The sequence below is a fragment of the Ascaphus truei genome, chromosome 19 (genome assembly GCF_040206685.1).
Source record: "Ascaphus truei isolate aAscTru1 chromosome 19, aAscTru1.hap1, whole genome shotgun sequence".
NCBI lineage: Eukaryota > Metazoa > Chordata > Amphibia > Anura > Ascaphidae > Ascaphus > Ascaphus truei.
The window spans coordinates 12943381-13215978 of NC_134501.1; the positions used below are offsets into that span (position 1 = coordinate 12943381).

Below are 272598 nucleotides of genomic sequence, written 5' to 3' on the forward strand. Positions count from 1 at the left end.
GATTTTAATCACTTTTAAAAAAAATATATATTTTTTTTTATTTGACCTAGTACCACTTCTGTAGGTCACTTTGACCACTGGCGATGTTGGCACTTTATGGTAACCAAACTCCTGCAGTGCAAAGCAATGCCGTACATGGCACTGGATGCATGGTAGGTAGTACTCAGATGAGGAGGTGAGAGAAGGACTCAGGCAGAGGAGGGGAGGCACAGGCTGAGTATGACACAATATGATCCCTGTGAGCGTTAAGTTGATTCCCCCTGAAGTTTCCTCTCTGCAGTGACACGCTCAGTGCTGGGCTGTGTGCTGTGCTGTACTGTTCTACGCTCAGTGCTGTGTTGTGCTGTGTGCAGTGACACGCTCAGTGCTGGGCTGTCTGCAGTGACACGCTCAGTGCTGGGCTGTGCGGGAGGCAGGGAGGATCGCTGGACGTGGCTCTGCCCTGTGTGCTTTGAACAGAGGAATTGGTTCATTTTTTTTTTGCTGAAATCAACAAGTTAAAAGCCTTCCAGGCGGGAGCATCGTTAGGTGAGTGCTGTGCCGGTCTGTGCTGTGTGAGTGCTGTGCCGGTCTGTGCTGTGTGAGTGCTGTGCCGGTCTGTGCTGTGTGAGTGCTGTGTGAGTGCTGTGCCGGTCTGTGCTGTGTGAGTGCTGTGCCGGTCTGTGCTGTGTGAGTGCTGTGCCGGTCTGTGCTGTGTGAGTGCTGTGTGAGTGCTGTGCCGGTCTGTGCTGTGTGAGTGCTGTGCCGGTCTGTGCTGTGTGAGTGCTGTGCCGGTCTGTGCTGTGTGAGTGCTGTGCCGGTCTGTGCTGTGTGAGTGCTGTGCTGTGTGAGTGCTGTGCCGGTCTGTGCTGTGTGAGTGCTGTGTAAGTGCTGTGTGAGTGCTGTGCCGGTCTGTGCTGTGTGGTGCTTTCTGGCTGAGTCATTATTGGATTTTGAAATCTAACAGCTCTGTAGTGTGTGTGTGTGTGTGTGTGTGTGTGTGTGTGTGTGTGTGTGTGTGTGTGTGTGTGTGTGTGTGTGTGTGTGTGTGTGTGTGTGTGTGTGTGTGTGTGTGTGTATATACAATGTTTACATGCATCATTATGCACAGTACGTATACAGTATATGCATAATATATATATCCATATCTGTGCATACAGATATTCGTGTGTGTGTATATACAACGTTTACATGCATCATGATGCACAGTACGTATATTTGCATAATATATATATCAATATCTGTGCATACAGATGTGTGTGTGTGTGTGTGTGTGTGTCACAGTGGATCGATAGGGGATGAAGTGGATGATTATTTATACATTTATTCATAAAAATACACAACATATATTACCAGGAAAATGCATTTACATCAAATATATAGTGCAAAAGCATGTAATATACAATATAATATACATGTTACAAAGCGGTGTAAATGTGCATGTGTTGTCGCTCAGACTTCGAGACTGAACTTGTCGCTTGGGACAGGAATGCGTAGTGGCTGAAGGTTTTATGGTACAATAACAGCACGAAATATTCTGCGTGTATTATTCCAACATGATGTCAGTATTGTGGTGACGCCAAATGTCAGGACCTCATGCGAGCGCAGAAAGCGGAGCTGTGACCGAGGTGATACTCACAAAGCAAGCAGTCATACTTCCACCATAGGCGTGTACACGTGGGAATACACTTTGCTAACTAGTAATGGCTCGTTTGATGGTTTGAGCAGCTGTTTCAGAGGCAGTGGGAGGGGGACCCGGTCCTATACATGTTGTCATTGTAAATACCTCTCTGGGAAGAAAGCGCAGACATTGTTACACACCTGTTAACACTGTTACTGCTGGAGCAGCTGAGACTACCCTCAAACTAAAGAGTTAATATCCCACCTTCTGCAATGTGCCTGCAATGTGCATGTTTCATGCTGAAGCAGAAATTCATAGACGGACTTGCTACCCATTCTGAAAATGAACGTGCAGCAGTATAGTGATGCTGCGTAGGACTCCCAACATTGTTGGCGCATGCGTGTTTAAAAATAAATAACGTTTTTGTACACTAGTGAAGCTAAAAAGTCAATGTTCCCGGCAAGAAGCCGTCAGATATGTGTTATTTTGATTCAGGGAATACATTTAGATCCGTTGCAAATGCCTCTGGCTTCTGCGTCTCCCAGAACGGCACAAACCGGTCTTTAGGAGTTTTGCCCCCGTCTCTTCTCCACCCGGTGTTTCTAAAGGGCAGCGGCGAGCAAAGTGGCGGGTTTGTGCTTTTCCCGATGGCGCAGGAGCGAGAGGAATTAGGAATGAATCTCCGTGTGCTGCAGCCTTTCTCGCGATTTTTAATTTCGCATTTCTTCACATTTACGAAATAAAAATGATAGACTGGCGCAGCATAGTCAATCTAATGACAACACAGTTGGTCACCGTTAACTGGAACAATATGTAACTCATACTATAATTTTAGATTTTCTCTGTACTAGAGGAGTTGGGTTATCAACTGCACTTCAGGAGTTAGGTCATCAACTTAATTTTCCCAATCCTCCCTGGAAGCCAAGCACAAGTAGGGGTGAGATGATATTAATACAGCTCACACAGAGCTTTGTTGCTTCCCCAAGTGAGACCTTGAGAAAGTGTTTTTGCAAAGTTGCAATAACTGATGGTAATATTAACTGTTTCCCCTGTCTTGTTCCCTTACTGATTAGCCTTTTAATAAACATGTAAGGGATTAAATCAGCGGTTCCCAAACCTATTACACAGAGCCATTGTTTTGCCTTTGCCCTGAATCGGTCTCTTTGTCACCATCGTGGTAATTCCATATTGCCGGAAGCAGACTTCAATGGGATTTTCGGCAGAAAATTACCTGAACTCTGCTTATATAACATTGAATAAGGCCCTATATCAGTGGTGATAAAACTCCAGTCCTCATGGGCCACCAATAGGTCAGGTTTTCAGGATATCCCTGCTTCAGCACAGGTGGCACGATCAGTAGCTTGGTCACTGACTGCGCCACCTATGCCGAAGCAGGGGATATCCTGAAAACCTGACCTGTTGGTGGCCCTTGTGGAGTGGAGTTCGCCAGCCCTGACATACAGTATACTTGAAGAAAAGTGCCACCCAGGGGCCCATATGACATCCACTGTACGTACAGTATGTCATTGGCTATTTTTTTGGCGGCTGTACGCGATCGGCACGCCATCACACCTACCACTATGAAGGGTGGGGGTTCCTGCCCCCACTCCGTCACACCCGGCCGGAACAGAGAAATTATCATGTGATCGCTCCGAAGAGCGGTCACGTGACCCGGAAGTGTCGGAGGGTCAGTGGCACGACCCTCCAGCACTAAGAGGGTTAAGGGGTCTCACTCTCATCTGGGTAATTGATTACTTTTTTTTTTTACCCAAATCTGACTCCTCTTAGTATTTTGACTGTATTTATTAAAGTTATTGTTGAAGTGGGACGTGTTTGATTTCCTCTGTGTGATGTCACTGTGTGATGTCACTGTGTGATGTCACTGTGTGTTCAGCAAGTGCTTGTACTTGCAGAGTCCCCACCTCCCCGTATCTTTATTGGTTCTCTGATAAGGGGAAAGGAAACACTTGATTGACAAAAAACTTCCCCATTCAGAGGCCCTAAGAATTGCAGCTGGCTTAATACTGCGTGTTACCCGGCCTCACACCATGTGGAAAAGGGCTTAAAGAAGTACTAGATATGTGGTTATGTCATGTCAGGCATTAATTAACTCTCCATTAACCATTATAAACAGGACTGTATAGTCTCACTCATTTGAAGACCTAATTCATTTTGAGCAGGACTGGCCTCTCTGGTTTCCTTGGCGTCTCTGACTTTTCAATGTCCCTTTTCAATCCCAATGTATTTTTGGTCACGAATCCCCAAATCTCCTTTATTCGAGTCCTTTATCAATGACTTCTATGCAACAAATCGCTGCATTTCAGTGGAAACAGAAGTGTTTCTAAGCTGGGAGAAACCCGGACAAGAGATTTCCAATGATTTGTTTTTAGGAGTCAAGGTAAAGTTTAACAAGGCTTGAAAAACATCTTTTTTATTTTCAGTTTTGGGAAAAAAAAGGGATTTCAAGATTTCTAACCGGCTTCTCCGTTTTGTCGGTGTCTCTCGCACAAAGTAGTTCTAACTGTCTTTGTGATGTCTTCAGACTGATGTTTTTTATGGAGTGGGTTTTAAAATGGCTCGATACACGGTAAATGAACCACAAATTGAAGCTAGAAGGATGGAAAACCTACTTAAGGAAAAGCCGTTGAATCACTGAAACCATAATTACCCGTTCCTTCCAACTATAATTAAGGCCTGTAACTTTACGTCTGGGTTTCTCATTACGTTATATATCACAAATCCCATCCTATAATTAGGACTGAGGTCATGGGAATGTGATGTAATGAGCGAGCAGAAGGGGGTATTTAATGTACGATTATTATTTTGTAGTATTACAGAGATACCTTGTCTCAGACTGTGTATAGATACATTGTATCCGTGAAAGTTAACAACAGATCTAGAAGTTTTTGATTGGTGGGAATTTGCATTCACTAATGGGAATAGGGTGCATTTAATAGTACTCTGTATATAAGATCCCACTCTGACATCATTTCAATTGATTTATTTTATGTTAGTAATTGTTAACTAAGTTCTTAAAATTGTGTTCATTTTCAAAATGTATGTTAATATTCATAAGTTTCCCCTGGTATCATTTTTAATTAGAGGGATTTCGTATTGTTCATTTCCTTAATCAATTTTCATGTAAATTTTCCTTTTTTTGGTCTTTCAGTAAGGGTGGCCATCTTTGTCCCGGCAAAAAAAAAACGACCAAAAGGTCCACAAAAACGTAACTGTCGCAGCTATACCGGGATGTCTGGTCACCGTAGCCACCCGCGTACCAAGCAGTGCTGTGCCATACGGTACTGGAAGACTCCTTACACCCATTCAAGTTGATGGGCTGTAAGGTGTCCAGGCGCCAGAAGCAATAAGTGATGGACTGTGGGTGTTCCATTGCATGTTCATTACCCAGAATCCCTGGCTGGGAAAAGGCAGGTTTAGGGACCTGCCTGAGACATGCGACTGTGCTCAGAATTTTTCTTTACATTGTGTGTACCTAGGAGTTTTGCCACTGTGAGGGACATTTTGCTGCCATCTGGTAACATCACCTTGCTGGTCGTGAGATTCGAGTCCAGTGTGGGTTCTCCAAGGGCTAGATCTACAAAACTCGGTTAAATCAGGGCTCATAACGTGACCTGCCCTAAAACAGGCGCCGAACTCATGTTCCAGGAACACTTATCCTCAAAGCCAATAACGTGACGGTAACTATTGTATTGCATTGTATGTCTTTATTTATATAGCGCCATTAATGTACATAGCGCTTCACAGCAGTAATACATGTGGTAATCCAATAAATAACAGATAATATAAATAACAGATCATGGGAATAAGTGCTTTAGACATTAAGGAAGAGGAGTCCCTGCTCCGAGGAGCTTACAGTCTAATTGGTAGGTAGGGAGAACATACAGAGACAGTAGGAGGGAGTTCTGGTAAGTGCATCTGCAGGGGGCCAAGCTTTATGTATCATGTGTTCAGAATAGCCACAGTGCTATTCATATGCTTCTTTAAGCAAGTGTGTCTTAAGGTGGGTCTTAAAGGTGGATAGAGAGGGTGCTAGTCGGGTACTGAGGGGAAGGGCATTCCAGAGGTGAGGGGCAGTCAATGAAAAAGGTTTAAGGCGGGAGAGGGCGTTAGATACAAAGGGTGTAGAAAGAAGACATCCTTGAGAAGAACGCAAGAGTCTGGATGGTGCATAACGAGAAATTAGGGCTGAGATGTAAGGAGGGGCAGAAGAGTGTAAAGCTTTAAAAGTGAGGAGAAGAATGGAGTGTGAGATGCGGGATTTGATCGGAAGCCAGGAGAGGGATTTCATGAGGGGAGATGCTGAGACAGATCTAGGAGAGAGAAGAGTGATTCTGGCAGCAGCGTTAAGGATAGATTGTAGGGGAGACAGGTGAGAGGCAGGGAGGCCGGACAACAGGAGGTTACAGTAATCAAGACAGAAGAGAATGAGGGCCTGAGTCAGAGTTTTAGCAGTCGAGCAAGAGGAAAGGGCGTATCTTTGTTATATTGCGGAGGAAACTATGCCTGTGCGCTACTTGCAACCGGACCCTGAAATACGTTTTTAACTGAAGTTAAGAGGAACATAACCCCGGAAATAATGCTAAATTTGTTTTTTTTTTTAATATTTCAGGGTCCAGATGTAAGTAGAGCCAAGTTTAGCTATGACCTAAGTAGCATTAAGTCCATGCGTTAACCTTCACAAACGTCAGTGGATATTAAGTGTTATGATAACACCTACTTTGCACATCATGTGCGTTCAATGCGCTATGCGTAGGGTGACCAGATGTCCCGATTTATCCGGGACAGTCCAGTTTTTTTGTTGTTTGTCCCGGTGTCCTGACATTTTAGCAAACGTCCCGTTTTTTTTGTTGCGTCAGCACTCGCGCATGCACGGACGGCAACCGCCGGACATTTGTCCCGGGAAAATTATGCTCACCCTAGCGATGCATCTTTATGGGAGAAAACATGGCTAAATGTTACATTATTGTCCATTGAAGATACACGGTTAGATCTAACGTGACGTTAAGTGACTTAACAGAGGCTCTGTGGATCTGGGCCCAAGTCTCCACTTCCAATAGTAATGCTGGACGTTGCAGGACCAGAATGCACTGGAATCTAGAGTTAAAGAAAACAAGGACTGGACAATCGCAGGATGATATTGAGCGCTGTTAGCAGCACTGGCTGGACCAGCGAGGCGCTCCTTTTCAATGACACTCCTTGCCCCATGCACGCATCACTGGCAGGGTTATGAACCGTGACGGTTTCTCCAAACCTGTTCTCTCCATGTAATGTTCTTCATGTCGGCGAGGCCTTCAGTCTCCCGATCCAGCAACCCTTGTTGCACCTTGAGAACCAGCCTTCCAGAACGCCCCGGCTGTTCCATAACCTTTTATCTGCAAATAATTGAAGGTGGGAGCCCTGCCAGTTATTAGTGCACTCGCTTGCTGATTTGTAATCCTACTTCTGCATCAGCGAGGTCCCACGTCAGTTCAATCAGTTCACTCGCGTTTTGCGCACTTGTTGTTCTAGGCTCAGTGGTGAATATTTAACCCCGTCTCTGGAAGCGATAGGGTTTAACCCTCGCAGTGATTGCAGCTGCCCTGGACACCATTACAGATTAATTTTTTTGGGTGCTAGATTACAAACGCTCTCCTGAAAGCATGTTCTAAAAATCTTCATTTTCTTTTAGGTTTTTATTTTGTTGTTGCATATATTTTTGCTGCAGTTCTGGCTGTGATTAAATGATTTCTTACGTTGTGTGTAGAACAAACTTAGTCGCCATTATTATTTAGTACAATAACTTTATTTCATATATCGCTTTTCTCCCAATGGGACTCAAAGTGCGTCACAATGACAGCATAGCGCGCGGAACGCAGGACATAGCATTGTTACAGACACAGTCCCTGCCCCGTGGAGCTTACAATCTATGTTTTTGGTGCCTAAGACACAGGGAGATAAAGTGACTTGCCCAAGGTCACACGGTGCGGACACCGCGAATTGAACCTGATTCACGCTCAGTCAGTGTCTTTACTCACTGAGCCGCTCCTTCACCTTAGTAGCAAAAATAAATATTAGGTTTATTGTTAATAATAATACAGCTAAACCCCGTTATAACGCGGGTCTCGGGGTTTTTAAAAACGGGAGCCACGGGAAAACCGCGTTATAACCGAATCGCGGTATAACGAGGCGCGTTATAACGGGGTTTAGCTGTACTTATAATTGCTTGTATGTTCCTATTTTATTATTCTGAGCGCAATTTGAGATAATACACTTTGTGAGACCCTCCAGGACTACTAAACGAGCAGTTCCCACTACTCAATATATATTTTTCCCTCTCATTTTTTATATGGATGGGAGGCAGGGGGCCTCCGGAGCTAAACCCGTTATTTTCAGTTCTAGCAACCCCCTGGTTCCACAGATACTAACCGCTGAAGGTAGTGTCGGAAACAAAATAGGCCAAAGATGCAAAGTTCTGCGGGGAAGATCATGTGACCAGGCAGTCACTAGATACAATTGGTGCACTGCTAGAAAGGGGGCGGGGATCAAAAAGGGGTGTGTCAGGGCCTGTTTCAGAAGAGGAGGACTATTTAATCTGGTAAGGCCTCAGATCAATAGGTAACTCACTGGTCATTAAAGGACGCAGTGAGAAAAAAATACCAGACTAACAAAAATATAACATAAACCGGTATCAAGTGCAGCAGTAAATTAAAATAATGGGCACTAAAATATGGGAGTTAATGTTAAAAAATCCAAATGGGGGAATACTGAGCAGAGCACCCTGCCTGACGCCCACTGAGTGGCAAACTCTGAAAGGAGGAGGATGTAACTTTGTAAATGGTTGCTATAGAAACAAAATGCTTGTTACATTATAATACATTCAAAATGTCATTCAGAATTGTTTTTAAAAATAATTCTACATATATTTTCTCATAGTCCAGAACTGATTTATTTAAAAAAAACAAAAAAAACATGTGGGATATTGCTTGGTCTGCAGCTTTAAATGGAGCTGAGTGATAAACAACATAGATATTTTTAAAATATATTATAATCCTTTAACAGTTCAGTAGTAAACAAAGGCTTTTTATATTGAATTTTAAATTTTTTACGGTCTTTATTTAATGCATGTTTTTGGTTAGACTCTTTACCAGTGTAATCAAAGCTGCAGGTAAATTGTTCTTTTCGTATTGTTTGTTTGCAAGGATGTCATCATTAGTCGAACATTAAAATAAGTAGCTTGAAGGACTTGGATTCGGTGTTCCCGGTGAAATGCAGAACTTGTACAATTTTCTCAAGAAACGGCCTCATTAATCCCCACCTAGTTTGTTTTTTTAACTTTTTGTGATCGCGTCTTTCCGTAAATTAAACAAATCGAATGCTCCGTTCAGGAGATGTTTTTAAATATTTCGTGTCCGGGAGGATAAAATGAAGCTCTCCCCAAAGCACAGGATAACCTTAGACGCTGGCAGAAAAGAGCAGGCCATGCAAGATACTAACATTTCTATGAGTTAAACTCACGGGGCTCTATGTATCACAGGGAAATGTTGGCACAAAGTGGTCATTTTGTGTTGCAACTGGCGCTGCAATATACCACTGCGTCTATGCATGATTTTAGTTGCGCCATTTCCGGGCTCGTCTGTAAGTGGGAGGAGTTAGGGCGGAGCTACATTAACATATTGGCGTCGTCTGTATTAAGGCAGGGGTCCTCAAGACTCCCCCCAACAGGTCAGGTTTTCCGGATATCCTTGCTTCAGCACAGGTGGATTAACACACATTCCCAGCTAGCTCAAACTTCAACACCCACCACATCATGAATATATATTTATGTCAAAAAAGAGTGCTACAGCACAGGTGGATCAATCAGTTGCTCAGTCGAAGACTGTGCTGAAGCAGGGATATCCTGAAATCCTGAACTGTTGGGGGGGGTCTGGAGGACTGGAGTTGAGCCCCCCCCCCCTCATATTAAGGAATGTGCAGCTTGCATTACTTTTCTCGACCGTTTCCTGCGTTGGTTTCCCCGTCACCTTAAGGATGGCGCAAGTCATTTACAATTTTTTTTTTTAAATGAGCGCAGAATATTATATTCTAAAACCGTAGAAATACACATCAGAAATATGTCCCATTTCAGGCAGAAAAACTGGGGCTGCGTCGGCGCAAACAGATGGCGACCCGTGGGCCGCTGCGGGAGGATTGCTGCTGTAAGAGAAGGGGCTTAGCAGGGCTCCTGTGTACGGGCAGTTAGGGGTCAGTTAGTGACAGTTGGTGCACACACGTTATTCTGGAACCTTGTGTACCAAGTTTTTCCAGCTTCAAACTGGTCCCTGCACCCAGCCACGTGTGTCCAAAACCGCTGCACCGGTAAGCCAACTTCTCAGCCCTACAGCTGTCGGTGTTTTGTCGTTAGGTTGCCCATATCACATTTTCGGCAGGGTGGCAACCTTTTTTTCAGGCGGGCCACTGTCCTACTGTCTCACTCAATTCCCCCCTCCTCTCTCACTCAATCCCCCCCCCCTTCCTCTCACTCAATTCCCCCCTCCTCTCTCACTCAATTCCCCCCTCCTCTCTCACTCAATCCCCCCCCTCCTCTCTCACTCAATCCCTCCCCCTCTCACTCAATTCCCCCCTCCTCTCTCACTCAATTCCCCCCTCCTCTCACTCAATTCCCCCCTCCTCTCTCACTCAATTCCCCCCTCCTCTCTCACTCAATCCCCCCCTCCTCTCACTCAATTCCCCCCTTTCTCTCTCACTCAATTCCCCCCTCCTCTCTCACTCAATCCCCCCCTCCTCTCACTCAATTCATCCCTCCTCTCTCACTCAATTCCCCCCTCCTCTCTCACTCAATCCCCCCCTCCTCTCTAGACCAACCCCCCCCCTAACACAAGGCATAGGGAGACCCTCCCCTGAAGAGCTTACACTCTTAAGTGCTATACTAGAAGACTTGCCGATGCAGCGTGCTTTGTGTTATAAGATAACCTGTTTCAACTTTAAATATTTCCACGGTAAACAAATGCTTTGGAGACCTTTTTTTTCCTACAGTCTTTAACTAATGTCTTTTGGTGATAAGACTGTTTGTCAGGCATCAAAGTTGTTAGCGGAGGTCTGTCCCTGTGTGTGCAAAGCCCTCATCAGACCGATAAACATTAGTCGCGGATATGATTCATTCCAGTTTTCCCGACAAGTGAAACATTTCTTTTTCATAGGTAGAAAAGACAGTTTGTTTTTTGAGGGTAAAACCAATTACACTGACAGGGTTAAATTGACACAGAGCAGAATAAACATGAATTGTTGTCTTTCTTCCTGTGTCTTCCTCACTTTGGGAGACCGGGCCTGGCTGGTGGCCCTTTTTATATTTTTGGCCGTGTATCTTGGAAAAATAACTCTTGTTTTTAGCATTTTCTTCCACAAGTTCAATGTTTCATATGATTAATTTGTGATTTTTGGGAGCACTGTATGTGTGGCGAGTTTTAATATGGCCATTTAACCTCTTCAGTGTTAGGGACTATCTTTTTACGTCTACACATTGTCTCTGGCTTCCTTGGGGATATTGTACCCATTACACACCTTTTGCTGCTAGCGAGTGCATGCTATTTGGGGCCTGTTCTAAATCCGTGCGTTTTTCAGCCCGAGTCTTGGGAGGGGGGTGATTTCCTCTGCCTGCTACTTTTGTCTGATGTCACTGTGTGATCAGCAAGCGTTTGCCCAGGCAAAGCCCTCTCGTCCTCTTTGTATGTATATCTTTATTTATATAGCACCATCCATATACACAGCGCGTCACAGCAGTAATACACGTGACACGATAATATAACACACAATGGGAATAAGAGCTTGAGACATAAAAGTAACATTAGGAAAAGGGAGTCCCTGCCCCGAAGAGCTTACAATCTAAGATCGTTGTCCAAGTTAGGCCTCGTCCAGGGTGAGAGCTTGCTCGCGCAATCAAAACAATGAAAGTGCATTGTAGGGAACATGCTGCGCGGGCACGTGAGCGTGGGGAGGCGCGACGCGTGCAAACGTTTTTGTATTTGTCGCGCTTGCCCTGATCACGTGCGCGGTTCAGCCAATGAGGGGAAACCGCTCACTTGACATCATGGGCACGCCCCCCCCACCACGCACGCAGCTAGCTGGCCAGGAATCGCCCGGGCAACATGAGCGCCTGACGGCACGGCGTTTGAGCGCTAGCGAGCGTGCTCTCACTCTGGACGAGGCCTTACAAGGACAGAGTGGGATAAGGGGAGAGGAAACGCTTGACAAACGGAACACAAGTGATGCAGAGGGGACTGAACCCAACGCCTTGTGTATTTAAAACCAGAATCCCGCGCGGCGCGAACAACAGGCCGCACCTCTACGTGGCAGGCCGTAGAGCGCGCGGTAGCGTTTTCAGGAGACGAGAGAATTTAGTTTTTGTTGCGCGACGGCCGTGTCACGTGAACGGTTCAGCCAATTAGGGCGGACCAGCCTCGTGATGTCACGACCACGCCTCTGTCACTCCTCCCCGTCGCTCTGGATCTCGTGTCCACAGATCACTCGGCCAACAGGCGCGCTTGACGCCATGCGCTCCGTCGTGCGTGCCCGCTATATCCGCGGCCTTACTCACTGCGCCACACTTCGGCAATCTCCCCTGCTCTGCAGAAGCCTATGTGAGTTTCATTCATATAATGGAAGTATCTTGCCGCCTGAGCACATCCGGCACTTGAAACAATCGATCATTTTTTTTTTGGTGGGGTTAAAAATCTAACGTCTGCGGTTCCCCACACTGGGCTCTGAGGAGAGCTCCATATTAACCTCCCGGACACTTATATCTTTTTTAACTGAGGAAAGGCAACGTCAGACATGGCAAATATTTTGAAAGCCCATAATTTAACCTCTACACTGCAGTCTCATGCTCACTGTTTATTGGCTCTTTCAAGTCTGTGACATCATCAGAGTGGAAATAAAGTTGCACCTGCTTTGTTATCCGCCATGTTGTTTTATCCCGGGCAGCATGGATGATTTGCTACTTTGTAAATATGGTGAGCTTGGTCTTGGGAGGGGTTTGATTTCCTCTGGCAGCTCCCTTTTGTCTCAAGTCACTATGTGTCCCAACAAGAGTTTGCAGGGGTAAATCTAAAGAAAACACTTCACTGACAAACACACCATCCGACATTCAAAGGCCCCTCCACAAATTATGGCGACCAAATATTTGCAGTTAACAAGGTTATATTTGTTTAAGGAAGCCGATTAGATTGTTAAATCCTTTACAACAGTTATTTTGTTTGGCCGGCTACATGGGTTGGGGCTCATTAATCAAAAGCTCGACGCTGTAATAACATTTAATAACAGTATGCATTGTTTTAGCACATCTCGCTCCAGCATGCACCGAAGCCGCCTCTGGCAGCGCTACAATCCGTCGTATCCGTAAAAAGTGCTTGTGGAACCCAGGACGAAAAAAACGAGGAAAGTTGTTATTAATTAACCAGCCCGGGGAAGCGGGGGAAAAAAGACCAGACTAGAAAGGCTTTAGAGATGAGATAAAGGTGTGTGTTGTGGGGGGGGGGGGGGTTGGTTTAATTAACCCAAGGAGGAAAATCCAATGCAAGTGACCTTGAATTCAAGGGCAAACATCATGTCCTGCCATGCTATCAGTGTTAGCAGACGCAGGACTGTCCCTATCGTGCCCCTCTGCAAATAATCTTTTCAATTAGTGACAGACAAAAGGGACCGGGACACACAAGGTCACCCTCTGTCCTCAGAACCTTGTGTCTTTTTTTCTTTTCCTTATATACTTAATTTTTATTAAACATTTTCATTGGGAGGGGGGACAGAAAGGGAAGGGAGGGGGGGTGCATTCATGTACACAGCTGTCATTACAATATCTTGTACAGTACATGTGGCAAGTGTTTATTTTTATTTTATTTCCCTCGTATCGATGTTCACTGATCACGGCGTATCATCCCCACCTTGAAAACAATGACATTATCGTAATTTAATGCCATGTTTAACAGTGCTGTGTAAAATCATCTTGTGGATGATACATATTTACGTTATTTATACAATTTTAGTGCGTCTTAAAAAAAAAATTAAAAGAAGTATTGATTAATACATAGTCAATTTTTTTAACGTTTTATCTATTTGTTTTCAAGTAACATTGGACTCCCAGTAGTTCGAAATCACATCTCAAGATGACTTCAGATGTCCAAGATTAGATAAGGTGCATTGAGGGAAGTTTATGAGGTTTGGCAAAATCCTTTCTGCTCCCACCCTCCCAGGCCCGGTTCTGGTAGATAGCCAAGTGGAGTATCTAACTCATCGGATTCTGGATTCCTGTAGATCTCGAGGCAGTCTCCAGTACCTTCTATCTTGGAGGGGATACGGTCCAGAGGAGAATTCTTGGGTGAAGGCTAGTGATGTCCACTCTTCCTCCTTGATCCGTGGTTTCCACCGGAAGTTCCCCAACAAGTCCAGGTTAAATCGTCCGGAGATCGATTTTGGAGAGGGGGCACTTTGAGGTTTTGCAAAATCCATCCTGTGTTTTGTCTTTAGTCTGGACCAGGATTTTGCTCTTGCTCAACCTCTGTGGCAGGATCGTCCATTTTTGCTCCTGGCAACTTCCTTTAAAAGGACAGCCCTGTTAGCAGGAAGTTGCCGAGCAAAGTTCTAGTTTCCTGCTGTGTTCATGCATTTTGTCTCTCACGTTACCAGACACAGCTCCCGTACCTCGACTACCCTTGTCTTCAGCCCGCCCCGACCATTGCAAGTACCTCGACTAACCTTTGATTTCCGCCTGTCTCGACCTCTGCATCCACACAGACTACGCAACTCTGCTGCCAGCCCTGACCTTCGGCTTACGACTCGCTTCTCTATCAGGACTCTGACCCTAGCTTAGATCGGTTCTTTCATCTTCCTACCTCAGCCCTGCGGGTCCGTTTCCTGCTTGAGATGAGCATCGTTACAAAGTTATTTGAGTGCTGATTCCCTGACTATGCCCGGTACACTCATGTAGTAGATCCATGGTTCTTATGTGTTTAGGAATTTTATGCACGAGTCATTTAAGTAACTCGTATTTTCCATGGAAAATGAATGCCATATTCTTCCCTCAATTCGTGTAATTGTGGGGAGGTCTTGTTTAAACCATAGGCATGCCAAAAAGTATTTTGTTGCTGTTGTTGTGTGAGAGTAATCGTTGGTTACTTGTATTTGTGTCTATTAGAGGGTTGTTTAGTAAGAATAACCATGGATCCATGGGAATTGAGATGTCTAAAATTCTTTGGATTAGTTTGTGTATTCTTTTCCAAAGTGGCTCCATGTATGGGCACGTCCACCACATGTGAAGGTATGACACCCTTAATCCGCATCCCTTTGGGCAAATGGGTGTCGTGCCTGGGAATATATGAGCCAGTTTCTAAGGGGTTAGCTACCATCTGATAATCGCCATGAAGGTGTTTTTTCGTATAGAGATGCAAATTGAGCTTTTGTTTACCGCTTCAAAACTTTCTGTCCAGTCCTCTGGTTGTAGAGATGTGTTTAAGTCTGTTTCCCACTGTTTTGTATATTTTGGGAGTGCTTGTGTAAAGCCTTTAAGCTGCAGGTATCTGAAGATCTCTCAACCCGGCAATCCGGCCTCATTTCTGAGGGTTTCAAAATACTTTATTAACCGATCTTCTACCATGTCCCTGATTCTGGTTATATTTTTAGTTTGCCATATTGTGAAGGTTTTTCTTCATTGTCCCGGGAGAAAGTCTGGGTTCTCAAATAGTGGTGTCATTTGGGAGTTTTCATTTGTTAGATTACATTTCTGTTTGGAATGTCTCCATATCTTTAGAGAATTTTGTGTCATGGAGAAGAATGTATTATGTGGTAACGTTTTGGACTTTGAAAATCCAAATTAGCATGTCTATGGGTGTATAGGAGCTGTTGCGGTCCATTCAATTTCAACCCATCTTTTCATCTTCAAGGTGGGGTGCCAGGAGATGAATTGACCGATCTGTGCTGAGCTGTAGTATTTGAAGAGACAGGGTAGAGCCAGTCCTCCCTTATTTATTGGTAGGCACCATTTATTTTTACTAATCCTTGTTTTTTTATCTGCCCAAATACATTTTGATATGTGTCTCTGGAGCTCCTTTGGGTCCTCAGCAGACACCGGGATATTGGAGTCTGGGTAATAGGTTCATTTTAATTGAGTGGAACCTACCTATCCAAGATAAGTCATGATTTTTCCAATTTTAAATGTAATTTTTTAGCGTTTTTTAGTAAGGTGGTGAAGTTATATTTGTATAAAGATTCATAAATCCTAGTCAAACATATACCTAAATATTTTATTTGGTAGGGTTGCCATCTAAAGTCAAAAATATAAATTAATCAGGGATGTTTATGTTTAGTGCTTCTGATTTCTTCTTCTTAACTTTGAAGTCTGATATTTTATTGAACGTATCTAAGTCATTATATAGATTAGGGAAAGAAGGCAGTGGTCTGGAGAGAGAAGGATGACGTCCTCAAACAACGATATTTTATATTTTTGATTTGTAGTGCGAATACCGGTTCCAGGGACAGGGCGAAGAGCAGGGGTGACAGTGGGCATCCCTGACTTGTTCCTCCCTTTATTTAGATGGGTTGGGAAGGGAACCCCATACACGAGATACTAGCTGTGAGATTAGAATAGAGAGCTTCGATAGCTCTGAGGAACTCTCCATGGAACCCAAACTCCCAAAGGCTTGACACCATCTAATTCCAATCTAGGCGATCAAAGGCCTTCTCTGCCTCTAGCGCTAGGAACATGGCTGGGTGTTGGGATTTTTTTTGTTGCTATTTCTATGAGGTTGATCGCCCCATGACAACACAGGGTGGGGCACGGTACACGCTAACCATACTAGTAACACTTTAGAGGGGGATTGCATAGTTACCAGTTTTATGATCACTTTAGAGCAGTGTAATGCGGTAGGCATCAGATTATAGTGTCCCATGTTTACATTTATAAGAAGTAAAAAGTAACACGCTGTGCTCATTCGCATGTCATTACCCAGAATCCCTGGCCGCAGTGGAAGCACTGTATGCTAAGCGGTAATAGGGAAAGTCAGAGTCGCAGACCTGTGTGAGACGTGAATGTGCTCACAAGTGATATTTTTATTGACTGATAACTTTACAAACACAAATCCTGGCTCCTCCAGCACACCTACAGGATGTGTTATATCGCAGTTAAGGAGGCGACCATCTTTGTCCTGTCCAGTTCTCTTCCATATACTGCATTCCAAATACCTCGTTTGGGGAAGTGGCGCTTCCATATACTGCATTCCAAATACATCGTTTGGGGAGCGGCCCCAACAGGAAACTCACGCCACGCTAGAAGTATTAATTCCTTTTAATGTTACCTTTACCAAAGGAGCCAGAAACATAAAAAAAAAAAAAAACAACAACGTTTTGGGCGGCCATGCCTCCCTTCGGCATGTGTATGAGCCCCCCAAACTGTTGTTTTTGTGTGATAACTTTAGCCATTGGTAGTAGGATGAGAGGCCTACGCGTTAAGGACATATACTGTGAATAGGAGCTCCCTGAGAAAAGCAAGGTTTAGAAACCTTGTATATCTGATTTATATTCCCTCCATAACTGCAAATATAGGCCTGTATGCCCATAAAATACACACAGACACGTTTCTATGCAATCTTAAAAAAATGTTCTAGCAGGTATTCTACTTCAATAAACCATGTTTTTTTGCTACAATCTTTATATTTAATATGTTTACGTTTTATTCATTTCGTACATTGATAATTTAGAGACATGTCAGTTTATTCGAATTACAAAGCGGCAGTATTTGTAGGCACATGGTTATATAGCTGTGCCACCGTTATTTGGGCTGGTAATGTCACGGCCTTTGGACTGGGTGAATCCGTTTTGAATCCCAGTATCCGCTCCCTGTGACCTTGGGCAAGCCGCTTTACCTCCCTGTGCCTCAGGCACCAAAATTAGATTGTAAGCTCTCCGGGGCAGGGGCTCACTGAGCCTGCAAATCAGCCAAGGTGTTTTTTTTTTGTTTTTTTTAAACTCTTTTTTTTTTTTTTTTTTATTGAAAAAATATAAGCGAGAATACAGACTTGTCATGTGCACATGACTGAAATTAGGACAGTTTCCAATAAACATTTTAACATTTAAAGAAAAAAAAAGGGAGGGGGGAGGGGGACTGTCAGAGGTGGATGGAGAAGCGGAGGAGGGGGAGGGCCCTTACGGCTTGGGCCTAGGCCAGCCCAGGGGGGGTCGGGAAGTTTTTTGGAACTGTGGCATTTTTTTATGGAGCATCGCTGTGAGTCTCTCCATAGTCATGACTGTGTTGATCCTTTTAACAACCGTGCCTCCAGTTGGGGCTTTTATTTGCTTCCAGGCCGCTGCGGCCGAGCATCTGGCGGCTGTGAGGAGATCAGTCTGCCTATTAACGTGGGGATGTTTTCAATAGATTTACCGAGCACGAAGGTCAGAGGGTCTAAGGGGATCTGTAGTCCCGTGCTCTCATGTATTAATTTTTGAATCATGGACCGATATCTCTGAATCTCTGGCATGACCACCAAATGTGGGCCATGTCCCCCTTTTGACCACATCCCGTCCAGCACAGGTCTGGAGTGCCTGGGAAGATCTGGCTCTACCTAGTCGGGGTCAGGTACCACTGGAATAGGATTTTGTATATATTTTCTTTGGTGTTTTTTTTTTATCTGCGTCAAATCCTATGTTTCTGTATCAGCCCTATAAACAAATATTCACATTCTTTACATTTTAAAATGGATTCCACATGTAATGTGACTGTGCTGTTGGTAGGGGGCAGTATTGAGCTGGGCAGGGATTTCTCTTATTTCTGCGTTTTATTCAGCATGCTGTTTTTGGACAATCTGATTATAGCGTTTTTATCACAGAACAGAATCGTAAAGTTCTATGAAGAGAATAACGGCAGCCATTTTTAACACCCCAACAAAAATATATATATAAATCAGCCAAAAAAAGTGAAGATTTTTTTGCCTTGTTAAAGTCAGAATCTCCGATGATCAACGAATTATATTCAGGGTTGCCACGGGTTTCAGCCACGTATCTCCGGGCTACAGGGTTTACCTTGTAAACCTCCGGGTGGCGTTCAATAGATTTGGCTGGGCGGGTTTATTTCGTTGCTCATTCATTGACGCTGCTTGGTGGGACTGCACCTCCGCGCTTTCAGACCTGTTCTAATAAGTCATTCTGTTAAAGATATGTAAAACCGAGCTGCTGGGCAATAATGACTTTGTCTTTGTTTAGTTTGCGGCCCGAGCGCCTTTGCCTGTTTCCCAGCCCCACCTGTATAAATACGGTGACTCGAATCAATGTTTGCAGACGTGAGAATCGGGATATAGCCGGGTATTAGGGAACACAATAAGACAAACTAGTTTTAGGCTTACCTGCCACTTACTCGGCAGCTTTGGGATGCAGCTCAATGTGAATGGATACAGCTCTGAGGATTGGAGCAATCGGTCACTAGGCTAGACTAGTAAAATGGCAATAAAAAGTAAATTTATTCAATAATAAACAGGATTAAGAACGGCAACAACAAAAAAGTTCCTGTCTTGTCGTCGGAGGGTGATATTGGACTCCTGCTCACAAAAGGTTTCTTGGAAAACCAGTGCGTGCGTCTCAAGCGGGTTCCGGATCTCGGCCGGTCTGCATGTTATGCCGCAACAGCGCTGCTGGGCATCTTCCTTGTCCTCGCCAGCGGTAGCATTTGCTGGCGGTTTCACGAGCGGTCACGGTTCTGCGTCTCGATGAGTCCACGTGGTTACGTCTGGCGCCGCTGCGTAGCGGTGGACTGTGGGATACAGAACTCCCAGTTGAGTCTCTGCTGATAGTTTACCCGACGCGTTTTGTGCCGGGGTGTCGCTTCCTCAGGGGATTCTGTGGACTGTACCTGGCTGCTACATTTTTGATTATTGTATTCACCAGGTACATTTCCAACATTTGTTGGCACACTACGGTCACTTTTTGTATCTATTGTTTTTATATATTGATGTACATGACTGTGTCACTTCACACATCTTATATTGCACTGTAGTAGAGAGTTCAGTAACGCTTACTACCATTTGGAATTGTATTAAAATGTGTGCTTACAAAATATTTGGTACCCCAATGTTAAAAACCAAGGGGTGATGCCGAATCCCCTTCAAAGTGACTTTCAGCGATACATGTGGATGGAGATCAAAAGGCCAATGGGGTGCTGTATTAATGTAAAGAAAACCTAATGTTAACTATTGTACCAAGTCCTACCTTTGTCTGCATTGGACACGGACTGTATATATTCTGAATGCTACGAAGATGTCTTCTTTGTGCTGGAGAAGAAATGAGCTCCAGTCAAATAAACGGGACTAAAATTATCCAGCACCAGGAAGATGACTTCACGGCACAGTGAATAAAGAGCTTTTATCGCACATCCCAATCATGATGGTACATGGGACTGCAAGAGTACTGTACATGCCCTTGAAGACAACATGCTGCTCATCTCTGAGAGCACAGTTGTAAATTGGCTGTTTCAATTGGTGTAAATTGGCTGGGGGCACAGGAAATGTCTGAACACTTTGCATGTTTCACACCCAAAGGGGGGAGCTGAGGTCTATCTGACATATAACACGGGTCTGAGTCTTACAAGGGAATAAATCACATACACAGCATAGTTTAGTAAGAATAAGATACAGAGTAAAGCTAGTAGTATTTAGCCCACTCATGGCAATAAAAGGGGATCAAATCTTCTCAGTTTAAATATTTCAAGTGTAATTTCGTTTAAAGTATGTCTTGTAGACCCACCCATGTCTCCCTCTATCCCTCCCTCCTTGAAGGGGTTAAGAAGATATATATGGGCAGATCCCATCATTTCTCATCCGTTATAGATCCCATTTCTCTTACCATCTGGGGGTTTCCAAATCTCCCTCTATAATAATTGTTCTTGTATAGGACTGACAGTTTACGCAGTGCTGCACAGTACATATGATTTTTCCATTCTATTTCTATCTCGTCCATTATAATAGCCCTCTTGCAGACCTGTAGCTCATGTCCCTGTTTCTTTCTTGGATAACTCTAGAATGAGAGTGGGCTCCAGACAGATTTGCAGATTTGTTGCAGCTTGTTGGCGAACGTAAGTTTTTCATGGATGAAATTATTTTCCAAACATCACACGTGTCTTCTTCTGGTTGACCTCTGAGGTTCTGAAAGCTCTGTAAACTGTAATTTAATCTCTGAGGAATTGTAATGTTGACCCATTCAAAGGCACCACAGCATGCTACAAATCTGCACTTCTCCAGGACCTATAGAACTTTGACCTACTTTAGAATGAGATGGGAGGGTGGACGGGACAAGAAGAGTATCAGGTCCTCACACTAGGGTTAAATCAATAGAATGAGTAGACTATAGCCTGTGTTGGTCCATAATTATATATTAATGTACCTAGATGAGTTTAAGCACACTGCAGTGGCCCATAGAATAGAAGGGGTTAAGAGGATATACACTTGGCCAAGACATCTATTCTTCAGTGGGTATGGCAGTCCTGCCTTTGTGATACACCATGGAAACACGCCTTGTAATCCACCTTACTGCATCTAAAAGGTCAATAGTTCTTTAAGCTGTTGTGATATGAATAACTTATTGTTTCTTGCATAAATGTGTTGATAGGAGGTGACCATTAAGGTTGTTTGCCTGCCCAGGTTAGTCCAGGTAAACTCTGTTGGCCGTTATATCGTTCAGAGCTAGAGAAAATATTAAAGCAACAACTCTTTTGCTGTTGGATGAATAAACAACACATTGCAAAGCGGTGAATAAGGTGAGCACGACAATGCCTGTGACATGGCAATTCAACGACTTTTCCAAAGGGGTCGGATCAGAAAAGGTTCAGGAGCAGAAGGGCCACAAGCTTATTGTGATGTCATTTGGTCATGAGCAATGACTATTGTAACCCTCCCTGTCGGCCCCTGGGGAGTTTATATTGAGGTCTCTATAGTAGCAAAGATAGAAATGATGGGCGCCAGGAACGTTTGTAGTACAAACTACACTCTTTATTTATGTCCCTGTTTACTAGGGCACCTTTCATCCATTCACAGTACACATAAGTATAGGTGTCATCAGTTTCATGTGGCTTGTCTGCACTCTTGATGGTCGCATCCGCAGACACCCTCACTTAACACTTTGGGGAGGTGTGGACACTTGACGGGATTCCACTTAATTGACCTGTTCCCGTTCTGAATAACATTCATTACGCCCTGTCAATATGGACCCCTTCTCGGGCCTTGGCCGACTCAATATTGCTAGGCGATCTACACCCCACTTCCGTCTCTGAACTGCCACTACTAGGCAGACAGTAACTGAGGCGTATGTGGATCTGCCTGTAGAGCTGATCCTGTGGCACCCCGGGATGCCCCTCATGGGGACCTCTGTAGTGTGCATGCCTCCTTTTCTGTGACCTGCTGGGTCCAGCTTGACCATCTCTCTGGACCCTATTTGAAGGGGCACTGCCCCTAACTAGAACATAATAAACGGGACTGGTTTGTTCTATATGCGCAGGAACATACTTCTTAACTATATACACTGAGGCTCCTCCACTCTCACCCCTCCAAGAACCTACTCTCTTGAAGCTTCTTCCTATATATATCCCCTCTGATATCCTTGTCTCCAGGCAACACAGGGCGTGGCTTAGCATCGGCTAACTCACCCCCAATCCTGTTTAATCGGAAAAGTATCACTACCTATGTGGGTCCGCACCATTAACCCCTAAAAGGCCATGGTAAGCCCACAGGTGGGTTACACTATATTTAAACATGTTACACGGCTTTATAACATCTGTATCATATGCATTTACAGTAACTTAAATTATAAATGAGGTTTAGTGTGAAAAACTGCACTTGGATGCTTAAGCAACTGGTATAAAATGACCAGGGACAGAGAGTCCAAGGGCTCAGTTGAAGAGCCCTGGCCTATGTGGTCATGCTTAGGAGCGCAGGGGGTTATGGGTTCCATTGGCACTGTGGTTTGAAGGGTAATCCCTGCTAGGACCCAAGAATACTAATGCCAATTACATGTACCAGGTCCGTTATGGGCCCTTGCTCGTTTTTTAGGGGCTGGTCGGGCTGACCACTCCTTTGAAATGTAAATAAAGCCTCCTCCACATCCGCCATCCAGCCACGCCATGTGTTTGCTCCACGATGTGGAAGTGCCGGCTCTCTGGTGGACCCCCAGCACTGTAAAGGTTAAGGGGCTACATGTGGGTGATTGTTGCCTTTTTTAACCCAAATCTTACATCTATAAGTATTTGTAAATAAATAAATCACTTGTCTGATGATACTCTACGTTCAGCAACTGCCCATCCAGAACCCCTCCCCTCATATGTATTGGCTCTCTGATAAGGACTGGGTGGGGTAAAGTTAAAGCAAACACTTGATTGGCAAAATATCTCTCCAATAAGAAACCCCTAAGAAATATAATTTGTAATTAAAAAAATATATACAGCTCAGCCCCCTTATAACGCTATGCTTGGGGTCCAAAGAATCACATCGCGTTATAAGCGGATCGCGCTAGAAATAATGTACAATTGTATGCATTGTACAATAAAGTATTTAAGATCCCAATAATTGTGTTGTAAAGTATTCATAAGTACAAAAATTGGGAGCCACGCTTACATTGCGCTATAAGCAGATTTGCGTTGTAACGGATCGCGTTATAAAGGGGTTGAGCTGTATATATTTATTTTTTAATGAAAACAGACAAATCATTGCTATAACCAGAGATATATTTGTTTAGGAAAAGCAATTAGTTCATTTTCTTTTTGGAAAAGGTATTTTCTGTCTGTCTACACAGGATTGCATCTTTAACTAGCCCTAGTTAGCAATAGAAGGGATTAAAGTTGCGAAACAGTCCTAAAACGTAACTTACCTTAGCTTTCTAAGATAACTAAATGAGACTTGAGGTGTTGTAGCTTTACTACCATTTACCTGATTTTATTTCACAGGGCACAAATAGATAAAGGGGCAGATGCATCAATGTAAAGAAAGTGAAAGTAGAAGTTTGCTTTGACGCGTTGCTTCATTTTCTGCTCGCATTTGCGTCAAATTTAAGGAAGTGTTTCATACATTAGCACAAATTATTGGGCAGAAAAGTTTACGCCGTCTCAGACCCGGCGGATTTGTTTGACGCAAATACAAGATACAAAAGTGACGTGCGCAGACGCAGAGTTTCCTACATCTCATTATAATGTGTGCGTCCTGTTACTCCTCCCTAACTTCTCCGATTGTTACTCCCCTAATCACAGGGTGACGCCAAACTTGGAGCAAAGACCTTGATACATTGACACAAAGAGACACAAGGAAAATTATGCAATTAGCATCAATTGTGCCCACAATTTGCTATGATCTCCCCCAAAGATCTTAGTTTACCTGGGACTGTCTCGGTTTGTATAGGTCTGAAGAAAAGTACAAATGGATCAAGAATACCTGTGGAGAGCATAAAACCATTGTTATAATCACCCAAACTATGGTTTCTTTCAAATAAGAGGTCTCCTTTCACTTTCTCCAGTATGTTACTGGGTCCCATGACCCTGTCCCAGTTGTGGCTTCCAGTAATCTGGTATGTTATCGAGGAGTTTGGGGGTGATTCTTGACTTCAATGTGGATTTTTGTGTGAAAACATCCCAAACTACGGCTCTGGTGTATGTATAATTAACTCCTTTAAGTGTTTAACCTTTCTCCACTCTGGGTATTTCCACCAGGAGATCTTCTCACCAGAACTAGACACTATACTCTAGATAAGGTCTTACCGTTGATCTTCATTTTTCATCCTTGGGTTATTTGTTTGGACCTCAACATCCCACTGACCCTGCTCATGGCCTTGTCATATTGAATGGCCAACATGACATCACCCCATACAATCTCCACATCTCTTTCCTTTTGGGAGGTTATGATTAAAACATTTTTGTGTTTGTGCCAAGTCGCACATTTTGCATCTCCCTCCCATCCTGTTGTACAAGAACGAAACTTGCTTTCAGTGACCGAGACCAGTGAACTCTGTGGGACTCCAAATTAGAGAGACCTGAGGATCAGGTCTATGCTGGTGGATACTCCTAGCTACCTCGATACATTCATTTTGGCAGATAAAGACCTTTGAGCCCTACTATTTTCCCATACATATGTAGAGCAAATAAAAATACCACTTGTGAGCACATTCACACCTTTCCCCATTATCTCTTCGCATACGTGGCTTCCAATGCAGCCAGGGATACTGGGAAATGACATGCAAATGAGCACACGTTCTACATATGTAGAATTTGTTACTTCTTATGCTCGTGCTGACAAGTCAACTCTCGCGGATTTTGTAGCATCAGCGTCTCATCCCCTTTAATGAAATCATACTAAATAAAAATCAGTACTTTTCTGATAAAAGGCCACATTATGGTCCAAACCCCCCCAATCTCATTGATTTGGGTACTTGGATGTTGACATCTCTGCTTGTGTCGTTGTTTCCTGGTGGTTGTCCCATCATGCTTTGAATGAAGTTAGATCATGTTTTGTTTCCACCACGTGCTGTTCCATGCTTCCGTTCTCAGCATCGGTGAGCACATCAGCATCCCTGGAGTCTCATTGTCTCAAATCATAGTTGTTCCATTTGAAATGTCATTTTTTTCCATGCAGAAACTCCAAATCTCACTAATTTGTACCCTTAGACACTTAGGCTATAAGGCTTTGTTAAGTCACTTCATGTGGCCGTTCAACTAGCATGAAGTCATGTAAAGACGAACTGTGTATCTTCAAAAGACAATCCTTAGAGATAAGCCGTGTCTTCTCCCGTAAAGAGCATAGCGTTAATTATAACGGACATTCGGGATAATGACATAAAATGGCATATTCACTAAAGTCCGTTAAGGTTAACCCAGGGACTCAATGTTATATTAGGTCATATTTCAACTTGCCGTTACTCCCATCCAGACACTGAAATAGGCCTTTTACAGGGTCTATATGGGTGTAACTCCATAGTTGAGTATGAGTTAATCAGCATTGTTTTATTTCCTGATGTTATTTCCCTCTCCTCGCCTTTTTTTTTTTTTTAACCCAAAGTTATAAAGCTGTTTCAGGGCCCGGGATCGGAGTAATGGTAAGACATGCTTGACGTCACGTTATTGGAAGCGGGCGGATTGCAGGTACATACCAGCCCGGGCAATTCCTTCAACAGCGGCCCTCCTCTTTCGGTGTCGTGATGTCACGGCGGCACGTGACATCATATTGTCATGGCAGCGCGTCACCATGTAACGTCATTTGATGATGTGTTCCCATGCCAACCTGACGCTGAAGGAGGAGATGCCGCGCTGAAGAAGGTAAGAGACAACCTCCTCTCTCTCTCTCTTCCTCCGTCTCACTCACTTCACCACCCCTGCTACCGGTGAAAAAAATGGTGGCACCATATGAAATATAAGTAGAACCAAACAATGTAATTTGATGTCCATTGACACATCCTGAGGTTGGTTTTACAGGTTAGGACGGGTGACCAATGCCAGTCCTCAGGGGCCATGTTTTAAGTCTTCGACTAAGCCACTGATTGAACCACCTGTGCTGAAGCAGGGATATCCTTGAAACCTGACCGGTTTGTGGCCCTTGAGGACTGGAGTAGGCTAATCCTGGGCTAGGATATCTTGCCTAAATTAAGCCCAACAGCCGTAGGGTCTGATTCTATATGAGCCGAAGCAGCTGTTTTTGGCCACAATTCCCCATTGGTTCAGTGTTTGCAGTGCACACTGGGTAGTGGTGGATTTCCAATTAGGCCCGGGTGTAGGGCGGCAAAAATGTACGCCCCCTACACATTTGCCGCGCCCTCGGACCTGATGGGAAAGCACTTACATGTGGCAGCCGCCTCCTTGCTGTCGCCCTCCTCGTCCTGAACCTCGACGGCAAATGCCGTTGCGTTACCATGGCAACTCGATGCTGTGCGACGTCGACGTCACATCGGCGATGTCCGTGGTGTCATTTGATGCTGTGGTTCAGGAGGAGGAGGAGGGCAGCAGCAAGGAGGCGGCCACCAGCTGCTTGTGCCTAGGGGCGGAAGATTTTCAAATCTGCCACTGACGCTGGGGATAAAAGCACTGCACAGGTACGAATCTTATACTATATTAGTGAAAGCACTGTATGTTTGCCTGCCTGGATGTCCGGTGTCCCTAGCGGCAATCTCATTGGTCCCTTGGGCCGCCCGCCCCCGCACACCTCTCATTGGCCTCACACACTCACACCACCCCCTTGGGCCGCCCCCCACACCTCGCATTGGCCTGAGGCGGAGTGACGGGCCAAAGGTCCACAAAAAAAAAAAAAAAACACACACTGACACACACACACACTGACACACACACACACTGACACACACACACTGACACACACACACACACACACACACACACACACACACACACACACACACACACACACACACACACACACACACAGTCACACACAGTCACACACAGTCACACACACACACACACACACACACACACACACACACACTGTCACACACACACACACACACACACACACACACACACACACACACTGTCACACACACACACACACACACACACACACACACACACACACACACACACGCGCGGGGGGGGGGGTGTTACATACATTAGCGGGTTAGCAGCACATCTCCCGCTATCTTCCCCACCGGTCCCGGAGGCTCCGCCTCTCCCTGTTTCCCGCGCTTTCACCCCCCCCCCCTCCACGTGGGAGCTGCCGGACGGGTGAGTGAGCGGTCTTCACGTCCCCTCACCCCCCTTCACCTCCCCTCACTCACTTCCCCTCCACCCCCCCCCCCCGGCGCCGCTACAGTCAGCGGGGGAGCGGAGTGATCACCTCCCCTCACTCACTTCCCCTCCACCCCCCCCGGCGCCGCTACACTCAGCGGGGGAGCGGAGTGATCACCTCCCCTCACTTCCCCTCCACCCCCCCCCCCCCCCCGGCGCCGCTACAGTCAGCGGGGGAGCGGAGTGATCACCTCCCCTCACTCACTTCCCCTCCACCCCCCCCGGCGCCGCTACACTCAGCGGGGGAGCGGAGTGATCACCTCCCCTCACTTCCCCTCCACCCCCCCCGCCCGGCGCCGCTACAGTCAGCGGGGGAGCGGAGTGATCACCTCCCCTCACTCACTTCCCCTCCACCCCCCCCGGCGCCGCTACACTCAGCGGGGGAGCGGAGTGATCACCTCCCCTCACTTCCCCTCCACCCCCCCCGCCCGGCGCCGCTACAGTAAGCGGGGGAGCGGAGTGATCACCTCCCCTCACTCACTTCCCCTCCACCCCCCCCGGCGCCGCTACACTCAGCGGGGGAGCGGAGTGATCACCTCACTCACTTCCCCTCATTCACTTCCAATCCACCCCCCCGGCGCCGCTACACTCAGCGGGGGAGCGGAGTGATCACCTCCCCTCACTCACTTCCCCTCCACCCCCCCCCCCGGCGCTGCTACAGTCAGCGGGGGAGCGGAGTGATCACCTCCCCTCACTCACTTCCCCTCCACCCCCCCCCCCCCCCCGGCGCCGCTACAGTCAGCGGGGGAGCGGCCACAACACGCTGCCTCCCGCCTCAGATCCACGTGGGAGCTGCCGGACGGGTGAGTGAGCGGCCGGACGGGTGAGTGAGCGGCCTTCACCTCCCCTCACCCACCCCTCACTACACGTCCCCTCCCTTCCACCTCCCCTCCACCTCCCCACCCCTCACTACACGTCCCCTCCCTTCCACCTCCCCTCCACCTCCCCACCCCTCACTACACTTCCCCTCCCTTCCACATCCACTTCACCTCACCTCCACCCCCCCTTCGCCTCCCCTCCACCCCCCCCTTAACCTCCCCTCCACCCCCCCCCTTAACCTCCCCTCCACCCCCCCCCTTAACCTCCCCTCCACCCCCCCCCTTAACCTCCCCTCCACCCCACCTTCACCCCCCTTCACCCCCACCCCCACCTTCAACCCCCTTCACTCCCCCTTACAACCTCCCCCCCTTCCCACCACCTCCCCCCTCTTCCCACCACCTCCCCCCCCTTTCAACCCCCCCCTTCCCACCTTCCCACCACCTCCCCCCCCTTCCCACCTCCCCCCCCTTCCCACCACCTCCCCCCCCTTCCCCCCACCTCCCCCCTCCTCCCCCCTTCCCACCACCTCCCCCCTCCTCCCCCCTTCCCACCACCTCCCCCCTTCCCACCACCTCCCCCCTCCTCCCCGCTTCCCACCACCTCCCCCCTTCCCACCACCTCCCCCATCTTCCCCCCTTCCCACCACCTCCCCCCTCTTCCCACCACCTCCCCCCTTCCCCTCCTCCATCTCCCCCCTTCCCCTCCTCCATCTCCCCCTTCCCCTCCTCCACCTCCCCCCTCCTCCACCTCCCCCCTTCCCCTCCTCCACCTCCCCCCTTCCGTTCCTCCACCTCCCCCCTTCCCTTCCTCCACCTCCCCCCTTCCCCTCCTCCACCTCCCCCCTTCCCCTCCTCACCTCCCCCCTTACCCTCCTCACCTCCCCACTTCCCTTCCTCCACCTCCCCCCTTCCCTTCCTCCACCTCCCCCCTTTCCCCATCCCCCCCTCTCCCCTCTTCCCCCCCTCCACCCCTCTTTCCCCCCTTCCCCCCTCTTTCCCCCTTTCCCCCCTCTTTCCCCCTTTCCCTCCTCCCCCACCTTTCCCCCCTTTTCCCCTCCCCCACCTTTACCCCCTTTCCCCCTTCACCCCTCCCCCCTTCACCCTTACCTCCCCCCCTTCACCCTTTCCCCCACCTCCCCCCTTCACCCTTTCCCCCACCTCCCCCCCTTCCCCCTTCTCCTCCCCCCTTCCCCTCCACCCCCCTCTTCCCCCTTCCTCTCCTCCACCTCCCCCTTCCCTTCCTCCCTTCACCCCCCCTTCACCTCCTGTCACCACCCCCCCCTTCGCCTCCTGTCACCCCCCTCCTGTCACCCCCCCCTCCCTTCACCTCCTGTCACCCCCCCTCCCTTCACCTCCCGGCAACCCCCTCCACCTCCCGTCACCCCCCCTTCACCTCTCCCCCTTCACCTCCCCTCACCCCTCCTTCACCTCCCCTCACCCCCCCTTCACCTCCCCTCCGCCCCCCCTTCACCTCCCCTCCACCCCCCTTCACCTCCCCTCACCACCCCCCCCTCAGCACCCATCCTCACCTCCCCTCCGCCCCCCTTCACCTCCCCTCACCACCCCCCACCACCCCTCCGACCTCACCTCCCCTCCTTCAACGCCTTTCGTCCGCCCTCCCGCCTCTGCCTTTCGCCCACCCGCACTTCTGCCTTTCACCCGCCCACCGCTCACATCCCCGCGCCACACAGCCGCCGCACGCACTAAACAGACCTGCCACACTCGACACACACCCGCCGCCTCTCACCCACCCCACACACTCGACACACACCTCAGCCCCTACGCAACAATATCACTGACCAGCTGTCACCTGCACTCGCCACACACCCGCCGCCTCACACCCTAGCAGGACCCCGACCCACAGCCAGCACTCACTACCCACGCGCCACCCGTACTGAACACCCACCCACCGCCTCACACACGCTCACACCCTAGCAGGACACACGCCTCACATTTTCACATCACTTATGTCACCAAAATATTCATTGTACTGTGGTGTGTTTACAATAAACCATTTTTATACAACATCGTATTACATTTTCTTCCATCTTTCTTTTCAACATTATTATCCAACCTTTACAACAAATAGTCATCTATTGTTCAACGATTTATAAATAATACGACCTATTACGCATTTACATCCCGGGCAACGCCGGGTCTCTCAGCTAGTAAAGTTATAAAGCAACTTAGAAAGAAGTTGGAACCCCTTCAGCTGTACCTTTTATCGCCCCCCAGAGGCACCTGGGACATATTACCAGAGATGTCCGCTTTCAAGGACCTAAATAGGTTCCTCACAATAGGTTTACACCAAAACCAGTCAGTCCTCTTCAAAGCAGCTGTCCACACTGATTAAAAAAAATAAAAGGTTTTAATCTGATGCTCCGTTCATTAGATAGGCGCGTTTGAAATATTGGGTGTCCGGGAGGTTAAAATGGAGCTTTCCCCCACAGCCCAGGGCAGTCTAAAGATTACCATGGTAACCTTCGATGCTAGAAATGAAGAAAATCGTAATTTGTAACTGTAAAAACAAAATTGCTCAGTAGCAATATACTAACATTATAGGAGTTACACTCCTAATGGCTTCTGGGAGGGGGAATTGCTGTCTTAAGGGAGAAGGAGCGGCTTAGTGAGTAAGGCCTCGGCCAAGCTTCCCGCTGGCGTGCTGAGGCTCAGGGAAAGCGGGTGCTTTCCCTGGCCTTGCGGGTGCTTTCCCTGCGCGCCGTCAGGGGGCGGGCCAGTGACGTCACGGAGCTGGTTCGCCCTCATTGGGCGAACCGCTCACGTGACCGGCCCTGCGCTCCGGCAAGCGGGGAAATTTTAAATTTCCCTAAGACCTACGCTTCCGCTTGTTTGCGGAAGCGCAGGTGAGCCCCTACTAAAGCCGCTCTAATTGCGGCTGTAGGGGCTCAGTGCTGAGCGGAAGCGCGCCTTAGCGCGCCTCCGCCAGCAAGCAACAACCATGGACGAGGCCTAAGGCTGCGGTCCCAGTGACTGCCACAGCGCATGCCTCGGCGTGCACTGTGCAAACAAGCACCGGCCCCCCAGTCACTCAGGGCCGAGTACATGCGTCGGCGCACATTCAGCAGCCGCGCTGTACTGCAAGATTCCACACACTCAAAAAAAATTGTGCGTGGAACTTGCGACGGAGCGTGGCCACGCCCCCGCCAGCGGTTCAGCCAATGAGGGCAAACCAGCTGCGTGACGTCATGGCCACGCCCCCGCAAATCCCCAACCACGCTCCCTCCCGTCGCAAGCTCCGCCTCTCCCTTTCAGATCGCGGTTAGCGCTGTGCACGCACCGCCCCCCCCACCCCCCCGCCGGGCGCGCGTGTCACAGTGATAACTGGGATTGCAGGCTAAGGTTGCGCTTATAGTGCCGGCGATAAGGTTGCGCTTATAGTGCCGACGCAAATTCTTGAAGCCGGTCAAATTTGATTTTTTAGAGGCGTGTGTGAGCACATTCACGTCTCAGCCAGGTCTGCAGCCCTGCTCTTCCCCATTATCTCTTAACATCCAATGCTCCCACTGCAGCCAGGGATTCTGGGTAATGACATGCAAATGAGAACACCGTGTCACCTTTTTCTCCCTATGCATTTTAACATGAACCCCTCTATATTAGGGTGACCAGACATCCTTTTTTTTGGGGTTGCGTCCCGCCGACTTTTTCAAAAGTCCCAAACCGTTCCCGGCGCATGCGCGAGTGGCTCTAGCCACGCATGCGTGATTTTGTGTGGGTTGTGCACGCACGAGCAGTCGGTGCGAATTTTTTTTTTTTTTTTTTAACTGTAGAAAAATGGTCACCCAGCCATATAAACGTACGCCTGCCGCATTCTACAGCTTTTCAGCACAGCCTGGGTTAGAGACTAGCCAGTAACCCAGCTCACAGATTAAGGAACAGCACTGTAATGCAAACTGCTTTTTTTTTTCTACCACTTTATTTATTTGAGGCCAAATGATTTATCGCAATTTAAATAAAAATGACTTTTCCTTTGCTAAAAAAAAAATATTCCCCGATACAAAAACACCCAATTGTTTGATTTCCTTGAGTTTAAAAAGGTCAGCACAATTTGCTAGTATGAGTCCTGTCAGTTAATAGTAATGTTGGTTGTCACAGCATCCCTGCGTCCCCCCCTCCTTTAGCCCAATGTGTCTGAGTCATGTGCCAGATTAATTCAACAGTGCCGAAGGGGCGGGGCCAAGGTTTGAGTTACGTACGGCTCCATGCTCCCTGTGATCCTGTAATATACCTACTCACTTATTAAGGGGCACAGCGGAGCATTAATAACATGGGGCAGAGAAGTAAGCGCCCAGGCAGCAGCGCGAGCTCAGTACAATGTATCATGTGGAAATAAGGAGGCACGGATAACATACAAGAGCCAGACATGGTAAGTTGCCCTTCTCCTTGCAAATTTCCCATACAAGCTGTGGCATTAATGGGGACGTGTGTGTGTATATGGCATGGCGGTGGTGGGGTTACCTATAGGGAAAATACGTATCCTATTGATGTGATTTAAACCCATTTGAAATTCTGCCTTCTCTATATGATCCCATAAAAAGCAGTTGTATCCACCCCCTGTTTGGAAATGAGTTGCCTGCATGCTGACATGTCTATGGGGTTTTACTGTCTTCTGGACTTTTTATGGGATTCCATCGTCTGGAGAAGAAAAAAAAACCCAGTTTTACCTGGTTTATAGTTATATGGGATTTCCCTGGTTTGGAAATGATAGGACTGTGCAGGGGTTTTTATGGGATGCATTTTACTAGGAATTATTTAGGTCTGTTGATTATCACTCCTTTTTTATAGGACGTGGTTTAACCCTATGTAGGTTGTTTTGTGAAATCTGCCTCAACAGCTACTTGTGTCTCATGTGATGAAACCCTAAATATTTATATGTCCACAAAGGAGTATGACATGGTTTTTGTTTATGTGAAATCTTTCCATGCCAGGGGACCTACTCTTTGGCACGGAAGGGGTTAAAGGAGCAGATCATTCCCCCTGGTAAATAACATGTTACCCCAGCATGCCATACTACTTTATATAAGGTGGGGATACTCTCGGACCCACAAAATTACTTTTCCACATGGGACATTTAAAACATTTTTTAACTCTTTTATCTGCCCGAGTTTCCAGGAGCACAGAGAAACATAGATCCATACATAGATCGTAGAAGGGAGAGCTCAGTGGTAATGTCACTTGCCTTTGTATTGGGTGAACCTGATAGGGATACCAGTGTCCATGGGCAAGTCACTGTATCTCCCTGTACATTAGGAACCAACATTAGCTTGTAAACTCAACGAGGCAGGGTTAGATTGTGCCTGAAAGATTCTGTGCGCAGCACAGCGCACACTGTCAACGCTATATAAAGAAAAATGTTATTGTTGTATATTTTATATTATTATTATTATTATATAGGCTGTCACGTAATCCGCCATGTTGATCGTGCTTTGGTTAATGCTGCCCTGTGCTGACATGTCATTCCCCCCACGGTTGGTATACGGCTTCTTGTAAATGCGATTTTCATTAAATCTCTAATCCCAGGGCTTTCCATCTAGTTTACCAAAGGGCCAGATCAGAACAAATAATTAGGCGTAGAAAGCACCACACGCTCATTGTCATTTAATGTTTGAGGCATTTCAAAATGATTCTACGTCAACATTTTGCAGACATTTGTCCTATCTGGATTTTCATGCCATTAAATTGCAGGTGTGTTTCGGTTTATAAAGTTGCACTTCGCCACTGAAGCAGCTAGTATGAAATTAACAGGATATAAAGTCCGAGGGACGCAGTAGGGGACTACGCCAGTTGGAGAGCTCTGGTCTCATCTATTAAGAGTCAGCAGTCTCAAACTTTTTAAACAACAGTGCGTGAGCCAGTACGTCCCAGTAAATCCAGTCCAAGTCTATTAAAATGTCATTTTCTTTCGGACTGAAAAATTCCCCAAATCTGACTTGTTTTTGTGTCCTCCCAGGTTGGCATTATTAACAGTTAGAAATGTAGCTTATATTTTTTATTATCATCTCTTGAGCGTTTCCAGCCTTGTATCGCTGCGGGAGTTTGGTTACCACTTGGAAATATTAACTGAAAAAGGACCAACAGTAAATCAAATGGGAATCTCTGCTGCTGTGCTAAAAGAAGCAGGTTTTCGTTTTTTATTTCAAGTGGGCGAACTCTACGTGTTCATACTGTTTTCCATTCCAGAGATATCAAGCCCTGAAAAGATGATACAGGGTAGAGGTTGCTGCTTTTAAGGTGGACAGCTAATAAATATATATATATGTGTGTGATTAAGGTCTGTAATGCAATTAGTTGCAAGACTTCATGTCTGTAAAATGGTTTTTAGTACAACTTCCTGTGTATTTCTATAGAAGCCTTTAGGATTAAATACTTTGCTTAAATGTTGTTGTACTAATTACCTTTTTTATTGCCCTAATGTCTTTTCTTAACACCTCAATGCCGGAGGGCTCCGCATAGTTACAAGGGATTAAAACGGATTTGTAATTGCTGTATATATACGGTAATACATTTAATTTCTATTGTTTTTTACTCACAGATCAACGTAGTTAAAGGGGATTTTTATATGTAGGTAGGTATGTATGTAGGTATCAGGGGTCCCCAGAGCTGGAATGCGCTATTTTGAGCTCTGTAGTCCAGAGATACTTACCACTGAAGGTAGCGCGTTTTCGGTTACCTCCAGAGGAAAGAAAATGGCAGTTTCAGTCTCCCACGTCACACGGGCCAATAGGAAACCGCAATGTCAGCCACTGTGGCTTCCTATTGGTCCTCGTCACGTGGACGATTTAAATACCAGGAAGTACCAGTGCTACATTCACCTGAAGGTAGCTCGGTTCAACTTGGGGGACCCCTGCTTCTCATCCTTGTAATTAAAAAAAAAAAGGGTGGGGGGGGGGGCGTCTGCTGCTTTAATAACAAGTCTTAGGCCGAGGCCATGCTAGGCACGCGACGAAGCGCGTGGCGCACGCCTGCAGCAGAGGCGATTGGTGGCCTAGGGGGGAGATGCGATATGGAGGAGTGGCCGTGACATCACGGAGCTGGTTCACCCCCATTGGCAGATTCGTTCACATGACCCCGGCCGTCGGGAGACAAAGTAAAAACAAAAATGTCATCTCGCGAAAATCCAGCTGCGCCGTCGCTCACGCGTGCGCGCTATATGTGCGTCCACATTGACTGCCTGTGTTTTCTTTGCGGCGCGCGCCGTCGCACTTGACATGAACGCAGCCTTACACAGCCCCTATTCAAAATGCTGTGAAACCGGCTTCCCAGTGCCTCAGCGTTCAGCTGCACCCAGATGAGGATGGGTTTCAAGTCTGCTCAGCAAAGCGTTCTGCAGCGTATGAAATAGCGTGAATATTGTGTGGGTGTGCGGACTGTAACAGGTCGGCCTGCGTCACGGTGTTCTGCATTATATAAAGACTCGTGGGAAGGACTTGTTTGGGTAGACTAGCTCTGGCGAGATTCTGTTTGGGAAGCAAAGAAACCCATTTATTTTGGGAAAAAGCCAGTAAGAAATGAGAGAATTGGCAAACTGCAGTAGATCTGTGTCCAGGCTTCCTGTAGCTGCATCGCTGAGCTCCCACCGTGGGACTAGCTTTCTTTAATGTGGCAGCTATTTTTTTTGTACCGTGCAGTGAGATGTGTTGCAAGCATCGGGTGGATCTTTGCTTTTAGAGCAGGGAGATCGTACAAGAAGGATGTCCAAGCTATTAGCATCGACTCCATGTGACTGAGCTACATGGCCGCAGATGCCAAACAACCACCCACCTGCCCACGAAAACGTTAAATGAATACACCACACATAACAGTTTATGAATTGGTGGGGTGTGGCCTTGTCTTTATTTTAATAGCATAATAATTTAATAACAAACCAGTATGCTAGACTATCAGTGTCCACAAACCATGCCCCCCTCGTCCTCCTGGCAATTATGTGGGGCCCATGGCTATTTGAACCCCCTTCCTTAATAAACTCGAGGTAGACAAGAGTTAAAAGCCCAGGGGAGGATCCTGCTCCACAGCCATACAAGCTGGCTTTACAAATCCAGGCCAGGTTTTGCACTGAACAGTGGAGGCGCTGCAGGTGAAGCCATTTGCAGATCACCTGGGCCTAATCAGCAGTGTTTAAAAAAAGGCCAGCCTGGGCCAGTTCTCCACCTCTCCCCTATTCCAGCCAAGAGAGCTGGACTGCTGCAAACAGACACTTTTCTGCAGCAATTAAAGCAGAGCTGGTTTACCCTAGAAGACAAGTGTTTTTTTTTTTGTTTTTTTTAAGGATCCCAGACACAAAAACTTTTAGCTAAAAGGGCACTTTTGTCACAAAAATAAATAAAATCACACACACACCCCCCCACACACACACCCCCACACACACACCCCCACACACACACCCCCTACTCCCCCCCCATTATTATAATCCCCATTATCGTACCCTTGTCGATCCACTGCTGGATAAAGGCCTCCCCAATGATCTTCCAGATGCGATTACAAAACCCTCTTTTCTCCACGTTGCTCCCCCAAATTTCCTAATTTCATCCTCCCGACTTGCTTTTGGTCGTCATCTTGGATTTTTGATACTATCTGGGATCCAGTCGAGTACCATCCCTGTGCAACAATGGTCATTTCTTCTTGCAATATGTCCGGCCCACCGCCATTTTAATTTCTCCACCTTTGGGGTGATGACTTTTGTGTGGGTTCGACCCAATTCATTCTTTATATATTATATTTTCTGTATATATGTGTATACACAGGGCTCGACAAATTATAAAAAGAGCCACTCGCCATAAAAAGAAAGCCACTCGCCAACCCCCCTCTCTAATCCCCCTAATTTTACTCACTGACGAGACTTAGCTGTGGCGTGACGCAGCGTCTCCCGGCATTCTCCTGCGTCTCCCCCTTCGTCTCCCGGCATTCTCCTGCGTCTCCCCCTTCGTCTCCCGGCATTCTCCTGCAACACCATTGAAAATGGCCGCCTATAGATACACAATAAATAAGACATTTCTATCTGTGTACCATCTCTTCTAAAATATATTTTCACTGAAATACACATACTGTATGAGAATTGCATATTCTGTTTCTCTGATCACCAACAAATATGGTCTCTAAGAACAGCCATTTTTTGGGGTTCTCTTGTAACCATTATAACATTTACCCAGAACCGCTTCGTACGGTCACTGCAACTGTGTGATTGCCGCAGCAGTTTTTTCTAACTATAGCACGTTCCTCTGGTCAGACAGCACTGTGCGTGGTATATTTTGGGGTATTTGTTGCGGCCGCCGTTTATGGCTAGTGTTTCATTTCTAAATTTAAAATGCTATTTCAGATACAATTTGAGTTATGTTAAAGCAGCAAAACATGTAAGCGCGGCACGATTTGTTTTGTACTTTGTTTTTAAATTACATGTTTGAAACGGGGTCTCCCGGGGTTTAACTGTGTTAATTTAAACTCCATGGACCCCCTGCTTCCAGAGATACTTACCACAGTAAGGCTGCGTCCATAGGATTGCAGCCGTGCTGAGGCGCGCTGAGGGAAAGCGGGTGCTTTGCCTGGCCTTGGTCCGCGTGCAGTCCGGGGGCGTGTCGGGGGCGGGCCAGTGACTTGTTGGAGCTGGTTCGCCCTCATTGGGCGAACCGCACACGTTACCGGCCCTGCGCTCCCGTGAGCGCTTGAATTTAAAATTTTGGTAAGACTAACGCTTCCGCACGCTTGCGGGAGTGTAAGCGAGCTCCTGCTAAAGCCGCTCTCATTGCGGCTGCAGGGGCTCAGTGCCGAGCGTGAGCGCGCCTCAGCACGGGTCAGCGCATAAGCACTGACCCTGGACGTAGCCTAACCCTGTGGAGTTTGAATGTCCCGGTCATGCGGCTCAATAGGAAGCCGGAAGGGATGACGTCACGGCTTTCTATTGGCCTCGCGTCACGAGGAACATTTCCGGCAGCGATAACACGACAGCCCTCTTCCACCCTCCCTGCCCCCGCAACTCCCCCGCATGAGAAAAAGGCTGCAGGCTCCACCGGTTTCCATCGTTCGATCGGACCGAACCGCTCTGCCCATTCCGCCCTTAGAAAACCAGCGTTTGTGCCATGCAGTACCTGGTGTATGATAATGACACTGTCAAAGTTATAATAGCCGTCCTTCAGATTTATTATACCGAGCTGAACTTTCGAAAAATACAAATCGGACCGGTCTACAAGCCCTTTTTTTAACTTATTTTTAAACTTTTAACATTTTCTTTATAAACAAATGCTTTGGAGGAATTTCTTTTGTTGATAAGACTGTTTGCCATGTCTGAAAAGCACAGGTAAATTGTTCTTTGTTTGCAAAGTGATTATGAAGCCATCATTAGCCAAAGATAAACTCAACGAGCTGATAAGCTCAAGTTCAGGGAACCCGGAAAAGCAAAATCCTATTCATTTTTCACAGGATGCAATGAGGAAAACCATTGGCTGAATATTTCTAATGAAGCCGATTACACCAGAAAGTTGTATTCAGATTATTTTATTATGGCCGATTGGGACTCCATCTTTACTGCAGAGATCTCAAGGTTAGGTTACGTCATGATTTCTAGGCCACTTGTGTTCTCTGTCCCATTGGGGAAAGTGGATGTATTATTTGCTACGGATTTTACTTTTCCTGCTGGCGGCTTTTCTGATATTTCATGATTTATTTCCCTTTATGCCACTTTTTTACAGAAATATATTTATATGTGTGTATGTATATATATATATATATATGTGTGTGTATAGATTCAGTGTATCTAAACCTATATATGTGTAATGAGACAACATGTAATATAATAATTAATAATAATAATAATAAAGATGTAATTATGCAAAAATGCAAAAAATTACTTGCAATAATATAACCACAATGTGATATGATTAAATAAGAGTCCAAATCAGTGCTAGTGGTAGTGATAATTGTAAATGAATAATGGTGATGGATTGAATAAATCCACAGTCCGCAAGCTGGAGATAATGCAGTCCTGTTGCAGCTTCAGATGGTGGGGGTGCCACATCACAAAGGGAAAAAACAAGAAGCGCAGGCTCCATAGCGTAACTTAATATAAGCCATTTAATAAAAAATGTAACAAGCCTAGGACTTTAGGACTTGCACTCACAATGGTAGAGTTTAAAATCGCATTTGAGAGAATAATCTCTACAGGAACAGACGCGGGACGAGTATCAGCTGGAGGGTGTCGGCAGCAGGGACTCGACCAGGGTGGAAACCCACAGAGGACCTCCAGGAGATGTAATAACCCGTGGGGAAATCACTGGTGGATTCCACCGGTAGCCGCCGTCAAACGGACTAGGGAGAGGTCCGGCCATTCCCAGTGTAGCCGCTCCGAGAGGTTCCTTCCGTATCAGCTGGTATCCCGGTGCGAATTGGGGTCTCCGGAACCGCGTTCATTTCAGTTTTGCGGACCTCTGCTTCCCGTGGGCCAATAGGAAGCCGTAAGGGATGATGTCACTGCTTCCCGTTAACCAATGTGACCTTTTAAACGGCCACGATGTGTGCGTACCTGGATGCCCCTTCCGGGGTAAATATCTCGGGGAGCAGGGGATCCCCCAGAGCTAAAATCAACACGGTTGAACTCCGGAGACCCCCTTCTTCAAACCTAGAGAGAAAAAAAATCATTAACCAAGAGGCAATGGCATGTTAAGCTTTTTAACCTCTTTCTGGAGTGACATTGCAGAGCATTGCGTCCCAGGCCAGCTCTGGCACTGCAGGGGTTAGTGCATCTTCCTGACCGAGGAACCCCCTGTAAAATCAAGGTGTCCGGCAGTTTGTGCTGCTCTGTGAGGATATTTGCATTTGGGAAAGTTCTGTATGGCAGAGACTCTACCTCTTCCCTCATGAGATATTTAGTGCAGATACGCAGCAGGAGTTGGGCTACCATCTGCTCAACCTTCGAGTGGCAGTGTAACCCCTTTAGTGTCAGAGAAAACCAAGGTTAACCATTTCACAGCCACAGACAGCACAGCACATTTAAAAAAAAAATTTGCAATATGTTTTAGGCCTTTTTGGCAGCACAAAGGGTTAAAGGTAGAATCCCACCCAAAAGGTATTTATCTGAGGCCCAGATGCACTAAGGGGTGCTAAACTTAACACGCCTTAAAGACTATTGAAATGAATGGAAGTTAAGGCGTCCTAAAGCTAAGCACCATTTAGGTAATCTGGGCCTTACTGTGTTATGTAATAAACAGATTGTTCACCCTGCGCAAGAAAAAGTATTTCTCAAAGTAGAGCCTTACAATAAAGAGTCTTATTGCCCCTTTGCGACATGTTTTAACTCTTTCGTTGCCAGACAGGGCAGCAGTACATTTATGGAGAATTCTAGAAAAGAAATCCTAAAGAATAAAGTGAAAAATAAATCTGAAAAAAATAATAATAATACAGGAAATATATACTTCCCAAGCTTATGGTGACTGTTCTTACACTACCAATTTTGTTTTTGGCGTCCTTTTGAATTTATCCCACTACATAAAAAAAGATGATATAGTCCAGTGGTTCCCGACCATTGCGACACGGCGCCCCCCACTATAAAATATTTGTTCTGCGAGCCCCTAATTAATAAGTCTTATTGTCTCATCATCAGACTATTACTAACAAGCCTGTGTGACGATCCCAGGCACATGGTGCCCTGAGCTCGTGGGAGGAACACGCTGACGTAGGGTGACCATATATCCGTATTTTCCTGGACAGGTCTGGCTTTTTGATTTTAGGTCGCCGCCCAAGAGGAATTTTTTAAAGTAACTAAAAATGTCTGTGAGTGCAGACCGCCCATGTGCGAGCGATGAGCACCGACTGTGCGCTCCTCGCTCGTGTATGCGCGGTCGGCTTTTGGCGTCCTCCTTTTGGAATGCGGACATATGGTAGCACTACGCTTACTAAGGCCCCAAACTGCCCCTCAGTGTGTGCTGGCCGCATGGGGGGTGTGCAGCTGTCAATCACTGCAGGAACTTCCAACGTCCTGCCCCACAATGCCTTACTGCTGTGGAAGCAAAGCATTGTGGGGAGCGACTTTGGAAGTAATCGACAGCTGTTTGGGGCCTTGCTAAGTGCACCGTGCCCACACAGGCTCAGGGACCCGGGATACCTGGAATTCGCCATTACTGTACATATTTTCTTTTGACGAACCCATTGTCGGGAATCACTGACCTAGTCAGTAGCAAGGGACGTGTGACATGTATATTGTTTGGAGGTATGCGGACCCGCCTCGGCTGGCATTCACTCATCCCACCCCTAATTAATCAGCACGACCAAGCACGCACGTTATTAAGAGATGTATTCCTCCAGGAAAAAGGTGGGAAATATTCTTTGCAGCAGCCAAACGCCGATATTCTTTTCTTACACTATTTTCACTGTTCCTTGCTACTGATTAATATCATTGTTTAAGGCTGAGTCCCCAGTCTTCACTGTGGCACGCGCGCCCGGCAGGGGGCGGCGCGTGCACAGCGCTACACCGCGATCTGAGGTCTGGGGGGAGAGGGAAGGTTTGTGACAGGAGGGGGCGTGGCTGTGGGTTTGCAGGGGCGTGGCCATGACGTCCCGCGGCTGGTTCGCCCTTATTGGCTGAACCGTCACGCCCCCGTCGCAGATGTCGAGGTCAAATTCCCCTGTCTCCCTGAAAACCTGTCGCGCACCGCTGGGGAAAGGTGCGCGACAAGGTAGGGACTGGGACCGGCTGGACTGGGGGGGCGGGGCTTGATAGCACAGCGCACGCCGAGCCGTGCGCTGTGGCGGTGACTGGGACCGCAGCCTAAGTCAGGAATGGCGAACTCCTGTCCTCAAGGGCCACCAACAGGTCAGGTTTTAATGATATCCCTGTTTCAGCACAGGTGGCTCAATCGGTTCCTGCTTCAGCACTGATTGAGCCACCTGTGCTGAAGCAGGGATATCCTTGGAACCTGACCTCTGTGTGACCCTTGAGGACTGGAGTTTGCCACCCCTGATTTAGATGAATGTTTTCTCTATGTAGTGCAGGAAATGTTAGGACACAGTATAAACCGGGGTAACCTTGGCATGGGGTAACCTTGACAACCTTCATATGTTTTGGCCAAAATAGTCAACTCGATGAGTCCTTATTAATTAGAAGAAAATGTATACATGAATTAAATAATTTCTTAACCTATCATATTTGATTGCGCTTCTTTTTTTTGATATATAGATGTACGCCTAAAATGTAACCCCTGGCGCCTGTACTGGCTGCAGCGCTAATTGACCTGTCGGTCACCACTGCGACCATTAACAGCGCTACCCAGCAAGCGCAAAGCAGGATCGGGCGTGCTGTGACCAGCCACAGCGGTGACTGACAGGCCGAACGTGGGGTGTAAGACGGAAGGCCCCCCCATCCCCTGCTTAAAGCACTGGCTCCTAAGTATTTTATATTTGTGTGTGCGTGGACATGTGTAGCATTGCGTCCGCCTCTCTTGCTCCGTGAGGATATACCAACCCGGACAGAGGACGGCCTACAAGCCGGCGTTATATACCCCGGGTCCATCGCCGGCCTACAAGCCGGCGTTATATACCCCGGGTCCATCGCTGGCCTACAAGCCGGCGTTATATACCCCGGGTCCATCGCTGGCCTACAAGCCGGCGTTATATACCCCGGGTCCATCGCTGGCCTACAAGCCGGCGTTATATACCCCGGGTCCATCGCTGGCCTACAAGCCGGCGTTATATACCCCGGGTCCATCGCCAGCCTACAAGCTGGCGTTATATACCCCGGGTCCATCCGGCGTTATATACCCCGGGTCCATCGCCGGCAATCTGTTGCGTGCCTGCTACAGAGCACCGGCTCAGCATGAACCGACATTATCACATCGAGTCTTCCAATTCTTTAACATCTTCAGATTTTCCGTCCCACAGAAGAGGGGGGGTCCCGGCCAGCGAATGTGGGGTGCGGCCAGCGTGGGCGAAACATTTATTCTCCGGAACGCTGACTCTGCAGTTTAGCGTGCGCCTCTGTGCTCGGTTAAACCCACCCTCCAGTCACAGGCGATTGTCTGCGAACGTGGAATTCTGACAGCGCTGCATATATTGCTGGCCTGTGTAAGTGGACCCCAGATTAACCCCTTCACTCCCGCCCTCTTCAGCAGAAGAAATGTAAAAATGGGCATAAACTATCTGGGGTATGTTGTAGGATTGGGGTTTGTTACACTTTAACCCCCGAGTTGCCAGAAGGGACTGCATACTCGTGTGTTGCTGGGCTGTCTGGCTTTAAATAAGGGAAGTCAAGGGTTCTGAACGCCAGTCCTGGATACCCCCCCTCCCTCTGCCCCCCAGCAGGTTGTTGCATGTCTGAGTGCTATCACTCTTAATTCCTTGAAACCTTTGTACCTGACACTGTTTGCATTAGGGGAGCCCGGTTGAAATGCTGGTGTTGGCTCCGTGTGACTTTGGGCTTGTCACTTTATCTCTCTGTGCCTCAGCCCAACGATGCAGGGACTCGTGCCTGCAAACAAATAATAATTCTATGTACAGCGCCGCGTACACTCTCAGGCTTGATGTACACATAAGACACAAAGCCCTATTTCAGTTTTACCCCTATGGGCAAGGTGCGCAATTAGGCATTTCGTTGAAACTGCCCCCTAGCTCCTCCCTAGACACCCCTGTCATATGTTTTGTTTTTATTATAAATCAGGGGAAATGTAAAACCGCAGAAGGATTTGAAACAGGACATTTGTACTGTCTAGGTGCGGCTGAGCCTCGAGGGGCTGAGCTCTCTGCACTGCAGCAGTTACAGAACCGCACACAACCCAAGAGATGGCTCCATGCGGCCGCAGGGAATGACTGGCATTTAGTATATTTTTGGCTGATGCCGGCTAGTTGAAGTATTTTTAAGGGGGGGGAGCGGCACAGTCGGGGGAACATTCATTTTTTTTTTTTTCCCTCTGACCCACAATCAAAGCTTTGTGAGTCCCCGGGCCACCTGCCAAAACGTGGGTGACTTGGAATTGGGTTTACACCGGAAAAGAGACGCGCAGCGTACAATGAGCGGCTGCTTCCCATAATGCCTCAGGAAGCGGGGTTTTAATATCATATCCAAACAGGACAGGGTGAGTTGCGGGAGGCGCTGACCCGCGGCTGGACGTCGGCAACCTTTTCGCTTGGCGAATATATAACCCATTTCCTGACGTGGTTCGGGCTCAGTGGGGAGGCGGCTGGTGGTCGTGCTAATGTCATGTTTAATCTGGTTTCATTTGGAATCGCTGACCCATAACTTATTTGGTGACTTCTACATTGTATAGACTCCCCGCTCACATTATTTCCAGATAGCCTTATATAGCGGCATATACACTTATATACAGCGTGGGTGTTGCATACCACTATTTAACTCCTTTGCTGCCAGCGGGGGTGGGGCTTTGGCAGCGAACGGGTTAACTGATGTCCTCATATCGTTTTATAATGAGCTTTATAAAATAAGGATTGTAATATATTGAAGTTTATTTTGTAACGGATAAAGAGCTGTAAATTGCTCTGCCTGCAGTATATCTATACACTGGCCTGCATATAACAGACACATGTGTAAGGGCGGCGGACCTGGTTATTAAGCACACACTGTCCCTGTATAAAATACGCTAATGAAAGTGTTATTTCATTACGCAGCCACACGTGTCTCTGTATCTCCACGGCTCTCTACGTGCAAAAAAATACGCAATGCTCTGTGTATGGTTCAGAATGGAATAATTAAGGGAAAGATGTGTGGAATATATTCTAGGGTATATATATATCTATATATATATATATATATATAGATATAGATATAGACAGGATAGAAAGAACAGCATGGGTATGCAAATTGTTCGAATGGCACCAAATGAGTGATAATATACAAGGGTGCAGATAAAGCCAGTGTGATAGGGAAATAACCAAGATAATGCTACTGTAACGGCCATTGTTGAGCATAAATGCCCAAAAGGGTATCTGTGGTGGTGTCTCTCCCTTCCCTGGATCCACCACTTGAATCCCCAGGATCTGGTAGATGTATGTTCTCCCGATTTAGAGAGGGCACCCCAATGTTCAACAATGTGCACAAAAACGGGTGCTGTTAAAAGTAAATAAATACATTTATTAGCATAGTATAACAGGGCACTCGCATAAAGCGCTTGCTCCGCCGGCGACAGTGCGGTCCCGGGCTGCTGGGGTGCAGACGAATCTCCAACTCTGCGTCCGGTGTATAGAGCTGTGACGCATCTGTTCTAAGAAACTACGGTGGCCGTCGGATGACAAAAGTCCTCGCCAACAATAGGACGACGCGTTTCGCAGATATCTTTGCTTCCTCAGGTCCAAAGATCCTTTACTGGGTCGAGCAGCACACACTGGAACATATGGAACTTCGTGTGCTCGTGAGGGTCAATTTTGACGGTAATATACTCCCCCCTCCTTCCCCCCCGATGAAGAGAGAGCGCTCCGTGTATACCTCAGACACACGATGCTCTGCGTGTAATACATAGAAACATTGCTACGTGTATACCGCAGACACACGATGCTCTGCGTGTAATACATAGAAACATTGCTACGTGTATACCTCAGACACACGATGCTCTGCGTGTAATACATAGAAACATTGCTACGTGTATACCGCAGACACACGATGCTCTGCGTGTAATACATAGAAACATTGCTACGTGTATACCTCAGGCACACGATGCTCTGCGTGTAATACATAGAAACATTGCTACGTGTATACCGCAGACACACGATGCTCTGCGTGTAATACATAGAAACATTGCTACGTGTATACCGCAGACACACGATGCTCTGCGTGTAATACATAGAAACATTGCTACGTGTATACCTCAGACACACAATGCTCTGCGTGTAATACATAGAAACATTGCTACGTGTATACCTCAGACACACGATGCTCTGCGTGTAATACATAGAAACATTGCTACGTGTATACCGCAGACACACGATGCTCTGCGTGTAATACATAGAAACATTGCTACGTGTATACATCAGACACACGATGCTCTGCGTGTAATACATAGAAACATTGCTACGTGTATACCTCAGACACACGATGCTCTGCGTGTAATACATAGAAACATTGCTACGTGTATACCTCAGACACACGATGCTCTGCGTGTAATACATAGAAACATTGCTACGTGTATACCTCAGGCACACGATGCTCTGCGTGTAATACATAGAAACATTGCTACGTGTATACCTCAGACACACGATGCTCTGCGTGTAATACATAGAAACATTGCTACGTGTATACCTCAGGCACACGATGCTCTGCGTGTAATACATTAGAAACATTGCTACGTGTATACCTCAGGCACACGATGCTCTGCGTGTAATACATAGAAACATTGCTACGTGTATACCTCAGGCACACGATGCTCTGCGTGTAATACATAGAAACATTGCTACGTGTATACCTCAGGCACACGATGCTCTGCGTGTAATACATAGAAACATTGCTACGTGTATACCTCAGGCACACGATGCTCTGCGTGTAATACATAGAAACATTGCTACGTGTATACCGCAGACACACGATGCTCTGCGTGTAATACATAGAAACATTGCTACGTGTATACCGCAGACACACGATGCTCTGCGTGTAATACATAGAAACATTGCTACGTGTATACCTCAGACACACGATGCTCTGCGTGTAATACATAGAAACATTGCTACGTGTATACCGCAGACACACGATGCTCTGCGTGTAATACATAGAAACATTGCTACGTGTATACCGCAGACACACGATGCTCTGCGTGTAATACATAGAAACATTGCTACGTGTATACCTCAGACACACGATGCTCTGCGTGTAATACATAGAAACATTGCTACGTGTATACCTCAGACACACGATGCTCTGCGTGTAATACATAGAAACATTGCTACGTGTATACCGCAGACACACGATGCTCTGCGTGTAATACATAGAAACATTGCTACGTGTATACATCAGACACACGATGCTCTGCGTGTAATACATAGAAACATTGCTACGTGTATACCTCAGACACACGATGCTCTGCGTGTAATACATAGAAACATTGCTACGTGTATACCTCAGACACACGATGCTCTGCGTGTAATACATAGAAACATTGCTACGTGTATACCTCAGGCACACGATGCTCTGCGTGTAATACATAGAAACATTGCTACGTGTATACCTCAGACACACGATGCTCTGCGTGTAATACATAGAAACATTGCTACGTGTATACCTCAGGCACACGATGCTCTGCGTGTAATACATAGAAACATTGCTACGTGTATACCTCAGGCACACGATGCTCTGCGTGTAATACATAGAAACATTGCTACGTGTATACCTCAGGCACACGATGCTCTGCGTGTAATACATAGAAACATTGCTACGTGTATACCTCAGGCACACGATGCTCTGCGTGTAATACATAGAAACATTGCTACGTGTATACCTCAGGCACACGATGCTCTGCGTGTAATACATAGAAACATTGCTACGTGTATACCGCAGACACACAATGCTCTGCGTGTAATACATAGAAACATTGCTACGTGTATACCTCAGACACACGATGCTCTGCGTGTAATACATAGAAACATTGCTACGTGTATACCTCAGGCACACGATGCTCTGCGTGTAATACATAGAAACATTGCTACGTGTATACCTCAGACACACGATGCTCTGCGTGTAATACATAGAAACATTGCTACGTGTATACCTCAGGCACACGATGCTCTGCGTGTAATACATAGAAACATTGCTACGTGTATACCTCAGACACACGATGCTCTGCGTGTAATACATAGAAACATTGCTACGTGTATACCTCAGGCACACGATGCTCTGCGTGTAATACATAGAAACATTGCTACGTGTATACCTCAGGCACACGATGCTCTGCGTGTAATACATAGAAACATTGCTACGTGTATACCTCAGGCACACGATGCGCTGCGTGTAATACACAGAAACATTGCTACGTGTATACCTCAGGCACACAATGCTCTGCGTGTAATACATAGAAACATTGCTACGTGTATACCTCAGACACACAATGCTCTGCGTGTAATACATAGAAACATTGCTACGTGTATACCGCAGACACACAATGCTCTGCGTGTAATACATAGAAACATTGCTATGTGTATACCGCAGACACACAATGCTCTGCGTGTAATACATAGAAACATTGCTACGTGTATACCTCAGACACAATGCTCTGCGTGTAATACATAGAAACATTGCTACGTGTATACCTCAGACACACAATGCTCTGCGTGTAATACATAGAAACATTGCTACGTGTATACCGCAGACACACAATGCTCTGCGTGTAATACATAGAAACATTGCTACGTGTATACCGCAGACACACGATGCTCTGCGTGTAATACATAGAAACATTGCTACGTGTATACCTCAGACACACGATGCTCTGCGTGTAATACATAGAAACATTGCTACGTGTATACCGCAGACACACGATGCTCTGCGTGTAATACATAGAAACATTGCTACGTGTATACCGCAGACACACGATGCTCTGCGTGTAATACATAGAAACATTGCTACGTGTATACCTCAGACACACAATGCTCTGCGTGTAATACATAGAAACATTGCTACGTGTATACCTCAGACACACGATGCTCTGCGTGTAATACATAGAAACATTGCTACGTGTATACCGCAGACACACGATGCTCTGCGTGTAATACATAGAAACATTGCTACGTGTATACATCAGACACACGATGCTCTGCGTGTAATACATAGAAACATTGCTACGTGTATACCTCAGACACACGATGCTCTGCGTGTAATACATAGAAACATTGCTACGTGTATACCTCAGACACACGATGCTCTGCGTGTAATACATAGAAACATTGCTACGTGTATACCTCAGGCACACGATGCTCTGCGTGTAATACATAGAAACATTGCTACGTGTATACCTCAGACACACGATGCTCTGCGTGTAATACATAGAAACATTGCTACGTGTATACCTCAGGCACACGATGCTCTGCGTGTAATACATAGAAACATTGCTACGTGTATACCTCAGGCACACGATGCTCTGCGTGTAATACATAGAAACATTGCTACGTGTATACCTCAGGCACACGATGCTCTGCGTGAAATACATAGAAACATTGCTACGTGTATACCTCAGGCACACGATGCTCTGCGTGTAATACATAGAAACATTGCTACGTGTATACCTCAGGCACACGATGCTCTGCGTGTAATACATAGAAACATTGCTACGTGTATACCGCAGACACACAATGCTCTGCGTGTAATACATAGAAACATTGCTACGTGTATACCTCAGACACACGATGCTCTGCGTGTAATACATAGAAACATTGCTACGTGTATACCTCAGGCACACGATGCTCTGCGTGTAATACATAGAAACATTGCTACGTGTATACCTCAGACACACAATGCTCTGCGTGTAATACATAGAAACATTGCTACGTGTATACCTCAGGCACACGATGCTCTGCGTGTAATACATAGAAACATTGCTACGTGTATACCTCAGACACACGATGCTCTGCGTGTAATACATAGAAACATTGCTACGTGTATACCTCAGGCACACGATGCTCTGCGTGTAATACATAGAAACATTGCTACGTGTATACCTCAGGCACACGATGCTCTGCGTGTAATACATAGAAACATTGCTACGTGTATACCTCAGGCACACGATGCTCTGCGTGTAATACACAGAAACATTGCTACGTGTATACCTCAGGCACACAATGCTCTGCGTGTAATACATAGAAACATTGCTACGTGTATACCTCAGACACACAATGCTCTGCGTGTAATACATAGAAACATTGCTACGTGTATACCGCAGACACACAATGCTCTGCGTGTAATACATAGAAACATTGCTATGTGTATACCGCAGACACACAATGCTCTGCGTGTAATACATAGAAACATTGCTACGTGTATACCTCAGACACAATGCTCTGCGTGTAATACATAGAAACATTGCTACGTGTATACCTCAGACACACAATGCTCTGCGTGTAATACATAGAAACATTGCTACGTGTATACCGCAGACACACAATGCTCTGCGTGTAATACATAGAAACATTGCTACGTGTATACCTCAGACACACAATGCTCTGCGTGTAATACATAGAAACATTGCTACGTGTATACCTCAGACACACAATGCTCTGCGTGTAATACATAGAAACATTGCTACATGATTACCTCAAGCACACGATGCTCTGCGTGTATACCGAGAATCCCTATTGACTTCCATAAGTATTTTCGGGTTGATAACGGCCCGATCGGCCACTTTGGACAATATAGAGTTACACACTAAAATTTCATATTTCTAATCTTGTGGACTGGACCTCTTCGACATTGCGCTACGTACAATACAGATGCACGCTGCTCTGCGTACAATACAGATGCACGCTGCTCTGCGTACAATACAGATGCACGTGGCTCTGCGTACAATACAGATGCACGTGGCTCTGCGTACAATACAGATGCACGTGGCTCTGCGTACAATACAGATGCACGTGGCTCTGCGTACAATACAGATGCACGCTGCTCTGCGTACAATACAGATGCACGTGGCTCTGCGTACAATACAGATGCACGTGGCTCTGCGTACAATACAGATGCACGCTGCTCTGCGTACAATACAGATGCACGTGGCTCTGCGTACAATACAGATGCACGCTGCTCTGCGTACAATACAGATGCACGTGGCTCTGCGTACAATACAGATGCACGTGGCTCTGCGTACAATACAGATGCACGTGGCTCTGCGTACAATACAGATGCACGTGGCTCTGCGTACAATACAGATGCACGCTGCTCTGCGTACAATACAGATGCACGCTGCTCTGCGTACAATACAGATGCACGTGGCTCTGCGTACAATACAGATGCACGCTGCTCTGCGTACAATACAGATGCACGTGGCTCTGCGTACAATACAGATGCACGTGGCTCTGCGTACAATACAGATGCACGCTGCTCTGCGTACAATACAGATGCACGCTGCTCTGCGTACAATACAGATGCACGTGGCTCTGCGTACAATACAGATGCACGCTGCTCTGCGTACAATACAGATGCACGCTGCTCTGCGTACAATACAGATGCACGCTGCTCTGCGTACAATACAGATGCACGTGGCTCTGCGTGCAACTAACATGGAGCGACCTTCATACAAAGTAGACATTTGTTTGGCATACTTTCTTATAATAATACATATATATATATATATATATATATATATATATATATATATATATATATATATATATACTCATTATAAGCATACTTTGCATAGCATACACACAGAGCCAGTGTACAAAGTGTTGCCCTGTGTACAATACATATATACGGTACATTGCATAACACAGCAGAATAGTCCGAAATAACATTTGCCGTTCTTGATTTAATTCACAAACGTTTCAAGGCCAAATATCTGTGGCTACAAAAATAAGTCTGATATGAACTGTTGGGAAAGTGCAAAATTGCTTTGGAAGACCCTGATAAAAGAATATTTTGTAACAAAAGGAAAATAAACGTTAAGAGCACGTGGGAAGCCATTGAAAATATTCCTGTTTGGCTCGTCTGGTGACTGATAATCCAAGAGGAATTTGCCGTCTGTTAACCTGGGGTGCACTCCAGCGCTCAAGAAGCCCCAACAGGTCAGGTTTTGAGGATATCCCAGCTTCAGCACAGGTGGCTCAATCAGTGGCTCAGTCAAAGACTGAGCCACCTGTGCTGAAGCAGAGATAGCCCTGATGGCACAATAAGTATCTCCCCATGTGCACTTTACCTCTTCGGGGGTTGTGTATGATCCAATAAAGCCTTTTATATTTTTCTATATCTGCGCCCCCCCTGGATCCTTATTTTTGCCATAGGGTAGTGCTCTGCTGAAGCAGGGATATCCTGAAAACCTGACCTGTTGGTGGGGGGTCTTGAGGACTGAAGTTGAGCGCCCCTGGGATACCCTGCCTCCTGCTCTGGGAGACTCGGGAGTGCTCCTAGCTTTGGGCTGAAGATGTACAGATTATTGGTCATTATTATTACATGTGCTTGTTCCTGTATGGTGCCAGCATATTCCGCAGGGAGGAACATGGGGTGACAAAAGAGTACATGCATGTTAAAACAAACTAAGGTGATCAGAAGGTAGTCATGAATCCGGTTTTGATTCTTGTCGTCTCCTTGTGACCTTGGGCAACTCGCCTTATCACCTTGTGCCTCGGCTACCAAATAGAGTGTAAGCTCTTCGGGGCAGACCTGTTGTATGTACAGTACATTGTCAGCGCTATATAAAATAATATTATCCACCGCTCTGAGATTGGCGGAGGTAAACAGCACGGCGGTAATTGTGCTGTCTTTGAAGTGGGAGAACCAGACTGGGTGACCGAATGACACATAGATGTACAATCTATTTCTTGTGTGTCCCATTGCAGGTGTTACAATGTAACCGGACCGTTGGGGTTTAACACACAGGCGTTCAGGAGACGCCAGCACGGAAAGGCGACGAGGTGACACTGCCTGGGAATGAACGTTTCCGGTACAATAAATAAACGGTTTTATTCCCAGAGCAGGACACGTCTCCGGAGGGGTTTCCCCCCCCCCCCCACAGGCTGGTTAGAGGGTTTGTTTGGCCTGGCGACAGCACAGATAAAGGATCACGGTAGTGGGTAGTGGATATTGGATATTGCAATGGGGCACAAACCCCCTTCCCTCTCCGGGACTTGTTCTTTGTGTCCCAGACATGGAATTGTTTCCCCAGCTTGTCCATGCAGCACAGGGCCTGGTTTTAACCTCTTGGGTGCCAGAATGGGCAGCCATTGGGGTTAATAGTGAAGCCACTTGGCGATCACTCCTGTAGGCCCATGTTCAACATGCCGTCTTCTCCTGGTCAAGGAAGCTTTTAGCTCCATTCCGGTGAGTAGGGATACAATGTTCCCAGATACAGACAAGATTTTACTGCATATTGAAGAAGGGGATTTATAGCCGGAGTGTCACTCTGGTCCTCAAAGTGTCATAATCGTTTGTATCTATATACAGTGCGTGTATGCGTGTGTGTATATATTTATAGATATATATATATATATATATATATACACACACACACAATCGTATGTGTAACTCAGTGGTAATTGCACTACCTTTGAAGTGGGTGAACCCTATTTTAATCCCTGTGTCGGCTCCTTGTGACCTTGAACAAGTCACTTTGTCTCCCTGTGCCACAGACACAGGCAGTGTCTGCTAAATTCTATGTATAGCACTGCGTACACTGTCAGCATTATAGAAGCAACAAATAATATTACTATTAATCTAAGTTGTCCAAATGCACCCTAAACCCCATATTGTATAAGGCGAATGCAGAGCTCTCCGGTCTCAATGGCCCCTCTAACAGCTAATGGGAGGGATTTCCTTTTCCTGTCGCTAATCTGTCCCACTTCACTGGTCAGCACCTGTATTAGGTATTGCTCCTCACCCTGTCTTTAATTTGCCTATCCCCCTGCATCTGCTTTGCATCTCCTTTTCATAGCTCAGACTTTTCTCGCTCTGAACATCTGCTCTGTGCTGGTTACCTGGTTACTGCTGGGAAATGCAGACCTGGTTGTGTGCTGGTTACTGCTGGAAAAGGCAGACTGGTTACCTGGTTACTGCTGGGAAATGCAGACCTGGTTGTGTGCTGGTTACTGCTGGAAAAGGCAGACTGGTTACCTGGTTATTGCTGGGAAATGCAGACCTGGTTGTGTGGTGGTTACTGCTGGGAAAGGCAGACTGGTTTCTGTGCTGGTTACCTGGTTATTGCTGGGAAATGCAGACCTGGTTGTGTGGTGGTTACCTGGTTACTGCTGGGAAATGCAGACCTGGTTGTGTGGTGGTTACCTGGTTATTGCTGGGAAATGCAGACCTGGTTGTGTGGTGGTTACTGCTGGGAAAGGCAGACTGGTTTCTGTGCTGGTTACCTGGTTATTGCTGGGAAATGCAGACCTGGTTGTGTGGTGGTTACCTGGTTATTGCTAGGAAATGCAGACCTGGTTGTGTGGTGGTTACTGCTGGGAAAGGCAGACTTGTTACCTGGTTATTGCTGGGAAATGCAGACCTGGTTGTGTGGTGGTTACTGCTGGGAAAGACAGACTGGTTTCTGTGCTTGTTACCTGGTTACTGCTGGGAAAGGCAGACTGGTTTCTGTGCTGGTTACCCGGTTACTGCTGGGAAAGGCAGACTGGTTACTGCATGGAAAGGCAGACTGGTTCCTGTACTGGTTACTGCTGGAAAAGGCAGACTGGTTACCTGGTTACTGCTGGGAAAGGCAGACTGGTTTGTGTGCTGGTTACCTGGTTACCGCTGGGAAAGGCAGACTGGGTTGTGTGCTGGTTACCTGGTTACCGCTGGGAAAGGCAGACTGGTTTGTGTGCTGGTTACCTGGTTACTGCTGGGAAAGGCTGGTTTCTGTTCTGCCTTATCGCATAACGCTGTTTCAGTGGAACAAATGTTTGTGGGACCTGTGTAGATGGATTTGCTTCTAAAGGCTCATGTGTCAATAATGTGATTAAGTGCATTAATCCTGGAGACTAGATTTTAACACCTTCTGCGGATGTGTGCTATGTATTGTGTACGTGTGTACGTGTGTACGTGTGTACGTGTGTATACAGCTCACGATTAGCGATCACAGTCGGGAATTTGTGAGTGATTCCATCCGTCTGCTGTTTTATACGTTTGAATATTACATTTTTACTGTATTACACTATATACACGTTATCATTCTCGCCTATATGGGCAGCACTTTAGGAGGCCAACTGCAGTCCTCAAGGGCCACCAACATGTTAGGTTTTCATGATATCCCTGCTTCAGCGCAGTCATAGATACTACTTCAAAGTTACCACGAGACCACTAACTGAGCAGAAGCGCTTTGTGGTCACTATAGCGGCTTCCAATCCACTAATCTTTAACATTGGACTTGTAAATACTGTACAGTTGAATGACTATATTGTCTTTTTTTCCCCTGGTTACCTGTGTGTATTGAGCACTAAACTACAGGCATACGCCGGTTTAATGACACTCACTTTAAGAACACTCGCGAGTAAGTACATATCGCCCAATAGGCAAACAGCAGCTCACGCATGCGCCTGTCAGCATGTCCTGAACAGCAATACCGGCTCCCTACCTGTACCGAAGCTGTGCGCAAGCGGGGAGACTATAGAGCCTGTTACACATGCGTTATTTATATCAGTAATCAGTATATGACGAATGCAGTACAGTACATGCATCGATAAGTGGGAAAAAGTAGCGCTGCACTTTAAGTACATTTTCGCTTTACATACATGCTCCGGTCGCATTGCGTACGTTAATGCGGGGTATGCCTGTACTTTTTGTCATTTTGTCATTTTGGTTTTTATAACATTTTCTTTTACTTGTTTTCGCTTTGTTCTGGTAATGCGGCTTTTTCCGCATGCGTTCGTGCGTGGATAAAAAGTATTTTTACTAATTTTTTTCTCCCCCCAAAAATCTTTTATTTCCAAGGTTTTTCTTTTTACAGAGCAATTCGGCAGAAGCGGAAACGTAAAATATAAAAAGTCACATGATTATATAATAATCATAAAGCCAGACAGATTACGTAAAGGATGTAAAATCGCATTAAATTAAGTAATTTTGCTTAAATAAGAGTAAAGTTACAAACAAAATGTTAAATACAAAATATAAAACAAAGCGAAATCTCACACATCTCGAATTACTCTAATATACCCGAGGCGTACTGTGTATATTTATATATGTATACATATATTTATTTATGTTGCCTCATTTTTACAAACCGTTGGCTGTTATCCACAGTCAGTATTTTGCTTTCGTTTTTTGATCTTGGAATTATCTGCCATTTCCCTTCAGGAAAAAATGACTTCTCTGTAACAATTTCTAACATTATTATCAAGAAAAATAACATTACAATGAAAAATAAAACTGAAAATAGAGTGCTGGATATTTGCTTTTGTAATGTTAATATTGACATCCTATTCCCCCGAAGAGGCAGTTCCTCCCAATGTGACCTATTTTGAAAGTCACTGTGAGTGTAACACCCTGTAAAGCCGGTTTCAGTCCTATTTTTGTTTCCTAGCTGTTTTTTGGTTTTATTTTTATTTAAAAAGGCGCAGTAAAGTGTTCACAAGGCAGCTCCTCCTGTTTTGCTCTCACTTTCTCCTTTCAACCTGGCAGCACAGAGCTGTTTACAGTGCAGACCACAAAGGATCTTATCCGGAAATATAAATGTCCTAATCTTCTCAGACAAGGTTCTTCCAGGTATATTAATCTCAATAAGTGAGAGAGGATTAACAGCCATATTAAATTAGGTTTTAGGCTCTTTTTTTTTTTTTAAAGGAATAAAAGACAGCCCAAAAAAATCAGTGTGCAGAGAAAAAACTAGAGAAGTGATAAGAGGAATCTCATCATACACTATGGGGAAGAAATGTTACAAATGAAAACAAAAATGGGGGGCTGTCCCTTTTAATCATGCTGCTAGCGAACGAGAGGGGTTTCAGGGCTCATGGGAAATAGATCCCCCCCAAAGGCCAAGAACATATGAGAAGAAAGATAAATGTCACCATGAATGCCGGACAATGGAGCATTTCATGAGAAATCCGCTTATTACTGAACAAGTATAAAGTGACCCAAGAACATAACATTTGCAGACTGCCCCCCCTCCTCTGCTCTATTGCAAAATAGCTGCGTCATGTTAAAATGACCGTTTGTAAAAGTTTCGTTCCACTGGCGGCATCCGATCCCTTTCATACATATGACCTTCTCCTTCCCTTTTCCAGTCAGATCACATACTTGGTGGTCAAATTATCGAGCGGGTTTTTGGGAGAATTATTATTATTATTACACTATAAAATGAAAATAAATAACCTGGCAGTTCATGTGCTGCTGATTTTATTTCTAGCATGTTTTTTTATTTTATATTTAATTCAAAAGGCCTTCTTTTTTTAGCGGAGTTTTCAGCTGTTTTATTATTTAACTGGTATCGGCTGTAACCGTGGCAACCTGTCGTCTTAATAAGTGTGAATGGTGGCGGCCATTTTAATCTCCCGGGGAGGCAAATCCTCAGCGACATCATTTAAAAAAAGGTTGGGATTGTTAAAATGAAAAAATAAATAAATAAAAAAAAGATGTATAGCTCATAAAAAAGTCATCAAGCTCTACTCCATTCTGGCAGCGTGACGTCTGTTTGTGAAACTGCCGCATACACCATGTTTCCGGTCCGAAATGGGCCTTTCATCAGGCGATAATTTATATATGAAAACGCAGAATATATAGGCTGTGCAACTGAAGCAAAACACCGAATTTGGGCGCCAAACCCCGACTGCAACGTCATCTCGCGAGTGGCGATGTTTTGTGCGCCCGAGGCACCTGGAAGATACCAGGCCTTGCCCCAGGGGTCATGAGGCGTGGCTACTGGGATTGCAACCAAGTTCACCCACTACAAAGACTGGGGCATCACCAGTGAGCAGCATACTTCTTCTCCAAGATCTTTCCTTCGCACCCAAAATCTCCGCAGGTGCAGTGTCGGCGTCAACCTCCGTGGATAAAGATCTGCACGAAATGTCGCCGTCTTCGATTTTGTGTCACCCACGGGCGGCAATGCGCACAGATATCGCAGCGCGTTGGTACGTCGACCGAAATTAGGAAGCGGCTTAAGCAGCTGGAGATGGAGTCGCGCCGGCGTTGTCCCAGCGCGCAGGGAAAATGCGCAAACTTTTCTTATTTCCCTTCAAGTTTTATGTTTCCGGCTGTCCACGGCACGTGACCTTCGCAGGACTTGTGTGACCTGGTGTGTGTGCAGAAAGTGACGATTATTTAGGCGCTCCGAGGCGTCTTAGGTAAACAAATGTAGACCTGTCTTGATTTGGCCGCGTTTTAATTTCACGCTCATTACAGTGTGAAGGCCGGCCCGTCTGCCCAACAGGCCGGAGGACAGATGGTGGGGGAGAGAGGTGTTGACGATGATGGAAATCTCGTTGATTGTGGCGTGATGTGTGCGGTGAGACGGGGTGTGAAACTCAAATACTTATCGTTTTGTTTATTTTTTTTAAGGCCCTTTGTGTGTGTGTGTTTGTGTGTCACAGGTTGGTGCTTTGCCATTAATATGGTATAGGTTATATACATAGAGATATAGAGTGGTTGTTGTGTAATGGTCCATGCTGGTATGTTGCTGTTATATGAAAGAGGACTGTTAACCCTATAAGTCCCAAAAAAAAGAGTAAGTCACTTCGTAGGTTGTTTTCACCATTATTTTTTTTTTAATTCAGTTTTTTCCCCAAAGTTTTGGGTACACGGTACTTTGTATTGTCACGTTGCGCGGCATACACGTTTGGCGCTATATAAATAAAATGGTGCATCCACAACTAACTTGCACTTCAAAGAAATGGCACTCTTAAGTCCGCGCTTATAGTGCCCGCGACGTTGCGGCGAAACAATTGTATTGCCGCCATTGCGTGCGCTTATAGCAGAAGCGACAGCGCGACGGCTTGGTCGCGATCGCTGGAAGTCGTCATTTTTTATTTTTCCAGCGACCGCCGTGTGCCATCACGTCGGCGCTATAAGCGCGGCCTTGCATGGGTTCCAGTAACAGGAAGTTGATATTAGATCTTGTGCTTTGGGAAACAGATAGTTGATGTTAGAGTCGATGTGACCTCCTTGTGTTGGTAAGGTGTGTGTAGAAATGGATCGGGAAGTGTTTAAAGATTTTCTGCGAGACCAGGGTTCCCAGTTATATTAAATGTAGTTGACGTGTGTGTGACAGGTAGGCCGAAAGTTCTTCCATGGATGCCGTTGTGATACCTTTTTAATAAAGCAACATATCAATCATACGAGGTTGTTCTTGTGTATAAGCTCTCGAGACTGCATCAGATCTGAAGGACAATCCTGTATGCTTGATTTCTTGGTCCATTAGAAAGGTATCGCAACCAGCAAAGTGTCTTATTCTTATTCCTTTTTATGGAAAGTAAGATATATTTTTTTTGTCGGCGTCATCCTTTTCTGTACTCATAACGTGAATATAGTGTAGCCAGGTTCCCCGGTCCTCCGGTGCTTTCTCCTTACCTCCGATGTCACGGGGAGGTGCGGTGGGGGGGGGGGGGGGGAGCGTCGCGTGCCAAATGACGTTGCGGGTCACATGACCCCCGCAGCGTCATTTGACGCGGCTCCAAGGTAGGGGGTGGGGCGCGAGCACTGGGGCAGGCAAAACAGGGGGTCGAAGCAGCAAACTTTTGCGCCCCCTGCTCTATAGCAGTTGACATTAGAGTGCCATTAATCCTGTATTCTGCCTTCTGGATTTTTGTGACCCAAACGTTTTAAAAAAAAGACTCGTATTTCTAAAAAGGTGTAATTTCTCCAGATTTCAACACGTAACTGCCATTTCTTCATTTAATGGTTCATTTGCGTCTGCACTTTTCATCTGCTTGGCAAGGTGGAGTTGATAGAATAATTTTGCTTATGCGCCGCACTCTTAATTACGTCTGCTTTTTTTTTTATGGGGGAAGTGCTGCAGCCCATACGTGAACAAAGCCCATTTTCAGCCCGCACTTGTTAAATGAGGAGAGTGAATTGTAAGACACCCTTATCTTTATCTTCGGGAAGCCTTCCCATGTAAGACTGGCCGTTTTACTGTTCATGAACAAGGCTCACAATTAAATGGCTCTTTGTTCCCATTGACGCAGGAAGTGTGGGTTTCTCTGCATCACAAACATCGTCTCGTTAACCCGTTTTTGCTGCTTTGCAAACGCGCGTCGGTCGCCCATTTCATAGCCGGGGATGTCGTCTTCCTCTCGCTTGGAAGATTTCTGCTCCGCTCCAACGAATGGAGCTAAAGTCTTCTCGCGCAGCATTTTTATAACGGCCAATGTGTCCTGAACACTTCTACATATAGCCCATAGACCAGGCTACTTTAACACCTTGAGTAATGTGTCAGCGCACTGTTAATCGTGTTCGATACAGTTAAATAGTGTATGCGTTGTTAGCTGTACTTGTCACTGTATTGGACAGAGGCGAAAGTCCTGAGGTTCAGATCAGACCCCTCATTGTCCAGTCCCAAGGTTACTTAGGGTGACTCCGGTGGACTCTGCCCACTGCCCCTGAGCCTTCCCCACCCATGAGTGAAGAATCCTGGAATGTGTTTGGCTGTGAGTGTCCTTCTCAAAATCTCTTCCTCTCCCACTTGTATCTTGTGGTTCTGGCTGGGCTTGTACCTAAAAATAACCCCATGCTCAAATTAACAAGCTTCCCATCAGTCAGATCAGTCTGCGACTATATCAATTGTGAGCACATTCACACGTCTCAGACAGGTCTGCAGCCCCGCTTTTCACAGTTATCTCCTAGCATACAGTGCTTCCACTGCAGCAAGGGATTCTGGGAAATTACATGCAAAAGAGCACTCGCAGTGTCACCTTTTTGCTTCAGATCCATTTTGACATGGGCCCCTATAAGCTTATGCCTGCCGCATTACACTGCTTTTCAGCACAGCCTGGGTTAAAATGCATAGCCAGTAACCCTGCTCACAGACAGCGGTTTCTCACAGATCAGTCTGCCAAACCTGTGCCATTTATTTTGGCAATTTAATCCTGTGCGGCTGGCTCGCCCAGTGTTGAAGGCGACATTAGCAGTCAATTAGTTCAGGCTCTTTCAGTCACCCATCTTTTCTTTTTTTTAACTTTTTAATTTTAAACGTAAAGTTTTATTGGTTTTCAATGAGTGGTTAATAGGGAACACAGAAAAGAGAAGGGGATTAAAGGGTGTAATGCTAATATTTACAGTGCCCTATTGATGCACATGGTAGGTCCTGGTCAAAGACTGACCACCCGGTTGTAAAAATGTAGCACAGTTCAGCTCTGGAGACCCCCTGATTCAATCCTATAACTGTAATAAAACAGGAGAGCACGATTGCTGCATTAATAAGGGTATTGGTGCGTGAAAACTCCCGTTCTTCCTATCTGTCACTAAGGCCTCGGTCCCAGTGTCTGCTGCTGTACTCGCTACGGCGTGCGCTGCAGGAACAAGCTCCGCCCCTCAGAGGGGCCGGTCCCAGTAGCTGCCTGCGCACGCGCGTGTAGCAATCGCGATGCGCAACCAGATTTTTCTGCCGACAAGAATTTTTGAGTTTTCTTGTGGCGACGGAGCGCTGGCCACGTCACGGCGGCGGTTCAGCCAATGCGGGCGAACCAGCCACGTGACATCATGTACGCTCCACCCCCCCCCCCCCGCCCCCCGTCGGATCTCCTCCTCCCCTGCAGCTGACCCACAGACCGCAGATGGCGGCTCTCACACGTGCCGCCAGGCGCACGTGCAGCAGTGAGGACTGGGGCCGTAAGGCTGACCCCTGTTTGGGTATATTGTATATGTGTCACTCTGTGTCTTATCTGTGTGGCTCCGTGTGGCTCCGTGTGTACACCCCTGCTGTCACATGGAGCCCTCATGGGCCCAGATTCACTAAATGGTGCTAAGCTTGAGCACGACTTCACTCCCATTTACTTGAATTCACTGGACTTGTTAAGCCAGGGGTGCGCAAACTGGGGGGCGGAGGGTGCAAGATTTTTTGGGGGGGACGCGTCGGTTACAGAGGTCCCGCACGATCCCCCAAGGCATGTAAATTAAATGCTGGGGATCGCGCGAGGGCTTTGTAACTTTTCCAGCGACAAGTCGCCATGGCAACCCGCCATCAAATGACGCCGCGGGGTTACGTGTCATTTGACGTCGTAGCCGAGCAGGCAGGGGGCCGTAGGGAGAAGAGTTGGCACACCCCTGGGTTACGCCATGCTAAAGCTTCGCACCATGTGAGTGCATATGGGCCAGGGCTGGGAAATTCTGGCTTAGGGCTTCTAAATCACATATTTGGTGAATGTGTGCGCGCCACTGTTTCTAAACCTAATCTGCTGGAAATGTATATTTCTGAGAGATCTACACTGGCAGTAATGTATACAGGCGCCATAGCATTTAATATTTAATAGCCTCTGGGTTTTGCACTTTGCAATACGTTGCAGTCCCCTCTGGCAGTGAAGCTGTTAAAGCCGTTTTTAGACTGGTTTTTACTCTTTGAACTAACGACGGCTTTATATTGCATGTGTTCTGCGCCGGTGACTGAGCTTCCCTCCCCACCATTTATTTATTTATTTTAAATGGGACTTGCATCGGAAGTTTTAACCCTTTGAGCGCTGGAGGGGTGGCACAGCCCCTCCGGCGTGTTGCGTTCGCGTCGCCGCGTACAACGGAAGAAAAAAAAAAGGAATGACTCCTCTCTCTCAGCCGTAGCACAAAGCGCGGTCTTCCCCCGGGAAAACGAGCGTTCGGGATCCAAGGGGCGAAATATTTTCTTTGCGACTTGTAATGTTTCTGTAGCAGCGCAATGCTTTGTAGGGTTTGTACGATCTTTACCCAATCTCTTTGGTGATAAAACTGTTATATACAGGATAATTAACTTTTTTTTTTTCCCCCTTCATCTTCTACTTTTGTCTGAACTAATTATGCTGCCATCGTTGGCTAACGAGATAAAGGCATGAAGAGTAATTACCATATAAGATCAGAATTACATGCAGAGTAGAAATGGAGTTAGCTTTGCAAAGAAGCTAATTACATTGATAAATGGTTCAAAAACGTATATTTGTTGATAAAAATCTGTAAGCGCACACGTGGTTGTTACACAGTTTATAATATATGCGTTACAATGAATCGCTGGTCCCTTAGCGCCAAAGGGGTTAAACCCATTTTCCTCCTGGCAGCAACTTCAAGAAACGCGTGCCCTATAATTTGGATTTTACATGGCACCCATGTCCTATTCCCGTCTGCGCTCGCTCACCATTATCTTTCCCAGCGAAATCTGTGTGACTTTGAATGCGGGCAATTAAAATGGATTTAATTCCCCGGCGTGTCTCCCCACTCCTCCCCCCCAATTCCAGAATTGTTTAAGTGAACGAGACTAAGTGTAATGTGATTTGAGTGCTGGCTTTTGTCTGAAGATGTCACATCGGGGACGGGGGACGTTTGCTGGAGCAGCGGATGGGGACTCGTGGGGTTTAATTTAACCCCTGCACTACCAGCGTTATGCATTCTTCCACTCCAAATGCTGGGATCTCGCTGTCTTTGGAGATTTTCCTTTAAACCAAGAGGGTCTTTTTTCAGTGCTACAAGTGCATTTTGGCAGCCAAGGGGTTAAGGAGTAGGGTGTTCACATGACAACCTGTAGTCTCTTAGGATAAAAGTGGCAGTAGCATTATAATAGGTTCGATGTAATGCGATTGCACACTTTTAATGCAGTACATTCCTAATCAAATTGTATTTACTATGCAGCTGCTTTGTTTTTTGTTTTTTAACCTGTTCTTGGCCGTTGGATTTTACATTTGTAGATTTTAGGCCACTTTTGAAATGGCAGGTAGACGGTTAAGCAATGAATCCCAATAGTAGGTAATCGCTTCTAGCAAGAATTGTCAGTTAAAATAACAATGTTGCACAGCTTGAGTGAGGCTCGATTTTTCTGTGTTTCCTGATCATGTATATGTATGTATATATATGTATATGAGTGTGTGTGTGTGTGTGTGTGTGTGTGTGTGTGTGTGTGTGTGTGTGTGTGTGTGTGTGTGTGTGTGTGTATATATATATATATATATATATATATATATATACAGTGTTCGACAAACCTATACATTTGCTCGCCCCGGGCGAGTGGATTTAACCCCCGGGCGAGTAAATATTGGCCCAAGCAGCACACGTTTGGTACTAGGTGGCGAGTAGATTTTTTTGTGTGGCGAGTAGATTTTTTGGTGATTTGTCAACCACTGTATATATATATGTGTGTATATGTGTGTATATGTATATACAGTGTTCGACAAACCTATATATTTGCACACCCCGGACGAGTGGATTTAACATCGTGGCGAGCTCCTATTGGCCCAAGCAGCACACGTGTGGTACTAGGTGGCGAGCAGATTTTTTTGTTCGGCGAGTAGATTTTTTGGTGATTAGTCGACCACTGTGTGTGTGTGTGTGTGTGTGTGTGTATATATATATTTATATATATATATATGTATATATATATATATATATATATATATATATATATATATATATATATATATATATATAAATGTGTGGAACTGTGACCCATATTTACTAAGCTGTCTTTTGCCGTAAGACACCTAACAGCCCACTCACTGACTTGCATATCTGTACGGTGCCATCCAGCGGCGGGTGGCGGCTAATGGTAGAAGACCGCCTGGTAAATATGGACCTGCGTCTTTAACTACAGCTACCAAACATCTGGAATACTCAACCAGGGCAGATTTACGGCAGCCGGCAATATACCGGAAATAGTGATTTCAATCTGTGTTGTTTTCTGCAGGCCTCTTCATAATCGGATAATGTTTCACTGGTTTTTTTTTTTTGTTTTTTTTTTTTTGCCTTTTTCTGGATCGTTATAAATACAAATATAGGAGGAGTATTTCGGTCAACATAGGTTGAACTTCATGTTTTTCCCCCACCCCCAACCTCCCCTCCTACTGTATGTAACTATGTAACCGGGGCGGTATCGGATAAGACAGGATATTTGGAAGCTCCTTGCTCTTTATAATATCTGCAGCGCTCGTGCGCCAGCATCGTGACCATGTGTTTGCCAGTGTAGCGATCGCCAGATTCCCACCCACTCGTTGATTTCCATTCCCATTGGGTCGTCCCTCTTCATTTTTCCCGATTGGCGTCCACGGCGCCCTCGGTCCCGAGGACGTGACCTCCCCCAGATCCGAGCGCAGTGTGGTTGCAGGGATGGTACGAGGTTCTCTGTTCGTAGTGAGTAAAGATGGGGCGAAACGCTTTGGCGGTTCTGGATCCGCCTCGGATCGGGAGTTTCCTTTGGGCCGGAGATTTCCACGGATCAGTCCGAAAAAGAACAATCTGTAACGGCGGCTTAAAATGTCCCTGTTTAAATTTTTAAAAAAAAAATAGGTTTGAAGCCGGGGGTCCCTGGAGCTGAACCCCATTAATTTCAGTTCCGGGGACCCCCTGCTTCCAGAGATACTTACCCCTTTGTAGGGGTGCTGGTATCTCTCTCCAGTTTAAATGTCCCTGCCGCGGCTTCCTGTTGGCACACGTGACCGGGACATTTCAATTTAAGAGAGATACCGGCGCCCCCTACGGAGGTAAGTATCTCGGGAAGCAGGGGGTCCCCAGAGCTGAAATTATCCAGGTTCAGCTCCAGAGACCCCCTGCTTCAAACCTATTTTTTTTTTTTTTTTAAAGGATTTTGGAATCGGTTCGGATTATTAACAATCCGGTTGGATTTTTTTAATGCCAAATCTGTTGGCGGTTTCTGGTGCGGGGGACGGATTTGGCCTAATATATCCGGGGAATGGATTTGGACTGTTCTGGCCATCCTTAGTAGGGAAGGTTAGCTGGTGGACTTTTGGTGTGAGAGGGAATGTAGCCACTAGGGGTAAAGGTGGGCTTTAAACGGAAATCCTATAAGCAGCTGTCACCCCCTTGTTGTTCCTCCCCGCAGGACTCCCAGTCCCTGGACAGCTGCATACAGAAGACTCTGTCCTCCCTTTACCCTCCCTTCGAGGTCACCGCTGCCACGGTGCTGTGCCAAGTCCTGGATGTGGTGGAGAAGACGTACCGCGGAGACGGGCTTAGTTATCTCATTGACTTCCTGATCCCAGCCAAGCGCGTGCTGCAGGGTCTACAGCAGGAGACCTGCGTAAGTAAAGCCACACATTGCATAGGCTTTCATTTCTTCAAGACACCTTGAATTAAGGAGTAAGCTTTTTGGGCGAGATCTCAATGTGTCTAGAAATACTTTGCTGCTGCATTACGATGGTACATTTCAGTACTATACAACACAACCGGTGGTCCAAGCTCAGTCTTCAAGGATGAATGCCAGGATATATTTGCAGGCAGTCTTTATATTAGTTGCAGGTTGTGATACCTTTCAGGGGACCAGCACAAGAGTTCTTCATGCATTAAATACTCGTGTACAGAGCTGTGCAAAGCTCATAGATTTATTCTTCAAACGTACAGGTATGAGGTTTTGAAAGCTCTATACACTATCATTTAATCTATGAAGAACTGTAATGATGGACCCTAAAAGGTATCACAAGCTACAACAAACCTACATTTCTACAGGACCAGTATATCTGCTACAACTTTGAACCACAGGATGTCTTGATTAGCACATAATTAACTAATTAATAACGTAGCTTTCATTATCACTAAATCTTTGGTTTGTCTTGCATTAAGATCCTGATCTGTAGATGGCCTTTGAGAGCTGAGCTTGTTCCACCATGGAATAATAAATATACTATTATTATTGTTGGAACATCATGTTTTTATTCCTCTATGTAGTAACAAAGCAACAATTTAGTATTTTGATTGTAAGCCTTGTAGGCCATGTGGCATGTCCTTATTTGCACATCAAACCTCACTGTTGCCCTCTCTCTAACAGTTGCAGTACTGCGGGCAGCTGTTCCGACATGCAGGCTGGCCTCTGTGCATTCATGAGAAGATTGTCCTGCAACTGGCTTCCATAGACTGGAGACTCCTCCGGCCGGGAGACTTTTACCTTCAGGTGGTGCCTTATCTGAGGAAGACTCCAAGGATAGTGCTAAAATGTCTGGCCCAAGACCAGCATAACGTGGAGGAGCTGGTGGTCCCCGAAGTGTCCTACACCTCTATCTTTACCCGGGAATGGTTGGAATTCATCAACTCGGAGCGCATGGGGACCTCTCTGGAGAACTGCCTGCTGACATCTGATGACCAGATCTACAGGGTGACTTGGGAACGAGTGGTGAATCCAGAATTTGTTGGGAAGCCAAGGACGCTCGAGCAGACAACAGCCACTGATAAGACATCCGAAGTATCATCTCTGGGAGGCAGCGAGGGGCTGACTCAGCTCCACATGGGGGATTTGATGGTTGAAGATAAGCGGGTTGATGGGGACATAGCCCCAACGGGCAGTGATGCCCATGTCACATTGGACACCATTTTAAACGTGACAACAGAGGACTCTTACAGTGAGATTGAAGGCGAATATGTGGAATTGGCAGATATCTCAGTGCCACGATTTGGACCACAGATGGGGTCCTTGACTCAGTCTATAGCCTTAAACTACAAAAGCCACAAAAAAACTATAGCCCAGCGGACACAAATTAAGCAGAGTTTTGTTATGGTTCGAGACAGCAGAATCTGCACAGAGAGTTTGGTTTGCTCAGCTCGAATTCCCACACACTGTCCCCTGCAGCCTTCTAAAAGGGTTACCTTTATGGGAACAAGCATGATGCAGAGTAATGCCGATTTCCCAACAAGGACGATGGAATCTAACTTGCCGTTTTGCCTGGGAAGTTGCGTGAAGGTTGAATCAGGGAGTGTAGAGTCTACATCAGCTGAGTGCACCGAGCAAAGATCTTTGTTCTGTTCCAGTTGTGCAATGGACAGTTACAACCAAACCCATAATCTGGAAAACAAACGTTGGAGGGATGAGGACACGTCTGAGATATCTGTGCAAATAAAGCAGGACAGTGATATTGGAGAAGCTGATAACGGCACACAAAGCTGTGAACAGACAAGTTCAGAGGGAGATAATTTTAGCACATCATTATCGTTCCAACAGCAAAGCAGCAGCCACTTTAGAGAGTACACGGAGGATGCCAGGGGGTTGACGGATGGTTCGCAGTCACCTGTCAGAGAGCATTCCAGGACACAAGGGAGTCCGCTAGCTGAGGCCTTGGAAACATCCCACCAAGCGCTTTCTGAAAGTTTGGCCCATCAGGCTAAAAATGAGGAAGGCGACCATATTGTGCATTCGTTAAGAGCAGGGAATGAGAATTGCGAGCCGGAAAACTCGGAGGTAAAGGAATCGGAAAGTACATGCGGTTCAGAAGAAGCCAAAGCAGGGGGAGGGGAGCTCGAAGATCCAGGAGATAGTAAACCAGGCAATAATTCCTCGCCGGTTGCAGGCGAGCCTCTGGTTGTGGATATTGGTGACCAAAGTGCGTCTGCTGTTACACAGGCGGAACGAGAACCCCATGACACAGCTAGAAGTGTTTGTAGGGAGCAGGTGGAAGGAGGTAACGTGGAAATGGTTAATGGAGACTCAGAGGAGATGGAGGTTTTGAGTGATCAATATGCAGGGATTGAGGCACAGAACGAGAGGGACCAAAGCAGGTCCTTGGACGTAGAGACTTCTTATAGTAAAGATGGCAGCAGACCGGAGTTCTTAGATCAGCCCAGCTGTGGAGTTTCTGGGTCAGACATAGTTCTGCTGCCTTTAGAGACTGTTCACGAGGAAACAGAAGAAGACAAGGACCTTTATGATACTAGCAATGAACCAAACACTGAAGGACAACCTGCTCAGGATGTCCCTCCAACAGGTAACTCCATAACAAATAGTGCAGCAGATCACTTCTTAGGAGTAAACAAACCCGTTTATTTTTATTTATTTTTTCAAAGAATATAAATCGTTCTAGTTGAGCGAATTGTCAAGATGATACATTATCAATGTGTTCATTATTAGCATTAATATTATATATATATTTCATTGATCCTAGTGGCACTCCACTATCAAAACGTTTTTCTGCCGGGGTGCGTTAGCTGCTGGGGCATTAGGCATAAAAGAAAGTAATATCAGGCACTCCAGATCTTGTGGAAACATTGAATACGTTTATTACACAAGGTCAATGTTTCGGCTTATATCAAACTGATATAAGATAGATATATAGATAGAACCGAAATGTTGAGCTATTAAAATTCACCTTTTTGAGCTTGTAGTGGCTGTCCTTTTTTTGTATTATCGCTCGGGAAGGCAAGCACCCAGATAAGACTACAGTATTGATTATTCTATGTTGTGAGTGATTATATATATATATATATATATATATATATATATTCACAACCGTTAAGTACTAGCGAGGTCTGGCATACATTGTAGACTATTATTCCCTGTCCACCTACAATACACTGTTGACTGTTATGCCGTACCTTGTTTTTATTGTCTCCCACACATGCTGTGGACTTTCACGAGCCCCCTTCGCTAATCATTGGGGCGTAGCAAACATAGACAATTCCCTTCTCCTGTGTTCAGATTCTTTGCTTTACCGTATTACCCACCATGATCAGTTCACGTGTACGGAAAAGGACCTGACCCTTATATGGACCAGGAGAGGTCTTCATGGATGTAATGATGTTTACAAAGCAACCTCACAGGCCTCTTCTTACAGAAGACAGATGAGATTTGAGAGCTCCGTATGCATTATTACGGCTTATTAAACGTTATCGTAGGCTGCACCAAAGCAGTATGCTGGTGAATACATTTTCTTGCTTTCCAAATGACTACAATACCTAAAAGGCACAAGGAAGGGGGACTCCTTGGTATTGTCTGCTTTTCCTATTTGGTTCTAAGAATTAAACAGTGTACAGTCAATACAAATACCACTTGTGGTGCATTTGCATGTCTCAGACAGGTCTGCAACCTGGTCTGTCCCCATTGTCGCCTAGCAAAGTGTGCTTCCACTGCAGTGAGGGATTCTGGGTAATGACTTGCAAATGAGCACACTGTCACACTTTACTTGTATGTATGTATATCTTTATATGGCGCTTCAGAGCAGTAATACACGTGACAATAATATACCACATAATGGGAATAAGCACTTCAGACATAAAAGTAACATTAGGATAAGGTGTCCCTGTCCAGAAGAGCTTACAATCTATCCATTTTAACATGGAACCCTATAAGCTTTTGCCTGCCGTATTAAACAGCTTTATCACACAGCCCGGGTTAAAGATGAGTTAAACGAAAAACACAGCATTGTGCATTTTACACAACAGCTGCTGCATTTGTCTGTTTTGTAAAAATGGGCAGTGAAGCTGCATTGTGTGTGTGTACAGAACAGAAAAGGCTGGGACCGCTCACAGGAGATCCAGCGACAGCTGCCGATGCGGGAGACTTGTAGGAGTGTGTGCATTATCTCCCGAGATCCATACACTGGTTCTATATAAATACATAAAGTTACACTATTCTATTTATTATTATTATTGAGACACATGGGAACCGTTTCAGAACAAACAGAGATTAAATTTAAAAAAAAAAATTTTGTTGGGATTTTTTTGAGATCTTGATGAAAATTCCACATTAACAGATTTGCTTTCAGCCCTGAGACTTGTATGTGTATTTATGATTTTTGGATTGGCGCTGACCATAATGTTAAATAAATGGAATGGAAAATTCATTGAGATTACTTTGCAGCCCTGGGAGGAAAAGAGAGCACATTTTTATTGTTTGTTAAATGTACATCCAGCTGTGTGTGATGCTGCCCTGCCCCAGATCAATGGGGAAAAGTCATTTGGTGCTAAACAGCGTGGAAATGTAAAAACAGATGGGCTTAACCCTCGTGTGTGTGTGTGTGTGTGTGTGTGTGTGTGTGTGTGTGTGTGTGTGTGTGTGTGTGTGTGTGTGTGTGTGTGTGTGTGTGTGTGTGTGTGTGTGTGTGTGTTATGTATGTACAGTATATATTAACCAGTGCATTATTATCTATCTCTATGCATGATGGATTACACTGTGTTAGAGGTAAATTACCGCTCCCCACTGTAAATTCATTTCTTGTAACATGAACGAAAACAAATCCCACTTGTGATGCATTTGCACGTCTCAGACATGTCTGCAACCCTGTCTTTTCCCATCATCGCTTAGCAAACTAAGGCTGCGCTTATAGCGCCGCATCAAAACGAATGCATTGTTGCCGTCGTCGGCACTTATAGTGCACGTGACGGCGTGACCAAAAATCTGGTAGTCACTGTTCTTTGATTTTTTCCGGCGACGGTCTCTCCTTGTGGCCAATCAGAGAGCTTCTCCGTCCCTCTGCCTTCCCCCTTTATGACGTCACTGGCCTTGTAGCAATGGCGACGGGTGACATCATCGGTCGCCGGCACTATAAGCGCAGCCTAAGGCTACGATTATAGTGCCGGCGACGTCAGGCTACGGTCGCTGGAAAAATCAAATTGAGATGGCTTCCGGCGATCGCGACCAAGCCGTCCGTCGTGCAACGCTTAATATAAGCGCGCGCGACGTAGGCAATGCATTTGTTTTGACGCAACGTTGCGTTGCCGGCACTATAAGCGCAGCCTAACTCTCCTCCTGCCTTCCTCAACTTCTTTTCCTCTGTAACAGAGGAGGATGTATCGTTGCTGATCTCTTCTTCTCCTTCTACCACATGCCCTCTTGACCCCATTCCCTCCCCATCTCCTCAAACCTCTGGCTCCTACACTCACACATATCTACAACTCCGCCCTCTACTGTGGTACCTTTCCTTCTTCCTTCAAATATGCAACAGTTACACCCTTACTCAAAAACGGCAAGCTTGATCAACCCTCCCTGTCTCTAATTATCGCGCTGTCTCCCACATGCCTTGTGCCTCTAAACTCCTTGAACGCATTGTATTTTCTCGCTCCATTATCTCACCTCTTATTCTCTCCTAGATCCTCTTCAATCTGCTGCTGTGCTGCTCACTCAACTGAAACAGCCCTCACTAAAATAACAAATGACCTCCATGATGTTAAAGACAACGGTCATTACACTTTGGTCATATTGCTTGACCTCTCTGCAGCCTTTGATACTGTGGACAACCCTCTACTCTTTCATACTCTCCATACTTTTGGTATGCGTAACAGAGCTCTATCCTGGATCTCCTCTTACCTCTCCCATCGTACGCTGTGTCTCGTTTGCTAACACCTCCTCCACCTCTGTCAATCTCTCTGTGGACATACCCCAGGGGGCTGTCCTGGGACCTTTTCTCTGTACTCACTCTCTCAAGGTGACCTTATCACATCTCCTGGGTTCAAATATCACCTCTATGCTGATGACACACATTTGCTTTTCAACCTCTGACCTTAGACCTGCTATACAGACCACAGTCACTGAATGTCTCTGCTACATTACCCTGAATGGCATGCGCCAACTCAAACTTAAAATGTCAAAGCGGAGCTCCCCAAACTTCGTCCCAAGTCTGGCCCTACCACACCCTTCCACATTACTGTTGGCAGTACTATCCTGTCACAAGCACGCTGCCTAGGGGTCACGTTTGGCTCCTTCCTCACAATGTAGCTAAAACCTGTCTTTTTCTCCCCGTAACATTGCAAAGATACGCCCTTCCCTCTGTCGCTCTACTGCTAAACCTCTAACGTAGGCCCTCATTCTCTCCCGTCTCAACTACTGTAACCTTCTACTGTCCGGCCTTCCTGTCTCCCCTACAATCTATCCTAAACACTGCTGCTAGAATCACTTTACTCTCTCCTAAATTTGTCTCTGCGTCTCTCGTGCTGAAATCCCTCTCCTGGTTTCCTATTAAATCCCGTATTACTTACAAAATTCTCCTCTCTTTAAGGCTATAGACTCTTGTGCCCCTCCTCATAGCTCAGCCCTAATTTCTTGCTGTACACAGTTGCGACTATTGCGTTCTTCTCAAGGATATCTTCTGTCTACCCCCTTTTTGTATCTAAAGCCCTCTCCCGCCTAAAACCTTTCTTACTCACTCCCCATGCCTCTGGAATGCCCTTAACACCCTCTCGCCCTCCACCTTTTAAGGCTGCGGGCAGGCAGGGAGCGAGCTCGCTGACGCTCATGTGCGTTGACGTAACGCTCCTTGCTCGGCCGGGAGATTTGTGGCCGTGTTGGGGGGGCGCGCGGCCATGACGTCATGGAGCTGGTTTGCCCTCATTGGGCGAACCGCGCACGTGACGCGCCAGCGAGCGGCACATGTGCGCAGGTGCAAGCTCATGCTGGCCACACAAATTGCTGCAATGTGTTACATCACGGTCAGCGTGAGCGCCCACTCAGCGCCACCCTGGCCGCAGCCTAAGACACATCTCCGTGGCTGATACTATACATCTCATACTTTCACCGTGACCTCTTGTAGACGCACTTCCCCAGAACACTCTCCTAGTGTTTCTGTACGTTCCTCCTACTTTCCACTTAGATTGTAAGCTCTTCGGGGCAGGGACTCCCTTTTCCTAATGTTATTTTTATGTCTGAAGCTCTTATTCCCATGATGTGTTTTATTATTATGTCGTGTATTGCTGCTGTGATGCGCTGTGGAAGGCGCTATATAAATAAAGATATGCATACAAACGGTGCTTCCACCGCAGCCAGGGAGTCTGGGTAATGACATGCAAATGAGCACAGCGTGCCACTCTTTACTTCTTCATCCATTGTAACACTGTGGCGGCACTCCTCTAATCCGTCTATCCCTCTGCACCATGTTTACTCTCCATGCCTCAAGGGGTGTGAAAATGTTATCACCCCAATAATCCTTTGCCCCGTTAGTCACTGCCAGTGGAACATGGCTCTGTACATGAAGAGGTGTGTGTGTATGTGTATGTGTCTGGCCGGCCAGAATGCTGTTGGAGGGGCAAACTGGACTACAGAATATGTGTATTAATGTGTCACACATTCTTGGGAGGGGCAGGCTAGATGAGCAATATGTCGGTTGATGGGAAGAGCTATATGCCACACATGCGTTCTGTTCTTCCTGCCTGCTTGTAACGAGTCACCCTGCGGTGAACAGGATAGGCGACTGTTACATTTAGTGGAGCATGGATTCTTTGGGTCTGTGTCACCATGCCATCCTGTGATTGCAAGGGCAGATTTGGTAGGCCTTAGTATTGAGTCGGAGAGGCTCGTTAAAACAAAGCCTTTATTTCATGAGTTCATTTTGGTGATATGATACAACAGTGATGAATGTTTTATTTAGATTACAATGGGAAGAGATTACCCTGTGCATTGAACCCCTTGAAATCCTTTTTTCTGTAATAATAGTTGACGAAGAGGGCGTGGACCCTAGAAACAGTGGTTGTTTTTATACATTCTTGAGCCATGTTTTAATAAAAGATCTTTTAATCAAACCACCAAAATAATATGTGCAAGTTACGATTCAATTGTGCTTATTAAAAGTAAGACCAGACACTCATTGATGTTCATTCTCTACAAATACACCCATAGTTACCCAGTACATTCATCATACTTCTCACCACCACCACCTCCAGAACGAAGGATGTTAAACATGGCTGTAGTTACTACGAGTATCTATTCGTGTCTAATGTCCCCTTCACGTTGTTCATTTCGCAGGAAACGTTACAGAGACCGAAAGGGCCGCAGAAGAAAGGATAAACCGAGATCCGTGGCTATTATGGCAGCAGGGTCTGAGTTCCCCACCGGTGGCCTCCAGGAGAAATCACATCCAGACCCCACTGACTCTCGCAAAGGAGGTGAACTTGGAAATCCTGATGAGCGGAGTCGCGTGTTTACCTGGTGAGTTCCAGCCGCCGCTGGCTGGAGAGATGGGCCCTGCAGCTCGGCCGCCTGGCTAAGGCCACGCTTATACTTGCGACTACGATACACATACCATGCCGTGCATCGTGCTGCGCATAGTGCCCGCGACCAGGCGGAGGCACGACTGAGCGGCAGGACCCAGGAGGGACAAATTGATTATGTTTCTCTACGCGGCCGCTGCGTGACGTCAGCGGCACGTGACGTTGTTCAGCCAATAATGGCAAACCGCTCGCATGATGTCACGGGCCACGCCTCCACCACGCCCCTGTTGCATCCCGCCGGTCGCCTGCATAGAGTGCAGGTTTTCGCACGCGAATGACGTCCCGCGATCGTGCACGGAAGTGCACACTATAAGCGCAGCCTAACCACACAACCATATCTGTGACTTGCATGTGACATGTTCTAATCCCAGCTGCGAAAGATAATATGAGGGTCACTTATATATTTGTATTTGATATCATTTGTTAATTGCTCTTGTAATAATAAGCCTGGTCACATGACGTGCGCCTCGTTCAACTTCTTAAAGCAACAGTCGCACGTAAAGTTTATTTTTATTAAAACATCGTGATTAAAATGAGACTTCAATGGGACCGTCCCTCCTGGGACAAAACAGGACAGGGCCGTGCTTAACAGGTTACATTGAGCTGAATGTTTTACAAATATCAGACAAGTATGTGTATTTTAAAATAATGTTTATTAACATTTCCATGGTTCATGCTTTGGAGCAGGGATCATTACTGAGCCACTGATTGAGCCACCTGTGCTGAAGCAGGGATATCCTGAAAACCTGACCTGTTGGTGGCCCTTGAGGACTGGAGCTGGCCACTGCTGGTTTGGAGGGCTTGCGCTAAGCCGGCAAAGACAGAGCTTATACTACTTCCGCGGCCGCACGCGACCGAGCGCACTCCTGCAGCCCCGCCGATCCGTGAACGCGGCTGCGGGCGTTTGGGGCTGAACCAGCTCACGTGGCGCTGACGTCATGCGACAGCCGCCCGAGAAGACAAAATGTCTTCAAAACGCTGCCGCGTCAGCTCGCCTCTGCGTGCGCAGGCGCTTGGCTGACTGCTATAGCCAATTACTGAAGTGTGCTTGACGTGCGCGCGCAGCAACTCCGACACTATAAGCTCGGCCTAAAGCAGGACATTGAAGGCGCTGATATTCTTCCGGCTGCCCTCCATATATATATATATATATAACTCTTGCTCATCCTTCTTCCCATCTAGGAACACGAGACAGAAACGGACGCGCGGTGCTGATAATAAACACTAGGAACACGGCCTGGCTAAACCCGCAATGTAACGCCGCGGAGCTGGGGCGTCTGTTCCTGTACTATTACAGCATCCCAAGGTGTGCACGGGAAGCCCATCAACAGATTGGACATTTTAAACATGGCTGCTCCCCCAGCCGAGATCCGGCATTTACCCCTCTGCGGCCACTGGCTGGCAATTTATATTGGTTCATGCGTTCGCTGTAACCCGCTCAGTGGCAGGAGGGCGTGCGTGGCGTGGGACATCCCTCTCTTACTGGTTTCTGGGACTGGTTTATGTGTTATCGTAACGACCTCGTCATATCTTCCTGTCCCCGTAGGCGAGAATGCCGAGCTCTGGGGCTGACGCTGCTGGTGGACGCCCGGCGCTGTTCTCCCGTTCCTGCTCTGTTTAAAGCCTTTCATATAATGCAGGTACAGTGTGTGTGTGTGTGTGTGTGTGTGTGTGTGTGTGTGTGTGTCTATATATCAGGGGTAGCCAACTCCAGTCCACAAAGGCCACCAACAGGTCAGGTTTTCAGGATATCCCTGCTTCAGCACACGTGGCTGAATCAGACTGAGCCACCTGTGCTGACGCAGGGATATCCTGAAAACCTGACCTGTTGGAGGGCCTTGAGGACTGGAGTTGGCCATCCTTGCTCTCCCCAGGTCTCAGTGCAGTTACCATGATAAGTGTTTAGGACTACGTACCCTTTTAATGCTGTGAGAGAACGGCCTGTCTCTACTTGACATATATGTATGTGTGTATTTAAACCAAAGAGCTTACACTCTTATTACTTATCCTACTGCATAACTACAAGCCCAGATCTCCCTCGGGATCACACAGATGATAACAGAGGGCTGTGTGGGACATGGGTGAGTGACAGCTCTCCTGCTACCTGTCACTCATCACTTAGCATGTTCCATCTGCTGTCATTGCAAATCAGGGTCAGATATAAGGCGGCTGCTTGTCGCTGAGCGGGGTCTTGCTGATAACTGTCTGTTTTCACATCTGTTTCGCCTGTCCCCACTGTCACCTTCTGGTATAACAGACATTCCTAAATCCCTGAGTGATATTCATTCTCAAAAGGGTCTACTTTTTAACCCCTTTGCCACCAAAGGGACCTGTTATTGACCACTGTAAGCTTGGGATAGAAAAAAATGGCTGCTGAGGGTTATTACCAGATGTTCCCCATGTGTTAGCGTGTTGCTAACTCTGCTGGGACGATATTATTCATACTTGTACATACTTGTAAAATGGCGATTTTTTTTCTAGATTTGTTTGCTGACATTCAAAGCCCGACATGCTCGGGGTCCCACCTATCTGAGAGAGCTTCTAGTTCCCTACACTCCCTCGCTCACTCCGATCTGCAGATGTAGGACTCCTAACAGTTCCCAGAATCCGCTTTTCTTCCTTTGGAGCCCGATCTTTTAGCCACACTGCTCCCACTCTCTGGAACAGTCTGCTTCGTACAGTCCGAGAGGCCCCTCTCTGGGAATCTATAATAACAGGCTCCAGACCTACCTGCTTACCCAGGCATTTAATTAATGACCCTCAACCTGTGCACCATGTAATAGCTCCAGCACCGTCCCATCCTGTATTGTATCTTTCCTTGTGTTTGGTCTCATACCCGTAAATGGTTTTTTTTCTTCCTCTTTGTAACTGAAGCGCTTTGAGTCCCATTGGGAGAAAAATACTATATAACTAAATGTATAATTATTATTACACTAAGTAAAATAGTTGCTTTCGGTTGATTTACATTTTTCTAAGGAAGCCCAATCACATCTGCTAAGTTATTTCAAACTTTTAGTTTTGACCTGCTGCTTGGGACCTGCTCTTCCCGTGCATTACGTGGTCCCCGGGGCCTGCTCTTCCCGTGCATTACGTGGTCCCCGGGACCTGCTCTTCCCTTGCATTACGTGGTCCCCGGGACCTGCTCTTCCCGTGCATTACGTGGTCCCCGGGACCTGCTCTTCCCGTGCATTACGTGGGCCCCGGGACCTGCTCTTCCCTTGCATTACGTGGTCCCCGGGACCTGCTCTTCCCGTACATTACGTGGTCCCCGGGACCTGCTCTTCCCATGCATTACGTGGTCCCCGGGACCTGCTCTTCCCGTGCATTACGTGGTCCCCGGGACCTGCTCTTCCCGTGCATTACGTGGTCCCCGGGACCTGCTCTTCCCGTGCATTACGTGGTCCCCGGGACCTGCTCTTCCCGTGCATTACGCGGTCCCCGGGACCTGCTCTTCCCGTGCATTACGTGGTCCCCGGGACCTGCTCTTCCCGTGCATTACATGGTCCCAGGGACCTGCTCTTCCCATGCATTACGTGGTCCCCGGGACCTGCTCTTCCCGTGCATTACGTGGTCCCCGGGACCTGCTCTTCCCGTGCATTACGTGGTCCCCGGGACCTGCTCTTCCCGTGCATTACGTGGTCCCCGGGACCTGCTCTTCCCGTGCATTACATGGTCCCCGGGACCTGCTCTTCCCATGCATTACGTGGTCCCCGGGACCTGCTCTTCCCGTGCATTACGTGGTCCCCGGGACCTGCTCTTCCCATGCATTACGTGGTCCCCGGGACCTGCTCTTCCCGTGCATTACGTGGTCCCCGGGACCTGCTCTTCCCCTGCATTACATGGTCCCCGGGACCTGCTCTTCCCGTGCATTACGTGGTCCCCGGGACCTGCTCTTCCCGTGCATTACGTGGTCCCCGGGACCTGCTCTTCCCGTGCATTACGTGGTCCCCGGGACCTGCTCTTCCCGTGCATTACGTGGTCCCCGGGACCTGCTCTTCCCGTGCATTACGTGGTCCCCGGGACCTGCTCTTCCCGTGCATTACGTGGTCCCCGGGACCTGCTCTTCCCGTGCATTACGTGGTCCCCGGGACCTGCTCTTCCCGTGCATTACATGGTCCCGGGACCTGCTCTTCCCATGCATTACGTGGTCCCCGGGACCTGCTCTTCCCTTGCATTACGTGGTCCCCGGGACCTGCTCTTCCCGTGCATTACGTGGTCCCCGGGACCTGCTCTTCCCGTGCATTACGTGGTCCCCGGGACCTGCTCTTCCCATGCATTACGTGGTCCCCGGGACCTGCTCTTCCCGTGCATTACGTGGTCCCCGGGACCTGCTCTTCCCGTGCATTACGTGGTCCCCGGGACCTGCTCTTCCCGTGCATTACGTGGTCCCCGGGACCTGCTCTTCCCGTGCATTACGTGGTCCCCGGGACCTGCTCTTCCCGTGCATTACGTGGTCCCCGGGATCTGCTCTTCCCGTGCATTACGTGGTCCCCGGGACCTGCTCTTCCCGTGCATTACGTGGTCCCCGGGACCTGCTCTTCCCGTGCATTACGTGGTCCCCGGGACCTGTTCTTCCCGTGCATTACGTGGTCCCCGGGACCTGCTCTTCCCGTGCATTACGTGGTCCCCGGGACCTGCTCTTCCCGTGCATTACGTGGTCCCCGGGACCTGCTCTTCCCGTGCATTACGTGGTCCCCGGGACCTGCTCTTCCCGTGCATTACATGGTCCCCGGGACCTGCTCTTCCCATGCATTACGTGGTCCCCGGGACCTGCTCTTCCCGTGCATTACGTGGTCCCCGGGGCCTGCTCTTCCCGTGCATTACGTGGTCCCCCATTGCATCGGGACCCTAGTAATGTGCTAGTTTCCTTTCCGTAGATTCTGTCTGCTCAGCCGTTCACTGTGGTTTGTGCAGAAGAGAACACGGCAGTCCCAGTTGCCACTAGCGGAGCCAATTTTAAGTGAAAGCTAAAGATAATTAAACACAGCCACTTTCATGGGAGGGGGGTCATCTGTCTATTCGATTTGCACGAGACAAAGAATTAGGAATATAAGGCTTTCTCCCTTGGGAGTCGCGTTCCTGGCAAGACCTTCAGTGTCACAATAATATCCATTGATTGTGTTATACACAGAGTGAGAGACAGGGTATTGTGTACTACAATACAGCGCAGAGGATCCGGGGAAAGATGTTGCTACACATTATAGCCAAGAAATGCACAATCTCTTTATTCCATTTAGGATTCCAGACTTTATTTCAGGGGACTGTTTGCATTTTAGGTTTGGACGGTCTGGGGTTCAGAAAAGGCTTATCTGCAGTATTATTATCCCATAACACTAGTATCTGATCATGTGTTTTGGTATGAAAAGTTGAATTTGATGGAATTAAAATAAATATGATATTACAGCCCTAAATCCCTAGTATTGCAAATTATAATTCGTAGTTTTACATCTTCAAATTAATTGGAATATAGGTCTTTAAAAAAAAAATTGTTTAGCACTTTTGATGATGTATTGCTAATATTTTATTACATGATCTACTACACTATTTTATGTAATAGCTGACGTTTGGCAATAATATGTGATACTTAAGAGGCCTTGACAATCGCAAGCAAAATTAAAAAAAAAAAAAAACAGGCTACCATGCTGCAGAATTAAATGTTAAACTTCGAATGTCCCGGATTAACTGTCAGTACGATCCGTGTCTTGTTTTTATCAGTGGAAGTGTCAAAATAACTCACAACTGCACTGAAACTGTCCGGTGTAAATACAATTGCAGACTTTCACGTGATTAAGAATCCTGCTTAATTAATGTCCTATACATTTAACTCGAAACTTTAGTGGTTTTAAGTAGATTAACTGGTTAATTATCTCCAGATTGTAAATAATCTCTAAACTCTTTTTAATTTACATTGCAAGGGTCCTGTTTGGCTGTGTGGCTGGCTGTGTGGCTGTGTGGCTGTGTGGCTGGCTGTGTGGTTGTGTGGCTTTGTGGCACAAGTTGTAAGGAAACTCTATGTGTTGTGTTTCAGACGGCTGTTTCTGATTGCATCCATGGAGTTCTGCTGCTCGTTGAGAAAGACCTTGGCCTGTCGCTGGAGAAACCGCACGGCGTGCAGGTACTGAAGACCCACAGGTGGCCTTAAAGTGCGGCCCTTCTCACCAGCGTATATAAGAGTAACAATTGAAGAGAAAAAGCTCTCATCCATATGACATCTCTTCCACTTACCATGCTTAAGTGATTCTAAAGATGCAGTTATCAGGGCGTAGCATTTCTCAGAGAAGTCACCATGTCGCCCATTATTTAAATGGTCCATAAAGAAAATAATATATACAGTGTATATGTATACTGTATATATATATATATCTCCAATAAAGAATATCACTTGTGAGCACATTCACATATGACTTAGACAGGTCTGCAACCCTGCCTTTCACCATTATCACCTTGCATACAGTGCTTCCACTGCAGCAAGGGATTCTGGGAAATGACATGCAAATGTGCACATCTTTTTCCTGAAATTCGTTTTTACATCGAACTCTTATAAGCAAATGCTCTGCTGTTCACACAGCTTTAAAGCACAGCACCTGTCTAAGACATGTGAATGTGATCACAAGTAATATTCTTTATTGGCTATACCCTAACGGGGGAGGTTTTTTGTCGCCTTTTTCACACACCATTACTTAAAAATAAGGTGTATTTATGTATGTATATATGCAGTGGTTGACAAATCACCAAAAAATCTACTCGCCACACAAAAAAATCTACTTGCCACCTAGTACCAAACGTGTGCTGCTTGGGCCAATATTTACTCGCCCGGGGGTTAAATCCACTCGCCCGGGGCGAGCAAATGTATAGGTTTGTCGAACACTGTATATATGTATGTATATATATATATGTATATGTGTATATATATATATATATATATACACACACACACCTATCTATAATTGTGTGTGTATGTATACCTATATATATGTGTGATAGGTACATACTTTATGTATAAACACACTCACATACACAAATATATATGTGTATGTATATACAATATATATATATATACACACACACACACACACACACACACACACCTGTGTGTGTGTAATATATATACATACACATATGTATTTGTGTATGTGAGTGTGTTTATATATAAAGTATGTACATACATGTTCTTAGTCTTGGGACTCCTTAAACCCCGTGGCTGCTTTAGAGGGGGAATTGTGTTGCTTTGACTTTCCGACTGTCAGACACACACTTTAAGCGAGTCAGCGCAGGCCGCGGTACGCTGGCTGCATTGTAACTGCGAGGCGTCCGGGTTGAAGTCTCACAGTTTTGTATTGAGCCGCAGTCAGGGCGAGAGTTACTAGAGAGGAGACCTGCCGGGAATCCCTGCCCGGTTAGTAAGCATGTAACCAGGTAACACCCGAGGGTCGGCTCCTTCAGAGGGTGTCAGAGACTGAATATTTCCCCGTAGTGGCGGTGAAAAGTAACCCGATGCAGACAAGGCATATAAATAATGTAAGATATGGGAACGTGATATTAATAATGTTTTCCGGAGGGACACGTTATGGTTTTTTTTAACAGCGTTGAAGCAGGGGGTCTCCAGAGCTGAACCGCGTTGATTTGAGCTCTAGTGAGCCCCTGCTTCCCGACTCACTTACCTCCCGTAGAGGGTGTGGGTATCTCCACGCAGTTTAAATGTCCCGCGTCAAGTGGGCCAATAGGAAGGCGAAAGGGATGATGTCACGGCTTCCTATTGGCCCGGGGGACATTTAAAGCCGCTGTTTCGATAGCCCTGGTTGTGCTGCTACCGGCACCCTCTTCCGAGGTAAGTATCTCTGAAAGCAGGGGGTCCCGGAGAGGAAATGAATGCAGTTCAGCTCTGGAGACCCCCTGCTTCAAACTTGTTTTTATTTTAAATTACAGAAATGTTAAAAACAACGAGTCCCCAGGAAGTGCCTCTGTATAAAGGATCGGGAAACAGGCAGGAAAGTAATGTTAGGACAGACAAAATCCATGCACTAAAAATATATATATATATATATATATACTCATACATACACGTGTGCACTTTAAAATAAGTTTACTTAAGCTGCAGGGAGTTATAAGAAGCTCAGAGTATTAAAAGAAAGTGTTTGCAAAACGCTTTCAAAATTGTTTTGCAATTCAATCTCTCCGTCCTTAGGGGCCTATGCAGAGAGCAGCGAATTTTCGAAATTCGCCATTTTTTGGAGATAATCGCGCAGAAAACAGCAGAAAATGGAGATTTCCGAAAATCGCGCCAATTTTTCATTTCTATTTGTAAAACTCGCCTCGCGGCTGGCGAGAACCGCAATCTCGCCAGTTTAAAATATATCCGTATGCAGAGAGGCGCGAACGGCATCTAGCGGCTGTTCGCGCCAATAAAATGGCGCGATTGTCTCCGTTTTGCCTCGCCAAAAAAAACTGGCGCTCGCGGCCATTGCAAAGGGAAAAAAAAAGGCGCGAATTTGTTTTTACATGTTTCCGAAGCGCGCATCTCGCCAATTTAAACTCGCCAGACGCATCCATGTTAAACATAGCAGAATTCGCACTTTTCTGCATATGGAGATTAAAACTCTCCAAAAAAGCTCCTTTTTATGAAATTCGCCATTTTTAAAATTCGCTGCTCTCTGCATGAGGCCCGTAATGTCTATTTTTTGTTTTGTGAGTTAATTATGACAAAGCATATGGAAACCCAGACAATGATAGATAGATATAACACACACACACACACACACCAGACCGATCCCCGGAGAATGTAAAACCAACATGGGCAGAAGCCGGGGTCAGAATTAGCATTTCCTTTAAGATGACCTCCCCATATTTAACAAAAGTATTGTGACAGGCCCGAGACAGCTTGTAACTGTGACAGGGGCTAATGTGGAAGCTTTGATAAAAAGATCCCACTCTTGGATCATCAGGGCAAAATTACAGAGAACAATGATTGGTTGTAATCTCTGACCTCTTCGCTAACGACGGCCCCGTCAGTTGAGGATTAACATTTTGGGGTGTTTCTTGCACATGATCTAGTCTAGAACCAACCGCTTCAGCACCAGTGTGTTGCAAAGTCTAGAACAGGGTTTCTCAACCAGGGTTCCCCATGCATCCCTAAAGGGTTCCCTTCAATTTTCTGGTCATTTGAAAATTGTATCAAATACAGAAGAATTTACAATGCACCTGATCACAGAGTTGTTATAAGAGAGGGTTGGGGGTTTCCTCAGAATTTCACTTCGGGTTCCTTAACCAAAAAAGGTTGGAAACCACTGTTCCAGAAGTATTTATATATGTGTGTGTATATATAAAAATATATATATATTTTTTTAATTATTATTTGTATAGCACCATCCACGTACAGTACATAGTTCTTTACAGCAGTAATACATGTAACATAATAGGAATAAGCTCTTCCACATGACAATAGATATTAGGAAAAGGAGTCCCTGCCCCAAAGAGCTTACAATCTAAGTGGTAAGCAGGAGAACTTACAGAGACTGTAGAAGTACTTGAACTTTTTCAAAGTGTCCCATCTGCAGAACTGAAAACTAGCCCCGCATTTAGCCAAGAAGAAAAATCCTGTTGGTAGCAATTCAGTTTTGACACTGGGAGATGTTGACACAGAGCATCCCTATTATCGGAAATAAAACACAGATTTAGCCAATATTGATATAATTTCTGCCTAACACAAACCTACAGGAGCTTTCTCTCCTGTAGTTGTGTTTCTGAACATCATTGTCCGTTGGTTCACATCTTTTTCTGACCTAGGGAAGTTAGAACGTATTAAAGTGCAGTCCCACTGATTTTAACACTATTTTTTATTTATTTATCGTTACCTTTTCTTGTGTTATTTTGATTGCACTAGTAAAATTCAGCATTTTGGGGGGGGGGTTGTATGTTGAAGAAATATTGATGTGAAATACTTTTTGGGACCTCTTTCAAATAACCACGATTTCTTAAATAAGCACAAAATATGATGCATTCAATTGTAATAATCAAATAAAAGGTATGTGTATGATAGAAATATAAATCTGAACACTCTTGTAAAAGTCTGCGTACATTGTTGGTGCTGTATAACTACAAACACACGTACACACTGACACACCTGTAGGATGATCGTGTTACATGGAACTCTGCCATTTAGTTACGGTTATAGAAATCTAATGAATGTTGGTAATCACTGGTATTGTATTATATTTGCAGCACTGTGTGTCTAAACCAGGGATGGGCAACGCCAGTACTCAAGGGCCACCACCAGCTCAGGTTTTCAGGATATCCCTGTCTACGATTGAGCCACCTGTGCTGAAGCAGGGACATTCCTCATACCTGGCCTGTTGGGGACCCTTGAGGGCTGGAGTTGGCCACTCCTTGGCTAAACCAACTAAGAATTAAGATAATGCATTGCTTCATAATCTTCACTTTAGTGCAACTCCTCTACATTCAGCTTGAAAGGCAACATTAGCTGTATCCAGTGTTCTGTATGTGTGTCTTGTAATGTTGTAGTGTTTTTTATCCATCAGTTTGATCTTCTTACGTCAACCAAGTCCTTACACAAGCACATAGAGGCCTCCAACCTCCCGCCGGAGTTTGATGGGTCATTTCCATACTGCCACCGGGACTGGTTGACATTTCGCTTGGTGAGTTACCATCGTGGTGAGCAAAGCTTGAGCAAATACCTGCGGTGCTGTCCGTGTCTCATGCTCCTCTGTGTAATGAGCTCCACTTATGAGGTCTCCATACATTGTCAGATTGTTGGGATATAAAGGGAAAGGCTGATTCACCATCCGAGCCTTTGGACTGACCACCATGATAGACGCCCAACTGTTTAACAGTTTAGGAAGAGACCCAAAACAAGATATTAAGTGATGCACACACACTCACCTTACAGTACAAGTGGTGGCGGTGATGATGATGATGATGAAGGCAGAGCCATTGGTGAAAACAAGGGGGAGAGGGATATAATTGGCATTTTGAAATGAATAAAGGAGTTCCCACAAGGTGTAGGAGAGAAGTGCTAGTGTGGTCCCCTATAGGCTTAATACCCCAGAACATATTCAGCAGGTATACTAAAAGTTTAGTATAGTAAAATTTATAGTATATTTTAGTATAGTTAATTTAGTTAAAAAAAGACCTCCTTGTTTTCTTATATATTCATTGTAGATTGGGATACCTTTTTAAAAGACCAACATAAGAGTTCTTCATAGATTAAATAATAGTGTTCAAAACTTTTAAAACGACACCGGTCTCTTCTTTGAGTGACTGTATGTTACATAGTTACATAGTAGATGAGGTTGTAAAATTACATACGTCCATCAAGTTCAACCTATGCTAATTTTAGATGACAGATACTTTATCCTATATCTATACTTACAGTATATTGATCCAGAGGAAGGCAAACAAAAACCCCAGTGACATATCATCCAATGATATCTTATAAGGGGAAAAATAAATCCCTTCCCGACTCCAAATATTTGCAATCAGATTACTCCCTGGATGAACATCCTTCCCATGTTTACTTATTTGGTATATCCCTCTATACCGTCCCTTTCTAAAAAGATATCCAACCTTGTTTTGAACATATCTATTGTATCTGCCATCCCAGTTTCCATGGGTAATGAATCCCACATTGTAACTGCCCTTACTGTAAAGAACCCTTTCCTTTGTTGCTGGTGAAATCTCCTTTCCTCCAACCTTAAGGGATGGCCCCGAGTCCTCTGTGAGGATTCGAAAAGCTCTGAACATCTATAATTTATTTATATTCATAATTATAATCTAAGAAGAGCTCTCTCGTTGGGCCCTTAATCCCAGAATACCAAAAATGTACAACTCTCCAGGATCAACAGCGCTCTGAGAACTTCTCTTTGTGGCATAACACTTTAGTAAATGTTTAAGGGTGTAAAAAAAATTCAAACTACTGGTCATTTCAATGCTGTGTTGTATTGCAGATTGTGTTCTCTGCCGTTAAACGTAAAGGTGTTTATTTAAAGTAGTGGCATTGAGGGTGTGTACTGTATGTATACAAACTATATGATTTATGAAGCTTCTCAGCAATGTTTCTGGTGCCCCGCTGCCGCAGAGGGGTTAAGCTTGCGATACATATATACATTTTGATCCCCCCAGGGGGATGTTCATCCGGACAGTGGCACTGCAGCGTCCTGAGCACTTTACTTTGCTTCCGTTGCAGAAGTGGGAGTACCTACAGCAGAGTTGCCGCGATGGCTGCACGTTCCTGCAGAACGCCATCAGGAACCTGCACGTCAACTTATTGCCGGAAAAGGCAGAGGTCAGACACCTGGCGGGAGTGTTCAACCCCATTCACCGTCTGCTTGAACTGTAGGGTCTCCCAGGGGAGGACCACACCTGTGTTACTGCTGCGAGCCCCCTCCTCGCATGTCCAGGAGATAGTTACCTGGGATATCTGCATTGACCTGAAACTAAGGAGCGTGGTGGTGGTACTGTCACTGCCTTTGTGACCACAGTTGGACTCCCGGAGTCCGCTCCTTGTGTCCTTGGGCAAGTCACTTTATCTCCCTGTGTCTCAGGCACCAACATTAGATTGTAAGCTCTTTAAGACATGAAGTTTCTGCGCCTGCTCAATTCTATATACTGCTCTGCATACTCTGTTCACAGAAGCTACGCTACCATTTAACACCGTTTAGTACATCTGGGCTTAGGTGTTTTTTCTCCGTACCTCGCTGATTTTGGAGTCCGTGTCGCTGATTGTTTGCATCGGCTGCCTGATAGACTTCAGTGACGTCTCACAGACAAAGACCAGCACTTTTCCATTAAAACATAACGTCCTAAAATCCAGACCCCCCAAAGCCTCTCTGATGTTGACCATCGCAGGTTGACATTTCTGTCGCTGTTGCCTTTCCCCGCTCCCCAGGAAGCCAATGTGCTCTTAAAGAAGTTTGGGAAGCTGATGAGGTCTGTGCTGGAAGACGCCCGACTGGTGAAGCTGCAGACGGAAGGAGGAGCGATCCTGGCCAGACTGAGGAAGGAGGAGTCGTGCGTCACGGTCACAGAGGATTACAGGTGCGGCCTCCTGGTGGGGACAGCGGCTCCTGACCGTGTGTGTGTGTGAGTGCACGTGTGTGTGTGTGTGTGTGTGTGTGTGTGTGCGCGTATGCATATATATGTGTATATACACTGCCCTGATGAAGGTTCTGTAAGAGGACCGAAACGTTGGATTATGTAAGGGGTGGCCAACTCCAGTCATTCTGACTGAGCCACAGATTGAGCCACATTTGCTGAAGCAGTGATACCCTGAAAACCTAACCTGTTCGTGACCCTTGAGGACTAGAATTGGCCACCCCTGGATTATGTGGACTCTAATGCAATCATTTTGATACGTGTGTGTGTGTGTGTGTGTGTGTGTGTGTGTGTGTGTGTGTGTATATATATATATATATATATATATATATATATTAAAGCAAAAAATAAATGTGTGTATATATATATATATATATATATATATATATATATATATATATATATGTATATAATGTGTGTATGTATGTATGTTTGAATAATTATTGAAAAAGTGTAGTTGGAAATCTAAGATAATGCTATAACCTTCCTCCCTCCCCCTGGAATTAACCCCTTCGCTGTGCAAGGTGTTGCAGGTCCCTCTGTTAACGAGAAGGGGTAGATATGGGAGTGGTAGCCGCGGCGCTATGAGATGAGTTATTAACTGATAATGACTGTCTGACAGAGTCACGGTGTATCTGCCAGTACAGCCGTGGCCGGGTCTGCGTATTTCCAGCCAAACTCTTCCAATTCTCCCAGGATCCCCACGTGTCTGGAATTCCTTTGAAGCCGTTGGAACGCTGATATATTTTTTCCATTCATCAGTCTGTCACCTGGCACCGTTTCCTCTCCTGTAATGATTCACAAAGTCAAGCTACTCTATTATGGTCCTATGCTATAGGGTCATGTTGAGTGGAGTTTTATAGCCAGCTCCTATTTCATTAAGTTTTCTGTATCTGGAGCTCACTGGAAGGGTTATCATCACAGTGATTCATACCTTCCTCTTAGAAGCTTTGTGATTGGTTGTTTAAAGTGCCAATCCCATTCTGCTGTGCTGTTCTATAGGGCACCTTCCTGTCAGTATACAAACAGCCTTACAGCTAAAGTATTCATTCATTCTTTTATTTTTTTCAATAGGGTCACTGTACTTTCTCTCGCACACATATGTAGATAACATGATATATACTATTGTAGCCAATGTAATTATTGCCGCATATAATAAACATATCCCATTATTATTCAGAATGTCATAGTATAGCCTACCATACCGATAATAAATGATGCTACATAAATATATATAGAGAGATTTACATATGAGGATGTGTTGTTGCTGATCTACTCTTCTCCCTCTACCACCTGCCCTCTTGACCCCATTCCCTTCCATCTCCTAAAACCTCTTGCTCCTACTATGCTCCCTACCTGTCTTTCTAACTATTGGCCTGTCTCCGTCCTTCCTTTTGCCTCTAAACCCCTTGAACGTCTTGTATTCTCTCGCTTGCTCAATTTTCTCAACACCTATTCTCTGTTAGACCCTCTAAAATCTGGCTTCCGCACTGCTCACTCCACTGAAACAGCCCTCACTGAAATAACTAATGACTTCCATGCTGCCACAGACAGAGGTCATTACACTCTGCTCATATTACGTGACCTCTCTGCAGCATTTGATACTGTGGACCACCCTCTTCTCCTTCACATTCTCCGTACTCTTGGTATTCGTAACAAAGCTCTATCCTGGATCTCCTCTTACCTCTACCATCGTACTTTCAGTGTCTCCTTTGCTAACACCTCCTCTATCGATTTCTCTGTGGGGGTACCCCAGGGCTCTGTCCTGGGACCTCTTGTCTCTTTACACGCTCTCTGTAGGGGACCTAATCACATCTCTTGGATTCAAATATCACCTCTATGCTGATGACACACCAATTTACTTTTCAACCCCTGACCTTACACCTGCTGTACAGACCAAAGTTTCTGAATGTCTCTCTGCTACATTACCCTGAATGGGCCTCCACCGACTCATACTTAACATGTCAAAAACATAGAGCCGAAATTGTGTGAATGTGATTGTGTTGAAGGGCATCTTAACCTGGCACCCACATACACTGGGTGTCCTTGTGTGATGGAGCGCTTCCTATCAAGGTCACACCTGGTAGAACTTTATGGAACTGAGGCTCCTCTATTATAAACCTATGGCAGCTGCAGCAGGGTAAGAAATTGCCCCTGATATCAGCATCTCACTTTGTGTGAGCTCGGCTTACTGCAGGGGACGTGTTACATCTTGGCTGGGTGTCTGTGGATGAAAGCCGTTCTTTGTACCATTTCTCCTGTGTGAGAGAACATCACATCAGTGGCACTTTTTCTTATCATCCAGATGAGGACAAAAAACAAAACAATATTATCCTTGTACCTCCTCCCGTTTCTTACACTCATTCTCCTCTCCTGCTGTTCTCTCTCCCTCTCTCCTGCTGTTCTCTCTCCCTCTCTCTTGCTGTTCTCTCCCCCTCTTCCCCCTCACCGCTCCCCCTCTCCCCCTCTTTTCTCTCCCCCTCTTTTCTCTCCCCCTCTTTTCTCTCCCCCTCTTCTCTCTCCAACTCTTCTCTCTCCAACTCTTCTCTCTCCAACTCTTCTCTCTCCCCCTCTTCTCTCTCCAGCTCTTCTCTCTCCAGCTCTTCTCTCTCCAACTCTTCTCTCTCCCCCTCTTCTCGCTCCCCCTCTCCTCTCACCCCCTCTTCTCTCTCCAACACCTCTCTCCCACTCTTCTCGCTCCCCCTCTTCTCGCTCCCCCTCTTCTCTCTCCCCCTCTTCTCTCACCCCCTCTTTTTCTTCTCTCCTATGTTATCCTTTGCGATTTTCCTTTTAAAGCAACAATCCTGCTTTCATTTTATAGGGTTGGAGCAGGGGGTCTCCGGCGCTTAACTGCGTTAATTTCAACTCCGGGCCCACTTTCTTTCCCGAGAAACTTACCTTCGTAGTGGGTGCCTGTAGAAGCTATGTGGGGCTATCAAATTGGCGGCTTAAATGCCCTGCATCACGTGGGCCAATAGGAAGCCGTGATGTCATCCCTTGCGGCTTCCTATTGGCCTGCTTTACCATGACTTTTAATTCTCCGGAGCTGCTCCGGTGCCCCCTACGGAGGTAAGTATTTCGAGGGAGCAGGGTGTCCCCAGAGCTGAAATTAACTAACTACGGAGACCCCCTGCTTCTCAACTTCTTTAGCCTCTATTATTTTGTCTCTCTCCCCACCCGTCCTCCCTTTCTCTCCCCACCCGTCCTCCCTTTCTCTCCCCACCTGTCCTCCCTTTCTCTCCTCACATGTCCTCTCTCTCCCCACCTGTCCTCTCTTTCTCTCCCCACCCTTCCTCTCTTCCCACCTGTCCTATCTCCCTCCCCTCCTCTCTCCCCACCCCATCTCTCTCTTCCCACCCCTCCTCTCTCCCCACCCGTCCTCTCTCTCTCCCCACCGTCCTCTCTCTCTCCCCACCCGTCCTCTCTCTCTCCCCACCCGTCCTCTCTCTCTCCCCACCCGGCCTCTCGCTCTCTCCCCACCCGGCCTCTCGCTCTCTCCCCACCCGGCCTCTCGCTCTCTCCCCACCCGGCCTCTCGCTCTCTCCCCACCCGGCCTCTCGCTTTCTCCCCACCCAGCCTCTCGCTCTCTCCCCACCCGACCTCTCGCTCTCTCCCCACCCGGCCTCTCGCTCTCTCCCCACCCGGCCTCTCGCTCTCTCCCCACCCGGCCTCTCGCTCTCTCCCCACCCGGCCTCTCGCTCTCTCCCCACCCGGCCTCTCGCTGTCTCCCCACCCGGCCTCTCGCTCTCTCCCCACCCGTCCTCTATCTCTCCCCACCCGGCCTCTCGCTCTCTCCCCACCCGTCCTCTATCTCTCCCCACCCGGCCTCTCTCTCCCCACCCGGCCTCTCTCTCTATCCCCTCTCCCCACCCCATCTCTCTTCCCTCCTCTCTCTCTCCCCATCCTCTCTCCCCACCCGTCCTCTCGCTCTCCCCACCCGTCCTCTCGCTCTCCCCACCCGTCCTCTCGCTCTCCCCACCCGTCCTCTCGCTCTCCCCACCCGTCCTCTCTCGCTCTCCCCACCCGTCCTCTCGCTCTCCCCACCCGTCCTCTCGCTCTCCCCACCCGTCCTCTCTCTCTCTCCCCACCCGTCCTCTCTCTCTCCCCACCCGTCCTCTCGCTCTCCCCACCCGGCCTCTCTCTCCCCACCCGGCCTCTCTCTCTCCCCACCCCTCCTCTCCCCACCCCTCCTCTCCCTACCCCTCCTCTCCCTACCCCTCCTCTCCCTACCCCTCCCCTCTCTCTCCCCACCCCTCCTCTCTGTCTTTCCCCACCCCTCCTCTCTGTCTCTCCCCACCCCTCCTCTCTGTCTCTCCGCACCCCTCCTCTCTTTAGGCAAACATGCCATTCCCATGTTGTCACTGCCTGCAAAGCTGTAAGTGTATTTAAACTTCCCAGACCCTTTCTATCTGATTGAATGTAAATCTCGGCTGGAACCAGAATGTGACATTTGACCATTTGTTGTTGTGAACTTTCTTGGCAATATCGTTCCTGGAGAAGCCATGTTCACACCTGCACCGCATGGAGGACTTACATATTTACCTGTGATCGTGCTGATCTGGGCACGGAAACTCCTGTTAACTTCAGTGTGTGCCCCGGTCGGCACTATTGCAATTCAATTAATTACCCCTTGTGTATGAAAATGAAAACGTCCCATAAAAAGCAATCGGATCTTTTCTTTGGAGCCTCAGAATTGCATCACTTTGATATCTAGATCCCTATATGATATTTTTTAGCTGGGATTCATTGTGATCGACCAGTGCTGCATAGTATCAGGCGGAACTTTAGTACTGCATAGTAGGAGGTAGAACTTTAGTGCTACATAGTAGGAGGTGGAACTTTAGTGCTACATAGTATCAGGCGGAACTTTAGTACTCCATAGTAGGAGGTAGAACTTTAGTGCTACATAGTAGGAGGTGGAACTTTAGTACTGCATAGTATCAGGCGGAACTTTAGTACTGCATAGTATCAGGCGGAACTTTAGTACTGCATAGTAGCAGGTGGAACTTTAGTGCTGCATAGTAGCAGGTGGAACTTTAGTACTGCATAGTAGCAGGTGGAACTTTAGTGCTGCATAGTAGCAGGTGGAACTTTAGTACTGCATAGTAGCAAGCGGAACTTTAGTACTGCATAGTAGGAGGTGGGACTTTAGTGCTGCATAGTAGGAGGTGGAACTTTAGTACTGCATAGTAGCAGGCGGAATTTTAGTACTGCATAGTAGCAGGTGGAACTTTAGTACTGCAAAGTAGGAGGTGGAACTTTAGTGCTGCATAGTAGGAGGTGGAACTTTAGTACTGCATAGTAGCAGGCGGAACTTTAGTGCTGCATAGTAGCAGGTGGAACTTTAGTACTGCATAGTAGCAGGTGAAACTTTAGTACTGCATAGTATCAGGCGGAACTTTAGTACTGCATAGTAGCAGGTGGAACTTTAGTGCTGCCTAGTATCAGGCGGAACTTTAGAACTGCATAGTAGCAGGTGGAACTTTAGTGCTGCGTAGTATCAGGCGGAACTTTAGTACTGCATAGTAGCAGGCGGAACTTTAGTACTGCATAGTAGCAGGTGGAACTTTAGTACTGCATAGTAGCAGGCGGAACTTTAGTACTGCATAGTAGCAGGCGGAACTTTAGTGCTGCATAGTATCAGGCGGAACTTTAGTACTGCATAGTAGCAGGCGGAACTTTAGTACTGCATAGTAGCAGGCGGAACTTTAGTGCTGCATAGTAGCAGGCGGAACTTTAGTACTGCATAGTAGCAGGCGGAACTTTAGTGCTGCATAGTATCAGGCGGAACTTTAGTACTGCATAGTAGCAGGTGGAACTTTAGTGCTGCATAGTATCAGGCGGAACTTTAGTACTGCATAGTAGCAGGCGGAACTTTAGTACTGCATAGTAGCAGGTGGAACTTTAGTGCTGCATAGTATCAGGCGGAACTTTAGTACTGCATAGTAGCAGGCGGAACTTTAGTACTGCATAGTAGCAGGCGGAACTTTAGTACTGCATAGTAGCAGGTGGAACTTTAGTGCTGCATAGTAGCAGGTGGAACTTTAGTGCTGCATAGTAGCAGGTGGAACTTTAGTACTGCATAGTAGCAGGTGGAACTTTAGTGCTGCATAGTATCAGGCGGAACTTTAGTGCTGCATAGTAGCAGGTGGAACTTTAGTGCTGCATAGTATCAGGCGGAACTTTAGTGCTGCATAGTAGCAGGTGGAACTTTAGTGCTGCATAGTAGCAGGTGGAACTTTAGTACTGCATAGTAGCAGGCGGAACTTTAGTTATGCCTACTAATATGCAGTATACCATAGCAATTTTGCATAATTACTTGTGTGCCTCCATCTTTTTAGCATATTATTGTACTATAGGCTTCTATTTGGAACATAGGAGCAGTGAGGAGCTGTCAGCACCAGGATTTATTCTCCTTTTTTCCTGACCTCCGTTTGGCATAGAGTGCTCCTGTATACCTTTTGTACTATTTTTGGATCTTTGTGCACAAATAACATTGCATTATTAAACAGTTGCCCTAATCTCCGCCCCGCGGTCATTTCCCCCTGCTATTTATTGACATTTCCAACCTTTAGAAAGTTATTTAAAATATTTATAATTGTCTGATTTTGTTTTTAAGCATCAATCACCAGGGTTTTACTCCATAAACCTGGGGCTGCCCTGAGCACACGTCTCCATGCTGTAAAAATGATGCAAAGTGTAACAAAGGCTCATCAGTGACCAAGGGACTGACCCGAGGTGACCGTGGGACTGATCCGAGGTGACCGTGGGACTGCCCGGAGGTGACCGTGGGACTGGCCCGAGGTGACCGTGGGACTGCCCGGAGGTGACCGTGGGACTGACCCGAGGTGACCGTGGGACTGACCCGAGGTGACCGTGGGACTGGCCTGAGGTGACCGTGGGATTGACCCGAGGTGACCGTGGGACTGGCCTGAGGTGACCGTGAGACTGGCCCAAGGTGACCGTGGGTCTGGCCCGAGGTGACCGTGGGACTGACCCGAGGTGACCGTGGGACTGACCCGAGGTGACCGTGGGACTGACTCGAGGTGACCGTGGGACTGGCCCGAGGTGACCATGGGACTGACTCGAGGTGACCGTGGGACTGGCCCGAGGTGACCGTGGGACTGACTCGAGGTGACCGTGGGACTGACTCGAGGTGACCGTGGGACTGACCCGAGGTGACCGTGAGACTGACCCGAGGTGACCGTGGGACTGACCCGAGGTGACTGTGGGACTGGCCCGAGGTGACCGTGGGACTGACCCCGAGGTGACCGTGGGACTGGCCCCGAAGTGACCGTGGGACTGGCCCCAAGGTGACCGTGGGACTGGCCCCGAGGTGACCGTGGGACTGACCCGAGATGACCGTGGGACTGGCCTGAGGTGACCGTGGGACTGACCTGAGGTGACCGTGGGACTGACCCGAGGTGACCGTGGGACTGGCCTGAGGTGACCGTGGGACTGACCCGAGGTGACCGTGGGACTGGCCCCGAGGTGACCGTGGGACTAGCCCCGAGGTGACCGTGGGACTGGCCCGAGGTGACCGTGGGACTGACCCGAGGTGACCGTGGGACTGGCCTGAGGTGACCATGGGACTGACCCGAGGTGACCGTGGGACTGACCCGAGGTGACCGTGGGACTGACCCGAGGTGACCGTGGGACTGACCCGAGGTGACCGTGGGACTGGCCCGAGGTGACCGTGGGACTGGCCCGAGGTGACCGTGGGACTGACCCGAGGTGACCGTGGGACTGGCCCCGAGGTGACCGTGGGACGGGCCCGAGGTGACCGTGGGACTGACCCGAGGTGACCGTGGGACTGGCCCGAGGTGACCGTGGGACTGACCCGAGGTGACCGTGGGACTGACCCGAGGTGACCGTGGGACTGGCCCCGAGGTGACCGTGGGACGGGCCCGAGGTGACCGTGGGACGGGCCCAAGGTGACCGTGGGACTGGCCTGAGGTGACCGTGGGACTGGCCTGAGGTGACCGTGGGACTGACCCGAGGTGACCGTGGGTCGGGCAGTCCTAGTGGTTTTGATAGAGAATTAATGGCATGTTGCCTGCTGAAGGAATAGCTCAGTGGTAATGTGACAGTCTTTGAAGTGAGTGTTCGGATCCCAGTGCCCGCTCCATGTCACCTAGGGAAAGTCCCTGAATCTCCCTGAACCCCAGGCAACACCATTAGATTGTAAGCTCTCTTGGTCAGGGACTCGTTGTGCAAGCAAAATTCTACATACAGCGCTGTATACACTGTCCACGCGGATAAATCTGGTGGCGTTTTTTGGGGGGGCGGGGAAGACATTGAAAATATACCCCTGTATGCAACAATGATTTGCTTATTCTTTCGTGTGTCTACGTGCATGTGTGCCTGTCTGCACGTGTGTGTGCGCGCGTGTGTCTACGTGCGTGTGTGCCTGTCTGCGCGTGTGTGCACACGCGTGTGCGTGTGGTGAGCCGTATATTTATATATAATATATTTCACACACATACACACACACGTGTGTATATCCCAGAAGTACTTGTCACTTGCAGGGGTTAGATTGCAGAGTGGTCCATATGATATAATTGACCCTGTGCCTGTGTTGTGTCTCAGGGATGCGGTAGACACAGCGGCAGAGCTGTATAACCGGGTGGATGAGGGGGTGCACAGCCTTGTGATGTTATCCAACCAACGCATACAGGAGATGGAGCTGGTCATTGAATTTGAGGCTTTTGAGGAAAGATTTGAGGAGGTAAGGGCACCAAGACACCATATGTTATCAGGACCTGCAAAACCTAGCAGAAGGAACATACTTTTCTCGCCGCCCGCCTGTTCCTAAAACATTAATATAAACTTGTATTCTATAACATCAGCCGGACCTGCCAAGCTTTTTATATCTGGAGTTTGTGTCACGGGATTGATATCATCCCTAATAAATATCCAGGCCGCTCTGAACGTTGTCCTGCGCCTTTTTCCGGCAGGTTAGCCGTTGGATAGAGAAGGTCGGGGAGAGGTTGCTGAGAGAGTGCAGTGTCCTGGACGACTCGTTGGAGATACTGATCCAAACACAGAGACGCTTCAAGGAATTTGACCGAGTTGCATGTGTAAGTCGCAGGCGTTGTGAGCGGTACGACCACGCTCTGCAAGGGGTTTCTGGGCTAACACAGGTCAGGGATACTTCATATTTATATAGGAGGAAAGGAATCCGGCGCTACAGCATGTAACAAACTCCAGGGCACTTCCGGGTTAGAACAAAAACTTTATTGGACCTCACGAACACAGCTACACCACAGTCTCCCCCTCAATGCGTTTCACGCTAGAATCAGCGCTTCGTCTTGGAGTACTTCATATTTATGATAGGAGATCCAAACATGGAGGGGGGAAAAAGCGGAGCACAGCGTTCCCAGAAACTGGGGCTAAGCAGATCAAATGTTAAAAAGTGACTTTATTAATAGGGTGACAACATGGAGGAAGGCAGGTAAGTACTCTGACGCTTTGTCAAGGTGATATAGCAGCGCAAAACGCACCAGAGTACTTACCTGCCTACCTCCATCTTGTCACCCTATTAATAGATCTGAGGACAGATTTCACCAAATTGTGAGTACTACAACTGCACTTCACTTATTATATGGATGAAGATATAACTCTAATATATGCTCTAGGGTGGTTTGCCTGTAGAATTAGGAGTCATAGAGCCATGGCTGTCCTCACGGATAGTTTTTGGTTCTCAAATCTCCAGGTCCAGGCATTATCTATATCCCATTAATGAGCCTGTTCCTGCAAGTCACTTTCTCTACTCACAGGTGAATTAATACTCTGTCCTCCAACTTATTAACATTAAGAAAATATGTTATAATATATTTCCATAATACAAATCCGTAACTGATGCACGGATTTCAGGGACTCCCGCCTCTATTTTTTTTTTGTAATTACATTTTTTTATCCTTCATATTTATACTGCTCCAAGTTATTCCAATATGAACCCTGGACGGGGAATAATATGTATGTATATATTTATATAGCGCATCACAGCAGTAATACACGTGCCATAATAATATAACACATAATGGGAATATTTATTTACAAAATGTTTTACCAGGAAGTACAGTAATACATTGAGAGTTACCTCTCGTTTTCAGGTATGTCCTGGGCACAGAGTTAAGATGACAAATTCATGGTTACAAATACGGTTACATAGATGAACAGGGTTATACATTATATACAAGACACTGCACGCACAGTTAGAGATGATATATACTATAGGCGTATAATAAGCGCTTCAGGCATAAAAGTAACATTAGGAAAAGTAGTCCCTGCCCCGAAGAGCTTACACTCTATGGGTAAGTATCTGCAATCTTACACGCTAACACCTGTAACTGGGAGTGTAACGCATCCTTTTGCTTCGCGGGTAGGAATACTGCAGGCGGGGCCAGGAGATGCTGCAGAAGACGGAAAGTTGGCCGGACCTGGCGTCCCCGGAAGTTGAGAAATACAGAGTGAAGTTGCAGAGTTGTAAGGAGAGGGTGGGAGAATTCTCCAAGCGGCTGGACGAATCCCGCAGCAGGCTGGAGAAGACGGTGACGCTGTATCAGTTCTTCGACAAGGTCAGTGTGTAAAATAACACGCCCTGCCGAGGTGTGAACAAATCCAGAATCCAGAATGTTCTCGTTTTGATGAGATGGGATCGGGGCTGTCTGGATGGGGAATTCCTTTTACTCTCCCTCGGCTACTCTGTGAACAGAGACTAACCTCCCATGTACTACGCAACACAACCACCAGGGGGGGGGGTAATGCTCCCAAACAGGGGGGCCCGACACCGCACTACTCAAGGTTACACTAACACAGCGCTGCGCAATCTTTCAAGCGTGCGCCCCCTTTCCTGCTACCCTCCCTGCTCGCACCCCCCTCCCTTACCTGCTCTCCGGTGTCAAATGACGCCGCGGGTGGTCACGTGACTTCTCATTGCCATGCCAGCGTGGTCACATGACCCCACGGCGTAGAGAAGGTAAGTGAAGTTGCAGAGGCCTCACGCGATCCCCCGGCATTAATTTAAATGCCTTGCGGGAAGAGCGCGGGACCCCTGCAAACGCCCTCGCCCCCCTGAATAATCTTGCGCCCCCCCCCAGTTTGCGCACCGCTGCACTTACACACGGGGTTAGAAAAAAATCCAGGAATGCTACATCCCAAAGCTACAGCAAAGAAGAAATACGTTGGGGCTACTTAGTATCCGGTCCACGGGTTGCCAGTCATGCAGCCAGTTATCAGCCCGCAAGGCAGGAGTGCAGTACAGATAAAGCACGCACGGAGTGCAGGTTCTCATGGGGAGTGACGTTGGGCTTTGTGGAGTCTTGTAGAAGCCACAAACCTACGATTAACCCAACCAGTCTCGTGAGAGTAGTCTGTCCAAAGTCCCGGTCTAGGAGAGGTCGCTGGGTGTGACTACATTGTCCCCTTCTGTTGCACCCAATTTCCAAAGGATATCCCTGCTTCAGCACAGGTGGCTCAGGCGGGGACTGAGCCACCTGTGCTGAAGCAGGGATAGCCTGAAAACCTGATTAGGGCAATCTGTTGGAGACTTACAAGGCAATGGCTACATTGTACCAGGGGGAAAGGATTGCGATGACGCCTGACATGAGTGGTCAGGTCTTATGCGCAGTGAGGAGTTGGATTTTGAGGTCACTCGCTTGTTTCAATGACCCCAAAATGCATATGTTGGTTATCCCGTGGATGAGGTCCATACCCTGAAAGTTAAAATGTCCAGCGTACCTATTACCCACTCACAATAGCTGAAAGCTCCACAATATATCTCGCCCCCAGTGAGGGTATTTTATACTCTTTGTTTACCAAGACTTCAGCTTTTTATGTGGCAAAAATCAGGGGAAAAGTGGCTTGCAACCTTTAATTCTCAGCTATGTCTTACCCTCCAGCAGTACCTGTGTATGCAGCAGGTACCGCACATATTTCTTATGTCCTGTGCCTGATTGAAGTGGCACTTCTGTGCTCTTTCACAATCCATGACATTTATTGGCAGTGATCTCATTGATTTCATTTATTGTGAAAGAGCACTGGAGTACCACTTTATTCTATTTTGCACCTTGTATTGTTTGTGACTTCTGCTGTTGCACTGGGTCGCTGTTGCACTGGATCGCTGTTGCACTGGGTCGCTGTTGCACTGGATCGCTGTTGCACTGGGTCGCTGTTGCACTGGATCGCTGTTGCACTGGATCGCTGTTGCACTGGATCGCTGTTGCACTTGGTCGCTGTTGCACTGGATCGCTGTTGCTAAGCACCCGTGCCAGTTACTTTTAGTAATGTGCGTGCACCACCCTCTGGACTAAGCCTGGTTAAACCACGTGGTTAAACCTCTGCCCGAGTGTGAGACTGACCAGCGTTACACTGCCGCTCTCCCATTGGTTGAGGCTCGGTATTGCAGTTTGATGATCTGAGACTGACCTGATAAATGCTCAGCGGTTTATAGGGAATGCGTCCCGACTTCTCTCTTATGTATATGTTCGTATGTCCAAATAAATCCAGAAATACTCTTACCCAGAATCCCTTGGATCAGTCGCATACTGCATCACTTTACAACACTTTGCAGTTCCCTCAGCAGCTGTTTTACCTATTGGTCCTTTAACACTTTAAAGAGTCCTGCAACACGGTGCTTTCCCAGGCCCCTCTAACTCTGAAGGGGTTGAAAGGGGCATTGGTTGCTGGTCTCCTATACCCTGAAGTGTATGTAGTATCCGTGCAGGGCAGGGTTACAGCCAAGCATTGCTGGGGAGAAGCTTTGCAGTTATTGAATAAAGTGCAGAGTTATTATTCAGAAGAATAAGTCACACCAGATGTTGTGGTGGGGAAACCAGTGTTGTGACTCATTGCACGGGCTTCAATTTCTCCCTCCCCTTTTAAAAGCCCCGATTTTAAAGGGCAACCCCAGAATAACACAATGTGGGGCCTCGGTCTTCCATCCCTATTCTTTTATACACTGCTTTCTTGAGATAGAGATATTTACAACACTAAAGGGTTAGAAAGAAAACCGTTGTACATGATGAAATCTCAGCCTCCTCAAAACCCCCTAAGAGGTTTCAGGATATCCCTGCTTCAGCACAGGTGGCTCAGACTGAACCACTGATTGAGCCACCTGTCCTGCAGCAGAGAGATCCTGTAAACCGGACCTGTTGAGGGGCCTTGAGTACTGGAGTTGAACACCCCCCGGTCTAGCGTACAATTTCCAGATCACCGCATTACATTTGAGAAGGGAGATCTAGTGTCTCGGGATCCCCCTGCTGGATCTAACTGTGGCTGCAATCATTCCACAAGTACACAGCAGATCCCGTTACCCTGCTACGCATTCAGCTCTGTTGCTAATTTGTTCCACGTTATCATTTAAATCTCCTAAATGTGTGCACCCAATTCCCCAATGGGAGAAACGCGCTTATAAAGGGAAGTGTGACGTTGTATAGAGTTACAGAATTTCACAAACCTCCATGCATTTAACCCTGCTCTTTAGTATGTATGTATGTATGTATGTATGTATGTATGTATGTATGTATGTATGTATGTAATCAAATAGAGATGACATCCAGCAATCGCGACCGCTCCATCGCGCTTCGCTTACTATAAGCGCACACGACGGCGGCAATGCATTTGTTTTGCTGTCGCCGGTACTATAAGCGCAGCCTAAGGATGCTGCCAAACAGCTAAAAGTATTTATTTATTTATAAAATATTTTACCAGGAAGTAATACAGTGAGAGTTACCTCTCGTTTTCAAGTATGTCCTGGGCACAGAGTAAAACAAATAATATATGGTTACAAGTACAGTTACATAAATGAAGGGTATACATTATATACAAGACATTGCGTGCACAGTTAAAGAAAATATATATTATGAGCGTATGAAACAGTTACAGACCAGGTTAAAATGTGAGACCGCCTTAGATTTGAAAGAACTTAAAGTAGAGGGCAGTTATTAAATAAATAAAAATTTTGCTATAAAAGGTGACTGAATCTTGCTTAGGCTGAGTCCCCGCTGGCGCTGAGCTTGGTGCGGTTACATGCATATATATATATATATATATATATATATATATATATATATATATATGCATGTTCTCGCTCACGTGCAAATGCGCGGGCACACACACTCAGCGCTTTAGTAAATACATTTTTTAAACTTTCCCGCTCGCTCGATAGCCCGCAATGCACCCCCCCTCTCCCCGCGCGCGCCCGTCCGCAAGTTGCAGGACACCCCCGGCGCTCATGCTCTAAGCATGAGCGCGCTCAGCGCCAGTGGTGACAAAGCCTAAGGAAGCCTATCACATTACAAGTGACTTAAAGGGCCAGAGCTTCCTAGGACAAAGGGGAACTAATGACAGTGGCTTGTTTATTAGATTAAATGTAACCCGTATACTCCTTACAGACAACTACAAGTATTTTTAAATATATATTTTTTCACTTTTCCATTTCCTCGCTAAACACAAATGCCCTGTATTGCTTTTTTTTACGATCTGTGTATAAATGTCTGTTGCTGATAAGACCGCTTGTCAGTCCTCAAAGCGGAATGGTCCCTCGCTCTGTTCTTTGTTTGCAAAGTAATTCTGTTTCCATCATTGGCCAAACAGATAAACATAAGTAGCCGATACGCTTGATTCAAGTGTTCCCAGAGTAATGCAAAACATTCATTTGTCATAGATAGAAATAACTAAGACAGTTTAAGGGCAATTTAGTTTTTCTAAAGCTGATTACATACACTAAGTTGTTTAACCCCACCCCCCACCCCCCACCCCCCACATCTTTGTCTGCTACGCGGGGCTACAACTGACGTTTCATTGATTTTTACCCTCATTTAATATATATTTCTGCTGTCAGGAGCATACTGCGATCCCCTGTTGTGCTTCTGTGACACTGTTTGCACGCCTGTGCTTGGACGTGTGCAGCAGATGTGCTGGGAGGTCAGCGGTCTGAGACACTGCAGAAAGGTGCCGGGTTATTAAGCCGTTTGTTACACCATGGCCCAAAATTAACGGCGCAATCAATAGGCTTGTGTCGGCCAGGAGCTGTAAGCCAAGATAAACGAATCTTGATGTTGGATCAGATGAGGCACTTTCCCTCTCGGGGAGAGAGAGACCTATTGATCGGCCAGTCCTGCTAGTAATTCTCTCTTTATAAGATAACGGGGTCAGTGTTACCTTCTATCTGGTAAGAGAGATTGATCTCCCCATGCAGATCTTTATTCCTGATTATTTATTATAAGGTAGCTACATTCCTTCTTTTACTCATTTTTATAACGTGTTTCATTTTATAATATAATAAGCAGTAGAACATATCGGCGATGTACAGGTAACACGTACTATGTGCATTTCTGGTAAAAACGCCATAAACTTACTTCCTGACTTGGAATTTCTTGATATTTCTATTGGAAAAACTCATTAAAGACGCTTAATCTTCAGAACTTGTCATATCAAAATACCTTCCTTTTTAAATACAGATATATATATATTTTTCCCTGTCAAAAAGAACATTTGAAGGCGTTTTCCTCAGTACTGAAGGAATGTAGATATTGACTTTTACCTATACGGCAATGATATTTTCTCGTGTCCTAGACAGGCGATATATACACGTTAACCTTTGCGGGTGCGCGCATGGGCGGGCGCGCGCTCGCTTACTGGGAGGGGGTTGGGATGACCGTCAGAGGAACGAGCCTGATCGAAACGGACGGGGGGAGCCCCATTCACTTTCGTTTCCGGCATCCGGGGCCCAGATTGTGTCATGTGATCGTGCCAGGAGCGATCACATGACCCGGGGCTGGATCCCCGGCACTCTAAATACTGGTCACAGCTTTTACTAACATTTTTAAATAAAAAAATATATATATAACGGAAATAGCTGTGTTAGTTTAGTTGTAATAGTGCAGAATAAATGAGTTCTTCAGTATTAGGTGATACCTTTTTTATTAGGACTAACTTTTGATATCATAGGACAAGATATATATATATAGACACACACACACTCACACTCACACTCACACACACACACACACACACACGTGTTTTCTTCTTCCAAATCTGTCTGCCGATGCCTCGGGATTGTCCGCTCTGGCTATTTTAATTGCAGTTGCTCAGGCAGTTAAGGGTAATTTTTCATATTTAAATTCACTTTAAAGCTAGGGTCATACAATGATATATTACAGATAATATAAGCCAGGGCCGGCCATCTCCAGTCCTCCAGGGCCACCAACAGGGCAGGGTTTCAGGATATCCCTGCTTCAGCACAGGTGGCTGAGTCGAAGACTGAGGTACTGATTGAGCCACCGGTGCTGAAGCTGGGACTCATTGAGCCACCGGTGCTGAAGCAGGGACTGATTGAGCCACCTGTGCTGAAGCAGGGATATCCTGAAAACCTGAGCTGTTGGTGGCCCTTGAGGACTGGAGTTGGCCACCAATGATATAAGTGCTCCTGAACGTATGGACATTTTGAATTCTTTTTATATATGTATAACAATGCATTACGGCCCATTTTGGGCCCTTAAGGAAAATGTTATTTGAACAGCCCCGAAATACACCTTCATCACCACTTCACCACATGCTGACTCCTTCCTGCTATGTGATCAGGAAGGGTCTCCCAATGATTATACAGTATAGGGTAATGGGGCACGTCTTTTTTATGTGACGCGAGAGAGTGTTCCCCGAGCTTTCCTTCCTGTGGGATTATACTTGACAAGGTACTGGAGTTCTTAGCAAATAGCCCGTAGCAGTGATCTTTGTGACTCTGTACTGCAAAGTAATGGGGTCACTGCCACCTTATGTGATTAGGGGAGTGCTCCATGCACCAGTTTCCTGGGCATGAGACAGATAAAGCATAAGGAGGTACGAGTTGTTCTGACTTTTAGGAATTCTATATGGTGGCTTTCTTGTATTCTGGCACCCAAAATGTTTAAAGGAGCAGTCCATGCTAATCGCTGTTTTTTTTTTTTAATTCTGATGCTCCATTCAGAAGATCTTAGTGTTTGAAATATTCATCGTCCGGGAGCATAAAATGGAGCTCTCCCCCAGAGCCCAGTGCAGTCGAATTGTTACCATGGTAACCTCAGAAGCCGGAGATTAAGAAAATATTTTTTTAACACTGGAACCAATACAAGCAGGACATGCTCAGGGGGGGCAAGATACTATGAAGGTCTACATTTGGCTACCTGTGACCTTGGCCTTTGTGTGACGTCCTTGTGCATTCATGTTATTGTCCGGGCTTGTGCAGAGCTGTGTAAGCAGCGCAGAAGAGAAGCACTGCTGTTTCCTTGCATCTGCACTGCGTACGTGAAACGGGCCGGGCTCGTTCCACCGAAGGGCCCGTTATAGATCTCCCCGTACAGGAACACAAGGCACAGCTGGGCCTCGGTAAATCCATTCTTCTAGGACCTGCCACTTTTTGCCAAACCGCAGCAGGTCAGAGACAGAGACTTCCATCAGTGGCCAGGTGTCCGCACGACAATGAGGCGCTCCGGAGGGGTTACCAGCGCCCGCGTCCACCTCTCTTTGTGAACGCCAATGTACTTGGTTACGATTTAACTGTGTAGGCGCATGTGAGCTCGTCTCTACATAATGTGCTTTAACGTTTAACTCCTCGTATAACTTGTACAGAAAGTCGAGCTGAACACCGTCCATCTACCATCACTATCCCTCTGGCAGCAGGCATGTTCTCCTCCCGTTAATAAGAGAATTTGGCACATTTCCCTTCAGATACAGAATGACCAGTAATGCATGAATTGCGTAGCAGATCTCTGGCACAGAAAAGGTTAACTGCAGCTATATTTTAGGGTTTGTGCTACTTCATGACACGTTCCAGCACAGCGCAGTCACTAGACCTGTCCCAGCACAGAAGGTGTCTTACGCAGGAGTATTTCTTAGCGGTTCTTGTCCCCTATGTTGGATTCTCTCCGTAGTGTATTTGAGCTCAGCACAAACCAGCTCCTTTTTTTGTGGGGACACCCAGCAGTCTCCTGTGCCATGTCCATTGTACGTTATTGTCCCGCTGTCTCTTATAGTAGGGGGGCGAGCCCAACACAACACACTGCACCCAGCAAACATGTCCGCTGTCTCCTAGCTTTGCAAAGCATTGCGGACCCCTGTAGGGTAATAAGAATGGGTATAGGGGATCTCCCCTATACCGCCCACTTTTGTTGCTTTCTTTTGTGTCTTTTTATATGAGGGGGTGGGGGGGTTCTGCATCTATTTTTCAATATGTTTTTCAATATATTTTGACATTCATTGTTTCATCTGAGTGCTGCTGAGTGCATTGTATGATTGGTAGAGGGCTGACAGTTTATGGATGCTTTAAAGACAACTTAATGTGCAATCCCAGATACATTTAGCATATTAAGGAGAACAGAAGAGAAGGTTGGGGTCCTGGGAAGTAGTAGTTACCCGTCTTATCACTCAGTGTAGATGCCCAAGATACACATCACTGCTTTGACCAAAGTGTTTGTTTCTTTTAATTAAAACCCTTTTGAGCTTTGGGGCAGAGAGATCTGTTAGCGTTGGGGCAGAGAAATCTGTTAGCGTTGGGGCAGAGAAATCTCTTGGCGTTGGGGCAGAGAAATCTGTTAGCGTTGGGGCAGAGAAATCTCTTGGCGTTGGGGCAGAGAAATCTGTTAGCGTTGGGGCAGAGAAATCTCTTGGCGTTGGGGCAGAGAAATCTGTTAGCGTTGGGGCAGAGAAATCTGTTAGAGTTGGGGCAGAGAGATCTCTTAGCGTTGGGGCAGAGAGATCTGTTAGCGTTGGGGCAGAGAGATCTGTTGGCGTTGGGGCAGAGAAATCTGTTGGCGTTGGGGCAGAGAAATCTATTAGCGTTGGGGCAGAGAAATCTGTTAGCGTTGGGGCGGAGAGATCTGTTAGCGTTGGGGCGGAGAGATCTGTTAGCGTTGGGGCGGAGAGATCTCTTAGCGTTGGGGCGGAGAAATCTCTTAGCGTTGGGGCGGAGAGATCTCTTAGCGTTGGGGCGGAGAGATCTCTTAGCGTTGGGGCGGAGAGATCTGTTAGCGTTGGGGCGGAGAGATCTGTTAGCGTTGGGGCGGAGAGATCTGTTAGCGTTGGGGCGGAGAGATCTGTTAGCGTTGGGGCGGAGAGATCTGTTAGCGTTGGGGCGGAGAGATCTGTTAGCGTTGGGGCGGAGAGATCTGTTAGCGTTGGGGCGGAGAGATCTGTTAGCGTTGGGGCGGAGAGATCTGTTAGCGTTGGGGCGGAGAGATCTGTTAGCGTTGGGGCGGAGAGATCTGTTAGCGTTGGGGCGGAGAGATCTGTTAGCGTTGGGGCGGAGAGATCTGTTAGCGTTGGGGCGGAGAGATCTGTTAGCGTTGGGGCGGAGAGATCTGTTAGCGTTGGGGCGGAGAGATCTGTTAGCGTTGGGGCGGAGAGATCTGTTAGCGTTGGGGCGGAGAGATCTGTTAGCGTTGGGGCGGAGAGATCTGTTAGCGTGCCACAATGTCTTTATGATGTTCGTGTGAAAGATTCAGCATGTTTGTAACTTTCTTTGAACCTCATAGGGGTTTCTGACAGGGTGCAGTGCAAGCCCCTCTAGCAGGTAAGGGGTTAAAAGCCACTGCCACCCACTATTACTATTTGTTTTTAGTGGATGCCACCATCATTGTATGTAGCGCTTCCTCTTATTCAGGAAGCATAGAATACATGGGGGCGCTGATACAATATATCAGGCGTGGCCAACTGCAGTCCTCAAGGGCCACCAACAGGTCAGGTTTTCAGGATATCCCTGCTTCAGCACAGGTGGCTCAGTCGTTAATTGAGCCACCTATGCTGAAGCAGGGATATCCTTTTAAACCTGACCTGTTGGTGGCCCTTGAGGACTGGAGTAGGCCACCCCTGCAATACATGGATTACAGCAGCAGGCATAACAGTAGAACATTAGGAGGAGCGAATCTCTGGGCCAAAGAACTTACAATCTTAGGAGGCACGTGAAGCACATTAGTGATGTCTGTGCACAGCAGACAGGGGAAGTGTATTAACCCCTTGAGAGCCTGAGGGGACAGCAACTCCCCCCCCCCCCCCAGTATCAGACAAGCACAGATTCAGCCATGTGTTGTTCCAGTGCCAGATTTTGTGTTTCCCGTACACACTTCACTGAGCCTGGTGTGAAGTTAAGGATTCCCCCCCAAGCCCCCACCCCCCTTCAGTCTGGCCCATCCCCCACACCCCTTTCTATAGAGACCAGGAGATGCCCATCTGCTCTGTAGCAGAACATTTGCCTGTGAATAGCAGGGCTTGGGAGGGTGCCGGCGTTGGGCGCCAGTGCCTTCGTGCCTTCGTGCCCCTGCTGACCACGATGAGGCCGCACAAGGATTAACGCAGATTCAACGTGGGGGCGTGGAAATGGTGCCTAAAAATCTCAAGGTATGAAAACCTATTTTTAATCTATTCTTTCAGATGAGCCGTAGAAGTTTCCAAGGTTCCTCACACTCCTGTCTGCGAAGGGACAGAGGGTCACAAACAGTGGCAGAGAAAGTGGACAGCCAGGGGAAGTGCAGGGAATAGAGTCTGGACAATGACTTGGACGATACTCTGTTAGCTGTACCCCCCTTAAGGTTGGAGGAAAGAGATTTCACCAGCAACAAAGGAAAGGGTACTTTACAGTAAGGGCAGTTACAGTGTGGAACTCATTACCCATGGAGACTGTGATGGCAGATACAATAGATCTCTTCAAAAAAAGGTTGGACATCTTTTTAGAAAGGAAAGGTATACAGGGATACACCAAATAAGTAAACATGGGAAGGATGCTGATCCAGGGAGAGGAAGGAATGTATTTTTCTCCTTATGAGATATCATTAGATGATGTGTCACTGGGGTTTTTGTTTGCCTTCCTCGATCTGTACTCGTACTGTAAGTACGGATATAGGATAAAGTATCTGTCGTGTAAATGTAACATATGTCTTTTTTCAACCTCATCTACTATGTAACTATGTAACTATGTGATGTGGGGAATTTAGTTCTTCTCTTTGAGGTAAAACGTTTCATTGCTTCTATGCAAAAATGACCTCGGAGATTGCTCTCTGCACTGAAATGAGTTCCCATATTTTAGGTTGAGACGCCTATGATATATAAACAGCTGTTTTTAAATGTATGCATCACCTCTCACACTTCATCCACACTGCATCACCTCTCACACTTCATCCACACTGCATCACCTCTCACACTACATCACCTCTCACACTACATTCACACTGCATCACCTCTCACACTGCATCACCTCTCACACTGCATCACCTCTCACACTGCATCACTTCTCACACTGCATTCACACTGCATCACCTCTCACACTGCATCCACACTGCATCACCTCTCACACTGCATCCACACTGCATCACCTCTCACACTGCATCACCTTTCATACTGCATTCACACTGCATCAACTCTCATACTAAACTCACACTGCATCACCTCTCACACTGCATTCACACTGCATCACCTCACACTACATTCACACTGCATCACCTCTCACACTGCATCACCTCTCACACTGCATCACCATTCACACTGCATCACTTCTCACACTGCATTCACACTGCATCACCTCTCACATTGCATCCACACTGCATCACCTCTCACACTGCATCCACACTGCATCACCTCTCACACTGCATTCACACTGCATCACCTCTCACACTGCATCCACACTGCATCACCTCTCACACTGCATTCACACTGCATCACCTCTCACACTGCATCCACACTGCATCACCTCTCACACTGCATCACCTTTCATACTGCATTCACACTGCATCAACTCTCATACTAAACTCACACTGCATCACTTCTTACACTGCATTCACACTGCATCACCTCTCACACTGCATTCACACTGCATCACCTCTCACACTGCATTTACACTGCATCACCTCTCACACTGCATCACCTCTCACACTGCATTCACACTGCATTCACACTGCATCACCTCTCACACTGCATTCACACTGCATCACCTCTCACACTGCATCACCTCTCACACTGCATCCACACTGCATCCACACTGGATCACCTCTCAAACTGCACTCACACTACTTCCCCGCTCTCACACTGCATCGCCGTGCTCACACTACATCACTTCTCACACTGCATTGCCACACTCACACTACATCACCTCTCACACTCAACACTTCTTGCACAGTAGCTGGATGTCTTAAATTAGGAGTTCATCTACGGGAGTTTTGTTGCATCAAGCAGTCTGTATTAACGCTATGCAGCTTATCATTATTGGAGATATATATATTTATATATATATATATATATATATATATAGATACACACACACACACACAACCTTTTAGCTGTAATTTTTGACCTCGGTGGCTAACCATTGCTTTAAATGGGATTCCTCTTCTTTAATGTATATGGGGCTGTGCCCCAGTTTTTGCAGCCAGGAGATTTTAGTAAATTGACCCCCAAATTTCAAGTGTCAATTATTTGTCAAGATTTTAAATCAGCCGGCCTCACAGGGAGTAGTTATGGAGCCATAGTGACAGGGAAGGTTCCTTTGAAGTTAATGGCTAAATTGGCTGTATGGCTGCAGTATGTCACCGTGTCCTGTAACATTACCGAGCATTGTGTCCCCGGCCCCCTCTGACAGGGCGTTAATCCCGCAGGAGAACTCACTTGTCACTAAGGAGGTGGATGAAACGGTGTTAGCAGGTGGTCATTATGCACTGTAATGCTTAAGGCCACATCCCTAAGCGGTGCTAATCCGTCAGACCCCTGACGGCCCACTGAAGTGGACTAGCGCTCCTTAGGTAACATGGCCCTCCGCCTTTGTGGCGTTATAATGTATGTATCCGTAAACACAGACTTGATTGCGTTCCAGATTCTTTTATGAGAACGTTCTGTGAGTACTGGGGGTTTCTGTGTATTTGCTAGAGGAAATCTTGTCCCACATCAAGAACACCTGAAGCCCGATGACACGCAGAATGATGACAATATAAATGTCCCATTCTAGAGAGTTTTAAGACCGCAAACGGAGTGACACTTATAAAAAAGAACCCATTAAAAAAACACTTGCATAATTTTCGTATCAGTGGTTAGGCTCTTCAGTTATACTCTGGATATCTCATATAATGCATGTTTTTATTAATGGTTCACATTGATGTAAATGTATGTAAGACCCCTCATTTAAGAATGGGATGATTCTCCGAACTTTTTGTGCCACTGAGCGGAGAATTTCAGTTACCCGCAGCTGACGGGAGCCTGCTGCCTTAAATAAGCTCGTGTGTTCTCTGTCATAAAGCATATTCAATATGCTGCGGAGTCGTCATCTTCATCCTCAAGACTATCTCAGTCCCATTCACACAGCCTTTGTACCAAACAGATTGTATTAACATCACGCAACTTGTCAGCATGTTACCATGTGCCTGTATGTGGCAGACATATCCCTTCACATCAGCTTTGACTGCATTGGCAATACTAGGAATATTTATATAGGGCTTTTATACATACATGGGGCAGTAGGAAGAGTTAGCAGGGGGCAGGAGGAGATACTTGATCTACATGATATATTAAAGCAGCAAAATATGTGACATCGTATAAATCAGTGCTGTGGTGTTAGATAATAGCGCTCATTTATTTTATTTTTAATGCCATTTTTAATGAGTTTTGAAGCATCCTTTGATTTCTATAGCAGGCTTTAGCCCAGCTCACCAGCAGTGCAAGATATTTGCAACACTTTCCTTTTTGTGATAATTTGTTGCAAATGTTCCCAGCAGTTTGAGCTGCAAACTGTAACAATAGATAATGTTACCTGAGTAATATCAGGATACATTGTAGCTGCTGTGTTACACTGACTGAAGGATTGGTTGAAACTGAAAGGCAGCCATTTCGTTAGGCACACAATCGGGATTACAGATGTATAACAGGAGCGCCAAACGATTGCTAGTTTAGGTAAGAATGTAGAATGATACATTGCCACAGGCTTTGCATAGTAACGGGGGTGTGGAGATGTTGCTGCTTTAATGGTATGTGCAGTATGAGGTCCCCTTTGCTTTTACTATTTATTTCATTGGACCAAACTGTACTATTGGCAGTGATATTTTTTATAGGTTACAACTGGGCGACTGATGCGTTTTAAGAAAGAAACAAAGGTGCAGTATTCTCATGTTTGTAAAACGTTGGCATTTTTTGTTTTCCTGCCTTATCTCTGCCTCATCCTTTTCCCTTTTCTATGTCACATACATTGAGGCGGCATCTACAAATTAATTGGGGCGGACCAAGCAAGGTTGACAATCCGCTCTCTCCCTTTCCAGACTTTAAAGAAGTGTTGCATCTTGGGATTTCGGTGTACTAGTTATGAAGCAGGGGTCTCCGGTGTTGAATTCAGCTCCGGGAGCCCTGTGCTTCCCAAGCTTTACCTGCCAAAGGTGCTGCTGGGTTGCAGTTCCGGCTGGTCAACCAATATGGAGGTTTAAAGGTCCCACGTCTTGTGGTCCAATAGGAAGCCACGATGTCATCCTTTGTAGCACCTTTGGGGGTATAGCTTGCGGAGCAGGGGGTCCCCAGGGTTGAAATTAACATGGAGACCCCCTGCTTCCCGCCCGGGGGGGGGGAACTTTTTCTTTCTCAAAGATACAGATGCTTGAAGAGATGATTTAGAAATACTGATGTTAGATCTATCTTTAAACATATCAAAAACCTAGTTCTACCCCATTAAACCTATCGTTGCCATTAATTTGCATGTTCAAACAAGTGTATTGGACATTATGAACTCCAGTGCACTTGTTTGAACACTATATATCTGCGTGGTGGTGTTATTCATCATTGTGGTATATGTCTCAGACATAAATCCCTATTGTAGAGGTGCCATTTGGACTGAAACCTCCAGCACTGTGGGATGCAATGTTTGAAGTTGTTGCATTTACCGGGGATTCTCAGACAGCGTGGCTGTCTCCCTTTGGACCTCTGTGTTGGCTAATTCCTTTGAGCTGAATTAAAATTCCAGCCACGCTGCGCCTGATTTGGCCTCAATCGCAGATCATTGGTCACTGAACTGGAACATAGAAAGTGACATCAAAAAAATGGCAAGATGCGATGGCAGATGTTAACGCCTTCACTTCTGGGTGGGATCTGCCATGCATGGCAGAGCCAGAGCCAGGCCTGTGTTCGGAGCACTCAGGTTGTGAAGAGGCGGCTGTATTATGCCATGCATGTGTTTTTTACTTTAAAAGTCACTGCACCATACAGTCGAACATATTTAGTTGTTTATTAACCTTTTTGCAGCTTGCAGTTTGTGTAGGGACAATGTAACCTCTTATTACCGTTAAAGCAAAGAAAGGCATAAAACGACTCTTATATCGGCATTTTATACCCTCGTATACGAGTTATCACATCGCAGTCCTGTGTTACTGACATGAATTGCAATGAGTTGTTGGTACCACTGATGCCCAATGCGTTACCTGTATACCCGGTATGCCAATTGCCATATTTACCTCTATGTACCCTTATTATTCAATGATAGTTTGCACACTTTACACAAATATTATACAGTGCTATGCCTTTATGTCACGTGTTGGGAAGATAGTAGGGAAGCGGGCAAACCCTACAAGATAAAAATGAAAATAGAAAATGGGGAAACTTGAAATCCTACAGTTGTATGAGATACAGCACAGGGAGGTACACAAACGTACAACGCAGTGATTGAGACCGCGTATGTACAATGTGTTCAATGCAATTGGGGCAAAATGGCTGGAGGGTGAATGATACTGATGATAATAATAATAGTCACAACTTACACGGCCATGTGTGTAGTTATTAAAACCGATTTGACGTGTAACATGTTTGTTTCAACAAAGCATTGTGTGAGTTCTGTATTGATGGATGAGGATGAGGTCACTTTTTCAAGCAGCTGTTGCATGTGAGTTCCATTCTTCTGCCTGGTTCATGCATTGCATGCAGCATGTAAGAGGGGCTTGCTCTGTGCCCTCCGCCTACAACACAGCTGAAACTAGCTGAAAAGGAACCAAAGGAGCTGTCCTGCAGGAAGCAGCAGAAGTGATTTACATACAGCAGAAGTGATTTAACTGTTAAAATCAACCCCACACTGATGAGACCCATCAAGGTCGAAACAGCTGTCTGTGGGTGGTTTTCTGGGTATGCACCTTAGCCCTGGCTGTGCTCAAAGCTGTGACCATGCAGCAAGCTTAAGCCTATAGGGAACCATGTTAAAAATGGTTTTTGAGGCAAAAAGTGACACTGTGTGCTCATTTGCATGTCATTTCCCAGAATCCCTTGCTGCAGTGGAAGTGCTGTATGCTGCGTGATAATGGGGAAAGGCGGGGTTGCAGACCTGCCTAAGACATGCAGATGAGCATACAGTTGTATTTGCATATTTGCTTTCCTGTGGAGGGTTTTTGTCACTTTTTTTACTCACCATAACTTAACTCAGTATTATGATATATATATATATATATTTCCAGGGGAAAGAGAAGTCCCGCTGTATAATGTACTGAAGAAGAGCCTGTGTCTCAAGTGCACAAACAAGTGTCAGCTCTTTGAGTGATAAACCACGATGCTTTTACTGTGCAGAACGGTCAGAACAATGATCGCTGTATGCAGCCGTTGAAGTGATTTAAACAAAAAAAACTCAGTAACAATGCATCTCTGCAGTACAATACAACCCGGAGGTTTATGGTATTCCTTCTGTCATAGGAGCACAAAGTGAGGGAAGTTCAAAAAGATCCCGATTTGGTGAAGGTTTAGGCTTCAGATTAAACACTCAAAAAACAATGGTACAGAATGACTGACCAAGAGTAACATTTTTCCATTTTTAAAGCAGCGGGGCACTGGGTCTGGAATTTCGTAGATCCATAGGCCACTGGTTAAAAAAAGCAGTCGTTATTAATATTATTCGCTAACCGCGCCCCCCCCCCCCCCCTTTGCTTTTCTTTCCCTTTTCCGAGGCTCCTGTTAGTTAACTGCTCTGTATTTCAGACAACTATGTTTTATTTCCATTTCATGCTGACATTGTACTTGTCAGGTGGAAATAATTCCTTGAATGTATTCTCCTTTGCCTGGCACAGTTGGTTAGAATGGAACTGAGCAGAGATAACAGAGTGCTTTAATCCCAGATAACAGAGTGCTTTAATCCCAGGTAACAGAGTGCTTTAATCCCAGATAACAGAGTGCTTTAATCCCAGGTAACAGAGTGCTTTAAACCCAGATAACAGAGTGCTTTAATCCCAGATAACAGAGTGCTTTAATCCCAGATAACAGAGTGCTTTAATCCCAGGTAACAGAGTGCTTTAAACCCAGGTAACAGAGTGCTTTAATCCCAGATAACAGAGTGCTTTAATCCCAGATAACAGAGTGCTTTAAACCCAGGTAACAGAGTGCTTTAATCCCAGATAACAGAGTGCTTTAATCCCAGATAACAGAGTGCTTTAATCCCAGATAACAGAGTGCTTTAATCCCAGATAACAGAGTGCTTTAATCCCAGATAACAGAGTGCTTTAATCCCAGATAACAGAGTGCTTTAATCCCAGATAACAGAGTGCTTTAATCCCAGATAACAGAGTGCTTTAATCCCAGATAACAGAGTGCTTTAATCCCAGATAACAGAGTGCTTTAAACCAGTATTCTGATTGCTGTGAGCAGCCCCCCAGATGCATTGATTTCTGACCCTGCATTTTCCTGATCATGAACCTGCCATTTTCCTATAATAAACCTGTCTGGTGGCGGAGTGGTCTCCATTCTGCAGTATTTTGACCCGGGTACATTTTATCCTGCATGTAGCAGATGCTCAGACTGCTTATCCTTATTCGGGAAGATTTAAGCACCATTCAAATCTTCCTGAGCAAGAGGAAAGGGCTTTTAAAGCAGGAGTGTCCAACTCCAGTGCTCCAGGGCCACAAACAGGTCAGGTATTAGGGATATCCCTGCTTCAGCACAAGTGCCTCAATCCGTGGCTCAGCCGTTGACCGAGCCACTGATTGAGCCACCTGTGCTGAAGCAGAGTAACCATTAGCCTGACCTGGTGGTGGCCCTTGAGGACTGGAGTGGCCACTCCTGATTTAAGAGTCTGATGTGTAGAATTTAAGAGTAATATTTGGGGATTGAGCCACCTGTGCTGAAGCAGGGATATCCTTAAAACCTGACCTGTTGGTGGCCCTTCAGGCCCAGCATTGGCCACGCCCTGCTTTACAACATATTAAATAAAGGTCCGACCACATGAAGCTACTACAGCCATAATAAAAAGTTTAGGGGGCTGGGACCCCTTATTACGCCTCTGAGCGCTGGAGGGCACATGCAGTCCCGTGATGGCTCTGTCACCGGTGATGGAGGAGTTCCAGCTTTTATATAGATGTGGAGCACAGACCACGATATACCCTGGAAAAGCCGATCAGGAAGATAATGACACAACTACTAAGTCAGAGGTTCCCAAATCCAGTCCCTACGGACCATAAATATTCCAGGTTTTACATATACCCCCCGCCCCCCCACCCCGCCCCCTGCTTGCGCACAGGGGGTTCAGTGACAATGATTGGTCCACCTGTCCTTGAGCACTGGACTTGGGTGCCTCTGTACAAGTCATAGGGTCCCTGGAGTGCCAGACCCCATGACACAGTGGCTATGTCTAAAGGGCACCCAAGGGGTTAAACATATGTATAATTGTATTTATATAGCGCCCGCAGTGTACTCGGCACGTCACAAAGCTACAATACAAGCTAAATAAAATACACAGTGGGGATGAGCGCAATAAGTAAGCGAGAACACAAGGCAAGTGGAGACCCTGCCCCGAAGAGCTTACAATCTAAGTATCTAAATATGATTGGAAGCAGATTTTCAGAGCTGGGGAAGATTGATGCAATATTGTAACAGATGGGACTCCAGTCTTCCCCAGCACAGAGCAGCCGCTTCCTTGCATATTCAATGAGTGTTCCAGACAGAACGAGTAGGGAAGGCTGGTGGAGAGGATTTGCAGTGTTGTAACGTGGGAGATTTTTAATCCCCTTCAATTTGGCACAACATCATATAGATTTCACATCAACGTCCATTAACCCCATCCGTGCCAGCGTAAGTGGGGTTAATAGGCTTTAGGGTAACGTGTATTTGGGTTGTCTGTGTACTGTACCCAGTCCAGTATCCCAATATTCCTGTGCTCCAGTAACACCTGGAAATGTCACAGGATCTCCCTAACGTGGCTGTTTGAAGTTAGCAGCTCCGATTGACACAGACAAATGTTTACATTTCCGAAGGAAACCCCATTAATAATAATATTAATATTAATAATAGCATTATTTCTGCATCTCGCTAGAATCGCGGCTCTGATTTCCCACTTGGAAGAGTGCCCTCTTTGTTTCATAACGAGCGGCACCACGGGTACTTAACAGGCGCCCGGGCTCAGATTGCGCTCACCGACTTTTCTCTGGGGCGCTCAAAGGTATTGAGTTTATGTTACATGGGGCTGAACGAGACCCCCGCAGTGCATCGGTGTGACTAATAGCCTATATATACCTGCGATACTCTGTTATATTTCAGACAAGTCCTTATTATATCAATGTTACCCTTTTATTGTTAGTTAACTGCAAAGCATTATAAAGAAAGACTTTCGTTCAGGGGCGGCCAACTCCAGTCCTCAAGGGCCACCAACAGGTCAGGTTTTCGGGATATCCCTGCTTCAGCACGGGCGGCTCAATCATAAGCTCGGTCACTATGACTGAGCCACCTGTGCTGAAGCAGGGATATCCTGAAAACCTGACCTGTTGGTGGCCATTGAGGGATGAAATTGGCCACCCCTGCTTTAGTTTATATAAGATATTTAGCCTCATACTTTCTGATGAGTTTTGACTTGTGAAGGTGAAGCTGCTGCTAGAAACACCTTTGGGGGTCCACATAGGGTCTGCTGGATCTGTGACATATACACACAAAATCCTACACCTATGCATATACACCTTGATCCACATATATATTTGGGAGAGGAGGTGCTCATGGCAGATAAACGGGCAATGCACTTGACCTAAATATACATATTTGTTCCGCTATTGTTTGATATAACCCAGTCTATCTGTCCTGTACGGATATGTGCGATATGTCGTGGCATTGCACACATGACCTCTCTCGGTGTCGGGGAATCCTGCTGTCAGCACCGATGCCCCCTCACCTACTACATTTGCTGTGAAGCAGTCCCCTCGCCCCTCTTCCCTTACTCCCCCCTCCTTTGCTTGGCAAGATTTGAGCTCCATTCATTAAGGTTAAGATATAAAAGGTTAATATAAATGGCTCTCTACTGACAAACAGTCAGCTGTTAAAATATAGCACCTGTGAACGGTCTAAACCAGGGGGCTCAATTCCACTCCTCAAGCCCCCCCCCCCCAACAGGTCAGTTTTAGGATATCCCTGCTAGAGCACAGGTGGCTCAGACTGAGCCTCTGATTGAAGCACCTGTGCTGAGGCTTGGACTAATTGAGCCACTTGTGCTGAAGCAGGGATATAGAGAAGCAAGGAGCACAGCTGGGTTGAAAATCTGCAGGAAGGTTCCTGTAGAAAAAATGAATGAAGGGCACAACTCCGTTCTAAAACTGAGGGTGGTTTATTTAATAAGTGCACAGGGACAGAAACACAGCCCACACACCGACATGTTTCGTCCCACGGGACTTTATCAAGGTGTATCACATAACACAACCTCCTTACCTTTAATAGCCCCAGTTCGCGCCAAAATCGCCCGATTGGGTACACTGCGCATGCGCGCCAGTGACGCGTCGCATCTCCGTGACACCGCCCCCCCTCTGGCACAAGTCCTGGAGAGTAGAGACCACGTCACTGAGATGCGTCCGTTTCCACCGTGGAACGCATGCCAGCTGGGCTCCCATCGGATAGAGGCGGAAGGGGGTTAACAAATACATTTTTTTACATTTTTTTACACAACAACTTTATTAGTTAAAAAAAGAAGACAAACACATTTAGCCCAGAGCTGAACATTGCAAAACCCGCAATGATAGTTCAGCATAGGGGTACAATAAAAAAGAGAGAAGTGCTCACATTTGATAACCTATGATAAATAAAGAAAAAAAGAAGAGGATGTTTTAGCAATCCAAGAACTATAATTGGACTTTAATCATGTTGAATGGGACTATATTATAATCTTAGTATATAAGTAGTATAAGTATACCTACAAAGAGTACCATAATATGATAACTATAATACTATCAAGCCATATCTAATCAATAAACTTGAATTGTACTTTTGAAGTCCAAATATAGACTGATTTTATGTGATTGACTGTGTAAGGTAATTTTATATGGAAGAAAAAACTTTTTTATTTTATTATCAATTAAAAGAATATATTTTTTATGCATATTTATTTTCTCTTATTCATAACCCATATAAAGATGGTACAGAAGGACATGGAACATGGATTCCCCCATCAAGACATATGCTAATATTTAAACAAATGATCGATGTATATTAGCATCATAAAGAACCCTCCTCCACTATAAAAAGTGGGAGAGGTCCCAATCAATATTCATGCCGTGAGGCATCCTGGTTCTTAATGTGAAGATCCAGAATGCCTCACGTTGGTCAAGCTTCTTGACTCTGTCACCCCCTCTGGGTGACAGCTGAATGGACTCAATACCTTGAAATTTAAAGTTTTTTAATCCACCTTTGCTGCAGTTGGTGAAATGTTTGGGGACAGGGTGGTCCAGGTTCCCTTTAGAGATCAATCGGATATGCTCCATAATTCGCACTTTGAGGTTCCTAATGGTTCTTCCAACATATTGGCCACCGCACCCGCAAGTGATGAGGTAGACAATATATGTGGAGTTGCAGTTGATAAATGATCTAGTGGCATGAGATTTTCCAGTTTGACTGGATACACATTTGTTTGATTTATTAATGTATCCACAAATTTTGCATTTCCCACAGGGGAAAGAACCATTAGGAACTGTATTGCAATGTACCTTTTTAGAGGAAAAGAGACTTGGGGTAAGAGAATTCGCAACCGTCTTGGCCTTCCTATAAACAACATTTGGACCTGCAGTAATATATTGTTTTAATATGGGGTCCAAGGAGAGTACCGACCAATGTTTTTTAAGAATAAATCTGACTTGTTCAGCTTGGGAGCTAAATGAGGTAATAAACAGGGGTGTGTCATTAAATCTTAAGCCTCTTTTAGAGCGGTGGAATAGTTCTGATCTATTGGTGGACGTGAAATTGAGATTATAAACATTAGTATTTAAAGTGTTTTTTTTGTTTGATGGGGTTCACTATCTCCAAACACGTGGTACAGCCATGGGAACAAGCTTCGCTCCCAGTTACGCCAACCTCTTTATGGGGTGGTGGGAGTCTGTCCACGTGTTTGGAGATGGGAACAAATTCAGGGAGCACATTTTCTTTTACAAACGTTTCATCGATGATCTTATTTTCATTTGGGAGGGTGATGTCACTTCACTTTTATCTTTTATTAACACTTTAAATACTAATGTTTATAATCTCAATTTCACGTACACATATAATCACCATCACATTCACTACTTAGATTTATACCTATACATTGACATGAATTTATCTATCCAATCCGACATTTATCGCAAACCTAACTCACGTAATACCTTTTTACGTGCCAACAGCTGTCACCCAGGGCCCCTCCTTAAAGGTATCCCAAAGGGCCAATTCATTCGCTTACGACGTAATTGTTCCAATGAGGAAGATTATAATGAACGTGTAAAAGAACTGTTTGATCGTTTTGTACAACGGGGCTACAAACCAGATGATTTAAAAAGGGCCATTCAGGAGGTCTCGTCCACCAATAGATCAGAACTATTCCACCGCTCTAAAAGAGGCTTAAGATTTAATGACACACCCCTGTTTATTACCTCATTTAGCTCCCAAGCTGAACAAGTCAGATTTATTCTTAAAAAACATTGGTCGGTACTCTCCTTGGACCCCATATTAAAACAATATATTACTGCAGGTCCAAATGTTGTTTATAGGAAGGCCAAGACGGTTGCGAATTCTCTTACCCCAAGTCTCTTTTCCTCTAAAAAGGTACATTGCAATACAGTTCCTAATGGTTCTTTCCCCTGTGGGAAATGCAAAATTTGTGGATACATTAATAAATCAAACAAATGTGTATCCAGTCAAACTGGAAAATCTCATGCCACTAGATCATTTATCAACTGCAACTCCACATATATTGTCTACCTCATCACTTGCGGGTGCGGTGGCCAATATGTTGGAAGAACCATTAGGAACCTCAAAGTGCGAATTATGGAGCATATCCGATTGATCTCTAAAGGGAACCTGGACCACCCTGTCCCCAAACATTTCACCAACTGCAGCAAAGGTGGATTAAAAAACTTTAAATTTCAAGGTATTGAGTCCATTCAGCTGTCACCCAGAGGGGGTGACAGAGTCAAGAAGCTTGACCAACGTGAGGCATTCTGGATCTTCACATTAAGAACCAGGATGCCTCACGGCATGAATATTGATTGGGACCTCTCCCACTTTTTATAGTGGAGGAGGGTTCTTTATGATGCTAATATACATCGATCATTTGTTTAAATATTAGCATATGTCTTGATGGGGGAATCCATGTTCCATGTCCTTCTGTACCATCTTTATATGGGTTATGAATAAGAGAAAATAAATATGCATAAAAAATATATTCTTTTAATTGATAATAAAATAAAAAAGTTTTTTCTTCCATATAAAATTACCTTACACAGTCAATCACATAAAATCAGTCTATATTTGGACTTCAAAAGTACAATTCAAGTTTATTGATTAGATATGGCTTGATAGTATTATAGTTATCATATTATGGTACTCTTTGTAGGTATACTTATACTACTTATATACTAAGATTATAATATAGTCCCATTCAACATGATTAAAGTCCAATTATAGTTCTTGGATTGCTAAAACATCCTCTTCTTTTTTTCTTTATTTATCATAGGTTATCAAATGTGAGCACTTCTCTCTTTTTTATTGTACCCCTATGCTGAACTATCATTGCGGGTTTTGCAATGTTCAGCTCTGGGCTAAATGTGTTTGTCTTCTTTTTTTAACTAATAAAGTTGTTGTGTAAAAAAATGTAAAAAAATGTATTTGTTAACCCCCTTCCGCCTCTATCCGATGGGAGCCCAGCTGGCATGCGTTCCACGGTGGAAACGGACGCATCTCAGTGACGTGGTCTCTACTCTCCAGGACTTGTGCCAGAGGGGGGGCGGTGTCACGGAGATGCGACGCGTCACTGGCGCGCATGCGCAGTGTACCCAATCGGGCGATTTTGGCGCGAACTGGGGCTATTAAAGGTAAGGAGGTTGTGTTATGTGATACACCTTGATAAAGTCCCGTGGGACGAAACATGTCGGTGTGTGGGCTGTGTTTCTGTCCCTGTGCACTTATTAAATAAACCACCCTCAGTTTTAGAACGGAGTTGTGCCCTTCATTCATTTTTTCTACAGGAACCTTCCTGCAGATTTTCAACCCAGCTGTGCTCCTTGCTTCTCTACATTCTGGTTCCTTCTATCAGGACTGCACGCAGTGGAACTTCACCTGGATGGATGACGTATTCCTATACACTTAATGGAAAGGTAATGGGCATTAGCCCTCATTTATTGTTACCTTGGTCCCTATTTAGGGAAGTGTATATATTAAGGGGGGTAAGCAGGGTAAACCATATCTGCGGTAGTCGTGCTGACTGACCGCTAGGTCCCATGTATATGTCCCCCCTTAACTCTGCATTATACAATGATGGAATGATTTATTGAAGTTCCCATCTATCTATATGTTGATATACAGCTTGTGAGTCCATACACGTGTATGAGCGTCAATCTTCACGTATATACATGCTGAAGCAGGGATAACCTGAAAACATGGGGGGCTTGAGGACTGGCGTTGAGCACCCCTGGTCTAAACAGATCACGTCATGCAGAGCACTAACCAGCAATGTGTAATACAACATATCAGCACATATATATATATATATCTGTAGTTCGGTTGTTAACCCTTTCACTGTTGAAAGGGCCACCAAATGATTGCTCGGCATCCCACTACAGCCCCGGCAGTACAGTGCGCAGCCGCCACGGCGCGGGCCCCCTGTCATTAAGGATCAAAGCCCAGCAGCTGCTCTCCTGTATTCACATTGAAATGTTCCGTTCTATAAATAGCACAATGGCGGGTTCCCGGTTTTGTGAGCGAGGTCTCCGCTGCGCTGGTGGCAAATCCCTGAGAACAGGCTCCGGCCCCGTTTTCCCATGATGATCAGTTAACACAAACAAGCAGCCAACTCTGCCCTGGCCACCGCCAGGAGCAGCTCCCAAACTGAGCCACCCTGTGCCCAGCTGAAGCCAGCCTCTGAAAGGGCCGTTTGTTTCCTTGAGATGCTCAGTTGCATCAGACACGTACATCGCTCTTCCCCAGTTGACACCAGTATTTTGCGCTGTGATGTTCACTTGTTTTATTTTATTCTGCTCTGTGGCCGATATGGTTATATTTTTGCTATCTCCCCATCGTCTCTTGACCACTTCAAAGCAGCATTTTCCTTGCTGATGCAGCTTTCGGACGACACGTTTTATGCTTCTTGGTGATTCTTTATGCGATCACAATACATCTTCACTGTACTTGGTCTGCTCTTCATTAACTGCTGTTTCCCATATGGTTGTCTAGCTTCTATTTGCAGTGTTTTTCCACAAACCCTGTTCTGGAAGTACAGTGATTTCTTGTCTGTTTCTCCAGGCTTACGAGTGGGCTTTGGAAGGTATGCGGCACTTCGCCTGCATCAGCATGGACGACTGTAGCACTCCTGAGATGTGCGTGGCCGCTATCGAGAGCCTGGAGGGGTACAAAGCACAGCATCCCGAAATCGGGGAGAGGAAGTTCGAGGAGATGCGAGAGCTGGCGTACGAGCTGGACAGCGAGCAGGGCGCCAAGCAGTGGAAGTTCGCTTGGTCCAAGTGCCAAGAGGCCCGGCACGTTTTCGAGAAGAAGCTGGAGGCGGCGCTGAGGGCGAGAAGGGCGCTGAACGTAGAGCAGAGCTCTCCAAGGTCTGTCCCCCAAAGGAGGCACTCTGATGGCATGGGCCAGAAGGTGCACTCGGAGGGAAACAGCAGCATATCGTATTTCCAGAACAAGCCTCACCAATCCCCGCTCTGCATCAGGGAGGGGAAGCTGGTGAGAGTGCCCGGGAACATACCAGAGGTGGGAACCGCCAGCGAACAGGTACCCTACAAAACCAGCCCTCGCTCAGATGCAGGCTCCGTGGTGTCTTCAGCGTACAGAGTGCGCAAAATGTCACTGCAGAGCATCCACGGGGAGGACATCCGCCTTGAGCACCTCCACCACAGGCCTTCCTGCTCCTCCACCCCCGGCGCCCAACCTCGCCCCGCCTCAAGAAGGATACTAAGAAAGGCGCTAAGTTTTGACCTCCCCGGCAGCGACGGAGGAACTTACGGGTGCCAAAGGCGGTTGAGCGAACCCATGAGGCGCGGCAACACAGGAGTGTTCATCAAGGGACTGGAAGTGAGCAGCGCAGAGCTGGTAGAACGTCCCGGCAGCCCCAGGCAGCCTGTCCCACTGGACTGGCCGGCAGAGCGACTGCTCAGCGAGAGGAGGAGCAGCATCTCCTCGGTTGATGGCAGAAGCCGAAGCAGGTGGGAGACTTTATTTAGTACATTTCTCGTTAAAATTCACCCTCTCCATTAAAGCAGGTGTTATTTCATATGGAAGAAACAATGGCCCCTCGTCTCATGTTCTATCCCCCCAAAATCGAACAAATTACAAGATATCGCTGGATAAACACAGAGTAGAACCATAGCACCGATTAGTAAAAAGATTTATTGAAAGGTACATTTGACATGAATTGTTTTTCAAATGAGAGTTTCACAGATTGCTGCTCCAAGTAAACATACTGATGGCAACGCTCTGTTTTAAGATAAAATCTGTGTGATTTTATGCATTTTTTACCAAAATCTGACACCTATAATATTTTTACATTCTTTTTAAAGTTAATTTGTAAAAATGGTGAGCGGAGACCTGGGAGGGGTTTGAAGGATGGGGATAAGGGTAGAAAAAAAACATTCCTGCTTCCAGAAGCCCCAAAGAAAAGGAAACCTATTCATTATTTCCTAGAGAACAAAAGCAGCCATATCTTTGTTTTTAGCATGGTTACATGTTACAAAGGCAGCCAATCAGATCGTGAATTAGATTCTTAATTAGCCAATTAGATAATTACATAATTTATTAAATGCTGAAGCAACACAGAATATTAATCCTTATTTCATAGGTGTAATAGTCTCACATGCCATGGTTCATTCTATCTCTGACAAGTCATAATCCTGCAGAGAGATACCTAAGGATAGCTATACGATTATCTTGTAACCTAATAACAGAAATGTACTAGGGCCTTAAGGCCCAGACCTACAAAATGGTACTAAGCCTAAATGTCCAGTCACTCCATCATGTTTTGAGAAAGACACAGGAATGCAAATGTATTAATGTATTTTGTTGTTGTTTTTTCTTTTGCAATGTTCTTTATTTTTGCGTAGAACTTGTCATATAGGCATTAGATCATTACCATCGTTCCATAGGGAAGAAACAGTTACAATATTGTTTTATTCCACTAAAAATTACAAGAGATATATACGGAGTACTACATAAAAACAACGAATGTTAGAAAATCACTGCGGGGAGGTTAAAGCCGCAGACCAAGCAATATCTTACTTAAATAAATCAGTTCTGTATTAGGAGAAAATACTTGTAGCATTTGTTTTTTAACAACTCTGAATTACATTTTTAATGTAACAAGCCTTTTTTGTTTCTATAGCAACCATTTTCAAACGCACAGCTACTGGGTCAACACTCCTCTGCAGTCATTTAGTGAACCCCCGAGCCGAATCTTCGCCGATTAGTCGGCAATTTAGCTAATTCCTTATCATTGTGTGGATTGTATTGTTGCGCATATTAAAGGGGGGGGGGGGGAGGAAACATCAGCTTGGACCGCTGCTTTAAAATGATTTATTGGCCGGTGATGGTTTATAGAACAGTGCAGTCCCTGAGGGGTTTTCAAGAACCAGCATAGGTGTCAATGTGTCTTCCCATATAGTGCATACTGATCACACCCCTGCTGCTCTTCTCTGGCAGCAAACTCCGGCACATCATTGGCGAGATGGTGACCACGGAGCGCGAGTATGTACGCTCACTGTGGTACATCAGCGAAAACTACTTCCCCGAGATGGAGCGCGTGGATCTGCCGCAGGACCTGCGCGGGAAGCGCGGCATCATTTTCGGGAACCTGGAGAAGCTCCGCGACTTCCACAGCCAATACTTCATGAGGGAGCTGGAGAGTTGCTGCAACCACCCCCTACGAGTCAGCCACTGCTTCCTCCGACACGTAAGTGGTCCGTCTCAGACGTTCTCTGTCCTTGTGATCGGCAGCCGCTGCATGGGAGGTGTGAACCGCACTGGCTGGACGCGAGAGGCAGCAGATACAGTCCGACCGGGTGAAGGTCCCACGAGAGGCGTCGGAGGACAATCCGTTCCTGACGAGGTTCCATGGAGACAAATACTTTGGTGGGGGGTTGAGGGGAGTAACAATATGAAAGACCTTTGGAGTCCAAACATATCTGGGCGAGAGGAATCCCATTGAAAATGTCAAACAAAAGTTGCTAACTGAGGATTATGTAATGAGAACGCATATTCTTTAGGTGCAGGGTCTTACAGGAATAAGGGCCATGTTTACTTAGCAATGCTAAGTCAATATGAGCAGTTGAAGGGGCAATAAGTTACTTTACGGCTTAGCTCTGATTAGTAAATATAGCACAGCATGGACTTACACTTTTAGAGACTTTTTTTAAAATGACCGTAATGTATAAATATTTGATTCTTTTTTTCTTGTTGCTCTGTATAACTTGAATTCCCGGGAAACGGACCACAAAGCAACACAATGTCTTTGATCAAATTAAAACAAGACTCAGGGTTAATCTACGTCTGTCTTTCGGCTTGTGCGCAGTTTCATCTATTATAAATCTCCTGAAGTATGCAACGAATTAATATAAAACTAGTTGTTCATGGTCCTGAAATATCAAAGATAAGTAGGATCCAGATTAAGACTTTTCTAGCGAGTCTCCTTGCCCTAAAGAAATATATTTGTCACATATCCCTACCATAAACATCAGATCCATATATACCATCTATTTTCCTTACCTCAAAGACTATCAAATGACATCCTAAATTAGTTTACTACACTTACTTTCTACTTCCTCAGAAAGCATACAGTTTGCCTTCTGCATTTTACAGATGAAACGAGCGCAGTTTGTTACGCTGCTAGCTAAAGACTAACAGAAGACATTGGATGTGCGTTCAATACCTGTTTCAACGCTTTCTGTGTATCTGCAATGAATGTGTTGCACACGACTGCTAAGATTATGTTTCTTTCTCTTTTCTTTCTAGAAAGACCAATTTGGGATGTATGCTTTGTACAGCAAGAACAAACCCAGGTCAGACCTGTTACTTGCCAGCCACGGGAACATATTTTTTAAGGTGAGAAACTAAACACGTGTAGGAAAGGATGCATGTTACAATGAGTTAGAGGACCACGGATAAATGCACGTGATGGTTAATTCCCTGCTTCAGACAACAATACTGATATCTGCTCCATTTGCCTCGGGGTACCCACTTGTCACTTGTGCTCGTGATAACATTGTTGGAGTTAGGTGGAGTGTTTTAAATATGCTATCTTGCAAGGTGCCTGAACAAAATGTCATGTGCTTTTAGTATGAGGAAACAGGTCTTTACAGTGGTCATGTTATACATTTTAGTCCACACAGGGAAATGCCGGTGTTTTCATATATTTCTATCCTGCTTCTGTAGTCCGCCTACCCTCTGAATAGATTGTCATAAAGAGTGTTATCTTCTGCTTTATGATTATTAAGAAAAAATACTTGCAAATATAAGTTGAAAGGCATGGAATGCAGCGATGACATGTTTTTATTTGGTGTATGGTTTCAGTGTAAACAGCTTCAGCTGGGTGACAAGATGGATCTGGCCTCCTATTTGCTGAAGCCAATCCAGCGGATGAGCAAATACGCGCTGCTCTTAAAGGACCTGATTAAGGAGTGCGGAGAAGCGCAAGAGCAAGAGTTGGCGTACCTACGCGCAGCAGAGGAGATGGTGAAGTTCCAGCTTCGTCACGGCAACGACTTGCTGGCTATGGATGCTATCCGAGACTGCGATGTTAGTGCCTACAATTAAACAATTGATTTGGGGTTGTGGCAAGCAGTTTGGGGGCTGTATCCATTTCTAGTTGAGGGCATATTCATCACAGGATTTGGTAATCAGACTCTTAACTTGTACAAAGCTATGAGCCACAAAGCTTCCGTATTGGCTAATGAGACCACATCAAATGGATTCATAATGCTGTTAAGCAAGTGTCTAAATCACAATCCTTTCTCCCAGTTACTAGATGGGAAGTAATTGTCCTGTTTGTAGTGGCTGTACTGGTAACTTGGTGGTATTGATAACTCCTAATGAATGACCATCAAAAATGTTCATAGATTCCCTCCTCTTCGTCCAACCCATCACCTCCATCACTCCCATCTGTCACTACCAACTATACACCAACCCATCACCTCCATCACTCCCATCTGTCACTACCACCTATACACCAACACATCACCTCCATCGCTCCCATCTGTCACTACCACCTATACACCAACCCATCACCTCCATCACTCCCATCTGTCACTACCACCTATACACCAACACATCACCTCCATCGCTCCCATCTGTCACTACCACCTATACACCAACCCATCACCTCCATCACTCCCATCTGTCACTACCACCTATACACCAACACATCACCTCAATCACTCCCATCTGTCACTACCACCTATACACCAACACATCACCTCCATCACATCTGTCACTACCACCTATACACCAACCCATCACCTCCATCACTCCCATCTGTCACTACCAACTATACACCAACCCATCACCTCCATCACTCCCATCTGTCACTACCACCTATACACCAACACATCACCTCCATCACTCCCATCTGTCATTACCACCTATACACCAACCCATCACCTCCATCACTCCCATCTGTCACTACCAACTATACACCAACCCATCACCTCCATCGCTCCCATCTGTCACTACCAACTATACACCAACCCATCACCTCCATCGCTCCCATCTGTCACTACCACCTATACACCAACCCATCACCTCCATCACTCCCATCTGTCACTACCACCTATACAACGTAAGAAAAATGTGTCCACTCATTTCCCTCTTCTCAGACAAACTTCTTATCTACTCACTTGTCTTTACCCGTCTCAACTACTGTAACTCCCTTCTCCTCTGTCTCCGTCTACTCCTCCATACCTCTCCAACAAATCCAAAAGGCTCAATCTCCCCTGCTCTGCCCATGCCACCCATCCAACAAATCCAAAAGGCTGCAGCCCATTCATGTCTCAATCTCCCCTGCTCTGCCCGTGCCACCCATCCAACAAATCCAAAAGGCTGCAGCCCATACCTGTCTCAATCTCCCCTGCTCTGCCCATGCCACCCATCCAACAATGTTCCCTCTTCAAATTCCTCACCCTGGTCTACAAATCGCGCCATGGCCTTGCTCCCCTTTACCTTGCTGCACTCATCTCTCGCTACACCCCTTCGCTCCCCGACTACCACAACCCCCCCCCCCCTCCAATCATTTACCTTACTCGCCCCGCTCCACTGGAACAAGCTCTCCCACCACATCTAATCTGCCCCCTCCCCAACTATCTTCAGAAGCCAACTCAAAACTTCCCTTCTCCCTTGCATTCCATGATCCACCGTTAAACACCTTCTATCACACCCCACCCTCCCCTACACCCATGATCTCCCCTACTCTCACCCCTTCCTAAACCCTCCAGTCACCCACCTCACAGATCCAATCGCCTCCACGGTCAGACCCATCACTATACCACCGACAAGACTAAATCCAGAGACCTGACCGCAACCCCTGCCCACCAGGCAAGCAAGCTCTCAATGCACCTAACCCATAGCCCAACCATAATGTTCCCACCCCTGCCCACCACAAAGACATCTTAACAATTACTCGGTGCCCATCACATGAATGTTCCATATGTAACCCCACCATTGTTTTACTAACTAATGTGCAGCCCCCTGGATAAGGGCATTATATAAATGTTGTAAATAAATAGATGTAATTTCTACATGAGGATTTCTCAGGTGTAAAAAGACGCTGCCACCTGAGACACTCATACAAAACAAGATCTGTGGATAACGGTCATGCAGTTCCCAAGATTTATAAATACCTGCGAATAACATCACATCAATCATTTATTACAGCTGCTCTTGTAGCTTGTTAAAGCCCTGCATTCTCAGCACAGATCTTATAGTAAACCATTACACTTTGGGGGGTGGGGGGGGGCAGTAGTGGGCTGTGCAGAGGGTCTTGGATTGCATTTCTTTGCTGGCTGTTTCTTTCCCAAGCGCTGATCTTGACATGTATTGGGGGGATAACAGGTGAACCTGAAGGAGCAGGGCCAACTGGTGAGACAGGACGAGTTCATAGTGTGGCTGGGCCGGAAGAAATGCCAGCGACATGTGTTCCTTTTCGAGGACCTCATCTTATTCAGCAAGCCCAAGAGAATTGAGGGTGGGCTGGATGTCTCTATCTACAAGCGCTCGTTTAAAGTAAGAAAACCAGCGTATCTCACCATGTGTATATCTTTGGCACACATTGAGAAGCTATTGTATGAAGGATTTGTCTTTGCTAGCTCAGGCTAACCGGCAGTAGAGCTTAAAGTAGAATCAATAGGAGCCAGATCACCAGGAATGTCTGGAATTTTCTGTGATATAATGGCTTCAGTTTTACTTCATTTTTGTGTGCAAATAACCTGCTGCCCACAGCACTATTTTGGTGATAAGTTTTGGATTTGATGTAGGCACCAAGTCACAAGGACTGACTGAGGTCAATGTTAGGACACCTACCTTTTGTATACATTTTGGAAAAAACGTACTATAGATATATATATCTCTGTTATGTTCAATTAGAGCAAATGTATTATTATGTTTAACAGTAATACATGTTAAAACATACCCAAGACATTGCAGGCGTTAGCGCCTGCCTGTGATAATGCAGCACTAAGTAGTACATTAAAACTGAGCGAGAAGTAAATGGTTGTGATAGTTATGTGGTAAATGAAATTTGTACACATTTTGTTCTGATTGGTGTCGTTTTGGTAACCCATTCAATGTAGACGTCTAAATCTGGGGAGGAAACGTAGATCGGATGTTAGTTGTCTGGTTTGTAGTTATATGGCCTGGCCAGATGCTGTAAAAACAGCTAAACAGAGTTTGCATAATATTGTGGCACAAAATGATCCAAGATAGAAGCGTGCTCAGACTGAAGGTCTCCATGTACAGGGTCACAAAATACTTTGAGACCTTATAAATAAACAGCTACATCACTAGTGGGATATCTTTCTTGGCTAATGAGTCGGTTAATAATACCAGTGCATTCCACTGCTGTTGATGTTACTGGTTTTATAACAAGGGATTTGCTAGCTATTTTACCAGCAATTTATTCCCAATCCAAGAAACATTTGGAAGTGTTAGTTTAAAAAATAAAAATCTGTAATATGTCAAGAACCAGTGGTGTGATTCAGTAATGCACTGGAAGACTATCTACATTTCTTTACATTTATACAAAATAAAGGTTAAATCGAGAAGTTAAGACGCTCTTTTTGTACTTTTAAGTCTGTTTTTCTTGGCATACTAATGTATATATTTAGTCTGCTCCGCTCAAAACACTTTAGGTTATTTTTATTTTGTATTGCAGACGGCAGACATCGGATTAACAGAAAATTCTGGGGACAGTGGATTACGTTTTGAAATTTGGTTCAGAAGGCGCAAATCCAATGACACATATATCATCCAGGCCAGCAACTCTGAAACCAAGCAGGCTTGGACCAGTGATATTGCAAAAATCCTGTGGCAGCAGGCTAACAGAAATAAAGGTGTGTTAATATGGAAACAAGTGTATTAAACGTGATTATAGGCAGACACTGATAATCCCTTCAATTCTGAAAGATGAGTGACTGATTTCAGGGCATTATTCACAATTGCCCGGAATTTTTGGCAGCTTGTCAAGTTTTGAGTCCTAGCCAGTGAGCTCTCACTTGTCATACAGCGAATGAGTGCAGCTCAGTGATGCCCTGTTCTACAGGGGTTATAACTTCATTATCTTCCTGGATGTCATTTTATTCACACGTCTTTTGAGACATGAATTTGTTACTGTCTCATCACATTTGATTAAACTGGCCTATGTTATTATTAGTGTGTGTGTATATGTGTATATATATATATATATATACACACACCTCCTTTTGCTTTGAGTCGAAGGCCACAACTTTGCAATAATTTACTTTCCTTTCAACAACAAAAACAGGTACACTGTGGGTACCACGGTAATAATGAGTTACTAAAGATCTGAGGGTGTGATTTACTGTTACCAGGTGACATTACCCGGGAAAGAAAAAAAAAACAGGTATTCAATGGAATTCCTGTGTAATAAACCCCATAGAACACCTCCCTGCTGTCTGTAAGGGAGTTATTCTGTTTTCTCCAGAGGTCCGCATGCAGGAAATGGTTTCTATGGGGGTTGGTAACAAGCCATTCCTGGACATAAAGCCAAGTGATGCTGCTATCAACAACCGAGCCATCGATTACATCATGAAGGGAAGAGGTATGTAAACTCCTGCTTTACTTTCCATTAACTACATTTGTAGATGTTAATTAACTACAACATAATATTAAAGGCTTACCGTAGTTATCACTTCACTGTTATGGCATTAACCTTGCCAGTCCCCCTGGCCTGAAGCACACTGTATTAAAGCAAGTTATTGCCAGTGCGGCCTGTACTGTAACTCACTGCAGTAATCCTTCTGTGCTGCAGAGACCTATAACTCCCTTTAGGCTCTGATGGTGTTGAGCAATCTATACTATATAATATTTCATATAACAGTATATGCCCTCCCTATCAGTAATTCTAATGCAATCAAACTCCTGCAGTGCACAGAAGGGAACAATCACAGGCACATACTGGGTTAGAGGAAGAGAGGACGTGGCTGAGTGTAGCCTGATTTACAAGAAAGGTAGTGATAATAATATCATGTTTTTGGTTTGTAGGCGCAAGAACCAGGGCTTCGATTGCAGTGTCCCTGTTTGATCACTCAGATCCTTACAAGAGGACACAGGCGCCCATCAACTGCAGCTCTGTACCCTCTGCCTGTGGTCCCTCCTCTGCCTCACTTCTGGGACCCCTTAACCTGCACATGTATGTCAACCAAACACTTCTGCCGGGAGTGCTTTCCCCCAACAGTCTTTTCGATACCAGCAGCTGCCTTGAAGAGGATGAGCTGGAAAACGAGACTAGCAGCAGCCAGCCCTCCATGAGTACGTATCCTAAATACATTGCTGGCCGCCAACAAGCATAGGGCGAAATTGGCAAATGATCGATTGAGTCATTTCCTGCTTAGGGTGATTTATTAATAGATCAGAAATAACATTTGGCCTACCCAATCCGTGGCAAGCTGGTAAGTATAGGAGGCTTTATGTGACATACTGTATGTTATATACCACGATGCGCAAACTTTTAAAGTCACGCCCCCTCTTACCTGCTCTCCGGCATCACTTCATCTCTGCGACGTCACGTCAACACTATCAGAAGATGCAGTAGAAGTCAGAGAGAAAGGTAAGAGGCAGTTACAGAGGCCCTAGTCTCCCCCGGCAATCAATTTAAATGTTGTGGGGAAGAGCGCGGGGCCTTTGTAAGCGCTGGGCTCGATTTGGTAGTGTGCGCACCCATGGTATATAAGGAGTAGAGACTTATGACCTCAGGTCAGTTATCCCTACAATAATCAGTGTGAGACTGTAAACAGAAACTGGATCATTTCTTTATCTTGTCTTTCGTCCTCATTAAGTCCCATCACATTGAAAATATTCTTGTTTTTTTCAGCCACAGAGAGCTCTGAGTCTTCACAATGCATGTCTGGCGCTGGGTCCAGTGGTTCTGACAGCGGGTGTGTGTCCAATATTCCCCAGGACAATTTATCCGAAGATGCTAGCTCTCCGTGTGAAGCTTCTGCGTCATATTCCCTTCCAGAACCCAGAAACGGCACTGGCCTTATGTCTCCCATCGCAGAAAAATCCAGATTTATTAACCGGCAATACATTTCCGCGGTAAGAAAAGAACCATCTAAATACTTAACTCAAGAACAGTACTTTGCAGGAGTCTTTTGTATTGAGGAAATTAAGATATAAACTAGTGTTAAAATTTGGCACTTCCTGGACTTGATGGATTATCAAAAAAATAATCAGTTCAGAGTTCTCAGATACGCCATTACTTATAGTTTTCCTATTCATGTTGATCTTGTCCCTTATTGCTTCAGTGGGATTCCCTTCATACTTACCTAGAACCCTGTGATAGCTCTAACGCCGAAACATTGTAACGTGTACAGTAGCCGATGAGATGTATATCACTGGGATTTGTAAGAGAAATCTTAAGTAATATTTAAAATTCTATCCCTTTTCAAAAAGTATCCTATTTTGTAAAATAAAAGCATTACAAATGCCTGCTTGTGTAGTGAGGTTTGGTCTTACTACTTTAATAACAATTTTCTACCCACAACTGAGGAATTTTACATGGTGTGGCGAATTTCAATTCTCATTCGCCACACCTGTGGCTACATTGGAAAATAGGTTGCCCACCTCTGCTTTAGCTGTTACCGTACCTATAGCTACATCCTATACATTTTTAAATGGAATTTATAAAAAATGTCTTATGCAGAGAAGTTATTTTGAATGTGATGTACAGCTCAACCCCGTTATAGCGCGAACCGTTCCAACGTGAATCCGCTTAACGCGATGCGAGTGTGGCTCCCAATTATCACTTGCCAAAACCCAACCAATCATTTACCAGCACCCTACCTCTCTCACTCCGGGGCTTTCCTCGGTTGTATAACCCCCCTATCCTGCTCTTGCTGATGCTCGTGGAATCCCTCCGGTGCCCGGGCGAATACGACGTTGCGTTGAATCTCAGCAACACACCGAGGCTCCTCCCTCCGCTTTCTCCGGTGGCCTGTGCTGGACGGCTGAGGCGTCACGTCGTCTCCTAGCAACCGTCCAATCGGGGACGCATGCAAAAGTACACACGTTCTCCTCCCGATCGTACCATCTGAGCTTCAGGAGATTGCACTTAGCTGATTTTCCCCTCTCCCTGTCAGCTGGAGGCTGACGGCAGAAGCAGTGAGAGGAGAGAGCTGCCAGCTGCTGCCGATGCCGGTCAGTCCTTCGTGGGGGTACCGCTGGGACAGCTGGGAGAGTTATATCAGCTCTCCCCCTCCGGCGACCGTGGAACACCTGTGGGGTGCAATTCTCGGCAAATAAAATTTTGGCACGCGATGTGCTTCTTTGGACCCCAAGCACCGCGCTATAATGGGATTGAGCTGTATTTACAATTAAAATGAAAAGCACAGACCCTGTATCAGTACTATTAACCTCACTATGGATCACAGATTTCAGAATGTTATTTTAAAATCATCAGGAAATGTACACACAGCTCCAGGCTACCAATGGGACTTTCTTTCTAACCACATTTGCAGGCCTTCAGGCTTTGTCTTGCCATGTAATTATTAAATAAGTCTTTGGGATGTGGTTGTCAAATTAATAGCTATCACAATGTACCATGTAACACTGTACAAACTCCATTTAAAATGCTTTATTTTATATACAGCTTTCTTACTGTTTTTTCTAATGTCTTCATTGTGCTTTAATGTATTTATTTCCAGGCACTGACTTCTAACCTCTCACTAACCCCTGCTTTTCTCCCCAGAATACAAGCCACATATCCTTAAGTCCTTCCACCATAGTTTGAGCTTCCTCCTAACCTATATGTTTCAGTAAGTGGATTTTTTTATCCTGTCCAATTGCATTGTCCTTAAACAGCAAAATCCCAAACTCCTGCTATTAATATGTTTATTACGTTTAAAATATCATGTATGTATATATAATCTTTATTTATATAGCGCCATCCAAGTACATAACGCTTCACTGCAGTAATACACGTTGCATAATAATATGACACATAATGGGAATAAGCGCTTCAGACATAAGTAACATTAGGAAAAGGAGTCCCTGTCCCGAAGAGCTTACAATCTAAGTGGTAAGTAGGGAGAATTACAGACAGTAAGAGGGTGTTCAGGTAAGTGCATATGCGATGTATAGAGTACCACACAACTGAGCTACCCATATGCTTAAAGAGGTGTATTTTAAGATGGGTCTTAAAGGTGGAAAGAGGGTGCTAGATGGATATTGAGGGGAAGGGCATTCCAGGGGTGTGTGGCAGTGAGTGAGAAGGGTTTAAGGAGGTAGAGGGCTTTAGATGCAAAACGCAAGAGCCGGACAGGTGTATAGCAAGAAATTAGGACTGATGTAAGGCGGGGCAGAAGAGTGTATAGCCTTAAAAGTGAGGAGAATTTTGTAAGTAATAAGGGATTTAATAGGAAGCCAGGAGAGGGATTTCAGCGGGGGACATGCTGAGACAGATTTAGGAGAGAGTAAGGTGATTCTGGCAGCAGCATTTAGGATAGATTGTAGGGGAAACAGGTGAGAGGCAGGAAGGCTGGACAGTAGAAGGTTACAATAGTGGAGACGGGAGGGAATAAGGGCTTGTGTGAGAGTTTTAGCAGTAGAGCGACAGAGGAAAGGGCGTATCTTTGCATATTTGTTGCTGGTATTTTAGCAGACCAATAGGAGTTTTTCTTAGTTTTAATTAATGTGTACTGAGGCTTCTTGACGTATATACTTTATCCTATAATCTACCAGGAAACATGCTACATCTGTAGAGCTGCCATAACTGCTACTACTTGTGTATGCAGTGCAGTAGAAGGCAGACCAGGTAACTTAGGCCTAGATGCATGAAGCAAAAATGACATCTGGGAACATAACATTAGTTCCTGTTTTAGGTCGTTATTAACTTCATATCCACAAAGCTAATGATATGACGTTACTAGGCGCAATGGCAATGTGATAAAGCGTTATTCTGAAGTAACATGACGTTAACATAAACTAATGCGATGTTACTCCTATTCCTACACTACATGGTCAAGTAAACTTTTCTACATTTTATAATATAATAACCTTTTAGTATCCCATGATTAGCAAGAAGGGCTACAAAGGGGTTGTTATATACTTCAAACTACACAAACTAAAAAAAGAGGCTAGTAAAGCATTGCTAGCCACTATGGCAGGTAAGGGCTATGGCAGGTAAGGACTATTACAGAAGTGTCCATGTCAAAACGGCACTGAATATATATCAACCCCATTGATCCCAGAGGGTCCAGCGTGAAGCAAACAGTTACTGGTGGCGATAGAATATTATAAAATCTCAGCTGACTTCAAGGCAGTTTGGTCTAATTTTGACCCATACACCTTCACCCCTGGGGTACCAGATACATATATTTTTAAATATATGCTTCATTGGAACTCAAAAGGTTAATTCATTAAAACTCATTTAGCCTTCCTGATCACGGTCTAGGACTCCCAGAAAGTATTCTACAAAGGGATAATCCAACAGGCCAATATCCAACCACAAAATCCCCCTCCTCAAAAATAACCTCCAAAAATTGAAAATGTTTGCAAATGTAGCCATTCGACAGGCCATGAAAACAAAACATAAATGTGGACTCAAAATAGACCTGGGCCCGATATCCTAGATCCAATCCCAAGGAATCAGTCTTGTTTGAAGCAATTGGCATATAGGAAAAAACTCTGGTGCATAAACCCAATTATCTCTAACGAAGGCAGAGCCTACAGTGCCAAGGCGCCTAAGGATGAAGCATTCAAAACAAGTACATAAAGTATGAAATACACATTTATTAAAAAAACACAAATCAATCAACAATAAAAATATCTAGAATAGGAGTTGCTGTACGTGAACCTTACATGAGCTGAATGATATATAGCAATATTATGATCCAATATACATCCTACTTAATATATGTCCATATAGCCTTAATCCATAGTGACAAGAGGTTAGTGTTATGTAGATAAGTAGAGGTAGGGTCTTGAGACTCCAATAGGGAGTCCCTGAATAACTTCAATAGTTGGTAGAATAAAGCGCTTTATTCTAATTCCGGAAACTGAAGCAAACAGAGTATCCTCTATCTCTCCGATTAGAGTTGAGTTCCTCCTAGTTGGTATATAACTGCACAAAGTTGCGTAACTTAGAACTTTCAACAGGTAGGTATATGCCCAAATCAATTTTAAAAATGATATTGTAAAAAATACTTAAACACCCTTACTCACCTGGGCATAAAGGAAGCCTGACATGGCAGCTGATGACCCCGGCAGCCACCTGGCTTTACTTTCATTTTCCCAGCACATAAAATAAGGTAAATATCTTGGGAACAAGTGGAGGTCCGTGGACCTAGGAATAGTACGGTTCAGCTCCATGGGGGGACCTCTTGGTACCAATTCTTTACAAAAACATAATGGTGCTTTAATACATGAATTAAGTTTTGTTACAATTACTATAAACTATTTGCTTAATATTTACTTTTTCTAATTCTAGGTTTGAACAAGTCTCTATTGTAAGCTGTTGTGCGCAATAGAGCCGCATGCAGAAGAAACAGCAACCTATGGATTCACTGCTTCACTAGATGCATTCGCACCTGCGGCTTCCAGGCGCCATTCAATTGTTTTTCTTACATGTTCTAACCAATAACTTAGTGACTTGAAAATGTGTAATATTTGAGAATACCTGTACATAGTTTGATATTCCAGCAGCCAGTTTGTTTTTGTTAACACCTTCAGCCCAAAGAGGTCTGCAACACATTGCTTTGAATTGGGATCCTTTTGTGCTGAAGGAAATAAATATGTAAGCTGCACAGTTTGTAAAGTTTATAGAAAAAAAAGACATTTGGTAAAAAAAAAATATTTAAATAACCAAAAAAAAATATAGAATAACTTTCTATTGCATTTTTCCATGTTGAACTGGAGTTTGATAAGTGAGTCTTATTTTGTCATAGTTGTATCCAAAGTAGAAATAATTTATTTACTGGAGGTAATACTTAAATCTGAATAAAAAAGATTTCTTTGAGTTTTTGAGAATTCCTGCTCCAATAATTTGTTTTAATTTGTTAACCTTTTTGCTGCCAAGAGTGTCCTCCTGCACCACATCAATGCATTGTAGGCGCCTCCGGCAGCAAGAGGGTGTGAGAAGCAGTAAAGCTGTGAGAATAGGTTTCCATTTACACGTTGGTAGTAATAATAATTATTCACATAATTGGTCTGGTTCTTGAAAAGAAGTAAAAGAAAAATCTCTGACCTGCAACAATTCCAACATCCCACAACTCTTCAGCCAGACTATCAATGGGATGCTATCTGAAGCACTGATACTGTGGTCCAGGGTCTGAAGTCTTACTGTTTGCAAATAAATCTATTCCGTAAAGGTATCAGGATTCCCTCGTTCTATGTGCCCTAAGAGAGCTTCACATACAGTAATTGCAACGTGGCTCCCACTTATTGTTAGGTGACACAGCTACTCAATAAATAAGACAAGTACATTCATACAGTATATTAAATTCTTTAGCTTTCAGCTCCTCTTCATTGCACGGATCTCCATCCTACTGACAATTAGGCCCCTTTGCACATCACCCAATTTTTTAAATCTGATTTACCTATATTTACCGCCATAATTCTGTCTGCGTTTGTAAATTTAGTACCGGTAGATCAAGGTTAAGGACTGTTTAAAAATAAACCTATGCAGTCGACTAATTTTGTTAGACTGTTTAAACGTTTTATTTGGCAGCGTTATTTCAAACAAATATTGTGCAGTTATGTATTTTTAGTTAGTATGGAAATATGTAAATTAAAATACATTTACAAGCCTTGTACAAAATAACTTAACAATTCTTAATTTAATTACAGGCCCTTTCTAACTTCTATGTCAGTAGGTTTTGTAAGTACAGTATCATGACGTGCCTCAGTAAAGTCACCACAAAACTTTCCTGGGTATACAGCATGATGCCGATTTGTGGAGTCCTCTCTGTAGTACAATATTAATACACTGGCTGTATCTTCTTGCATATGGCAGGGTAAGCTGAACAGGGGGAAAAAAAGCATTCTTAGGAAAGGAATAAGCAAAAACACAGAACATTTATGATAGTCAGACATTCATTTTTAACTCTGGTAAGGGCTAAGTAGATGTAATAATTACGGAATCTGTAAAGTTCATGCGTAGAAAAGCTTGCAGTCTATTTTTGCCCAAGATGCACAGACAGAGGAGCTTGCATTTATTGGCAATACTTATAAAATGGGCTTGAAAAACACAATCTACTGCCTGGATAACAAGAACCATAGGGCTGCTCTGCTGAGTGAAAGGTTAATATTTTTGGAACTTGGGGATACTTTGTTGTACAAGACTAAATAGCAAATTGCTTCCAAAAGAGTGCTGCTAATTTATATTCCACTTTGGTAATGAATACTGTCACCCCATTTCTTCCGTGCCTAGTAGTTCTATTGTTTTAGTGCCTATTAGTCTTTTTTTTAATCCTGATAGTATAGAACACAATACATGACCTTCCATAGCAAGAGAGCACGACTATACACCTGCAATGTTTGTCTCTACCTCCCTCCAAAAAATCTCTTAACAGAATATAATGGGATACTTGGCATGCCACAAGGTGGGTGTATAGAAAAGCACATGCTTCATGTAGTGTATTAGGATATATACATACGTATGTTGTATGTATAATTTAGGTTAGACATTGTAGTACAGAATGGTCAACAAGTCTGTCAAGAAGTGCCTGAAGCAATAGGGACACCAAAAAGCCTCCTCTTACCACTTCAAAGAAGGCTACACCCATTTTAAAACAGGCTTAAAATGTTAAGAAATGTTCTACACTAGTACAGCTATAAAACATGAACATGTATGTTTTCTCTGGCCATTCGTAGTAAATATGATTACGGTATTTTAAAGTAAACTACTATTTTTGACCAAACCTAGAATAACAAAATAACCATTACTTTTTGGTAGCAAGATTTTTTTTTTATCCGTCTTTCTTCGTTTTCCGGCTGCATTATAAGTGTAATGTGAGTTTAAAAAAAAAAAAAGCAACATATATATGAACGCGTGTTCAGAGTGCCCCAGCCAGTTTGAGTGACTTACTTCCACCCAAGGCAGTAGGGTGTCATTGATGCACTTGTCATCCTTGTAAAACTCCATGCTCAATAAATCATACACAAATTGTTTTAATGGAATCTGAAAAGCCTAAAATAAGAGATATATAATTGGCAAGATTCATTACACACCTGTGTGTAATACATAAATAGTATTCTCTCACTAGAGAGAATGTGTTATGACTGAATATTACTAAATACACTTCAGTCCCTGGGAGTTGGCTTTCCAGTGTTCGTGCCGCTGATCTACGGATTCCGTTAATATTGGGTGTAATCTTCTTTAGACTTTAATCACTTATGGATCACAGTAAACAAAGAATCCCCAAAGCACATCCAATATGACAAATTATTTATTATTATGGATCACATTTCATTTTTTTAGTAGTCTGGCTACAGAAACAATGCATATGCACCAAAAAAGCATGTGTTTCAATAAAGCAGAAATATGTATTTAGCTAATGTAAGTAAGTTGCATGTAAGTACCAATAAATGTAGAGCATGGATCAATACATATGATCTAATTGGATAGCTTGAATGATAGATGAATATACCCCCAAAATTAAAGCATTTTCAATCTCTGAACAAGAGAGTACTGTGATCTTCAATATCTATATCGGTGTTTGACTCTCATATATTTACACACATTGGTTAAATAAAAAAGGGTGGTAACTGCCCATAAAGTCACATTACTTTCAGGATGTGCAACTTCTCGAGTGGTTAGTAGTAGAATAGTTTGACCTATTTGCTTAGCTGTGCTATGCCATAAGTCATCTTCCACCACGGAAGTGAATGAGCTGCGAGGTGTTTGGCGGCCTAGTCGGTATCCGATTAAATAATGACAAATATGGCTTTTAATGCCTCAATGACTTCATTACACATTGCCCTTGGAATACACAGAAACAACATTTCAAGAAGGGGACCTACCCAGAGCCTGTTCACAAGATGTATTATACTTGATGTGCTGGATTTGGGATCTTGGTGCCTTATGGAATCCAAAATGATGCCTGTCAGAAAGTAATGGCACTTCCTGGCGTAAAATATCTCATCATACGACATATTAAAACTGAGGAAGGCAACGTCTGGAACTGAAATCATGAAAACAAAGACGCATGCAGCATGAATGGCATATATACTATTTGATAAAGACATGTTCTGCCACTTTGGAAAATATATGCATACTACAATCTCGGTGACATTATTTTCAAAATACAGGTAACCCACATATTGTAATACCTTGTTGTAGCCCAAAATAGGAGTTATTTGCCAATGTAGATCTTTCAAAACAAACAGGTCTTTCTTTACAGGTGTATTAATTAGTATAACACACAATAATGAACCTAGACTTCTTGGGGATTACACGGCACTAGAATGTTGTACCAATATGAAGCATTTAACGTTCAAGCATGTGAAGAGACTGACGCTGCATCTATTCATAGCAGTAAGCAATACTGTACATGTATTATCTTTACCAAACTATTTGGGGAAACTGGAAGTTATATTTTCAATGTAACTATCCACTTTCATAAATACATCAATACCTACAATGAAATTGCCTTATAGAATATATGGGGGAAAAAATGTCATTGATTTTATATAAAACGAACTCTTTTTCAATGTAATTCTCAGACTATTCTGAGTCTGTTACATTGTAGGGCTTTAAAACATGTTTCTTTGATTTAACTTTCAAATGTAATTTTAAGCATAAACTACCTTAAAGATTGGCCATTACAAATAATATATACTTTTCTGTATTACATATAAGGAGAGTGATTGTGAAAGACATTCTGTAGGTATGCAGAATTTACCGAAGGAACCAGCGTGGTGTAGTAACAAAACTATGGGACAATTGTCTTTTCTGTCTTAGTTACTAATACATTCAGAGGACATTGTTACCATTCTTACGTCAGTGTACATACCTACATGAGAACTACATTTTGTACAGTATCAGCCAGGAGCTCCCACAATTGGTATCATACCTTTTGACACTTCATCAGCTCCACTGTTGGCGGACCTAAGGCTATCAAGTTCTGTGGTGTAAACAATGCTGTCTTCAAATGAAGCTGCAGACCCGTCATTAGCCACAAGCGAGTTATGTTCTATCCAGAGAATTGCACCAAGATTACCAACTTCATTAGCAACCAGGTCACTCAGATCAATGCGGATTGTTTCTGAAGAGAAAGAAAGGGTTGTCGGGATTTCGGAGTTATAACGTGTTGTCACTAACTTTAGCCCTGAATACATTTGTTGTATATACTTTTATGAACAATTGTGCATTTGTAATTCTGATATGTTTTAATTGAAATGACTAAAGTATAGAGAATGTAAGTGACATAGAAAGAGCACAAGAGTGGCCTCTTCTTATATTGTAGATTTAGCATTATTTTACATTACTGCCTTTTTTTAAGGAAACAGGAAATTCTGCTCTGTATCAAGATGATGACATTTGCTTTATAACTGGGGGCAAACATTTTATTTTTCCCCAATTTGTTCCAGAGGAAAACGTTTGAAGTTTGATGAGGATCCTATATTTGATTTTGATCTGTTGGCGCATAGGAGGTATACACCAACTTAGACCTGCCAGATTTAAATGACGCACAGAATAGATGGAAAACTGATACATTTACAAAGCATATTTAGAGATATTCCACTATCATACTGTGCAGTATAACTCCTCCCCTAATTGCTCCAAGAAACGACTCGTCAAATCACTCAACAATACAAACAGCAAATCCAATGCAAATAGCCTAGATATATTTACATACAAAGATGCAACCTGAAATTGACAACGTCAGCTACACATGATAATGCCCATTTAGGCATTCATACATATCCCTCAAAGCTTTTAAAGCACCATAGCAGGTACAAAAACAAAAAAGAATGCAGTATTTAAATGTAGAAACGTTTATTCACCTTCAAAGCAGATTCGATGTAGGTTGTGATAATTTTCAGCAAGTTCTTCATAGATTAAATTACAGTTCTCAATCTACACTTGAAAGCTCAGCACACTATAATTTCATATACTGTATTAAGAACTTTAATGTTTGTCCACTAAAAGGCATCACACCCTACATTGAATTTGCTTTTCTCCAGGGCTAGTACGACTACTAGAACGTTCAACTCCACCTGTAAAGAAAGTTCTGTCCTTCTCTTCCATCTCTGGTTTCCAACACTTTTTCAGGTTATCTGCCTTTTTATTGTAGCCTGAAGATATTTCTCTGTCCTCAGAACCTGAAGGTTGCCACTTAGATCCATATTCCAGTGTCTTTTCCCCTATCGCTGGAAATATCTTCTGCATTTTTGAAACATGTATTTTATCATGCTTATCACAAGCAGTTTTCTTGCCATTGATTTCATTAAATTGCTTTACAAGTGATATTAATTTTAGCATTGGTGTATCTACTGTTTCTCTATCCTCGTCTTTTCTTGCTTGATTCTTTTTGATGACTTTCTTAGAAGGGGGGCCAACCAAGTCATCTAAATAACTGGAATCCAAGGCAAAATCTTGAGTGGGAGATTGTCCTTCTGATTTCATATAGCTAACCCTTTTGGAGCCTGTGGTCAGCATGAATGGACTGTATTTTTCAGTCTCTCTGTCGGAGTCTTGGATTTCCTGAGCTTCTTTACCCTTACAGCTGTCATCCCATGGGCTACCGTTCACTTTCTGTATCCAAGAGATGAAATCATAATTAACATTGCATATATGGCTGAAGAACCCTTGATATTAGTCCATTAGCACCCAATGGCAACTTTAGTGGAACCCTAAAAAAATGCTCCTGAAACATACCATACAACTCTCTTCACAACTCAAGAACTTTTCTGGTGGGAGAGGTGCACATTGTCAGTAGTGGACCCCTTAAACTTGGGTTAATAGAGTGGATTGCTATAAAACTGAGAGGACACAAGTCTATGGATACAGGAAGCATTGTTTATGTAGAAAGAAATACGTTTGAGAATTGGAAAATGATTACAGGAGAGAATAAAAGAATGTTTTAAGTTATAAATGTTTACCGTTTCTTTTTAAATAAATTATCTACTTCCGGTTTGTCTTTCTGTAAGCCAGTTGTTTATATGGGCATTCTATAAGACATACTTTTCTCTGAACACTGCCACTAAAAATGTCTTTTCAGTTTAATTTACCCAATTTCAGCAATGTAGCAAAACAGAAAAGTAGTGTGATATATGTCCTACAGAAGGAACGCAAGGAGAGGCAGGCAGAATGAAACCATGCTATCAACATGATCTTGCTACAAAAAAATGTCAGTGTAAAAAACACAAAACTTTGTTGCTACAACCTTTAAACTTACAGATTCTAGAAGGGCCTGTGATACACACACGACAAAAAACAACATTTGGACACATATAAATCTGTAAGAGATTCTTACTTGTAAGCTTAAGTGTGTTTCTTGTTCACTGTATTGTTTTGTAGCATCTGAATCATCAGAGGGTGATGGCATCTTAAATACCGTTTCATTCTCATTAATCCATGATCTGCAAAGCAAAATAACTAAATTCATATAGGTTACCCACATTCATACATATACCGGTATAGGGAGTGTCACGAACGGCACACCTATGAGCACGTATGTGACTTGTCTATGTGACAAGGTTTAATACACACAGTTATCCAGCTGACATATTTAGCTCCCCGCAGGGTCCCTAACATTAGTAATATCTCCCATCAGTCGTTCACAAATATAACCTTAAATTGCTACCACCACAAAAAAATTGCCCCAAGCCTTATTTGCAGAATTTTGGTCTTTGTTTACAAATAAAAATATGTAATTCGCTCACAAAAATCTATTGTAGCAAAACGTGTCCCAAATATGCATTATTTTGTATTTAGCAAATTTACACAGTCACGTGGAATGTCTTCTTGGCCACGCTCTCTGGTGTTTCCAGAACACAGAGGAATTCCTTTTAAATTATATTAAAAGGATTTTTGCTTATTTCTCCTGTGAGAATGAGTTGTGACTCCAGATTTCATCCCACTTTCCAAAACCAAAACAGGCTTTGGCCACAGATAACCTCACTTCACTGGAAAACAAAGAAAACCAGCCCAGGTCACTGAACTCAATAAAAACAATACATGTATTTTTACGTTGTTACTTGTAAACTCAAGTTAACTGTTAGTGAGTCAGGTTATTAATACTGAATATTTCCTGGCCTGATCATGACAGGGAGAATAAGAATAATATTAAGCACAATGTCCAGGGGCCATCGACTGAATGGACAGTCTCACAAGTAGTTTACAAGGTCAGTGCAACCAAGATTAGATAAAATAGTTTATATATTGGCCATTATTGAGCCAATTAACATTTTGATTGCCTTGCTTCTGTTTATTATAGTTTCAGACATGTTAACTTACAAGAAGAAACATTAGCAGACATGATGAAGTCTGCACTACCTATTATGCCACTGTTGCATGTGTGGCCAACTAGACTATTATGGCAGTCCGTACAAGTAGACCTAAGCAACTGCGTAATATTAATAATCCAAATATAGGCTGAGAGTAACCGCACCACTGAAGTTTAGGAAATATTTAATCTATCTTTAACAAATAATTTTTAAATCCTGCAAAGTGTTCAATACCTTTGCGGAATTCTAAATGCAACTACACTGTAGTAAAAGCATTAAACATTAAGGTACCTGTAAGCATCGCACTGATACAGTGCTTCCACTATAGAGGGAATTTTAAACTCCTTCACCTCCTGGCAAAAAAGGCTCCACTCTCTGAAAGATACAAAACAGGATGTCACAGGCATATAAATGTATGTATGCCAATATGTCCTTTCATTTGTAAAAATGTACATTCACCCTTTGGAGCTATATACAAACATACAATAATGTTATATTTTTTTTAAATGTTATTTAATTTCCTAACTTTTTACAATATTTTTTATTTATAATTTGTCTAAAATGGACATGACTGGGATTGGTTAAGATTACTGAGATGCCATTTCCCAGTTCTGGCACGCTGTAGACAGCTCAGCAAAGTATTATTCGATTCCATCACTATCCGAAGTTGCCGTCGCAAACATGCTGTTACTTACTTTGTTTGAATTTTGGATATTTATTTTTATATGGTTAATAGAACTTTTTATTTTATTGTTCATTTCACATTAATTGCAAAGACAGAGATTCACCCGGCGCTCCTGTTTGTGTCCGTGCGTTAAACAATGTATTAATACTGTGTCAACGCTATGTATAGTGAAATGAAAAGCATCAAATAAGATGAATAAATAAAAAGAATAACTAAAACCTTAAATACAGACAATGGTGAATTGCAGCTCAACCCTCACTGGACCTTCCTTGGTGGTCCTCCGTTATTGTAGTGGTTTGAAGAATCAGGGAGTGCAGTAAACCGGTAAAAACACCAAAAAAAACACAGAAAAAAAATAGTGCAACTCTGTCTGTGCAATTTCAATCATGAGTACAGTTTTCAATGTGTGTATAATCACACAGGTGCAGGTATAGAATCAGTCCCATGTGGTCTATAGGTGGCTGGTTTCAGATCCAGTTGTTGATCATGGAAAACAGCAATACAAATAAACCACTTAGACAAGGATGAAGGTGGAAGTGTAAGTATATTGGAATACACAATGGTACACAGTAATCACAAAAACAGTAGGCAATGGCAACTTACAGGGAAGCCCCATGCAAGGGCATTGTACGAACGTCTTGGAGCAGTGTCCGGTAGTGGAGTGTGGTGAACCAGTGGGTAGTCAGCTCTTGCAGAGAAGTCGGTGCGCTGGCGGCTCCCCCGCAATGTCACACTGTGGCTCTTACTTCCGGGTTGACGCCGCGTTGCCATGTAAGAAGCCGCCGGAGCCAAGGTAAGTGAGGTTTACAGAGGCCTTCGCCGCTCCCCCAGCACTTGATTTAAGTGCCTTCGGGAAGCGCACGGGGCCTCTGTAAATCCCAGGCCCCCCACACCAGTTTCGCGCCCCCCCAGTTTGCGCACCGCTTTTCTAAATCTAAAAATCAATAACTCCGCCACCCCAAGGAAAGAGAAGGTGAGAATCCTCAGAGCTATTATTGACAAAAACATAATTGATCAGCCTCATTGCATTTATTGTGAAAAACAGCTACTTCCAAATCCATCAGCTGAGACAAATTAAGGCGTTTCTCTCGAAAACTAATTTACAGATGGTAGCACAGGCCGGGGTCCTCTCCAGACTGGATGTTCTGTTCTCTGTTGATGGGTCTCCAAAAATATAATACACCAAAGCCCTGCCGTTGGAGCAAAACGCCCCAGCCCGTCTTACAGCAGGCAAGGCGAGATCACATCCTGCCAGTATTACAAGATCTGTACTGGCTCCTAGTGGAGGAAAGGGTTCATTTTAATATCTTGACCCATGCCCTTAAGGCTATGGTTTCGCCCTCCCTTACCTTTAGAACTGCCTGATCAGTAACATTCCCAATCAGGCCCTTAGATCTGCCATCGCCCCTCAACTGATTGAGCCTGGAGGGAGCAGCAGCATTAAAAAAATCAGGAAGCTTTGCTTCCATTCTGAAAGGAATTCAAAACTTTCCTTTTTAAACAAAGTATGGCAAACAGACCCTAACACCTTGGCAGTCAGCTTTCCTGCTTCCGTTCGTGTTTTCCGCCCTTTGCATAGCTCCCAAAGTGAACTTGAGCTATAATAATGAAGAGGGTAGCATTTCCTACTCACTTAAATTCAGATGGTAGAAATAGGTTGCCGAGTCTCAGAAAATTAAGTATGTGTCGGAACATCTGCCCATCTCCTCGCACTAACAATGAAAACCCACAGGTAATCCAGTTAACCTTCCTGCGGTTCAGAAGTAGCTCGGGATACTGTCAAAGAAAAGATGCGACAATGATCCAGTAAATGTGAGCAGTTGAGCAATATAGGTGTGAAAAAGCAAGCAGTGGGATGGTTAGAAGCACTATTATTTTTAGGGTACCAACATATTCTGCAGTGGTGAGCAAGGGTAAGAAATACAACAACAACTTAAAATACAGTATATACTTTTTCAAATGTTGGTGGTGTGGCGGCATCTACGGTCATATGATCGCTTCAGCAGCAATGAGCATTCCCCCATAAGGGCTGTTATATAGTGTGTGCCTGTTCGAAGCCGCGAGCACGTGCCGCATGCTTTTTGTAAGTATACTGTGAGAGCTGTGAAGGTACAGTGTTTGTGTGTTTATGTGTGTATGTATATGTTTGTGTGTGTGTGTGTGTGTGTGTGTGTGTGTGTAATTTATTATTTATTAAAAAAAAACACTGGTAAAAATAAAATATTTATTACATTTGTGCAGACACACACACGCACACGCACGCACGCACACGCACGCACACACACGCACAGCGCCGGTGGAAGCGAAAAGTCTATCAAGGTATATCTTCTTGACAATCACCCACTTCCTGATACTGAGAATGAGGGAGTGCAGCTGCTGAAGCAGTACTGTACTTGATAAAGTACTTTTGTACGAAAAGCGTAGGCGGTTTACCTCTATCTACATGTCTTCCTATTATCGCCCTTTTGCATTTATTTGGATCCTACTCCCTTCGTTTTTGCTGTGTCCTGCTTCTCTTCTACATCTACTTGCACTCAGTCTACTAACAATTATTTTATCAAAGATTGGTTACGCTAGTACAGCTTTATTGTTGCGTTTTACTTACTTATTCATCGTGCTTAGATATGCTATTGATTTACACTTATTAGTATGTTACATGCAGACAGTGTCTCACTCATACATATATTCTTTCCAATTATTGGGAATATCCCTCTCATTTTTTGTGTGATACAATATATGTTTTAATCAGGTTTCTAATAAATGTTATATTTTATCAACTGTAGTGAAGTGATTTTCTTTTGGAGGACTCATCTTTAGCCCCCTTGCTTTTTTCTCTATAATTGCATCTAATTACAGTACTGCACCCACAACTTAATCACATGAATATATTTGATCATCACACCTTCACGTTATTATAGAGACATCAAGTTGATCAACTCCAATTTGTGAATTTCTAAAACTAGACCTACATGAGACGCAATTACCAGCAGCACAAACACAGAATTGGAACGGAGGAGAATAATCTCTTGACTGTACCTTTAGCAGAGTTTTTAGATATGTTGCATACCAGTGGTTTCCAACATAGACTTTAACAATGTGATGCATTGCATACACTCGGACATCAGCTTTCCAACGTTCACCTATGTAACAGATAATTCATATTATAGTAGAAGTTGTAAAATGTTATTCAGCTATATCCACATTCACTTCCAGAGGGGGCTGTGACATATTGCTCTGATTAGAAAGCCAGGCCTTCTGATGATCATTATATTATAATACAGTTATTGACAACCCAATGCTAAGAAGCAATGTACAGGTGTTTCAGTAAAACATGTTGGTACATGAGAAATTTAAATTGCTTAAAAAAAACGTCTGGTTTTGTTTTCTGTTAGTCGTTTATATATAGGAGACGCAATTATTTTTTGCATGGTCTTACTCTGGCTCTAAATAACAGACACAAAAAACCCTGAAGTTTTGTATAGTCAAATGCACATTATAATTTTAATAAATACTTACTAATCTTTTCAATGCGAGTGCAAGTTCTGGTTTTCAGGTATGTTCTCAAAGCATCTTTCATTGGTTGATATATTATGTCTCCTTTGTCCAAGTATGTACAAAGACCATAAATCTCAAAGAGGTTATCCGTCAGTGGCAGTCTGTAGCTTCCCAACCAATTCCTTAGAAGCCATTAGAAAAAGAATAAGGATATTTTTAGTGCATTATCTTTTCGTAACACATAAGAGATTGACGTAATTTCATTTTAAAATATTTGTGTTCTTGCAAAAATAATTCCACCAGGCCAAAACAATAAAGGTGGTGTGCATTTTCTAAAATCCGTGTCAAACCGAGCAGGACCTACTTGACATGATGAAAAAGAGTTCCATTGCCAGTGATGTAAAGTTTATTTCCATCTACACTGCTCTCCAGATGGAGTTGTCCTAACGCTGAATCAGGGTACTTTACTAACAATCCCAGAGACATGGTGTAGAAAGGTTTTAATCCTTTGGGAGACACTAAATTATTGTCTGTCAAGGTGTCCATGGAGCACGGGAGTGTCAATGTTTCTGTGTTATCTTTGCTGTGGCTTTCTGAAAGTAGGAAAGCAATTTTAAAAACAATTTTGCTACTTTCTTGTTGTTAGTGCTTGAGGTGCTTATTGCTATTAAATATTCAATTATACAATTTTTAGCATTATTTGAAAAACTAGCTTTACAGCTAAACGATCTAAAATAAAACAAACAGATTCAAAAATAAACTGGGTATCATTTTTTAACGCATACAACAGGATAACCTCTACTCCCTCTCAGTGGATGCTTTGGCATTACTTGCCATATATTTACTTCAGCTGTGTATGTTAAAACAACAAAAACATGTATTCCACGAAAGTCATATTATTGAGTGAAAAACTTTTCATTTTCTATATATATATATAAAAAAAAAATGTACTAAGTTTCTGTTTTTATCCCTAATCTGAAATCGTCAGAAACAAATCCTGATGTTCTCCAGTGAGAAGCACCTGAGTACAGTAGCTATTTTATTTGCTTTTCTTGATACTAGGGATGGATTATAACCATTTTTCTTTCTTGCTCAATTACAGATTATTTACACAACTAAAGTACGAGACATAAAATTAAACATTGCTGTATTACAATGCATTTTTTAACGAGGGAACATCTCACTATGACCCATATCCACAAAAGGGTGCTAAGCTTTAGGATGACTTTACGCCAACTGAAATAAATTGGAGTAATGGCGTGCAAACGTTTAGCAGCCTTTTGTGGATATGGGCCAATGACAGTTTGCGATACGACCTGAAGGCTCCTTCTATACATATATGTAGCTTAAAGAAGTTACAACAAAAAACCCTTCCTACAGTAGGTCTGTAATTTATTTTATGTAGCTCTTGCTAATGCTGTCCTCTAAACTATGGTAATAACCAATAGAGAAACCCCACAGTCAGAGTTTCTCCTGCTGCATGCTGAAGTTTAGCGAGTATAAGAGGCGGACACTGGTGGTGTACTGCTGCCATTATTACAGAATTTATATTAAATGCTTTTGAGTCTCCATTGATCAAGAAGAAAATAAGTTTGGGCAGTTCAGAGTACACTCAAATGTTGTATTGCTTTATACTGCGGAAAATAACATGCTGTTTTAATATTTGCTTCCACTTCTACATACAAATCAATCATATATATCAAATATACAAAATAAGCTATATTTAACAATTATATGTTATCTACAGGCACATATAAATGATAGCAAGAACTGATACCTATAAAAATCATGGGGTTCTTCAATTGTCGTTAAAATATGATTTTCCCCATGTCTTTCTTTGTTCTGTACCCCAGAAATGTGAAAAATTAAATAAACTATTTGTGTTATAAAAAAAAAATTGTCAAAAATATCATGGGTTTCCCATACCTAGATTTCTCTGCCGAGTTCTCACGGCGTCGCTGAGTTCGGGAATTCCCAACAGTTCAACTTCTGCTTCCAGAACCTCAAAGTCAGAAAAACTGTCAGGCAACAACATCTTACCAGAATGAAGGAAGTTTGCTAATGAAAGAGGGAAAATAGAGTAACATCAACTAATCATAAGTAGAATATGAGAAACATATACTTTATGGAAGCAATGATACTGGACCATATTTACAAAGCAGAGCTATTCCATAAGACATCTTTCACATTCATTTGAATGAGCCAAAGGGCATCACCCGGTGATTGTCCCTTCCTCCCTTGTTCTGCAATATATTGCAGCCAAACGGTGCAGAGAATGTGTTGTAGACAAGGATTGCAGGCACTTACCACCGGTCCCCCGGCGATTCCTTCAATGGCAGCCTTCCTCCTGCAGCGTCACGGCGTTATGGCAAAGCATCACCATGTGATGTCATGTTGTCATGGCAACGCTTCGCCATGTGCCATCGGGTCGCCATGGCAACCCGGCAGGAGATGCTGCTCCAGGGAAAAGTAAGAGACACTCCTCCCCTCTCACTCACTTACTCCAACACCCTCCTCCCGACCCAACAAACATACCTTGGGGCAAGGAGAGATCCAGGAACTCTGCCGCTCCCTCCTCTGGGCAGAGTATTGCAGTGACCACCAGGCTGCTGCATGGGGAGCCACAGCACTGGCCCACTGGGGCAACCCTGATTGGCGATAGGGCAATACGCCTCTGGTTGCAGGTTCCTCTTGAAACAAAGGAGCTCATGAGCGATTTCTTTCTTACCTATGAAGCGGAAATCACTGGATCTGCATTCTAATAAGGCGACATTCTCAGAGATCCACAGCAAATTATCCTCGGTTACTAATGTTGGATATTTCTCCAGAAAATCCACTGGCAGGAAGCAATAATGAACTTCCTCCTCTGAATCTAAAAGTGGTGTGTCTATTAGTCCAAGAGGAGTTTTGTCTTGGAGGCCTGAATAGAAAAATTGAACAAACAAACAACTTTTTTTAATTCCCCCACTGTCATGCATTATGCCAGTGACTAACAACAGTGGGTTTGGGAAACCCTAGGGATTTGTGAGGTGTCTCCAAGGGGTTCCCCAACTGCCCAGGTAGTATAGTGGGTTGCTGAGCTAGTGTGGGCACTGAACACTAAGTAAGGCCCCAAACTCCACCTTAGTGTGGGCGGTATAGCTGTCAGTCACTGCAGGAGTTTCCAAAGTAACGGGATGCACAGTAATTGAAAGCGATAATACCCAGCTTGTCAGCACACAAGGAAGTGCAGTTTGGGACATTATTAAGTGTGTGGTCCTCGCACTCTCAGGACACTACACAATTTTGTTAGCAATAGTCTGATGAGGAAGCAATAAGAATTCTTAATTACGGGTTAGCTGAACAAATATTTTCTAGCAGGGAGTGCACAATGTAAAAAAGGTTGGGAACCGCTGTGCTATGCCATTAAATCACATACTTCAGCTGTATGATGTACAAGACACCGAGTGCACAAACGCCATCAGAGCATGCATTATACACACCTACAGAGCAGGTACAAATTCACAAATAATGCCTCTGTGAGCCCCGCTGGCAATATACACAGTGACATATTGCAAATAAGACATTACCTGTAAATACTGGGCTTTTCATTGTAAACTCTGACAGCCGGCTGTTACATTTTCGAGTTTTCCAGTAGTTTATTGATGCTCTCTCAGTGACTGGGATTTCTGCTGCTGGTCTTGCACGTAGATGGTGTTTTCCTTCCCTTAAATTATCCAGAGCCTGTCAAACATAACAAACAGACTTATTTTAACTATAAGTCAAAACAATCAAAAACTTGCTTGAAGTTCTCCGGCAGTAAAAGATACGACAATGCGTTTTCTAATCATTAATTTTAAAAGATTGTTTCACAGACTTTCTTCTCCTATTCTAAAGGTTGGCAACACCAGTCCCCAAGAGCCACCAACAGGCCAGGTTTTAAGGATATCCCTGCTACAGCACAGGTGGCGCAGTCGAAGACTGAGCCACTGATTGAGTCACCTGTGCTGAAGCAGGGATATTCACTAGACAATCAGTAGACTCTCAATGTAATTTTTTTAAGTGATTTTAAATTTTGTGAGCGGGTGGGGGGTGAGGGAGAGCGCCGGGTGAGGGAGTGGCCTATGTGTGGTGAGAGCCGTGGGGAGCGCTCTCGGGGATGGTCAGCTGGGGGAGCGGCCTATGTGAGGGGAGAGCCGCAAAGAGAGTGTGGGGGAGGGGTGGTGTGTGTGTGTGTTGGCCCGTCACTCCGCCTCAGGCCAATGAGAGGTGTGCGGGGGCGGGCGGGCCGGCCAAGGGAGCAATCTCATTGGCCTGGACAAGGTCCAATGGGATTGCCGCTAGGGACACAGGGAGACACATACAGACATAGAAATATATGACGCTTTCACAAATATATAGTAAGAAGATGTAAGAATGAAGCAGTGCAATAATACACTGTAATATACTCTTATCTAATATTATATTATCCCTTTATTGTCCTAAAATGTTTGCAAACTACTATAAAGTGCTTAGAAATCCTTAAAGAAAAAATCATGGTTGTCTATAAAATTGTAGTAAGGAAGACAAAGCCCAAGGCTACCAGGAAATATGGAAAAAACAAAAACCACCTTTTGACGAATCTCTTGATGAATGGCACAGTTTGCATGTAACAGGACCACAGAACTTCCAATATGTGGAAAAGAGAGGAGGCAAAGATACTGCAAACATGTTTGTATACAACAGGTAAAATAGGTTCCACATATTGGAAGTTCTGTGTATCCGGTTACATCTAAACTATGCCACTGATCAAGCGTTTCATCGAGTTTTATCTATATACAGTATGCCTGTGATGATCTTCTAGCATGTGAGTGGGAAACCTCCTATATTTATATTTTTTCACCTTTTTTCTGGATTCTCCGCATTATATTGTTTTTTTTATTTTCATATCCCATAGTAGCCTTGCTCTTTGTCTTCCTTACTACAATTCCGGTTTGATGCCTGGAAAACATCATCCTTACTCAGTGTTGCATCTCTACCAGAGGTCATAAATATTTGTTTTATATTTTTCACTTAGCACTTTTATTTTAATACACACATTCACTAAAAATCACTGTATGACCTTTGATTTTAGGTCTACCTCTTTTTGCGCTTGTTGTCTTCTGCACTAGTCTATACAATTACCTGTATTAATGGTTTCAGCTGTAAACCTAGTGCCTGCTCATACAAGAGTTCAAGATCTGACCAACTAGAGAAGGATAACTTGGATGTGTGCAGGAAATAATGGACGTGTCTGAAGATGAATCCATCCCTGTCAAAGAATAGCTTTGCGTTATCAGACTCGGGTAAGGCAGATGCCTCTTGCCACAATAATGATTCCTGGAATTGAGCGAGCTTCACTTTGGGAACGGAGAAGAGCCACCCACCCACGTTGAAATGGAACAGGTCCGCATCTATAAATTCAACTGCATAATCTGCGTCTTCCTGTATAAAAACAGCGCGATCCTATGTTAGTGCTCCGTGTAATTCATGCACACAGTAATGCACAAAGGGCCACATTCGCACCTGTCACTTCTAGTGTATGTACAACACTGTTTTAGCGCACAGGGAAGCTTCTTTATGGAAAACGTCAAGGAATGTATAAATTCATACATTGCATTATGATGCATGTCAGGTAACTAGGTTGTTGAATAAAATGAGGTTTATTCTGGCACACCAGCAGACAAAACAAAGATGTACAGAACAAGATACAATACCAACTGGGGGCCCGGGGAGTAGACTCAAGCCTCGCTAGGTGCAGGGGCCTGCTTCAAGAAGGCTTGCCATGTCTGCGTCTCTTTCAGGATATCAGAGTGCTGATCACACAGCAGAGCCTCTGACATGTATCTCCAGCTGGTCACGGCAAAGATCCAAACTCCTTCCAAGATAGTCTCTCTGAGGGAATCTCCACACTCGTTTTCAGAGTGTCTCTCCCTCTCTAAGCTTGCTGATCTGACCAGCAGTGTTTCTTATATACCCCTTGGTGGCTATCCTTTAACATTGAGCATGGGTAGCCAGCTAAGAGAAACAGTGCCTGGGGCTCAGACCTGGTAATTGATTTTATTAACTAGTGCCCTAACTTTGTTCTGAATACACATTTCTCTGCAGGAACCTCAGCTGATTAAATCACTGAGTCCCCTCCATAGAAATGCTCACATGCAAATCACATTACAAGTCTGCTATCTTAGAAATGAGAATCCAATTTACACTTTACAGGGCTGACACCCAAATCACATCAAATGTTGATTCACTAAACTGGGGGATTGCATTTACAGGGAATAAAGTGCATGGGCTAACATGCATTGTGCATTATACATTCCCTGTTCTCCCCCAGATATTAAAGTACATTTGGCCAAAATAAACCTTACATAGGTGGCCAAGTTGCATGGATTTAGGGGTAGCTAGTTGGGCTTCATCCTAGTTTTGTGATGCCAGCTACCCCTACCACCACACTTACCCTTTATACCTCCAGCTTTTTTTGACCATTTGTTTGTACTTTGTCAGCCCTTTTGTGCACCAGCTTTTGAGCCTTGTGGAACACTTTTTTGCTCGAGTGCATACCTGACTCTTGGGCTATTACATAGGCAAGGCATTGTGCAATTTGGTTTCCCATCTTTGGGACTACACTCACTTTATATCTGTGTTCTTTGCTAACAAGGGTGGTCCTAACTTGAGGGTCTTAAGGGAAGTACCACAGGCCCCCCTGGTCTGTGAGAGCAGGCCAGAAGGGGCTAAGCCCCCAAAACTTTGCCCCCTTGATTTCCATTGTTTTTTCTTCTTCCCCCTCAACTTCCCCCTTTGGTCATTTGTTCTTTGGTGTAGTATTCTCCATTTGCACACTGCTCTGTTTTGGACTGATTCATGTTCATAATTGTGTTCACACAAACTGCTGTTTTATCTCTATCTGCGTATTTTTGTAAACATATACTGTGCCTACACTATTCATTAATGTTTTTTTATTATGATTTTGCAGTTAAGTAAAGAATTCTTTGGTATATCCATCTGACACTTATCATTTACCTTTGAGTGCTGGGAACTAAGTTGGATTTTAGTGTGGATACTTTTGAGGGTTTTATTTTATTATTTATTTTTATTTTCACTGCACCACCGTTGCTCTTTTATATAGATTTATTCTTTTTTTTTTTAGAGTGCTGCCTATATCCTATACTTTCTATTCATAATAGCCATACTGTGAAAATAATACATATTGTTACCCTATATAATGAAAGATCTGTGCTGCGTCAAATACATTTTTTGGTTGATACATAGCAACTTAATTCTGCACCAACACTATCAAGGGTCTTTTTAGGGTTTATGCCAAGTTGAATTTAGCAGAAGACTGATGCACTTTTGCTATGTTTTGTGGCACACAGAAAATTTAATTTTGAGTACATACTATTTATATCTACACACCTAGTACATCCATTTCTTTGCATCAAACAAAATTTTAAAAAATAATTTTTTATGCTGCTGGAGAAATTTGAGCCTAGTACATAGTACAGTGTATTTTCTTCCTCTAAAATAGTTTATAAATAAATTCTCTCGGAAGGCAGAAAAATATAAGTAGGTCATGACTAGCTGTAGACAGCTTGACAAGCTTGATGAAATCCTACAAACTATGTTTACTTGTATGTATACCTTTATTTATACAGCGCCATCCATGTAAATTGACCTTTACAGCAGTAATAAACATGACAATAGGAATAAGCACTTTATACATAAATGTAGACATTAGGAAGGAGTCCCAGCCCCAAATAGCTTACAATCTAAATACAAATGAATAAAAGTGTTCACAAATCACATTTTTAGAGCACCCTTTAAGTTATTGCAGTTTTGCACATTTACCATCTTTTGCAACTGTAAAATCAAAGCAAAAAATATCCCATGGGACATTTTTCTTTGATAAATCTTGTGCATTTATTTTCCAACCAGGAGACTATCGTACACTACTTCTCTTATTTGGCGCAGTGTAAATAACTGCAGACCCTTCTATTTTTTTCCAAAATGGATCAAAGCAATCAGCTGAGAAACTCCAATAAATTATCCAATAAATTATAGCATAAAACCTACATCTATGTATCGATGTTTTTACCGCCATTTGGGTATGTTTCTCTCCAAGGGATTAAACAATTCACACCACCCAGGGGGTGTTCCCCTGCTAGGGACTAAATCAAGTGTTCTTTTTATTTAGGAACCCTTTCATCTTATTGTTAAATTCTTAGCAACCCCAATCCTCTAATAGCGTGCCTGAGATCAGATGCATTGAAAGGAACCCCAGCCCTCTCTAAGAGAACTTGTGAGATCAGATGCATTGTAAATTATTCTATATTTGGTACAATTTTGCAAATTACCGGAACATTGCAGGGAACCCTTTAGGGATGCCCTTTTCTGAAAAACACTGCATTGAAGTCTGACGGTTAATGCCAAAAATCAAGTTGTTTGCCTACAAATCATTGAGAGTTCAGACTGTTGTGGGAGTTTAAACCCTCACACAAAACAGTCTGAACTCAATGATTTGTAGGCAAACAACTTGATTTTTGGCATCAGCTGTCAGACTTCAAAGCAGCCTCATAGAAGTACTTTTTAATCAAATGCAACTGTTGAATCCCGAACCCTCAAATACTATTAGTGTCTAAACATAGTCGGGTGATGTCTCTGCCATGTATAAAGCAGTCTCATACCATAGTTGGGTGATGTCTCTTTGCGAGGAATTAAGCAGTCTCGCATCACAATTGGGTGGTGTCTCTTTTCACAGAATTAAGCCAGTGGTTTCCAACCTTTTTTTGGTTTGTGAAATTCTAATAAGGAACCCCCAACCCTCTCTAATAGTGCGTCTGAGATCAGACGCATTGTAAGGAACCCCAACTCTCTAATAGCAAGTCTGAGATCTGATGCATTGTAAGGAACCCCGACCCTCTCTAATAGTACGTCTGAGATCTGATGCATTGTAAATTCTTCTGTATTTAGTAAAATTTTCAAATTACCTGAAAATTGCATGGAACCCTTTAGGGACACCCAGGGAAACCATGGGTTCCTAGGAACCCTGGTTGAAAACCACTGAATTAAGCAGTCTCACACCATAGTGGGGTGGTGTCTCTTTGCTAGGAAGCAAGCAGTCTCACACCATAGTGGGGTGGTGTCTCTTTGCTAGGAAGCAAGCAGTCTCACACCATAGTGGGGTGGTGTCTCTTTGCTATGAATTAAGGCTGCGGCCACACTAGCGCGGAGCGTGCTTATGCTTGAGAGCGGTGACGTCACCAGCTCTCCAAGCACAAGTGCCGGGTTTCCTGGCTATTTTGCAAGCACGCGCAGGGGGGCATTGGTGGCATGTTAAGCGCGCTTCAAACGCACTTTTTTTGTCTCCCCAAGCTTGGGAGAGCGTGCGTATCCGTGCGCGCACCGCAGGGATGGGACAATTTAAATTGCCGAAACTAAACTCGGCAACCGCCGCACGCTCAGCGCTAGTGTGGCCGCAGCCTAAGCAGTCTCACACCATACTGAGGTGGGGAGAAGTCTCATTTGCCACACAGTCTCACACCATACTGAGCTCTCTATTGGGAATTTAACAGTCTCACACCATATTAAGGGCTGCAGGCGCTGTGCTGGGGGGTGCTCGCGTCGCTCCCTCTCCTGTACTCCCCCTGCTGGATGACTGTGTCCGTTACACCTGCTAGTGACGGTTACGTGCCCCGCCTCCCCCCGTCTCGTGCCCCGCCTCCCCCCGCCTCCCCCCGTCTCGTGCCCCGCCTCCCCCCGTCTCGTGCCCCGCCTCCCCCCGTCTCGTGCCCCGCCTCCCCCCGTCTCGTGCCCCGCCTCCCCCCGTCTCGTGCCCCGCCTCCCCCCGTCTCGTGCCCCGCCTCCCCCCGTCTCGTGCCCCGCCACACATACTACCCCCAACAGCCAGGCTCGTGTCCAAAGCCAGTTTCCGTTCTCACCCTTCCCCACTCCAACCTGGTCATTATTAAGGGACGGCCGGCGCTACCTTGCCTCAGCCATTACTATTATCACGATGGTTATCTCATTCGCCCCAGGTCTCGCGCACTCAGTCCTGTTCCGGCCCCCTTTGTCGCACCCGCCTATCCTCCCCCCCCCATTTTGCCCGCCTTCTCTCGCGCTTGTAGAACGAGGAGCCGTTGGAGAGCGCGCGCACATACCCCTCGTCCCCTCCTTTTAGCTAAACAAGTCCGTTGGCCCCGCCCCCATTTCAAGAGGACTCCGCCCCATAATCCACTGGCTCCACCCACCCTCCTGTCACCCCCTTGTTCACTCTCTTTCCCTGTCCGTAATCCCCCCCCTCCGCCATCACCCCCCTGCACTCACCCCGGAACCAGTGTTCCCGATGCCTTTGTTTCCCCGCGTTGCCGGGGGACTGTTTACCTCGCCGCACTCGGCGCGCAGCTGTTTGAATGGGAATGGCGCTCAGGCAGCTGCACTTGGATGAGCTCTGGGTGTGCGGGAGAGCCGGGGTACCGCCGGGCAGCGAAGGTAACCGGGGGGGGGGGGGGGGGACAGGCCGAGAAAGCACCACGGAGTTGGCCTACCATGAGATATTATCAGCCTACATGAGTATAAGATCACGTAGGGCAGGGGGGTTACGATCATGGGACTTGCATAAAGTCCCATAAGCAAATGGCAGCATCCTACATTATTTGGGTTCCCCTCTCCCTAAATATCACCCTCTAATACTGCGGTTCCCAACCTTTGTTAGGCCTTGGCCAGGGTGACGCGGGGCGGGTGCGCTCGCGCTGGCCGCGATGAAACACATTGCTGCAATGTGTGTCGAGCGCAGCGCTTACCTGCTTGGCGAGACAACCGAATGTGATTTTGCTGCTCCCTGATGCATCACGTGAGTGGCTCGAACAATGAGGGCGAACCAGCTCCGTGATGTGAAAGCCGTGCCCCCCCCCCCCTGTGACACGCCACCTCGACCGCGCAACTGGCTGGCCATGAAACGCCCAGCGCCTGACGTCACGGCGCTTGAGTGCCAGCGACCGCTCTCACACCGCGCGCCCCCTGCTAGAAAATATTAGTTCTGCAAACCCCTAATTAATAAATCTTATTGCCTACTCATCAGACTTTTGCTAACAAAACTGTTTGACTGACTGGTCGCCGGCAACATAGTGGAGGATGACACACAAGTTAACCCTTTGAAAGGGTCTGTGGGATCAGAGTGAGCCACTCCGGCACTCGCAATCAAGTGACCCCCCCCCTTATCAGAGTGAGCCCCTCCGGCACTTGCAATCAAGTGACACCCCCACCCCCCCTTCGATCACGTGATCACCCCGTCACCGAGGACGAAACGGAAGAGGAGTTATCATCCTCCATCCGTTCCTCATCAGTGTACCAAAGAGTCAGGGTACCATATCACACACCAATGTTATGACGTTACCATACTTCCACCTTTTAGTAATGTGATATACAAAGGATTTAGGACCGGTCATCAGCCCTCAATCCCTTACTAAAGTAGTTGGTTTACCATAGGTAAATATTTTGAATTGTAGTAGTTAATATCTTTAAATAATATGAAGCAACAAAGTAGTTGAGTTCTCATCGCTTACTATTTCTTACCTTCTGTGTTTCTGTAATTATAGTGCATTTTCGGCTTCATTATACAATCCAGAGCTTCTTTGCACTGCGATTTTTAAATTGTGGTTTATAATTTCACCATATGTTTACTGCTATTCAGTTGCTCAAGACTTTGGCATGTCTGTATTATTCGGTTTTGCAGGTTCTATATTCACGCTGTCAGTATTGTAATGTCATTGATATATATTTTGTGTTTTGCAATTTAGAGTTTTGTTAAATGGATGTGCATTAACCGAATAACATCAGCTGCTGTGACTTTACATAGTACAATACATATTCTAAAATATAAAATCCATTCAAAGAGTAAAATAAAATGAGTATTTTATTTGTTTAATAATACCTAAAAAATGTAAAAAGAAAAAAATATCAAGTGATGGGGAAGATCAAAGCCTTTAAATAAATTCTACTCATTCTTTTCTGAAGTGTTCCATAATCAAATATTAAAAGAAGGAAGTGTCTACAGCCAGATAATGCATTGCTGTTCTGTGGTTTGTACCAAAACTGAAAAGATTGAGACCTCTCCAGTAACAAAACATTGCTGTGTTGAAAGTTATTATTTACAATATTTGATACCAGAATGCAAAACATATTCGGTAAATAACATACCAGAGTTGTATATTTACTTGGAAAATGTCATTATTAAAGTACAGGCATAGTTACATGGTACTTAACCTTAGAATTTTGTCACAATATTTATTGTTATTATAAAGTACAGAAGGACCTGCAGGCTATTGCAGAAGATAACGTTCTTTTTTCCTTTGTTTTTGTTTTTTTTTAGATACTGTCGAGGCACTTACATTGCAAGGAACATATAGCGAGAAAATCCTTACCTTGGGAGATGCCTTTAAAAATTTTAAAAGCCTGCGATCATTAGATCTGTCTAGAAATTTAATAATTAGTTTAGAGGTAAGTCTCAACTCAGGGAGTACCATAAAATGTATCTCATATTTCAATGGCTGCAACTTATAGTTCAAAAGAATTGCATTCATAGTAATAAAAACAAATAACACTTTTCTGCTTGGCAACCTATGGGCAGAATTTAGGAAGCCTCCTATAGGAAGTCAGGCTGAGGTCATATCAGATTTTATTCAGATAGATTTGCACATTTAGTAATCTGTTTCCAAGAAACCCAGTAAGTAGCAGATATGGGATATAGCAATTTCCATTGTGCAAAAGGAAAAAATACTTGACAGCTTGAGTCAAATTGGTAAGTAAGTGGCAATGCAGCTAGAAACTCATAGAGTTATGCGTTGCAGGCCCCCCTGGCAGCAACAGGTTAAACATACAATACTGCTTTTGCCTTTTTGCTACAAGATAATTATATTTATTTTTGTATTTGCTTAAACAGGGCATTGAGTATTTGCATGCACTTCAGTTCCTGAACCTCTATTACAATAACATTGCATCTTTAGAGGAGATTAAACATCTGTGCCATCTTCCGCAACTTAAAGGCCTCGATTTACGCCTGAATCCCTTGACCAGAAAGGAGGCGGATTACCGTCTCTTTGTCATTCACACCTTGGAAATATTAGAAACACTTGGTGAGTCCTATCTTTGTTGGCTACAAGACATGTGATTTGTTCCCACTGCTCTGTGTTTTGGGGAGCTTGCCCTATGTATAATGGTATTAATATATAATGCCAACAATGTACACAGCGCTTTACAAAATTACAATACACGGTAACTAAATTACAAACAATGGAAATGCAACAGGTTAATGACAACATAAGGGAAAGGGAGACCTTGCCCCAAAGAGCTTACAATCTAATATGTGCGCCCAACCACTTCACGAGGTGTAATTACAATTGTTTTTGGATAAGTCTCCCATGTAAATGAAAAACTGTTTGCATGTTACGTAGTTACATAGTAGATGAGGTTGAAAAAGACATACGTCCATCAAGTTCAACCTATGCTACTTTTAGACGACAGATACTTTATCCTATATCTGTACTTACAGTATATTGATCCAAAGGACGGCAAACAAAAAACCCAAGGGACATATCATCCAATGATATCTCATAAGGGGAAAATAAATTCCTTCCTGACAACAAATATTGGCAATCCGATTACTCCCTGGATCAACATCCTTCCCATGTTTACTTACTTGGTATATCCCTGTATACCTTTCCTTTCTAAAAGGATGTCCAACTTTTTTGAAGATATCTATTGTATCTGCCATCCCAGTCTCCATGGGTAATTAATTCCACATTTTAACTGCCCTTACTGTAAAGAACCCTTTCCTTTGTTGCTGGTGAAATCTTCTTTCCTCCAACCCTAAGGGATGACCCCATGTTGTTTTTACTGCTGTGGGGATGAAACGTTATTTTGAAAGCTCCTTGTACTGTCCCCGAATATATGTGTATAGTTATCATATCCCCTCTTAGACACCTCTTTTCTAATGTAAAGAAATCTAATTTAGCTAGCCTCTCCTCATAAATCAGATTATCCACCCCCTTTATTAATTTGGTGACTCTTCTCTGCACTCTCTCTAGTTCCATAATGTCTTTTCTATGGAGTGGTACCCAGAATTGTACTCCATATTCAAGGTGTGGTCTTACTAATGCTTTATAAAGAGGCATAATTAAGTTTACTTTCCTAACTATGTTTGCAGCAATTCTGATGGGTAAGAGCTATGACTTTAATACATCTTATACATTCTGTGTTAAGTAGGACTGCTAGTGTATACTCTTCCATGCCAGAGAATTCTCTGCAGCTCTGAATGTATTTGCAACTACACTGAAACAACGGTGTGATGAGTTATGGTGACAAAGACCCTCTACCATAAGAAGCACTTTGAGAAGCACTTTGCAGATGCATTGTTTGGCATTGCAGCAGTGAAGTTGATACTATTGATTAACATCAATCCTAATGAGTAGGCGTGAGAGGATCTTGGCCGTTCCCTGCCCAGGTTTCTTTTGTGTTGGTGCAAAAAGCTGTTGCCATGATACCTCTAAGAGTCTGTTTGGCATAGGCTTTGACTTTAGCCAACTGTCAGCTGGGCCCAGGATTCCAGCAATGCACGATCTGCTGAGTTGAATTTGGGAAAAACTTTTATTTACTGTATTTCTTTTTATAAATATAATCATAAAACTTTGCACTCCAAATATGTCAACCACTCTTTCAATGTTTGTAGACGACCGAACAGTGAGGGAAAGTGAGAGGAACGCAGCAAAGCTTCATTTCAGCTTGAAAGACTACGACGATCAACAGCAGCGTGAAAGAGAAGGCAAAAGGTAAGAAATGACCAATGGAGGTTTCTTTTGTAACTCATGCATTGATGTTACTGATGATATTGAATATGTTACAGGAATATTTTAAGGATTTGCTGAAAATGTAGAAAATAGATATCTTCACCTTTTTATTGGTGTGCATTTGATAAATGTCTGATTATCTTGAAGGATGGAATTATTATTCCATCCTATATTTGTGTTGCGATGCTCTTCTGATATAAAGATGCATTTTAGTTGCTAACAAAAAAAATACAAGTCAAATTTGCATAAAAGTAGTAACTGGTATGAAGCAAATACATTTGTCACTGTTATTTTATGTAATATTAGACTTTTTTTCCCCTCTTACTTTGTGGGGATTTTTTTTATTTGTGGCTCATTTTTATTTATTTTTTTATTAACTCTAAATCTTGGTGGAAAAGATGAGTTTCCTATCATTGTGATAAGACTTGCGATGGACAATAAAAAACTAGATAAAAAGATTTTATTTTCAGAGGGAGAGCTTTTAAACCTGGGAAAACACATTGCTGTCGCCTCTGGGCACCTAACTTTATTTAGAACATAAGGTTTTTATTTCGCCATCTTTAAAGATGTAGTGCTACTTATAATACATTGAATAATTCAGATAGTGAGGGCACGGATGTATATCCCCACATGTTTTCTTTTGTAATTTTATAACTTATTTGTATTATGTCTTGTATGTTATTCTTACAAAAATGGTCCGTGCTCTAGGAATAAAAATAAAATACAATGAAGTTGCCCAGTCTTTCATCATTAGAAATGCAGATGCACTGTTATTTTTTCAGCCCAGAAATCAATCTGCCTTTTAGTTTCAGGCTTGGGCTTTTTGAATGTAAAATACACTTCATAATACAGTATCTGTATATTGAAGCCTGACGTCTTTGGGAACTGGATTTTAATATGGTGATTTGTATCCAGGCCGGAACAGATTTCTGAAGTGGCATCACGTTTTTAAATGCGTATCACATCTTACTCAGCACTTTTAGCTACATTGACATGTAAATGATTTAAATTCTGATATCAATGGCCCAAACCGCTCTAGAGTTCTCGTGATAAACAGTTTTTACGTATTCCCAGTGCCAACCTAAAACATAAAGGTTATACGTGTCCTCCATTTTCCTTGCCAAATCAAAGAGCCCTGTAATGGCAGCCGTGAAAGAAGCAACCGGTAACATATTGCTGGGTCAAAGCCTTCCTCATAAAACTGGTGAATTTAGAACTGTGAATACAAACCCTTGTATGAGTAAAAGATATCCAAAGCTGCAATTGTGAAAAATGTTATCACATACGTGAGCAAGGACTGTAAAAGACAGAATGTGTGCTTGTTGATTACCAATTTTTATCGGTTTTCATTTCACAACATAAAAAGACAAATTGTATGTGGTTAGACTCGTCCTACATTTTCAGGTCCGATACGATTAGCACTAATTGGATGTTCAGACCAGCAAAGATTCATGCCTTTCTAAATTATACTTTTTTTCTTTCTTCTAGAGACAACCTAACAAAAGGTGATTCATTTGACGAAAGGACATCAGCTAAATCTCATTTGGACCTTTGTATAAGTAGTACAACAGGTAAGATGGTTTGGGGGGGAGGGTGATGAAGTGCAGAATAGACACCTTCACAGTTTAGAGGGGCCAGGAACACTTAAACAAAATATGTTTCTAATCCTAAAAAATCATTAAATGGTTTTGAAACCTTTTACATTGTAATCCATTACAGCAATGTTATTTTAGCCCAAGGTTTTAATTTTACCGGAGGGTCAACAATGAATTATCGGTTCTGTAAGAATTGATTAAACTCCACCATTTGATAAAAGGCAGAATTGCAGGGGATTATCTCGTCTTTATTTGATATTTCTAAACCTAGGATATTGATGTGCCTTTATAATTTGTTTACAGAATTGGGCAGTAAGACCGAGCTGAACTTTGAACTCGGGGATTATTTGAAGAGCTCTTCCTCTGCTTCTAAAACTATGGTCAGTGCACACTAAATATATACCATTACATCTCTAAATGAAGTACTGAACCATACTGCTCAAAGGAAACCTGATATGATCCGTTATTTACACAGCAGAAGTGATATATGCACAGTGTATTTTCTCTTATCGTGCCATTTGACTATAACCTATAATTATAAAATAATAAAATATAACAATGGAAATTCTACCTGCCGTTCTCTTGCCCCAACCCCCCATTTTTCTCTGTATCCTCGTTTTCTGTTTCATATGCTGCAGTTATAAAAAAAAAAAAACACTCTACTAAAAATCTCTGGGTTACACCATGTTGGGAGGTTATATAAATCCTGCACAGGTCCTCTGACCTTCAGTAAATATTGAATGATAGAACTAAGCAGAACCCAAGATTACTGGGAAGCTGCTCTTATTAGTTCAAGGTTGTCTATGTTGGGGTTTGAGGTAGAGGAGGACAAATGACAATGGGATTGGGGTATGGGGGGGGTGTCAACAGCACCATTTTTTTTTTGTAGGGTGGGGTTATTATTCCCAAGTAAAATGGTTGGATAGCAGTATTCACTACTGCTGCATGTTTATTTTCAGAGGAGGATCCTAAACCTGAAACCAGTTTCTCAATCTCCATGATATACAAAACTCTGAAGGAAATATCTAGGAGTTTATTTAAAAGATTTGTCTGATGGATGTTTTTCTATTTTGTTTTGCAGTCCCAAGAGACCCAGCCACAGGGCCAGAGCGACTTTGAAGATGGTATAATTATACTTTATATGTTATTGTAAATGTACATGTAGTTGTAACCATGTAGCTATTTCCAGGAAAAGAACGGACAAAATAGACCATATCCCATTCTGCTTCTTTTCCTGTTTGTTTGCAGCGGGAAGAGATCAAAGTGTGAGAGACGCTAACACAGAAGAATTGGAAAGGAGAATGTGATTGGAAGTGTGCAGAAGTTAGAGGGGGATATTCCGATTTTTAGTTAAATTTTCTATGCCAGAGAGGGCTGTAAGGCATTACTGTTCTCTCAGGCACTGAAAGGAAATTGGAACATAATCCAATGTTATCAAATTAATTCATTTTTGAAGTGTTTTGTATCCATCTTTCTCCTTTCTCTTTTAAATCCTTGTACTTCTGATACTTTTAGTTTGTTTAAAGATTCCCTAAAGCAATTTTTTAAAATTAAAGTAACATCTTTGTTTTGCACAGTGCTATAAACACAGAACATATTAACCTATTTTGCATGGGCCAGCAATAGTTTTTAGATAAATGTCCTGAGTACTTAGAGCTAAATTTTCTTCTGACCATTTCTTTCTGGGTCCTCTTGGTATAACTGTTTCTGCAGAGTATCGGCCGTTACCATCACCAGCGCGTTCATCCCTCCGTTCTCCAGGGAAAAGTCCCACTGTACGCTCTAAAGAAGGTTTCCGTGTCACCTTCGCAGACAGCAGCCCTCCCGAGTTCTCTCCAAAGGACAGTTTTGCTAAGCCCACTGTCTCCGAGAGCAACGACAGAGTCTTCTCCGCCAGGAAGCTGTTCTACGACAACCCAGATAAACACGGAGCACTGTTTCTGCAGGGACCTAAAGACAGCAGTGCGTACAGCTTCACAAATTCCTACCTCACATCGACTCCTCTAAAAAAGGAAAGGGGCGGGAGTGGCGAGAGCAAAACGGATGCGTTCAGCGTACGAGATGAAATTGGGCAGCGATCAGAAGATGTAAAGGACCAACTAAAGCCATTTTACACCGAGGAAGATAAGTCTAGCAATGAGAGATTATTAAAACTCAGTTCAGGTACATGACTTTCTTTGTGACGCTACAAATTCTGATTTATAGAGCTACTTCAATGGTCCCATACGTTTGTTTTTGTATGGTAGTGGAAAGTGACAGGTCAGCCAGTATGTAAAAATACCATATTTGTTTAGCACTTCTTACTGTGGATGTGTTTGTCTCTCCAGATCTGTACATCACCACTCATCTCAATAATGACCCCCCCTCGTCTTCACATTCTCTGGCTGCTTTGAGAAAAGGATTTAGCGATGTCTCAAAGTCCTACGTCCTTCCATCTAAGCCCTTGGGACCGAAGTCGCCGCTATCCCCAACAAAAATGGGGGACACCCCCGAATTCCCCAGAGACTACAAGACAGCCTGGAGTCCTGATAAAGGCTTCAGTTTAACCTTAGAAACCATGTCCACGTCGAAAAGTGGAATGAAAAGACCCAGCAGTCTGAATTCTTTGCTGTCTTCTAAACCAGTTTACGTGCACAAAGATAAAAATGTAAGTAAAATGCTATAACCTGAGAGCTTGGTGCAGGTGTAAAGTAGTTTCTTTTAGATCTCTAGAAAATTAACACCTGCTAGAAATAGTATGGACAGTTCGTGTGCTGCAATATTTAAGATGACTCTTCATGTTGCTCAAATAAAGCCTATCTAAAGTTCGGTAAGCTTACTTCAATATACAGTACATGGCCATTTTAAACTTCATAGTTTCCGTTGTTGCAAATTTTGCAGGATTCTATGTGCAAAACCAGCAGAAAACTATAGCAACACATCTTTTGAACCCATCCTCCCTTTCTTATTCCATCCCATCACAGAGGGATGTGCAGACATCCTTAGAGATATGTATGTGTAAGCTTGTCATGTATAGATCTCGCATGGCAACAAGGTACTGCAGCAATTTGGTTAAGGTCAAATTATCAGGTCTCTAGTGGTATCCAAATGGTGTATAAAAATATAACTCGCGCTCATTAGTCTCTTCTTATTTTGTACCTCCACAGACTGGCGATTTGCTGAGTGGTAATGGATTAAAGGAACATGAGAGCCACGTAAGTTCAGATGTGGTTTCCATTACAAATGTCCTGCAGCAGCTGATGGACCTGGTAGATCGTTACTGGAATGGCTCAGGGTCCCTGCTTCTTAACCAGAGATTCCTATGTAAGTTACTTTTTTTAAATTTTATTAGCTAAACCATTGCCAGTGCTATCCACTGCCATGTTTTAATTCCTGTACCCAAGAAAATAAAGATATTTTATTGAATAATTATAATAGACTACTCTTCTACATTTCCAAAATAAAACTATTGGTAATACACCGGCAACATTGCCCAATTTATGTGTTAATTACCTTACTGGAATTCCTGTTATGGACGTCGAGACGTAATTAAAGCATGTTGTGCCCATTTCATGTTGCTGTTAGTGCCAGCACAAGAATTACTCTCCAGGCTTATGACTGCAAACCACCACTCAGTGCTTCAGACATCACAAGTGGAGAATAGTCTTCTATTAAGTAACAGGAACAAGTCGGCAGAATCCAAAACCGCCCATGGACATTCAGAGGAATCTAACAATATGGTATGTCTTTTATTCCACAATGTTATTCTTCACATGGAGAGCTCAAACAACCAGCACATAAATAAAACTAGCATTGCATAACTATTACAAGTTGTGAAGTGATGGCCTATAGTTAGCAAAATTTTCTAGTGACCAACTACTTGTTTTACATTATTAGACATCAGGAGGAGGGGGAAATCGATTTGTTGATGGAAGAGTGGACTAGAGTTCATTGAGTTTAATGATTATTGTTTATTTGTACAGTGCGGTACTATGGGGTACAAATAAATGGAAATGAGTGTTGCATACCAAATAAAAAGGACAGACATGCACAAACAGATACAGATTGTAATGAGGGTGCAGTATACCTCAGTAAGGTCCAGCTACACAGCTGATTCCCATTAAGGTTAGGGGAAGTTAGATAACATGGAGATTCGTCCACCCAAGCAGCTCATCTAAATAGGGTTTGATTATGTTATACAATGATGCACATTCATCCGAGCGAGAGAACAAATATTCCTCAGTATTTACCCATTCAGACTGAATGCACAATGGCATTTGTTTTAAGCTTTTACAATGATTTTGTTTCCACCACAAATGCTTTTTCCTAAAGATGTGTTATTAGGCAGAGTTTGTTGATATGGGTATTTTAAAGCACATGTATTGTAAATATTTTACTTTTAAACGGTCTTTCCATGGTAGGTAAAATACTTTAGGTAAACATTGTAGAAACGTTCCAATCTACTTGTCAATCAAAAGTATTCCTCTATTGGTATTCATTTGTAAAGTAATTACGTTGCCAAACAGATATAGGAAAGATCAATACATGTGGTAAGCATGAATTGCAGAGAATCGGGGGGGCAGGGTAATGTCATTATTCCAATAACAATAAGTAAAATTTTCACGAAGGGTGATTGAAACTTTCAAATGACGACAATTGTTTTCCCTCTGTGGCGTTTCATGATTTCATTTTACCCTGTATAGATATTTTAGGAAAAGTGATGGCAGCATTTTTACGTTTCTGAGCTTCACTTTCCTCCTCCTCTTGTCGTGCCAGTCTCTTCATGGAGTCTCATTTACTTTTTAGGAAGCCCTGAAGCTAAAATTATTTAAGGTACTGGAGGAAAACAGTTTGCTACAGTCCAGAATCCATAACATAGAAGATAATACAAAGTGTAAAGAAGCAGTAGAAAGTTGGCCTTCATCTCAAGGTACGTATCACTCCAGAGATGAAGGGATTCAATTGTCCACGTTGGAAGTTTTAAAAACCCCATCAAACTAAATCAGTTTAATTGGATGATTGATGGATTTTGTCATCACAGGAAAATACCTTTTAGCAGCAGCAACAGATTTGAAACTGGACTTTTTTTTTTTTTTTTTTTTTTTTTTTTTTAACAAAATGAAAAATTGCCCTTTTTCCATTGTTTAAAATATCTGAACCAATGCAATCAGATTTCACCTAATTAGAAGGCAGATACGGACCACTTGGTCACCTAGTTTGCCCATTTCCCTTAAGTGGTGATTCACATTGTTCCCAGGGACAGTAAGCATCATCATAAGAGCAACCGGAACAAAGCATGAGAATTGCTTTATTGCACTGTAGGAAGCTATTTGTGATCTTCTACCAAATTAAGAAGTATAACATTCTCTTTTAAGCAATGTACAGGAGACTTTTGATTTTAGTAACAAAAATGAATGGATTGCATTGTGACCTAAAGAATGAATTAACATGTTTTTGACAGTTTTATGGCCATGCCATGTACTGCAGATCTCTGACCGCATAGAAGTTATAAATCATGACTAAAGTTGGATTTTTAAGCAAGTGGAAAAAGGTTTGGTATGAACACAGCAGTGGGAAACACCCCATGCATTCCCTCATATCCTTCTCGTTCAGATGAACTGTGGCAGAAGTATCAGAAGCTAAGCCTTCAGGTAGAATCACTAGAGCAGCAGCTAAAGCAGTCCCACAAGCTGCAGGACACCCTACACGATAGTCAAAGGTAAGTGCACTATTAATGATGAGTGGCGTAACGTCCCTAGGCTTTACGGATCATGGTACTTGAGTTTGGTTGTATTGAGACCACCATTCACTCTTCAATGTTGGTGAAATCAGTGTGTTTTGGAAGGTTCTGCTATTGAACATCTTAGAATGTGTGGTCCTTTTCCACGGGCCACTACGGGTGGCATTAAGTATTTCAGGCAAAGAAATACCAACATATACATTTATGGCAAAAAAGGACTATTTGGACCCAACGCCAGAGATTTTTTTTCCTGACACTTCCGTGGAAAAAAAAAAACTTTAGACCCCATTTGTTTTGTGACTTTTATTCCGTTTATATCTTGTAACAGAGGCAGCAGTCTGTGAAAAAAAACCAGTTCATACACTACTGTATCAAAAGTGTATTTAAAAATAATCTTTTAAGCACACAACTTTATTTTATTCAGTTTTGCTATATTTACGCGTTGAGGGCATGTCGGTGGAGAGGTTAATTTATCAGAATTAAACATGTCTGCTGTGTCCATAAGCATAATGGTAAAACACAGTGTGACCGTAAGATGGTATAATATAAAGGGGAATTTTAGAAAAGTAAAGTTCTATTAATAGTTATTCAGTTAACTGGTTTTAGACTGGTATTTTACTGACTAAGATATGTATTGTTCAGTGAAGACACATTATGGGCCATATTTACTAATCCGCTTTCTGTGACAGAATGATTCTTATGGCAGAAGACTGTTTAGTAAATATGGCACAATATGCTTTTGCCTGGAACATTCCTACACAACGTGACTTTGCGTTTTATTTTCTATGTCACGCAGGTCATTAGTGTGCACTAATGAATATCTTCTGCAGCAGCTCAATACAGTCTCCCCGTCCCACATCACCAAAGCACCTCCTGCTCCAACCGAAAAGAGGAACACAATGGAGAAATACTTTTACTCTGAACCCAGCGAAACCTCCTCTCTCTCATCTGCTTACAGCTCTGGTCAGTACAGAAATCCAGAGAGGCTGAGCACATGCCCATTGTGAATAAAGAACGTGCTTATTCATTTCTTTATCTGTTTAAATTGCATATGGTGTAGATGCAAAAGCCATAGCCCGGTCATTAAATTCCTGAGCTGCTGCCGGGTGTGCAGAGCAGCTCAGTGGATACATCACTTGAGTTAAACAAAATAATACATTTGTTTCCTTCTATATAGAAGCAGTTTCCAGGTTGGCCAAGTGTGTTATGAGACCAAAGGGTTTATCCATTAAACTTCAATATGTGTGCTGAGCATTGTAAGCTTGTTGAACTGAGGGGGTGTGTCATAGGAAATGATTGACCAAATAACACATTTAAAGCAGCAATGCCCTCCAGAACCCTATGACAGGGGTAGTCAAACTTGGTCTTCAAGAACCGCCAACAGGTCCGGTTCCAAAGATAATTCCGGCTTCCGCACATTTGGTTGTCAAAATGACTGAGCCACTGATTAAGCAACCTGTGCTGAAGCTGGGATAGCCTTAACCTGGCCTCTTGGTGGTTCTTGGGGACGGAGTATGGCCACCCCACCTATATTGTTTAGTATCTCGCCTCCAAGCATGTCCTGCTCTTTAACACAAACTTTTTATTTTTTTAAATCAGAATTTTCTTAATCCCTAGCGTTTTAGACTCTACTGCGCCCTTCATTTTAACCTTCCGGACACTAATATTCCAAACACTTTTATATCTCCTGAACGGAGCTTCAGATTTAAAATATATAACTGCATTGAAAATGGCTTCTCTTAAAGCAAGTAAAAAAATGAATGCAAAGAAAATGGCGATCTGCATAGGACACGCTGCGTTAAATGTCTGCATGGACACGCTGCGTTAAATGTCTGCATGGACACGCTGCGTTAAATGTCTGCATAGGACACGCTGCGTTAAATGTCTGCATGGACACGCTGCGTTAAATGTCTGCATGGACACGCTGCGTTAAATGTCTGCATGGACACGCTGCGTTAAATGTCTGCATAGGACACGCTGCGTTAAATTTCTGCATGGACACGCTGCAAATGGCCCGAACAACTTTTTTTTTTAAGCTCAACATTTCATTCTGTACAATTTTTTTATATTTATACACAGATCTGTACACTGCATTTTAATACTGAATAATTATAGAAATAGATGTATATTGTTTTTTATTTTTTACCTTTTTGTACCCATGTACCAGCCACATGTTGCACAGCCAGCAACGGTCCTCGCACTGATGAGACCCACAAGGTTGAAAAAGCCGTCTGTGAGTAGGGTTACTGGCTCTGCACTTCTTTAACCCAGGCTTTGCTGAAAAGCTGTGTAATACAGCAGGCATAAGCTTATAGTGGTCCAGGTTAAAATGGATAAGTAGTAAAGCGTTACTCACAGTGTGCTCATTTGCATATAATTACCCAGAATCCCTCACTGCAGTGGAAAGATTATTGCTTGGCAAACAATGGGGATAGACAGGGTTGAGGACCAATCTGAGATGTGAATGTGCTATTTTTATATACTTTGTTGTATAAATTATTTGCTTCTATTCAACGGGCGTCCCGCCTCATATATAAAATGCACAAGTGTTCTGTTATATATGCTACAAATTGTTTGAAAAAAAATAAAATAAAGTTTTAAGTGGTAATCCGCTTCCCCTTAGAACCTAGGGGTTCTCAACGCCAGTCTTCAAGACCTCCCAACAGGTCAGGTTTTAAGAATATCCCTGCTTCAGCACAGGTGGCTCAGTCAAAGACAGCCACCTGTGTTGAAGCAAGGATATCCCGAAAAGCCCCACCCAACGGGTCAGGTTAAGGGCTGGAGATGAGAACCTCTGCCCTAAATGAAAATCAGCGCCAGTCTCCTAAACATGTAGCACATTCCCCATGCTGGATATGAAGTTGAGAAATCGGGATTATCTGTGCTTATTGAGTAGTAGGCAGAACCAGTGTGCGAGTTGTACTCACAGCACGTGAGATTGCTGCTATACAGATTTAGATAGTGTTTTTGGTGCCACTGCTATGTGCGGTCACATGACCGCACTAGTTGCAGCACAGAAGGATTAACACTGCGGGAGGTCTCTTTCAGAAGCATGGATCCCCCCCCCCCCCCCAGCTCCATTGCGGCACACTGTGCCCGATACCACGGACTTTTGCTTGTTTGTCCGCAGCACTGAGGACAGTAAATCTCACATCTGCAGCTCATCCTTACCAGCATTCCTTTCAATGGAATGGTAACACTTCAGGGATTAAAGATCCTGTAGGTACATAGGGTGCACTAGAAACATTGCACTTTCTGTTCCATACATACTATGCAGTGAAGCAGGATTCTCCATGAATTCAGCACCAAATTAATAGGGCTAACATTTTCTCCAACTTCACAGCACATTGAATAGGAGGGGCCTGTGTTTCTCTATACAGGGAAAGACAACACTTTATTTAAGACGGTTTTAAAATGTTACATTTATGTCTACTACACTAGTTGTTATACATTTTTTTTTTTTCAATTAAATTGATATCATTTTGGTTTCCGGAATCTGCAGGAGGCCATTAGATTTGTGATGTTATTGATGATCCAGGAAAGCTAAAATGCTCTGAGATGTATTAGTAATTGTTCTGACTCTTGCAAGAGCGGTTAGTAATTTAATTTCCGTGTCAATGACCTCACAAATAAGATAATACTGATCTTTCTTTTTAGTGTAAATGTAATTTTGGATGTGGGTGTAACACAGACACACAGACACACAGACACACAGACACACAGACACACAGACACACAGACACACAGACACACAGACACACAGACACACAGACACACAGACACACAGACACACAGACACACAGACACACAGACACACAGACACACAGACACACAGACACACAGACACACAGACACACAGACACACAGACACACAGACACACAGACACACACCCTTAGTGTGTATTTTACATTTGTTATAACGTTCCTTTAGTGGAGCAATCTACACACTTGGCAGCTAAACTAAAAGTTGACAAGAAATATAACAGTTTGCCATTTTGGAAACTGGTCACACCACAACAAATAAATCTGATGGCTTCCATACGTCCAACGCCCCTATTCAATATGCCGTGAGTCTGGTTCCCAGTCCTAGAGGAGAGATCCGCTCCATTCTAATGTTATGAAGATCTGTCTCATTCATAAGTCACTCTCAAGGGGGTTATTTATTAAATTGTGATAGTGCAATCTGGGAATTATCACTAGGAAACACCAATTGAATTCAATCCAATAGGCATTTCCACCCAATAATGCTCCGATCCATACTATCGCAGTTCAATGAATTTGTTATGGTAAATAAAACATGAAGAACTTCACAAGAAAACGTCCCATTGAATAGAACGAGTTTTGTATAATGTTAATATGGAATGTTGTTTTTAGCCTGTTTGCCATATTTATTTTCTGTCTGAACTTACAAGTGCCAGCTGCTCCTAATCAAAACAACTGTGCCGTTTTATCTCTAGATAAGAGAGGGAGACAGGACCAATAGGAAAACCCGTGTTTCGCTAACTGTCCATTTTCCGTTGCATGGAAAGATTAGAATAAAGCGTTTCCAGTAAATCGGGTTTATACATTGAGCAGAAAAATGAGATGTGAAGAAAAGCTATTTTTGTACAGCTTTTATTCAAAAGTTTGATTTTATTTTTTTTATGGAAATGTATTTTTAATAGCCTGAATCTATTAAATAAATACTATACTACGTAACTGGATCTTATTTTTGTTCATGTTTCTGTACTGGAGCAGCATTAGCTGGTCAACCAGTTCAACAAATGGCGTGACCCTGTTACTCACAGCCAGATCCTATTCCATAGCCATTCAGAGGAGACTGAGACGGAGTCAACATTTCTTGGCCTGGATTAAGAAGTTAAATCAAGCATTGCGGTCCAAAACAAAAAACAAAGCAGTAACTACATCCAGCCACATTTTCGGCCTTGACATGTGAGCATGTGGATTGCAGTTTATTTGTTTGCCTGCCTCTCCTCTGCTTACACGGGCAGGGAGCGTATTGGGCACAGCAGAGAGAAGCAGGCAGTTGTGCATAGGGACTATATGCCGTACAGATGCAACAACACATGATGCATGATTATTTGCACACTGCATGTAAAATTGTCATGGTTGCCATAGGAGAGATGCATTTATCTACCAGAAAGTGAGTGCCTGGTCTTAATTTGACATGTGCTGTCCCACTTACACACATTGAAGTTGCAGTAATCTGAGTCACATCATGTAACATCATTTTGTTTTTAAGCTCTACAAATGCAGTCTTGACAACCTAACCAACAACAAATCAGAGAAACATAGAATTTGACGGCAGATAAGAACCATTTGGCCATCTAGTCCGCTCATTTCCCACTCTGCCGTAAAACCTCAGACCCGATAGCCTTATATCTATCCCAAGCATGTTTGATTCCCCTTACTGTATTAGCCCCTACCACCTCTGTTGGGAGGCCATTCCACGTATCGCCCACCTTTTCTGTGACGTAATCCCTCACATTTCCCCTTAGCCTGCCAACCTCTACCCTCAGAGAATGACCTTGTTCTGGCACGCCTTTCACAATTTTTGTAGGTTTTTTTGCACAATCTACAGCCACCTCCAGTCCTCAAGGGCCACTAATAGGTCAGGTTTTAAGGATATCCCTGCTTCAGCACAGGTAGCTGTGATTCCCTGTGCTGAAGCAGGATATCCTGAAAACCTGACCTATTAGTGGCCCTTGAGGACTGGAGGTGGCTATCCTAGCTGTAGATCATGCACAATCTCCAATTATTAAATGTCCTGTATATAGTCTCCAGAATTGGACAGTCTAGGTGAGGTCTCATCAATAAGCTATAAAAGTGGCACCACCGCACACTTTCTGCTCCGAATACCAATCCCTATACAACCGTAGCACCCTCTTGGCTTTCTGACTTTTAAGTCTGCTAAAATAAGGACTTCAAAAATAAACAAACACAGTCCTGTGCTCAAGGGAGTAAAGCAATGCTCCATAGAGCTGTAGATATAACAATATAGTAATTGTAGGTCGGGACTTCAGGTCATATAGTAATCCTTCAAAATGAGACACCCATCCAGGACATACATAATATGGGGGCAATTATATTAGGCTTTAAACAAACATGTTTAAAAAAAGAAAAAACAATCCTCCGACGCGTTTCACACTGCTGGGGTGCTTTCTCAGAGTATATACTCACCCCTCTGAAATAAGGACTCCCAGGTTTCTTTCCTTCACAGAATGTGACAGCAATATCCCAAATTTGGCTCAAAGTTAACACATGCAATTCACAATTTCAGCTGCTCACACTTGAATAGTGTCTGGAAATATTTCTATGGCAGACACTTAACTTCCGGTCCACAAATTGACAATGCCATCTTTATATTTAGGACTGGCACACAGCTAGGTCCCTTATGTCTGCCATCCTGTAATTGTGTGCAATCACATCACCCTCGTGTACAGGGTTTTTTTTTTTTTTTCCCCCTCCAACTGCTATAACATTTATAGAAAAAGCACATTCTGTGGTAGTTACTGCTAGCACTTTAATAGACTCAGGCAGGTTTTATCTTACCCTGACAGGTATGAAAAGGTTAAATTGAGTTTGGAAAGAGACTCTGAAGCATGCCTCCTTGTAGTGGTAAAATGGAGAAAAGTATTTGGTATATACATCCCATGTTTGCTTCTTTTAAGTTGAGATTTGTCAACAATATTTCTAAAAATTGCAAAAAGCTTCAACCTTGGGACTTAAAATAAATTAAAAAAAGAAAGCTCCAGTATAACACTTTATTGGATCCCTGCTTAAAGGGATGTATGAAGTATTTATGTAACATAGCAAGATATGAGCAGTGAAGCATTAAAAACAGAAATTGACAGGTGGGAGGAAAAAAAAAAAAAAAAAAAGTACTGTACCATCAGTCATGCAATTAGACGGGTTTTGTGCGCGCACCCCAAGGACGGCACGTCAGACGTCCTTTATTTAGCAGCTTCATCCCTCACATGTTCAACAGTGTGCGACCTGACTGGCAGGGTGGACGCTTCACACTGGTGTTGTAATGGAGAGACTCATCACTCCCTTGTTTAGCAGTTATCGTTTGGCAGTGCAATACTCTTATAGGCTTCATCTTCTATGAAAATGGAATTATGCAATATTGGTGTTTTGCACGTTTGAGTAAGTTGCTCTGTGCCACAGTGGCGTGCCTGTGTTATCACCAGGAAGTTGCATTGGTAGAATACATGGATCGTACAGTGCACTGCTTCTAATGGCGTTCAGACATATAAAAGTCGCGTTCGCCCATATTTACAAAGCGATGGCCCATTTACTAAGCACTGCTCTAAGCATGTCATACTTCATATTGGGAAGTCATTTAAAATTGTGTGAATTTATTTTACACCGGAATTAGTAAAGCTCTTACGGTAATACTGTTTATTGGCATTCTGCAAAAAAAATAAAGAAATATCAGAGGCTAAATTGTCAATTCTCATTTTGCAAAGTGTCTGGTCAGGCAACATCAATCAGAACGACAACGTACAACAAATTAATGCTGGTGAAAAATGTTCACTCATTTATTGTAGGATGCAATGGTTCTAGTTAATGCAATGAAGAATTTCTGGGTACCGTAAACATAAACAGCAGTTAATTTTGGGTGCACGATTCAAGCAAGGACCCAATCCCTTCACGAAATGCATCTGTGGAAGCACCCACATTTCACCTTCTGGAGTCCCCGTAGCATGCTACGACTTCCTAGTTGCTATAGGGTACAATCCTTTTTTCTATGTTTGGTTTCATTAATCACTTTTAGTACAGTATCTTAGAGCAGCAGTCAGTCCTTTCAAGGGTCAAAAAACAGAAAAGTTTACTTTCATGCTATGGTGTCCTTTGGTATATGGGATTTTTTTTGTTTTATATTTATGGTGTAGTGGCCAAAAATAAGAGAAACACATTGGAACCAGTTTTGTTACATCATTGAAATGGAAGATTTCCAGTACTTTGACATGACTAACAAGGTAGGTACAACCTTAGAAGCGATGTTTTGTATCCAACTAAGAAAAAAACTCATTCAGTTTCTGGAGGGACTGCAGCTTTAAGTATCAGTGAGTATATTAAAAAAAGGTAACCAACACTTCATACATTGAGCCATTAATAACTACTGCAAACATTGTAGAGCATCAACTGTTTTTTGTTTAATATCTTCTTTTCTATGTCACTATCAAAAACACACATTAGTCAAAGTAGAATTATTTCTGTTAGGTAATCAAATGCTAAGGGAACCCCATAGATGCTGAATTTTATCCTTTTATTGAAGAAAAAACAAACAAACATTTTTGCTGAAGATAGGTGATTATATGTGGGTTGGGGGGCAGAAATGAAGTTCCCCATTTCTGCAGATTACAATGGCTTTCCATTAAGGACTGATGTGTGCCTCGGTGACAAACAGTGATGCTTTATAGCTTTTTTGGGTGCCGTGGTCAGCAATATGTTGTGTCAACCCTACAGAATCAAAAAAGTGTTTATCTAAAATTACTAGTTTCAAAACCATAGCCTCCCACCTTCCCCACAAAGTGATAGATGTGGAGTTAACAAGATATTTACAGTTTTATATATCCTAACCATATTTACAAAAGAAAGGCATTTTTTTTTTTAAAAACCGTTAAATACAACAGACCTTTGCTATATGTAGTGTATACCGAGTATAGCTTCTCAAACAAAGTTATACCCAGCCCCAAAAAGTTACGGGTCCTCCTGTACACCAGGGACCCCATGTCTGATTCAGTGACCCAAATCCTTCGCAGGTTCATACAAGTTTAAAAAAAAAAAAAAAAAAAAGTTTACTGCTCTCCACGTCTATCAAAACCCCTGGCTAAGGAAGCAACAAGCGGCATAGAACCATGCAGGAGACTTGCAAGGAAAGTTCCTATAACATTGTACACTTCATTAAACCATCCAACTCCCCAAATAAAAGACGAGAGATCAATTTCCACAGAACTGAAATATTCTGCTGCAGGAAGATCTCAGCCATGGAAATGCTGCATTATCAATAGGGGAGCGGGATTAAAAACCACACAAAAATAAAAATAAAACCCCTGACGTTAACTTGAGTATTCAGGAGTTAAAATGCAAATGCTTGCTGGAAATCCATGTTTTTTGTTTTTCCATGGATTTAAAAGACAAATCTTGTGGGAGAGATCTTGTGTGTTTCGGTCTGCCTTCCTCTTCCACCGTGTCCCCTCCATACAGTCATTGCCATAATTAGGTATTTACTAAGTCCACGTGTGTTGGTCGGCAGTCCTCAGTGGCGTTCAGTTAGCCAGCACTAGGTCTGCAAAGGATTCTCCTCTTTGCTGAAGGGTAGCACAGAGCCAGGTTTCACCCAAGAGAGACCAGATACCTGAAGACCTTTGCTTTGTTCTTCTGATTTATTCTAGGCAGAAACAAAAGATAAGCAAACAGCTGTTTAAAACCAGACCGTTATGACACACGGCCTATTAATCCTAATTGCTTGCAGGGGTTCAAAACAAACCCAAATCTACTTTGATTAAAAAAAATTTTTTTTTTTAAAAGCCTGTCTGACTTCATTCTGTGGGCATTTTGTTCCTCCTTATAGGATGGCCATTTGCTTATTGTCCATCAGAGCCACTTCAACTGCCATATGCCAGGAAGACCATATCAAACTTTTTTTTGTCCCCATTTCTCTTAATGTAGTCAGTTTTTTTAATCAAATATGAAAGCACCAGCGGCCACTCGCTAGCATTGCTGATATTGTTACCTTTTGTGCCAACATTTTGTCTCTGGCTTCATCGTGCAATACTGGATTCCAGGGAGAAAAACTAAAAAAGTATATATACACAAACACAAACATTAGCAATATACATGCAAATACAGGACAATAAAAATAGTGCAATATTAGACAAATATATTCTACAAAAGGGTACCATACAAATCCACACAAAATATAAAAAAGTTAATGCCAAAGGTCATCTCACAATGTTGTCAAGGTTTTCCATTGGCTGCCAGTGTGAGGCCGACCCCCAGAGGCCATATTGTTTCCACCATGCCAAGCTAACCCCAAAATCAGGCAAGTGCCAACGTCCAAGTAATCATTTAACACTGATCTGCTCAAGGCAAGGTATAAAAAAGACATTTATGGTTTGCAAGTCAGTCTTCCGCCATGAAAACGAAAGCATCAGGAGGAAGTCCGCTTAAAAAAGCAATACATTTAAAATGAGAAGTTAGGATGTGCCTGAACATAGTGGGCGAGGTTTGTCACACTTTGGGGCAAATGTAACTAACATCAATTAAAATATTACAAAGCGTTAACGAAGTGCAGGCCGTTTACAGCATGATGCACGTAAAAAGACGTGGTTAAGAATGATGAAATGCTGGGTTTTAGCAAATTTGGATGTGTGTCGATCGGTGTCTTTTTGCTTTTCAGAATATTTTATTATCACTTCAGGAAGAAATGTAAATGACGTTGTCACATCACAAAAAGGTGTCCTTTCAATGACTTGCTGGTTTCCCTTGACCAAGGATGGAGCAAAGGGTACAAGTTTGTACAGTCTGCAACATTCAGACTGCACACAACTTCCAATATTTTGCAACCTATAAAAGATTACAATTAGCAGTACTAGTTACTGGTACCACCACCAACAACCCATTCTCAAACACTTCAATTAAAAAAAAAAAAAAAAAAGTGTTCAATCTTTAGAAGGAAGGTAGGGTAGATATTTCTGGACCATCTAGTACCAATGGCCCTCACATTACCACTTTCAAGGTGTCCATGTTCTAATATTTATTGTAACTTTAGTTTGTTAGAACCAACACTAAATATATTTGTAACGAGCAGTTTATATTAAATCAGTATTAAGGATTGCAGAGTGAATAGGACTGGAGGAAATGCATGCATTTCAATTAGTAATTTACCACACATTTAAAACAGTCAGTTTCGCCAGGGAAGAAAGTGTACAATCGTTAGTCACGGGTAATGGGTTATAGGTCGGTGATAAGTCTAAGCAATTAAAACAATTATGTTACCGTAGTAACAAAATGCTGTGGAAGGGCTTATACTTTTACAATTTACTTGTGATAAAATGCTTTGGGTTTCCAGGCAAATTAATTGCCATGTATTGCCTTTAACTAAAATAAAAAACAAATACAGACAGCGCCCAGACAGTGAATGAAATGTCCAAGGAGTCCAAAGTATAGTCCAGTAAATGATGAATCAGGCTTCACTCAATGGATCCGTGATATGTGGGGAAAAAAAACGACAAGAAAATAATCATTATGTATACTGTAACATTACATGAAAACAAAACATGTAACAGAAGCTGATGAATAAAACTCATTTATTAATACAAGGATGCCTGTTGCAGTGGGTCATCAGGGGTTAAAACCAGAAACCTACTTACAGCAGGGCCGGAAATAAAAGCATGAGAACCCCTGAGGAAGTGACGTCGTCACGAAACGCGTAGGGTCAGGTCACGGCGCCTTGGAAGTACCGGAAGTGCGTCACGCGGTGGATCCTCTCACAAGCACACGAGTAGGAGTGTTCCCTGTGAAGTGCTGCGTCTGCTGGGTTTCGTGTGGACAACAGGAGGAGTGGACTACTCCCCCTTGTGCAGGTGTGTGCAGAGCATTTTTTCTTCGCCCAGAGGAACTCAATACCGCCTGGTGTTTCATGCTTGTATCTCCGGCCCTGTTGTAAGTAGGTTTCTGGTTTTAACCCCTGATGACCTGCTGCAACAGGCATCCTTGTATTAATAAATTAGTTTTATTCATCAGCTTCTGTGTTACATGTTCTATGTTGTGAGTTAGTATTGTTTTATGTTTTCATGTAATGTGTTTACAGTATACACTACGATTATTTTCTTGTCATTTTTTCCCACATATCACAGATCCATTGAGTGAAGCCTGATTCATCATTTACTGGACTATACTTTGGACATTTCATTCACTGTCTGGGCGCTGGTCTGTATTTGTTTTTGTTGTGCTCCTTCTGGTGCTGGTTCTACCAGTCCATACCTGGCTGCCCTAATTTCTTTATTCGGTTTATTCATTGTCCCTATTGGTATTATTATTTTAAGATTAGCGCTGTTAAGCACATTTTTGTTATTGCTTTAACTAAATCAGTTGAGATTTTAAAGCCAGGAGATCACTTTGCAATGGACACTAAATGTCAAATCATCTGATCACGTCTTATACTGTGCAATGATTAGTTTTAATGCAATATGTCATGACATCCGACGAAGCTTTGTCAGAAAACCCAGCAGATGTGCATTTACACACCTTATTTGCCACTTGCTCACGCAATACAGCGGTGTGTTATAGCAGAACGCACAATACTATACTTACATAATTGCATAGGGATCCTCTACTTTCGGCAGATCGAATAAGTGGCTGTTGCATAGTTTAACGCTGTCTGTGACTTTGCTTTTGAACAGCTGAATGTCCTTTTCATATCTGAGAAGAAAAATAATGTATATTATATATTAATATAGTCAATAATGCAACAGTTAGCACTCCTGTACAATCCAGTAAGTCCTGGTGCTTGTCTCATATGAAAAAGAGATAGGTACACTTTATTGAAAACTAAAAATCTGCATGCCGTCTCCTTATTACCAGACCTGCAGTAGGCAACTATACATTAAATACATATATAAACCTTTTATTATGTTAGTCTGAGAATTACTGTACATGCACACGGTGAACCAAAGGAGCTGGAGACTGTCAGAAGCAACTTATTTTACAAGCTAAAGATTCTCCCTCCCCTCCACCCTGTATAACAGTGTGCATAACATTTTTGCATGCACAAGTCCCTGCCCAGTCATTGACCAAGTTACTTGTGCTTCAGTAGGGATATCCTTAAAACCTGACCTGTTGGGGGTGGGGGGGGGGGGCGCGCTCGTGACAGCGCAGATGCACGTGTGCTAGGGAAGCTCTGTGCATGCCGCCACCAAACTTAACTATAAACCCCTAAATCGGCAGTTTTTCAGCCCACAGCAACAGCATTTGTTGCGGGGGATGCCCCCTAAGAGGGATATGAAGCCGAGGACCCCAGATTTGTCCCGCTAGAGCTGCAGACACAAAATCATTCTAATACTAAATGGTTGTTTCCTCCCCACCCCTCCCATGTTTGAAAATCTTAATAAAAATATAAAATTAAAAAAAATCCCTGACCTGTTGGTGACCCTTGCATTGGCCTACAACAAAATGTACTAGGAAAGACTACAGGAGCCCAGCATATACAGCTTGGAGGAGAGAAGGGAGACCAGACAAACGTGTCAATATTACTAGGGTTTTCAACAAGGTTGTGTCAGTGAATGAAAAGGTTGTGTTGGAACAGGCCATGCTCTGAAAGTGGAGGGCGGCAGGCTCAGGGAAAATGCAAGTGAACGTCATCTATAGAGTGGCGGCTTAATGGATTAATTTCTCAGAGGCAAATACAGCAAGTGAATTCAAAACTGCTTGGGACAGACATAGTCGGGCTATACAAAATATGAAGGAAAATCAAGGGATCCAACAGGGTCTGCTGATGTTTTAATGCCGATGGGAAACCAGGTGGGCTAAGAGGTTGTGATCCGCCTGCAGTTTCAAGATTTGGGGGGGGGGGGGGGGGGGGGAAGAGAGAAACGAGATAAGAAAACCACTCACAGCACTGCAGCTTCTGGATTTAAAGGACTAGTAGTGTCGATCTTGTAGAATATTCTGCGCGCGTACATCAGTACCTGCCATATGTGATTATGGTTTCTCCTGAGGGAAAAAAAAAAAAAAAACAATTCAATGTAAAAAAAAAACACAAACATGTTCACGAAGGTTATATTAAATTCAAAAACATGCTTTAAAAAAACAAACAAAATTAAATTCCAGTTACTCATTTACAGTCTTTTCTGGCTATGGCTTCAGATGTATTTTTAGCTCAATTAGTTTGCGGTCCTTCAATGCAACTGCCTCTGGCACGGAAGGTGTAAATAAAGACACTTGGTCATCACTCAAATCTCTTCCTTGAAACTACACTTTAGTGGTTTTGATTAGTTTGATCTCTGTATAGCAGCCAGAGTTCATTTGTCTCAGTCAATGAGTTGTATATATGCAATGTATATAGCGCTTCACAGCAGTAACACATGTGGCAGTCATACATAACAAATAAAGGGAAGAAGTGCGTTAGACATAAAACATTTAGGAAAAGGAGTCCCTGCTCCGAAGCTTACAATCTAATTGGTTGGTAGGAAGGACGTACAGAGACAGTAGGAGGGCGTTCTGGTGAGTGTGTCTGCAAGGGGCCAAGGTTTATGTATGGAGGTGTGAAGTATCAGCCATGGAGCTACTTGTATGCTTCCTTAAAGTAGGTGTGATTTAAGGTGGGTCTTAAAGGTGGATAGAGAGGGTGCCAGTTGGATATTGAGGTGAAGGGCATTCCAGAGGTGTGGGGCAGTCAGTGAGATAGGTTTAAGGCAGGAGAGGGCTTTAGCGGTAGAGAGAAGACATCCTTGAGCAGAACGCAAGAGTCGGGATGGTGCATAGCGAGAAATTAGGGCTGAGATGTAAGGAGGGGCAGAAGAGTGTAAAACTTTAAAAAAGGGAGGAGAATTGAGTGTGTGATATGGGATTTGATAGGAAGCCAGGAGAGACAACGAGACAGATTTCGGAAATAGAGTGATTCTGGCAGCAGCGTTTAGGATAGATTGTATAGGAGACAGGAAGGCCAGACAGCAGCAGGTTACAGTAGTTGAGACGGGAGAGAATGAGGGCCTGTGTCAGAGTTTTTGCAGTCGAGCAACAGAGGAAAGGGCGTATCTTGGTAACATTGTGGAGGAGAAAAAAACCCTACAGTTTTTAGCTACCTTTTGAATGTGAGAAAGGAGTAGAGTGTGACCCCTAGGCAGCATGCTTGTGCTACTGGGTGAATGATGGCACTTCCAACAGTAATGTGGAAGGAGGTAGTGGGGCCAGGTTTGGGAGGAAGTAGGAGGAGCTCTGTTTGTGCCATGTTAAGTTTTACTTGGTGGATGCCATCCAGGATGATATAGCCAAGAGACATTCAGAAACTTTAGTCTGTACAGCAGGTGTAAGGTCAGGGGTAGAAAAGTAAATGCCGTTTAGAGCGGCCTTTCAAGTCCTATTTACCTCTGCAGTAACAGGGCATCAGCAAAGAGAGAGGACAGTTTGATAGCCCAAAACTCACCTCCACTTAGCAAATGCTCGTTTCACATCCAGCTCCCCAGAGACTGGATCAACAAGAGGGTGGAAGACAGGGATGTCAAACACCAGGCGCTGAAAGGAAGAGAAATAAAGATACAAGTTACGATACCCACACAAGAACGAGCTTTGGTTCAAATGATTACTAAGCCCCTCTCAGCAAGTGACATAGTTGGAGTTTAAAATGTTTTTATCTGAGCAGCTCAGAATGAGTAGGTGGAACGGAAGGACTCTTCTTCCCTCCCCGTTGGTCATTGGAGATGGAGCGATCACAAGAGCCTTTGCACTCTTGTGCCACGGCCCCTCTTGCACTTAAAGTGTTAAACCAGTTAAAAAAAGGTCAACCAGACTAATAGATATTTGATGTGGGTTGTTTTTCTGGCTCATAACAGTCTGGAAAACTTGTTACAATAAAGCTCTTTTCTTCCAATACTGGCTGAATTACTTTGCTGGCACATGTGCTGAATAGCTTCAAATAAAAAGCTTGATTCTTGTCAAGATGCCTGGGAACTTCGGACAGCCAGAACATATCCTTCTGTGGTATGCTGTCCAAAGCAAATCCATGGCCGTTCTGCATAATCTGCAATAACCAAGCCTCTGAGCAACATATCCCTGAAAAGAAAAGTTCTTCCTCCAACCAGGAGGTATTGTGAGCGATGGGAGTCTGCTGTATCATCCATACCTTTTAAGGTTCACAACATGCAAATAAGTGGTGTGTAGGCTGCCCCCATGGTTGAGTACTGTTTTAGTGCACACTACTGTACATTTTACAGTCCATGGGATTGTGGAAGAAACCAACTACAAGGAAATGGTTTGTTCTAAAAGCCGTTCTAGGCACAGCTGGGTCCTTTAAGGGGATTGTGTCATTGCATAGGGTCTAGCATATATGCACACAGTCAGACTGGGCATTCGCCAATTATTGTAAAAAGTATTAGGGTGCTAACCCTCCAGGGGATAATATAGGGGGGGGGGGGGAGAGATCAAAAAGATGGACAGGCAATTCTCATAGCAAAAGAGTTGTATTAGCTGAACATTTTGGCCCATATATGAGCCGCTCTCGAGCTTTTGAGAAAGGCTCATGTATGGGCCAAAACATTGAGCTTAAAAAAAAAAAAAAAAAGTTTTAACACCCCCTACTCAGGACGCAGCCATGCTTTATTGAGGTCTTATGATTTGGTGAACAGAAGAGGGCCTGGCTTTCTTCTGTGACCCAAAGACGACAGTGTTAATGCCTTCCCCAACAACAAGGTCCATGACTGGTCTCAATTCATTTGAGACCCTTGTTGGCGTCAGCATTGACATTCTCAGGCATTTCCTTAATCTCTTCCTATTCATCCGACAAGGATTCTTCCCAATCGGAGTAGATGGTGCCTGGTAGGTCAGTGTCTTGCAAATGAGACCTAGAACATTTTAGCCATGCCTCCTTAGTCTGGTTTCTAGATGGCCTATAATTCAGAAGACCGAGACTCAGAATATTGTGCTCATGAGCACCGACAGGGGCAGACATGGAAGAGGTTTTTTGGCAGTCACAGCAGCATACAAACACCGAATTAAACCCCTGCCACTGGTAGAGAAACCACCCTTAAAAATAAATAAAAAAAATAAAAAGGAGTCGGTCTCTCCCGAGCCTTGTGATAAGATGTGACCTCACAACCCAGGTACTGCCTAATACTTTGGGGGGGGGAAGGTGTGGGGGAGGTTGCAAATCTGAAGTCCCTCTTTCACTCACCGGACACTCTCCATCAGGATAATTATCAGGAATATACACAGTGAATTTGAACACTCCGTCCTGGTAAAGCCCATGCCTTATAAATATGACTCCAAACCACACTGAAAGACAACAGATTAAGCACATTTACTAGTAGTGTTGAATGTCACAATAATTTTCTTGCTGCTGAACTTCAGTGAGAAGAAAAATAAATGTAAAAAAAAAAAAAAAGCCTTACTTAATGCAGAGCGGTAGGACGGCTGCACATACACCCCTGGGAGCTTCTGCTTCACCACCAACGTGCTGTTGAGATAAAGAGATGCTCATCAATTGGAAGAAAATGGGGGAAACTCAATTGGTATTCAGGTACAAGTATTGCAAGAGGTAATAAATAGGTTTGTGTTACGGTTTCAATTCCCTTTCCAGAGTATTTCTTATGATCCCAATAAAGTTCTGAAAGAACTGGAATGTTCTTGCAATAAAGGTTATTCATTACAGTAAGCCAGAAGTGGTCAACGCCAGCCCTCAAGGGCCTCCAACAGGCCAGGTATTAGTGAAATCCCTGCTTCAGCACAGTTGGGTCACAGTGGTTCAGTCAATGACTGAGCCACCTGTGCTATCCTTAAAACCTGACCTGTTGGGGGCCATCCCTGCAGTAGGGCATGGCCTATATGCAGTTAAAGCCTCTCTCGTGCTTAGGCAACCAGGCTGTAAAGAAATACTAGCACTGTAATTGTTAAAAATGGTACAAAAAAATTACACGTAGCAACTTAGCTGCTATCTGGATACATCCTTGCCCAGCATCAGAAACAAAATATGGTTTATATGTCAAATGGAAGAAATGACCAATTTGAAAGACATGCCAAAAATTCCAAAGGGTCTGGCAGGCCTGACCCCTTCCATGCAGGCAGCAATTCTCTGCATCCCACTACAATTCTTCTTTCATTCCCACCCATCTGCCTCTTGCTTGTCTCCGTCCCAGGCAGAGAGTGGATGAGGGAGCCCGATTGGGGGTCATCTCAGTGTCTGCACAAGATTTACCTCCCCGGCCACACGTGCCGCCCCCCGCCCCCCCCCCCCCCCCATTGCCCAGATACCCAATGTGTATAAAGCTGTTATGCCTCTATCTAACCCCCATGATGTGAAGGCGTTCCCCAACTCCACCGCCCACACAGGTTTTATTTGTGAAATTCTGAAAACCTTCAATAAAATTTGAGTTGGGAACAAAAAACAGTTCAGGAACTCAGTCTTTGTAGCGATATGAAAGCCTTACGTCATATAAGAGAGGGTAAAATGTTGTGTCTGTATCACCCTTAAAAAGAACCACAAGTTTGTCAATAGTAAATCCTATGGCTGGAGGGGCAGACTTGAGGGCATTTAGCCACCGTCTCACGGTCGCAACCTGCTCTAGGGGGAAGGAAACCCTAATGGAGCCAAATCTCCGTGCACTCACTGGGAAAGATCTACTCACTCACTTACCCGAAAAGCTGAAACTAAATGCAATAAGGGAAGTCTAACCGTTTAGTACCTAAAAAAAAAAAAGCTTGATATCTTACATGTCTTATTAAATTGGAGATGGGCACTATTTGCAGAGATCTAAACACCCACACTTACAGGAGAGGCAAAGTCTATACTTGTGTGAAGGGCAAAATAAATGCACAACTTACAACTCGGCCAGAAGAGAGTACTCCAGGTAAAAAGGACCATAGGATGCATGGGTTCCATTGGAAGACTGCACCGTGGGAGCTGGCGAGATGGGCTTGGTGATAGGCACTGCATTCTTGGGTATAGAAGGAAGCTGCTTTTTGGTAGAAGAGGCGCGAGGGGGGCTGATTTTTTTATCTCCCGCTACACACTCTTCGCTGTCCGGTCTCTGCCAAACAATAAGGAGAAACGTTAATCCCTTCCCTGCCAGGGAGCTCAACAAAGGGAATTAAAGGAGCACGCCAAGGGACAGTATTTTTTTTTTTTAATAGGTTTGAAACAGGGAGTCTCCAGAGCTGGAACACGTTTATTTCAGCTCCAGGGACCCCCTGCTTCCAGAGATAATTATCTCCGTAGGTGCTGTCAGTAAGAGGCTGGGAGGGGTTTTTAAATCCAGTTCTTTAATGGGCGATTCCAACATAATGTACCGAGTACGTAATACAGTGGAGTACTATGGGAGAAGCAGATAGCTTTGCCTGCCTCCAAATTGTTGTGTAACCGCTTTACAGAATCACCCTCCAACCTCTGAAAGTTTTTGCACATTCTCTGCATTGTGAACAAATGGATTGCGTTTATTTGGTACCAAATGTACAGTGCGATTGCCACCGTTTCTGCAATAACGATATATATCAGATGGGAAACCCTTGCATATATAGATTTTAACATCTATAATAATCGCCAGCACTAAATGTCATTCAGTGTCATTCTGTAGAGATCACCAAAAAGTCAAAGTACAATCTGTGATTGTCCCTGCGGTCTACAATGAGTAAAGCCATTACATTCCCACCAATCTGTATCCGAGAACAGGTTTGCAAACCTTCCTAACCCCATATAGATATGGGATTGGGGATGCTCACAAACATTTACAGGATGGAGAAACTATTCAAAATATCTTCCAACATTGTTAGGAGAAACAGAGGTAACCCAGCAGGATCTAGAAAGAGTAATTGTCGGCCCTATGGGATGCAACAGGAACAATAGGTTGCAAAAATGGGAACAATTGTGGGTGCATGGTTCATACCAGAATGCCCTGAGGTTTCGTTTGAATGACCTGATCCCTTTCCGGGTTTTGGAAGGGGGAGGCCTCCATTTTAAAATGTGTAAATGTTATTGCTTTGGTGATATATTATGAATGAAAACATTAGTGTATTGTACCCATTGACATGTATGAAATTGAATGATTGATGCATCTTATGTAATTATTGGGACATTTTTATTTTCCCCTGACAATATATGTATGGCTATTGAGGATGAACCTAGATGTATGGCAGATTTGGATTCTTGCTGTATGTTGTGTAATTATAGGGGTGCGCTTTCCCTTTTATGGAAGGGTGAATGGGGAGGGGGCGATGGTGGCGAGTGACATATTAGGGGTTAATCTATACTCCATCACTGACACCCATGATGAAGTGATCAATTAGCAAAGCTTTGGTGAGTGGGGATTCTCAGATTCCGTCAGTGAGACACGGCTCCAGCTGCCTTTTCCGTGAGTACACAATCTTTTGAGAACACGTCACCTGGCTCCCAACCAGTCTGTGGAAACCACCATAGCGAGTGGGGCTGATGAGTTGACTTTTTGGTGACCTAAGACTACATGGAATGGCGTTTGGTGCGGATGCTGGCAATTTTAATCTTTATACGCAAGTGATTATTGCAGTTTGTGTTCTGACAGTATACGTATTCATTCTCCGTTGTGCATCTTCACGTTTGCGTGCACAGATATTTAAACCTTCAGTGACGCAGGCAGCTGATGGCAACAAAGACCCTGGACTATATTCATGGACAATTTAGCACTGTTCCAATTTTGGAATGACAGTTTAGCATATGGCTTTTTTTTGCAAATTAAATTAACAAGCAATGGATAAATCGAGCTCTCCATCTTAAAAAAAAAAAAAACAAAAAAAACCCTTAAGCACTGACTCAGAACTCCAACAAGAAATATTAGTCAGAACTTTGGACTGCAACATGGTGTAATTGAAGCCACCAGCTACTGTATCAGGTTTTGCACAAACAAGTCTGCCTGCAAGAGAGATTTGAATGTGAAACCTTCTAGCAGCAATGTGTCATGTCTGCACAGCACCGAGTCAGGACTAGAACTTTCTCATGACACAGCTATACAATACACTAATAATGACACAGGGTCAAAGGGCAGGGGGAAAGCATGATCAGAGTAAACCTTTTGAAACGGCCTCTATACATTTGGGGAACATTTAGGGATCCTGCCGATGTGATCAACGGATGTGCTTACACTGTAAAAAGTGGATCAACCTACAGCAGAGTTGAACAGAGAAACATGAAAATATTCATATATTTAACCTCTTTATAATGTAATATAAATTTGCCTATGTCAAGGAGATTAAAAATAATGCTTTTAACATGGGGGGGGGGGGGGGGCGGCAAGACACAAACAGGAGGGGGAAAAAAAAAAAAACCCCGCTTCTGGGTGGGGGAGGACACACACACACTGTTCTCAGAAGGCAACATATATTCTCTTAATGGTATTTTTACGTTCAGAACCATTTCATCCAAGTGAATAGAACATATTGCAGTATAAAGGAACAATGCATTGCAGGGAAGGGATGAGGACAGGGGTCCTCAACTTTAGTCCTCAAGACCCCCCCCACCCCTCCAGGTTAGGGTTTCGGGATATCCCTGCTTCAGCACAAGTGGCACAGTCGAAGTGCTGAAGCAAGGATATCCTTAAAACCTGACCTGTTGGGTCATCTTGAGGACTGGAGTTGACAACCCCTGGATTAGGAAGTCATGGTCACCGCCATTTTTTTTTTGCTTCTGAAGACCCCTCCACTTAATACAATAAAATGTTTTATTAGTGGGCGAATTCATACTATAACTAGTGGACATCCTAGTTAGGTGTACATGTACCCTTTGTCATATGTCAATCTTTGCGGGGTTTTTTGTTCCCCCTTTCATTTCAGAAGGTAATGAAGGAGAGGAGAGAAAAAACGGAGCACTACATCCAGTGCTGGCAAGCCAGTGAATAACGACAAGAGTTCGTTCCCACAATGAAAATGAAAGCTAATTTAATGTAAAAATTGTAAAAATACAAACAAAAAACACCAACGCGTTTCGGACTATAGATAACCCTTTTTCTACAGAGCACCATAGAACATTTTTTCGCATTTCAGAAGGTAGTCTGGTTTCCTACCTTACGTACAGAACCTGACGACATGCTCCAGAAAGGATTCATAACTTGAGCTTTAAAGCAGACTGCAACTTCACGGCCCCCTGGGGATCAGCCTCCTTTACTGCAACACAAAGAGGTTGGTTGGAGTCAGTCCTATTTTAATGCAGAATACTTTAATCACAGATGCACCCTGCCAAAGCCTCTGGATGGCAGAGAATCTCACTGTACCACTGATGGGAGGTCCACAAAACATACAGATGTACAAACTGCCCGGAGACACGGCTGAAAAAGCGTCAAGTTGCGGCTCCGGAGATAGTGCTTCCACAGCGTGATGGGGAAGCCATGATTCCGGATTGGACCACTCACCACTTTAATCCTCTGGCGCCTGGGCAGTTGCCGTTCCATGACGTCAAAAAAAACGCAAGTCTTACAACATCTGTATTGATCCCATTTGCTGACTGTACTGGCCAAGCTCTGCAGAAGAGCTTTGTGACTGGCACTGCAATCATGGGTATAAAAGGAAGCATTCTCCCTTTACATAGAGGATTAATCAATGCAAGAAGTATACAAGTGAAAAGGAGCTCCCAGCAGAACGTCTAATTATGAATCATGCTTTAATAAGCACAGAGCACACTGAAATAATGTCAGGGTTAAGAATGGTCAAGGCTTTTAACAAATAACAGCATTCAGCACACAAAAGCAGCAATCCAGCAACCCCTTCACTGCCGGTGGTTAATCAGCCTTCAGGCAGGCAATTCTCTTTTCTACAGTGTTGGACAGAAGAATGAAGCACGCCTAATGTAGGTAGAGGGAGCTGCATTTTAACACCAGGCTGTATTCCCAAGGCAGCCTTTTGATCACTGCGTTTCTTCCATTAACATAAATTAATGGTGTCCATCAGTTTAGTTATTAGTAACTAAATAGGTCAAGACAGATTGAAATGGTCAATATCAACACTGTGGAAAGGATCCTCAAACTAAGAACAGAATATGGCAAGAACTATATGTTCCTCATCTCGTTAGAATGTAGATCATTATACAGTGTTGGAATGTGGAACAATGTACAACATCACTACCCGGTCACTAGATAAACTGCTTTATCTGAAGCAGGCCAAAAATTTCCTAGTAATAAAGTAGTGAATGGAAACATTACATATCCACATAAAAAAAACTATAATGTACATGTGTATACATTACAGTTTGCCGTTATATCCTCCAGTTGTGAAAGGGCCCTTTAACGCTGCAAACACGTGTGAACATAACAGCTTCCCAATTACTATGCTATCCACAAATGAGCGAGACCAACAGAATCCCAATTAAATAAATAGGACACACCTCATTTGTAGATGTGCATCAGTGACTACACTGAGCAAGATTTAGACACGATATTTTAGGAAAGGTATGTGAACTGGGCAATGACGGCTGAGAACGAGGGGTGTATCAGCTAGTGGTCAGGAATGCACTTAAACACACACAAGAATTCCCCCACACCCAGACTCAGCTGTCTTTAAAGGAGGTAGTGGCTGCTTTTGCAGGAACTTTTTTGTAACCCTGGGGAATCTGCCGAGATACCTTTGTCCCCCCCCCCCAAAAAAAAAAAAAAAATAAATAAATAAAAAAAAGATTAAAAGTGTGAAATCTGGGGAACCAACTAAACCGCTAACAAACCTATAGGGTAAACTTCAATAACTACAGCGTAAGCTTTTAAATAGATACCCCAAAAACACACAATTCAAGTCTGCAAAAGGTGCAGGCCATTGAAGCCAAGGTTAATTAGGGTCAGAGGTTTCACAGCAGATGGTAAAATGGAAATACTAGGTGGGCCAAGTCTCATCGGCCATCAATGTTTATGTCAAAGCCGCATCATACAAGATCAATACTGCAGATATAGCCAAACGTGTGCACACATTAAAATACTCTTCTGGTTTTAGAACATAAAAACACACTGAAGATCAGACCTAGCAACACCACAATTTGTTCTGCTTCACCTCAAAGCAAATGGGTTTTCTGCAACAGAAATATTCTAGATTATAAAACAAATGCCAGCTGAACCCTGAAAAGCTGTCTGCATTGTATTGGGTTAACCGCTCTATTCCACCCGCCTGTTTCTCTCCCCACGTACCTCCATGGAAAGCCTGGCAGGCAGACACAAACACAGGGCTATTTAATTACATCTGCAGCCAGAACAGGTTGTGCTAGTGACTGCAGTAACGTGGAGTCGTTTTGCAGCAGCTAATAAATTCTTCATTCCTTCTTGCTGCAACATTTATAGCTGATTAACAATCCCCAGGCCTTCTACAAAACAGATCCAGGCAGGACATCCTATGCAGATTAGCTTCACACCTGGTTGAAGACATTGTTTTTCAGGTGTTTTTTTTTAGCTCAGGCACTACACAGACACAATTCCCCTATTTAATATAGTGACAAGCAGGTTAGTGTACAATTAATAACCATTCATGTAAAAGAAAGCAAATTCAAATATAATGATGCATTTGCCACTGCTCACTATACTAAATAGATGATAGTGAATGACAATCCCCCAAGATCTTGTACACGTTGATAAAGCAAATGCTGAAAAGGACATAGCTGCCCCTTCTTTACTGTAAAGGACACACACACGCGGAGTCCTGCATTTTTGAAGACAATCTGCATTGAAGAGCTTACAATCCAACTTTGGTTCCTGAGGATGAGAAAGTGGCTTAGACCAAGCTCTTCAGGACAGGTACTCTTTATCCCTGTATATATATATCGTGTGAATTATTTCCGTAAAGCACCATGTACATGGAGGCGATATATCAAGACATACTTGCCCATGGTCACAACAGGGAGAGCAGACAATGGGAGTCGAGCCGACAGACTGTTCCTACAACAGACTTCTTTATCCCACGGTATAGGCTTTGAGAAAATGAGATGCCACAAGAATTCCCCAGCTTAGCTCAAGGTTTCTGTTTTTTGCAGTGAAAGAGTCCCCAGAAACACAACGCATTGTAACACCATCCAGTGCTACTGCAGTAGCTCATGTCATTGTTTTCCCTACTATATTTGCCGTCACGATCTGTTTTGAAGCTACTGTATGCAGCCCATAGCTCAGGGAAATGTGTCTCACATCCTGCTTGAGATCTATTAAACTTGCAATTGCAAAGTCATTATTGCAGTGAAGTGGATCAACTCCACACTTAAAATTAGGCGTATTCAGCATTTACGGTGTGAAGAAGTTCTAATTTTGTGATTGGTTTGTTCACATGCATTGACACAGCAAACCCTGTATTACACAATCCTACTAAACCACCAACACATCTCAACCACCATGCAGTAGAAATACATTTGCAGTCTTCTGTATTTATCTCTGAGCAGTGCTTATGTCAACGCCTAGGAAAGCAATCTTCTTGCAAGGTGAAAAGAGATTGTGCAGTTAGTTGGTGATACCAACAAAACAAATATCCCCTCCAATTTTTATAAATTATTTTTTTTCACCCCCACCCCGAACAGCTTACAACCTATATTTGGTACCCGGGGCACAGGGGGATAAAGTGACTTGTTCAATGATACAAGAAGAGCAGACACAAATTCAAACCAGGGCCACCCACTTCAAAAAAGTTGGATTCTTACCACTATGCTATATCGGTCAAAATGAAATTTAACTGAAAAGTCCTGATTTTTAAATCATTGAGACTACTGAAGTCTGAGGTTGATACTAAAAGTCACCAAGACTCAAAATCTGTGACAGTTGGATATCCAACAGAAGAGTGCTTCATAAAGCACGTTTGTAGATTAGCCTATATACTAGGTAACAGCTGAAAGTCTTCCATGCCTCTGCACATCAAGCTATGGAGGATTAATCATCCGTGAATATTAGGGTGTCTGATGAACAGTTGGCTAATCACGAAGAGAGTTAAGGTTACTGGAAGGAGGCAAGAAAACAAGAGTGGTGAATGGAGGTGGTATGGAAGGATGAATTAATAATTAGCTCAGTGATCACATCATGGCCATAAAGCACCTGAACACAGTCCAAAACTCACTATTAATAGTCAGTGACACAGGGGAAGTCCTTTCCCAACCCCCCCTCCCCACATGCATCAGGCAACCAGCAAAATCTATAGAACATGACATGTGCAAGTCTCCCAGCTATGAGTTATATAAAAATACCAATTATATAGTTATTACCCCTTCCAGGGGCCAAACAGTGATGCTAAACAATACAACCTCATCTTTACAAACTTGTTTTTTTTTTTTTTTGTTTTTTTTTAAATAAAATGGCTTGTTTTTGAAAGACTGGTTTGCTTAGCACAAATATAAGATTTTAGTAAAATGTTGGTCCTCAAGGTAGAATACAGTTCATGTAATTACACACCTACTTTTTTTAGCCCCTGTGATCACTGCCCCCCCCCCCCCCTTTGATACCATAGGGGCTTGGTGAGGAATGGCATATAATTAGTATATTTAACCCTTTCACTGTCACAGGAGCCAACACAACTTAAATGCAATTCATATTTTTTTTGGTACATTTTTGTTGCCAAATGGGACTGGCAGCAGCAAGTACAGTATACCAAACCCCGAGTTTGGTGTAAGAAAGGTTGCTGATAATACAGTGCCATTTACAGATACTAGAGAGTATAGGGCAACGAGCAACATGCAACAAAAAGGAGAGTGTGTGTGCAAGTTCTTCAGTACAGGTACTAACGTTTACTTTTATGGCTGAAGCGCATTATGTCATGTGTATGGGGCCATGTACATGACACGTACATGACACGTACATGACACGTACATGACACGTACATACACACACACACACACACACACACACACACACACACGGTAAATACTGCGGATGTAAATATAGTAGGCTCAGTCTGCTGCAAGACCTGGGGTGCAACCACAAGTGTCAATCACCAGCATCTCCGAAGCTGATTGGTCGCGACGGTAACCAGCAGCCGGGACAAGAGCGCAGATTGGTCGCCCAAATGCCAGCAGGTATAGGACACGCCCCGCAGTCCCGGGCTCACGGATAGATCCTCCCGCCTGGGATACCGCGGTGGCGGCGGGGTGACAGCGCCCGCTTACCTCCGCTATCTCATGTCCGGGCCAGCTCAGTCCGTCACGCCGCTGCGTTATGATGTGCGGGGCACCAGCTTTATCCGCTCCAGCATCGCGTCACTCCACTACCAGCCGCTTCCGCCCCTTAGCAACGGATATCCTCTCCACCCGTCGCCATGGAGACGGGCCAGACCTCCCGCAAGCGCTGATTGGTGCGGCGGGCTGTCAGTCTTTTCCCGTGGTTGACGCGGGCTGCCAGGGAGAAGGAGCGGAGGGGGTGGAGGGAGAGACCGGTTTGATAAGCGGTAATGGCACGCAGCTGTGAGGATACACGGGGCGGGAACTGGAGAGACGGTGACTGGCAGAGGTGGGCGCGGAGAGACGGTTTGCGATGATTGGTTAATTGTGCTATCACTCATGAAAGCCAAGGGGGGGGGAGGGGTCATACACGACTGACATGCTAGGGGGAGGAGTCTCATACATGACTGACATAATAGGGGAGGAGCCGTATTGATGACAGACGTAGGGGAGGGGCCTTGTGCATGATTGACATACTAGGGGAGGGGCCTCATACATGATTGACATAATAGGGGATGGGCCTCATACATGACTGACATATTAGGGGAGGGGCCTCATAGGTGAATGACATATTAGGGGAGGGGCCTCATACATGAATGACATATTAGGGGAGGGGCCTCATATGTGAATGACATATTAGGGGAGGGGCCTCATACATGAATGACATATTAGGGGAGGGGCCTCATATGTGGATGACATATTAGGGGAGGGGCCTCATACATGAATGACATATTACGGGAGGGGCCTCATATGTGAATGACATATTAGGGGAGGGGCCTCATACATGAATGACATATTAGGGGAGGGGCCTCATATGTGAAAGACATATTAGGGGAGGGGCTTCATACATGAATGACATAATATAAAAACCGTCTCAAGACCTACCTGATTACCCAGGCATTTAATTCATGAACCACAAACTGTGCACCAGCACCGTCCCATCCTGTATGTTATCTTTCCTTGTGTTTGGTCTCGTTTATAACCTTAAATGTTGTCTTTTCCTTTTTGTAACTGTGAAGCGCGTTGAGTCCCATTGGGAGAAAAGCGCTATATAAAAAAAAGTTGTTATTTCTATTATTATGTATGTATATACGTCTTTATTTATATAGCTAACCCAAGGGATTCAGAACGGCGCTAAAAAAAACACAGTGCTTAATATACAGTGAAATAATATAAAATAAGTGTAAGGTGAAATAGAAAAATTCTCGACCTTCAGAGGGAATTGTACAGATTCCCTAAAACGACAGTGTACATCCAGGGTATGAAGGGAGCAATAAATCAGGAACACCCCCAAAAAAGAAAAAGTATAATGGTGCAGTAAAATCACATGAGGATGGTAGAACAAAATGTGGCTCCTGCAAAATGCCTACTTACAAAAAGTAAATGGAAAGTCAGCGTGTAACATGGAACAAGGCAAACAGGAACTCAGGAGGAAACACAGCGGAGAGAAACCAACAGTGCAGACCAGCATGTACTTTATAACATGGCGTCTGACGTCACATCCGTCGGAAACCAGGCAAATTCCGGTTACTCGGGGGAGAAGGCGGGTACACGGCACGAAAATCCCCTCTGTTCAGAGCTCACTGCGCAGACTGTCAAAGCTCAACGCGTTTCGCTGATCTACTGTCAGCTTCATCAGGAGAAATATATCTTCATATTTATATTGCTCCTGATGAAGCTGACAGTTACTCCCCCGAGTAACCGGAATTTGCCTGCTTTATTTTATGTGCCTGCTATACTTGTACACATTGTGAGTACATATTGTAGCTTCTTTTAATGTTATAAAGTACATACTGGTCTGCACTGTTGGTTTCTCTCCGCTGTGTTTCCTCCTGAGTTCCATCTCGAGCCCTCCTGAGTTCCATCTCGAGCCCTCCTGAGTTCCATCTCGAGCCCTCCTGAGTTCCATCTCGAGCCCTCCTGAGTTCCATCTCGAGCCCTCCTGAGTTCCATCTCGAGCCCTCCTGAGTTCCATCTCGAGCCCTCCTGAGTTCCATCTCGAGCCCTCCTGAGTTCCATCTCGAGCCCTCCTGAGTTCCTGTTTGTCTTGTTCCATGTTACACGCTGACTTTCCATTTACTTTTTGTAAGTAGGCATTTTGCAGGAGCCACGTTTTGTTCTACCATTCTCATGTGATTTTACTGCACCATTATACTTTTTCTTTTTTGGGGGTGTTCCTGATTTATTGCTCCCTTCATACCCTGGATGTACACTGTCGTTTTATTTATATAGCGCCATTAATGTACATAGCGCTTCACAGCATTAATACATGTGACGATCATATAAATAACAAATAATACAAATAACAGCATGGGAATAAGTACTTCAGACATAAAAGTAACATTTAGGAAAAGGAGTCCCTGCTCCGAAGAGCTTACAATCTAATTGGTAGGTAGGAAGAATGTACAGAGACAGTGGGAGGGCATTCTGGTAAGTGCATCTGCAGGGGGCCAAGCTTTATGTATCGTGTATAGTATTAGCCGAGGAGCTACTCATATGCTTCATTAAGCATGTGTGTCTTAGGCCCGGGCCATAGAGGGGGGGAGCCGTGCTGAACAGCGCTGACGCTGAGGCTCGCCTGCTGAAGCTGTGCGATTCCATGCACATACAGGCGAGCCAGCGGGCGCGATAGGGATGCGGGGGGAGGTGGTGGGAGGCGGGGAAGTGACGTCGTTGGGCCAATCGCCCGCGACGCACTGACGGCGCCGTGACGTTGACGCAGCTTCGCGCTGATTGGATGTTTTCAGCCGACAGCGCGCTGAAAAACAGCTTGGCGCTCGGCTGAAAACTCCATCTCGTCAGCACGCCTGCGGACGCTCGCGTGAGCCCCCTCTCAAGGCATCCTCATTGAGGATGCAGGGGCTCAGCGCGGAGCGTCCGCACGGCTCAGCGCGGCCTGTCCGTCTATGGACTCGGCCTTAAGGTGGGTCTTAAAGGTGGACACAGAGGTTGCTAGTCAGGTATTGAGGGGAAGGGCAATCCAGAGGTGCGGGGCAGAAAGTGAGAAGGGTTTAAGGCGGGAGAGGGCTTTAAATAATAATAATAATTATTATTATAGTATACTCTTGCTTGAGCAGGTGGCTCAATTAAAAGGATTGGGGCCCCTGTACTGAGAAGATAGCTTTAAAACTTGCATTGTTAGTGATTATTGAGGACTGGACTTGGGAATGGGTTCAATTTGAGCAACTGAGACTTTTTCTACTTGGTTTCCTGGTATGCATAAATAGCATTATCTTATCTTTGAAACAGAATAAATACATCCATCCCAAGTCCGTCCGCACCGTGAATATAACTTTCAGAATTTCACAACATTATTTCATTTATACTCGCACATGTCCAAGATGATTTAAAATGTATGAATCATCAAAATCATACCAAGTTAAGGTATTATTTCACTTTGGTGTTATGTGGAACGGAACCTTTAAAAGTATTAATAACTAAGTGAGGAGAGGGGGGTTAGAATCGCTCAACTAGTGTATGCCTAGAATATGGATATGTTCCGTAATCAAATACATAGAAAATAGCCCTGTCACCCCTAATGATTAATACCAGAGTTTGGGTGCAGCACCTTGAACAAAGTGACAAACAATAAACTATATAAGGGGAAAATAGCACAGATCCCCCCCCAGAACGTGTTAATTTGAGAACACAGCTACGGGCAGTGGCGGATTTTCAAATTTGCCGCCCTATGGCACCTAACTCTGTCTGCCGCCTCCTTGCTGCCGCTCTGCTTCTCCTTTGGAATCCCAGCGTTAAATGACGCCGTAGCTGTCACCGAGGTGACGTCGCATTGCATGGAAACGTGACATCACGTTGGCCTTGTGACGCGACGCCGTGATGTCGCGCGCTATCGTTTGACGTTGGGATTCCAAAGGAGAAGCAGAGAGGCAGCCAGGAGGCGGCAGACAGAGCTAGGTACCTTCCCATTAGGTCTGATAGGCCAGAGAGCACGGCAAAAGCACATGGGGTCGGAAATTTTTGCCGCCCCCATATTTTGCCGCCCGGGGCCTAATGGGAAATCTGACACTGCCTACGGGCTTTACTAAGACTTAACTTTTATTTATTTATTAAAAAGCAATTATTGACATACAATCAATATAACAAATTCAAAAAGATATGCAGCCAGTGAACCCTTTACAGCACCTTAAAAAAAAATGATACAGTCGATACAGGCTACATTTTTCACACTTTAGTTCTCAGAAAATGACCTCGTACTCGGGTGAATTGTAAGTTCACCAGAGTGCTATGTCGTCAGATGGAGATAGTTGTCTAGCATATCAAGTAGAAGCAATGTGGTGAACATTGCCTGTAAGAGGAATCAGATGCAGCAGTGAGTGTCAGAGAGACGGGCGTGTTGTATGTTAGGAACCTCATACTTAGCTGCCTATCTGATAAATAGTAACGACTGTCCTAAAATGTCTAATAATGACTGATCGATGGAGGAAACTATATTGAGCGCAAAATGAGATGCAGCAGAAAAGAGGACAGGTAGGAACTCCTAGAATTGGAGTCATGTAAGGCAGGGGAGCGCAAACTTTTCCTGCTGCGCCCCCTTGTCTGCCTGCTCTGGAGCTCGCGCCCCCTCCCCCTCCTACCTGGCAGCTGCGTTAAATGACGCTCCGGGGTCACGGGATGTCAGATCACGTGACCTGCAGCGTCATTTGACGCCTGTCACATGGCCCCATGGCGTCTTTTGTCGCTGCGTTGCCATGGAGACGTATCACAGCATCTGAATCCCGGTAAGTTTTGTTGTTGCAGAGGCCTCACGCGATCCCTCGGCATTTGATTTAAATGCCTGGGGGGAGAACGCGGGACCTCTGCAACCGCCCACGCCCCCCCCCCCAGACAAATCTCCCGACCCCCCAGTTTGCGCATCGCTGATGTAAGGAACACTCACTGAGATATGTTTGGAGTTAATGTTCGCTGTTTAATGTTTTACCAATATTGCACTTTATTTAGTCTCCAGACCAGTTTGTGAGCAGCTTATGAATCACATGAATGCCACTACAGCTATAACTAGGGCATTGTAGTTACATATAATTTGCCTGAGTACTAGGTCATTTTCTGAGAACTAATTTGTGAAATATGTATCACGCATCTATCTTTTTTTAATGTGCTGTAAAGGGCTCACTGCCTGCATATCCTTTTTTACCTTTTTTATATTGATTGTTTATGTCATTTATTGCTTTTTACATAATTACATAAACGTTGTCTAGTCTTAGGTGTGCTCCCAAGTAAACTCTTTCAGGGGGTATCTGTGCTTCTTTCGCATACTCCCCTTATTTTTAGGGTGACCAGAAGTCCCGGTTTAGCTGGAGCAGTCTTGTTTTTTCGGGCTCTGTCCCAGGTTTAAGACCCCTCTGCACGGACTGCGCATGCGCGAAGAGCACTTGCCGACTGCACCTGCGCGATCGGCACTTCGCAGCCGGCTCTTCGCGCATGCGCAGTCGGCAAGCGCCGACTGCACGAGTCACAATTGTCCCATTTTTTGCCTGGACAAATCTAGTCACTCTACTTAGTTTACTTATTAATAAACAATAAACTAAATATCAGGGATTGGCTTCTATTTTACATAGAACAGCTCTAGGCCCTTAACCTACATAGCTGAATGTACAAGTAATGCAAATAGTACGAGAGATGAATCCTTCATTTGAAGATGTTGCAGTCTATGCTCATGATGTTTTTTACATACTATCATGTTTTGTTAACAAATGTGAAAAAGATAAGCAGCATAATCAATAGATATATAACGTGCGTGCCAACCCTGCCAGCTGCAAAATAATGATGGGTTTGACGGTTTTCTTTCCCCACTTTCTCCCCCCCCCCACTTTCTCTATCAGCCCCCACTCCTCTCTCTCATCCCCCACTCCTCTCTTTCCCACCCTTCTCTCTCTCTCTCTCCGCTGCATCTTTCCCTTAATACCTTATGATGCCCCCAATGCTTTCCACCTCTCCCTCCTTCTCCAGAATTCTTGCTTTCTCCTAACGTGTCACCTGGCCTCCTCTCTTTCTTTCTTCCTCTGCTTTCTGTGTAAACGTTATAGCTATCTGACTCGCCTTATCTGCCACCAGGCTTAAAAATTAAAAAAAGAAAAGATAAGCAGCATGATCAATAAATATTTAACTTTTGTTTTTATATATATAAAAATTCATAGACGCTACATTTCACAGTAACAGTTCGGGCTGATATGTCATTATTTTTGCATTTTATTATTCATGTACTAGGGATGTAACGGGTACCCGGAAATTACCCGGTACCCGGCATACCCTGCCATATTTTCAGTACCCGGAAATTACTCAGACCCGGCACCAGGCGCCTGGAACCCGGTAATTTCCGCTCTGCTCCCTCAGTCCTCCTCTTGGAGAACGGCAGGAGCAGAGCAGCAGAAGACTTACCTGCAGCCGGCCGCAGAGAGTAAGGAGGACATGGGAGCATGTGACCGGAGCAGGAGCGTTACTATTGGACAGCCGGGGAGGAGCTGCACCGGAAGTCGGAAGTCACGCTCCTCCTCGGCTGTTCTTCCCCCAGGCATTTAAATTAAATGCCACGGGATCGCGTGAGGCCTCTGCAACAATAAAATTTACCGGGATTCAGATGCTGTGATGCGTCTCCATGGCAAAGCGGCGACAAATGACGCCATGAGGTCATGTGACGTGACATGCGTCAAATGACGCTGCGGGTCACGTGATCTGACATCACGTGACCCCGGAGCGTCATTTAACGCAGCTGCCAGGTAGGAGGGGGGGGGGGGGGGCGCGAGCTTCGGAGCAGGAAGACGGGGGCGCAGCAGAAAAAGTTTGCTCCCACCAGCACCGGCTGTGAATGATGTCTTCCACTGCTCCCACCGGCTGTGAATGATGTCTTCCACTGCTCCCACCGGCTGAAGAATGTCGTCCTCTGCTGCCACCGCCTGAAGGACGTCTTTCGCTGCTCCCACCGCCACCAGGATGTCGGCGTGGTCCTCCTCGCCCTCTGCACACTAACTTATATACACTATAGAATACACAATGAGGCCCCTTCACTTTGACTCCTCCAGGGAACTAACTTCCAGAACCTTCTCCCTCACTATATATATATATATTTTACTGTGACATCACTATCACCAGGCAGAACTGGACGAGGCTTACCTTCTAAGGCGTCGGGTATAGTGGGCGCGCGACGGAGTGCAAGTCGCGCGCGCCTGTCGCCCGAGTGATCTGTGGACTCAGATTGCTCGTGACAGGCAGGCATGGCGGTACCGTGGCCATGATGTCACGGTGCAGGTTCGCGGTCGCTCTTCATCGCTCACGCTCACCATGGCCTGCCCTATAGAGCTGCTGCATTTTGTTCGCGCCGCCGCTCACACTATGGACGCAGTCTAAGGCAATAGTAATCCCAACGGGGGGAGATTACAATACTATTAGCACTAATTAATTACCAATGTGGGTGCCAACTCGCCCAGGCCGTTGGCGTTTAATCCAAAAGGCAATATGAGTCAAACATATGATTAAAACAAATAAGATTTGCTCAGGTATAAGGCCGCGCTTCTAGTCCTTGCTATGGTGACGCTGACATCACACTGTGGTCGTTGAAAAAAAATCTAATTTAATTGACTTTCTGCGATTGCGACTTAGCCGTCGCGCCGCTCCTACTGTAAGCGCACGCGACAGATTCAATACATCTGTTTTGACGTTGCGTCGCCGGGACAATAAGAGCGGCCTAAAGCTTTGTGACTGCACTAAAGAAACTCAGGTGAACAGCGGGAAGTACAGAACTGTTTCAAAGTAGTTCATATAAAACATATTTGTGTATTTCATCACTGTCATTTGAGTCATACTAGTTATTCATATTAACCACACCCCTGATCTATGCCAACTTTTTAAATACCGCACTCATTTTCTCCGCTCCTAGACCCAGTGCACTCTTGCAAAACAATTTTTTTTCCCATTCAAGATAATGAATTACTTGACTATAATTACTGAGGTGGCGCAGTCTATGATTGCGTTACAAATAGAGAGGTTATATATTGTGTGTGCTAACTCGACTCTGCTATCCTATCATACCTCCTACTTCCAGAACCCAGGTCGAAATAATATTCCAGCAAATGTTAGATTACTACATTCTTTTTAAAATTTCGCACTATTAACCCCTTGAGTGCCCCATGACGTTGCTACCAGATCATGTCCTCTGAGGCCCTATGATGTAGTTTAATAACTAATTTAATAACTTTTATTTGATATAGCGCTTTTCTCCCAATGGGACACAAAGCGCTTCAAAACTACAGTATACTGCACGGTACGAAGCACATAGGATTGTTACAGACACAATCCCTGCCCAGGTGAGCTTACAATCTTATGTTTTTGGTGCTTGAGGCACAGGGAGATAAAGTGATTTGCCCAAGGTCACAAGGAGCCGACACCGGGAATTGAACCAGGTTCCCCTGCTTCACACTCCGTGTAGTTGTTATCACAGTCAGGGTCTTTACTCACTGAGCCGCTCCTTGCTTGTTTTGTAGGGTAGATCGCTCAATCTGACCGGACCAGGAACGGAAGAGAAGACTGCTCATCTGTTCCCATCATGGGTGACATCGCCCGAGAAGCGATCACATAACCGTGTCAGAGAGGCTTTGGCACTCTGGTGCCGCGGCTTCTCCGGTCACTCAAAGGGTTAAACGCAAGCTTGATTTTAATTGTTATCGTTTATTGCCAGCGTATTCCGCAGGGCAGTACAATGGGGTAAGAGTGGTGACATAGACAGAATGACATACAAAATAGGAACAAACTAATGCAAACCGATGCAAAAGCTACTGAGGGCCCTGCTCGAGAGAGCTAACAACCTAGAGCAGGGGTGGCCAACCCGTGGCCCATTAGTAACAACTGCATTTCGAAAGGCCAACGTCCATCGCCCATCCAGCATCTCCACCCCCAACCCCCTCCCCCCCACAGGCACATCTGTCTAGCACATGATGTTGGGCCCATACAGAAGTAGTGCCCAAGTTCCGCATCCCCCCACAGGGCACCAGCTCCCCTCCACTGTGGGACTGGAGGCCTCCCCAACCCTGCAAGGTAAAATTCTTAGAGGGAGGGGGGATTAAGTGAAAGAGGAGTGGGAGAATTGAGTGAGAGATGGGAAGGTGGGAATTGAGCAAGAAAGGAGGGAGGGAATTGAGTGAGGGGGGGAGAGAATTGAGAGAGAGGAGGAGGGGAATTGAGTGAATGGATGGTGTGCAGTAGGACAGTGGCCCGCCAAAAATGTTGTGCCCCTTTATTGGCACGCCTGAATAAGATTGCCCACCCCTGCGTTAGGCCTCGTCCAGGGTGGGTAGAGGCGCGCTGCGCCCTGCTCGGCCGTGCTTTTCCTGGCCGGCTAGGTGCGCGTGCGTCTGGGGCGCGGCCTATACGTCACGGAGCTGGTTCGCCCTCATTGGGCGAATCGCTCACGTGACGCGCTTGCGAGCGGCAAATTCAAATTTGCTCGCTCGCCAAGCGGCTGAGCACCGAGCAGGCACGCCCGCTCCCACAGGACACGTGCATTGTCGCAACGTGTCTACCGTGAGCGTGCGCGCCCGCTCAGCGCACCCTGGACGAGCCCTTAGAGGGATGAAAAGAACCAGTCTGTGATTTAGGGCCTTACTCTATTTAGTCCAATGCGGCCGAAAATCGCCTGAACGGCAGCATCAGACTATATAGAATTACCCTATATGGGTTGTCATGATAATGTCATGAGGTATTATGTATTTTAATCCATTTGGTGCTGAGGGGGTTAATGAGCTACAGTTTGAAGTTAAAAATACACTATATATTGGGTTTATGGCAAGCCCAGCCTTGTCACGGGTGGGTGCTGGGTTTCAAACAGAACTTAACTGCTGGGTTTTCCTGTATGGCTCACTTAAAAGGGCCAGATGGGTTGCATGTTGCTGATAGTGTCCAGACAAGGGCAGAGGTGGGAATAAAATATGGCCCCTGTAACAACTGTACTAAACACGATTCTTTGACAGCCAAGCTTCAAAGCATTCTCTGCAGGGGGTTTATGGATGTCAGGGGGCGTGGTTACAGAGGGTATCAAACCAAGAGTGTCTTTATTAAAAATGAGAATATCCTGTGATGTCATCTTCTCTGCATAATAAAAGTAACACATCTGTAACTGTGTCACCGAGGGACACGTTCTGACACCACACACTGTTTGTTTAATAGATAATAAGGGACAAAAAATATTCACTAAATTCAACTCCATCGTTATTAACGCCTATATTTAATAATCCTGAGTTTTAACCAGGATGCGCAAAAAATACATTCAAACAATTCAGAGAGCTAAATATTACAATGGTAAATTACTTGGTAGCAGAAGGGAAACCAATAACATTTAAGGAGATATAAATAACATATCAAACACATGATATTCCAATTTTTAGTTTTCCTCAAATTAGACATTATTTGTTGAAATTATCACAGAAAGAAATTTCCTGATTTAACAAAATGTGAAAGATTTTGTAAAAAAAACTATATCAAAAGGGGTTGATCTCGAGAATATATGGGGAATTAATTCTGGCAACAACTCCTCAGAATCATAATTATATGTTGAAATGGGCTGAAGATCTCAATGTAGAAATAGATAGGGAAACCTGGGAGAATATCTGGGAATCGGCATCTAAAACTTCAATTTGCACGATAACGAAGGAAAATATATACAAAATTATATTTCAATGGCACCTAATCCCGAGTAGGCTGAGTCTGATCACCACCAGGCACATCAGATTTATGCTGGAGAGGATGTGGACTGAGAGGAGATATGGTACATATATGGTGGTCATGTCCACAGATTCAAACGTTTTGGACAATGATCCAGAATATGTTACAGGAAATTACAGATACGAGAATCCCTCTAGACCCACTAACGTATTTATTAGCAACGCCTGTTGAAGAGGTATCTAATACGATGAGAAAAATGTTCTCTATTGTTCTTACAGCAGCCTGTTGCTCTATAGCAGCGGCGTGGAAGAATATAAATGTACCATTGAGACATACACTAATTAAAAGAGTTAATGAAGTTAAATTAATGGAAAAGCTTTCAGCTCAACTGAATCAAAAATGAGATACATTCTATAAGGTGTGGGAACTGTGGCCTCCGGTTTTTAGGTAGAATCCTGATCATGGTTGATTGTTATCTATGGTCTCTTTTACCTTTTAGCCCTTAAGCATTTCCTCCCTCCCCTTCCCATTCCTTTCCTCTCTAGCCCCATCTCTATCTATCCTTTTTCTTTATCTTTTCTATGTTATAAAATAAAAAATAAGAATAATTTGAAATTAAAAGAATCCAAAGAGATATATATATATATATATATAAATGTAATTGATATGCAACATACAGAAAATAGTAAAGAAAAATTGTTATGAAGATAATTGTTTTTGCTAAGATAGATGTAAAAAAATATTATTTCTATAACAAAATTGTACATATAGGCAAGTTGTTCATTTATTAATGTAAAAATAATAAAAAATATATTGAAACAACAAAGTGCATAGTTTTTCTATAATAAACAGGGACCCAGGGCCCTCGCAAATATTAATTTGACATCTCGTCTTTCCATACCCCAGGTGGTGGAAGTGTATAGATCTGATTGCAATTGAGTAAGGGGTTAATATTAACTCATTGAAAGTACCTTGCGCAGGCGAAAGGGGGTTGGCTAGAGTAGCCGTGTGTATTAACCTTGGTTGCATATCTAAATCACGTGCTCATGTGTGTGCTGTTCGTGACAGTGGTATATGCGGACGGATTTAGGGGAGATGTTAACTCATTTGAGGAACCTTAGTGAAGGTGACGAGTGGGGCAGTCTGCGGGTTGTGTATTGATCCTTGTCCTTTAGGGGAGATATTGTCCATTTGAGGGACCTCTGCGGGGGTGACAAGTGGGAGCGCTTGCGAGCGCGAGTATTAACCCTGGTGCCGTATGCAGGTCGCGTGCTCGCAGGGTGCCGTGCGTGACAAGAGTATTTACATTCAACAGGGAAAAAAACTCTGTTCGTAAAGGGAATTCCAATTTTAACACTTGTTTTTTTTCTCTATCCAGATAAAACGGCACAAAAAGTCAATTTTCTCCTTGTAGGTAAACACTATCAAATCATCATTCCAGCTTCCAGCTGTCAGCCACCGATTCATTGGTACTTAAGGAAGGGTTTGTAAAACAATTAGTTCCTAAAATAGATTTGGCAGGCTTTCATGTAGTTCCTGTAAAGCAATTTGTGAATAGTAAATGTATTCAGATAACTAAACTATTACTTCTCAAAAGGTACAGGGGGTAATCTCTTCAGTGCCCTTATGACAGAACTTGGTTAGTGGCACCACGTGTCCTAGGATGCCAGAGGTTCTATTAACAAACCAGGTTACGCCATGACAAAATGCTCGCTGTCCGGGGGCTGGAGAAGTCGATCCCATCGAAACTAAAGGGGGCGGGAACTCACACGGTGGAGGTACTACGGGTCCTGATAAAGGTCCCTGCTGTTGCATGAGTATAGGTAGGTAAAGGACTGGTAGAACAGCAAAGTCCAAAAATAAGCACCAGTCAACTCACCAGGTAAGTAGAAAAATAAAAAAGTTTTATTAGTTACATATTAAAAACAAAAAACACTAAGGACAGAACAGGACAATTCTCCCAGCTTAAGGATTCAGATATTTACTACAATACCACTAGACATTTGGGGATGCAGAAGTGACGGACCAAGAACTTCACCGTGGATCGGGGATGTAAAGGTACTGTTTACTAACTGCCTCACACTCCCCACCAGTTCTCTCTAGTGTCCACCTTTCCCCTTCCAGATTTCCTCTCTTCATCACTATCCTTTATCAGTTCCTTACTGCTTTATGCTACGGGTGTTGGTCCAGACCATACTATAAACAGACATTATTTATGGACAATACATTGTGGGACTCCTTACTATGTTCCGTGAGTTCCCGTTGCTATTTTTGGAGCTGAGAGTAGTTTTTTCATTTTGTTGCATGGGTATAGTCTCTAGAAGAGAGAATTGCAAACGGGAAACTCAATAGTGTAGACCATGATTTTTTCACCCTTCAGGGGTTCCGCGGTTGTTAGGGGGGGAGAGCTGGGACAACTCTCAGAGCTGTCCCAGGCGTGACGCATGAGTGTCTCGGCGGCTCCCGAGCTCAACAACTGCGATGCTTCCTCTCCCTGCTCCTGTCGGCACTGGAAGTCACTCCAGTTCAACATCCAGCTGATAGGAGAAGGAAGCTTCGGATCAGCGCAGCACCGCAGGCCCAAAGGTAAGAGCGCGCGCTCTCTCTGCAGGGATTCTTGCTGCACGTGCCTGCAGCTCAGTTTAAAAAAAGTGTGTGTATAAGAGTGAGTGTGTGTGTGCAAGGCTGCAGACAGATTTCCCGGGGCGCAGGATTACAGTTACGACCGCCCCCCCACCCCCAGTCGGCAGTCTTGCGAGCACCCCCACATTTCACACCCCACGAGTCCCCTCTATTCCCCCCTCCTCCCATGTATTTCTCTCCCCTCTGTCTCACTCCCTCTTTTCCTCACTCTCCCCCCACCATCAATTACCCCACTCTCACTTAATCCCCCCTCATCACATTGATTCCCTCGCCCGACAGACAATCCCCCCACAAAATACATACCCAAAAAAAACCACCCCCAAATACATATAAAAGATCCCCCCACCCCCAAATACATATAAAAGCCCCTCACCCCCAATACATATCAAAGCCCCCCCCCCCCCAAATACATATAATAGATGCCCCCTACCCCCCCAAATACATATGAATGAAGCCACCCCCACCCCCCAAATACATTTATCTACCTTGGAGATGGTCAGGCCGGGACCAGTGGCTGTGGGGGAGCCCGGTCAGCGCTACAAGTTGGACCCGACCTCTGGCCAGGCCCGGCTGACGATTGTGTCGCCGCCGGGCCCCGGCTCCCCCAGCTGCGGGGCCTCCCTCACTGTCTCACGCCAAGCTGCTGGTGCGTGCCGGGCCTCCCTCTCATGCCGGGGTGCGCCGGAAGTGGAGCCCAGCTTGCTTCTGGCGTGCGTCGACGTCAGAGAGGCCCGGCGTTCGCCAGCAGCTCGACGTGGGACAGTGAGGGAGGCCCTGCAAATGGGTAGAGCGGGGGCCCTGGGGTGACAGGACCGGCAGCCGGGCACGGCCAGGGATCGGGCCCAACTTGCAGCGCCAGCCACCGGGCCACCTGTTCCAGCTCTCCTCCCGTCGGCAGCCGTGTATGTGTAGAAGAGAGTGTGTGTGTAGAAGAGTGGGAGCGTAAGGCCATAATTATGCCAGATGCGGCTGAGCGGCAGCGCAATCCGGTGATGTCACCCTCACGCTGCCGCCCAGCGGCATCTTAATTATACCAGGGCTTCAGGAGAGGAGGTAAAGAGGCGTGGCCGCGAGTGGTTCGCCCTCATTGGCTGGAACTGCTCACGTGAAGCGTCTGTCACCACCACAAAACAAATTCTCAAATCTCTCCAGGAGACAGCCGCCCTGCAGTTCCACGCGGCGCGCACGCCACAACAGGTATGCGCGCTCCTATTGTTTTTTTTTTTTGTATAATCATGGCCTTAGGGGGAGAGAGTTGCATAAGGAGCGTAAGGGGGAAAGGGAGTTCAAGTGGGAGAGGGAGCGTAAGGGAGAGAGTGTGAGGGGTAGAGATCGTGAGGGGGGGGGGAGAAAATAGACGTGGGAGGGACGAGAGGCAGGGGGGGGGGGGCAGAGAATTGGGGTTTCCCAGAATTTCACAACCTAATTCTTAGTTCCTTAACCAAAAATGTTTTGAAAACCATGAGTGTAGACTGTAACAATCATTTATTGAATAGATATATGGTTAAAATGCACTCACAAGAGTACAAGAAGTTGGCTTATCTATATGATCTTTGTTAACCCCTGCTGGTCCGTGATGCTGCACTAGTGCGTCCCACGTGCTGCATCTGACGATGACGTCACACCAAGACTCTCCGTGTCTACTACGGGTCCCGATTGGGGTGAACATTCCCCAACGTGTTTCTCGACTCCACCAGTCGCTTTGTCAAAAGCGTATTTATATTAGACGGAAAACACTGGTGGTACATTGGGCAAAAATAATAACAGTTTTTGCGCGTTATTGTATATTCATTGTAAATAAATTATTGGGTGGGTAAGATGGGTAATATAATTTGTGGTACTCTTTCCCAATGGTGATTTGAGGTTTCTAAACACTTGTATTTTTTTCTTTCGTATCTGAACCAGTGGGTCCTTCAAATTCTTTACAAATCACTAATAGAAAGCCGTTTTTTTTTTTTCTCAAGCAAATACAAAATTTGTTTTTAAGAATAAAAAATATTACAAGTTTCTCCCCAAAATTCCACTTGAAAGCATTATTAGTTGACAATAAATGTTTTTTTTATACCGTATTTGCTCGATTTATAGGGCGACCCTGAATATATGATGACCCCCTAATTTCAGTACTAGCTGGAAAGAAAAGTTTACACACGCACATACATATACACACACTCTGTCTCACTCTATCTCTGTGTCTATCTCTCTGTCTCTGAGTCTATCTCTTTCGAGTTGAGCTTTCTGCCACAAGCAACATGCCCGCTTCAGGCCCCCAAAGTGAAGTTTCCTCCGTTTTACCCCCCTACCTTATACATCCGACTGCTGATTTGCTCGCAAAGTGGGAGGGGCCCGATTTATAAGGCGAGTATCTACTTTTCAATTTAACATTATTGAAAAAAAATGTTGCCTAACATTAAAAACGTCCCAAAAACGGGGTAATTATTATTTTAAAAAAAACTTTTTATTGTGTTGACTGCCCTCGTATCTGAAAAGTTTTTTTTGTTTGCATATCCTCATATACTTATTTTCTCAATTTCGTTGAATTATTTCCTTGTACAGCAACCACAATTACTGTACCTCTAGTGAGCACGTTCGCATGTCTCAGACAATTCCACAAACCTGAATTTCCCCTTTATCTCTTACCACACAATGCTTCCAAGGTGGTATATTTGCACGTGCAAATTGTTGTTGAACACACAGCAACAGACCAAATGGAGCAGCCAGAGGAAATCAAAGCACTCCCAAGTCTCCACTCCTAATGTTTACAGAATATCTATAAAAAATTATTTGAAAACACTTTGATATGTCAGATTTGGATTAAAAAATAAATAAAGGCATCAACCACCCAGATGTGATCCCTTAAACGTTACTGCCATTAGCACACGGTGGTCCTATGTGGGACTGACCTCTTAACCCCTTGGGTGCACCATAGCATATCTACTAGTAATGGGGCTTGGCACCCTGACGTAGGCTCTACATCTTATTCCATTTGCTCGTTTTCTAGGGGAGATCGCATTCTGCGCGCCACTTCAGGGAAACTTGGGTGGGCGGGTGGGAGGGGGCCAGGGAAACTTGGGTGGGCGGGTGGGAGGGGGCCAGGGAAACTTGGGTGGGCGGGTGGGAGGGGGCCAGGGAAACTTGGGTGGGCGGGTGGGAGGGGGCCAGGGAAACTTGGGTGGGCGGGTGGGAGGGGGCCAGGGAAACTTGGGTGGGCGGGTGGGAGGGGGCCAGGGAAACTTGGGTGGGCGGGTGGGAGGGGGCCAGGGAAACTTGGGTGGGCGGGTGGGAGGGGGCCAGGGAAACTTGGGTGGGCGGGTGGGAGGGGGCCAGGGAAACTTGGGTTGCAAGGGAAACTTGGGTGGGAGGGGGCCAGGGAAACTTTTGGGGGCCAGGGAAACTTGGGTGGGCGGGTGGGAGGGGGCCAGGGAAACTTGGGTGGGAGGGGGCCAGGGAAACTTTAGGGGGCCAGGGAAACTTGGGTGGGAGGGGGCCAGGGAAACGCGGGTGGGAGGGGGCCAGGGAAACTTGGGTGGGCGGGTGGGAGGGGGCCAGGGAAACTTGGGTGGGCGGGTGGGAGGGGGCCAGGGAAACTTGGGTGGGCGGGTGGGAGGGGGCCAGGGAAACTTGGGTGGGCGGGTGCCAGGGAAACTTGGGTGGGCGGGTGCCAGGGAAACTTGGGTGGGCGGGTGGGAGGGGGCCAGGGAAACTTGGGTGGGCGGGTGGGAGGGGGCCAGGGAAACTTGGGTGGGCGGGTGGGAGGGGGCCAGGGACACTTGGGTGGGCGGGTGGGAGGGGGCCAGGGACACTTGGGTGGGCGGGTGGGAGGGGGCCAGGGACACTTGGGTGGGCGGGTGGGAGGGGGCCAGGGACACTTGGGTGGGCGGGTGGGAGGGGGCCAGGGACACTTGGGTGGGCGGGTGGGAGGGGGCCAGGGACACTTGGGTGGGCGGGTGGGAGGGGGCCAGGGACACTTGGGTGGGCGGGTGGGAGGGGGCCAGGGACACTTGGGTGGGCGGGTGGGAGGGGGCCAGGGACACTTGAGTGGGCGGGTGGGAGGGGGCCAGGGACACTTGAGTGGGCGGGTGGGAGGGGGCCAGGGACACTTGAGTGGGCGGGTGGGAGGGGGCCAGGGACACTTGAGTGGGCGGGGTGGGAGGGGGCCAGGGACACTTGAGTGGGCGGGTGGGAGGGGGCCAGGGACACTTGAGTGGGCGGGGGTGGGAGGGGGCCAGGGACTTGAGTGGGCGGGTGGGAGGGGGCCAGGGACACTTGAGTGGGCGGGTGGGAGGGGGCCAGGGACACTTGGGTGGGAGGGAGGGGGCCAGGGACACTTGGATGGGAGGGAGTGGGCCAGGGACACTTGGGTGGGCGGGAGGGAGGGGGCCAGGGACACTTGGGTGGGCGGGGAGGGAGGGGGCCAGGGACACTTGGGTGGGCGGGAGGGAGGGGGCCAGGGACACTTGGGTGGGCGGGAGGGAGGGGGCCAGGGACACTTGGATGGGAGGGAGTGGGCCAGGGACACTTGGGTGGGCGGGAGGGAGGGGGCCAGGGACACTTGGGTGGGCGGGAGGGAGGGGGCCAGGGACACTTGGGTGGGCGGGAGGGAGGGGGCCAGGGACACTTGGGTGGGCGGGAGGGAGGGGGGCCAGGGACACTTGGGTGGGTGGGGCCAGGGACACTTGAGTGGGCGGGTGGGAGGGGGCCAGGGACACTTGAGTGGGCGGGTGGGAGGGGGCCAGGGACACTTGAGTGGGCGGGTGGGAGGGGGCCAGGGACACTTGGATGGGAGGGAGGGGGCCAGGGACACTTGGATGGGAGGGAGGGAGGGGGCCAGGGACACTTGGGTGGGCGGGAGGGAGGGGGCCAGGGACACTTGGGTGGGCGGGAGGGAGGGGGCCAGGGACACTTGGGTGGGCGGGAGGGAGGGGGCCAGGGACACTTGGGTGGGTGGGGCCAGGGACACTCTGGGGGGGGGCCAGGGACACTTGGGTGGGTGGGAGGGGGGGGGGGGGGCAGGGACACTTGGGTGGGTGGGAGGGGGGGGCCAGGGACACTTGGGTGGGAGGCAGTGACTGGGTGGGGTGACTTACCTTGCCGCCGGACGCTTTCCCCTGCTGCCCCCGATATCCCCTGCTGCCCGGGACGGGAGGTTGGCTTTGGGTCACAGGAGGTGGGCTCGGGAGGTGAGCTCGGGAAGCTGGCCGCGGGGGGGAAGCGGGCCGCAGTAGGAGCTTGTACTTCCACCCTCCCCCATGTAACGTGCGGGCCGCAGAGGAGCTGGTACTTCCTCCTCCGTCCCACGTTGGGAGCGGGGGGGAGGAAGGGAGCGGGTCCTGCTTGCCCTGCACAAGCGCGCGGGACCGCGGGGGGAATCGCCGCCATTGTTTTTTAACTTGAGCGGGGGGGGGGGGGGGGGACGGGAGACACCGCGCGGCCAGCCTCGCTGCGTCCCGGCAATTTTGGTGCCGTGGCCCGGTGCCGGGTCGCGACCCACCATTTGGGAAACGCTGATGTACAGTGCCTAGAAAATGAGCAAGGGGCAATGTGACATGCCCTGTACGTGAAAAGGGCCCAATGGGTGGCACTTTTATTGATGCGCATCAATCGGGCACTGAAGAGATTAAACATCACTGGCATCAGCACAATGTACTCCTAGGTGGGATTGCGCCCTGACATTGGCACACTAGGCGGGACTTTACCTTAAACATGTCCCTGACATTGGCACACTAGGTGGGACTTTGCCTTACACATGTCCCTGTCATTAGCACACTAGGTGTGACTTCGCCTTACACATTATCCCTGACATTGGCACACTAGGTGTGACTTCGCCTTACACATTATCCCTGACATTGGCACACTAGGTGGGACTTTACCTTACACATGTCCCTGACATTAGCACACTAGGTGTGATTTTGCATTACACATGTCCCTGACATTAGCACACTAGGTCCCTAACCCACGTATCTCTGTCTGCAAACAGCTGATAAGCATAGCCCCGCCGCCCCGGCTTCCTGTTTATGTTTGAAGTCACGCGCTTCCCTCCCGCCTCCCGGAAATGTCTCGAGCCCCTTGCAACGGCCGCGGCGCGCGGTGATGACGCACGGTGTTATTATTCCTTCGGTGCTTGCCCTGAGTCGGGCGGCGGAGTCCTGACGTGCAGGGAGCACCGGAGAGAGAGGGGGGATAATGGCCACCACCAAGGCGTGTGGGGAAGGGGAGCCGCCGGTGCTGGACGAGTTCACGGCTCCCGGGGAGCAGAGGAGCATGCTGGAGCGGAGCCGGCGCCGGGTGCAGGGCTTGTTCCCCGTGCTTTTCACCGTGCTGGGCTCGCTGGACCTCTTCCCCTCGGGACGCACAGGGGAGGGGGGGAGCCCGCCGGGCCGCATCTGGCTGCAGCTGAAGGGGGACAAGGAAGCTGTGAGCAGGGCCAAGGTGAGGGCTGCACAGTCAGTATCACCTGTATGCGTATAAGCTGTAGGGAGCTATCCAGGTGTGTGATGTGTAGTAAATACCAATACAATTATATTAGTACAGGTAGTCCTCGCTATCCAACTTTTCACTTGTATTGTATGTCTTTATTTATATAGCGCGATTAATGTACATATTGCATCTCAGTAGTAATACACATGGCAATCATATAAATAACAAATAATATAAATAACCGGTCATGAGAATAAGTGCTTCAGACATAAAAGTAACATTAAGGAAGAGGAGTCCCGGCTCCGAGGAGCTTACAATCTAATTACACATTCAAATGAATGGCATATCCAACGCTTTACAACGCAACCCTATGGGCCGTTTTTCGATGCCTGAATGCGTTATCTGACGCTCCCCGCCACTGTTTAACATGGGACTCACTTTACAACGGTTTCACTATCCAAGGCTATCCAAAGCTAGAACGGATTCCGGTGGCTAACCGAGGACTGCCTGAATTCTGTAACCGATGCCCAAATATGTATTGGTACAGCAATATCTAATGTATATTCATACCTTATGTAAAGCCAATGTATAGGAATACATAATATATGAAGCGCTTAATCACATGATTTGTTATTTATATGATTGTCACGTATATTACTGCTATGAAGCGCTATGTACATTGATGGCGCTATATAAATAGGTGTGTGTGTGTATATATATGTGTGTGTGTGTGTGTGTATACATATGTATTCCTATACATTGGCTTTAGATAAGGTATGCATGTATTAGTTATATATATATATATATCTTTATCTCTCTCTTAATTATAATATATATATATATATCTATATATCTCTGTACCTGTTGATCCACTGCTGGGTGAGTTCTCCCCAAGGATTTTCCAGGTACTATGGTTGCAAGCCTCTCTTCTCCACGTTGCTCCAATACATCTTATTTCATTCTTCCGTCTTACTTTTGGTCATCGTATATACATTAATACATCCATAGTTGGTGTGTGGAACAATAACTATTTACGTAGCACTTTACAGACATTTTGAAGACACAGTCCCTACCCCGCGTAGAGCTTACAATCTATGTTTTTGGTGCCTGAGGCACAGGGAGATAAAGTGACTTGCCCAAGGAGCCAACACCGGAATTGAACCAGGATCCCCTGATTCAAACTCTGTGCTAGTCCGTGTCTTTACTCACTGAGCTTTTTTTTTTGTTTGTTTTGTTTTACTCCTCCCTATTATTAATAAAACGAGCAGACAAATGTTGACTTTGGGCACAGCTAGATCAGTTTAAAGAAGCCAATGAAAATGTTTTTTCAACTGTTATGTGGGATTGCATGTGTAACATTTTCCATGCCAGATACCTACCCTAAGACATTTTTGTGGTCATGTGATCCCTGGTTGACCCGTACCACCCCCGTCTGAAAAAAACCGAGTTGTACAGGTCTGCTCAATCAGACCCAATCAGACCCCTGCTCAATCAGACCCTGGAAAATTGGCATGTTGCTATTAAATGCCAGGTATGTCATAAGTGCACTATAGGGCTTAAGCTAAAAATAAAAATGCGAGGTCAGCCCCTCCTATAAAGTAAAGGTCATGACATGTTTAGTAGGTTAAATATAGCTGATTGGCCTTTTTGTTCAGCCCCGCCCCCCCCCCCCCACCAACAGGTCAGGTTTTAAGGATAGCCGTGCTTAAGAACAGATGACTCAATCGATGACTGAGCCACCTGTGCTTAAGTACCCCTGGGGCCCTTATGGAAATCCCTGGCCGTGGTATTTACAAGGTATGAGGAAGCTAGTCTTTTTATAGACTTTTTTTTCAGTAAAAGAGACCAAGGTAATTTCTTTGCAGGAAGTGCTAAAGCTTTTGTGATTTACATGCGAGAGTCTCAGAGCCAAAAAAGCGACAGTCCTCTGCACCGAAAAAAGTGTTTGCTGCGGTCACATGGAGGGGGGGTTCATTCTTACGGATTTTTTTTTTTTTTGTCAATTCATTGTGTACCTTTTTTATATTTAGTTGTAGAAATAAGGAAGAAAAAGAAATAAGGGGAAATGTTCTACAAGGAAACCTATTAAAGATTGTGCCCTTTTACAAGTTCCAGTGAGGATGTGGACGAGGGCTAAATATGACTGTGGATTTCGAAATCTTACACCCCATGTTCCTAAATTGAGAAATATTCTTGCGATTACTCCATACAAATCGCTGATATCTATACATTCTGTTGATGCTTATTTTAATTGTTTATTTTTTACATAAAATTTTATTGAAGTTATTTGGGGTGGTACAGAAAAGAATATGGGAGGGGGGTACAGAAATCATAAAGATAGGGGGAGGGGGGTCTGTTCATATTGCACACATCACAAGACATGGATTACATATGTTACATAACTGGCCTTTTGTATCTGACCCTTTTCCTAGAGCACTAAGTATATAGACCTCTCTCGGTAGATCGTGTTTGTCACTTAGCACCGTGAAGTGGGGCAGCTTGTAGTGTCCCAGCCACCCAGTGGGTCTGGGACATCCTAGTTTTAACACTTCTTCCTGGGACGTGTACCCGTGGGTTGGAGTGGAGAACGCTCTGCACCTTTCTATAGATATCAGACTCTGCAACCCCGCCTTCTAAGATGACTATAGCAAGATTTGACCTAGAGTCTGCACCATGTATGCCCGCTGAGGATCCAGGGCTCCCAGACCTTAAGGAATTCACTGCAGGAATCGTTTGTCAGACTCAGGAGCTTCTCCATGTGACAGATGAAGCCCAGTCTGTTTTTTATTTTAGATAAGGTGGGGATTCCCGACTGCTTCCATATTGTGGCCAATTCACATCTGGTTGCCGTAGAGACGTGGGACACCAGCATGTTCTCCTGTCTAGATAGGCCGTCAGACAGTCTGTTTTAGTAGGAAAAGCCAGGGGTCCAAGTCTACATGCAGGATTCCCTGGATCCATAGTATCACATTATGCCATAGCGCCGATACCCTCGGGCAGGCCCACCACAGGTGGATGAAAGAGGCCTGACCTCCACAGCCCTTTGGGCAGTCTGGGGGGTAGCCCAGGGTTAACATGGAAAGCATCAGGGCCGTTAGATACCACCTCATCAATACTTTGTACCCGTTTTCCCTGATTACCATGGAGATCGAGCACTTGACTACTGCTAAGAGGATATCGTCCCAGGAGTCCATCAATTTCCTCCCCCAGATCATTTTCCCATTGGGTCATATATTTAAATTTTTTTGTTGGCATGGATGGGGAGTCTAACCACCGCTCCATAGATATGGGAGATGAGCCCTGCTGATCCCTTGTATTTTAGACATTGGGTTTCAAATTTTGTAAGGGGGTCCCTGGGGCCTGGATTTTGATAGGCCTTGTTGCAAATACCTGAATATTTCTTTGGCATGGTTTTTTTCCCCCCTTTTGTATGTCTGCAAACAGTTTGATTTTCTGATCGGGACTCAGGTCTCTTAATTCTAAGGAACCCTGCCTCCCTCCACAATAGGAAACTCCTCTCCGGCAGTCCTGAACTAAAAAGCGTATTCCCGAATATAGGGGTCATCGGGGATTTGGTGGTTGTCAGGTGGTGTTTGTTTCAGTGATGCCCATAGTCTGAGGGAGTGTGTCTTTTGGCAGTTCTAAGTTGACTCTGTTCTTTTTGGATATTGGAATCCATAATAGGTTTTGGAGTTTATAAGGGTGGGATAGTGAGCTCTCCAGCTCGGTCCATTTCCTAGAAAGGTGGTCAAGAGTGCCAGATGGTCAACTGAACGGCCCTATAATATGTGGCATGGTACGGCTAGGCCTCTTGCCTTGTTTGTGATCGTAAGTATCTGTCTCCTGATTCTGAAGTTGCATCTCGGGGAACTAGGGCTAGAACTAGAACTGCAGACCATTCGGCCGCCCCAGGGACTTATCAGGGTATAGAACACAACCAACATTAGAAGAGTGTAGGACATATCCAAACTTATCAGAGTATAGATCATAACCAAACTTAGAACTTCCTTTTTTTTTTTGTGGGGATAGGCCCCCGTAGAGGCTAGGGTGACCCTAGGAGTAGGGATAGAAATTGACTCAGAGCCTCCTCTGTCTCTCAGCCCTCCAAGGCCCTGTGCCCTTGTGTCTTATAGTTTAATTGTGTTTTTTCAATATTGCTTGCAGTGCGCGATCCTTCAGGTTTGCTGGATGGTTTACACCTGTTGGGAATATAGAAACCTATTGGGGATGGAAATTTCCCTGGTGCCTGTTTTGCTATGCTGAGTAGCCGGTCAGTCAGAGCTGTGTGGCTTAGTGTGTAGTGCCGGTGGACCAGAGCGCGCGTGGCTGAGCTAGGGAGAGAGGCGGAGAGCTCCAGCACTATACCGTGGTCTAAAACAGGTGCGCAAACTGGAGTGCGTGAGATTTTCTGGGTGGGGCGCAGCAGTTAGAGGTCCCACGCGCTCCCCAAGGCATTTAAATGAAATGTCGTCATGGTAATCCGGCATCAAATGATGCAGTGGGGTCACGGGAATGACGCGTTGCCATGGCAATGTGCCGTCACATCGCAGCGCAAAGCCGCGCAGGGGTAAAAGATTGCGCACCCCTGGTCTAAAGCATTTGGACGCGACCAAAACACTGCCAGGACATTTCGCTGCGATGTCCACCATGCGCCCACCTGCTTTGTCGAGCCAGGTCTTATAAGTACATGTTTAAATGTCCCATGCAGGACCGCTACATTTCCTTTACCAGCCACTGCAATGCTTGGAACATTTAAACATGCACTTATCAGAACTGGCTTATCTGGCGCTGGAGTGCTTGTGGCGGAATGTCCAGCTGCCCTGCGCGACATGTCCCAGCAGCGGAACGCCAGCTACGTCTTGGTTGTGTCAAGACATCCCATTCCGTTGTGCCTGCCCCTGCTCTCCGTGACGTCTGTAGCAATGTGACGGTGTGAGCCACTGACGCACACTCTGATATACAGAACCGCTAACAGAGCGGGCGGGGAGAATTCTTTGGAGCCAAAGTTGTGCGGGGAGGCAGGAGAAACCAGAAAAGTTGTGCTCTGTGTAGTGATAAGGCACAGTGTGCACCCAATGAAGGGGCTGTGACCCCCGAAACCTTGTGCTATCACATCTGCTGAATAAACAAGTGATTGATTGTGCAGAGGCTTCAGTGGTGTGTATTGGTGTGCAACAAGATCAAGGTTTATACTCCAAGTACTGCTTGAAATTAATCTCTCAGAACACATGGGACTCTACACTGACTATTCTTCTCTTCTTATAGGAATATGTTAAAGGCCTTTGTGACCCAGAGCTGGAGGAGAAGGAAAACTATCCAAAGGAAATGCAGTGCATCTTTGTTGGAGCCCGAGAATTTTTTCTCAATCGTCTTATTCAAAACACGTATGCAAATATATCTGTGTTGGAAATCGGAGTCCTTAGTATTAAGGGGGGTACGGAACCAGTTGTCATGGCTCAAAGTCGCGTGCAGCAGTTTACCAGGCTCTTCAAGAGTAATGAAAGCTTACCCAGCGACATAGAATCCGATGTGAAAAGACAGTTTAAGCATTTTGTTGAAACACATGCAGATAAATACACCGTAGATTTGTTACTTTTGCCTAGTGCATTAAAAGATGAACTGTTGAGTCTTACGTTGGACAACAAATGTTTAGAAACGGAGAACTATTTGGACCTGGTTGATCTGAGCATTGCACATTCCAGTGACTTAAATGAACAAGAAGATACTGTTGAAGAATCTAGAAAAAAAGCAGGGACTCCAGTGACCGAGCTAACAGAGCAGATGAACGCTGTGTTTTCGTCAGAAAAACAGTTGTGTCCGGTAAAAGGAACACCTCCCAAACAAGAGCGACAGTCTGTTAAAAGACGGAGTTCTGAAGGTGAGGAAAGGTGCTCAAAAAAGTTGTTTTCTCTTGAAGCTGTACAAATAGATGGGCCCATCTTTAAAAGCGATGCTGCGGATAAAGTAGCGATAATCGATTTGATTTCGGACCCTAGTGACCTGGACGAATCTCTGATATTCATAGAAGGCGATGACACTGTCAATGAGGAAACGGAGTACAAAATTCTTGTTAACTTTTTTAAGACCATGGGGTATTCCCAGAACATTGTTGAGAAGGTCATTGGTGACCTGGGACAATCTGAGGAACCATTGAAACTCCTAGAAGAAATAGAAAAAGAAAGCCGTAAGGTTGTCCACAAACGGAAATCTCCAGTTCCACATAACCATGCTGGAAGCCTTCACAAAAATGGTCTAAAAGTACACGAGTCTTCAAATGAAACTACAATGAATCATTGGGTACTCGGAGCGGAATCTCATCCGAAACAGGAGGTGAGCATAGACCTTACTTTGGGTGCAAGTCCAGCAAATAAAACTAACATTTCAAGTAATTCTGCTCAAAAGCAGGTAAATGATCTGCCTGATGGCTGTGTTTCTCACACCACAAGATTGGCGGCAGGAAGAACGTCGCCAACAGGTTTTGACTTTGTAGCACGAGGCACGTCAAGTCCGCCTCGATATAAACCAGTTGTTAAGGAAACCCTTTTATTGCAACATCAGTCTGCAGGTCCATCAGGTGTGCAGTGTAAAAGTGCAGCGGTCCAAGAAAGAACAGGGCCTTCTCATTTTTCCCCAGTAAAATCTTGCAACAAAGCTTTGGTAAATCCTATGCCCCCGGAAGAAAAACGTGCTCCGGTACCCGTTGAAAGACTACCTAGTTATCACAGCGATGTAACTGGCGTCCAGCGGTTTCTTCATTCCATAAAAGTACCCTACCGATTGGAATTGAAAAATGAGCCAGGCAGAATAGACTTAAAGCATATTATTATAGATGGCAGCAATGTTGCAGTAAGGTCAGTGTTTTCTATCTTCTTTGCGTGTCTGATCACACCTGTGTGTTACAATAATAGAAAGTATTATGATAACTCACGTGACTATTTCACCGGTGCATGAAATGGAGAAAAACCCAGAAAGGATGTGTGTGTGGTGTGTCGGTAAGACTGTAATGTCTGATCTCTGATCTTTTGAAAGTGACTGAGACCTGTTTTTTAAGGATGTTACAAAAGAAACCAGCTCATTTTATTGAATGTGGAAGACTGCGTTACTGGAGACATTTTTATTGTTAATATGTGATCACATAAAGGTACATAGATTATCACTGCTGTTCTGTACATGTGGCAGATTGCGAGTGTGTAATCTTCATCCCTACTACGTTTATATTTGAGAGCTGTAAGGGTTTGTCCATTAAATATATAATGCCCTTTTGATTTCTTCCCAACGTGATGGGTGCAGATGTAAAGTGTGATAGCTGTTTAAAACACACTCATTTTTATATTTTTATAAATATTTTGTTACTGGCCATTGGGAATGGTTGTAAAGCTACGATTACCTTTTGCACTTTACTGCGTGTGCACCCTCTTGTCACATTGGATGTTGCTGGAATGATTAGGTTTCGTTGCTGGGGTTGCTGAGCTGCTTCTCGGTCTTGAAAACATTTTGCTTTTATAAAACTCACATTTAAGAGAACCGATGTTGGGGGAAAGACTGAATGTGCGGCCAGCACAAAACAGACTGGAAAAAAACGCAACAGGGTTTCACAAGTGAGATGCCAAGTAGGACTCTACTCACAGATTCCTTAGTGCAGTCTCTTCCATTTTTGTTTTTTAGAGCGCAGTTAGCAATGCAACGTTTCAGGCCCACTATGGACCTGATGAAAGGCTCTGTATGGGACCTGATGAAAGGCTCTGTATGGGACCTGATGAAAGGCTCTGCATGGGACCTGAAACATTGTGTTGTTCACTGCTCTTTTTAATAAATTGAAGAGCGTGCATTATGGCAGGGGTGCTCAAGACTACCCCCAACAGATCAGGTTTTAAGGACATCCCAGCTTCAGCACAGGTGGCTTCCATCATTATGATTGCGCTACCTGTGCTGACGCTGGGATATCCTGAAAACCGGACGTGTTGGGGGGGACAGCAGTTCAGCACCCCTGCATTATGGAATCTGAGTAATCCTAGTTGGTATTTCACTTGGGGAAATCGTCACCTTGTTTTTGAAGTGAAACTTCCTTAGTGGCACCTCATTCGTGATGGGGCAAAAAAGAATTGTGGAGACAGAAATGAAACGGATGTGACGTCAGTGCTGGCAGTTGAGGCCGGGCTGTGTTCTGGCTCAGCCCGACCCCAACACTGACATCACACCCGCTCCACAAATCAGATGCGGCGGCGATCGCCGCCGCTCCGATCGCCGCCGCTCCTAATCGCCCCCCCACACATCGTGACATATGCGGCGGCGATAGCCGCCGCTCCTAACGGCCGCTGCCATGCCGCGCATGCGCAGTTGTGACGGCGCCGCTGATTCCCCGCCCGTTCCCCGCCCATTGATATGCTGCGCATGCCCGGTAGTCATGGCGACGCTCGAGACGCCATGACTCTCCTCACAGGGACACTGAAGCCCACACTGCTCCCCGGGGCTCTATGCAGGCACTGATCTCCTGCGGCCTCTCCTCCCGGTGCATGCCCCGGCTCCGGTAACGGGGGGGGGAGGAGGGGGGCGATGAGTGCGCTGCGTCCCCCACGTCCCCCACAGCACCATCAGAAGCCTCCGAGTCGGCTCCAGCTGACGATGACGCGCTTCTCCCTCTCCCCCCGCCGACACTGCCTCCATCTCCTCTGTGCCGCGATCTGGTAGGAATGGGGGGGGGGGGCGGACTGCTGAAAGGGTCTGGGTGCAGGGAAAGGATAAGGGTGCTGGGGGGAGGACAAGTGTGCTGGGGGGAGGACAAGTGTGCTGGGGAGAGTCAGGAGAGAGGGGGGCAGGACACACACACACATACATACACACTGACTGACACACACACACACTGACACACACCCCCCCACACACTGACTGACCCCCCCCCCACACACTGACTGACCCCACCCCCCCCCCCCCCCACACTGACCCACCCACCCCCCCACACACTGACTGACCCCCCCCACCCCCCCACACACTGACTGACCCCACCCACCCCCCCCACACACTGACTGACCCACCCACCCACCCCCACACACACCCACCCCCACACACACTGACTGACCCACCCACCCACCCCCCCACACACTGACTGACCCACCCACCCACCCCCCCACACACTGACTGACCCACCACACACTGACTGACCCACCCACCCCCACACACTGACTGACCCACCCACCCCCACACACTGACTGACCCACCCACCCCCACACACTGACTGACCCACCCACCCCCACACACTGACTGACCCACCCACCCCCACACACTGACTGACCCACCCACCCCCCCCACACACTGACTGACCCACCCACCCCCCCCACACACTGACTGACCCACCCACACCCCCCCCACACACTGACTGACCCCCCCACACCCCCCCCACACACTGACTGACCCCCCCACACCCCCCCCACACTGACTGACCCACACCCCCCCACTGACTGACTGACTGACCCCCGCACACCCCCCCCCACACACTGACTGACCCACCCACACCTCCCCGCACACTGACTGACTGACCCACACCTCCCCGCACACTGACTGACTGAGCCACCCACACCTCCCCGCACACTGACTGACTGACCCACCCCTCCCCGCACACTGACTGACTGACCCACCCCTCCCCGCACACTGACTGACTGACCCACCCCTCCCCGCACACTGACTGACTCACCCACCCCTCCCCGCACACTGACTGACACACACACTGACTTACACATACACACTGACACAAATACACATACACACTGACTGACACACATACACATACACACTGACTGACACACACACACACTGACTGACACACACTGACTGACTGACTGACATACACACACACACACTGACTGACTGACTGACTGACATACACACACACTGACACACATACACACAAGGAATTCACACTTAGTGCAAATAGCTAATACATGGGATGTGTGCCGAGCACGCGCATTCTAAGTCAAATTTATTTGCGTTTTGTAACTGAAATTGTATTTTGATTTTTAATTAAAACATCACCAACACAAATACAATTTCTGTGACAAAAGTCAAAGAAGTTTCACTTACTATGCGCGTGCTCAGCACACACAGCTTTTTTTTTCAGTCCATTCACATTTCAAAATAAATATGGAGTTTTTCAGACTGCAGTAAACAAAGTTATAATAAATATTTGCACGTAGTAAATCGCCTTTTATTTTTTTTTTTAAGTAAAATGTTCTGCTGCATGGAAACATATTTGCGAATGCTGATGGTGTTCTGGGAATTGACGCCCAAGGACCCTCGGTGAAACCGGATAACATTCTCAAGTGTTGGTTTCAAAATGTGTCAAACGCTGACAGAGATATTATTAGTGTGACATGATGCTTTCCCAGCTGTGACGCGCTTTAATCAGTGAGTCATACCACTGCCGTTTCATTATGTGAACCCCATTTTCATAGTTTCTTTTCGTAGTCTCCCCCCCCCCCCCCCTTCTATTGTTTGAAATAGTAATTAATTCATGCTTCACTTTTCAGCCCATATTGCAATTGCAGAATAACATTTCAGATGGGAGCAGGATAGTTTGATTTTGTAGTTTTTTAGTGTCCTTTTTGTTTATCTTGTGGGGTTTTGGTCACTTTGCTGCTTTTTAATTATATGGGGTTATTCGGCACCACCCCAGATCACACTCCCATGGTGCCTGAAGGGAATTTCTGTCCATAAGTACCCCAATCTGCACTAACACAACTTAATGAATAAAACCCCACCATGTGCGATCGCTTAAATTGTGCCACGTGGTTGATTAAGACAGCGGTGCGCAAACTGGGGGACGCGGGCGGTTGCAGAGGCCCTGCGTGCTTCCCTGAGGCATTTAAATTAAATGCCAAGGGACCGCGTGAGGCCTTTGCAACATGTACTTACCGGGATTCAGCCGGCTTCTGCTCACGTCGCCATGACAATCATTTGATGCCGGGTCACTCGGAAGGGAGGGGGGGTTGTGCGAGAGCAGGAACCGAGACACAAGGGGGGCACAGCCAAAAAACTTTGCGCACCCCTGGGTTAAGAGACCTACTTGTAATTGGCCAATGCAGTTTAGTTTTTTTTACGTTTCCATGGGGTCTCTTGACAGATTTTTACCTCCAGGAGACCCTCCTTTTCTTGGTTACTTTTCATGACCTTTTTATTACCAGCATAATTAGATGTCTCAACAGAAAAGTAGCAAGAATGTTGTATGCCATTGGAACGTCACATGTTTGTTCTACCCAAGGGAACTAATATTGGTTCAAAAGTGTGTGTTAATGTGTGCAGATCTGTTTAATTTGGAGTGTTTAACAGCGTGAAGTCCTTTGAAACGTTTAGAAGCTTCTCAGCTTTATTTACCAAGTTGTCCCTTCTATTAATTATTAAATTAATACCAATGGCATTGTGTGGCCTAATTTTCCTTCAGACGTTGAATGCCTATAGGTTATTAAATTACTAGTTACAACATTCAATGATTGATTCAGATAATTTAAGAATGTGACTAATAGAATTTGATATTTCCTGTCATAAGGTTATTGATTTGTGAAGCTACTTTAATGAGAACAATCTTAATCTACTTTTATGACAGCAGATTAATGAATTAATTTCATTTCCTCTTCTGCATTGTATACATTAAAATACTTGGGACCACTCACTTGGTCCTAGAGGGGCAATTCCTAGTGAGTGTGCTAAGGATTCTGTAGTGTATTACTTTCATTGGCTTTATCAAATGTGACAGCTCAAACGCAGAACACTTTTATATATTTAAAAGCTGCACGCACAGACATATATACGAAAACAATGCAATATTACGTCATTTCACAATATTGTCTTTCAGGGCTAGAGGAAGTAAAGTGTGTGTGTGTGGGTTTTTTTTTTGTTTGTTTGTTTTTCCCTTTGTAACTGTTTTTTATTGTTCTTGCTTGTTTGTAATAGCCATGGTTTGCAAAAATTCTTTTCCTGCCGAGGAATTGCGCTGGCTGTTGAGTATTTTTGGAAGAAGGGCCACCGAACCATTACGGTCTTTGTTCCACAGTGGCGAACAAAACGTGACCCTAATATCACAGGTAATGTAGCCGTTTCATTGTTGGTTTTTAACTTTTCTTCCTGGGGCTTAGTTTCTTTCCACGTCATAAATTTGGAGATCAGACTGTCCGTGGGAATAGTCTCTGCTATCGGGTCATTTACTGGTGTATGGCATGTATGTATATCTTTATTTATATAGGACCATTAATGTACATAGCTCTTCACAGCAGTAATACAAGAGACATAATCATATAAATAATACAAATAACACATTGGTAGAATTTTTTTATTTTTAACTAAAAATGAATGACTAGCCATGGGGTGGGCAATTTATTATTTTGGCTGGAGAGCCACTTGACGACAAGCTTTGGTAAGCTTCCCGGTCCACATACTTAATATAGAATGTACATTAAGTCTCTGGCCTGCAAAGCTTACCAAAGCTCCCATCACCAGCTTCTCTTCCCCTAACCCCCCCACACGCTCCTCCAGCTTCTCTCCCCCCCCACCCGCTCCAGCTTCTCTTCCCCTAACCTCCCCACACGCTCCTCCAGCTTCTCTCCCCCCCCACCCGCTCCAGCTTCTCTTCCCCTTCTCCCCCCTTTCCCCCCCCCACACGCTCCTCTCCAGCTTCTCTCTGCCCCTCACACACTCCTCCAGCTTCTCTCTCCCTCCCACACACTCCTCCAGCTTCTCTTCCCCCCCCCCTCCTGTCTATAGTACTAGTGTCTATAGTAATTGTATTGTTGGTGCACACCAACAAATTATGACTTAACTTTTAATGATTAAATAAATGGCAATAGAACACGACGCAGTGTCGTAGTGCAAAGAACCAAAAAATAAAAGGTAGCTGATCAAGTTAATAGCCAGGAAGATGCCATGGTGTGTTGTGTCCCTTAAAGTCTAAATACTATCAGACAGGACTTGTTCTGTCAGTTAAGGGGTTAATTCCTCCTATTTTGCCTATGCTTAACAGAGGGAACAAAATGCAAATATTAACACACCCTGTAGGATTCGCACCCAGCACAAGTCTATCTAGCTGATGGGTTAGATAGAAATAAAATGTTGAACAATAAACATAAATAAAGGACTAGTGCATGGGACAGCTATTTGTTGGTTCTTTGCACTGACACTGCTACATATTCTATTGCCATTTATTTTAATTTTGATCATTAAAAGTAAAATCATAAGACCTTTCTGGTGGCCTGTTTCTCGGCATTGGGCAGCAGAATTGGGAATAGTTATAGACCGAGAGGACTGGGAAAGAATTTGGGAGAATGCCTCAGGAACTTCCATATGTACCACAATCAAAGAAAATATATATAAAATACTGGTCCGCTGGTATCTTACCCCAGTTAGAATAAATCAAATCTACCCCCAGGCGTCCGATCTATGCTGGAGAGGTTGCGGTCAAAAGGGGGACATGGCACACATTTGGTGGACATGTCCGGAAATTCAAAAATACTGGGGAACCACTCAAAAATTAATAGAAGAGGTCACCGGCCTCAAAATCCCTGTTGACCCGCTGACCTACCTGTTGGCCAGGCCCCTAGAAAATGTGGACCGACCAACAAGTAAATTAATCTCCTTCATCCTAACAGCGGCTAGATGTGCAGTGGCGGCCGCCTGGAAGAAAGTGTCTCCCCCCTCAAAACAAACGATAAAAAATAGGATACAAGAGGTAATGAATATGGAGAAACTATCGGCCTTTTTGAAAAGATCCACGGACTCCTTTAATAAAACATGGGACCCGTGGCTAACCCATATGGCACCCCCACGTCCCTAACCCAAAAATGAAAAGTAAAAAGAACGAGTCTAGAAATTCCAATAGAAATATTCTGAGGATGCGATAAGCAATAGGTATCCCCCCCCTTCCCCCCCCCCTCCCCACCTTCCCTTCCATACTCTTACTCTCTGTTTCCATACTCGCGCCCCCCTCACAACCCCAGGAGGGTCAGGGGGGCGATGAGCTTTCCTCTCTCTTTCTGGTTTCTTTAACCAAAAAATGGAGAAAACTTGTATTAGGCTGTATTAACATATATGACATGTACAATGTGAAATAAGTATTTGCCTAATAAAATTTTTTTGGAGAAAAAAAAAGTAAAATCATGAATTCTGGTGTGCACCAACAGCGCAGGTAGCGCCCATATTTCACATGACTAAGTTATATACCATCATTTACTACTGTTGAGCAGTGCAACCGTTTTATTTTCCTATAGTAATTGTATGTTTTGGTCTGATTTTCCTAAATAGAACAGCACTTTTTGCTACAACTCCAGGACCTGGGAATACTATCTTTCACTCCGGCAAGGACCGTGTTGGGAGCTCGAATTGCATCACACGATGACAGGTCTGACATCCTTTCACCATCATCTTTATGATTATACAAACAATAGTCGTATTATTGTAGTTCCTCAAAGCTTGATCAGAACCGTTACTGACAGATGACCACCAAGCTCATTAGATCTGCTGTTTGCCACTGTGAATACATCCAAGTTCTCTTGGTAACGCATGTTCTTCTTGATTTAAAGACCTCCAGAACTGACCGCAGCTTCCTAGAGGAAGTATTGCCACGCCACATTTATGGCATCACTCTCTCTCAGTACACCCCACATTCTGGCCTACTTCTCTGCTTCCCTTTTTATTATAATCTCTGACTTTAGGAGTGGGCAGTGTCTGTTTTTCTGGGTGGCTGTATGCACTAAACCTCCCCCCAGTGAGTCTGGCCTCCAGTGCATAATGTACTTTTTAACCATTACATTGGCTTACTCTTCACCACTACCCAAGATCATCTAGGCCATGATCTCTTCATACATTAGTATAAAAAATAGTTAAACCATTTGTCACCTGTGTTTGGTTGTCTCCCTGCTGTAAAATAATGGTATTTGCTAGATTTTCGGTATTCTTTGAATCACGTGAACCTTTCCCACATTTCGTTTAGAAGCATTGCCTCGTTTATGGGTAGTAACCATTTTACAAGAATGAACATGGAAGTGGCATTGTATTTTCCTGCTTTTAGTCTTTAATAAGCAGTTGTCAACCTCAACCTGTTGGGCATGTTTGGTTCTAATGTTTCGAGCATGTTAAGGCTTTAATAATATCCTTCCACCATTGGTTGTTTATTTGCATCTCTCCCACGCCCACATTTTTGTTTTTGGAATGTGCTACTCTGGCTCTAGTATGTGGTTCCCCTAGATCAGCGACGGCCAACTCTAGTCCTCGAGGGCCACACAGGTGGCCCAATCAGTGGCTGTCGTTGATTGACCCACCTGTGCTAAAGCAGGGATATCCATACAGCTTGGCTTGTTGGTGGCCCTCGGAATGGAGTTGGCCACTCCTGCTCTATATCTTTCCCTGACACTGAGCAAAAATGGATTATTATAGATGGGCACAGGATATGACTGCTGTTTTAATAGACGGTTCCAGGTTAATGCAACACATGTTGGATGCACTCAGTGTTTTAGGTCATCACTAAGGGCCACGAGTTTAATTTCCACATAGGGCAATGGAACTGCAATTGCTATAATACAACAATGCTAGCGTAGCAGTAGCATAGCCCTTCAACATCATCCCTATTAATAAACACAATCCCAGCAAGCTCAGAACCCCCACACCCACCACATCATGATGGGTTTGGGGGTTCTGAGCTTGCTGGGATTGCGTTTGTTTATTTGATTTTCAACTGGAATCAGTTGATTGGAGGTTAGTGGCCCCTCCTCCCAGGGTTTAAGCCCACCCCACTTTTTAAGTAGCAGGTTTTGCCATGTTCCTGTGCAGGACACGTCCATTGTGGCCATTCTCCCTCCAACTGCAGAGGTAAATGAGAATTTTGCATAGGTAGTGTTAGGACCTGCTTACGGGTCATGCCTTGATGGGGCTTGCAGGCTTATGACCCTTATTCAAGAGAATATATAAGTATTTCACTGTGTATTTTTGAAGCATTGGGCTTTTCTGTCTTTTGTTGTATCAACCCAATTTATTTAGAGTGTGTGGATCTATTATAATCTGAGGAAGTAAACCCCCTCTTTAATTGCAAGACCATGCATCATCATGCAAAACGGGGCCCTCCAGGAGCATAAGGTTTAAGGGTTGCAGTAGTTCCATATTGTCTTGTTTTTGGGGCTCTTTACAAAATGCAAAAAAATGGTAATCTTAATTAAATTTGGTGTGAATCCTCATTTGTGATGTCTGTCTTAAGTGTTAGTTTAATCGTCTGTTTTATTTATGTGGATTTCTTGCTGGGATATCTTTCAAATTTAATTTGAAGGAGACAAAATCGGTTTCCTTTGCGAGAATGACCATAGATTCATACACTTTCATTTAGTTAGCATTAAACCTAGGAGCAGATATTTATGGAGTGAAAAGGTAATATATGTACATAGCATACATTGCTGGTTACAGTAGTAGAAAGATCTTATTAGTCAACAAAAGGTCAGCAAATCTTGTCATCCGATAACTGACATTAGATGCAGTGTTTCCAGAACTGTCCCACACTGGAAGGCTTCCTTCGCAAACATATGTGTGGGCTCTTGGCCATTTGTGACATCAAAGTAATTAATCCAATGATTTATTACATATAAGAGAACTAGACATGTCATTTTTCACTCCGTACCGTTGCAGATTTCTTCTACATCTTGCAGAGAAGACAGGAGGTATAATTGTAACGAATGATAACTTCAGAGAATTTGTCACTGAATCACCAGTATGGAGAGAGATTATCAAAGAAAGGTATTTCCGTTGGTCTGTGTGTGTATCTGTGCTTTTCATAAAGTCTCTTACTTTAGGGGCCTGCAGCAAAATGCACTCCAATGTTGTCACTCGTCTATTAGTGCAAGTTTGATCCTTTTATCCCCATTCTATAATGTATTCTCAAACTGTGTTACCTGGTTGCATAGTAGATGAGGTTGAAAAAGACATGTGTCCAAATTCAACCTATGTTAAATTTAGATGACAGATTCTCATCCTATATCTGTACTTACAGTATATTGATCCGGAAGATGGCAAACAAAAAACCCCAGTGACACATTATGCAATGATGTCTCATAAGGGGAAAATAAATTCCTCCCGGACTCCAAATATTGGCAATCAGATTACTCCCTTCATAAACATCCTTCCCATGTTTACTTATTTGGTATATCCCTATATACCTTTCCTTTTTAAAAATACGTCCAACCTTTTTTTGAAGTCATCTATTGTATCTGCCATCACAGTCTCCTTGGGTAATTAATTAATTCCACATTTTAACTGCCCTTACTCTAAAGCGGTGCGCAAACTGTGGAGCACATCCCCCAGGGGGGGCGGGGTTTACAGAGGCCTTTCGCGCTTCCCGAAGGCACTTAAATTAAATGCCTGGGAAGCAGCGAAGGCCTCCTGTAAACCTCACTTACCTTGGTTCAGACGGCTTCTGGATACACGTCGCCATGGCAACACGACATCAAATGACGCTGCAGGGTCATGTGACGTTGCGTTGCTATAACAACTTGACGGCATGACATCCAGAATGCCGGAACCAAGGTAAGGGGGGGGGGGCACACGGAGAGGGGGGACAGCCGCCAGGGGGGCACAGGAGAAAAAGATTGTGCTCCCCTGCTCCAAAGAATCCTTTTCGTTGTTACTGGCGAAATCTCCTTTCCTCCAGCGTTACGGGATGTCCCTGTGTTGTTTGTACTGCCTTTGGGATGAATAGTCATTTTGAAAGCATTTTGTATTCACCCGGAATATATCAGATTATAATGAATCTGATTAATTTGGTGGCTCTTCTTAGCCCTTTTTATAGTTCCACAATTTCGTGGGGTTTTTTATTTTTTTAATTATACACCGAGTGGTCCCCAAAATTGTACTCCATATTCGAGGTGTGGTCTTACTAATGCTTTATATACAGTGGCATAATTATGTTTACTTCCCTTCCATATATTGCCCGTTTAATATAAGATCTTATTTGCCTTTGCAGCTACTACCTGATATTGGGCACTATTGCTAAGCCTGCTGTCTACATGCACTCCTAAATCCTTCTCCATCAAGGATTGGCCTAATTGTGCCCAACTTAATTTGTAAATCGCCTGTTCTTGTTTCCCAAAGGCATACCCTTACATGTATCTGTATTAAACCTCACCTGCCATTTACCTGCCCAAGTTTCCAGTCTATCCAATTCCTTCTGGAGATGAATTGTAGTGTGCTCTGATTTTACTACCTTGCATAATTTAGTGTCATCAGCAAAGATGGAGACTTTGCTCTCTATGCCAACCTCAAGGTCATTAATAAACAAGTTAAAAAGCAGGGGTCCCAGTACTGATCCACTCACAACTTTAGCCCAACCTGAAAAGATTACATTTATGACCACTCTGTTTGTCCTTCAACCAGTTTTTGATCCAGGTGCAAATATTTTGACTGAGACTAACATGTTTTTTTTAATGACAGATTATTACAGTTCACATTTGCCGGTGACATATTCATGATCCCAGATGATCCTCTAGGAAGACACGGCCCCAAATTGGAAGACTTCCTTTGCAAACAGTCCAACATCCGGTAAAAACACGTACTCATTTTATCGATTATTTTAGTCGGTGTCAGAGTGGAATGCGCCAAGGGTTCTGACGTCTTCCCTGTTTGTTTGAACTGAACCTTTAGTAAACAAGCAGTCAAGAAAGAGGGCTGACTAAAAAAAATCACGTGTGAGCACACTAACCTGTCTGACAGGTCTGCAATCAAAGCGTTTCACTGTTATCTCTTGGCATACAGTGCTTGCACTGCAGCTAGGGATTCTGGGAAATGATGTGCAAGTTGACGTGTCAAATATAAATCTGAATTATACTTGCAGTATGTCTGAAATGTTCAGCAGAACAAGATGCTTCTCCAGATGACATTCGCTTCACCCGACGCATAAAGCGAATGTAATCCTATGTTAAGTATGCCGTTTAACTTTAGTGATGAGGCCTTTATCCTTCACCTACTCCCTATTGCACTTTCGTTCAGTGCAATAGGAGGTTGAAGGAGACATGATATTCTCTACTGTAAACATTCCACTCTGACGCTGAAGGGAAAAGTTAAACTGCAGCAGGATATTTGTCAAATGGAATATTTGATGGGGACGTATCCATAGTTTATCTATCATTTTGGTTAAACCTTACTCTTCATTTTATTGTTCAAAGCTGATCTTTCAGAATACAATATCTCTATGTATATCTGTAGTCTTCACAAAGCAGGCCACTGTATTATATTTGGGTAAGTAACGGGGATCTGTCTGAAACGTGAATGTGCTCATAAGTGGTATTTTTAATTTGGTAAGTAACGAGCAATGCTGTATAGCAACAAAAGAGTAAGTAGGTGCTTGCACTTCAAGTTTCAGTAAAAAGCGGTGGAGACATCGCTAATATACTGAGGCTGACGAACGCGCTTCAACAGACCAATCCCGCAGTGGCGAAGATCACGGAATGATGATGTCTTGCACACGGGATGCTCAAGACTTGGGCCTGCTGGATGCGAGACCATGTCATCATGAGACGACACTACTGATGAACTCGCCTCACGGCAAGAGCGTTGTTCTGTCTGCCTTTTATACGTCCTAGGTTCGCATTGAATAACTAATAAATTATTATAAAAACACAGTATTTAATAAATAGTGTTGTACTCTTTACAAACGGCCATTCATTTTTATTTTTTAATAGCTCATGAGATTGCAAGTGGTAGGAAGGAGAGTTGAAAAGGTCATTTTTGAGTATAACCGTTAGTCAATCACATCACCAGGTGCAGAGTTTTTCTTTCACCCTCATATCGTTTTTTAAAAATTTTTTGAGGAATAGTTTGAAAACATGAATTGTATGCAGAGGATTTACAGGGCCCTTTCAGGTGTGGATGTTACGGTTTATTTTGTGAATGCTAGAAAAACAAAAAACAGCGCACTGCCAGGGAGTCAAGTGGTAGAACTTTATTTTTATATTTATTCAGCACAAATACAAAAACATCACTCAAGGAGGGTGATGTTTTTGTATTTGTGCTGAATAAATATAACTTTATTTTTATACCACCTGACTCCCTGGCAGTGCGCTGTTTTCTTCGTTTTTCTACCATTGGATTGCAGCATCTACAGCCTGGCACGCCATCTTGGACTCTTCAAAACTTAAGGAGTGGGATCTTTCCAAGTTATTTCTTATGTGATTATTATTTATGGATGCGTACCAGTACTTATTATTTTTCCTCCAATGAGGTTTCATCAAGGTGATATCCAGCATTATTGTTGCCTTCAGGAGAAGTGATTCTGCATTTGGACTGGTCACTCACAGATCACATCAGTTTATACCCACTCCGTAGCATAGTCTGTTTATAGAAGTCCTACATTTGAATTTATGAATGTTATTGCTTGAAAGTTTCACCATCTTTGGAGCACCCACTTTATTTTGTGACTGCTCCTGTTCTGTGTGACCATACTAAAATGTTTTAGATCTAGCAAGTGTATTGGAAGAACAAGACTGTACTTTAAGGGATTATCAACTCGCCCAATAGAATCTACATTTTTAACACCAATCTTGGTCACTTTATTTATTTTTTTTGCGTGTGAATTAGTGAAATGATGTATATTCTAAAACTTACAACTAAGAAATGCATTTTAACATGTCTTAAAATTAGCTGCATGGGAGTTGGCTGGAAATTAATGTGTAATGTTGTGTTATTTCAAAATTAAGCAGATCATACTATATTGAAGCACACTTCCTTCCAAATCAATGATCCAACTGCTTTTTAGCAAGATGTTACTTCATAAGTTATTGAATATGTTGAGCAATTACTTAATCTGATGATTTGATAGCACCCCTAATCATCACTCTCCGGGTTTAATGAATGAACCCCAATCTTTCTAATAAAGAGGTTCTGTTTTTGGAAGAAAGATCAGCCCGGTCGGTGCTGGTGTCTCATGTACAGTATGTGTTTGGGTTTCTTTCATCGGGTGCTGATCCTCTTGGACACCGGTTTAATGTAGCCTCAGATGTATTTGTCATAAAGGAATGTGCAGAAATGACAGATGCAAACGGACACATCCTATTACAGTACTGCATCAAGCAACCCACACATCGCTCATCAAAGTACATTACTATACTCGATGGGCAACATCACATTCTTATTCTCACGCTGATCTTATTTGTTTTTACCGTGACACGTTGAAGTTTGTTTTTTCCATTGCAGGTTGTTGATGCCTTTTAGCAAATCTGTGTTATAGTTCTGCATGGATAAAATTAGTGCCGAGAGCTTTGGAAACCTCTTGGGTTTCTTAAGGTGGCTTGTGACACTACACTTATACAATACATGTATATGGGTAGGAAAGCCCTGTGTAGACTATAGAATTTAATCTAACAAAAGACAGAGCCCCAGAGCCCTGGTGATTTGTCTTTTGTTAAATATGAGTCACAATCGTGGGTGGTGTCTGTTTGTGTGTTTTCTGCTAATAGCTGTAACAACTTAACTGCTTTGCTCCATGACCTACAGTTATTTTAACACATTCATGTTAAAGCTGCAGTTAAGCTGCCGTTTGGGAAAAAATTATATGTATTTTTTAATTCAATATGTGCATCTATACAATCTGCACACTGACAAGTGATTAGCTAAGCTTCAGATCGATCCATTCTCCTGTAATCGATCGCTTGCTCGGGGTTATTTAATTCAGTTCTTGCACAGCATTGTGGGCAATGTAGTCCTGGAATATGATTGACTGGTAAGGTTACTAGATACAATTGGTGCACAGCTAGAGAGAGGGCGGGGCTCAAGAGCCAGAACCTATCAGAGGGGGACGGGGCTGTCACTTTGGAAATGCTTCCTACATTAGAAACATTAAAAATGTCTTTAAAACATTTTTTTTTTTAAAACGCTACAAGTATTTTCTCATAGTACACAACTGACGTATTAAAAAAAAAAAACACAAATGTAGGATATTGCTTGAACTGCTGCTTTAATCCATGAATATTAAATATACACAATATTTTGAAGTAGATATATTTTGTTAAAACCGCTTATGAAGAGGAGCATTGCAAACAAATGAAATCCACGAATAACATTCATACTATCCTGCGCTTTAGCCATTCCAAACATATCTACCCACCTGACCTTATTATCCCATAATACTGATTTGGATATAAATGACTGCAGCCGTATGCAGAAAGTAGTCCCCTGGCAAAGTATCTAATTCTGACAATGGATTGGGGTTAATGATACATTGGTATACAGAAAGTTGCCATACTGGTTATAGGGCTGAGCATAGCCTCACTGTGTCATCAAAATGTGTTCCGAGTAAGCATTATCCGCTTGTACCAGCCTCTGTATACTCCACATCTTTATACTATGACTGAACGTGCAAGTGGCTACTTACTTTTTAATATATATTTGTTTTGTGTATAAACAGTACATACTCCTGCATATTTAATTATTACAATAAAGTAGTATGGATTAAGTGGTATTGCATTGTTATGATTATCATCCAAAGATACATCATATATGGTATCCATTGCTTTGTGTGGGAACCTGCTACTAATTATATTCAATGTGTTCTGTTTCATTCCCAATATGTCAATGGATTTTTGTCTTTTTGTTTCTGTAGGAATTTCCCACCTCCCTGCATTCGTCCATCCAACAATGGAGTGTGCTTTCCCGGGGCTAATCTTGCCCCTCCAGGAACAATGGCACCCAATATTGGGCTGATCCAACCCAGACTACTGCCACTAGGACAACCACTGCCTACATTGAGGCTACCGCCCCAAAATCTCATCCGACCCGGCCCTGCTCCTCCGCAGAGAAGTCTCAGTGAAACCGCAGAATTAAAAGACTCCCTTTTAAAAATATTTCCGGAAGCAGAGCAGAGACAGAAAATAATTCAAATCCTTTCTGCGCATCCATACATGAGAGACCTTAATGCATTGTCTGCTCTGGTACTCGACTGAAGACTTTCTCATTCCAAAAATCCCCCAAATTGTTTCTGACATTCAGCTCGTCGGATATTGAACGTTTGTTTTTAAATCTGTCTTTGTTCACAATGATGAATTTTTGTTTTTTCTTTCTTCAGCCCTGTAAATAGAAACAGTGCAATTGGGTTTCTATTAAACGGGTTTTTTTTTGTTTGTTTGTTTTTTTTAAAAGAACTTATTAATTTGTCGGTAACCCATCTGTTTTGGGAATATGGTTGTTAAAGTTTGTGAGGTAAGAACTTTTGTATTGTTGTTTTGATTAGTTTAATTTGGCCTTGGTAATCAGGCACAAGTAAACCAGCATGAAGTGAGATGCATCACCCACTGCTGGCCAGAGGGGTGTAGAGTAAGGTGACCCCTTTTGACGGTCTTGGAATCCTTGGCAAAACTAGAGTAACCAGGTGTGTCAAAATACTACCACTTTTAATTTAATACAAGTCTGCAGGTAGATTGTTGCAGCAATAAGCTTTGATGAGGGATATTGGCAATAGATCCTGCTTCAACTGTCAATGACAACTTTGCGAATATTGTCAAAATATGTCCCTGGTTTTTTTTTTATTATTCAAAATCAAGATTTAACCCATTAAACATACCACTGCAATCAGTACACTTTGATCTTTAGTGAAACAGCTATATATCTAAATATTTTTTTTAATAGGCTATATCTTTCTCTGTAAAGATACAGATAGATATATCTACGAAACATCGTCCTCATTTTTCCAACTGGAATCTTTCTGTTATTAATACGGCTGAACATGGTGGGATATATTTACAATAAGTACAGATGTAGGGAGACTTGTTGCCTTAGTGGCTTTAAGCGTTGCTATCCACGGCTCCAGAGGTATTGTTGTCGTAGTCCAGCTGCGAGAGGGGTCCATGATTCCGCATCGGAGTCCCCGCAGCGGTGATTTCTCCAGCACCGGGGCAGTTCTGAATCTGCTGCTTGCCCCACTGCTGAAACCCGTCTTCCTACATCTTTACCAGGGCTTAGAGTATGAGAATTGTAGTAACATCTTACGGCATTACTGCTCAATAAAGAATTGTGTTGGGACAAGCACAATAATCAACGTTCGGTCTGCTGTGGGATCTTCCCAGACCCTGAGGAAGGTTCCGCAGCAGACAAAACATTGGTTATTTTGCTTGAGAGAGAGAGAGAGATTATAGAAATATATATGAAAGCGCACACGAATAAGAACGAACAATGAAAAAAAAAAAAAAAACCTCAGCAGAGGCAAGTGTGGTGCATGGTGAAGGGTAGATAGTCAGTCAGTCTGTGAGGATCCTTAGCGATCTAATATACTGGAACAGCACAACAGATAATCACATAAGTGGTTTATTGGGTCCAAAATGCACACATGTCCAACATTTCGGTCCCTAGGGGGTTGGACATGTGTGCAATTTGGACCCAATAAACCACATTTATGTAATTATCTGCTGTGCTGTCCCAGTATAATAGATCTCTAGGGTTCCCTCACAGACTTTATGTATGCAGGCACGTCCACTGGTGTTTTTGGTTAAAAAAAAATATATATATATATATAGTATCCATATATCTGGTTTGTTCACGAACAAAGTTAGAAAAACTATATATATATATATATATATATATATATATATATATATGTGTGTGTCTTCTATCAAATATAGAAAATTCATGATTTACTTACCTGCGTGCTGTCCCTTGATGTCGTGTTGCAACTGGTATCGTATGGTCTATATATATATATATATATATATAATATATATACATATACACACACACACACCCTGCTTATTTTGATTTTTTTCCCCCATAATTGCTAAAATTCAGAGTGTGTGTTGCAATACCTCCACCCCCCCCCCCCATCACCTTTATTACACGGTCTCTGTGTTATCATGTCATACCCAAAACAAGCGTATTTGCAACAATCTACTAACGCATTAAAACCTCGTTAAACCACTTATTTTAATGACTGAATAAGATGACCTGTGTTTTTCTTCTGTATTTAATTTGTCACTACTGTACCTGTACCTAAAACTGACTTTTTGTGTTTTTTTGCGCTCAGTACCTTACAGCAGCACATCAAATTCATGAATATATGTTAAATAGGTTTCAATATATATCAGTGCATGTATAATTCTGTTGTCTAAAGGCTATCCTGGAATATTTTGTAAACATTGGGGAGTGTGGGGGGGAACCGCGGGGACCTCTTATCTCGACTTCTCATCGGTTTCAATTTACTGAGCTCTTAGGGGCAGAACATATATGTAGCAGAGTTATCTTGGCGATTAGGTAAAGGAAGCCAGATTTAAAAATGACTACATTTACCATTATTTCTGAAAACAAGTCACAAAAGCATTTTTATAAGGCACGAATCATCTAGTAATGATATCGCTGTTGTTCGTTGAATTTGCTCTTCCTTGGGACTGCATCCTTAATGCTATTGCGCTGTAAAAATGTAGATTTACGATTGACTGTTATAAGTTTATTTTTTTATAAGAATGTAAATATCAATAAATATTTTGAAATAAGTAGCAAAACAAAAATCATACTTCAATCGTACCGGGCTTGTGTATTGACATTAACCATGTTATTTCCCACCATGCACTCATTTTTATTTGAATGTTTATTGAAAAAGGCCCAGCCTGTGGTCACATGGGGGCGTGACAGTACTGCAGAGTGTGTTCTTCCAGTCTATCTCTGGAAGCTACACACTGATTCCAAGTCAGGATTTCTCATGTGTTACTTACATTAGTTCTCTCTATATAACTTGGGGGTTTGAGTGCCTTTTTGCAGAAGTCTTCTTTGTGCTTCTTCTATACATCAATGTATGTACATGCAACATTCATATTTTATCATTACACAATATTCTCTAACCTTGCAACGCCTTGAAAAGTGTCACAGGTATGAGTTGTGCAACTTATACTAGTAAAATGTGCTCATTCCTATATTAGGATGGCCCTTCAAAAGGAGCAATCCAATGGCTGATTTTTTTTTTACATAGGATTGAAGCAGGGGGTCTCTGGAGCTGAACACCATTCATTTCAGCTCCGGAGACCCCTTCCTTCCAGAGATACAGACCTCCGTATAGTGTGCTGGTAACAGCTCTCGCTGGGGTTTAAAGCCAATAGGAAGACGAACCTGATGATGTCACAAGTTCCTATTGGTCCGCAGGGCGCGGGAGCCATCACATGAACCCTGCTAGATGAGCAGAGCGGCTACCGACATCCCATACGGAGGTCTGTATCTCCGAAAACAGGGAGTCACCGGAGCAGTAATTAGTGGGTTTCAGCTTACGGAGACCCCCTGCTTCAGTCCCATGTTCAAAATAAAAAGAATTTGCCCCCCAAAAAATCGCATGCTTGAATTGACTCTTTAAAGAATGATTTTCTTTAAACCATTTTATGGTCTGTATATTGTCTATTGGTTACGTAATGTGCCTGAGATATATATTTAATATTTTTTTTTTTTCTTCACATTTTAAGAATGGAAAAATGGCATGGTATGTTTCATTGGAATCATTATTTCTGGGGTGTTATACAACTGTGATTCAAAAACAACAACACAGGCACAGACTGGTTCCCTTTTTGCTTTTCAGTGTTGTAGAAACATTTTGAAGGTTCTCCACAAGGTGGCAGCAAAACTCCACTCAAAATGGCAGATCCTGTTATAACAGCGGGTGTATCCAGTAATTAAAGGAAGCGTTGACTAATAGATCAGGAATGGCCGAATCCAGCCCTCGAGGGCCACCAACAGGTCAGGTTTTAAGTATATGCCTGCTTCAGCACAGGTGGCGCACCCACCTTTGCCGAAGCAGGGATATCCTTAAAACCTGACCTGTTGTTGGCTTTGAGGACTGGAGTTGGCCATTCCTGTAATAGACTGACTACGTATATGATTCTTTTAATGTCTTTTAACCACATAAATCTGTCATCGTGTAGCCCTACTAACCATGTTTCAGCCCAACAAAGCGATAGATTCAATGAAACTGCAGCCCAGTAACATGAGCAAAAAAATATTAATTTAAAAGTGTTTTTTGCTGCTTTTTATGTTTTAACCTTAAGAATAAAGAACAGAATAGGGGCTTTATTCTATATACTCCGACACTGCTGCAGCCGCCAAAATGTATTTGACGGCTTTCCGACAATTTCGCCCCCCTCCCCCTCCCCCCCCCCCCCCCCGATTTCGACTACTTCCATAGAACATTGTTCAGAAGCAAATTTCAGCACCTAATAAAATTGCGAAGTTAGGGGAAAAAATGCAGCAGAAAGTCTAGCAGGGCTCACGCCTTTTAGTCGTCTTTGTTATTGTCTCTCTTCAGTGCCAAAGATGCCAGGTGTATATTCATGTCATATAAAGTATACAGTCACTGGCATAACTGATATTGAAAGAACGGATTAAACCCTTAGCAACCATAGCGTTCATGCATGTCTTTATATCTTCTGTTACCTTAACCCAGGGGCTCTCAACTCCAGTCCTCAACACCCCCCCCCCCCCAACAGGTCAGCTTTTCAGTATATCCCTGCTTCAGCACAGGTGGCTCAATCAAAGAATGAGCCACCTGAGCTGAAGCACGATTTGACAAATCTCAAATCTGTGCCTCGTGTAACTCCTCCTTTTGTAACATTATTGCCCTGCCTGACTCCCCCTGTCTTCCAACATGGTCTCGCAGAAGTAGCTCGCAGCATCTGGAAATGGGTTTCTTGGGGAGCCGTGCCCCCAGAAATAAAACCTACTTCTTGATTCAGAAAACCACCCGGAGGTTGGTCTCCCTTGTCAACAAATGTGAAAAAGAGACCACGATTACCTGGGTTAGTAGTTGTCCAAACTTAACCAAACTGTTTTATGTCTTGCATGTCACTCGGCTGGCGTGCAGTGTTAGTGGAAGTAGAACAGTATCAGACCTGCTAACATAGGTGACAGCAAATGGACAACTTATTGCTTCAATCAAAGAATGAGCCACCTGTGCTGAAGCAGGGATATCCTGAAAACCTGACCTGTTGGGGGGTGTTGAGGACTGAAGTTGAGAACCCTTGCCTTAAGGGTTATCTGCCTAACTACCCATTGCATGCCACAAGGTCATTGAGGCCCTGCCAAGCAATGAGGTAAAAATATGAAATAAAACTAAAATGATCTTGGTGGTAATTACCTTTCTCATCTGGAGGCAGGTGGCGTTCATTTTGGATTTGTGATGTCATGTGTCGCACTGTATAATACTGCGGTTCCTCACTAATCCTTCCTTCTGTGCTCCGTCTCTTCCAGAACATCTGTCATTTTCTGATTGCTGCCATGTAAAAGATTATGGATCCGTAGATTTGTGCTACCAACCTGCACAGGGGGAGAAAGTGCGCCTTTGATTATTGATGTCTACCATCTTGCACAGCTTTTTCCCGCTGTTTTCAGTTAGCCGTTTCTTTATACATGGCTTTATATATAGTCATATGCATGGAAAACAAATACAATTATTCGGTCTCTGCAACATTTCAGCATGACTTAATTCTCTTGACATTTTTAAATTGGTAAGATATAGGACATGTGGATCCCATGGGAAACATACAGGACAGTGTACGAGCTATAGCAGTCCCGAAATGTATCCGCATCATGTTGCCCCCAAAAGGAAAGCCATTTGCTACGCAAGTGAAACGTTGTGAACAGAATACAATTGATTATTTTTTTAAGTTACTGAACAATTCAATATAATTTTTTTTTATTTTATTACTTGAATTTTTATTGAGCATTTTTTCATACAAAATAAGAATTAACAAAACATATAGCAGATTAAAAAAAAGGGGGGGGTGGGAAGGTGGGGGAGGGGAAGCATTTGTAAAAATATAGCATTGTACACAACAATTTAGTTACCACATGTATCACTCTGTTCCGAATATTCTAATCTATATATGGGGATATACCTGCATGGCGAAACCAGGGGGCCTAAATCTCAGAAAATCGTGAGGTAGAACCGTTCAGATAGGCTGAGAGTTTTTCCATATAAACTATATGCCAGATTTTATTGTTTATTTGGTTTAAGGATGGGGGGGCAGGTTGTTTCCAATTTTTGGCAATTGTACACCGTGTAGCATTTAACATTTGGGCTAGTACTCTAGCTTTTTTTCGGGGAATATTGGCTATTGGCTTGCCTAGCAATATATATACTGGGTCATGTGGGACAGTGATTTCTAGTATCTTGTGTATTAAGGTGAACACTTCCGTCCATGTTTGTTGGATTTTGGGACATGACCAGAATATATGCAGAATATTCCCCACTTCGCCACAACCACGCCAGCACAGAGGGGAGACCGCTGGGAGAAAAGAGTGCAACCTGGCAGAGTCATGTACCATCTGTATATTAACTTGTAAATATTCTCTTTTATTACAACGCACGATGAATTTTTGGAGGCAGCTTCCCATATGTCTTTCCAGGTATCAAGATCTATACAGACGTTAAGATCTTTTTCCCAGGATACCATATATTTATCGGGGGTTTGATTGCTCTTGATAGAGGATAGGCTTTGATAAATTCTGGAGATGATGCCCTTTGTGTGGGGCTGGTGTAAACACCAATCCTCTAACAGAGTTAAAGTATGGGGTTGGCTTGATTTATAGGCTGATTGGATATAATGTCTAACCTGGAGAAATCTAAAAAAATCGGAAGAGGGGATATCATGATTCGTTTGCAGAGAAGCGAATGGGGGGACTTTCCCTTGAACGAGAATATCTTTGACTCTCGTGAGTCCTTTTTGAACCCAGGTATGGGAGAGCGGGTTTTCTGTGTAAAAAGGAAGAGAGGGGTCCGTCAATATAAAATTTTAATGTATTCCATTATTTGTTGAACTTATCCACTAAGTTTAAAAGTGTCCTAATTAAAACAAATACATATCGATTAATATATGGGTAAATTAACTGGAATAATTAATGGAGATTATTAATTAAAGTGTGATAGTGCCAATCGGGGAAATGCCTGATTTTTGTTGTATAGTGTTGATAAACCTATAGACTTTTGCAGGCCCGAGTCTCCTTGCTCCTGCCGCATGGAGGCTACCATCTATTTTTTGTTGCCTGAGGCACAGGGAGATAAAGTGATTTGTCACAAGGAGCCGACACCGGGAGTTGAACCAGGTTAAGGATATCAAACTCAGCATCCTTGTTTTCAGAGTCAATGCCTTTACTCACTGAGCCTCTCCCCTTCAGCCCAGTTTTTGTGAGATAGTGGCCTGACTGGCATTATCGCACTTTAATGAATAACCCCGTGTTATAAGGCAGAGAAACGTTTGCTCTGTTTTTTTGCAAGTATTTGCGGCTTCTAACTCTGCCAAATGTAGGACATGCGATCTTCCAGACTCGGAGGCTTATTATACCGCTGCAGACCTGGCAGAATCTGTTGTTGTTAAAACGGGAAAGAATGATGGACGGAGATGCCAGATTTGAACACCAGATTATTATGCCGTTGACGCATCGTATTAACGTGGGCATTCCATTGGTTGCCGGTCACCAAATCCCAAGCTGATGTATGCAGGGTAACATAGATCCAACCCACCTAAATACATTGAGACTCAATTAACATGCAAGTGACCTGCCACACATTTAAAGTCAGAGCTGCATGAACTCCAAAGTTCTGGTTGAGAAGTCAGCTGGTGGGAATTAATCTTGGGCAATTTCTCATCAAACCCCCAGGTGAGAACGTAGAGAGGCCGGCTATTTAATATTGCCAATATTTTGTCCTTTATACATCTTGTTTTACCATTAATGCAGAAGCCCATCCTGGTCAGTGGTACAAGCACACACATCATCCTTCGTATCCACTACATAGAACACAGCAAATCCCATGTCATTACATGGTGGGGGAGGGGAGGTCGGGTTTACTTAATAAATATTATAAAAAAAATTGCCCCAGTTCTGCACTAGTTTTGTAGCTGGGGTACTTTGATAAACAGCTCCTACTGCCTGTCTCCGTATCTGCCCACTGCCGCATGCTTGAGACACTTTGCAAGTCTAATTTTCCACTTGGATTTACCATTGGATATTTCTGTGCCCGAGGGATATTTCATGGTCTGTGCAGTCAAGGTTATGGCAACAGCCATGGATCTTCTGAGTCTACTCCCCGGAGGCCTCTCCGAGGAGGTAAAGGGTTTTCCATTATTGCTTTTTGTTTGTTCTTTACGTTTTAGTGGTCAGGGCCCTTTGGATTGTTCCCAAGCAAAGTCTTTTTTAGGAGACACGTAACTAATGTAATTTTGCTAACAAATACTGTATACAAAGCCAAGGCATATTGGCCTTGATAAAGTCCTAGTCATCCCGAGTACTGTGAACAGCATATATTTGTCGAGCAGGAATAATTGTAGTCGCTGTCCAAATCAATAAATTAAGTGAAGTCATAAGTACGTTCCTCTCCTTGGATTTGGGGCTGGCTCCATCTCTCTTCATAGAAAGTTTCTGTCTCAGAGAAGGATACAATTAATATGGCAGATGCTAAAATAGATCTTGTAATTTGAAACAACTGCAAAGTTGGGGCTCTTAGCCAAAGAGTCTGTATTTCTGGGAATTAACCATTTGGTCGTTTGAATTGCCTTGTATTGAAGGTCCCTGTGACTGTCAGAGGGGGCTAATATTTCAGGAGTATGGAGCCCCTCTACATTTTGTATTTAATTTACAATTCTGGATTCCCACTACTTTTTTGCATGTATAATTTACAATCTCACGTTTTACTTTGTTCCACAGAATATTTGGTTATGTGGAGAAATACTACGAGTCAACGATCGCATATAATAGGATGTATGTAAACCTCTCTGGCTAGGTTGATCTGCATGACATGTACGAAATAAAGGCAATTGTAGCTCACAGAAAGGGTATTACATTGCATTGCACTATTTAAATACGTTTTCTTAAATCCAGTGCAGATGGTTGGTATCCAGAAATGTATTCCACTTTATATTTGGCCTATATCTTGGCGCAGATTGAAGAGAGTAAAAGTGAAGCACGATTTGACAAATCTCATTATAAATCTGTGCCTCGTGTAACTCCTCCTTTTGTAACGTTATTGCCCTGCCTGACTCCCCCTGTCTTCCAACATGGTTTCGCAGAAGTAGCTCGCAGCATCTGGAAATGGGTTTCTTGGGGAGCCGTGCCCCTAGAAATAAAACCTACTTCTTGATTCAGAAAACCACCCGGAGTTTGGAATGGACACAAAGCAGGGGAAAAGCAGGCACTAATTCTCAAGAGAACAAAAAATGGAAATTGAATGAAATCAAGGAGAGCTTGTGCCCATAAAAAAAATGATTTAATGGAACCAGCAAAAAAATACAGCTACATTACGGGGTACACAGACCCCCACCAACGCGTTTCGAGCGTGAGCTCTTTCTCAAGGTGACTGCTTTGTGTCCATTTCAACTACAGAAAAAACGGAAGCACACCCCCTATTGGAAAAGAAGAATTTCTGACATCCTTAAGGACAACACCTACTCCAAATGTGAGTTATCTTATCACTGGCAATACTCCATTCTGATATCTTATGCTGGGACACTTTATTTATTGTGTGGCCCCTTACTACATTGCTCGTGGGGGTCCTAGCCCACTAGTCAGATTATAATGGAGAAGTGATTCATGTAAGATTGTTTTGTGTCCTATGGATTGGTTATCCTTTATTGATTACTGAGGGGTTTCATTTCAAGAAACATTATATGCATTTATCGAACTTTGCAATTGTTGTCAAATATTTTGAGGCTTTTTTTCAGAGCACCACACATTTTTCCATTTTCCACCCGGAGGTTGGTCTCCCTTGTCAACAAATGTGAAAAAGAGACAGCGAGTACCTGGGATTGATCGTTCAGTAGTTGTCCAAACGTAACCAAACTGTTTTATGTCTTGCATGTCACTCGGCTGGCGTGCAGTGTTAGTGGAAGTAGAACAGTATCAGACCTGCTAACACAGGTGACAGCAAATGGACAACTTATTGCTTCCTGCCATGGAACCCACTTGGGGAGCGGCTATTGAGCGGTCATGGACATCCCACGGTAAAGTAATAAGTACTTTGGCTATACTTCAATCTTGTTACACATTCTATGGATGGGGCCTTGTCTTCTGGAACAAGAAACTTATATAACGCTCATTTCTTTTTTTGTTTTTTTTTCCCCCCACAACATCTACTGGCGAGGTTGAAAGAAATGTTCTGTACGAAAGTTTGTATTACCTTGAATAACTTGGCTTGATTATTGTTGATGGGGATGTTTGTGGATACAAAGTACTTTGAGTTGTTTCCTTCACGCTGCCCAATAGTATGGAGTATCTGTCAATGTTTGGTGGGGTAGCAATTATTCTGACAGTGATCGTAGACAGAAAGGAAAGGTGGGGCATGTATTTTGCCATTTTGTTTTAGACGATGAATAGAAGGCTGTATATTGGGCTATTAAATCTCTGTAGCATATCATGTTAAACATGAAATGCCATTCAGCCCTTTAACAGTGCTATGAAGCGTAAGAAAGATTTATTTTAAGTGAGTTCTTGTGTCAGGTTTATACAAGCTCAGACCTGGCATTTCTCCATAAAGCGTAAAACATGAAATATTCTGGTAAGAGACGCGGATATTCATACAGACCCATTAGAGTAACAATCTCCCCAAAATCCCACGAGTTTAACTCATATAATGTAATTATCTTGTCCCCTGAGCACGTCCTGCTCCTACAAAAAAACAAAAAACAATTTTCTTCATTTCTAACTTCTAAAGTTACCATGGTAACCTTTCGTTAGCAGTGGGTTCTGGGTAGAGCTCACTTGTGACCTCTCTGACACTTCATATTTCAACTGCTCATCATTCATCTTTAAAAATATACAAACAAATGCCATGCATTACAGACTGCTGCTATAATATATCTGCCTCGTTTAAATCCTACCAAATCTCTCTCAGAGTTCCATATAAATCCACTTCCTAATTAAAATTATTAATGCGACTACAATATCACAGAACAATATATTGATAAATTGGAGCTAAGAAAGACCTATTCCAAAAGACTTATACAAACATAAACCCAAAACAGCGATATATATATATATATATTAGCATGTTCTTGTGTAGCGCTGCTAGTTTTACGTAGTGCTTTACAGAGACATTTTACAGACACAGTCCCTGACCTGTGGAGCTTACAATCTATGTTTTTGGGGCCTGAGGCACAGGGAGATAAAGTGACTTGCCCAAGGTCACAAGGAGCTGACTCTGGGAAATGAACCAGGCTTCCCGTGCACATTAGCATCCTAGCGTTTGTTTTCAGCCCTCGCACCGTCTCCTGCACTATGGACGCAGCTTTGCTCACTGAGCCGCTCTTTCAGCCCTAGGTGTTACTACCACTACAATTGCCCCTTGCAATACAGCAAGAAATAGCTCTACGGAATCCATGGCAAAAACTGATTGCAAGCTTCGGCCAGGTCCCCAGTGGCTGCTTCTGCACGCGCGCGCCACACAGAAGCCACAGCCCTCTATGGGGCAGGCCCCAGTCGGCGTGTGCGCGCGCACAAGCCGCGATGCGCAACCGCCTCGGCCAAAACACAATATTTTGCGCGCCGGCCGAGCATTGGCCACGTCACGGAGGCGGTTCAGCCAATGAGGGCAAACCAGCTGCGTGACATCATGGCCGCCCCCCCGCCACGAAACGGCGCTTGAAACCGTGAGCACTGGGCCCATAGCATAAGATTAACACGCCCTCTGGGTGTCCATTAGCATCTCTCCACCACCCAGAATCCTTTTCAGCAGCTTTGTCCTCTGCGTGCCCTATGACATACCCTGCACATCGGAAGAATCGCGTTGGTTGAGTGCCGGGAAACCAGTTGCACTCAAGTCCTGCCGGACTTGCGGCTCACAAAGGGTTAAGCATGGTGTGGCGTGACAAGCATGTGAAAGAAGCAGGTTTGGGGACCCGTGGAAGACACGCAGATACATATAACAGAGACGGCTGAACACGCAGCCTATAAAGACTGATTTACACTAGACACAGGGGATCTTTATTAAGCATCATTTCTCGTGGACTGATAATGTTGCAGTGCAAAGGTGCTCATATAGTTACAGTAGGCGGATAAAGAAGAAGTCCAGATGTTTCCCACATCTGCACAGCCGTGATCTGGAATGCATGTGAACATGTGTCTGCCTTAATATTACACCAAAATGTCCTGGTATTAGTTTGTCAGCAATAAAAATGCAGCGCAGAGTTCTTTCACTTAAATGTATTGCCCTGATACATCGGGGATGTCGGCTGTACACCTTTATTGAGGCAGTTTTGCAGATGGGAACCTCTAGGAGGCTAAGCAGTTTAAAGCACATGTGATGCGTTAAGGGCATCGTTGATCAAAGTAGCCGGACTGCAAAACTGGGGCACAGGAACGTCACCAGATTCATTAAAGAAAAATATTCCCATTGAAACCAATTGTATTGTAAGCAAAAGGTGACACTGTGAGAGTGCTCATTTACATGTAATTTCCCAGAATCCCTTGCTGCAGTGGAAGCACAGTATGCAAGGAGATAACGGTGAAGGGCAGGGCTGCAGACCTGTCTGAGACGTGTCTCACGTGATTTTTTTCATTTGCGAGTGAAAGCACAGACTCTGATAAAGAGCAGGACAGTCTAGTCCAATTCCCAGTGTCGGCTCCTTGTGACCTCGGGCAAGTCGTCACTTTATCTCCCTGTGTCTCAGGCACCAAAACATAGATTGTAAGATCCTCCGAGCAGGGATTCGTGCCTGCAAAAATTCTAGTACAATGCTGCAAACTACGCACTGTATTGCAATTGTGAAGCGCTTTGAGTCCCATTGGGATAAAAGTGCTATATGCAATAAAAATGTATTAGTCCAGTGCAGTGTTTTTGTATCAGTTTTGGCCCAGGGTTTTTCATCCGGAAGATTTTGGTAAATGATCCCAAAAGCGTGATTTTCCTTCTTGTGCCTCTTGGCATCAACAAATCAAAGTGTCCCGAGAGAGCAGCTAGAAAGGAATGACATGATGCACAGATTATAAAGAGATGGAAATCAAATAAGCTTTATTGGCATGACGAAAGAACATTTCATTATTGCCAAAGCATGAATAATAGGGGGTAGGGTATAATGATTACACAGTACATGAATAACAGGGGGTAGGGTATAATGATTACACAGTATATGAATAACAGGGGGAGTAGGTATAATGATTACACAGTATATGAATAACAGGGGGTAGGGTATAATGATCACACAGTACAGGCATACCCCGTTTTAAGGACACTCACTTTAAGTACACTCGCGAGTAAGGACATGTCGCCCAATAAGCAAACGGCAGCTCACGCATGTGCCTGTCAGCACGTCCTGAACAGCAATACCGGCTCCCTACCTGTAACGAAGCTGTGCGCAAGCGGGGAGACTATAGAGCCTGTCACACATGCGTTAATTACATCAGTTCTGCACGTATATGATGATTGCAGTACAGTGCATACATCATTAAGTGGGGAAAAAGGTAGTGCTTCACTATAAGTACATTTTCCCTTTACATACATGCTCTGGACCCATTGCGTACATTAATGCGGGGTATGCCTGTACAGTTCGTGGGAACTGGGCAGTCGCACCCTGAAACGGTGCCCGCTTTTGACTTTGCTGTGCCCGTTATCCTTACATGACATGCTGTGACCTTTTTTCTGTTGGCACTACATATTTTTAGCTCTAGATTGGGGATCTGTTACTTGTTGTTCCTATTTAGCAATGCTTCTTGTATTTTGAATGATATTTGTCATATATGACATGCAGGCATATATTGAAGTTTTTTGGTGAAGGTACCTGTCTACACAAAAGTGCTCGCTGTTTTTACAGTATAATGTAGTTGTCATGATAGAGAGGATTTGGCCCGGGATTAAAGGGGTTACACCCCCATTTGGCCACCCTTTACTCTCATCTGGGAAGCAAGGGGTTAACTGGACTGAGGTCCAGTAATGTGTTTTGCCTTGCTTCAATATCCAAATGTTTATTCCCCTGTGTAACTGTAATGTGTTATCCTTGTTTTTGCACTCACACATACACTAGGGTTGATGCGGGAGGGAAGGGGTTAATGTTAAAATAGTGATTATAGCCCTTTGTGTAATTTTCACGCCTTTTCAGGCTCCATTTTGCAGCCTTCCATAAGTCGCCATTGAGCCTCCATGCTTTCTAATGGCAGAAGTAGCGGTTTTGGACCTGTTTTCCAGCGATGACCAGCAGGTGGCGTCCGAGAGGAGGAGCGGCGGTTTCCCATTGTAAGTCAATGGGCTCATTGACTACAATGGAGATTCCTCAGCGCCGGCCTCGAGGAACAGGTTGGCAGCCATCCAAACCGCAGACCGCAAAAGCGGATACAATGTCTTTTAAAATAGTTTAATCACTATGGTCAAGTTCAACGACAATTGACATGGGAATCTTAAGTTCTAGGGCCCCTTGGAATAAAGTTCTTTTTGTCCCTAGCTCCTAGGAACCCCCACACACGATCCACACCGGGTCCAGGAATGACAGACCCCCGTAAGGGGTCGAGCGGAGAAGGAGGGTCGCACCATTGAATCTAATGGCGGCGTGCGCCATGCATTGTCTATGGCGGCGCCGGCCATTGATTCCAATGGGGAAAAGCCGCGTGGCGAAAAAACGACTAAGTGTAAAATGCTGAAAAATGTAAGTCCATATCTCCGGTTCTGGGATGACCAAAGGGATGGTATTTGGGTGGCATGTAGCCAAGGTTCCGGCTTTAATGCATGCCCCTTCCCAGCCCCCTTAGACCAACCAGACGGAGTGTGGGCGAATGTAAAGATTTGTGGATTTTCTCATAGACTTCAATGGCGGCGGTTTCCCCAATGAAAGTCTATGGCGGGAAACTCCATTGACTACAACGGCGGAGTTGCTCCATTGAAACCCATGGCGGCGGAGCCCGTTGTTTTCAATGGGGATATAGTGAAAAGCTGAGATTTCTTTTTAGTGGAGATTTTTATAATAAAATATGAAACGGTTTATGTGGTATTTGTATAACTCCGGTTGCGAAGGTCGTAGCGGGCTGAAACTTGGACCCTATAGTGTACCACTTTCGGCATTAAGGTCTGGAAAGTTTGGACCCACTGGACCTACCAGAACTGGGTATTTTAATATGTGTAGGTATTAAAAGGTATATGGGATTTTAGATCTGCTCTGAAAAATGCTGCTATGTTAAACATCTGCTATGTTAAATAAGGCAGGAAGGTCATCCTGAGGAATTAACATAGCCCGGTGATCAAACGCTAACTGTCCTGATTGTTTATGCTAAGGGCAAGAACAAAGGGGCTGAGTGTTTTTAAGTGTCGGTCTTCACACTTACAGGGAAGCCAAAATCTCCTTCAAAGAGATTTTTGCTAGACAGCTCGGCGCCTTGATTGTACGAGAGGGGGTTGAAATGGTATTTAAACCAGAGTCAACCCTTACTCAAATGTCTTCATGTATCATGTATTGCTGTGATGTCAACATCTGAACCTGAATTATGGAAGAAATGGCCCATCCTGTATCCTGATGGTTTTCTTGTCCTAACCTTTAAGTAAGTGTCATATTTTGTCTGTTATTTGTATATCTCGTGTGTTCACCTTTTTCAAGGAATAAATTATATTTTATCATATCTAAGCCTCGTCCAGTTCAACCCAGTTATATTTTTGGTGGTGTATTATTCATAGCCAGTCACAAAGCTCCCGTCACAGTAGTACATTGTAATGAACTTCTGTATTTCTGACAGCTTTTAGCTGCAAATAACGTAATTGCATCATATTAGTAAGTCTCTATATTGAATATTATTTAGATCTATCTACTATTAATAATATGCATTTTATGAACTAGCGGTCAGAACTCTTTTGTACCCAGAAACACGTGCAAGGTGATTTGGGAAATGTTTCATGCCCAAGACAAAACATACATTATAAGATGAATACTAGTAAAAGGTGAGAACTGGCCCTTAGGTAAAATAACAGTAGCTGTCTCTTACGGAATTGTAATTTTACGTTAAGTAGAATGGTTTGTATAATTACCAAATAAATTAGTAATAAAAATGTGTTGTCAGAAGATTCGAACCCACGCCTCCTGAGGAGACTGCGACCTGAACGTAGCACCTTATTAAGACTGCTCGGCCATTCTGACACCTGAAAATTCACTGATATACAATAACAACTGGTGTGTTATCAAATGATCACAGACACAATAATGTTGTTATAATGTAAGCAAAATAACAATTCCATTCCAGTGCTTGCATACATACTTATATATTGGATGGCTGGAAACAGATACTCCCAAAATTTGTTTCGTGTAACTATGCCAACATCTACAGCATATGGTTTCTGCTCTCATTTGTCACAATGACAATAAAATCCACTTGGCGAGTTTAAATATCTATTTTAGTTATAACTAATTTAAGCAAATGATGTACATCACGGGGCGCAAAATGTTCTTGGCGGAGGGCGAGGCCCCCCACGCTCTTCCCCGCTGCGTTTGAATAAACTGCACGGGGAGCGCGCCAAAGCTCTGCAACTGCCTCTTACCTGCTCTCCAGCGGCTTCCGCCATGACAATGTGAAGTGAAAATACGCCGTGGGGTGAAATGCCACGGCAAATGGTGTCGCCAATGCCAGAGAGAAGTTAAGTGGGGGGGGGGGGGAGGGGGGTGTGCAAACAAAAAAGTACATCATCACTGATTACACAAATCCATGAATAGTTCTTTCACCATTTGTTGTCATCAGCCCAATGGCCTAATGGCTTAGGCACTGGCCTCCTAAGCCCCCTTCCCCTCTCTCTCACACAGCTCACCCCTCTCACTCCCAATTTTCCCACTTTTCTCACACTCTTCCCACCCCTCTCACTCTCCATGCTTTTTTCTCTCTCTCTCACTGCCTTCTACCCCCGTGCCCTGCCTCTAGAGTGGGTTTGCTGGGTCTCTCCAGACCCTATTCGACGCTGGAGGAGGGTGAAAACGGAAGTTGGATCAGACTTTCAGCGAGTCCTAACTTCTGGGTGGGGCTTCCCCGGCCGGGGCCAGAATGAACCTCCCTGAGCTCCCCCCTTTCGGTGGCCCTGGTAAACCAAATGGTAAAGTGATGCAATCCCCCTTTGGGATGGCTAGGGTCTTAAGGGGTTAATTGTACACTCACACAGAGTAGTGCCCCTTCCCTATCCCATGGTGCTGGGGTGACAGCAGAAGTTAAGCCCCTTCTGCCTGGAGACTGACATCAGACTAGGCAAGGGCTGCCAAACTCGCGGCCCATAAGGTGTTGCCATGCGGCCCGTGAGCGCTGGGACAGGAGTCCAGTGCATGGCGGGGGCCCGTGAGCGCTGGGATAGGAGTCCGGTGCATGGCGGGGGCCCGTGAGCGCTGGGATAGGAGTCCGGCGCATGGCGGGGGCCCGTGAGCGCTGGGACAGGAGTCCGGTGCATGGCGGGGGCCCGGCGAGCGCTGGGACAGGAGTCCGGTGCATGGCGGGGGCCCGTGAGCGCTGGGATAGGAGTCCGGTGCATGGCGGGGGCCCGGCGAGCGCTGGGACAGGAGTCCGGTGCATGGCGGGGGCCCGGCGAGCGCTGGGACAGGAGTCCGGTGCATGGCGGGGGCCCGGCGAGCGCTGGGACAGGAGTCCGGTGCATGGCGGGGGCCCGGCGAGCGCTGGGATAGGAGTCCGGTGCATGGCGGGGCCCGTGAGCGCTGGGACAGGAGTCCGGTGCATGGCGGGAGCCCGGCGAGCGCTGAAAGTTACATTATAACAAATGTAATCGAGAGTTTTTTGTTTGTTTTTTAAATGCTGCAAATATTTTCTCATAGTACGGAACGGCTTTATTTTAAAAAAAACACCCGCAGGATATTGCTTGGTCTGCAGCTTTAAGATGAAATACCCTCATCTATAACTTGTTAGTAATTTTAATTGACTAACGCCATGTCTCTTAGCCTTAAAATGTCTGGCCACAGTGGAATATATAGTATCAGAGTATGTCCGATTATGTAATATTACATTAATGTTCTGTTATACATCTCTTAATAGGCTAGCATTCACCACAGGGACACCATAACATTTTATTCACATATATAGAAATCTTTTATCTTATATGTTTTTCCCAGTCTGGGATGCCTATAAGTTATCCCCCTTTTTTAACTGATTTACAATTGATGCAGTTGTATTGTATTGTATGTCTTTATTTATAAAGCGCCATTAATGTACATAGCGCTTCACATTTAAGACATGCACATGTACAATTTAATTTTTTGGGGGACAAAACCGCCTCTGTACCTCCCATTCCTATCCTAATTAATTGATCCCTTCAATTTCTACCCCTAGTGTAAGGAAATAGGGGAGGCATATGGAGAATATTACATAATAATGGGTCACTATCAAAGATTTCCCAATGTTTCAAGATATATTAAAAACTATCTTGAAGCTGCATTGTACTTGGACACAAAAAGCGTTCTACCTTCCTTGTGATCCTTTATAGATCTTTTTTGGGGGGGGATTAATAGACTATCCCTATCCAGTTTTTAGATGTTTATTAACAATATTCTGTTTATGATTCCTTTCTAAGAATCTTTGAGCCGCCTGTGAGAGGTGTGAGGCAAGAGGCTTATCTGCTGCTGTACACTTGTAGCTTCTTGTCAGAGTTCAGCTGTGGAGAATCCGCTTGTCTGCCTCTGCTTTGTTGCTTCTCAGATTTTGTATTCACTAAAGTTCTGCTGAATTCCTGATGGTGTTGGGGGGGGGGGGGGGGAATATTATGTGTAGGACTGAAGTTCTAAGTCAGTGCTGCCGCTTCTTGCATTAATGGGGCAGTTGAAATCACGAGTGGGCTATCCATTTGCTGGAGATTTGTCAGCCCAACACTGCTTTATTTGCAAATACGGTAATCACACAATAGATAGCCGATCTACATTTGAGGAACAAACAAGAACACTTACTGTAAGAGGTTGTCTAGCACGGAGGTCCCCAGTGCACAAGCAAAAGAATAAAAAGCGGACAGGCCTAGTGCGCAGGAGAGGAGGGGGATATATAATAAAATAAAAAATAAAAATAAATAAATGGGACCCGTTCTGCGCATGCGCGGGAATAGAAAGTCGCGCATGCGCAATAGGCTAGGTCCGTTCTGCGCATGCGCGGGAATAGAAAGTCGCGCATGCGCGGGAATAGAAAGTCGCGCATGCGCAATAGGATGGGATCCGTTCTGCGCATGCGCGGGAATAAAAAGTCGCGCATGTGCAGTAGGACATGGCCGTTCTGCGCATGCGTGGGAATAGAAAGTCGCGCATGCGCAGCAGGATAGGGCAGTTCTGCGCATGCGCGGGAATAGACAGCCGCGCATGCGCAGTAGGACATGGCCGTTCTGCGCATGCGCGGGAATAGAAAGTCGCGCATGCGCAGTAGGACAGTGCCGTTCTGCGCATGCGCGGGAATAGAAAGTCACTCGTGCGCAGTATGATTGGCCGTTCTGCGCATGCGCGGGAATAGAAAGTCACTCATGCGCAGTATGATTGGCCGTTCTGCGCATGCTCGGGAATAGAAAATCGCGGGAATAGAAAGATGGATATTGGTCGCGTATGCTGGAATAAAGGTAGCGCATGCGCAGTAGAAGACTGCCTACTACTGCGCAAGAGGAACCTAGGAATTAAGTTAGCGCATGTGCAGTAGAGGACGGACCCGTGTGATTCGGGGGCAGATGGAGTACATGCCTGGCATACCGGAATCTCGTCATATCGCGATGGTTATCGGAAAACGTGGTTGCTGCTTAAAGTACAACAACACTGCAATGATTTAGTGTTGTGTGATTACGGCTCCTGTTAAAAGACTGATGGATGCGTTGCTATGAGTACCCTGGTATATGCACCGGATAGTGAGCGGTTGTTTTATTGATTTCAATCTATGGCGATCTAAATACTTGGCTGCTGATTATAACCTTAAACAGCTTTGCTGCCATTCAGGGGTATGGCCTTTGGTCAACAGAAATAGTAATGCTGTGCGCTGATTACTCTGAGATATGCGCTGATTACTCTGAGATATGCGCTGATTACTCTGAGATATGCGCTGATTACTCTGAGATATGCGCTAATTACTCTGATATATGCGCTGCATTGAACTGCAATATGTTTGCAATAACTTTGTGGTATTTAATCGCGCTGTCATTATTGGGGACACTGTCCTTAGTGTATGTGAAGCGGTGATACCTTTAAGCAATGCCCAAATATTAAGACTCCCCCACATGACAGTTTTATACACTACTAGCTGATATACCTGGCGTTGCCCGGGATTTAATTTTCCCGCTCCCCCCTTTCTCTGCTCCCACCCGCAGTTGACAGCTCCAGTCCCTCATGAGTCCCCATGGAGCACCCCTCAGTACATATCTAAAATACCCCAACCTCCCCCATACATATATAAAGTACCCCCCATACATATATAAAGTACCCCAACCCCCCCAATACATATGAACTACCCCAATACATAAAATACCCAACCCCCAATCCATATATAAAATACCCCAAACCCCCAATCCCAATACATATATAAAATACCCCAGGCCCCTCCAATACGTATATAAAATATACACCCCCAATACATAGAAAAATCTGACTTACCTTGGGGATGATCTCAGGTCAGGCCGGTGGCTGCAGGGGGGTTGGGGGGGTGATGTGCTGGTGCCTGCATGGGGGCGGTGCTCTGATGGGGCAGGGGGGGGGGGGGGTGCTCGAATGTGGGCGGGTGGGTGGCGGTGATGGCCCGGTGGCGGTGCTCCGATGCTGCTGGTGGGGGGTGGCAGTGATGGCCCTGTGGCTGTTGTTGTGCTCCGATGCTGCTTTTGCAGGGGGGGGGCGCGGTGCTCCGATGCGGGTGGGTGGTGGTGATGGCCCGGTGGCTGTTGTGGGGGGGTGAGGCGGTGCTCCGATGCTGCAAGGGGGGGGGGGGGGTGGCAATGCTGGCCTGGTAGCTGCGGGCGGGGCTCCGATGCTCAGCAGTTGCCGCCGGCCCCGCTGCAGGCACCTTTCTCGCCATGCTGCTCCCGTGCCTCCCTCTCACACCGGGCAGTGTTTTTTTTTTTTACATTAACTGGCCAATGACAGCGAAGTGTGACCGGCCAGCGGCCAATGAGCGCGTACAAACCCACAGGCCAATAACAGGGGGCACAAACATACAGACAAACATTTTTTCACATATATATAGATTCATGAATTACGGAGAAGTATATGGCTACATTTAAGCTAAAGTGATCAGACCATGTTGATACATATTCATTGAGTGGTGTGCATCTGTAACACATCTGCTGGTCATTTTGTTGCAATTTATATCGCTGCTACATTTCTGGAGAAGTCTCCCTTATACAGGCATACCCCGCATTAATGTACGCAATGGAACCGGAGCATGTATGTAAAGCGAAAATGTACTTAAAGTGAAGCACTACCTTTTTTCCACTTCTCGATGCACGTACTGTACGGCAATCGTCATATACCTGCATAACTGATGTAAATAACACATTTGAACAGGCTCTACAATCTCCCCACTTGCGCACAGCTTCGGTACAGGTAGGGAGACGGTATTGCTGTTCAGGACATACTGACAGGCGCATGCGTGAGCTGCCGTTTGCCTTTTGGGCGACATGTCCTTATTCGTGAGTGTACTTAAAGTGAGTGTCCTTAAACCGGGGTATGCCTGTACTGTAGTATCTGTATCTGTAGCTGTGAGATATTTTAAGCCAATACCAAGGCTTTGTTTTGTGACTGTTTGCTATTCACTCTATAGCGATATCTACAATTTAATCAATATACTGCTGCTAAGTATGAGTATACACAGACGTTTCTAATAGGTAACATTGTACCAGCACTCTCAAGATTGAGGTTACCATATACATACTACCTATGTGGTACAACAGCGCACCTAGCTAGCTGTTTTATTCTTTTTCTATATGAGTTTGTCCGGTCCTCACCACCGGGGTTTTAATATTCACACACTGTAAATAATGTGCACATTATGAGTCAAGTATATATGTTAATCACATTTGATTCTTTTTTTTTTTTTTATTACCCCCCTTAGAGGTAGTTATCATGACCGGTCTCTCTTATTGGTCCTAATATAGCTCATGGTAGATATTTACCTTCTGAATAAGACACCAATACCAGGTTTGATTAAGACTTTAATAGGTTGAGTGCAGCATTTGGGGACCTTTTCTCTGATCTTCTCTGATCAGACTCTGCAGTTGGAAAATAGCAATCTGATGGTAGTCTGGGACATTTGACTCCGCTGGTGTTTTACCGCGGCCTCGCCGCAGGGACACCGCCATTTATCAGCGCAGTGCAGCTCCACCTAATGGCTGGAGGAGAAATTGGCAGACCCTGTTTTTCTCTCTGCATCCGGCAAAACCGGGAGATAGAAGACAGGTGGGGTGACCTGATGTCCCAGTTTAGCCTGGACAGTCATAGTTTTTAGGGCTCTGTCCTGACTTTTTCGGCTGCTGTCCTGGTTTTCTGGACACTTGGCGAGCGCCAACTGCGCATGCGCAATCGGCAATTGACGACTGCGCATGCGCGATCGGATTTGCTGGCTGCTTGTGCACATACGCGACCAGCAAGCTCCGATCGAGCACGAGTAACCAGTAAACTACTTTGCATGCGTGACATTTTGTCCCAGTTTTTGCAGGGACAAATATGGTTACCCTAGCCAGGAGACGTGGCGGTGGGGAGGGAGAGATCTGAGGGAGATGTGGGGGAGTGGGGGAGATGGGGGGGAGGTGTGAGAGGGGCTGCTGGAAGTGTGAGAGGGGCTGCTGGAGGTGTGAGAGGGGCTGCTGGAAGTGTGAGAGGGGCTGCTGGAGGTGTGAGAGGGGCTGGGGGAGGTGTGAGGGGGGGTTGGGGGAGGTGTGAGGGGGGAATTGTGAGGGAGGGCTGGGGGAGGTGTTGGGGGGGCTGGGGGAGGTCTGTCTCTGCCCTCCCTGGTCACTCTCTGCCCTCCCTGGTCGCTCTCTGCCCTCCCTGGTCGCTCTCTGCCCTCCCTGATCGCTCGCTGCCCTCCCTGTTCTGTCTCTGCCCTCCCTGGTCTGTCTCTGCCCTCCCTGGTCTGTCTCTGCCCTGGACAAAAGAAACAGTATAATGACAAGTAGCAATATGTAAATATTTTACGAAAGGCAAATAAATAATTTATTTCAATTTCAATCAAATATTGTTGTTTTTCATTATAAAAGGGTGGTGCGGTCTCCCCCTTCCCCCCCCGGTTCTCCCCCTCCCCGGTTCTCCCCCTCGGCTCTCTCTCTCCCCCTCCCCCCCGGCTCTCTCCCCCCCTTGTTCTCTCCCTCTCTCCCCCGCCCCCACCCGGCTCTCTCTCTCCCCATCTGGCTCTCTCCCCCCCCCGGCTCTCTCTCTCCCACCCCTCCCCCGGCTCTCTCTCCCCCCGGCTCTCTCTCTCTCCCCCCCCTCCCCGGTTCTCTCTCTCCCCCCTTGGCTCTCCCCCCCCCCACCCTGTGAGAGAGAACCTTTGCTAAAAATGTTGAATCCCACCACTGGGTAGGGTATAATGGTTACACAGTACATGAATAACGGGGAGTAGGGTATAATGATTACACAGTACATGAATAACGAGGAGTAGGGTATAATGATTACACAGTATATGAATAACGGGTTAGGGGGAAAATGATTACACAGTATATGAATAACGGGGAGTAGGGTATAATGATTACACAGTATATGAATAACGGGGAGTAGGGTACAATGATTACACAGTACATGAATAACAGGGGGTAGGGTATAATGATTACACAGTACATGAATAACGAGGAGTAGGGTATAATGATTACACAGTACATGAATAACAGGGGTACGGTATAATGATTACACAGTACATGAATAACGGGGGGTAGGGTATAATGGTTACACAGTACATGAATAACGGGGTAGGGTATAATGATTACACAGTACATGAATAACGGGGTAGGGTATAATGATTACACAGTACATGAATAACAGGGTAGGCTATAATGATTACACAGTACATGAATAACAGTGGGTAGGGTATAATGATTACACAGTATATGAATAACGGGGTAGGGTATAATGATTACACAGTACATGAATAACAGGGGGTAGGGTATAATGATTACACAGTACATGAATAACGGGGAGTAGGGTATAATGATTACACAGTATATGAATAACGGGGTAGGGGGAAAATGATTACACAGTACATGAATAACAGGGGGTAGGGTAAAATGATTACACAGTACATGAATAACTGGGTAGGGTATAATGATGACACAGTACATGAATAACGGGGTGGGGTATAATGATTACACAGTACATGAATAACAGGGTAGGGTATAATGATTACACAGCACATGAATAACGGGGTAGGGTATAATGATTACACAGTACATGAATAACAGGGGGTAGGGTATAATGATTACACAGTACATGAATAACGGGGTGGGGTATAATGATTACACAGTACATGAATAACAGGGTAGGGTCTAATGATTACACAGTACATGAATAACAGGGTAGGGTATAATGATTACACAGCACATGAATAACAGAGGGTAGGGTATAATGATTACACAGTACATGAATAACGGGGTAGGGTATAATGATTACACAGTACATGAATAACAGTGGGTAGGGTATAATGATTACACAGTACATGAATAACACGGGGTAGGGTATAATGATTACAGTACATGAATAACGGGTAGGTATAATGATTACACAGCACATGAATAACGGGGTAGTGTATAATGATTACACAGTACATGAGTAACGGGGTAGGTATAATGGTTACACAGTACATGAATAACGGGGTAGATAAAATGGTTACACAGTACATGAATAACAGTGGGTAGAGTATAATGATTACACAGTACATGAATAACAGTGGGTAGGGTATAATGATTACACAGTACATGAATAACAGGGGGTAGGGTATAATGATTACACAGTACATGAATAACAGTGGGTAGGGTATAATGATTACACAGTACATGAATAACAGGGGGTGGGGTATAATGATTACACAGTTCATGAATAACGGGGTAGGATATAATGATTACATAGTGCATGAATAACGGGGTGGGATATAATGATTACACAGTACATTAATAACGGGGTAGGGTATAATGATTACATAGTGCCTGGGTAACAGTTACACACAGTGATGTGGGGGTTAGTGGGCGTCTCTCAGCCTGTGGCAGGTGCTGATATAGTGTGCAGCCAGTCCTGCAGGGGTTTCATCTTCTCCCAGGAGGATCGCTACTTTTTGGTTCTCTATATTATGAAAGTTCTGTATAAGAGCTGTGAGTTTCTCCAGGTGGGCGCTCCTCACTTCACAGTATTGTGTGCAATGCAACAGGAAGTGTGTTTCATCTTCTACCTCTCCTAGCTCACATCGCTGGCACAGTCTCACCTCCCGGGGCTTCCAGTTCTGCCTGTGTCTCTCACACACCTCTCCCAGCTCACATCGCTGGCACAGTCTCATCTCCCGGGGCTTCCAGTTCTGTCTGTGTCTACCTGTCTCTCTCACACACATCTCCCAGCTCACATCGCTGGCACAGTCTCACCTCCCGGGGCTTCCAGTTCTGTCTGTGTCTCTCACACACCTCTCCTACCTCACATCGCTGGCACAGTCTCACCTCCCGGGGCTTCCAGTTCTGTCTGTGTCTCTCACACACCTCTCCTATCTCACATCGCTGGCACAGTCTCACCTCCCGGGGCTTCCAGTTCTGTCTGTGTCTGCCTGTCTCTCTCACACACCTCTCCTAGCTCACACCGCTGGCACAGTCTCATCTCCCGGGGCTTCCAGTTCTGTCTGTGTCTGCCTGTTTCTATTTCCAGGCTGCAGGCACTTGTTCTGCACTGACCCAAGGTCTGTCTCTGCTTTGGTTCTTTTACCTTCAGTAGGTAGGAAGCCACAGTGTATTCTCTCTGCAGGCTGTGGTAGGTCTCCAGCTTCCTTGAGCGCTGGATATCATTTTCTCACCTAGTCACAAAGTGTGCACCTTCGGTATCCACAAAATGTGCCAGCTCCGATGTGGTGTAATACTCCTTCTCTCGCAATCCGTATCAGGTGTAAGACACATGAAAAGCAAACTGGTTACAAATGACACATCTTCTAGCAGAAAGTGCAGTGTTTCAAAACAACCATATCTGTGTCCGCTTTCTCTGTACAGGCATACCCCGCATTAACGTACGCAATGGGACCCGGAGCATTGTATGTAAAGAGAAAATGTACTTAAAGTGAATGCACTACCTTTTTTTCCACTTCTCGATGCATGTACTGTACTGCAATCGTCATACACGTGCATAACTGATGTAAATAACACATGTGTAACAGGCTCTATAGTCTCCCCGCTTGCGCACAGCTTCGGTACAGGTAGGGAGCTGGTATTGCTGTTCAGGACATGCTGACAGGCGCATGCGTGAGCTGCCGTTTGCCTATGAGGCGATAAGTCCTTACTCGCGAGTGTACTTAAAGTGAGTGTCCTTAAACCGGGGTATGCCTGTACCTGCCGAGGGATTCTTTTTCCATGGTTCATTTTGTTGCCAGTTTTTGCTGCACTTCTGCCTTACTTGGGCAGCCGGGAGGATGTGACACACATCCACCTTTTGGATCTTTAATTTAGATGATAATTTGCGATAGAATCGAGATGAGGGGAGCATTTAAAAAGCAAGTATTGCGATAACTGAATGTGGTCAATGTTCTTTATAGCAAAGATGAAATTCTGTGCAGCAGCAAAACATCTGTTAGTATAGGGGGGCTCAACTCCAGTCCTCAAGACCCCCCAACAGGTCAGGTTTTGAGGATATCCCAGCTTCAGCACAGTTGGCTCCATCGACTGAGCCACTGATGGAGCCACCTGTGCTGAAGCTTGGCTGATGGAGCAACCTGTGCTGAAGCTGTTATATCCTCAAAACCTGGCCTGTTTGGGAGGGTCTTGACTGGAGTTGAGCACCACTGTTTTAGTAGATGAGTTTTAAACCCCGTCAAAGCAGAGAGAGCAATAGCATCCGTTTCCATGTCCATATGCAGGATCATGTCTTAATATTACTCTGCAAGTGCAAAGACCAGAGCGCCAGGAAAAAACAGCAAAGGCGAGGAGTTCTCTTCCAGGGGCCCAAGCCAACAATCTGTGACATGACTACAATGGGAACAGCATGAAAACAACAAAGAACATCCGGGCTGGGACTCTGAGAACGTTTCACTCAGCACATTTCTATAACCATTCTCTTGTGATAACAGGGAAATCACTTCAGCTCCAGAATGCAGTGCAGTTTGTGCGGTCACGTTGTGTTTCTCCTAATCCTGAGCATGTCACCGAGAACGGCTCATATCAGCGTTTTTTTTTTAGCTTTTTAAAAGTGAAACTCTTCTTAGGCAGCCAAAGAAAACAACCTTTTTGAGAAACATGTAATAGTCTGATTTACTTCCTTAGACTAATCTAAAAACCTATGCAGTTCCCCTGTACATTTTCTTTTATTTGAAGATACTCACAGCTGAAAGTAGGGCTTGTGCCGTCATGCTCCAGGAGAACAAAATGGCGGCTAAAAGCTCCCTCGTCACACTGGCCAATACGAAGCCTCGACATCATCCATTGCTGTTTCCGATTGACTTGGGTGATGCAGGGGGATTTTAAAGACCAGCAAGTACCCAGCATTGCTTTTACAGGTAAATATCTCGGGAACCAAGGGGTCCCCACAGCTGAAATGAATGCGGTTCAGCCCCGGGTGTCCCCCCCGATTCCAACCATGCTATATAAAAGGGCACGACTGCCTCCCTTAAACCAAAGATTTGGATTGCGTTGTTCTTTGAAAATGAACGACAAATGGCATTTCTTTGGGGCCTTCTGAATGGGGAAGTGTTTGTCAATCCAGGTTTTTCTTTGCAGTTCGCCCACCCTGTCCTTATCAGACAGCCGATAAAGATAAGGGGAGAGGGGTGGCTGTGCAAATGGTTGTTGAACACACAGTCACATCAGACAAAAGGGAAAACTAAACCCTCCCAGGTCTCAGCTCACCATGTTTACTAACTGACTTAAAAGAGTATTTAAAAATACTTAAACGTGTCAGATTTTGGGTTAAAAAAAAAAGTATCAATCACTTTAAAGAAGCAACTGTCGTTGGCGGGTCTGCCCCTTTAAGACTAGCACATTCCTTTAAATACAGTCTTCTGACTCAGCTGAAATCCAACTTAGTTATTCTTTGGGCATATATATATATATATTAACAGTGGTTGACAAATCACCAAAAAATCTACTCGCCACACAAAAAAATCTACTCGCCACCTAGTACCAAATGTGTGCTGCTTGGGCCAATATTTACTCGCCCGGGGGTTAAATCCACTCGCCCGGGGCGAGCAAATGTATAGGTTTGTCGAACACTGTATATATATATATATATATATATATATATATATATATATATATATATATATATATATATATACACATATATATATATATATATATTTATATATTATGGAAATATTACTGTATGCTCATTTGCATGTCTTAGTCAGGTCTGCAACCCCGCCTTTCACCATTATCACCCAGCACACAGCACTTCCACTGCAGCAAGGGATTCTGGGAAATTACATGCAAATGAGAACACAGTGCCACCTTTTGTCTCAAGCTCACATTACATGAACAACCCTTAAGCCGATTCATGCTGCTATAAACACAGCTTTTATACATGACCTGGGATGAGATGCAAAGCCAGTAAACCCACTCACAGACAGACTGTTTCGACCTTGTGGGTCTCTTCAGTGTTAGATGCGTAGTTTTTTACACAATCATACACATTATATATATATTGTTGTATAAATATTTTTCCATATTGTATACCATTTACAAAATGACAGTGCATCTTGCAATCTCGTGTTCATATTTTTATACAAGATAATGTTGAAAATGAATTAGGATTTTGATTTAAAAAAAATACCGTCAATTATAAAAATTATTTGTGGAAAGTCTGGTAATGCCCAATAACCCTACAATCCCTCTCAACACAGCCTGAAACCCACTCGTGTATATAACATAGAGATCTGCGCATCAAGGAAACAATCCTACTACAGGTGGTCCTCGCTCATCCGACTCAATGCGTCCCCCAAACCCCTCTCGGATAGCAAATTGTCGAAAAGCGGGACCAATGTTAACCAATGGCGATTTCCGTCGGATCCGTGAAAATTGCGGCGGATAGTGCGTTTTTTTATTGCATTAGCCGCCTTTGGAAAACGCGCCCGACGGAAAGAGAAACGTCGTAAAGCGAGGACGACCTGTACTTTCAAGGGGACTTTTTTCTTTCATACATATGATGCCGTTATTTTGACCCAGGGTTGCTCCACTTCTGTATTGATACAACATTGCTTCAATTTGCTCTGGGTGCCCCAGCTTGGGACTTAGGAAGTGTCCCTAATAAGCTTTGGGGAGAAGTTGTAGGGTACAGATAGTGTAATGAGATATTAAGATGCCATCTTTTTTGCCTGATCGAAAAGGAAAATTGATGTAAGTGTGAGAAGTCTCTCACTCTCCAAGGTTATGGACACCCTTTGAGAAGCAATTGTGAGGATGTTAGAGGCTATTAAGATAGGGTGCAGGAGGAGAACAATTATGGGGGTAGGGTGTAATTTATCAAAGTCTTCCAGCTTCAAATTCAGGGCAAAACTAATCCAGAAAATACTTCACCGGATTTATCAGATCAGGAAAATCCCAATGGTTTCCATGGGAGTGTTTTTCTTTAATAAATCTGGTACAGATGTTTTTGCTTCAGTTTTGCAGCTGGACGACTTTGCTAACTCTTCCCACGGGATCCAGGCAGAAAATGTAATCAATGAACTATGGATGTCAACAACGAGGAGAGAGAACTTGCAAGCGGCGAATACTATAGAACAAGCCAGGTGAAAGAGAACTTTATTGAAGTTCCATTGTAATCCCCTTTCCACCAGCAAATCCTGTAAAATGGTCATTCTTCTTTTTTATTTAAATTGAGTTTTGGAACCATATTTTACTAGTGGGGAACACTTCAGTCCACACAAATGTGAACATGTTAACTTCTAGGTCCATGGATTCTAATAAGTGAGAGAGTCCTTTCACTGGGATCCGTTTCTTTGCTCAGTTGGGAATGAAAGCAGATGTATTTCTCCCTTCCAGAGCGACGGTTAATGACCATAAAATTACACGTTCATTGGGCTTTATTGCCAAGCTGTTCATTTAACATCATGTCATCATGTCATTGAGAATATGTAACCTTACGTCCTGCCATCATTAAATCCAAATAAGAGAATACAGCCATGCCTGTTGCTCATGTGTATTTGATGATAACACTTATCGGGACCTGACTTAGGGTTAATAAGGCCCCGAATAAAGTATAACGCGTTTGCTTCTGGACACGAACGCAACACATTAAACATGCTACGGTTTATGAAAGAAGGCTGTAATTGTAATCCATCATTACAAATGTATTTAACGCTGACCTATTGGTCCTGGTGTTGATAATTTAATTTATTTTC

General features: G+C 44.6%; 5 protein-coding genes across 24 annotated transcripts; 3 read left to right on the top strand and 2 right to left on the bottom strand.

The window, feature by feature from the left end:
* Positions 1-32427: 32427 nt before the first annotated feature.
* On the top strand, positions 32428-138866 carry LOC142469902 (puratrophin-1-like). 2 transcript variants are annotated; one of them, XM_075576647.1, is made up of 24 exons: positions 32428-32594; positions 65761-65958; positions 66703-68626; positions 74371-74553; positions 75798-75921; positions 76162-76255; positions 80644-80730; positions 85151-85267; positions 86815-86913; positions 87517-87665; positions 96312-96450; positions 96680-96802; positions 98111-98302; positions 123417-124330; positions 125820-126069; positions 127128-127217; positions 127686-127910; positions 130218-130388; positions 131536-131713; positions 132325-132441; positions 132885-133151; positions 133714-133937; positions 135589-135655; positions 138328-138866. In XM_075576647.1, exons 1-23 carry the CDS (start codon positions 32592-32594, stop codon positions 135628-135630), a joined length of 5910 nt encoding a protein of 1969 aa, XP_075432762.1. In that variant the 5' UTR covers positions 32428-32591; the 3' UTR covers positions 135631-135655; positions 138328-138866. The 2 variants fall into 2 exon arrangements, with proteins under 2 accessions (XP_075432762.1, XP_075432763.1); XM_075576648.1 differs by lacking the exons at positions 123417-124330; positions 125820-126069.
* A 506-nt stretch (positions 138867-139372) lies between these two features.
* KCTD19 (potassium channel tetramerization domain containing 19) lies at positions 139373-160545 on the bottom strand. 9 transcript variants are annotated; one of them, XM_075576651.1, is made up of 16 exons: positions 160404-160538; positions 155614-155913; positions 154041-154194; positions 153200-153391; positions 152398-152529; positions 150836-151064; positions 150493-150653; positions 150013-150116; positions 148610-148752; positions 146583-146666; positions 145319-145424; positions 144060-144597; positions 142913-143104; positions 141861-142021; positions 140926-141027; positions 139385-139857 (listed from the first exon to the last, which is right to left on the bottom strand). In XM_075576651.1, the coding sequence occupies exons 1-16, from the start codon at positions 160425-160427 to the stop codon at positions 139750-139752; spliced, it is 2730 nt and encodes a 909-aa protein (XP_075432766.1). In that variant the 5' UTR covers positions 160428-160538; the 3' UTR covers positions 139385-139749. The 9 variants fall into 9 exon arrangements, with proteins under 9 accessions (XP_075432772.1, XP_075432765.1, XP_075432766.1 ...); XM_075576649.1 differs by having other exon boundaries at positions 139386-139857; positions 160456-160544; XM_075576653.1 differs by lacking the exon at positions 160404-160538 and adding an exon at positions 159150-160011 and having other exon boundaries at positions 139394-139857.
* Positions 160339-177317, top strand: LRRC36 (leucine rich repeat containing 36). 4 transcript variants are annotated; one of them, XM_075576661.1, is made up of 15 exons: positions 160340-160953; positions 162833-162960; positions 163403-163595; positions 165188-165287; positions 166794-166876; positions 167204-167280; positions 167982-168024; positions 168614-169063; positions 169228-169547; positions 170047-170203; positions 170465-170619; positions 171686-171809; positions 172493-172598; positions 173416-173582; positions 177077-177317. In XM_075576661.1, the coding sequence occupies exons 1-15, from the start codon at positions 160875-160877 to the stop codon at positions 177100-177102; spliced, it is 2208 nt and encodes a 735-aa protein (XP_075432776.1). In that variant the 5' UTR covers positions 160340-160874; the 3' UTR covers positions 177103-177317. The 4 variants fall into 4 exon arrangements, with proteins under 4 accessions (XP_075432777.1, XP_075432778.1, XP_075432776.1 ...); XM_075576662.1 differs by having other exon boundaries at positions 160339-160953; positions 168713-169063; positions 173416-177317; XM_075576660.1 differs by having other exon boundaries at positions 173416-177317.
* A 2818-nt stretch (positions 177318-180135) lies between these two features.
* On the bottom strand, positions 180136-199714 carry AKTIP (AKT interacting protein). 8 transcript variants are annotated; one of them, XM_075576639.1, is made up of 10 exons: positions 199408-199714; positions 194369-194468; positions 191166-191371; positions 189737-189801; positions 189520-189620; positions 187777-187865; positions 186246-186344; positions 184947-185054; positions 182365-182425; positions 180136-182019 (listed from the first exon to the last, which is right to left on the bottom strand). In XM_075576639.1, the coding sequence occupies exons 2-10, from the start codon at positions 194408-194410 to the stop codon at positions 181912-181914; spliced, it is 879 nt and encodes a 292-aa protein (XP_075432754.1). In that variant the 5' UTR covers positions 194411-194468; positions 199408-199714; the 3' UTR covers positions 180136-181911. The 8 variants fall into 8 exon arrangements, with proteins under 8 accessions (XP_075432754.1, XP_075432760.1, XP_075432761.1 ...); XM_075576645.1 differs by lacking the exon at positions 199408-199714 and adding an exon at positions 199237-199364; XM_075576646.1 differs by lacking the exon at positions 199408-199714 and adding an exon at positions 197157-197625.
* Positions 199715-218791: 19077 nt separating this feature from the next.
* On the top strand, positions 218792-244684 carry N4BP1 (NEDD4 binding protein 1). Its single transcript, XM_075576658.1, has 7 exons — positions 218792-219195; positions 224449-226034; positions 231124-231254; positions 233464-233560; positions 235831-235938; positions 237628-237735; positions 241790-244684. The coding sequence occupies exons 1-7, from the start codon at positions 218950-218952 to the stop codon at positions 242127-242129; spliced, it is 2616 nt and encodes an 871-aa protein (XP_075432773.1). The 5' UTR covers positions 218792-218949; the 3' UTR covers positions 242130-244684.
* Positions 244685-272598: the final 27914 nt, after the last annotated feature.

Coding starts and splice junctions, on each gene's coding strand:
- LOC142469902 (XM_075576647.1), top strand. Junction 126,070..127,127: donor GCCACTGCTTCCTCCGACAC/GTAAGTGGTCCG, acceptor TTTTCTTTCTAG/AAAGACCAATTTGGGATGTA. Junction 130,389..131,535: donor TCTACAAGCGCTCGTTTAAA/GTAAGAAAACCA, acceptor TTTGTATTGCAG/ACGGCAGACATCGGATTAAC.
- KCTD19 (XM_075576651.1), bottom strand. CDS start 160,427: ATGACCAGGTTGGAGTGGGGAAGG. Junction 154,195..155,613: donor AGCTGAAACCATTAATACAG/GTAATTGTATAG, acceptor TATGTTTGACAG/GCTCTGGATAATTTAAGGGA. Junction 141,028..141,860: donor ATCTTGTGAACAGGCTCTGG/GTAGGTCCCCTT, acceptor CTCTTATTTTAG/GCTTTTCAGATTCCATTAAA.
- LRRC36 (XM_075576660.1), top strand. CDS start 160,875: ATGGGAATGGCGCTCAGGCAGCTGCACTTGGATGAGCTCTGGGTGTGC. Junction 166,877..167,203: donor TTGTATAAGTAGTACAACAG/GTAAGATGGTTT, acceptor ATTTGTTTACAG/AATTGGGCAGTAAGACCGAG. Junction 169,064..169,227: donor ATTATTAAAACTCAGTTCAG/GTACATGACTTT, acceptor TTGTCTCTCCAG/ATCTGTACATCACCACTCAT.
- AKTIP (XM_075576639.1), bottom strand. CDS start 194,410: ATGAATCCTTTCTGGAGCATGTCGTCAGGTTCTGTACGTAAG. Junction 182,426..184,946: donor GAGGATCCCTATGCAATTAT/GTAAGTATAGTA, acceptor ATACTTTTTTAG/TTTTTCTCCCTGGAATCCAG. Junction 182,020..182,364: donor ACAAAATGTTGGCACAAAAG/GTAACAATATCA, acceptor GTTTCTGCCTAG/AATAAATCAGAAGAACAAAG.
- N4BP1 (XM_075576658.1), top strand. CDS start 218,950: ATGGCCACCACCAAGGCGTGTGGGGAAGGGGAGCCGCCGGTGCTGGAC. Junction 219,196..224,448: donor AAGCTGTGAGCAGGGCCAAG/GTGAGGGCTGCA, acceptor CTCTTCTTATAG/GAATATGTTAAAGGCCTTTG. Junction 235,939..237,627: donor AGAGAGATTATCAAAGAAAG/GTATTTCCGTTG, acceptor TTTTAATGACAG/ATTATTACAGTTCACATTTG.